The sequence below is a fragment of the Leptopilina heterotoma genome, unplaced genomic scaffold, assembly GCF_015476425.1.
Source record: "Leptopilina heterotoma isolate Lh14 unplaced genomic scaffold, ASM1547642v1 Lhet_303, whole genome shotgun sequence".
NCBI classification, from domain to species: Eukaryota; Metazoa; Arthropoda; class Insecta; order Hymenoptera; family Figitidae; genus Leptopilina; species Leptopilina heterotoma.
The window spans coordinates 88,198-376,555 of NW_025111007.1; the positions used below are offsets into that span (position 1 = coordinate 88,198).

At 27.4% G+C, this 288,358-nt stretch overlaps 11 protein-coding genes and 1 long non-coding RNA gene across 13 annotated transcripts; 5 read left to right on the top strand and 7 right to left on the bottom strand.

Moving 5' to 3' along the window:
- Nucleotides 1-3,507: 3,507 nt before the first annotated feature.
- LOC122504539 (zinc metalloproteinase-disintegrin-like VLAIP-A) lies at nucleotides 3,508-11,140 on the top strand. Of its 2 annotated transcripts, XM_043615692.1 has the most exons (23): nucleotides 3,508-3,647; nucleotides 6,034-6,070; nucleotides 6,137-6,226; nucleotides 6,321-6,413; nucleotides 6,489-6,763; nucleotides 6,848-6,977; nucleotides 7,068-7,221; nucleotides 7,310-7,430; nucleotides 7,550-7,705; nucleotides 7,793-7,925; nucleotides 7,997-8,098; nucleotides 8,206-8,364; nucleotides 8,469-8,579; nucleotides 8,656-8,742; nucleotides 8,985-8,995; nucleotides 9,073-9,202; nucleotides 9,309-9,446; nucleotides 9,603-9,701; nucleotides 9,769-9,879; nucleotides 10,069-10,203; nucleotides 10,503-10,593; nucleotides 10,811-10,885; nucleotides 10,957-11,140. In XM_043615692.1, the coding sequence occupies exons 2-23, from the start codon at nucleotides 6,056-6,058 to the stop codon at nucleotides 11,016-11,018; spliced, it is 2,478 nt and encodes an 825-aa protein (XP_043471627.1). In that variant the 5' UTR covers nucleotides 3,508-3,647; nucleotides 6,034-6,055; the 3' UTR covers nucleotides 11,019-11,140. The 2 variants fall into 2 exon arrangements, with proteins under 2 accessions (XP_043471627.1, XP_043471628.1); XM_043615693.1 differs by lacking the exons at nucleotides 8,985-8,995; nucleotides 9,073-9,202.
- A 1,625-nt stretch (nucleotides 11,141-12,765) lies between these two features.
- Nucleotides 12,766-44,250, top strand: LOC122504532. The gene is made up of 27 exons (XM_043615684.1): nucleotides 12,766-13,707; nucleotides 13,792-14,079; nucleotides 14,184-14,887; nucleotides 15,026-16,328; nucleotides 24,011-24,175; nucleotides 25,342-25,527; nucleotides 25,800-25,976; nucleotides 26,046-26,211; nucleotides 26,662-26,773; nucleotides 26,849-26,954; nucleotides 28,577-28,652; nucleotides 28,839-29,029; nucleotides 29,170-29,402; nucleotides 29,489-29,660; nucleotides 29,740-29,918; nucleotides 30,010-30,148; nucleotides 30,239-30,399; nucleotides 36,770-36,882; nucleotides 37,951-38,180; nucleotides 38,343-38,795; nucleotides 38,898-39,119; nucleotides 39,206-39,343; nucleotides 39,461-39,618; nucleotides 40,807-41,002; nucleotides 41,088-41,236; nucleotides 41,429-41,587; nucleotides 42,665-44,250. Exons 1-27 carry the CDS (start codon nucleotides 13,519-13,521, stop codon nucleotides 42,783-42,785), a joined length of 6,486 nt encoding a protein of 2,161 aa, XP_043471619.1. The 5' UTR covers nucleotides 12,766-13,518; the 3' UTR covers nucleotides 42,786-44,250.
- On the bottom strand, nucleotides 17,162-19,923 carry LOC122504534 (carbohydrate sulfotransferase 9-like). Its single transcript, XM_043615685.1, has 7 exons — nucleotides 19,567-19,923; nucleotides 19,190-19,406; nucleotides 18,904-19,052; nucleotides 18,652-18,823; nucleotides 17,996-18,155; nucleotides 17,671-17,870; nucleotides 17,162-17,429 (listed from the first exon to the last, which is right to left on the bottom strand). The coding sequence occupies exons 2-7, from the start codon at nucleotides 19,337-19,339 to the stop codon at nucleotides 17,199-17,201; spliced, it is 1,062 nt and encodes a 353-aa protein (XP_043471620.1). The 5' UTR covers nucleotides 19,340-19,406; nucleotides 19,567-19,923; the 3' UTR covers nucleotides 17,162-17,198.
- On the bottom strand, nucleotides 20,195-21,586 carry LOC122504535 (carbohydrate sulfotransferase 11-like). Its single transcript, XM_043615686.1, has 3 exons — nucleotides 21,303-21,586; nucleotides 20,634-20,836; nucleotides 20,195-20,519 (listed from the first exon to the last, which is right to left on the bottom strand). Exons 1-3 carry the CDS (start codon nucleotides 21,463-21,465, stop codon nucleotides 20,289-20,291), a joined length of 597 nt encoding a protein of 198 aa, XP_043471621.1. The 5' UTR covers nucleotides 21,466-21,586; the 3' UTR covers nucleotides 20,195-20,288.
- A 2,105-nt stretch (nucleotides 44,251-46,355) lies between the features above and the next one.
- On the top strand, nucleotides 46,356-63,462 carry LOC122504542 (cilia- and flagella-associated protein 70). Its single transcript, XM_043615699.1, has 17 exons — nucleotides 46,356-46,362; nucleotides 46,571-46,812; nucleotides 46,888-47,058; nucleotides 47,235-47,335; nucleotides 48,693-48,823; nucleotides 48,940-49,106; nucleotides 49,675-49,817; nucleotides 49,901-50,024; nucleotides 51,956-52,099; nucleotides 56,232-56,365; nucleotides 57,633-57,781; nucleotides 58,153-58,325; nucleotides 58,415-58,561; nucleotides 58,803-58,933; nucleotides 59,017-59,137; nucleotides 61,568-61,717; nucleotides 61,947-63,462. Exons 1-17 carry the CDS (start codon nucleotides 46,356-46,358, stop codon nucleotides 62,022-62,024), a joined length of 2,313 nt encoding a protein of 770 aa, XP_043471634.1. The 3' UTR covers nucleotides 62,025-63,462.
- LOC122504528 lies at nucleotides 52,488-55,378 on the bottom strand. Its single transcript, XM_043615680.1, has 5 exons — nucleotides 55,054-55,378; nucleotides 54,287-54,919; nucleotides 53,692-53,912; nucleotides 53,438-53,606; nucleotides 52,488-52,765 (listed from the first exon to the last, which is right to left on the bottom strand). The coding sequence occupies exons 1-5, from the start codon at nucleotides 55,223-55,225 to the stop codon at nucleotides 52,617-52,619; spliced, it is 1,344 nt and encodes a 447-aa protein (XP_043471615.1). The 5' UTR covers nucleotides 55,226-55,378; the 3' UTR covers nucleotides 52,488-52,616.
- Nucleotides 55,325-56,365, top strand: LOC122504530. Its single transcript, XR_006301841.1, has 3 exons — nucleotides 55,325-55,400; nucleotides 55,811-55,993; nucleotides 56,232-56,365. It is a non-coding gene; the product is annotated as an uncharacterized LOC122504530 (long non-coding RNA).
- Nucleotides 63,463-65,509: 2,047 nt separating the features above from the next.
- On the bottom strand, nucleotides 65,510-74,294 carry LOC122504543 (trichohyalin-like). The gene is made up of 9 exons (XM_043615700.1): nucleotides 74,127-74,294; nucleotides 71,101-71,175; nucleotides 70,377-70,595; nucleotides 70,044-70,208; nucleotides 69,800-69,949; nucleotides 67,998-68,100; nucleotides 67,540-67,758; nucleotides 65,975-67,398; nucleotides 65,510-65,905 (listed from the first exon to the last, which is right to left on the bottom strand). Exons 2-9 carry the CDS (start codon nucleotides 71,173-71,175, stop codon nucleotides 65,510-65,512), a joined length of 2,751 nt encoding a protein of 916 aa, XP_043471635.1. The 5' UTR covers nucleotides 74,127-74,294.
- A 295-nt stretch (nucleotides 74,295-74,589) lies between these two features.
- On the top strand, nucleotides 74,590-79,735 carry LOC122504529 (TATA-box-binding protein). Its single transcript, XM_043615682.1, has 5 exons — nucleotides 74,590-75,273; nucleotides 77,860-77,990; nucleotides 78,123-78,366; nucleotides 78,459-78,657; nucleotides 79,380-79,735. The coding sequence occupies exons 1-5, from the start codon at nucleotides 74,998-75,000 to the stop codon at nucleotides 79,454-79,456; spliced, it is 927 nt and encodes a 308-aa protein (XP_043471617.1). The 5' UTR covers nucleotides 74,590-74,997; the 3' UTR covers nucleotides 79,457-79,735.
- A 260-nt stretch (nucleotides 79,736-79,995) lies between these two features.
- Nucleotides 79,996-96,863, bottom strand: LOC122504544 (cilia- and flagella-associated protein 44). The gene is made up of 23 exons (XM_043615701.1): nucleotides 96,812-96,863; nucleotides 96,587-96,722; nucleotides 96,269-96,431; nucleotides 95,915-96,054; nucleotides 95,421-95,715; nucleotides 93,506-93,650; nucleotides 92,873-93,078; nucleotides 92,268-92,510; nucleotides 91,780-92,085; nucleotides 91,208-91,713; nucleotides 90,849-91,116; nucleotides 90,518-90,690; nucleotides 87,773-87,991; nucleotides 87,576-87,686; nucleotides 87,241-87,430; nucleotides 86,970-87,158; nucleotides 86,681-86,878; nucleotides 83,579-84,010; nucleotides 83,331-83,502; nucleotides 82,928-83,226; nucleotides 81,076-81,275; nucleotides 80,620-80,837; nucleotides 79,996-80,430 (listed from the first exon to the last, which is right to left on the bottom strand). The coding sequence occupies exons 1-23, from the start codon at nucleotides 96,861-96,863 to the stop codon at nucleotides 80,231-80,233; spliced, it is 5,061 nt and encodes a 1,686-aa protein (XP_043471636.1). The 3' UTR covers nucleotides 79,996-80,230.
- A 3,138-nt stretch (nucleotides 96,864-100,001) lies between these two features.
- On the bottom strand, nucleotides 100,002-103,826 carry LOC122504531 (GDP-D-glucose phosphorylase 1). Its single transcript, XM_043615683.1, has 5 exons — nucleotides 103,516-103,826; nucleotides 101,516-101,796; nucleotides 101,138-101,240; nucleotides 100,705-101,023; nucleotides 100,002-100,481 (listed from the first exon to the last, which is right to left on the bottom strand). Exons 1-5 carry the CDS (start codon nucleotides 103,717-103,719, stop codon nucleotides 100,330-100,332), a joined length of 1,059 nt encoding a protein of 352 aa, XP_043471618.1. The 5' UTR covers nucleotides 103,720-103,826; the 3' UTR covers nucleotides 100,002-100,329.
- Nucleotides 103,827-108,258: 4,432 nt separating this feature from the next.
- On the bottom strand, nucleotides 108,259-210,482 carry LOC122504527. Its single transcript, XM_043615679.1, has 8 exons — nucleotides 210,367-210,482; nucleotides 123,903-127,575; nucleotides 121,989-122,389; nucleotides 119,762-121,771; nucleotides 116,395-116,517; nucleotides 115,950-116,116; nucleotides 115,509-115,723; nucleotides 108,259-110,045 (listed from the first exon to the last, which is right to left on the bottom strand). The coding sequence occupies exons 2-8, from the start codon at nucleotides 127,555-127,557 to the stop codon at nucleotides 109,624-109,626; spliced, it is 6,993 nt and encodes a 2,330-aa protein (XP_043471614.1). The 5' UTR covers nucleotides 127,558-127,575; nucleotides 210,367-210,482; the 3' UTR covers nucleotides 108,259-109,623.
- Nucleotides 210,483-288,358: the final 77,876 nt, after the last annotated feature.

Genomic DNA, 288,358 nt, shown 5'->3' on the forward strand with positions numbered 1-288,358 from the left:
ATGTATATTTTTTATAGTAATACAATAAACCTTGTGCCAAATTTATTGCAAAGCCTCTGAAAATGCCAATTTGTGAAAAATATCCTTTACATCTTTTCATAAAATATTAAGTACTATACAATACGAGTTTAATGTTTGATAATTATAATCACAGAAAGGCAATATTTGAATAATGTTAGTGAGTTTGTTATTGGATTTCAGAATGCATAGCAAAATGTTGATTTTTTTATGTTGATCATTTTATCTACTTTAAATATTGAACTACAACGACTGAAATGTAATTTCACATTTAGAAATATTTGAATTCATATGTTTTTTTGTACAAATTAGTTTTTACTTACTTGATTCAAAGACAAATATAGAGCAATTTATAGCTTTTACATTTTTTGTGATTTTAATTCTTTTTGCTAATATAACCCTATTTTCTATAGTTCTTATCGCATAATCGTGGTCTTTAATAAATTTTCGCGCATGCGTACTCAAGGGTCGACAGAATTCTCAGAAGGAGCCCCCACTCAACTCGACGGCGACCAATGGCGTGCGTTCTTCTCCCCCTCCAGGGCGCGCATATAAGAGCAGAACATCCAACGGTTAGAGGCATTCAATCTCTAGCAGCTTTCAGAGTTTTATCTCTTTCTCAGATCTTAGAAATGATGAATTAAAAACAAATTGTAGTAGTTGAAAATTTTTAAATTATTTGTTTCGTTAAAACATTACATTTGACTGATTTAATGACTTTTTCGCGCATTTAAATCAAATAATATCGATCGAAAAATTAAATTTCATGATAAGAAATAACGATATATACGTTGACAACTCAGTGAATAAGGTGATTAATGCTTAAAGATTGTACTAAACAAGTGGGTCACCGTTAGTCACAAGAACACACTATTTCCTTATATATACCTTTAAAGGACTTGAACTTTATTTGCATTTTTCACGGCACGATGGAGTTTAACGACCTATCCCTACTTATTCTTAAGAAACAAATTTTTTTTTCTCTCGCATGAAGTTAATGATTCTCGGATGTATTATAACTTTTTATTTCCTCCATACTAGTAAACCTATATTTATCTATTGTAGTCCTAAGAAAATTCGATCTTAAAATGAGGTTTGATGTATATAAAGTATATAAAGTTAGAAATAAAAATATCCTGGAAAATTTATCAACACATATATACATATAAACAGCAAACTAAAAATTATGCGCAATTTGAAAGGAACGATAGTTTGAAATAATTAACGAGCATTTATTTATAAACAGTCGATTTAATCATTTTTTATGTGAAATTAACGTCATTAGGATTAAATTTAAATATAGGGTATAGGTAAGTATAAAATTTTTGGAATTAATTTCTCCAACCGATATAGAGGTTTACTTATATAATCTTGGGTGTGAATCAGCTACAAGTTGGAAGCTCGCTAAGAAATTGCTGTTGGTTCTTAATTGATTTGCATATCAACTTGATAAATTCTTCTTCCGCGACTAAAAAGAAAGGACTGAAATTAATTAATGAAATTGTTTTAGCTTTAGTTTGATTAATTTCTAATTGGTGGGGGGGGGTGGAAATATGTAAGACCTAATTTGTAAGCTTGCAGGAAACTTACATGCTATAAAGTTATGAGGACATATTTTACTATTTGCAGCAATCTTGTACTGCAAGTTTCGAAAACTTGCTGCAAGCTTGCTGTAAAGTTACATATGTAACTTTGGTAAACAGCATTTAACAGAAAACTTTGATAAATTAAAATTATAATCCATTTAGCTATGTACAAAATTGGTTTTTATTCAGAAAGTAGGTCGGAAATCAAATCAATATTTAGTGCAGATATAGTGTGAAGAGCAGAGATGATTATGCTTAAATAATATATCACCTATCAATCAAGACGTTATACAGTCATGGTTTAAGTACTGACTTAATAATTACACAACCTCAATTTTCAACCTAATCCTCAAGTCATTGATATTCTGTCAAACTCATCTTTACCATCCTAATAGTTTATTTCACTGAAAATTAATTAATTTTTTTCTGTTTTCTTAATTCAGAAGAAAAAAAAGCCAAATAGTAAAACAAATAATATGGGGTTTAAGTTTCAGACTTTCAGACAGTAATATTAAATGTTTATGAAAATTTGAAAAAAAATAATAAAATAGTAAATAATCTTAATGTCAGGTAAATTGATAAACTGAATCTTAATTGTGACCACCCTGCTTTCGAAAATTTAAAATTAAAAATAATTTTTTTTCACGTAGTTTTAAAACATCAAAAAAATATATGATACCCTTATGGTAAGAAATATGCGCATTAATTTGAATATTAAAAGGTAATATTAGAAAAGCAAGTTTTCTTTCTACACTTTTTGTGCGAATATACTTTCGCAGTTAGTAATTTAGAGTCAGTTGCTTATCTCAACTATAAACGCAAAATGTGCAGATTTAGAGGTGTATACCCCAAATAGTAAACTTTCAGTGTTTATGGTGCATCGAGTTAGAAAACCAATTGTAGGTTATTATCCTCAGGCAAGCTTTATGAGAAACTTGGAAAATGATTGCTTATTCAGAAGTACGGCAAACGAATACGGGAAAACATTGTTTATCAATATTGCATGTGACGTTTTGCGCTAAAATATTTTCTAAATTGAGAGTTCTCAATAGAAAATTTTTGCGCAAAATTCCTTTTGTTCTAAAACAAAATGCCTCGAATTTGATGAAATTGATGATTTTCTTAAAAAATTCTGATGTTGTTTGGGATTTAATATGCATTAGTAATTAGTAGATAAATAAATGAAATAGGCTCAATTGAATTAGAACTTATACAAAAAGCTTAACTATAATTCTCGCAAGTCATAATTTCCTATAAATGTGCATAACATCTTTGATATAATAATAGTAGAGAATTTTCTAATAGATTTCAAAAATATGTACAAAATAAAAAAATTGGGTACAAAAAAAAATTATAGAATTCATTACAAAGAAAATTTATTCATACAAAGGAATGTTTTCTTTGCTTATTATTAAAATATAAAGATTGCATTGAAACTTTGAACAAAACACTATCTTATACGATATCATATACCCTCTAAATCAAAGTATTGCAAATGCCTTTTATCAGTCTAACAGAAAGTTATTAAATAGATTTTAAAAAATCTTTTAAAGTTACTGTTAAAAATACTGATCGCAATAATTAAATAGTAATTAGACAATATTACTAATACTGACCACAATTATACTTAAATAAATGTCAGACTGTGTCTCATAAAATAATTAATTAATTTTTCAGAAAAGGTGAGTTTATTATTCATCCAAGTTATATTTCAATAATATTCAAACTGAAATGCATTTTTAATGCAAATATTTTTTTTTATCTTTCAACTATAAAGAAAATTTATTTCTTCCAACTAACATATGGTAAACCTGTAGTGTTCTTATTGGCTCGAAGCTAATAAACTCTATATAGATAATTGAAACGAATTTTATGTATTTTTAAAAATGTAGAAATATTTAAAATAAAAAATTATTCATACGTGGCACTTTGTTAATTCTTAAACGTCTGATGAAGTTTCCTAAAATTATTGGTGAACAGAAAATGATTAACGCCTGTATTTTGCTTTGTGCATTCACTGTACCATTCGCATACACAGTAAAGGTAGATATTTGTTATTTTAAATCATAATTTGACAATATGTGACATTCGACATTGAAATAAGTACCCTACGCAGCAAACAATTTTTATCTATATTTATGACCATTTGCCATTGATAATTAAGGGTCAATCTCTAGAAAGGAACAAATTCAGAATTGAAATTTCATTTTAAAAAAAGTTGAAAATTCACTTTTATTATTAGTTCTTTGGCAAAAGGGGGATCCTAATAAGCCTATAAAATACGTGGTTACAATCTTTATCAACATTATTATTAAAAATTAATGTTTTTTAATCAGAATTTTTGTTGAAAATTTCTCGCAGCTAAATGGGTTTCAAAATTGATGAAAATTAATTAAAACTCGTTACTCAGGGGTTTTAGGGGTCGCCGATTACGAATCCGATGTCAGTTTCTCAAAATCCAAAATGGTGGATCCAATATGGCAGACACTTTCTTCAAAAATTTAACGGATTTGCTTGAAACTCGTTACTCGGGGGTTTTCGGGGTCGCTGATTATGAATTTCAAGATAGTTTTTGAAAATTGAAAATGGCGGATCCAATATGGTGGACACTTTTTTCAAAAATTCATCGGGTATGCTTGAAACTCGTTATTCGGGAGTTTTCGGGGTTGCTGATTACGAATCCGATGTCAGTTTTTGAAAATTCAAAATCCCGAAATCCCCAGAGCGACAAGTTTTAAGCCAATCTAATTAATTATTCATACTAGATCAGCCATTTGCAATTTTCAAAAACAAACATCAAATTCGAATTCAGCGACCCCAAAAACCCCTGAGGAACGAATTTCTATCGAATAGCATCAATCTTCAAATTATCCGCCATATTGGATCCGCCATTTAAAATTTTTTAAAACTGACTCAAAATTCGTAATCAGCGACCCCGAAAACCCCCTAATAACAAGTTTCAAGCAAATCCGATGAATTTTTCAAAAAGTGTCCGCCATGATGGATCCGCCATTTTGAATTTTTAAAAACTAATAACAGATTCGTAATCAGCGACCCCGAAAACCACCAAGTAACAAATTTTATGCAAATCTGAGCAGTTTTGAAAAAAAATGTCGGCCATATTGGATCCGCCATTTTGAATTTTCAAAAACTGACATGAGATTCGTAATCAGCAACCCCGAAAACCCCCGAGTAACGAGTTTCAAGCAAATCCGATGAATGTTTTAAAAAATTGTCCGCCATGTTGGATCCGCCATTTTGAATTTTCAAAAATTATTATCATATTTGTAATCAGCAACTCTAAAAACCCCCGAGTAACGATTTTCAGGCGAATCCGATGATTAATAAAGTCTGTAATTTACGTGCTGTGTAATGGAAATATACCATATGGGTAACGGAGGGGAGTTTTCTTCCATTATACAGCTTCAAAATGTTATGATTCTAATATAAAAAAAATAAATATTATAAATAAATTAATGACAGCATTTGTTTTCTTTGTTTTTAAATAAAACAATGTTTTAAAGATTATTAAAAATTATTATTATTTACGTCCTAAAAACTAAATTTACTGCGGTAACGGAGGGGAGTTTTTATTGTGTCGATAAACACTGACAAACTAAAGATTCTTTTAAAACTAATTGTTTTCATTTTGTTTCATCATTTTATGCAATAACCATAACTATACTGACACTACAAAGAGTTTTGATGTATTTATTTCTATTTTATCGTTTTTGTTTATATTTTATAATTATATTTGTGAGCGGTAACGGAGGGGAGTTTTATTTCTGCACAAGACTAATTTAATTCTATGTAAAAATAACTAACAAATATTTTACTTTATTTTTCATGATTGAATTAGAAATAGAAAAATAATTAGATATTACCGGGCAAAAGATTTTTTTGTATTACAGAATTAATATAATACCTTTTCTATAAATGAAACTTACTTCATGAACGGTAACGGAGGGGAGTTTTTATGCTATATAAACACGTGTATCTTTAAATATTTCAAATTTTCGATTTATTTTTCATAGGATCCGATTAAATCATGATGAATGCTATTATTAGGACGTAAAGATTTTGAAAAATTATTATTATTTATTTTTAAAAATCTAATGTACGTGTCATGTGTCCCGATTGTGAGAATGACCCTTAAACAATTTTTATAGTTTGTAGAACCAAAAGTGAGTCTTCTTTAATATTCTAGATTAATATAATTATACACTTTAATATCATTGTAGTTTGCACTAAAACTTTATTCTTGAAAATTACTACTTGAAATTACAACATGAAAATTAATAATCCTATTCTAAAATTTTGTTCGCATTCGATTAACTAATATAGCAACATTTTTCTACCAATGTAATCAGTAGTAATTAATAATTACCATTGTTGGTTCAAAAAGTAATCAGAAAATGATTTCCATTAGGCCCAACAATATTTTACGGATCATGAATTCAATGAAGGTATACATAAGTATTTTTTAAAGCAGTCACACTATATAAAGAAACGATAGAAAATTGATTTTGCAGTCATCAGAAGGATTTTTTGCTGGTAAAAAGACAAAAGTTTGGATAGCTAAATACTATGGCATACATTTTATATATGTTCGACAATACGATGTAAGTTAGATATATGCTTTTTCCGGTCTTAAATTTTAATATTCCAAATTGTATTTTAAATAATTATTAAAATTTAATTCATAACATTATATAGATTATGGAGAAATTGAACCTTACATTTTATCATGACCGAAAAACTAGGTCTGTAATAGCTCATACAGTAAATGAAAAAGGTGTTTCAGAATTCGTAAGTAAAATAAATTTAACTCCCGTTATGGTATTTCTTAAAGCTACAGGTGTCTAAAAAAAATTATCTTTTTAGAATGGTATTATTGATTCTGACAAAGTAATACGTTCGTTAAATAATGTCAAACGCATTCGTCGTGATGTTCCATCAAAATCACCGTACGAATCAGAAAACAATAGTTTGAAGAATTATCACGTACTTTACAAACGAGAAGTATCTCCAACAAATATCAGGAATACTAATTATTCTCCAAATCCCACACCTGATTATCATGATTTTAGAAATATTGACGAAACTCCAAAAATAGTATATCCAGAAATATTAATTTATGTAGATACAACGATTTTTCTGTAAGTTTCACTTTAATTATTTAAATTTTATTATATATTTAACTTTCAATTAGAATTAATAATAGAAATTTTATCTCTTTTCAGACACTTTAATCGCAGTATCGAAAAAACTGTTGCTTATGTTTTAACATTTTGGAACACAGTAGATCTTTATTTTAGAGAAATGGATGATCCTTCAGTTCGTTTAAGTATAGCTGGAATTGTTGTGTGTGAGGTATTTTATTTTTATAACAGAAATAATTATTGACAAAAATTATCTATATCTCTTCCATGGTAATTTATAAAATTTTCTTTCTAACCAAAGGATCCAATAGAACCGATGGATGAATACATAATTAGTTTCCAGAATTTGATCCGTTTTTCATTTTTTATGTTCAATCAAAGAAATTTTTATTTGACTCTTGATTACGATATTGTTGTGTTTTTCGTTAAACCAAGAATATTTCAGAAAGTAATAGGTAAAATTTTTAAAATTATTTAAAATGATACTTAAGTACAGAATATTTGTATTAATACAACTTAACATAAACTTTAAAAACTTTAAAGGTATTTCATATGAAAGAGGTGTTTGTAGAATAGAAGCACTACTAGTAAAGTCAACAGCAATTATTAGTGATTCAGGAAACTTTGACGGAATATTGACTGCTGTACATGAAATAGGTCATGTGTAAGCAGCATTGAAATTAATAATAATAACTAAATAAATAAATCAATTTATTATTGCTTCAAAAAATATGGTTTACTTTTAAGAGAATAATTTTTCATATTATAATTTAATTTTATTAGATTGGGATCTCCTCATGATGATAACAAAGATATGAGTAAAGAAGAGATAGAAAGATGTACTTTTAAGAACGGTTTTGTTATGAGTTATCATGGAGGAACTGAAAATCAATTTTACTTTTCTCCATGTTCCAAAGAAAAAATGAAATTAACATTAAGGTTAAATTATTTTTATTCATCTACGTAACGAAATATGTGATACAAATGAATTGTTTTTTTAAATAACATATTCACATTGCAAACTAGTTCAGAGGCATCTGAGTGCGTTCGGAATAATCCAGCTGTTGGTAGAACTGATGATCAAATGCTATCAACTTTTTCTGGACAATACATGTCAGCAGATGAACAATGCATATCTCGAGATTATGAGAGAGCGTTTGTAAGTTAATATTGCTATAAGCGAATTTCATTTTAAGAAAAATGTAATAATTCAAATTTATTTTTAACAAGGTGTCTCCAAGAATTTGTGCAGAATTAGAATGCGTCAAATATCATGAAAGAGTTTCTCAAATTATACCAGCACTTGAAGGAACTCCTTGTGACGTGGAAAGCGTAAGAAATTTATAAATATCAATTAGTGTTTTTCTTCATTTATTAATAGTTTAAACCAATTTATCCTATTTTTATACTGAATCTAAAATATTTTATTCATCTCATAGGTCTGCTTAATGGGAAAGTGTGTAAAAATAGAATCTGACAGAAGTGATATCAATTCAGATCTAAATGTATTATTCCCAAACCATTTTCAACCGTATAAAACTAATAAATCTCTCGAAGAGCAATGTAAAGAAAGAGAATTATTTTCAATCTTTGAAAGTGTTAGTAGAAATTTATTACAAATTTTCGTAAATTTTAAAATTGTTATATGAATTCAACAAAATATGTTACACACTTGTGAATATTTATTGAAAATTTATTCCAGGCTACTTTAAGTTTTTGTGAACTTACCTGTACTTTTAAAACTTACTTATCTGGATACCGTAGAAACAGGAAATTTATAGCCGATGATGGAACTGTGTGTAATAGTAACGGAGTAAGACATGTGAATTTAAATTTTTTAAAAATGATGTTGTTAATATTGACTTAATAAAATATTTTTAATTCTATAGTATTGTCTAAATGGAACATGTTACGATGAAATTTACAAATCAGCTGAAAAGCAGTGTATAAATTATGGAGCATCAAGCTTTTTAGGAGTTAGTATTCCACAAATAATAAAAATATATTTTTTTTCTTTATGTCATTTGAGGATCTATTATGTAATTTATTTTAAATCTTCACTTTTATTTTCATTTTCAATTTCACAGATTTGCTATTTTATTTTCACTTTAGAAATATCGAATCACTTTGTACATTAAAATTTATTTAGATTCGTCTAAAATCAATATTTTTTTTGAAAATAATTTAAATAATAGCTATTCAATTGTTAATATTTCAGAAGACTTTAAGGTCATGTTATTCAGTAGTCACGTGTTCCCATAGTAAAGTATATGGAGCACGTGACCACTAAATAACATGACCTTAAGAGAATGTAACTTATTCTGCAATAAAATAGTTTATGTATTTGCTGATACTTTCCTTAACCAAACTTATAGAAGGTATGAAACAATAGTAAGAATATTAGCTCCAGATGGATTTCCGTGCAATAATAATGGAGTAAGACTTATGATAAATATAATTATAAAATTTGTTTCTGCATTGCATAAAAAGTATAAGTAAAATAAAAAAAGATACAATTTTCATATTTTTTTTTCTTCTTCAGTACTGTAATAACGGAAAATGTGTCAATATAACAATTACGTCAACTACTGTCAGCACTATTGAAACAACTACTCCCTTAGATAAATATAAATCTCCCAAAGAACGATGTAAAGATATTTCAATGGCTTGGATGTATGACGTTAGTATTAAAACAAATGTGGATTTATTTACATTTTCATTTATTTAATTTTATATTTTCATATTGTAAATTTCTTTCATTAGAACTTTTCTAAGTATTTAAAAGCAATAAACAAAAATTTATGCTCCCAAGTTTATTTTTTTTTTATTTTTATAGTTTAACGATGGATGCATCACTTATTGCAAAAATGAAGAAAATAAGGGAATCGATGAAAATTTAGTTGCTGAAGAAGGATATCCATGTGATAATAATGGAGTAAGGAACATTTTAACAAATATACATAAATTTGGTCACTGAAAATTTCATTTGTCTTCTTCTTTAGACCTGTGAAGATGGGAACTGTGTGAATATGACAATAGTGTCAGATAAATGGCCTATTTTTAAATCTCCCAGTGAACGATATAAAATAATTGGAATGACTCTGGCAAAAAATGTTAGTAGTGGAAGATAAAAAAATTCAACTTTGTGTGTTTAATTGAATATTTTCACTTTTTTTCTCTACTTTTTAGTATAATGACGGATGTATAGCAATACATGAATAAGGACAATACATTTCATATATATATATAATATTTATTTTCAAATAAACCCTTAATTTATTTTTACTTTATGACATTTTTAGCACAATACAACTAACTGTACAATCACGTGTGCTAGTGAAAATGCGTTAAGTATCAGAGGAATATTTAAAATAGATGAAAAAATTGTCTTTCAAAATTTAACCGCAGAAGATGGATATCCTTGCAAACCTGCTCGAGTAACTAAAATTTCTTAATATTTTAATCTTGCGAATTTGAAAAATTTTTACTTTTTACACCACTGTTCCCAAAAATTATAATTTAATATAATTTTCTTGATGAGTATTTCGAATTCAATTCAGTAACTGTTACTTGTCAATTTTGAATTTCATTTTTAAGTAAAATTAGTTAATTAAATAAAAATAATTATTTTTGATAAGCTGTAAAATTTTTCTATCTTTGCTCTGCTTTCATATGTTATATAAAAATAATAATCAACCACGTAATATTTTTCTTTTATTACTTTACAATTTTTCAGTTTTGCCTAACTGGGAAATGTGTTGATATAAAAATTTCTGACAATGTTAATAATAGGGAATCCACTAATTGGAATACTGATGAACTGAGAGGAAAGTATAATTAAATTAATGCATATATTATGATTTTTAAAATATTATAATTAAATAATTTTCAAAAATAGTTTTAATAATCTATATCCCGCGTGAAAAGATTCACGACAATACTTGAAGAAATTTTATACAATAATTCCATATTATTTCTGCAAATATTAGTATCAAATCTTTACAGGCAGAAATTTATTAAAAGTTTATATCAATATATTTACAGTTTATCCAAAAAAGAGAATTGAAATTAAGAAAAAGGTTTTCGACTCGATAAGTGAAGATGACAATGTTGCTGAAGGTTAGAAATTAATTCTTAAAATTTGCAATATTTCGTGAAAAGAGCATAAGTTGATTTATTTTCATCTTTAGATTTCTCCAATGATGATGAAGATGAAAAAAATTTGGCGAGTGACCTGGGAATTGAATTTTAGAATCGACTTTTTGCTATATAAATTTATAATTGTTTTCCTTTTAAATGATATTACATGTAAATGATGATTTGTTAAAGAATACAAAGTTCAGTTTGTGTTTTAATAAATGAACAGTTACTAAAGTTGCGATGTTTTATTTTTCACACTTTTCTCTTCACTAAATTTTATCCAATAACTTTAATAGGTATGCTATATGCATATCTTTATTTTTTAAAATTAAAATTTTCGTAAACACAGTCATCATAATATGAAATTTCGTTAAATGATGAAATTGATTTATCGTAAATGACCATATAAAATTAGGATAGCACAAAATCTTGCAGTAATCTTGCAGCAAACTTCAAATGTCCCACCTATTAATAATGTGCCATGTAAGCCAAATGTTTCGCTATTTGGAATAATTGTAACATAATTATATAAATATTATAATATAATTTTAATTTTACATTATAATTATAATATAATTATTAATATAATTTTAGTATAATTAATTTTAAAATAAAATAAAGTGATTAAAATAATAACTAATAATTAATTGTATTAGTGGTACTAATTATTAGTATTAATTTAAAAAAAAATTGTTCTCTTAAATACTTCGTTCGATGCTTTTCTGTCTCGCCGATAATTATACATCTGGATTGAGATCGATTTTTCACACGGTCGTTTTTAATTGAACAAACGCAATAAAGCATCACCGAAAATCTTCGAAGTTACAAATCCTTTGCACCTGTTAAAACTTTACTTGAACTAAAGTGGGGATGGGGTGGTCGATATTGAAAGCATTTCGCTTTGCTTAGAGAAAAGGGGCAACAGTCACATGCTAACCGCGGTATAGTGAGTTCAAACCTCACTTCTATTAAAAAAAAACATACCGCGCTTTAATTACATTCAAAAATCACCTAAACTAAAATTAAAAATCTTTCAGAAAATTGCAATTTTTTAATTTATTGAAAAATTCCTTAAAAGTAGCCCGAATTGGGATAATTTTTAAAAAGTGAATACCAAGCTCAGTGGTAAAATTAATTATACATATTTATTCTACATTTAATAATTATTAATTTCGACTAATTTTTTTAAAATTTAAAATTTAAAATAGATTTATGGTGTTTTGGAAAAAGGGTTTAAAACTGAAGAAAGGGGGTTGAAATTAAAAAAGGGTTTTTTTGTTGTAGAAGAAAAGAATTTGGAAAATTTTTCTCACTTTATTTATAACAAAGGAAGTTTACAAATAATAAAAATATGTCTTATCGGTTATACAAAAAAAAACGCACGATGTCTTTAGACTATCCAATGACTTTTCGTGCGATCTACTTTCAAGGGGTGTTCGTGTCGCAAGATTTATAGAGATAAACTTCTTATTTCCGCGTACCATGTCGCGATTCCTGGTATCGTAGATTTCAAAATTCATCGTGAAACTAATCTAATTAATCTACATTTGACATAAAATTGCAAATTCAAATTCCTACGGAAAATATTTATTTATTTACAATAAACTTATTCTCTAAAAAGAAATTAATGAATTTACTAATTCATTCATTAATTACTTCAATACTTTATTGCTTCAATAGTTTCTTTATTACCCAAATAGAATCAAAAATAAATTTCAATTCAAGAATAGAAAATGTCTTTCAAAAATATAATAGAAATTATCTATCACCCTTCCTATTATTCTTCAATAGTTTCTTCATTACCAAAAATATCAAGTGTACCTAATCAATTACCATTCAATAGAATTGAAAAATGTCATTTATATCCTTCTGACATTAATTCTTGTCCTGTCATTGAAATACATATTTTTTATTATTAAATTCCTCTAATGCTTTTTAGTTTCCCTAATCTTAATTTTGAAAAGCAAATTTTAGAAAAGCACTTCAAGGGGCGAATTGAATTAAATTAAAAAGTACAATATTGTATTTTCTGACAAATTACATTTAATAATACAATGTAGTTCAAGAGTCATCTATATAAAAGTCTTTACACTTGCCACAACCGTGACTTTCGATTCAAATGGATATCGAACTTATTTTACCTTGACAGTGCACCTCGTGCCTCTTTGCACTTTTATTAGCAAAGGTGCGGGGGTGAAAAAAAATTATAACATAGTTTGATGAATATTATTATTATACATCAATTCTTATACATCATCTGTTTCATACGTACAAATTTTCAAATTCTAGGAAGTACTTTGCAGCTGGAAATGATATGCAAAATACTTTTTTTTTCTAAATTACATACCATAGTTGAGAAAGTAAACATATTTTTGAAATTTAAAAATCCATATATAATAGAGTTGAAAAATATTAACATAATATTCTTCAGGTGTTGTAAAAACTTTTGTAACAAATGTTTCTGAATATTGACAATAATTTGAATAATGATGTGAAATGTGAGTGTCGTTTTGCGACTATGTATTATTTAAAGTGACAATGAGAGAATGTTTATTTGAAACATCGAGAGATGAAACGTAGGAAGACATGGAAGAGTGGTGTTCTCAACATCCATGACGGGAATGATAATTTTGGGGCATTTAGAGCCCCGGAGGAACTTTGATAATCCATTTGTGCAATCTTTGACGAATAACAGTGATTCTGATAATTGTTCTGTTCAATATCGGAAGACCTGGGAGAAAATGACATCTGCTTCTCAGCAAGGACAACCCATTCAGTTGACACCACTTTGGGAATATGTGGTTTGTATTTTTTAATTAGAAACAGAATTTGTTTCTATCATCTTTAAATATTTTATTTTCTTTTAATGGTGCATTTAATTCTAGGTACGAACTCGAAAGTTTCCATCGAACATCGATATTCAGATGACGTTCGAAGAGATTTCGGATAGATTAAACGATCCTGAATGGGAGGTTCGCCAGCACGCTCTTCGGGTTCTAATTGATGTGCTACCAACCCTGGAAGGTGATACAGTGGATCAATGCATGAAATCCGTAATACCAGAGTTGGTGAACAATTTGGGAAATTCTGCACCAGCAGTAAGGAAAGGATCTCTAGATGCTTTGAGAGTTTTCCTTCTGCACAGTACCGACAGGGACAAAATGATCAAAATAGTAAGATACCTAATAATTAACCATTAACCATTTACTATTAACCATTTCAATCACCATCACCAAAGAATACTTCCAATTCAAACCCCAAATGTTCTCCATTTCAGATTTTACAGGAAGGATTAAATCGTCCGAATACTTTGGACAATTTCCAAACGAACGTCACAATCGGAGTACTTTTGAGCATACCATTATTGCTATTCCCATCGAAAGGAATTTCCAGACCATCAACACAAACTCTGAAGGAAGCGACCCATTCCCTCCTTTCTCATTTGATCCAAGTAACACATCAAGAAGCAGCACTTAAATCATTAATAAAAATCCGCGAATTCGTTGGAACGCAAGAATTCGATTTCTACCTTGAAGGAATCGATAACCAAGTGAAAAATGATTTCGAAACACTTTGCGATATCTACCGGATAAAATTGAACGGAACTAGTAAAAGTGATGAGGATATTAGGAATACGTCAAATAATAGGGCAATTTATAACAATTCACATGTTGATTTTAAGGATTTGAATAACGACAACAATCCGTATTCTATGAAAGAAATATGTGAAAGTGGTAGCGATACTTCTGGAATTGTCGAAGAGGATGATGAAACCCTATCTGGAGCAATACCCCCTTCGCGTGTTGTACTCGAAACGGAAATTAAATTTAATGAAGAAACCGCTATTACAATGACTATCCTTGAGGAAAAGGATCAGAATAGTGACGAATCGGATGATGACGACAACGATTCTGATGAGGAACATGGAGATTGCAGTTTGGAGCAAGATTTTTCATTGGAAGAATTACATAAAACCCCCAGGTGAATATTTCCTATTTCGCAATCATCCGTAAGCACCTACAAGTTTATTGAAAGTTTGCTAAAAGTTTTCCTGAAAGTTTGCTCCAGGTTTACTGCAAGTAAATTCTGTACTTAATTTGAATTACTTATTTTTTCCAGGCGAGTACACTTTGGCGGAGAAATCGTCAAACTTCGCACTCCAGACAGTGATGATACCGTTCTCTCAGTGAAGAAAACCCCAAAGACCAGAATTCCATTACCAATATCACCAGCGACGAAAATGCCCCAATCGGATCTAAAACCCAAAGCATCGTCTCAACCTAACAGTCCAACTCACAAACGTCTTCATAAACCCCACCGTTCGCACTCCAGCAGTCCCAGAAGGGAAATCTACATACACAACGCAAATCTAAGTCCTAAGAAGGGAATACTAACCAGAACCAATAGTCCACTATTCTTTGATTTCATCAGCACTTCTAGAAATTCAAGGAGGAAGAGTTCGGGCAGAAGGGGCCGAGTGGATTCAGTGGATATTCTTGCTCAAAGGCAGATGGAGAGGAATTTCCAGCAGGGCGAAACAATCTATCAGCAGAGTGAGGGAAAAGCATTTCACGTCTGTCCCGAGACGGAGAGAAATGATGGGGACGAACATCATTATCCAAAGGAATCTCCAAAGAAAAGATCAGAATCTCCCAATGATTCTTTCATTGCGGAAGCAAGTCGCTTTACCGAGAGTGCAAAAACCAGACCATCACGAAGAAGAAGTTTAGCAATAGCAGAAGAGGTACCTACTCTTTCTACACTCGCAACCGTTTCGTCACCTCAATTAGAAACGAATGGAGATATCGACCCGGATTTGAATCTTCCCGAGTCTAAAAATTCCAGTCCAACCCGAGGATCCCCAAGTCGTAGAAGGTCTTCCAGTTTCGAGGTGTTTCCACGTCAAGAAAGAAACTACATTCTTATGGAATTATCCAGTCCGGTGAAGCAGAATAATCAGAAGAAGGACTCATCACTAGAGGACAATTCCCCATTTGGTTCTATTGTTAATCCTGACAGTGATTTTGATTCGAACGATAAAGACACTATTGTGGCAGATATTGATGTGAAAGTTAAATTGGAGTCTAATGTTGTTGAAGTGAAAGAAACTCCACTAATCGAAGAAAGTTCGACAGTAGATGATTTTAAACTAGACAAGGGTAAAGTAGAGGAGGTCTTGTTGGGTAATATTGAAAAACGTGAATCATCAGCTGAAAAACATGGTTCAGTTGTTGAGAAACAGGATGTGCAGAATGGTGTCCCAATTCCTAGTGAACGTAAATTACAAGCCACTGGTGAAAAAGTGACCCCTAAAGTTCGGGATACAAATTTACCAGCGAAGAGTGATTTGAAGAACAACGAACGTAATTGGGAAGAGCTGGGTTTGGTGGACCAAGAAGTTCTCCAGGACTTGCACAATAAGGTAATTTTGTAGATATTTACTATTTATTTCTATTTCAACTGTTTGGGTTTCAGTTTTACTAAACTTTTGAATCAAGTCGAGTATTTATGCAGGGATACTTGATTCGAAAGTTTAGAAAAACTATAGTAATCTGATGAAAATCCACGGAAAGTTTGCAGACACTCTGTAAATGTTTTTACTTGGTAGTTTTGAAGCTAGGTCTAAAAACCCTCTATAGTAATAACAAATAACTTAAAAGAGTTCCGTACAATTTCCTAAAACATCCGGTAACTGGTATTTAATCTCTTCATCTAGCTTCGTCTAGGTCTTTATAATATCCCATCGACTATTCGTGACAGAAAAAATAGTTCATCGTTGTATTTTAAAACTAATTTCCTCCTAATTTAATGTTTCGTCCGTTCGTGAAAGTTGATTTCATGCAATAAACTGTATTTGCATTGACTTTCTGGTATAGGAATAATAAACCAATTCCACGCAATGAATCGCATTTGCATTATGACATTAGATGATATGGGGAGTTATTATATATACGAAAAGAAATTTGACAAAAGGGTTTTGAAAGTGATCTCGCTGATAACAAGTTGTTGAAAGTAGAACAATCGATTTTACGATAAAAAGTTGGTGGGTTGAAGACAAGTAATTTGGAATTCAATTATTGATTTCACGAAAACACAGCAATTAGAAGCACACGCACAGGTCGAGTTGAGGGTTTTTCAGGTGTGGGGAATCAGATTCTGTACTTTCAGACAGACACTCATAAAAAATGCGTCTGGTAACCTACTAAGGAATGGGAGTGTTAGATTCCCTGTGTTAGCCAAGGCAATCAAATGCAATTTTTCTTTAACAGGCATTTTATTATACGTAACATATTTACAATTGTGATGTAGCGTAATTGTAATACTCGTCAGGAGAATAGCCAAATAGTTCAAAATCTAGTTGAAATTTTTTGTATAACCTTTGAACCATATCTTTGTTTAATTGACTGAAGTAAATTCTCGATGCATTCGATTGACCATTATTGTGCCTCCAGTTGGGTTTAATTTTTTTATCTAATTTCAATTTGTGAATAGTGAATATTTGATCTTGCCAAAGAGTTTCCACCTGTATAAAAGTATTACTGTTATTAATATTATAATTTTTAATTGGAACAAATGGAGGATAAAAATAAATTAATAAAATATAATTTGTAGCAAAAATTGGAATTTCAAAAGTAAATTTAGAAGTAAATCTAATTCCAAATGTTGACCATTACTTTATGTGTATACATAAAACATAAAATGGTGAAACTGATTTAATCGTTCAATATGCCCTTATGTGTTGAATAGTAAATCGAAATAGTCACCTTAGCGATAAAGTCATAATTAAGCAAACATGGAGTGCAATAAAGATAATATGGCATCCAGTGGTCGTCGGCATAACTGCCAAGATCAGTGTTAATCAAATAGTCGATGAACTCTCGCCACGTGGGTTCAATACCTGCGGGTGCAGGTGTGCCTATCTTTCTTATTACTTGATTCGATTGAAATGTTGCAAAATTTTTATCTGCAATTTAATATACTATTTATTACAATGTTTGGAATATTTTATAAACTCTAAATTTTATTGAGAAACTATACTTTTTTTTTAAACTATACTTTTGCTATTAGAAGACTCGGAGTTAAATATACCTCGATATTTTTGTACAATCATCTTTCCATATTTTTCATAAAAGTGTAATGTTCCATGCTCCCTTCCAGCAACAGAATTCTCCAATTTATCTCTGTAGGCACTTAATAATCTTTCGAAAGGATGACGTACAATCAGTAATTTTTTAGTCTCTTGCAAAGCCTACATTTAAAAAAAATATATTGTTAAGAATTAGTTAAGAATAGTGTATTGGTTGTTGTAAAATAAATGCATAAAGCTGTAAGATATTTCAGTAATGCTTTTGTAATTTACATCGTTGGCAAAAACAGTAAAGGTTAGGCACCAGGTGGAAAAGTTAACGTTAGCTAACGTTAATCCTAACGACATGTTTTGGTCACTAACGTTAGATTAACTTTAACCAAACGTTAGTTTAATGTTAGCCTAAAACGTTAGTTAACATTAGTATCATTAGCTAATGTTAACTTTTCCACTTGGGGTCAAATGCATAAAGCTAGATAAGCAATGAGTACTGATAGATGCTGTCAACATGACAATAAAAAATGGGAATCATTTCTAGTTGAAAGATTCATGGGGCTGAATAAAGAAAAGGTGGTATACATTTTGAATATGGAACAAGCGGTCAGCAAGATGCTAAGAACCGTAGACTAATACTAAAAATAAATTTTTTTGATACTACCTCTTCGGCTTCTGGATATTCCATTTCAGGAATTACTCTTCTCGCTATCGTAGAAATTTGTTCCCTTCCCCCGGAAAGTTCATCTTCGGAAACACCCATTAACAAACATAAATTATGTATCCATGTTGTACTGCCCGCTTTATATATTGGACAATAGGAAATATTGTGCGACCTAAAAAAATAATATAAAGTAATGATTTTTAAATTCTCCTTTCCGTTTCAAGAACACACATGATTAAATTTTTCCTGTACCTCTCTATATAGAATACAGTAAACTGAGGAGCCGGTGGGTGTTTGAACTGAGACGAACTTTCATCCTTTTTATAAAAACCTAAATTATATTTTTCACAAGTTTCCTTCACTTTTGTAATTCGCTGCTCGTTAATTTCTTCCACTTGATTCTTTAAGGAACAGTATATGTATATTCGATAATTTAGTTTTATTATTTCTTGTCAACATGCTAAATTTTTTCCATAGAATCAGATAAGATATAACTTATCTGTTAATCTGTTAAAGAAATGCAAATATTCGTACTTACAATAAACTGTTGTAAATTTTCAAAATTAGAAATTGATATATTTTCGTCACTCGTACTTTTGAAAAGGAATTTCAAAATTATATAAATACATCCACATGTTAAAAGGAAGTAAAATATTCGTGTAAGTTGTCGTTTATAAAGTCTTGACATGATACGCAATTTTTTTTAACTGAATAGAAAATATTCTTTTAGATACTTATTCTTCTGTGCACCTACACTGAAATGAAACAGTTGTTTATTTATATATACAATATAATAATAATAAAATATAATATACATACTAATAACAATAAAATATAATACAATAATAATATAATATAATCTATAATATATATAATAGTATTTATAAAATTGAGAAGATTATTAGGATAACTTACCTGATGTATAATTTGATCCGTTTTTTAAACATTGTACTTTTTAAACATTGCAAAAATTAATAGTTATTATAATAGCTATTATTTTAAAAAAGTATTGACTAAAATCGTTTATTAGGACACTTTTCGGTTTATTGATGACATATTTTAGTGATAATTGACAAAATTATAATTTAATTGTCAACATAGAAGAGAATTATTAAATCGACAGTTTAACTAGTAGCGTTTATTCAGATGGTTCAAGACAGACTGGTTTCGAATAATATTTAGGCGTCATCTCACCTTGAGAGGCCATTGATCTATCCTATATGTATTCAATGCTGGTAGACGAGGAGATAAAATAAACTTCCACTTTCGTATCACTTCGTAATTAATTAAAGATCAATTTCTAATTACCTAATTGTATTAAACCTCAAATTGTTTTCGATGTTATCTAAACGAAATACTCAATTAAGGGTGAAAATTGTTTGGGGGAATAAAATTAATTAGTTCTAATTTTAGCAGAATAATTATAATTTCCAAGAGTCCTTGAATAACCTAAGCAAACATAAGACATCAATAAATCGCTAGGGAATCATCATTATCATCATTATCATCAATATTGTTATTAATAATTAATAATATAATTATTACTAATATTATTTACTCGTAGTGATCGTAGAATTCAAATTTGCAAAAGAATGTATAATTAATGCTGTTTTATCGTTTTTATAATTAAGATTTTATTAAAATTCAGACGTAGCATAATTAAAATACGCATTGGGGGAGTAATCAAACATTTCAAAATCTAATTTAAATTTGTCGTACAATTTGTAAATCATTGCTTTGTTTAACTGACTGTAGTAAATACGTGATGCATTTGATCGTCCATAACTATTTCTCCAGTGGGGTTTAATTTTTTGATTTAATTTTAATTTTCGAAGAGTGAATACTTGATCTTGCCAAAGGGTTTCTACCTGTTAAATTAACAATTTTGATAAATAATTATTATTATAATTAAAAAGATTAAAAGACCAAATTGTGAATGAAATAGAGTTAATTTTTGATAAAAATGAATATTAAAAAAATACCTTGTTAATGAAGTCATAATTAAGCGAACATGGTGTGCAATATTGATAATAGGGAATCCAATGGTCGTCACTGTGATAACGACCAAGATCAGCGTTTATAACATAGTCAATGAACTCTCGAAACGTGGGTTCTACACCTGCGGGTTCAGGTGCGTCTTTCATCTTTATCACTTGATTTGCTCGAATTACTGGATTCTTTGGGTCTATTTTTAAATATTTTTTTTTAGTCTCTTTTTTGAAATTTTTTATTTTTGCATACATTTAGAGGGTTGCTACAAAAATTTAATTTTGTTTTTCCCTGACTTTTCCCTGATTTTCAGACAAAATTTTGATTTTTTCCCTGATTTTGAAAAATATTCTTCTTCATGTTTTGTAATAATATTCTTATAAGTTGTTGAATTTCAAAAAGATTTGAATTTAAATGTTTTGAAGAATTTTAATTCCTACGGAGAAATAATAAATGATTAAATGTTTATTTAAAAAGAAGTTATTGATGTTTTCGAATAATTTGACTTTTGAAGAAATTTGTAAATAAATGTAATAAAAATTTTTTTGAGTATCTAATAATTTTTAGAGTGAATCAGAATATTTTTTTATGGTCAGGGAAAAAGTGAAAATTTTGTCTGTAAATCAGGAAAAAATTAAATATTTGTGGCAACCCTGTATTACCTCTATAATTCTGAACAATAATAGTTCCATATTCCTCTTGAAAATTCTCCCTTCCAGCAAGAGTATTTTCCAATTTATCTCTATAGGCACTCAATAATCTTTCGAAAGGGTGTCGTACATTTAAAATTTTTGTTGTCTTCCGTATTGCCTGTGAGAGGAACATATTCTTAAAATTAAGCCAACTAATAATTAAAATAATACAACCTCTTCGGCCTCTGGATAGTCCAATCTAGGAATTACTCTTCTAGCCATAGTAGACATTAATTCCTTTCCACTCATAAGTTGCTCCTCCGGAACATTATTTAAAGAACATAAATTATGTATCCATGTTGTGCTTCCTGATTTGTATATTGGACATAGAGAAATATCGTGTATTCTGCATTTAATAAAAGTAATTAATTTTTGTCCAAAATGATTTTATTTTTACTTTTACCCTACCTTACCTATCTATATAAAAATTTCTGTACTGAACACGTGGTTGAAATTGAGATAAACTCTCTTTCTTATATAAACCCAAATTATACTTTATGCAAGTTTTCTTCAAAAGGGCAATCCGTTGCTTGTTGATTTCTTCTATTTGATGCTTTAAATAATAATTTAATCAACTTTGCCATATTTTTAAAGGAGAAAAATAAAATTAACCATACTTTTTTTAATTTAAAAGCATACTTACAATAAAATTTTCCAAATTGTTTAAATCAGAAATTATATTCTTATCATTGTTACTAAACAAAAGTATCATAACTACGCAAATTGATCCAAATAATAGAAGGAAGAACAGTATTTGTTGTAACTTGTAATATCTTGCCATTTAAATCAAAGATTTATTTTTAAATAAAAAATAAATTCTGTTTTGTACTGAAACAAATCTAATTTTTAGTTTAATTACTAGTATTCTTGGTCCTCTTTAGCAGTAAATATTTTTTCCACTAATTCTCATCTGATGAAAAATTTTTTTTTTATAAAAAGGTACATTCTTGACACAACAACTACAAATTATTTATTCACAAAGGTCTAAAGAAATCATATGGTGAACCTACTTTTATACACATTTCAAGATCGTCAGTCACTATATTTAGCCTTATTTATCAGCGTTACAATGTCATTTCTAAACTTTTTGTGATTTAGTATAACATATGCGCGAAGAAAAAAGAAAATAAAATTAAAAACTCACTTTTTGAATGATTAGTTTGTCAATAGACTGCTTGTCAATCCAAAAAATTAGTTTTGCATTAAAATATGGATTTCAATGAAATTAAGATGCTCTTGGCCTGGTATTTTTTAATTCTCGTTGCATATCTGAATTCGCTATTGACCCTTATTATTGATTCTTATTAATATACTGAAGGTTACTTATATGCTTATAATGAGGTTCGTTTCTGACAATTATTCTGTACACACAGTTTATTATTGTGAATGTAAATGAATTTCGACTATGATGGAAGAATAAGATCATCAATGTTTTATTTTTACTCAAACTGAAAACAATCGTTTTTCGACATTGCAAGTTACAATGGAAATTTATTTGTCTAGAAATAAGGAAAATAAAAAATAAATACGAAAACTTCAAGCTTAGGAATTAAACAATTAACAGGTTAGGTGATAGGAAAATTTATCTTTAAATGTCGAAGAATCAAATAGCGACCCATTTTAACTACTTTAATTGTTCAAGTCTGCCTCAATTTTGCAAAATAAATGCTTTAAAATGAGAAATTAACTGACTGCAAATAATTAAATTTTTTTTGGAGGCACTAGACCAAAAGTCACTCTAAGGTTGTAGAGGCCATAAAATCCAGAAAATATCTGACATATTGGAATTAATGAGAGCTCTTTTTATATTTGGCAAGTAAGTCAACTTACTTCTAATAAGAATAGATTCCGGAGAAATGTCTCGGGAGGCATCTCATTAAAAAATTATACAGTCGAGTATACTAATGAAACGTGAGCGAGAAGGGTTGGTTGGTCGTGCACGAACTTGAAGTCTGAGCCGACTTATATGACCAGTAGACAGTTTAGGAAGAAAATAATCATGAGGAGCGTATTGCGTGAGAACCGAGTACGAATATTTACTAGAGTACTAATTCGTATGAATAGTACCTAGAGTACATATTAAATGCTTGAATGTAAATCCAGTCTGTAAGGATTTAAGGACATTATCCAACAATTTACCTGTCGGACACCTTTCTTGTTGAACCCTCTTGTAATATATATTCTCCTAATATTCTCTTTCTTCGTGAATAAATTTTTCTTTCGAAAAAAGAATAACCATTGTAATTAATCATAAACTGTTTTATGTTTAAACCTCCCGTTGTATATATTCTTTAGTTCAGTTACCTTTGCAATATATACATTTCTCGCCATCTAGGTATTGATTGCGGGAATTTTTATTCTCTTACAATCGGTAAGAAGCTTTCCTACTGTAAAAAGTCAGATTTCATTGATTATTTTTCCAAAGGTCTTTATGATTTCCAAGCTTCTTAAGTTGAACCCTTCTTTTAAAATCAATAATTTTGGAATTATAGCCCAGGTGAAAAAGTTAATGTTAGCTAATGATACTAACGTTAGACTAACGTTATGCTAACGTTGTAACCCCAAACATATGACAATATTTCTAAATTTTTCCATTTCAGATCGTTCTTATATTTGATCATTATTTTCCTCCTAACGTTAATCTAATGATATGATAATAATTACTATCGTTGTTTTAGGATGACTGGAGGGCTAGAGTTCGGGCACTGGAACGAATTGCATCAGTTCTCAGAAGATCATCAGCATTGGTTGCTATCGAACCTCGATTAGGATCGCTCTTGCATGCGGTACTAGGAGGAGAAAGAAGTTGCAGAGTTGCGGCAGCTGGTCTTGATGTTGCACGGGTAATGTTTCCTTATTGTTCTCTTATTTATGTTATGTCTCAGGAATGAAACTAAACATAATAATAATTTATATATTTAATTTGTCCGGCATCGGTGATTCATACCTGATTTATTCACAGAGTCGAAACACTCTGATTTCAAGGGACAGGTTTTAAGAAAGAGTAACTGTTTATATGATTTTAAATTACTAAAGTTTTTATTTGAATCCTTTACAATTAGAGTGAGAGAAAAATAATAGATCCAAATGTCATGTCTTCAGGGATACTGAAACAAATACGGATTTTGTAGAATCATACGAGAATTTAGATGGGGACTAATTTTAAAAGGATTAGTTACTTACTTTTTAATATTATTATTAGAGTCGTAGACCCAACAGGCGATACCTCGTACAGTGTGTGGTCGAAGAAGTGACGTTGTCTAGCGTAGACTGAGAAGGCAATAGATTTTCCTTGAAATGTTTTCGGGCCAGCCAAAGTGAAAGGTCCGTAGTCCAGGTGTCAAATTATTGATTTGACGTTGAAGTCGAAATAATGCAATCCTCGGAAAAATAGAAATGTGTTTCGCAGTAGAAATAATCTCGTTGAATGAACTTGGCTTAGACGAGACTTGAAGAATACACTTGGTACTTAAAGAGATTTTTGGAATTGGAGACGAAGAATAAACTCGACGACAATATAGAACTTATCAACTTAGTCGCGGTTTCTGGACTGATACGAAGAAGATGCGAAGTGGTGACTTGTTTCTAGTTAAGTTGAAGGCTCTTCCTGGACTGGCGAATTCGGCAAGGGTGCCTCCTTTTATACTATTCCCTTGCAAAGGGAATTGACGTCACACAAGGGGTAGTAAAAATTTTACGATCGTATACGATCATTATGGTAATCGCATCCGCTAACTTTTGATTCGTGCGAACATTTAGATCAATATGGTTTTAGATTTCAAAGGAACAAAGGATTCAGTTATTTTTAACTTTTACAAAATGTTTTTAATATAATATAAATACGTCGCGATGACGTGACATTTAATAAATAACGAATACGATGATGGATCTGATAATCAGAAATTCTCTTAGATATCCTCCCAATAAGTATTTTTTAGTCACTAGAGTATAATACCTGCTACCTTTCTAATTTGTTTGGGTTGCACTAATTGCAACTTTATATTTTCAGGTTGTACTGACCGGAGTTTCTGAAGACGCTCTTAAACGAAGACTGTCATTAATTGCTTGGGGTTTGGCTCGACAAGGTGGCCCCAATGCTGCTCAACTTGCAAGAATTGCAATGCTTAGACTGAGACCCGCACTTTTTTTAGAGCAACTAATGCAACCTCAATGTATAGGCGCTAGAAATGCAAAGGTAGGTCATTTGTTGAAACAGTGACATTAAAATCGATGCGACTTCTCCACTGAAAGTCTAGGTAAAAATCGCATCAATTTTGACATCCTCTTAACCCTCTGCCTATGCTGAATTACCCCAAATTTAGCGCCTTTGAATATAGTTCCCATCAGGCGACGGAATCGATAGCGATTACTTGCGTAGGCAGAGAGTTAAGGATGTAGAAGGTACTAGCATATATTTAAGGAGGTGTTATCATTAGTATAAACTTTAATTTTGATTGTAATTTTCAGACAAGGGAAAACACATTGCAGTTGTTAATATTTTCTTTAGTAACGTTTCCAAGTACTGAATTCAATGTGAAAACTCTTACAAATAAGATTGTTGTTATGGTTGGTGATCGACGTCGAAGAGTTCGACAAGCTGCCTTGGATACGCTGGCAGTTTTGGCACAAATCTACGAAACGGAGGTAATTAGAAGTTTATTATAATATTTCATGAAACGTATTTTTAAAATTTTAATATTCCATTTTATTTAGGATATACTACAAGTTGCAAAAGATGTGGTTAAAGATCGTCATGAACGTCTGTCGATAGTCGCAGCAATAAGAGCCCGCCTTGCCAGAAAGTCGTTGCCAATGGTGTCGGCTGATGGTCTTGTTGTTTACGGATTGCAGATTTCACCAACTACTCAAATAACCACTGGTACGTATTTTTTTGATAGGTGACTTCTATTGGAAGCACTTGCTCTTCAGCAAATTGTTTTTGAATGCCATATCCTAATATTATACCTAAGGACACTAGGACAAACTCCATGTATTTTTATTAGATTACATTTTAACTTTCCAATGATGAACCCAACATACCCAACTGCTGAATGCTCAAACATTTTAGTTTTTAACTCAACTACTGAATTCCCAAACAATTAATTGAAGAACCGGATTGTGGAATCGACGTTTGTTTCTCTCCCCTGTCCCCTAAGTGAGTCAGCTTTAAGCTGTTTAGTGGACCTGCGTGTTTCTGAAGCGTGGGTTAGATGATCCGGCTCCTTAATTATATTCTCCTCCCTCTAAACCTAACAAAGATGATAAATCTTAAATTTTTCGGAATAAATATGTTTCGGATAGAGAATTCATTAAAGAATATAAATTACAGGTGCTGATGTAGATTGGATTGTAGCTGGAAGTGGTTCAGTATCACCAGGCACAGGTCGAACAAGAGGACAAATAATTGCCACATCCAAAGTAGCAAATGAATTAACCAGAAGGTATAATTATTTTGTTAGACTGAATGTACACAACATTTCTTTTTCTAGTTAGATAACGTTTCTTTTTAATTCCAGAAATGAAGAGGCGAAAAACAGTGAAAATCGGTGGGCAGACTCCTCTAACGTATACTCAGCAAGAGCCGAAGGTCCTGGTGAACATTATTTTGGAAATAAGATTAAGGTTGGCTTCATAAAATAATTTCTTCTAAAGATATTAGGTTGGTCTGCTATTATTTAAGAGTAGGTTGTGACAATTCGACGTGTATCGAGGTTTCGGTTTTCTCTCCATACTTACGGTTTTGGTGATCTTCCATAATTCTCATTTATGTCTATGATAGTTCTAATCTCTGTGAACAGATAGGAGTCTTGTTATGATTTTCGTTCCTTTGCTATTAAGATTGCGAAATTCTGCTAAATTCTGCGAAATTTCTGCTACACCCTTGGGAGTCGTTATGATTCCCATGAGTTTCTTAGCTTGGTTTCAGCCCTTAATCGCCTATTATTTATCTAATGCTTCGCAGTTAGCCACTGTTTCAATTCCAACGCCGAACGGTTTTACGAAACACCAATTAAAATCTTAGGTTCAATAAATTTTTCTGACATCGCTTGTGTAAGGTAATAGCCAACTTCTCCGTGCTTTCTTCCTAACCAGGTGGCGAGGTGAGAGATCAGGCGGTAATGTCCACCTTCCTTTTGAATCCCCATCCCATCTTTCTTGCCAACTTTCAACGAGTCTGCTTCTTGACACTTTTTGATGGCTGTCGTTGCTCCATTGTTCTAGCTCCGGTAGTAGCTTATTCACCTGTTAGATCATCACTTCTGAATTTAACTAACAAATTACCTATGTACAAAATTTTTAGGGATTGTTAGAAAATTATTAGACAGAGTCGATACCCCTCGTTGCACTCTCCTAGATCATCACTCGCTGCGAAACGGTCTTCTCGTCAACAGGTCTAACCTGAAGTGGTCATAACCACTAATGAAGAGGTTATTACCTCGCGTCGAAATATACCGAAGTAGCTGTTGCTACAAGTGGCCAAACCACCAACGTGGGACTATACGAATACGATTTTGATCCTAAGCGGTATGCCAGCCAACGAGTAGTTATTACTATACAAGCGATTAATTATCCGCCAACGATAATACGTCGCAAAGAATACTTTAGTTCTACAAAACATATCCTGTATCAAATTCGATATACAATAAATTTTGTGCATTATTCGTTTATTACTTTTTACTATTTTTAACGTTTATTTTAATATCGCGACAACGCGAATAACTTTTCGAAACCGCGCAACGAGGGTTATGATTCTCGCGTAATCCGTCGTATGTCGTGCATTACTCGCACTACTTTTATCTGTATATATTTTTGATTTTGTGAAAACGCGAATCTCGAGTCGAAGAAATACGAAACTAATCGTTCTTCGATATTCTAGTATTTTGTATCACAACATTATTAATTTGTTTGTCAAATCTCGCATTCGCCCTTTGGAAAGAAATTCTTCTAATATGCTTCATATTTATATGCATTTATACACCGCTTATCTATACCAAAAATCCTAATTAGTGAAACGCTGACATTTAATGTATCATATGAGATCTCTCTTTACTTTTTGCTGTACAGTGCCGGTAATTATAATTCTTTTAGTATCAAAAAGTCAAAACAGGTTAATGATTTACATATATATTTAAGTTTTGTTTTTCTATTTCTGAAAAGGTTAGATTTTTCCGCAATGCACTTCGTAGTTTATATACTAGTTGATAATAAATATTTTTAAAAGTAAATTTCTGTTTCTATTTTAGAGTGGCAGTAGATTTCAAAAAAGTATCCGACATAAGGAGAATAATAATATTGAGGCAGCGGTTTCCAGCGAAAGTGGTAATTTAAATAAAACATTCTAGTTTTAACTGTTGACAAAATTTTAATATTAAAACAAATAGAGAAATTTAATATATATTAATTATCAAACTTTTCTAATTTTGTTCGAACATTTTATGTATATATTTTAGATTTCAATATTTTATCTAAAATATTTGTAATAATGATTCTTAATTTGTCTTTTAGTTATCAATTTCGAAGTTGATCAAAGGTTAGAAGGTAAATGTCGTGAATTGTGCTCAGCACCAGGCAAAATAAATGAAACTTCGCTTGACGAATCTGAAAATTCGGAAAAAGTAGATAATTTCAATTCTTATAGAACTGATTCGAAAGTTAAACATTATACACCTAAGATTGATGATGTATCTGAAGAGAAGGTAATTTAAAGAACATTTTTTTATTTCCATATTTTAGATTTTTTATTATTTATTATATTATATATTATATTTATTTATTATTTTATTATAATATTTTATTATATTTTATTATTATCTTAATACAATTAAATTGTTTTTAGTTTCGCATGAGCAGTGCGCCTCCGCAAGAAAAAATTAATTTAAAAGTTGAGTCCAGAATACCAATTCTAAATTCACGAGGGAACGATATGAAGGATTCTGTTAACGCGCAGAGAAGAAAAAGTGGAACGCAAATTCATGAAAAACCACATTCGAGTATTATGAACGGCAAAATTTCGAGTAGTCAATTCGAACGAAGTTCTAGCAAAATTTCCGAACATAATGAAAGAAGAAGGTATAATTCGAATATTTAATAAAAAAATCCGTTTACTATTCGATAGGATAAAAAATATTTAAAATCGGAAAAATTTATACTTTCAGATCTGGTAATCTTTACAAGAAGAGAAAAAATTTGTTAGAGTCAAGTACAATTCAGTCTCAAGTTCAATCCTCAGCAAGTTATACCGTGAATTATTCTTACGATTCAAATTACGCCAATTATTTATTACCCTCGCAAGTAATTCCGACTCCTACAGCAATTAGTAATAACAGAGTAAATATTCATTTGTAAAAAAAAGAATTTCGATTTTCCCCTGAAATAATTTATGAATAACAATTTTCCTTTATTTCAGTCAATGAATAATGAAGGTAGGCCAAAATCTTTATCGGGAAAGGGTAAAAACACAAACATCCTATCACATGATCTTCATAATAATTCCGAAAAGCAAATACTGAGGACTCCGGAAATTTTTAAATACTCAAAGAATGATTCCAAACAATCATCGTTTCGACCACCGACTTATGAAGAAACGTAAGTTTAATTTTTTCTTTAATAAAAAAAAAACTCCAAATTGATAAAAAGAAGCTCAAATTTGATAAAAAAATAAACTTTTTTCCTGCAGGTATTCTTCAATTTATCAGAGACAACTACGGTATATGGAAGACAATGTAGTTCGTCAGTCACCAAACAGATCTGTTTCATTTAGACAAAATCATTTTGAATCTTTGGGAAAAAATATTTCAAGAAATGATAATTTGAAGGTAAGGAATAATTTCAACAAATAAACAATATTCTAAAAAATAGTTTGTGATGGTGAAGTATATTATTTTTAATCATGCATTGTTTCACAGAATAAAGTGGATCAAGAGTTAAAATTAACTTCCTCTCCAAAAAATACTGAGAAATCATCAAAATTACACAATGCTAATAAATCTTTGGATGACGATAAAATGTTTCCTCCAGTTTCATTTGGTCCGAGTTACAATTCAATCTACAATCCTTCCTACAACAGGTATGATTTTAAATTATCTAAGATTCGCTAAAATATAGTACATGATCCACCTTTAATTGTGCCAAAATAGTCTTGGTGTGACACTGTCATCAGACCACTTTATTAAATAATGAAAACTTTTTATCGAATTAACTCAGTCCTGTATTAATTATGGACTCTACTTCTCTAAGTTCATCAGCTACTTCAAGATACTTCTTTAAATCCATTCGAAAACAAAATGGATCTGAGACTACGTCTTTATTAAAATATTCATAAACATCAGTTAGCAGAAATTAACAATTTACTAGAGGTGTAAGATTATAGTTTCTTGTCAAGTGAATTATTTATAAACATTTATTGCCACAAAAGCTTTTCATTTTGATAACAATTAATTAATACAATTGTTTATAAAAAAAATTTTCATTGTTTAATAAAGTGGCCTGATGATGGTGTCAAACCAAGACATCGAAATGTTGCACAACTAGTGAAATAGATGTTTCATTTATTACTCTTCCAATAATCGATTAAAAGAATATCAACAAACTTCAACAACGGAATAAGAAATCAACTATACAATTAAAAATCATTATTTTTTCTAAAATTTTGTCATAGTTAAGCGAATTTTGTCGTTATGTCCTAAACGAACCTCAATTTAGTTTCCTAATTTCCCCGATTTAATTTCACTAAGTTAATATAATTAATATTGGGACGGGGTTAGTGAATAAGGCAAGATTATCAAAATGTATTAATGAAAATATAATAATATGTATTTTTAACAATAATGAGAAAATGGAAATTCTAGGCCCTTTAATGTTTAGAGAGTAGATGACTCTATGAGAGAATGGTTTTCTTTTATTACCTCTGCTTATCTCTGTTATTAAATTTATAAAATTTAAAAAAATTTCATTTAACTGAGATGTTAGTTGATTGCAACAAAAGTATTACATGAAAATAGAGAATGAAAACAATCATCTAGATATTCATATAATTTAAAATTGGGTTAAGTGAACGTTAGGAGTAATATTTTTTTAAAAAAATTATATGTTTTGAGATTTATCGGTCACGAAATCCATTAGTTGTAAGGAAACGCATTTGACTCTTTCAATACACCCTCTCATGAGTTTAGTGTTACAGACTAATATTACATTAAGTTCCTCCCCTAAAAAATAATTGAGGTCTAACATTTCTAAATAGGTCACGTAACACTTCTCTTAGGAGGGTGACTTGAGTAATTTGAAACGATAATTGAGGCCTATACCTGTTTCTAAATAGGTCATGCAACAGTTTTTTTTTTGAAAGGGTGACTTAAATATAGTTCAAGGTGAAAATCCGACATCTAGAATTTAATTATTCGAATTGTTAGGTACTGATTAATATATTTGTTATTTATTTATTTAATTTTTTTAAACTCTTTAATTTATTTAATAATTTATTATTTATTAATATTTATTAATATTTAAGTAAGACAAATTTAAGTCTAGTACTATTTTAGGTAATTTACTATAAATTAATGTAACTACATATAATTTAATTTACTTTAATTTTTTTTTCTTAAATACACAAAAAGTGAAAAGGCAGCAAACAGGTCCAATCTCTTTAAACCATATACGACTATATGTCTCAGTGAATTCCACATTAAAAGTGATTTCGATTTTTATTCTATTTTCAGAAAAACGTTTGCAATTCAAAACAGTAAAATTAAATGAAACAATTTTTTAATTTAAAACAATTATTCTCTTGGTTTATGGTAGTCTGCGTTGTTCGTGTCTTATCATGTATAAATTAAATCGCAAAATTGTTCTACGCACGATCGAGTGGCTAGGGGAGATATTATCTATTTATGCATGTAAATTTGGATTGGTGCGTCATTCTTTCATTGTTCTCAAAACAAATTTTATTTCTTTACTGCGAAACTTAATAATGAACAAAATTTATCCCAGACGCAATAAATGGTCTGAGGTTCTTTGTGCAAAGCAATGAGGAATGTATTTAGAATTTTTTTGCCACTTTTGAAAGGGATCGAAAATTATCAATAGTTTTAATAAACTTAAAGCTGGGAATTGTATTATCGGATCTGCGAAATTCATCCCTTGTTTATTAGGTCCTAGGACTAACTCTCCTAGTTTTTGGAGTTTCTTTAGAAATCTCTGTTCCATGTCCTTTTCTTGGGAAGGACAATTATTGAAGTCGCGGATCGGGTCATTTGCTAAATGCTGTAAGCCAAGGTCACTGTCTCCATTAGCTGATTCTGAATAATATGATTCTAAAAGTTAATGTTATGGACATAAATGCCAAACTAGATGACACACTTTCTAGACTGATGAATATGGAGGATAAAGTGGTAGACCTGACGGATCGTCCTGTTGTTGTTGAGAAAAGAGCTGACAAGTTGGAGGCTGGCTAAATAAATTTAGAATTTATATTGATTCCTTTGAGTGTCTTATATTAGTTACATATAAGATACTATAATATCTTTACTCCCGAAGAATTATTTACTTCAATCCCTGCAATCTTCAGACGACGCTGAAAAACATAGTATTTTCTTGAGGAAAGTTTCTGTTGTTTACAGTCGTCTCTACTGTTTTCTCGAGCCGTCTTTAGGGTGCACTCCCATGTTTTGGTTAAGTATTTTCCGAAAAGCTGGCTGCAATGAAGTGGCAGAAACTCTACAGCTCCACTACCACACCCAGCGAGAAATAAAAGGTCTAACCGACGTCTAAGAAGTTGAGAGGAGATCTAGGTCTAGATTTGGTCTAGAAATGTTAAATATAGATGTTAAAGTTGTTTGACTTCAAAGATATTTTTATTTGCCATTCAGTCGCATAGTGTAATGGTAACTTTTACGAATGTCAGAAATTTTTTCAGGACATAATCTAATAGTGTACTAGTGCCAGTCTAACAGACGTATTTGCAATTACTTAGATATCGAATAGATTGTCTAAATCGTCCATTGTACCTCTGATTTCTTCACCAACAAGAATTAAGTTGTCTATTCGAAGTTCTAGACAGCGATTAGACATCTACTTAGCATCTAAAATGTCGAATAGACTTTTGCGAATAAGCAGCCGAACCTGCGCGGTAGACGTCTAAAATACAACAATTTCGACGACTATAGACGTCTTGTGACGTCCCATTTCGACGTCACAAGATAGATAGATCTCGATTTAGATTCCACATAGATAGATGTTTTAGATGTCGTATAGACGTCGATTAGATCTTTCATTTTTGACTAGGCTTCAGCCTTTGCTATGTTACGAATTTAAATGCTGCAGATCTGGTTACTATGATGGGTTGTAGTAGTTACTGAAGGATGATGCTAGTACTAAACAGAAGACAAGCGAGCCATCTTCTGAAACTCGATATGTTTAGAGTTAGTATCGTAATTCGTCTGCTTATGGGTCATATAATCTATTCAATTACCATCAGCACAAAATAGGGAGCTCTTGGATAAACTAGAAATATATCAATAGTTGCTGGACTTCTAGAGTTATTGGACTTCTGGAGTTACTGGACTTCTGGAGGAGAATATGACTCTAAACGCGCAAATATTTTTAAGTTCTTCTTAGGACGTCTATTTTAAGAAAAGCTAAAGATTGCTAATTTTTGTAGGTCAAGTAAATAGTGGACGGGTTCTTAACAAACATTTAGTGGATCCAGACAGGATGATGCCAATCCATCCAGAATCTAAACTTGCAGCAACTTTTGACAATATTGCTGCAAGTCTGGCAATATTCAGGCAAGGTTGTTAATGTTCCTGTTTCTCTAAATTGCAAAAAGCTTTTTTCAATAATATCGATTTTGAAAATATTTCAAATTCACACTCGCATGTATAAACTTATTCTATTCTCCCATAAATTCATCTTTATCGCAGTTAATAAAGCACTTTCGCTTTAAAAAACAATTAAACCATTTGTTATGTATTCAATTATTTATAGTCTACGAACGACATAAAAAATAGGCACACTTTTAGCACATTACCCAGTAGGAGTGACACTTTTCAGATAAGAACGCCTCATGTACCCGCAGTACATGCGCTAAAATTGCCTCTATCTAAAATCATTTATTTGATAATAGAATATCATTATCGTTTTATACACTAGAAGCGTTTTACCGTTCATTTTCTATCAAGAGGCTATTTTCAAAATAAAGTTCTTTTTATTATGCTTTATTTCTTCCTTTATTATTTTCGATTTCAAACTGTTTGCAATTTTTGTATCAAAATTCTTCTTTGAATAAGAAATTCGTTCTAGATTTCTATTTGCTTCTAATAATTTTAATAATTTTCTTTGATGCATTCAATATAATCAGAGCAGTAAATAATTACATATTCTCATCAAAAATGAGAAAGTCTTGGATTTTTTTTTCATTTCGATTAGGTAATTATTTGAAAAAACCCGCATTAAAAGGATTTGCACGCACAATAGATTGGGGATCCATAAATTAAAATAGCTGATAGCGTGACTTTGCGGAAAAATTGAAACGTTTTCTTTAAGAGTGTCAGAGGATGGAAATAATAATAAAATCTTTATTGATGATTTTTTTTTTCTATGGAATACATTATACTTGTGATTTCAAATTTTTTTCCAAGATATTTTTTTGTTTAAATATCTGATAAATGGGGTAAAGTCTAGGAATTAGGAAATAAAATACAATGTAAAATAAAAATTGTTATTTTGTATAGCAAAGTAGTTGTTAGTATTGATAAATAATTATTATAGATCTGCGTTTCTACAAATGTATGATTGATGCTTTTTCCTGGGAAATTGTGTTGGTTTACATATATATTTGTAAATTGAACGAAACATACGTATACATGTATTTTATGAAATGGAAGGGGTGTAGCGGTCAGCGTCGCGACGCCCGTCGTTTCATGAGGGCAGTCTAGCGTGCAACTGCCTCGTGAGTGTGTCGGTTGAGTTTCCTCAAAATGAAGTAATACACCGGCAACATGCGCGTTAAGTGATAAAACACTTTGATTGCCTGAGATTTACGTTTGAATAATAAATTTATTTTCAAACCAGTCGAACAGTAATAACAATAAATATAAATTTTAATATTTTTAAACAATTATTCTAATTAGAATACTAATTTTTAGTATTTTTTCTTGTTCTTCTTTGTCGCCTTATTCTTTTTTTCTTCGTTAATTTTTTCAACATAAATAAATAGAGAATTAATTATTCTTATTTGATAAAAAGAAACAGTTTTTTAATATTTTGTACTTAATGGACTAAAATTTGTTGTTGGTAATTGAGATTTCGATTCTGTTTTCATAGTGTAAATAAAAAGGAATGCTTTTAATTACTATTGACATAAACTTGTGAAGTTCGTCTGGGCGAAAATTCAGTGAAACTAAATTAACTTAATTTCTTCGAGTCAATAGAAAATTGGGTCAATTGTTAATAATTTAACGATAACTATTAGCTAAATATATCATACAGTATGATTAATTATTCACTTCGCTTTACTTTTATATATTCTATTGGGTAATTATTGCTTTTTTGTAAAAACCGATACTTTTATTTAATAAAGGGACATTCAAACATTTTTTATTTAAAATTTTTTGCTCTTGAAAAGTCTTTCAGAAATTTATCCTTCTTAAAAGCGAGCTTAAAAGTTTATCTTTCAGCCTTCAGAAACTTGCAATACTTATTTTATTTCATACTATTTTTATTAATAAAACACTTTCAAAAACTGATAGTCTTTCGAATCTTTTTACTTTATAATTTTGATTTAAAAATTCAATTGTAAAAAAATATTAAAATAGATTGTTACTACTGGGAAAATTAATAAACAATAAAAACAATGGACATTTGAGGAGAAAAATGTTTTTAAACACAGTTGAAAGTTTTGTTTGTAAAAAAATTAAGGAAATGCGAAAAATGAGAAATTTTCTCTCATTAAAAAATTGCAAAATGTTTACTCGTAATTATGAGTCAATGACGTGAGATTAGAAGTCGGGGTAAAACAAAATGATTTTTAAATATTGCCCATGGCCGTCTGATAAGGAAGAAGGTAAAATTATAACAAATGAAACTGAAAATCGTATAAGCAACAGTGGTGGGAAATTTACCGAAAGTATCCTACGATGTTGTCCATGTATTTTTCGCTGTCGACGAGCAATTGGAATTGGCTATGACAGCGCGCAAAAAATTTCCACCGAACTTTCAAATCAATTAGAAACAGTTACGCCCGTTATTGCTTTGGGCTTAAATATAAATTCGGAAACAATGTACGTTTACTATAAGATTTTGAATTTTTACTATTTTTACAAAAACAGTTCCCAATCAGAAATTTAAAGAATTAATTAAACAGAATGTTCTTAAATTTTTTTCTAATTTTTCTAAATTCAAATAATGTGAAAATTTTTACTAATTACTCATTTTTGTTTCAGTGAAAAAGCGGGAGCTGATGAAGAAACTTACATTGAGAGAAACAGGAGGAAATCATCAACCCACAATATCAACTATGTGGAAAGTAATCAAGAAGAAAAGACTCAAAATCAGGGTAAAATTCTAATGAATACTTTTAATTTTTTCCAAGAAGAGAATAAATTTTTTTGTTTGGATTAATTTTTCAGAAATTGTTAAATTACCGGTTAGAACACATGTGGTGGCATTTAATATAAAGATTAGAGATTGAATGAGAAGCAAGTAGGACGTGAGGTTCTTAACCTCCTGTGTTGGAATACATTTTGCAGAGATAGAGGGAGAGACACGATCAAAGTTGAGCTTACGTGCCTGAAATAATCAATATTTTAAGCTGGTCAAGTATACAGTAGACGTTTTCACAAGCTTTCGATTTATCAGTAATTTTTGTCTCAAGTTATGGGAAAAGTGTTATTCCAAGTAATGTTTAGTTAGCGATCGTTTAGTGCATAAGCGTTATGTATAAGCGCGTCCTGTAAATACCAAGAATATTTATGAAAAAAAAAAGTTTCTTTACGGAACTGTGAATATCGATCAGTTCGCATAGAGTTTGAACTAGAAGAATATTATTTTTGTCGCAACTTACTTTACATATTATATTTATTTTTAGTTTTAAAGTATTAGAGGGAAAAAGCAAATGCTTTATGGTTGTATTTTTATTTTATTTTTTTGTAGATTTATAGCTCTTTGGTGTTGCTTTGTACAAAGATTTTTGATTTTAATCCTTCTTTGGGATACATGATCTTAAGTTAATCAAAAGGTGTATTTTTTTGATACATACAAATTTTTGGTATTGACTTTTCCGAATGTTTTTTTGTAGACCGTTAGGAATGTAAAGTTAGTGATACTAACTGAAAGTCTATGTTCCTAGCTAAGCTATAAATATGTTTAAACAAACATTATAACTGTATGGGTTTAGTTGGACCCTAGTTTCAGACGGAGGGTTGGTTATTGGTCTTTTGTCCTCTAAGATCAATTAGCCATTAATTGGTAATTGCCATTCGGATTGTTTGTAATACTTGATATAAGAATATCTCTTTTTAAATTTCACCATGCATTTTCTTTCTCTTTTCAAAATGAATAATGTTTAATTTTTGTCAGATTTATTTTTTGCAGTTACTAACCTATTGCAAATTTTCTTTTAAAGTGCAAAGCATATCACGAGCAGCCAGCGCAAGCAGTACCCTATCAAATGTATCAATTGACGGGAATCTGAAAATTAACATTGAAAACGATCTTCCTGATCATAATGAGACATTAAACAGCAACAAAAATAGCCGATCTCCTTCATTAAAAATTTCAACAGAGGACAAAGCTTTTGATATCATTTCCGAAAAACTAAGTCCAATTAGAAGAAATTCATTCGACTCCTTTACTGTAAGTAACAAATGTATTTTCAAACATGGAACTTTTATTTTTATATTCACTAAATTTTCTCCTGCAAAACTAGAGACGTATTAAAAATAAATACCAATTTGTTAAATAAGTAGCTAACGGTAAATTAGGTTTGTGTTTCTAATCAATTTCGAAATGATCTAGGTTGCGAATACAAAATCACCTCTACCTTTAAAATCGGATGATGCGAATGTTGACAAACCCTTAAGTTCAGAAGAAGAGGACGAAGAAAAAGACAATGATGATGACGATGATGATTCTTTTGAAAGAACTGAAACTTTAGTAAAGTACAATAATGAGAAGGAAACTTTTAACGAGAGTGAAAATAGTTCGGGAGAGGATAACGTATCAAGAAATATGGCTCGCACAAAATCAGCTTCTTCAATTTTATCCGTGGAAAGTGCATTGACTGCAAAAACATCTGCAATACTAAATTCCGGTCTTTTGTCCAGTCAATCATTACGTGAATTAAATGAAGTTTCACCTTTAAGTAAAACCTTCAGTCCAAATAAGTCAAATCCAAATTTTTCCAATCGCTCTCTTTCAAACAGAAATTCAGCATCATCATTGGAACGTATTCGCAGTCCACAGAAAAAGGTTTGTGGCACTTATTTTAAAATGTTTGTCAGAATAATAAATTGATAATATAAATAGCCGATGTTGTACTTTGTCAAAAACTTGTAACTAAATTCTTTTTAGTGGAGTTCAAGTACAATTGATGAAACTGATGGAACTCAAAATTCTTCCGCCTACCCTCTAAAGAACAGTTCCTTCGAGACTCTTGATTTCCGAAATTCGCACATCGATGGTACAAATTCGAATGCCATTCTCGCAATGTCTAGAACTCAAACACCGGAAATTTTTGAACGAGAAAATGAATCGCGAATTATTGACTCAAGTAGTTCGGAAAACACCCAATTGGTACAGTAAAAATATTTTAATCTTCTGAATAAAGAAGATAAATAAAAATACAAATTTACATATTTAAACTTGTTTTTCTTTTCTAGTCTCAAAAAACGCCTCAACGTTTCATTTCGGACCCGATATCACATAAAGAAGATACTTCATCAACCCAATCAACAGGTTCTGAGGAACCACTTGAAACCGTTGGCAATGAAAATAATGGAAATGCAAATCATAATACAGTAAGTGACAAGTATTTGCTGATTAAATTATTTAGAAGATTTAAAAATCCTTCGTTCTTGATGAGTGTTGTTTGTGAAAATAATAATTTCTTACTTAAAAATAATATTTCTTAAAAGGTTCCACCTACAGCTTATCAATTGGCATCTAGAAGGCAGCCTACAAAACTTAACATGAAACCGAGAGGTAATGTTTTAAGGGGATCACGAAATTCTGAAAAGGACAAGGCGAAGATACAATTGCAACAATGTTTCTCTCAACTCGAAAGCAAAGACTGGTAAGTTGCAGTCCACTAAAAATCTATGAGCTATTCACGGTCCTATTATATTGTGACGGAGAAATTTCAATTTAATTAAATTTTCTGCTTAACGTCAAGCAAAATCTGTCGACTTCAACAATTCATAAAATTAGAAATTTAAATAAATTTCACCGTTAGGCGCGAATTAATTTTCAAGACCAAATTAATAAACTATTCTGGGACACAATAAAGTCAACAAAATTCCAACACCTCTACGATTCTCTTTCTCTTCAGAGGAAATTCTGCCTGAACAACTTGGCAAGCACAAATGCCAACGACGAGACACGACCTTTAATAATCACTAGTAAACTTTGCCATAGACGATATTAAATGTTCCACTTTGCACGTCTAAGGGCTAATTCCACCAAGATCAATTAAAAGTAAATCAATGTTTTCAATATAATCAGACTTGAACATGTTCAAAATAGATTTCTTAAATTTGCTGCAAGATTGCTTAACATTCCTTTTGATTTTTATATTCATGACTAAAAAGACTTAAGGGATATAATGAATTTTTCCATGTTAACTTCGAGATGCTATTTCTCTGATATGTCTTTCCCGTACAGGCTGATTAATTAAGCTATTTATTGCTCCTGACTCCTTTTAATGTTAAATTTAACAATTCCAAAAACCTCTTTCAGTATCATTCTATAGAACAAATTAGGGAAATAATTCTTTAATAGATCGACTTTGCAGGGAAGCTAATTCAATTTCAAATTATGTGGATTTCTTTGACACTAGTGCCTTGAGATTCACGTCGAGATTACGTAAAGTAATTTTTGATTCAAATAGATAAAAAACAGATTCAACCTCGAATTTAAGTTCAAAACTGTATCATTTTGTAATTACTAGTATTAGGAGGATTAGGAGTACTTTGTACGAAAGGGTTTGTTCTCTGTGATTTTCTAAATAAATAAAAAGATCGTCAGTAAAAATTAGTGCACTTGACTTAAGGTTATCAATTAGATCATTAATGTAAATAGTGAATAGGGGTGATCCTAGAGAGGAGCCTTGGAGTACGCCTCGTGTAGGAATAAATAAAGAAGAACGGTTGTTTCCTGAGACAACTCTATGGCATATATCTTCTAAATAATTAATAATTAAAAGTTTAAAGCTAATGGGTTATATTTCGTAATTAGTCGATTTACCATTTCCTTTTCTTTTAAGGGAAATTACAATGAAAGGCCTGCATACCTTATCGCAAATTGCGAAACAATCTCCTGAGCAACTAGACTCTTACACTCCTGGAACAATTGTTCGATTACTGGGAAAGCACGTTCGGAATTTGAGATCTCAAGTTTCTAGAGCGGCATGCCTGGCTGCTGGAGATATTTTCGGTTTGCACATACGAGGAATCGATCAAGTAATAATTCTTTCATTCTACAGTTTTTATTAATTGTACATATAAATTCTCTTTTTACAAACTTTATAATTACTATTCTTGATAGGATCTGGATGTACTAGCTGGTCCCTTACTCATTCGAACTGCAGATACAAATAAATTTCTCCGGGCTGACAGTAATGCTGCACTGGATTGTATGGTGGAACACCTTCCTCCCAATCGAACCATTGTCATGATCGTAAATCATGGTGCCACGTGAGTATTTTTATGAACATTATCCTTTAAAAACTAATTCTTTAAATACTAATCCTTTTTGTCTATGAACAACAAAGAATTGAAGCCTATTTAATACTAAAGTTATAGTTAATTTTAAAGGCTGGAATCAAGTAATTCATTCTAAAGGTTGGCGTTAAGTAATTACTTCTAAAATTGATTAAATCTTTAAAGGCACCAAAACGCAATTGTTCGTGCAGCGACAGCAAGACTTTTGTGCGCAGTTGTTGATCGTATAGGGCCCGATTATGTAATGCTTCTACCTCGAGATGTACGGGACAAGTTACTGAGCACTGGAGCTAAACTTCTGATAGATGGAAATCTTAACGCTAGGTGAGGTTTCATTACTATACAATAATTATTAAATTAGAAACAATTTATGAAATTATAAATAAACTATTAAAAGGAGATGCATTAATATTCCTTCGGTCACTAAATGTATCCGCATAAAGATTTACCTGATATTTCTTATCAGTTATAAACTTTAGAAGTTCATGCATCACTAGGTCATGTTAAACTTACCAACATCAAAACCGAACGATTTATAAATCCTTGTTAAAACTTAGTTTTAATTACTAACGTTCCAATTACAGTTTCTAAAATTTTTATGAAGCTCTTATAGAATTAAATTTCGGATTTCTGTGGTCGAACAATATTAAGTTTCGCGCTAGCTAGGAACTAACTGCAAAGTAAGGGAGCATCCTACTTTAGGACGCACAGTGGAGCCAGGAAGCCTATTTTGCGGTATAAAAACAAATATTTGTCGAATCAGGCTAAAAATCCTAACTTGGGGTTTTAGAAAGGTATTAGAAATTATTTCATCATCAAACGAAAGACGAAAGTTTTAAATACTTTTGAATTCCTTTTTTGTCCGCTAGATATGAACAATTCTATTAAGGCAAATTCTTCTGTAAAGCGAATCCTTTTCAATGCTCAAAGTTTACAATATTAAAGTGCATACTTTTCAATGCTCAAAGATTACAATATTAAAGTAAATACTTTTTAATCACTTTAAGTGGAATAAATTTATGATCTGAGTTGTTAGAAATATATCCTTCAATAGTTTGTTAATGTTGATAATGTATATGATCTTGGGAAGGTAAGATTTAAATAAGAATTCAAAAGTGTGTCGTTAAAAGAGCGACGTTTTGTTGGCTAGGGTTTGCCAACCTCATCTGGCTAAATTTTGTTAGAACATCGAACACATGCTAACACGTCAAAAATTAAAAAGTTTCGTCAAAATATAATAAAAAAATCGTTCCACATTTATAAGAATAAAATTTAACAAATTTATGATCTGTCTAATTCCTTTTAAATCAAATGCTTGTTGGTGGACAACTAACAATATTTGTGTATCTCCTTTCAACTGTAATTGTAACATTTATCAATGTATTGTAAAATATTCCACAGGAATCATGCTAAAGAAATATTCCGACGACTCATTCACTGCGAGGGATTCAAGAAAGCATTAAAGGAAGCTGTACCGGAATCAACATTACGTAACATTGAAAAAACTCTTAGGTCTCTTTAGCATATAGATGAACATTTTTAAGACCATTTTTAAATTCATTTGTTATCGCGATATATTAAAATAGAGTGTGATTTTAAAAGAAATAGAGATTTTATCATACTTGATGATTAAATGCACATTTGTTTGTAATCTTCCACTTTACTTGTGAAACGATAGGCATGATTGAAATCCGAGAAACTCGCATGAATGAAAAATAGAGTTGAATTCTATTCAGGTAGGATAAAATTTTAGTTTTTCATAAGAATAATAATATTGAAAAGAAATCTGGTTATACAAATAAAAAACATTTGTAAGACTGGAAAAAGTTGAGATAAAAATTAACGAATAATTTATTTCAACAAAGACTGGTTTAATAACTCTTAAAGATTTTAACTCTATAAATAGTCTTTTTGAAAATGTAAACATAATCAGAGTGCCTTTATAAACTGTCGAAATTTGATTTTCAATTTTCTGTAATATTTTTTTATCAATGACGCTTTAACGTCTAACATTCTTTCTAAGAAAATTAGTAGAAAAGTCTGAAATTAAACGGTAACATTGACTGACTTTCAAATGTTATTTGAAAAAAAAATTACAAATGAAGAAATTTTAAATGAACAATAATTTTCATGCAATTACACAGAAAGGTTTTTAAGTTCATATATGAGTAGGAAAATCGTGCATTTATATATAAACAAGATTTTTAACATTTTTTCTAAATTACCCACACTGAAGTTTGAAATTGAAAATCATTTTAAAAATTTTATTTCCTAAGCTCGATAATGTCCTCCAAACACTTGTAGGATTTTGAAAAATTACTCACATAGGAAGTGATGTTTCGGAAATATTTTATCGAAAGGTGTGCTTCGAAGGAAGTCGGTAGACGAACTGACTGAAAACACTGGGAGAGAGGAACTTATAAAGCTTCGCGTCAGCTCGACAAGGGCGAGTGGTGGGGGAAAGAGGGCGACGCGTCTTGTGTGCGCCGTCGTCATTCTCTCTCTGGCTGCGAGCTGTACGTGACTAGGATGGCTATGCCATATAACAACCTTTCATTTACTTTGCATTAAAATATTTCAAATATATATAAAATTCTGTCTGGAAGCATCATGAATTATGTGAGTAATATTTCAAATTTTTTTAAACAAGTGTAATTATAATAGTCCAATTTAAAACTAATATAAATTATTAATATTACTAAATAGATAACATTTATTTAAAATATTACATATTTTCTGGTCTAATGATTATAACTATTACTTTTATGAATTTAGTTCAAATATTTGCATTATTTATTAATTAAATTCAACGACCAATATTGACTTGTAAATATTATAAAATCATGAATTCGCCGCATTGATTTTTGCGCACAATTTCATATCATTTACTTTCATTAACAGGAATAAGAAAAATTTATTAATTATATATTAATTTAGTAAAATTTACTCTATCTTTTAAAAATAGTTTCTGCCGATTAGAGAAAAATAATTATTCATTTCTCAGTCGGGAATGTTTTTTATTTTTCTTTCTATTTTCTGAATTACAAATACAATTTTCTAGTCAAAACTTTTTGATAATTTATTGCATGTTAAAATTTTTAATAATTTATTTATTTACAATATCTATTCATTTATTGTATAATGTGTAATATAATTAAAGATTTATTTTTATTGTTAAAATATTTCTATCATTTTTTTTTACCGGGACATAATTGTGATGTAGATTTATAAAAATTATATGTTTCTAGGGCAGTGTTAAATTGAAAAATAATTTTATTATATAAATCCCAACATAGAATGTAAGGTGAAAAATATTTCGAGAAAGAATTTTGTATATGAAAAAAAATTATATATTCTTTTAATGGAGATTCTCCCATTAAGAGCTTCATCGACTCTATAAAATGAGTCGTAAGAAGTGAGAAAATTTTTTGAAATAGTGCCGAAAAATTTTACACATATACTAAAAGGATTACATTGCTTTTGGCAATGGTTTTTATTCCTGAAATTAGATAATTATTTTTTCTTTGACAATCAAATGAAAAATATTCTTTGAAGAATGAGAAATATTTTTGAAAAAAGGAAAAGTTTATGAAATTCAAAAAATAAATTATTATAACAATTGAAATAGTACTTATTTTGTAAAAATTCTTTTTTAAAAAAATTTGAAATGTAAAATTTTATTTTTATCTATTCACGAAGTAAGGAGTTGAAAATCTAGAAAAAGGCAAAATGGAAAAATCTCCTGTTATTAAGATTGAAAAAATAATGTTTATCGATCATTTTAAAATTTTATTACTTCGTTATCGTATGTTGAGATTAAATTATTACTATTGTTATTGATAAAAAAAATGAAAATTAAAAATAATTTTTTTTTTTTTTTGAAAGTATTAAGGGATGTATAATTATCTTAATTAACTAAATCAACATATTGATGTCAAGATAATGAATGAAAATTATTCGAAAGATTTATATTTGCTATAGACAAACTTATGTATTTTGTTTTCGGAATATATTATAATGTATATTATATACGATTGATAAAATATAGTCCATGTTTTACATATTTGGTTTTATTTATTAATATTATTTATTTTAAAAATCTGACCACTAATACCTTTCTAAGTGAAATGAATTTAAAATAAACAATTGAAAGTTTAATTTTTACACTGAAAATTTGATTTGACATGTGCATCAACTTTATGTGAACCAATTTTAAGTCACATTTAATTATTATTGAAGAGCTGGAAAAAAATGATAAATGAAACGGAATTTCCTTCATCTGCTTCTGATGATACGGAAATTGTAATACTTATTAATACTATTGAAAATTTTGTAAGTTTATAATTACAATTCAAATCAATTTCTATTATTAAAAGATTGTTTTAATTTCATTACTTTAATTCTTTAATTGACTTTCTATTTATTCTGTGTACTTGAAATTAACCTAGGAACAAAAACCATCATTTATAAAAATAATAGTCGAGCATAATTCCATTACGCTGGGAATAAGTTCTCCGATATTATTAAATACTGACCAAAATGATAAATCTGAAATTAACTTCAGTGTTAAATTGACAGTATCTTTAGATGATTGGGAAAATATTTATAATCTTGTTTCAAATCCGATTCTAGGTAATAATAAATGATCCTAAATTATAATGTAATATTTGTCTTAATAAGGAGCTTTACTAAAAATTTTATTTTCATAAAAAATTATTTTTTTTTTTTTTTGAAAACGAAATTTAATAAAATAGAAGGAATGGAAAAGTAATTTTATTTCTAGTAAAAGTATTCGAAAGTTCAACTCCGGAAGTAAATTTGCATCAAAATAATTTATTGACAGCAGAAGTTAAAAATTTGCTAAATCTAAAAATTGGAAATAAGTCTGAGAACCTGATTGGAATGAGCTGTCTTGATATACAACCTATTCTTTTAGGTAAATATACGGTTTGAATCTGTAAACTTAAATTAACCAAAAGCTTAGTTTCAGGTATTCGAACTGAACTTATATACTAAATAATTATATAATTATATAAATATATTATATACTATGTAAATAATTATTAAATTAAAATACTAAATTAAATGAAGCATGTCAGGTATTTTTTTAAAAATAGGATAACGATCCCGCAAAATTAAACAGTATCCTACAGACCTTGGCAGTTTGATGCCTCCCCTAATTAGAATTTAGAGCCATCTTAAAAGCTCAATTTTAACAATAAATAAATTCTGGTTTGATGGTGGCAGCGGTGGGATTTTCCTACACGTCACCGCCCTGCTTCGTTAAAAATTATTTTTCATTTTTAGGAGAAAAAACTATTTCTGAAAAGTTAATTGTTGAAGCTCCTGTTATTTCTTGGAATAGTGCTGCGGTATCTTGGCGAAATCTTCCCATACTATCAGCTACGATAACTCAACTGGGTCCTAATTTATTATCAACAGATGTTAACTATTTGAACATAACCGTAGAGAATATCTACAATCTTCCCCCGTCATTTACCAACTCCTTAGAGTATAAGTGTGGCACTATTATTTATGTCGATGGTGAAGTATGTATCCTAAACTGTTAGGTTTAGTAAAACTAAAAATTCAAAAAATTAGCCATTAATAAATTTAAAATTCAGATAACTAAAGATGTGATATTTGAAAATGGAAAATGGAAGAAATTCCATGACGTTGAAGGAAAGAAACAGTGGAGAACATTAAGTAACTTGGAAAGTAGAGCGAAATTTACAAAATACGATATTAATCCCAATTATGACGATGTGCAAAATAAAAGTGGAATAGACTTACAGGTATTATGACTAATCTTCGATTAATATCAGTCTGATTTTACTGACAACTGTCAGTTATGATTAATTACTATAAGTCTGATTTATTCTAGAGACGCACAAAAATTGATGTGATTTACACTAATATACTTAATAATATGATTATTGATTAATATTAGCATTTGTCTTTGAAAATCTAGAAAATCGTAAATGCAGATGTTCCTAGAGTGGAATGGAATTATGTTGACCGTCACTTAATAAGAACAACAGGCGTTCATGCTATGCAACAACATATTGAAAAGTAATTTTATATATTTACTCGGAAAATTAAATCTAGATTTATTTGGACCCGTAACAAAAAGCTTTAGAATTCGTAGATTACATTCTGACATTTTACCCTCTTCTGTGACTTGAAGACAACATGTTTGTGTACAACTGTCTTGAAACGGTTTTTATCTAGGTCTGTGCTATGATGATTCAGCTAATTTTTTTGCCAGCTTCTTGAATTTGGGTCAAACTTTGCCACAGCTAGGGATATCAGTTTTAGAAGCATTACTGAAAATAATTGCAACTATCTATAAATATGATTCCCATTCTTGATTGTCATGTTGACGTTCTTTTGGACCTCTTCTGGACTTTAGAATTTCGCTGATTTCTTGTACCATCTTCAAAATCGATGCTACTTCTTCTACCTACAGCTTTATGCATTTGATTTTTGTTACTGTTAGCGATGTCAACTTCAAAAGCACTACTAAAACAAGAATTGCTACCTAGAATAGTCTGTCATTTTTAATTATCATGTTTACATTCTTCTGGACCTCGAAGGACTTCAGTATCCAGCATTCCTGATTGTTTATCTAGCTTTATGCATTTGTCCTATAATCTTTGCTGAAAATTACAGAAGCATTACTGAAAAGAAAACAGAATTGCAAGTAGCTGCACTTAGTTGCTTTATGCATTTGTCATATAATGTTTGTTACTATCAGCAGTGATAATTACAGAAGCATTACTGAAAATAGAATTGCAAGTAGCTAGACATAATTCCCATTCTTAATTGTTATGTTGGACGTTCTTCTGGATCTGGAGGCACTTCAGCATCAAACAGTCCTCATTGTTAATAGTAACAAAGATTAGGACAAAGGCATAAGCATTTGTCCTAATCTTTGTTACCATTTGTTATATCAATTTTAGAAGCATTACTGAGAACAGACTTGCAACCAGCAAGAATAGATTATCATCCTTGTCATGTTGATGTTCTTTTGGACCTCACAGAATTTCAGCATTTCACTGACCTCTTCTTCGATCTTCAAAATGAATACCACCTAATTCTTCCTTTAACTTTTTAACATTTGTTCCAAACTTTGTTACAGCTAGAGAAGTTAATTGCAGATGCTGTACTGAAAACAGAATTGCAACCAGTTATATTTTATTGTCATTCTTGATTATCATAGTGATGTTCTTCTGGGCATCACAGAACTCCAGCATCTTGCTGATAGTTTCTCCCATTTTCAAAATCTAAGCTATATCTTCTGCTACCAAATTGTTCATCTAGTTTTATGCATTTGCCCTAATCTTTGCTACAACTATGTCAATTTTAGAAGCATTACTGAAATCAAAAAATATTCTTAACATGTAAACAATTTTTTTGTTCTTCAAAGATACAGATACTGGCCCTTTGAAATAATGGTCCGTGATAAAAATTTTGAAGACGGAAAAGAAAAATCAGAAAATAGAAACGAACAGCTTTATCAATGTTACGTTGACTTAACCCAACTTCTTTATCCTGAAAGTATGTTTTCCTATATAGTGTATCTAAAAAATTTTAATTCTTACAAATATCTAGGAAAGAATTTTCAAATACCACTAATGCTTATTTCAATAATTTTAAGTAATGATCACTAACAGAAACACGAGTTCGAGCAATTGCTGAATTATTTACGCATAACGTCTCTGAGATGCGGCGAAAAACAGGTTTTAACCGAAACATTTTTCCAACGGATTCGCAAGAAATGGTGATGGATGAATATAATGAGGATGTGGAATTTATTTTGAAATCGAATACCAGTAGCACTGTAAATTTATTAAAGTTATTAATTTAGACGTAGCATATAAATTTTAGGTTTACATTTCGTTTTTACAACTTTTTTTTACATGTCTTTTTACTTTATTTAACGTCCAAATTTTTTTTCATTCAAATTTTATGAAACTTGGTACCCAGGGGTTTTCGGGGTCGCTGATTACGAATCTGATGTTAGATTTTCAAAATTAAAAATGGCAGATCCAATACGGCGGACCGAAATTTTTAAATTTGATAAATTCTTATAAAACTTGGTATCCAGGGATTTTCGGGAACGCTAATGTTAGAATCTGATGTTAGATTTTCAAAATTCAAAATGGCGGATGCAGTTTCTAAAATTTGTTAAACCGACAGTTTTTCGTTAGAGGGGAAAAAAATTATATTATTCCGTTGTAGGATTATTAATATTAAATTATTTTAAATTAATGTTAAACATTTTTAGAGGTTTAGAGGGGACAAAAAATTATATTTCCGTTCTAAGATAAATAATATTAAATCGTAATATTAAGTTACTTCAAATTAATGTTAAATTACATATTTCAAATTAATTTTAAATTATTCAGCAAAATTTAGAAATACCAAATAATGACAAAAACTCAAGTTTCCCATTAACAAACGAAAATGGTGAATCGACGTTCATTGTGATCGAATTTGAATTACATGAACCCTTTAAAAAATCATGTTCCATTGAAGATTATTCAAAAGAGTAAGATCTTTATTGAAAATTATGATAAATTGAACTTTTATTTAAAAATAACAAGCTCATATTTTGTCTTTGAAAAAATGCAGAATATTGGAATTAATTCAAAACAAAAGACCTCTTCGTCCTCATATTTTAACGAGTCATTTAGCGGAGGATCAATTTTCGGATTGTATTAAACAACTCGTTGAAATAATAACGGAAAGATATCAGGTAAAAAACTGTAAAAAGTATATTAGGTTGTCATTAGAAGATCATTATAATAATCATTTTCTTCTTATAGAATTACGTTGATAAAAATAAGAGAAAAGAAATAAGGGAGCAGAGAAAAATTGCTACCGAAAGAGCCGGATATTCTCGTGATAATGAGGGAAAATATAAAAATTCTAATTTTGATTGTTGTTACCATTATATATCTGTAAGTTCTCGAAATTAATTATTAATTATTTATAAATTTAATTACTTGAATAAATCTATATTAATAATCTTTGTATTCCGGAAATCAGTTCGCAGTTTGAAGTTAGTTGTTGTTTGCTTTTTTGTTTTGTAAATTTTTTAATAATTTTTCTTTTTTTAAATATTTAAAATTTTTAAATTAATGTCATGAAAATCATTGAATTCTTGCAAAGAATTTTACAATTTACAAAAATAATTGATAATTGTTTTGAAGAATTTTATCATAATTTTTTAATATAATTGAATGTTTTGAAAGAATTTTGTTAAAAATTTTGAAAATAATTGTATTTAATCGAAAACTTTTATTAAAACGTTTAAAATAATTAATTTTTCTTAAAAATTATAAAAACTGGTGAAAATAATTAAATCTTATTTAATATTTTTAAAAATAATTGTATTCTTTCGAGAAATTTTATACTAAAATTGAATTAAAAATAATTGAATTCCTCCGAAGAATTTTATTATTAATGAAAATAATTGAATTCCTTTGAAGAATTTTATTATATTTATGAAAACAATTTAATTCCTTCAAGGAATTTTATTATTTATGATGAAAATAATTGAATTCTTAAGAAGAATTTTATTAAAATTTAGAAAAAAATTTAATTGAATCCTTTCATGAAATTTTATTAAAATTGTATTGAAAATAATTGAAATAATTGAAATAATTAAATAATTAAATTCTTCCGAAGGATTGTTATTATTTATGAAAATAATTTAAATTTTTCGAAGAATTTAATCAAAATTTGTGTATATAATAGGATAGTTAAATTCTTTAATGAAATTTTATTTAAAATTGTGGAAAATTAGTTTTTACCTAAATATTCTATAAAAAGAAATTTTATTTTTCAAGAATTTTATTAAAAAATAGTCATAATTAATTTTTTTTAACAAATTGTATAATTTTCTAGTTTTTATAGAATATAAAGTAATATTTTACAAGAAATTTCTTAAAAATTTGGAAAATAATTGAATTTTTGAGATTAAATCAATTTCAGAATTATTTTTTAATTATTTTCTAAATAATTGAATTTTGTAATTAAAATTGAAATTTCTTAAGTTATAAAGAAGATATTTGAATGTTTTTCAAGAAATTTATTAAACGTTTTGAAAATTAATTAATTTTTTAAGGAATTTTACAGAAAAAAAGATTTTTAAAAAATTAAGGAATTTTTTAATGAATTTTACAGAAAAAAAGATTTTAAATAACCAAAAGGAAACGAGAGGGAATCAATTAAAATAATTGAATGTTGGCAAAGACATTACTATTTAAAAAAATAATTGAATTCTTTTGTGAAATTTTAATAAAATTGTATTGAAAATAATTCTACTCCTACGAAGAATTTTACTATTTATAAAAATAATATTTAATTCTTCCGAAGAATGTTATTATTTATGAAAATAATTGAATTCTTTGAATTATTTTAAAATTTTTAAAATATAAACAATCATAAATAATTATGTACCTACCTAATAAGTGAATTTTTTAAATTTTGATTATGAAATTTCAAATTATTCAAAAATTTAAATTTGAAAATAAAAAGTTTTTTAATTTGCATAAATAATTTTGCTAGTTAATAAAATAAATTAGAGTGAATTTCAATTCAGAGACTTTGTATAACGTCAAAAGACCAATTTTTAAAAATAACTAAAAATATTTTACAGTATTTTGAAATATTATTTTTTAGGACGATCTTCAATGTTTTGTACAACATCTACACAATGCTGGAGAATACACTGACATTCGGAATACATTAAAGAATAAAATTGTTACTCTACTGGATCAAAAATTCCCCAGTGATATGTACAGTTGGGACACAAAGGAAAGTCAAGTAAGTACAATGTAAAAAAAATTTCGATTAAAATATTTATTTTTTTTTGTTTACAAAATATAAAAATTTTTTAACATTTCTTTGAATTATAATTTTTTGTTCATAAAATAAAAAAGTTTTCAACTTTTGAATTATAATATTTTTATAATATTTAATATAATAGGTACTAATAATATTAATTATAATATTATGATAATGTAATCTTTTGAATTATAATATTTGCAATTAAAGAAACATAAATTTTCAAATGAACCGTTATTCGAAAAAAAATATATTAACGCAACTGCGAATTGACATTATTTTTGTTTCCAATTTATAATTCATTATTATTTACCATTAATATTAATAATATCCAAATTATTTTTTCTCTAAAAAAATATAAAATTTTTAATAAGTAATAATAAAGAGGGTAAAATTTTCAAAGTCGGAAAATAAAAAAAATTTGAGGAAATGAATTTTTTAAATTCATTGAAATGAAGTTATTTTGAAATAACTTTTTTTTTTGTGAAAGCAGTTTCTAAGCGTTTAAATTTCTATACATTTTACAACTTCGTTGAGCGTCCCACTCTTTTGCTTGATTAAAAGCTCTTCCAAATTCTTGGACGAATTTTCTCTCACTTATCAGTTTCATTGTTGAGCGATCCATAAAAGTTTTACACGCAATACCTGCAAAAAAAAAATTGTTTGATTTATTCTAATAAATTTTAGTTGTTAAATTTTTAAATTCTAAATTACACTGAAAAAAATGTATTTGATTCAAATAATTAATTATTAATTATTATTAAATGAATCTTTACTTCAATCAAATAATTTTTTCAGGGCAATTAAATAGTATTTGCTTCAAATACTAAAATTGATTTAAATAAAATTTATTTGATTCAAACGAATGTTTATTTGATAATGAGCAAATAATCGGTTTACCGAATCAAATAAATTATTTTTCAATGTATTTTTAGTTATTATTTTGAATATTTTAGTTATTTTAATTATTATAATTGAATATATTTTTATTATACACTGAAAAAAAAATTTATTTGATTTAAATTAACGATTATTTGTCAATAAAATAATGTCTATCAAATAAATATTTATTTTTTTGATTTAACCCAATTAAATGGTATTTGCTTCAAATACTGAAATTATTGATTCAAATACAATTTATTCAACTTCGATAAAAATTATTTGATTCAAATAAATTTTTTTCAGTTTAAAAATGCTTTTATTGTACCTAATAATATTTTTATTGTAATATTTTTGTTATTTATTTATTATAATAATTTTTTTATAATATTTTTATTATAATAGAATAATATTAATACTGTAAATTAATATAAATACCTTGAATGCATTTACAAAATTCTGTCTCTTTGATAACTAATTTATTGGGGACTTTTCTAAGAGCTGTAAATCTTTTACAAATTTCCTTAGACAAATATTTTTTTATAATATCAGTTAAACTTCTATTCAATGGCAATTGATGATCTATTAATGGATACATAGATGCAATCTGAAAAATAAATAAAAACCATAAAATATACAAACATTTTTGATAAATGGATAAATTTCAAATTTCACATAAAATTTCTACTTACAAAATCAGTTCGATATTCTTCGTTCAATTTTAAATTGTTATTGAAAGTTTCAAATTTCGATCTTTTTCTGAATGGAATTTTGAGGTTGTACTTTTTGATGAAATCTTTTTCCGTTAACCGGAAAGCTGCCACTTTTTTTATCATCGAAATTACCTGTTTGTAGTCATTTTCGATTGCTTTTAATGAAGCATGGATTTTTCGTAATTTCATTAGTTCCGTGTCTGAAAAATAAATTATTAATATTATTCATTATTAATAATAATTACGCATGTATTTCAAAATCTACCAATTTTTAAGAAAAATAGAAAAATTCGAAAAGAAGAAAAATTTATTTTCTATGACTGATTTTATTTTATAACCTTTGAATTCCTCTAGAAAAAAAATATTGTTATATAAAATCAATTCTATGGAATATTGAAATTATTTTCTTGATATAATTAAAAATACCCTTTGTCTTAATTATTAATTATTAATTACATGAATGTAATTTAATATAAATTATATAAATAAATAATATAATATATAAATTATTAATTATTATTACAGTTCGTTATTTGGAAAAAATGATCAATAATTATAAAAAATTTTAATATACCTTCGTCCTGAATTTCCGTTTCTGAATTATTTGTCTGTGTTGAAGCATGGACCTTTCCATTTTCTAAATTTGAAGACGAACTTGATTCACTTAACAATGAATCCAACGATATTGTCGAGGAATGTCTCGAAATTAGCTGAACTGGATCATTTTGTGTTAAATTTAATTTTACACGTTTAACATGATTCGTATTCTCATTAGTAATCGTAGTATTTGTCGTAGTTTTTGATTTTTCATTTTTTGATAAATTCACATTATCATCATCATCCGATGATGATGATGACGATGAATCATCACTACTCGATACTACTCGAGAATTTCGCTTATTCTTAAGAACTTGATTAGAATTTGTTTTCTTCTGTTTGTCAACAACAATTCGCTTATTTTTTCTGTGCTTCTTACTCTCACGTTTTCGTTTCCCATTTATCAATGTTGTTTCAGATTCTGATGACGATGAACTACTAGAATCACTCGATTCTTTCATTGGTTTTGGTTCATCGTCCGATGAATGATCCGATGAGCTTATTATTGTTATTTCAGCAATTGGTTTGTTATCTTCCGGTTTCTTAGGAGTTACTACTACCGGAGGTACAAACACCAATTTGACATTTGGTCCCAGAATTGCTTGTACATCTGAAATGGTATTAAAAGAATGTATGTAAAAATTAATGTATATAAATTTATTTCTTTTTTTTCTAAATTTACTCAATAAAAAAAATGAAACAAATTTCGCAAACGCAACATAGAGAAAGAAAAAAAAAGTTAACCTCTTTCTACGGAACGTGAAGGCGAAGGTATCGGCGATATCGGTTCAATTTTCTCTACCGTCTTAAGTTCTTCTTGTTGACATTTCTCTATTGTGTCACTTTTTCTTTGCTCATTACTAATTTGCTCTCTAATTGTTAACCCTCGTCCTTGTCCTTCCTCGTTGTTATTCATTTTCGTAAATTTATCACAAATTCACAAAAATCTTTTATTCACTTCAGTCGACTTTGAATCTATAACCAAAATTCGATTAGAATATTTTGTGCGAAATTTTACGCGTCGCGGAACTCGCTGGAACTTGCGGAGATAGCCATTTGTTTTTTTCGTCTGCTACTCATCAAAAAAGGAAGTAAGAGGAATTATAAATTCAAAAAATGTTTAGATTGTCAATGATAAGATTTTTATTATCAATTAGTTATTAATAATGAATTATTAATAATAAATAACAATAAGAATAATAATAAATAATAATAATAATATTAATAAATTAATAAATTAATATAAACTTGAAAAATAATAAATTAAATTTATATAGGTATTTCGTGAATAATTCCGGGAAAATTCAAAAATTATATAAAAAATCAAAATAATAATTAATTGAAATTAGATATTTCGTGAATAATAAAATTATATAAATATAACAATAAAAATAATAATTAATAGAAATAACAAATAACAGCAAATAATATAAATATAATATAATGTAATATAATATAATAATAAATAATAATAAATTGATAATAATTTTTTTTTATTTAGAACCACATAGCAGAATCATATGTGTATTTAGTAGAACGTCTAAACTTGGTTCTAAATAGTATAGTTGAAAATCAATCCTTAATGAAAACGTCCGAAATGAGGGAAATGGAAAATTTCTATTTGTACGCAGAAGAAGCTTATTTTTTGGAAAATGTTGATGAAGCGAAAAATTATTATTCTACAGTAGGTTTATTTCTTTTTTGCATTTAATAATAATATTTAGTTATAATATTTAATAATAATATTTCAGTATTAATTAAAAAATCTAGCCTAACAAATCTAAGTAAAGAAAAAAAAATTTTTAAATATTATTTGAGAAATAATTAAAAAAATAAAATTAAAACAAGTTTAAATATTTAAATACTATTTGCGAATTTTTTTTTTTAGCTTGATTTTATAGACTCTTATTATTTATATGTAGATATTGGCAAATAACACAAAAGATCCAAATGCTTGGATTAATTATGCTATTTTTTTGAAAAAAAATTCGGAAACCGAGAGAGCACTTGAATGTTCGAAGGAAGCAATCGCTTTGAATAATCAACACAAAATAGGGTAAAATTAATTTTTGTTAAATTTCTTTAAAATGTAGAATTTCCTTTCTGTAAATTTATTTTTTTTGTAGATTTTCCTTTTTGTAAATTTTAATTTTTGTAGAATTTCCATTTGGCAATTTTTCTTTTTTGTAGAATTTGCTTTTTGCAAATTCCATTACTTTTTATTTTATAGAATTCTCAATTTTTAACTAAAATTCTTCTCATAATTCAATTATTTTTTATAATTTTTGAGAAAGTTCCTTGAGAAATCAATTATTTATTAAAAAAAAAAGAAAACTTCATCTAAAATATTTCTGAAATCCGCACTTGTATTTACAATATTCAATTTCATGAAATTTGAATAATTTTGAATATTTTTCAATTAAATAGAATATTCAAAAATACAACTAATTTATTAGGAAAAATTTAAATAAAAATGTTTTAAAAAACTAACTTCTTCAGAATTTTCAATTAAAATTCATCTTTTCTGAAACTTCAATTAAAAAATTTTTGAAATTCAATCTATAATTAATAATATTAGTAATAATATTAATTTAACATTCTCCTATAAAAAAAAGAATTATTTATAAATTATTGTAGGAAAACTAATTAACATTAATGCGAAATATGTTTTTTTAAAATTTATTTTGTAAGAAAAAAAGAATTTTATTTATTTTAATGTCTCGTTATGATAATTTTGTATGTTAATATGCGAAATTTTTTCTATTTTAAAAGAAAACTTATTTTATATTATTTTTGGTAATTTTTCATAATTTTTAATCTGAAATAATTTACTATTTACACAAAATTTTATTAAAATTTTTGAAAAAAAATTTAATAGTTTTAATGACATTTATAAAAAAATTTTGTGAAAATAATTAAATTTTTTCGAGAAATTGAATTGAAATTGTATTGAGAATAATATTGAATTCTTATTTTACAAAAAAAAATTTTTAAATAATTGAATTCTTTCGAGAAATTTTATTAAAGTTATAAATAATTAGAATTTCTACGAAGAATTTTATTATCTGTATGAAAATAATTGAATTCTAGCAATTTTTTTGACGAATTTAATTAAAATTGTATTAATTATAATTCAATTTATATATAGAATTTTATTAAAATTTATTAAAAATAATTGAATTCTTTCGAGAAATTTTAATTTTCTTCGGAGCGCGGAACATTTAATTTTTTTTTATAAAATATTTTTTTTAGAAATTTTTAATTTTCAAAAACTATATTCATTTCTCAAGAAAAATGATTTAAATGTTAATTAACTAAAACAGACTATTAATGTGCGGTTTGATTCTCGTATCACTACAAAAATATCGAGAGGCAAAAGTATTTTTAGAATCACTTACTGCATTTCATCCCCTATTTGCCGAGGGTTGGATTATTTTACATTTATTTTATCAACAAATTGAATATCATCCTGGTAACTACAATTATTTATATCTATTATAATTTATTTTTTATATTTATTTACTATAGAACATGAAAAAAAAAGTATAAAAAATCCAAATCCAGGTACGTTAAAATAATATAAATTTTTTTAAGAAGTAAAAAATTACTCTCTAAATTTGAATTAGTAAAAATGCTTAATAATTTGAATTAGTCGATTTTAATATAATAATTAGTAATTTCTAATAATTTATTAGTAAAATTTATTAATTTATTAGTCAAATTCAAAAGCAAAAAATCAGTCTGTAATTCAAATTAGTAAACATTTTTACTAGTTAAAATTTAGGAAGTAAAAACTAAAAAATAATTAATTTTTTTCCAATATACATTTATCCTTTTCTGTAGGTTTGGATGTAACTCTCAAAACTGCAGAAAAATGTTTTAAAGACAAGAAACGAGACAATGAAATTTCATTGCCATTTTTTAATCAACCCTTAACTTGGTCAATGAGTTTTTGTAAAGAAAATGATCCTTACATTGTTACCGCAACAATGCTCTTGAAATTGAATCTCTATGAAGTAAAATAATTTTAAAAATATTACAATTTTGAAAGTAAAAAAAAAATACGTGAGAATTTATTGTTTATTAATAAAAAAAAAATTCAAAGTTCGCAGGTTTGGCTTTATCTCAAGAATTATCATTAAACGGAAGATCAATTCCCTTTTTATATTATTTAAGTGTCAATTACTTTTTACAAAATCAACACGAAAGCGCGATTTCACATTTAAAAGAAATTGAAAGCAGTTATGGTTCGGTATAACAGCATTATTATATTTTTGAGGAAATTAAAAAAAAAATAAATAAAAATAAATTAAAAATGAAATTCTTCATTTTTAATTTATTTTAATTTATAGTAATTAAATTTAAAAAAGTAAAAATTGAAACTATTGAAATAAATTAAAAATATATTTGTCACTAGTGAAAGAAATTAAAAATTATCTTGTAACTATTAAAAGAAACATTAAAAATTAAATTAAATATCTATATCCCTTTAGGATTTTTCAACAAGCTCGTTGACCGGTCACTGTCTCTACAAATCAGGCAAAATTGAAGACGCTCTAAACAATTACGAATACGCTAATGTTACATTTAATCGACCAAATAATATACACTTTGTTCATTTACTGTAAACCGAAAATTTACAATTTCTTTAAAATTTCGTACAATTGTAATTCAAAGAGAATTTAAGGAAAATTTTAAATATTTCAGAATGGGATCTTGTTATGTAAAAAAGGAAAATTACGATTTGGCGAGAAAAATTTTTTTACAATTGTGTAAAATTTCTCCCACTTGTGAAACATGGCTCGGCTTGGGAATTGCATTATATCACGTATGAGTTAATTATTTATTTATATAATTAAAGAATTACATTTAATTAATTAAAGAATTTATTAATTATTTATTATAGTATTTACCTATTATTTATTAATTCTACTAAATTAATAAATAATAAATACTAAAATATTAAAAATAAAAAAAATATTAATTGAATTCTTACGAAGATTTTTATAAAAAATTTTTTAAATAATTGAATTCTGTTTGGAAATTTTCTGAAAATAGTAGATATTGAAAATAATTGAATTGCGAAAAGTTTTTAAAAATAATTAAATTTTACAAAGAATTCTATTTAAATTGTTGAAAATAATTGAATGTCTGTGTGGCATTTTAATACATTTTTTTGAAAATAATTGAATTCCTAAAAAGCATTTTATTATTTACGAATAATTGAATTCTTGCGAACGATTTTATTAGAGTTTTTCAAAATAAGTGAATTTCCAAGACAAAATTTATTATTTTTAAAAATAATTAAATTCTTGTGAAGAATTTTATTAAAATCTAAAGGAATAATTGAATTATTTCAAAAAAATTTAATTCAAATTTTATTTAAAATAATTTATTTCTTTCGAACAATTTTCTTAAAATATTTGAAAATAATTGAATTCCTGTGAAAAATTTCAATATTTTTGTAAATAATTGAATTCTTCCAAAGAATTAAAAAAAAAGATATTTTAAATAATTGATTTTTTCGAGGAATCGAAATTAAATTTTTAAAAATAATTACATTTTTCGAGCAATTCCTGTAAAATTGTATTGAAAATAATTCTAGTCCTGCGATGAATTTTATTAAAATCTTCAAAAATAATTGAATTCCTGAGAAGAATTTTATTATTTATGAAAATAGTTGAATTACTTATTGTGAAAAATTTTATTAAAATGTTTAAAAAGAATTGAATTTCTGTGATAAATTTTCTTACATATTTTTGAAAATAATTGAATTCTTCATAAGAATTTTATAAACATTGTTTTAAATAATTAATTTTTTTGAAATATAATAAATATTATGAAAATTTTATTTTAAATAATTGAATTCTGGTGGAAACTTCATTTGTGAAAATTATTTAATTTTTCGATTAGGTAATTGATTTAAAGATAGTGTTAAAAATAATTGAAATTTTTCGATGAGTATTATTATTTATAAAAATAATTGAATTCTTGCTTAGAATTTTATCAAACATTTTTTTAAAAAATCGAATTTTTATGAAAAATGTTGAAAGTAATTAAAATTATTGAAATTGAAAGGAATTGAAAGTAATTGAATTATTGTGAGAAATTGTATAAAAATTTTGTTAAATAATTGATTTTTTCTAAATTTTTTTGAAAATGCTATTTTAAATTAATTGAATTTGTGTGGAAATTTTATTATTTATGGAAATAATTGAATTTTTAGGTTGAATTTCATTAAAATTTAAAAGAATAATTGAATATTATTTAAAAAAAAAAATAATTCAAATTGTGTTTAAAATAATTGATTTCTTTCGGACAATTTTATTAAAATACTTGAAAATAATTTAATTCCTGTGAAAAATTCTAATATTGAAAATAATTGAATAGTTGCTAAGAATTTTATTAAAATTTTCAAAAATAATTAATTTCTTGAGAAGAATTTTATTATTTATGAAAATAATTGAATTATTGTGAAAAATTTTATTAAAATGATTAAAAAGAATTGAATTTCTGTGAAAAATTTTGTTTTCATAAGAATTTTATAAACATTGTATTAAATAATTAATTTTTTTCTAATATAATAAATATTATGAAAATTTTATTTTAAATAATTGAATTCTTGTAAAAAAATGTATTTGTAAAAATAATTGCAGTTTTCTAGGAATTCAATTAAAATTATAATAAGAAATAATTTAAATCCTACGATGAGTTTTATTATTTATGAAAATAATCGAATCTTGCTTAGAATTTTATTTAAAATTATGTTAAATAATTGAATTTTCATGAAAAATGTTATTATTAGTGAAAATAATTGAATTCCTGTGGAAATTTTTGTATTTATGAAAATAATTGAATTTTAGATAAATTTTATCAATTTCTTTTTAAAAATAATAATTAAATTCTTTTGAGAAATTTTATTGAAAATACTAGATATATTGAAAATAATTGAATCTTTTTAAAGAATTTGATAATAATATTTGAGAATAATTTTTTGATTTCTAGTAATTAGCGAATTTAAAGTAGTGGAAATTCTAAAAAAAAAACAGAAATAGTAGCTTCTAGTGGCTGAAATCTAAATAAAGTACCCAAATAGTAGCGAAGTCTGCACTTACCTTTCGGTTTCCTACTTTTATATGCGCGTCTGATGCTAAAACTGTTCTGTACCAATTTCTCTTAATTTTAATTAATTTCTTTTATTTTATTATAAAAATAGAAAAACTAGGTATTAGAAAATTAATAACTAAATTTCTTTCAGAAAAATCAATTAAAGGAGGCCGAGATGGCTTTTAACGAGGCGAATCAAATAAATTCACGTCATGCAGTCGTTTGGGGTTATTTGTGCCTTTTAAATATTTCTCTTCATCGTTATGACGAATTCTCTCAATGTTACACACAAGCTTCTAAGGTGAGTTGAATTATTATATTATTATATACTTACTAATTAGTTTACTAATCACTTATTATAATTACAAATTATACTAATATAATAAATAATAATAATAAAAGAAAATAATACTCAAAGAATGGCGGATATAAAATAAAAAGATTGAAAATTAGAATAAAAATAAGAACCCATTTTTATTAAAAAAAGCACTACAGTTTTATTAACAATTTTCTTTTCCATTTTATTACAGAATAATCTTAAAAATAGTAAATTATGGCAGACTATAGAAAACGCTATGGAAAAAGTAGGTTATTTGTCACCAATATAATCACTAAAATCGCAGAAAACAAAAATAGCACATAATAAGAAATTTTTATTCTTTAACAAAAAAATTCTATTCCTTCTGAATGTTTCAAATTTTATATTTTCATCTTATAAATATAAGTATTAAATTGACAGAAGTTAAATTTATTTTTTTTTTTAATAATTTTAATTCACGAAAAATCATGAAAATTTTGAGTATATTATCAATTTTTTTTTTAAATTGTCATTTTGCCAATAATTTCAATATTAATATCGAACGAGAAAAAATTATTCTAAAAATATTTTATCACAACTACAATATCATATAACAATAAATATGTTAACTCTTTAACTTTGTAAAAAGTTATTCAAAAAGCTTTCAAGAAATTTTTCAATGTGAATAGAAAATATGAAAAATCAATTCTAAACAAAGGAAAAATAATATTAGTTATACATTTGGCATTTGGGTTTGGTATTAGGAAAAATCTATTTTTTTTATGACAAAAATTTCTGTTGTTAATTTAAAATCATATGTTTGTTCACGATATACAAATAATTTAATTTTTCGGATATTATCTTTTTGCAATATAAATAATATGTATATAAAAAAAACATTTTTTTTCGTAGACGTTGAAATTGAAAAGAAAGGGAACTGTACAAATACAACGTACTTTTTTCTTCTAATTTCCTGTCAAAAAATAATTCGCTTTTTTTCTAAATACTTATTTTTAACTATAGAAAGTTCTCTTTTGTGTTATATATTAATGAGCCAAATGTTAGTTATAAGAATATTATTCTATTATTAAATTGAAATGGATATTACTCATTTCCATATTAATATATATCACGATGCATTAAAGACAGTTTATCAATGCATTTTATAATTTATTGAAAAAATTGTTTTCTTTACAGACGATAAAAAGAAGTTGATTAATAAATTAATAATTTTTTTATTAAAAATAATTAAATAATTAAAAAATAATTTATTAATTACTGATGTTATAATAATTATAATAATTTAATAATATTATAATGTTCTGATGCAGTTTATTAATGCATGAACTTAAACAAATCTAATTTTGTTCCAATAGGCCGAATAAATACTGTTATTGCATCCGATTACCGGAATAATTTTTTTTTCTTCAATTTTTTATCATCTGTAAATATATTTTTTTTATTTCGCAATTACAAACTTTTTCTATCTCTTTTAATAATATGGCTTCGATGACTATCGAATATTACATGAAAACATAAAATTTCAGTAAAAGATTTTTCTTTTCAATTTATTTTATAACTTGAAAGAGATATACCTATCGATAATATATTTTTTTTCTTTTATATTCTACAATTATAACTAGATTAGCAATAATTATTATTAACTTTAAGGGTGTTGAACCCATTGACAAATTCTTAAATAATAATAATAATAATAAAAAAAACGTAACAATAGTCTCAATTATTTAAAAAATAAACTGAACGTGGAAAGAAATAAGTATATCTTCTAAATAAAGTATTAAACTTTTTCCTAACGAAACAAGTGATTAAAAATAATTTTAAAAAATAATAATTTTTTAATTGATAAATAAAAACAATTACTTATTAAATAAGTTAATAAATTTTATTTCACAATTAATTTACTTTAAAATAATAAAATAATGTCAAAAGAAATAAAACAAATTAGAATAAAGTTAAACAATTTTAAACTTGAGTAATAAATGAAATATTTATTCTATTAACATAATAATAAAATAAATATATTGAAAATAATAATAATAATAATAATAATAATAATAATAATAATATTAATAATAATAAAAATAATAATAAATTAATAACGTAAAAAACCTAACAAAATATTTGAATACATTTATTCAAACAAAAATAATATATTTTCTAGTTGTTTAGAAATAAATTTTCAATAAAAATATTTTTTTTCCTTCAATTTCTGACTTTGTCAATGAGTTAAAAGCCGTTAATTATTATTAAATTTTTAATAATTTATTAACTATCGACATGTGCAAAGACAATGGAAAATTTTATTTTATTACAAAATTAATTAAAAAAATTTTCATCAAAAATGAAAAACAAAAAACAAAATTTTCAATATATTGAAATGTTTCATTGACGTAGATAAATTTAAAAAAAAAATAATGAAGATATGAAATCTACTTAGTTATACTTTAGAATAAGTAATTTAACTAATAATTTAGAATAATTAACCTAATTAATAATTTATTATAATTAATTTCATTAATAATAAAAAATTATTAACTGGGATTCAATACTTTTTTTTTTCATTCTCACTGAGCAAAAATTAAACAATATTTAATAATATTTCAATGTTTCATTAAATTCTAAATTTCAGTCTTTAGAAAAAATGTAGTTTTATGTAATTTATCTTTGGAACTTTTGGAAATTAATTAATCATTAATTAATTAGTTATTAATCAGTTATTAATCAGTAATCAATCAGTAATTAATTAGTAATTAATCAGTACTTAATTAGTAATTATTCAGTAATTAATTAGTAATTAATCAGTAATTAATTAGTAATTAATCAGTAATTAATCGGTAATCAATCAATAATTAATCAGTAATTAATTAGTAATTGATCAGTAATTAATCAGTAATCAATCAATAATTAATTAGTAATTAATCGGTAATTAATTAGTAATTAATCAGTAATTAATTAGTAATTAATCAGTAATTAATTAATGATTAATCAGTAATTAATTAGTAATTAATCAATAATTAATTAATAATTAAGTAGTAATTAATCAATAATTAATTAATAATTAAGTAGTAATTAATTAATAATTAATTAATTATTAATAATTGATAATTAATAATTAATAATTAATAATTGATAATTAATAATTGATTAATTATTAATTAATTACAGTAGTGAAATGATAGTTATTCTGCAACAAAATTTTATTTGTTGGTTTCTGTGAGAATTTGAGATGAATTTGGGAAAAATACCGAACGTAATATATTTATAATCTCCTAAGGCTCATTTGTGTCGAATAAATAACCTATAAAGTACGAATTATATTATACTTAAATTTATCATCACACACCGGGTGCATTTTTCATAAAACTTTTAACAAACAATTGGCCAAGTTTTATTTTTAATATTAACTTGGTTGTTTCTTTGAAGAAATAGAGTGTCAGCCACCCCCGACTACTCGCCTGTGATTGGTGAATAGAAGGAGCATGCGCTGACGATCATTATGGCAATTCTGCAATTGCGATATAATTTTATAAAAAATTTCTCTCTCTCTCTCTCTCTTTCTCTCTAAATGCACACGAGCAAAATATAATTCAAGTTTGACAAGTTGTATGAAAATTGCATAATAATTAAAGCAAAATTTTCTTTTTCGCGTCGAAAAAGAAAATAAACTCTCGATTTTCTTTTCGAGAAAGAAAATAAAATTTCAATTTTCTTTTCGGGAAAGAAAATAAATTCTCAATTTTCTTTTCGTGAAAGAAAATAAATATTCTAAAATACCTATTCAGTAGGTAAGCAAGAGGCCTCTTTGGGAATCTCAGTACTTACAGTTTCGGTGGATTTTTTTTCCAATAATTCTTCGATAATGTCTTTGACATTTTCGTTAATTTCCGATTTTAATGTCATTTGTTCGTGATCAATTTTTGCTTCGTTGCTTTCAGTGATACAATTTTCTGTTTGGGGAGAAATATTTTTTGGCGGTAGACTTTCTTCAGTGGTGGGAATTTTTTCCGATATTTCTTCGTTGGTATTTTTAACTTGATCTTCTTGTTCGATTTCTTCTTTTTTGGATTGTTCTTCGGATTTTTTACATTCTTCTTTATTTTCTTTACATTGTTCTTCAATTTTTGTGCTATTCGGGGATATTTCACTTTTTACTGGTTCAATTTTTTCCATCTCTATTTGAACTTTTTCTATTTCTATTTCACTTTTTTCTGGTTCAATTTTTTCTAGCTCTATTTCAACTTTTTCTATTTCTGTATCCACTGTTTCGATTTTTCGTTTCTCTTGTTCGATTTTTTCAATTTCCATTTTTCTTTTCTCTTGTTCGATTTTTTCCATTCTCATTTTTCTTTTCTCTTGTTCAATTTTTTCTATTTCGCTTTCCTTTGGTTCTGTTTTTTCTGTTTCTATTTTTCTTTTCTCTTGTTCGATGTTTTCTGTTTCCGTTTCTTTTGATTCAATTTCTTCCATTTCTTTTGTTTCAGTTTCTTTTTTATCTTCAGTTATTTTCTCTATTTCTTCGTCTTCTTTTTTAATTTGTTCCATTTCTGTTTTAATTTCATTTGTTACCGTATCTTCTTTCGCAATACTTTCATTATCACTTTTCAGTGTTTCAACTTTCTCGACTTCTTCTTTCTTCAGTATTTTATTTTCTTCTAATACTTCGCAGTCTTCTGAAATTTTCTTTTTTTCTAATACTTCATTTGTTGGAGAATTAGAAAATTCTTCATTTTTTTCTCCCTCCTTATTTTTTTTCGTTTCTACACTAGTTTCCGCTTTATCGATTTTCTCCAAATCTTCTGCTTTCGTTAAAACTTCAATTTCTTTTACATTTTCTTGGAGATTTTGCATTTTTTCGTCTTCTGGTATTTCTTCACTTTCTTTTAATTCACTTTTCATTTCTTCAGCTACTACAATTTTTTTCGTCTCTATTTCTTCACTTGGAGTTAATTCCTCCTTTAGTGGAAACCTTCCTTCCGTTTCTTCTTCCTTCTCCGAATCTCTTGAAACGATCGAATCGTTGGACTGATTCGAATTTTCAGCCTCAACTATCGTAAAATTGTCAATTGTCAAACTGTCATTATTTTCGCAATGATTTTTCAAATTCTCCGCCTCATTGACATCAAGGGAAAATTGCTCGGCATCTTTTACATCAAATTTCGAAATATCGGTTAAATTTTCCGATTCTGTATTTAAATTTGAACCTTCATTGCTGTCGGTGCGACCTAAAATTTTAATCACAGTATTTTTTGCACCGTTGAGACGTTTTTGACCGCGGCCACGCGATGGAACAATGCCCTGCGATGTGGAGGTGAAGAAATGCATTTGATGACTCTGTGGCGATTTTTGCTGTTCTTTGAATTTCTTCCTCTGTGCTGACGGTGATTTTGCACTATTTTCACGCATCGGTTGCTCGTCACGTTTCACATCTTTTCGCTGAAGAAAGGGCGATTTATTATTATCCTTTCTTCTCGCTGTGAATGGACTTTTTGGAGGATTTGTTCGTTGTGTATTGTTGAAATGCGTTTTTTCGTCAAACGATTTTTGCCGATAGAAATTGTCCAGTTGATGAGTTGTAATTTCACTTTCGCCATGACTCGAATAAGTGACACGAGATTTTTGTCGTGGTCCAACTCGTCCTGTGCCAGCAATACTCGGTGCATTTACTTAAAAGAATTGTTTTTTTTATTTTAGGTGTTTTTTTTAATATTATCATTAAGTAAATCTAGCAGAAAACGAGGGGAAAAAAAGTAAAACTAAGTCTGAAAACAAAGGGAAAATAATTAAATTTGAAAAAAATATCCTACCTTTAACACTCATGACAGGTCCTTTAATAGGCATGTTACCATGATTCACAGTAACTTTAATACTCTTATCAGTGGCGACTACAGTTTTATCTTCAATTGGCGATAAGGGTCCTTTCAACAATGATTCTGAAAAATCATTTTGGTTATCGTAATGACCATGATTTCTCGGTCCATGAGAACCATGATGATTGCCTCCGCGACTCCGATTAGTGGGTTCAACTAAAAATTAAATGTTTCCACTTTATTGAAAACTAAAAACTCCAAATTTTTTCCTCTATTTTCTCGTTAAAAAAAATATGTGCAAAATAAAATTGGCACTTTGTCCATTTTCACGATTTTCAAATGTGAATTTCTAAAAATTTCTTCTTTGGAGAAAATCGAAAAAATATGGGACTTTCGGAAATAATTAAATTATTAAATTATCACTAAAAATTAAACGCATACATTTAAATACAAACCTTCGAACTGATGTCGCTTATCGTATTCCTTATAATCCCGTCTACTTGTGTCGCCCAAAGAAAATCTCAGATCTTTCTTGGATGAATCTTTCTTAATATTTACCTGTAAATTTTTGTTTCATTAAAATTAATAGTTAATTAGCAAACATTACCTGCGCAAAACGCAGTATTCAATTTATTATTATTACGCAAATTACAAAAATTTTTTATTTTCAAAAATATCAACACAAATTTTTGAAAAATTCAATTATTAATTACATAATCAATTTTATTATTACTACCTATTTATTATTTTCTAAAATTTTAATAAAATGCATCGATACAATTCAATTATTTTCAAAAATTTTTAAAAACGCAGGAATTCATAATTATTTTTTAATATACAATTTTAATAAAATTTTTCGAAAAAATAAAAATTAATTTCAAAAATTTTGATAAAATCTTTTAAAAGAATTCATTTATTTTCATAAATAATAAAACAAAGAAATCTGTATGAAAAATATTACTGTGAAAATAATTGAATTCATGCGAAGAAAAAAGATTCACATAAATTCAATTTTTATAAATTTTTTCAAAATAATTCAATTATTTTTATAAATAATAAAATAATAAAATTTTATATAAAAAATTATAATTATTTTCAGTACAATTTTTATAAAGTTTCTCGAAATAATTCAATTATTTTCATAAAATAAAATAATGAAATTTTATCATTATAATTACACTGAAGATAATTAAATTCAAGTGAAGAAAAAATATTTACATAAATTTAATTATTACTTTCAGTACAATTATTATAAAATTTTCCGTAAAAATTATATTATTTTTAAATAATAATTTTTAATTACAATTATTAACAAACACAATTATTTGAAACACTTGAAAAAAATTCTTCGTAAAACCTAATTACTTTCAGAAATTTCAATTAAAATTATTTTTAAAAAATTATTTTCAATTATTTTCAAAATATTTAAAGAAATTCTTCAAAAGAATTTAATTATTAATTATGAATAAAATTCCTTGAATGTATTCAATTATTTAAAAAAAAATTTTATACAATTCTTCGCAAGAATTCAGAGAGTTTCAATAGATTAATTTTGAAATTCAAAACATTTAAGGACGATTATCCAAAGAAATGCAGACCTCTAGAAAAATAATTAATTAACAATTAAATAATTAAAATATTTTTTTATTAATAGCATTTTCTATAAAAACTAAATTATCAATTTTAAAAAAAAAGATATTGACAATTCAAAAATTTTAATCATATGTAAATTGTATAAATAAATAAATACATTTTTTTATTGTCAATATTTTTTTTGGAAATTTGTTAATTTTGTTTTCATAAAAAATACTTTTAATGCCTCCAGAGCACCAAAACTTTTTTAAAAATTTATTAAATATTTACTTGCAATGTTTGGAATATTTAATGCAAATTTTAGTTAAAATTGTGTAAATATTTAAATGTTCCGATTAAATAAATGTTCAGGAAAGTTTCACGCTAAACATTTATTCAATTATGGGACATTTAAATCTTTACACAATTTTTTCTAAACTTTACGCATTTTTAATAATTCCAAACATTGCAAGTAAATATTTAATAAATTTTCAGGAAATTTTCGGTGCTATGGCGGTAAATAATATTTTAATTATTTAATAGTTAATTAATTATTTTTCTAGAGAAGGATCATATTAATATAGATATTAAATATAATCAAAAATATAATATAAATTATATTATATTTTATATATTATATTAAATATAATATGAAAATAAATTTAAATATTAACTATAATCTAACTTTATCATTGTCCCATTCCCGACGCCAATTTCCTTCTGCAGTGCGTTGCCTGTTTATTCGAGCCTCGTCAATGCGATTTCGTTCAGCTCTCCAAGCATCATATTCTGGTAAATATCCATCTCTCGAAGTTGCCGGTATTTTTCTATGATCCTAGAGATTTTTTTTTCAAAAATTTTAAGTATTCTTTATTTCATAGAAATATATTTAATTTTTGACGTAAATTTGAGAATGAAAATAATTATACCTTTTGATATACATCTCTACCGCCACCTCTTTTTCTAGGACCATTTCTTACATATTTATTCGGCGCTTTCTGTTTATCCTCATCTCTCTTATCGTCGATAATATTTTCCTCCCTCTCGGAATCCGCTAAAAAGTTGTACTTTGGATCAGGAGGAGGACCATCTCCCTAAAAATAATTAAATAAATAAATTCCAATCTCTCGAATTATAATATAAAATAATAATTTAATTAATAATTTTTCTATTAAAAAAATTAAAAAGAATAGAAAAAAAATTTAAAAAAATTTTTTTAAATAGAGAAAATTAATAAAATTTAAAAAATTTTAAATAATTACTTGAGCAAATTTATGTATTTTTTTCCCCTCGACGGCACCAATGAGATATTGTTGAGGACGTTCAGAATGTTCCTTTATGGGTTTGGATTTAACGTTAGTTTTACTTGTTTCCTTTCTAGTAAATTCTGGTGGCTCTTTACGTTCTGGCCAATCACTCGATGGCACCATTTGCACAAGTGCATTCAATTTTGCTGCATTTTTCTTGTCAGCTTCTACTTCCTATTAAAGTGTAAATCACATAATTATAATATTTAAAATTTTAAATTATAATTATAATTTATAAATATAATTTTAATTTATAAATATAATTTCAGTGTTTAAATTATACACTGAAAAAAAATTATTTGCTTCAAATAACCGATTACTTGCCGATTATAAAATAAATTATTTAATTCAAGAATATATATTTACTTGAAACAAAAAATTTAAATTTAAATTAATTAAATGGTATTTGGACCAATAATTTCAGTATTTGAAACAAAGTTAAATAAAAATTTATTTAATTATTTGATTCAAGTAAATATTTAATTGATAATAGTCAAGTAATCGATTGTTTGAATAAATAAATTTTTTTTTAATATTTAATATTTTTTTATATTTATAGTTATAAATATTATAATATAATTATAAACTTTATTGTAAACTATATCTATAATATTTATAATAATTAAATATAATTAACATTCTTTTTCTTTCAAAATAAAGTTTTTGTTGATAAATTTACCTCGTATCTGCGTTTAATTTCTTCATTTTGAAGTCTTATTTTATTAATTTTCTCTTCGAGAGCATTAGCCGCCATCTGTAAGGAAAAAAAAATTGTAATTGTTTTTTAAAAGAAAAGAAAAGAGAAAATTTTTCCTATATTAGTGAATATCAGTAGAAGTTTGATTCTATCGGTTATTAGAACAACTGAGCGAGATATTTTTATTACGAAACATAACTTCTGTATAACGGACCATCCGACCATTGGCCTCATTTCAAGTAGTACATCAACAAAAATCAAGAATTATTTTTTCAATAAATGTAACTTGAACATTTATATATGCCTTGTAAAAATTTGTCTAAAAACAATTTTATAATTTTTTGAAATCAATTTTAAAAATTTGTAAACATGATTTTGTAATTTTGAAACTCAATTTTTAGTTTATGAAGACAAATTCGTTGGTAAATTTTGAAGAAGAATTTATTTAAAAATTGTAAGATTGTAATTAAACATTTTCAAAGTCGAGTCTGAAGACTTGAATACTCAATTTTTAATTTCTGAAGACAATATGAATAAATTACAAAATCGTGTTTAAAAATTACAAATTGAGTTTAAAAATTGCAAATCGAGTTTCAAAACTAGAAACAAGTGTAAAAATTAGAAACTGGTTTAAAAATTAGAAAATAGTTAAAAAAAAACTAAGAAACGAGTTTAAAAATTAGAAACTAATTTAAAAAATAGAAACTAAATTTTTAAACTCGATTTTTGTAAATTCTAAACTCAATTTTTAATTTCTCGAGATAATCTGATATGTAAAAATTACAAAATAGTATTTAAAAATTATAAATCGAGTTTAAAAATTAAAAATCGAAATTTTTAAACAGTAATTTCTAAACTCAATTTTTAATTTACAGATTAAATTTTCAAGAAGAAATTTATTACTTTTAAAAATAATTGAATTCTTGTGATGAATATTATTATTTATGAAAACAATTGAAATTTGCAAAGAATTTTATTAAAATGCTTTAAAATAATTGAATTTTCGAGAATAATTTTGTTATTTATCAACATAATTGAATTCTTTCGAAGAATTATTTATGTAAATAATTGAATTCTTGTGAAGAATTTTATTAAAATCTAAACGAATAATTGTATTAGTTCAACAAATTATTTAATTAAAATTGTAATTAAAATAATTGATCTATTTCTAGCAATTTTATTAAAATATTTGAAAATAATTGAATTTCTGTAAAAAATTCAAATATTTTTGTAAACAATTGAATTTTTCGAAAGAATTTTAAAAAAACATTTTTTAAATATTTGTTTTTTTTTAAGAATTGAAATTAAATTTTTAAGAATAATTACATTTTTTGAGAAATTCCTGTAAAATTGTATTAAAAAAAATTGAAATCCTGATAATTTTTTTTATTTATAAAAATAATTGAATAATTACTAAGAATTTTATTAAAATTTTCAAAAATAATGGAATTCCTGTGAAGAATTTTATTATTTTTGAAAATAATTGAATTCTTCATAAGAATTTTATAAACATTGCTTTAAATAATTAGTTTCTTCGAAATAAAATAAATATTATGAAATTTTTATTTTAAATAATTAAATTCTTGAGGAAAACTTTATTTGTGTAAATAATCGAATTTTGAATGAATTTTATAAATTTTTCTTTAATTATTTGAATTCTTTTGCGAAATTTTATAAAAATACTAGATATATTGGAAATAATTGAATTTCGAATATTTTTTGAAAATAATTGAATCGGTTTAAAGAATTTGTTTATAATTATTGAGAATAATTTTTGATTTTTACTATTAGCGAATTTAAAGAAGTGGAAATTCCAAAAAAAACAGAAATAATAATAATAATTATGTTTAAAAATTACAAATTGAGTTTAAAAATTGCAAATCGAGTTTAAAAATTAGAAACTAGTTAGAAACTAAATTTTTAAATACAATTTTTGTAAATTTAAAACTTAATTTTTAATTTCTGAAGATAATCTGATGTAAAAATTACAAAATCGTTTTTAAAAATTTCAAATCGGGTTAAAAAATTAGAAATTAGTTTAAAAATCTAGAAAATAATTGAAAAAGTAGAAACTAATTTAAAATCTAGAAACTTATTTTAAAAACTAGAAACTAAATTTTTAAACATGATTTTGTAACTAAACTCAATTTTTAATTTCTGATGACAATTTGATGTCAAAATTGCAAAATCGTGTTTAAAAATTGCAAATCGAGTTTAAAAATTAGAAATTAGTTTAAAAATCTAGAAAATAATTGAAAAAATTAGAAACTAGTTTAAAAACTAGAAACAATAGTTTTAAAACCAGAAACTAAATTTTTAAACACGATTTTTGTAAATTATAAACTCAATTTTTAATTTCTGATGACAATTTGATGTCAAAATTGCAAAATCGTGTTTAAAAATTGCAAATCGAGTTTAAAAATTAGAAATTAGTTTAAAAATCTAGAAAATAATTGAAAAAGTAGAAACTAATTTAAAATCTAGAAACTATTTTAAAAACTAGAAACTAAATTTTTAAACATAATTTTGTAACTAAACTCAATTTTTAATTTCTGATGACAATTTGATGTAAAAATTTCAAAGCGAGTTTTAAAAAATTGTAAAAAAAACCACGATTATTATAAGTAATTTTTATTCTATGTTTTAAGAAACTCAACACTCATATTTATTATACCTATTCAAATTACACAATTTTGTAAATATTTTTAGAATTTAAAAAGTTGACTTAACCTCATAGATACCAAATTATGTCATTTTTAGGACTAAACATAAGTTTAAATATAGTTTTATGATTTAAGATAATATACATACGTTTATATTTTAATATTTTCTGAACAATAATAGCAAAGATTTGATAAACAAATTTTAGCTATTTATGTTAATAAAGTTAATTTTTGAAAATCGGAACAAGAATATGTGTGTTGAATTCTAAACAACGCATTCTTATAATAGTTAATGAGGTAAGTACAGTTAATTTACAAAATATATTATAAGATAACAAAAGTAACCTTGCTTATGGTGACGATGGACGTATTGCACTTTGATATATTTCAAATAAATAAAGTTTTCTTTTTTACAAGATTTTATTCCTAAAGGAAATTTATCTCCTTTATTCCTTTTATTACTCACACATTTCTACTTACACTGCGAATGTCACCCGTACTTCCGAATTCTTGAATATCAGGGTTCAGTACTTTTTAGTAACATGCAAAATAACAGTGAAGTTCATATGTCGACAGTGAAGTTTAAAAAAAATTGTGTTTTTTACTCTTTTGGATCGATTTAACCCTAGTGGAATCCAAATAAAAATAAGTGACAGTGAAATAATTTATATTTTCTTCGGTAATTTATTTATTTATACGATTTAATATCTTTTTTTTTTAGTTTAGTTTCACATACAAACGGATCCTAAGGAGAACCAATGAAGAAACTCGTAGTTACCCAACCTTGCTTGGCTGAAAACGGTTAACACTCTACTCTATACACTCAGTTACCAACGGTCAAGTGACGTCACGATAATTTCTCTCTCAGAAAAAAAATAATTTGTACACAAAATAGATATTTTCTCAATTTTTTATAAATAATTTCCTGTGACATTAATTATTTAAATAATTGACAATTGTGTATAATAGCGAATTATACCTGAATATTATGATTCAAATTCTTATAGTGAACGATTTGACATAACCGCCAAAAATCTAACCTAAAAAAACAAATTTGTGACCTACGTTTACAAGTAAAGTAGTTTTTTGTTTGAAAAGAAAATTATCATTTTGTGCTAAATGTGACGACAACGGAAGAATAAGAAACAACAGGAGAATATTTTAAAGAAAAATATTTAATTTAAGTGAAAAGGATATTTTTTAAAAAAAAGTAAAAATGGATCAAATGTTACCGAGTCCAGGGTTTAGTATACCAAGTATTGGTACACCTTTACATCAACCTGAGGAAGATCAACAAATTCTTCCAAATGCACTTCAACAACAACAACAGCAGCAACAACAACCTCAACAATATCAATTGCAACAATTACATTCAATGAGTCCAAACTTACAAAGCGGAATGTTGATGCTAACACCTCAAAAACAAATTCACACTTATGCACCAACTCCGTCTTTTGCAACACCACAGAGTCTTATGCAGCCACAGACTCCGGTAATTAATTTCTCTTATTATGAAAAATAATTTTTTTTGCTATGAATTTTACACTCATAATATTCACTTCATTTGAAAAAAAAATACTTTTAGTCTTTACACTTTTCGTTTGGAAGAAATCGAAGGTGTTGAGAATTTAATACAGATTTTTAGCAATTGAATTCGAATAATTTGAGGTGAAATTTCGAGTAAATTCTGGTGTGGCTAATAGACAGGGTGGAAAAATTATTATTGTTGAGTAATAATAATAATAATAATAATAATAATAATAATAATAATGATAATAGTAATAATAACAGTAAAAGTAACAAAATCCTCCATTAACATCGAAATCTAAATGTTTGAGTATTAATGTCCTCGAATATTTAAAAGTTCGAATGTTAATTCAGTTAAATATTTGTTTGAATATTAATTTCATTGAATTTAAATTTAATTCTTCGAATGTTAATTCAGTCAAATATTTAATTGCTGAAATGTTTAGGATTTACAACCAAAGTGGAATAGCTTATTTGTGATTCAAACATAACATGGTTCATATCATAGCATTTTTCCCAGATACATCTTGAAATGTTTACCTATTCGAAAATTCTCCTTTTAACCGAATATTTAAATCTTTGAATGTTAATTCAGTTAAATATTTAAATTTTCGAATATTACTACCGTGAAGAATTTTAATTGCAAATTTTGAAAATAATTGATTTTTCCAAGTAGTTTATTAGAATTTTTGAAAATAAATTTTTGAAAAATTTTAATTACAAATTTTGAAAATAATTGAATAATCAAAAATATTAAAGAAAAATCTTAAAGTGTATAATTAAAAAATTAAAACAATAAAAATTGGCTTCTAAAAATTATATTAAAATATTTTTGAAAAAAGCAATTCTTTGAATTTTTTTATTCTAATTTTTTTAAAATTCAATAATCTATTTTCAATTCCATATTTCCGAAAATTCAAGTACATACGTAAAAAAAAATATTAGAATTTTTTAGAATCATTTTTAACATTATTTTGGAGGAAACAATCATGTTCAAGAATTATAATTAAAAATCTTCAAATAATTAATTATTTTCTTTTTAATTATACAAAAATTCTTTTAAAAAATTCAATTATTTTCGAAAAATTACATTAGAATATTTTTAAAAAACTAATTCTTAGAATTGTTTTATCATAATTTTTTTAAGATCTAATTATCTTCGACCAAAGTAAATTAAAATTTTTTTTAAATTTACAATTTTTAGACGAAAGTTCAATTGTTTTTAAAAGATTTTCGAAATTCAATTATTTTCAATATCTAAAATTTTAATTAAAAATTTTCCCAAAAGAATTAAATTATTTAAATAAAATTAATTTACAAAAGAAATCAACAAATTTTAATAAAATTCTTTCACACGATTCAATTATAATTCAAAACATTTTCGAAATTCAATCATTATCAATATCTACAATTTTAATTAAAAATTTACCAAAAAAAATTCTATTATTTTAAAAAACTGAATTTATAAAATTCTTTACAAGCCTTTAAATATTTTCATAAATAATAACATTTTCACAGAAATTTAATTATTTTAAAACATAATTTTCTCTCAAAATTTTGAAAAGTTTAGAAAATTTGAATTTTTGATAAAATTTAATTAGAAATTTTAATGATAATTCTTTTGCCATTAGTTGAATTTTTTAATATGTATTTAATTATTAAAAATAATTATCAAAATTTTTCCCAGAAATTTAATTATTTTCGGGAATTTTAATAAAATTCTTTGCAAAATTCAATTATTTTAATAAATAACAAAACTTATAGCACAATTTCAATTACTTTTAGTACATTTTTAAATAAATTTCTTGAAAAATGCAATTATTTTTAAAAACGTTATTAAAATCCTTCGAAAGAATTCAATTATTTAACAAAATTTTGAAATAATTTATTTATTAAAATTTAATAGTTATTTTAAATACATTTTTAATTAAATTTCTTTAAGAATTTAATTATTTTCAAAAATTTTAATGAATTTTTAGAAATATTCAATAAAATTATTTATTTTTGTTTTCAAACAATTTAAGTTTCATAGAAATTTTTAATAAGAATTAATTTAAAATTGAAATTCACTTAAAATTTTAGGTAATAAATTGAATATTAGAAGCGTCATTTTTTGAATTTTAAGAAATAATTGAATTTTGAAAATGTTTCAAATTAAAATCTTTAAAAATCTGAATTTCTCATACATTTAACTAACAATTCTGTAGAATTAATTTTTTGTAAAAAGTTTAATTGCACCTTTTTTAAAAAGCTTTTTGAAGTTTTCGAAAAATTAATTTAGTCGAATAGTTTAATTTTCAGAAATTAATTTAATCGAAAATTTAAATATTTGAATGTTAATTAAGTTGATTATTAAGATCTTTAAATTTGAATATTTTTTTTGTCAAGAAGCTAAAAATTCAAATATTTATTTTATCCAAAAGTCAAGAATTCAATTTTTTATTTCTCTGAATCTTCAAATAATACTAGAATGTCGAAAAAAATTTGAATTTTTGATTCACTAGTATAATTATTTGTGACATTATTTATAAAATTATCAATATCATTGCAGCAAAATATGATGTCTCCTATTGTGCAATCAACAAATCAAATGGCACCAGCCTCTATAGGACCCTCTACCCCTGGACCAATGACTCCAATGACTCCCGCTTCCGCGGATCCAGGAATTCTTCCACAATTTCAGTTAGTTTTTTTCTTCACTACAACCACTGGAATCACAAAAAAAACTTTCTTTTTTCTACTTCCGAGTTTATTTTACTTTAGAATTTATGTTCGCAATTTTCTCTAATATTAAATTTTTTTTTTCATTTTCAGAAATATTGTATCGACAGTTAATTTAAATTGTAAATTAGACTTAAAGAAAATAGCGCTTCACGCGAGGAACGCTGAATATAATCCAAAACGATTTGCCGCTGTGATTATGAGAATACGAGAACCAAGGACAACCGCTTTAATATTTAGTAGCGGAAAAATGGTTTGTACTGGTGCAAAAAGCGAAGAAGATTCACGACTAGCAGCTAGAAAGTATGCTCGGATCATTCAAAAATTAGGATTTCCGGTACGCTTTCCAAAAACAAAGAGTATTCACTATTTATTAATTATAAACACTTTAATTAAAAATTAAATTAATTTAAAATTTTCTTTTTTTAGGCCAAATTTCTCGACTTTAAAATTCAGAATATGGTCGGAAGTTGTGACGTTAAATTCCCTATTAGATTGGAGGGATTAGTCTTAACTCACGGACAGTTCTCGTCATATGAACCAGAATTATTTCCAGGTTTAATTTATCGAATGGTTAAACCTCGCATTGTTCTTCTTATTTTTGTCTCTGGAAAAGTTGTACTAACAGGTAAATAGAAATTTATTTCCTCTTTTTTTTATTTGAAGAAAAAATTTTTATTTTTTATTGAACAAAAAAATATATCGAAAATAAAAATCATTAATTCAGGGTTGCCACAGATCGGGGAATAATTTTACAATATTTCAAAATTAATTGAATTTTAAAAAAGTTGCGTTTCAATTTTCAAAAATAGATCAACTTCAAAAAGTTTCAATTTGAAATTATATAAACTTTCAATTTTTAATGAATTTAATTATAGAAATTTTAAAGAACTTAGGTTTTTGAAAAAGTTTAATAATTCAAGTTCTTCTGAAATTAGTCAAATTTTTTAATGTATATTTAATTAATTATTAAAAATAATGAATTTTTAGAAGAATTCTGATTAAAAACACTTAAAAAATTGAATTTTTGAAAAGTTACAAATGATTGCAGAGCAGATATTCAATTATTTTCAAAAGTTATAAAATTCTTCGGAAAACTTCAATTATATTCAAAAATTTTTAAGAAGTTCTCGTCAAAATTTCAATTATTTTTATAAATAAAATTCTAATAAAATAAAATTCTTAGCAAAATTTTATGTTATTTTCAAAAATTTTCCTCATTTCAATTATTTTTAATATCTACTATTTTAATAAAATTTTACAGGAAAAAACAAAATTTAATTTTTATGGCAACCCTCTTATTATTTTTGATAAAAAGTATTTATTACTAATTATAATATTTGATTTCAGGTGCAAAAGTGAGGCAAGAAATTTACGAAGCTTTTGACAATATTTATCCTATTCTTAAAAGCTTTAAAAAACAGTAACGAAAATATTATTCACTCGTTCTTAAATGTGATTTCTCAAGATTCCATTTTATTTTTATTTTTTTTTTTGTATTTCATTCGGAAAATTATTTCTGATTTTCAATAATCGAAAAGGACATTATTTCGAGATTATCATTTATAATTATTATAAATGATATTTAGACAACAAAAAAATACTATTTATTAGACAATGTTTATTTAATCAATTTAAAAATCACTGAAAGTTGAAATTATCGCATCTTTTGGATTGTTTGTCGCTCGACTGGAAAAGTAAGTTTTGAAAAAATGTTAAGATATTTAAAAAAAAAATGAAAAGAGATCTGATTTCGACAAATCTGATTTAAATTTAAATTGTAGATTAGAAAAATTCTTTTTTCTAAAGAATTCAAAAGACTAGGATTTTTGTCAGATTTGTTGAAATCAATTATTATTTATATAAGCGAAAAAAATCTCCACAATAAATAGAAATTTATAAAAGTTGCAAAATTATAAAGTTGATAAGTGTAATTTTTTAAAAATTAGCATAATAGTAAATTTTGTACATATAGGTTTCTATGGCGAAAATAAAAATTAAAAAGAAAGTTTTACTTTTTCTTCGTAGACATTAATAAATTAGTGATCTTTATATTTTATTTCTAATTTCGTTGCGTAACAATTCAGTTCTATTCTTTTGATTTTCTATAATTGTTTCCAAAGATTTGACATCTTTTGTAAATTCCATTAGTGAATCCTCCTGTTTGAATGAAATTATAAATGAAAATTTTACTTAAAATTTTATATTAAAAAATATAAGAAAAAAAAATATGAAAGTGTGAAAATAGAAAAAATTACGTCTATTATTGGAGGAAATTTCAACAATTTTCGTAATTTTAATTGTTCTTCTTCTAAAACAGCAAGAAAATTCAATTTTTCCGTATTAGACTGCAAATAATTTTTAAGTGTCTCCATCTTTTCTTGATAATTTATTTTAACAGCTATAAAAAAATGTTGAAGACTGTTAACAAATGTTTTACTATACAATAAGTATTTTAATATTAATATTTTATTTTATAAAAGAAATTAGCTTAAAAAAATTTAATGTTAAAATAAAAAAATAAATAAACAATGAAAATTGTCATGATTGATAAAAAATAAGATGAGTGAATAAATTCATTTTCTCTTACAATTCACTTGACTGTCATAAGATTTAATAATTGAATTTAAATTCGCCTTTATGTCGTAAATCAAACTTCGCAGTACCGCTTCATATAAAATATTAACGGAAATATCTTGTCCAAATTTTTTTATTTTTTCGGACTTGACGTTGGATTTTAATTTAATTATTTCCGTTTCCATTTGTTTGCATTCCGTTTTTATTCTATTAAGATATGTCCTACTTTTTCTATATTTCGGGAAAAAATTCGTTTTTCATTAATTCAAGAGTAAAATATTAATCATATATTTCATTTTTATTTTTTAAAAAAAATAGTTAAAAATTAAATTATTAAAAAAAGTAAAAATTAATTTAGAAAACTAGTTAAATGGTAAATTATTTTAAAAAACAATTTATAAATTTATTTTTAACTTTTTATTTTTTTAAAAAAATAGTTGAAAGTAAAAGTATTTTCAAGTTTCTATACTTGTATTTATTCAATTCATCATTTGTCTCTCGAATTAATTCTCCAACTCTTGCGTACAATTCGGAAAGTTTTTTCTTGTCGAATAAAATACAATCTCTAATTTTTGCCACTTCTTCTGAATTTGATAAAAAATTTTGCAATTGATGAAATTTTAATATTACCGTCATGTCAATTGAATTTAATTTTTCATGTTTGTCTTGCTGCGAAAGAAATAGAAAGTTTTCAATTATGTTAAAAAATTTAATAAAATTCTCATCAAAATTTCAATTATCTCTATAAATAATACAATTCTTCCCCGAAATTCAATTATTTTTAAAAAATTTTATAAAATTTTTGGCAAAATTGCAATAATTGTTTCCGAAAATTTCCCTCAAATCAATGATTTTGAATATCTACTATTTTTAAAAAATTTTCCAAAAGAATTCAATTATTTAAACAAAATTTCACAGGAATTCAATTACTTAACAATTTTTTTATAAATTTCTTTGAACCAATTTAATTATTTTTAATTTTTTAATGAAGTTTCTCGAAAGAATTCAAATATATTCAGAGAATTGAAAAAAATATCACTGAGAAATTCAATTATTTCGAAAAATTTAAATAAAATTCTTTTAAAAATCCTATTATTTAAAAAAATACAATTCTTCGCTTAAGAATTCAATTATTTTCAAAAATAATACATTTTTTTATGGGAATTCAATTATTTTACAAAAATTTTGATAAAATACTTTATAAATTTAAAAAATTATAATAAAATTGATCATAGAATACAATTATTTTCATAAAATATAACATTCTTCCTAGGAATACAATTATATTTCGTAAAAAATAAAATTCTTCGAAGCAATTCAATTATTTAAAAAATTTTAATAAAATTCTTCTTAAGAATTCAATTATTTTTACAAATAAAATTCTTTACAGGAATTAAAATATTTAAAAAAAATTTAATAAAATTCTTCGTCAGATTTCAATTATTTTCAATTTTTTAATGAAATTCCTCGATAAAATTTAATTATTTTCAAAAAGTTTAAAAAAATTCTGAGAAATTAAATTATTAAAAAAAAAAAAAAAATAAAATTCTTCACAAGAAATTAATTATTTTTAAAAATAATAATATTTTTCTCCGAAATTCAATTATTTTTACAAATAAAATTCTTCACAGGACGAATTTAATTCTTTTAAAAAATAAACATTTTCACAGGAATTTAATTATTTAAAAAAAATTTAATAAAATTCTTCGTCAGATTTCAATTATTTTTAATTTTTTAATGAAATTTCTCGATAAAATTTAATTATTTTCAAAAAGTTTTAAAATAATTCTGAGAATTTCAATTATTTTTACAAATAAAATTCTTCACAGGAATTTAATTCTTTTCAAAAATAAACATTTTCACAGGAATTTAATTATTTAAAAAAATTTAATAAAGTTCTTTCTTCAGATTTTAATTATTTTCAATTTTTTAATGAAATTCCTCGATAAAATTTAATTATTTTCAAAAAGTTTTAAATAATACTGAGAATTTCAATTATTTTTATAAATAACAAAACTTATTGAAAAATTTAAATTATTTTTTATACAATTTTAAATAAATTAATAGAAAATTGCATTTATTCTTAAAATGTTTTTTTTTAATTCGCCGAAAGAATTCAATTATTTTTAATAATTTTGATAAAATTCTTTATAAAAATTCAATTTAAAAAAAATATTGAATTATTTATTTTTCTATTTAAATAATTAAATTCTCAAAAAAATTTTTAATAAAAATTAATTAAAAAATGAATTTCACTTAAAATTTTATATTATAATAATTTAATAATTGAGTTTTGAAATTTAGTTGAAATTTTTATCTACCATGAAAATTTTCAAATTATCTCGACTTATTTTCAATTCAATTTCCAACAATTTGAGTCGTTTGTTCTCAATTCCAAGATCTTTTCGTAGTCCTTCAATTTTTTTCTGCTCATTTCTGATTTGAAACTCAGAATTGTACCTGTGTTCTCTCATTACAAAAGCCGCTTCATAAAGTTCTTTATCACACCCAAGAGGTAATATATTTTCATCATAATGGATAATTCCAATTTCTCGACTGTCAATTGTAGCTGTATCATCTTCGTGTGAACTACTATCTGAGCTTGATGATGACGAAGATGCTGAAATTACAAAAAGATTATAAATTATGATTAAATAAAATATTAAAAATTATTAAGTTGCTTTTTTTCAAATAAATAAATAATTAAAAAAAATTTGAACAAACCATCACTTGCTTTCGGCTGCTTGAACTTTTTTTTAAATATTCTCAGTAGAAAATCACGAAATTTATTTTCATTTATCAAGTCTCTGTATTGAACCGAAAGTTCTTTAATTTTATCTTGTAATTTTATGATTTCCTTATTTTTATTTTCCATTTGTACCGTTATCGATTGAATCTTAATTTTAAAAAGAAAGGAAAAAATAAAATCGTAAATGAAATTTTTACATTTTTAGTTTTTAGACGCATTTTACCTTTTTCTTGGCAATTGCACACTCTTTGATTTTATTATTAACTGTATCCGTTAGTGAATTTTCTGTTGCTTCAAAATTTCGTAAAATTATTAATTCCTGATGCAATGTTAATAGAAATAAATTTAAATATTCACTCTCCATGGCAACTTCAACTCGATTTTTTTCTAGTTCATCTAAATCATTATCTAGATTTCGATATTTTTGTTGAATTTCATTGAGGAGAAAATTTTGCTCGTGAATATTTTTATAATTCTCCATGCGTTTCATTTCTCGTTCCCATTGTGTTTCATTTTGCTCGTTTATTTGAAGATTACGTAAAATATCGAGTGAGATATTTATCTCGATATCCTTTTGACTTAAATCCATAAATATTGGTTTTTTACTTTTTCTTATTTCCTCTACTTTCACTATCATTGCTTTGTACTTTTCAATCTAAATTCAAATTAATATAATTAAAATTAGGCTGTCTCCACTTGAGAACGCCAAGATCGTCACCAGATGGCGGGGATTCTGATTTTATCAAATGAACTGCCACCTGACGGTGACCTTGACGTTCGCAGATGGAGAACTAATATTCAGGGTTGCCACAGGTCAGGAAAATCAGGAAAAAGTAAGAGATTTTTATTAAAAGTGCTGGAAAAAATTATATTTTTAGAATTTATAAGAAAATTGTGTTTAAATTTTTTTTTTTAAATTCTCTTCAAAATTTCAAGGATCTTTATAAATAATAAAAATCTTCTCCGAAATTAAAACATTTTCAAAAATTTTTTAATGAAATTCTTGGGAAATTTTAAATATTCTTTTCAAAAATTCTCCTCAATTCAATGATTTTAAATATGTACTATTAATAAAGTTTTTCAAGAAATTCAATTGTTTTCAAAAATTTTAATAAAATTCTTTGCAAAATTCAATTATTTTCATAAATAACAATATTAATTACGAGAATTAAATTATTTCCAAGAGCAATAAAATTATTTTCAGAATTTCAATTATTTTCAATTATCTTTATAAACAGCAAAATTCTTCGCTAAAATTCAATTGTTTAAAAAAATTTTAACAATTATATAATTATATTTCGAAAAAATTAATTATTTAAAACAATATTTATAAAATTCTTATGAAAAATTCAATTATTTTCAAAAATAACAAAATTTTTCACAAAAATTCCATTCTTTTTAAACATTTTAATAAAATTATTCGCAATAATACAATTATTTTCGTAAATAATAAAATTCTTCTCACGAATTCAATTGTTTTTAAAAAATTTTATTTAAATTCTTAGCAACTATTCAATTATTTTCATTGCAGGATTCCAATCATTTTTAATACAATTTAACAGGAATTGCTCGAAAAATGTAGAAAAAAATCAAGTATTTAGAAAAATGTTTTTTTAAATTCTTTTGAAGAATTCAATTATATACAAAAATATTAGAATTCTTCCCAGGAATTAAATTATGTCGATAAATAACAAAATTCTTTCTGAAAATTTAATTATTTTGAGGCATTTTAATAAAATTCAATTATTTTCATAAATAATAAAACTCATCGTAGGATTTCAATTATTTCTTATTACAATTTTGATTGAATTCCTCGTAAAATGCAATTATTTTCACAAATTAAATTTTCATAATATTTAATTATATTTCGAGAAAATTAATTAGTTATAACAATATTTATAAAATTCTTATAAAGAATTCAATTATTTTCAAAAATAACAAAATTTTTCACAAAAATTCCATTCTTTTTAAAGATTTTAATAAAATTTTTCGCTATAATACAATTATTTTCATAAATAATAAAACTTATCACAGAGTTTTAATATATATAAAATTTTAACGCAATTCTTAGAAAGAAATCAATTATCTTGATAAATATCAAAATTCTTCCCAGAAATTCAATTGTTTTCAAGAATTTTAATAAAATTTTTTGCAAAATTCAATTATTTTTATAAATAACAATATTAATTACGAGAATTAAATTATTTCCAAGAGCAATAAAATTATTTTCAGAATTTCAATTATTTTCAATTATCTTTATAAACAGCAAAATTCTTCGCTGAAATTCAATTATTTAAAAAAATTTTAATAAGATTCTTCGTAAGCTTATTTAATTATTTTCATAAATAATAAAAATTTATCAGGATTTCAATTATTTACAAATTTTTTATAAATTTTTTCCCAATAATTTAATTATTATTATAAATAATAAAACTGTTTTCAGGAACTTAATTATTTTCATAAATAATAAAATTCATCGCAGGATTTTAATTATTTTTTTTTTTTTAATTATTTTACAATTTTAATCAAATTCTTTGAAAAATTTAATTATTCTTAAAAATTTTATTAAAATTCATCAAAGAAATTCAATTATTTAAAAATTTGTTGATAAAATTCTTTTTGAGAATTCAATTTTAACAAACATTCAATTATTTAATAAATTATTTATTTTTGAATTTAAATAATTGAATTTTCGTAGAATTTTCTAATAAAAATTGTTTTAAAAATTTATTTCTGAATAATCGATTCATTATTTATGAAAATAATTCAATTTTTGCATCGAATTTTATTACACTTTTTTTAAAATAATTGAATTCTTTTGATAAATTTTACTACTTGTAAAAATAATTGAATTCTTGCGAAGGATTTTATTAGGATTTTTGTGAAAAATTTTATGGTACTTTAAATTATTATACAAAATTTTGATATGTTGTTAATTTCAAAAGGTTGAATTTGAAATTTTTTAAAATCTTCATTTCTATGGAAAAATAATAATGATGAAATATTTATTTAAAAAAGAAGTTATTGATGTTTTGGAATAATTTTACAATTAAAGAAATTTGTAAATAAAAATTTTTAAAGTTAATCAGAATATTGTTTAGGGTCAGGGTAAATGTCAAAATTTTGTCTGTAAATCAAGGGAAAAGTTAGGGAAAAACAGAATTAAATATTTGTGGCAATCGTGATATTGAATCTCAAAATTTTCGACAATATTCGTAATTTTATAATTATTTATATGATTTATAATATTTATAATATTCATAATATTTATAATTAAACATTGAATATAGAGTTTGACAATTAAGCATAAAAAATTAATAATTACTTCGAGTTCTTTTTCTGGAAATTCAGCATTGTAATCGATACTAAATACAAAAGGCAATGTTTTTCTATTTTTTTCCGGAATCTCATTCTGAATTTCCCTCAGATTATTCACTAAATCTTGAGATTCTTTTTGTGATGTTAATTTTTTCGCTCGTACAATTTTCAATTTGTTGTTGAAGTCTTCTCGAAGATAATGAATCTTTTTAAGAGTTTTGTATTTTATTTTATTAAACTCAATACTAAATTTATTTATTTGTTTTTTTTTATAAGGAAATATTTTTTTTTTTTACTCTTTTTCGACAATCCAACAATTGCTTGTATTTGTTTAGTACATTATCCAAACTTTGATTTACTTTCTGTAAATCGGGGGAATTTTTTAATTTGAAATCGCCAATTGTTCTTTGTGCCTTTTCTAATGTATTGTTGTCATTCAGAAGATTTGTATCTGGATTTGGTTTAGTGTCGTGAACTGTTCTCCACTGGAAGAAATTTACTGTTTAAAATAAATAATGTTATAGTTAATTTTATTTCACAATTGCAAAATTTCGTTTTTTAATCTACTTCTCTTTTTCGTTCTTCTATTCTCGATTTACGAGCTCTATATTTTTTTAGCATTTGATTAATTTCTACTCCCAATTTATACTCCAAAGTAGATGGACTTAGGCCTTTGAGAAAACTTTCAACTCCGTGTACAACTTCCTTTTCTTCTTCCTCTTCAATTATGGATTGATTTATTTGCAAATCTAATGATCTATTTTAAAAAAATAAATAAATAAATAAAAAAAAAATAAAAAAATAAAATAAAATAAATAAATAAAAAAAATAAATAAAAAAATAAATAAAATTAAGTCTATTAGAATAAAATTAAGTGTAAATTTTCTCATAATAGTGTTCACTTGTTAGCTTTTTCCTTTTCTGCAATAAGTCTAGAAACTTTGGCATAAGTGGCGAAAAAATCATCTCCCAATTTGTGTTCCCGAAATGAATAAACTTTCGTATTTGGTTTTCTAGAAAAATTTGAAAAACTTTTAAGAATTTTTATTAATTTTTAAATTTTAACCGACGATTGATAAAAATAGATTTGAAGACTCACAAAATTCTATACACGCAGAACGGAAGACAAGTGATGGGCTCGACAAAATGATCCATTAGTTTCTTGAGTCTTAATTTTGATTTTTCCACTTTGAATGACATTTTTCTGTGCACGAAATCCAATTCCGATTGCAGTTGATTATTCAATTCTTCGGTGATTCTCGAATCTATTTCAAAGTTCTCTTGTGGAATTTGTTGAGATTTTAGTAAAGTGCGATTTCTGAAAATTTAAATAGAAAATTAGCTAATTTTTGAAGTTGTTTTCTTTAACGGTTACTCTAAAACTGGTTCAACATTTTTTTTGATCGAATTTCCACTATTTTAAATTTGCTAATACTAGAAATGAAAAAACTATTCTCAAAAGTTATATTCAAATTTTTGAAAACGATTCAATTATTTTCAAAAAATATTCGAAATTCAATTACTTTCACTAATAATAACATTTTTCATAAAAATTCAATTTTTAAAAAAACTCATGAAAGAATTATTTCAATTATTTTTAATAATATTTTAAATTAATTAATCAAATATTTAATTACTTTCACGACTTTCACATATAAAGTTTTCCACAAGAATTCAATTATTTAAAATAAAATTTTCATAATATTTATTATATTAAGAAAAAATTAATTATTTAAAATTTTTCACAAAAATTCCATTTTTTTAAACATTTGAATAAAATTTTCCGTAAAAATACAATTATTTTCATAAATAATAAAATTCTTCTCAGGAATTCAATTATTTTTGAAAATTTTAATAAAATTCTTAGTAACTATTCAATTATTTTTATAAATAAAAGAATTCATATCAGGATTTCAATTATTTTTAATACAATTTTACAGGAATTTCTTAAAAAATGTAATTATTCTTAAAAATTTAATTTCAATTCCTTAAAAAAATCAATTATTAAAAAAAATATTTTTTTTTAAATTCTTTAGAAGAATTCAATTATTTACAAAAATATTATAATTTTTCCCAGGAATTCAATTATTTTCAAATATTTTAATAAAGTTGTTCGAAAGAAATCAATTATTTGAAATACAATTTCAATTAAATTTTTTTGAAATAATTCAATTATTATTTTAGATTTTATTAAAATTCTTCACAGGAATTCAATTATTTACATAAATAATTCTTCGAAAGAATTTAATTATGTCGATAAATAACGAAATTATTACTGAAAATTCAATTATTTTGAGGCATTTTAATAAAATTCAATTATTTTCATAAATAATAAAACTCATCCCAGAATTTCAATTATTTCTTATTAAAATTTTAATTGAATTCCTCGAAAAATACAGTTATTTTCACAAATAAAATTTTCTACAAGAATTCAATTATTTGAAATAAAATTTTTATAATATTTAATTATAATTTCAAAAAAATTACTTATTTAAAATAATATTTGTAAAATTCTTATGAAGAATTCAATAATTTTTAAAAATATCAAAATTTTTCACAAAAATTTCATTCTTTTTAAACATTTTAATAGAATTTTTTACAATAATACAATTATTTTTATAAATAATAAAATTCTTCTCAGGAATTCAATTATTTTTAAAAAATTTTATTTAAATTCTTAGCAACTATTCAATTATTTTTATAAATATTAAAATTCATCGCCGGATTTCAATTATTTTTAATACAATTTTACAGGAATTAATAGAAAAATGTAGAAAAAAAACAATTATTTAGAAGAATGTTTTTTTTAAAATTCTTTTGAAAAATTCAATTATTTACAAAAATATTAGAATTTTTCACAGGAATTCAATTATTTTCAAGTATTTTAATAAAATTGTTCGAAAGAAATTAAATATTTGAAATACAATTTTAATTACAATGTTTTGAAATAATTCAATTATTTTGAGGGATTTTAATAAAATTCTTTGCGAAATTGAATTAATTTCATAAATAAAAATATTTATCACAAGAATTCAATTATTTTTAAAAGTAATAAATTTCCTCTTGGAAATTCAATTATTTTAGAAAATTCTAATAAAATCGTTCGCAAGAATTCAATTATTTTCATAAATAATAAAATGCTTTTTAGGAATTCAATTATTTTCAAAAAAATTTAATAAAATGCCACACAGACATTCAATTATTCTCAAAGAAACTTTAATAGAATTCTTTGTATAATTATTTTTAAGAAATTTTCTCAATTCAATGATTTTCAATATCTACTATTTTAATAAAATTTTCAAACAGAATTCAATTATTAAAAAATTTTTTTGTAAAAATCTTCCTAAGATTTCAATTTTTTTCACGAGTAGTAAAAATTTCTCAGGAATTCAATTATTTAAATTAGAATTTTTGCATAAAATTACAAATTAGTCGAAAGAAGTCAACTATTTAAAATTTTTTATAAAATTCTTTGCAAGAATTAAATTATTATTATAAATTTTTAAATTCTTTCGCATGAATAATAAAATTCGTTGCAGGAATTCAATTTATTAGCAGTATGATAAGAAAGAAGTAAATATTTTTGATGAAAATTAGGAAAAAGTCAGGAAAATAAAAAACGTAGGTTGTAATTCTTGTCAGTTTTCTGAAGTGTCTAAAACGAGTTTTTTTGGTCGTCAAGTTTAATTTTTCGATAGCTACTTTTTTACTATTTTTTTGTTTTTTGGTTCGAACTTTAAAAGCTCCTTTTTGCTACTTTTTAAAAATTAATTATCGATTGCGAAGTCTGAAAAACGTAATCTTAATTAATTATCTTGATTAATAGAATGAAAGAAATTTTTACTTTTCCATCAGTTTCGTAAAATCTTGAGCATAAGTTTGTAGTAGAGCCAAAATGGAATTTTTCTTCTCTTGCGCTAGGCGTAGAATTTTATCATCATTAGCTTGTCGAACAACTTCCTCTAAAGTTGGATAATTAGGTTCTTCAATATCGTCAACTTCAGTAGTGTCAATTCCCTGACAAAGTAGGAATAAAATAAAATTATTTTTACTATTCAGTCTTGAATATCGAAAAATATCCAAAATTAGTAAAATTAGATAACAGATTTAAATTACATTAATTAATTAATTAATTAATTACATCATAACAGATTTTACTTTAGTGTTGAACCAACCAGTTTGTCTTTTGTAGGTACAGGCACTTTATGGTCAGCATCAAAAGTCTCGTCGTTTATGCAAAACGAAAAGAGATTTCCATCATGTCCGCACGTCAGAAGTATGTTATGATCGTAACTCAGTGTCATTTTTGGAATATAACCGTTAAAATTGTCATGCATTGGAAGTAGCCAGTAATCCGAAAGATCCAAATGATCCTCAGGATTTACTCGACAAACACGAATTTCGCCATGTTGCATTCCGAGAAAGACGTATTTATTCTTGTTACTGAAATGAAAATAAAAAAAGTGGTTATAAACCTTTCCCCTTTTTGATACTCCATTGAAAATTTACTTTGTGCTAATGCGTCCCAACTTACAAGAATAAACAACTTCGGACTTCTGTATCATCAGCTTCGAAAATCATTCTACTTGTAGTCTTCAAATCTTCTCCAATTTCCAGATTCGAATATTCGTATAAATATCCCGAATCGTAACCTGACACGAAAAGACATATCTTCGTATTCGTATAGTTCAGCAATAGGACATCATTTGGTATTTTCGGTACGAATATTTCTGGCAATTGTTCATCATCCACTTCTGAATCAATCGTCAAATATATTTCTTCATCGATTTCCATTTCGGGTTGATCTATTTTTAATTTCTCCAAGTCCGCTACTTTTCTTTCGTACACCATTTTCCGTTGTTCTTCATTCCTTCTTTGCACCAAATCTCGTCTTATTTCCGATTTTACTGATTTGAATTGAAATACTCGAGTTTCGCAGTCCATCAGTTCGTATGTGGTAATTTGATCTGATTTTACTTCATTCGGTAGGTTTATTTCCACGAAATTCCCTCTTGTACAACCGAGGAGAATTGTTGTCGTCTACGATAAATTAGTTATTGGTTATTAAACTAAAAACTAGAGACGATTTTTTTGTGCTTAACTCACGGAGTCTGGTTTCCAGGTCATGCAGGTAGTACTCGATGGGGTTTTGATAAAACCAATTGGAACTAAAGTTGCTTTGTTTGTTTTCTCAAGAAGAAAGAGAAAAATTGTCGAATCTTCACTTCCGGTTACTAGGAGACTATTATCGGGACTTAGGGACATGGCGGTTACAGCTTTATTGTGTGGCTTCAGTACTTGAAGAAGCTTTACGAATTTTTTGTTATCATTCTTCTCTGATAGTTCTACATTGATAGTTCTGATTACTCCGCTTTCGAAAGCGCAAATAAGAGTCGAACCTGTAGACTCGATCTTGTATGATTACAATAAATGTCAGTATAATGAATTCTGGACTTTAGATTAGATTTTTACAGTTTTTCTAAGGATATCATAAATTGAGACAAAAAACGAATCAAAACGTTGCTTCGCAACAATTTTGATTCGTTTTTTTGTCTCAATTTATGATATCCTTAGAAAAACTTTGTTGAACCTACTACACATGGTAACCAAATAATTCGACTCCCAATGTCATTGAATTTATGAATTAAAATCAATTCCTTTGTTTTGTAATTGTAAATAAATAGATTGTTGTCCTTTCCACAACTTGCGACAAAAGGTCCCCAATCGGCAGAAGCTATGTCGGTTATCGGTCCAGCATGACAATTAAGAAGTTTCCTTGATGGTTCCGGTGTTTGAAAAGTGCAGAGATCTATTATCCACAAACCGCCATTTGCATCCTGAATTAATTTATTAGCTTTAGAATTAAAAGAATTAAAATTACTAGAATTAAGATCGCATTTTAATTAATCAGGTCGAAGGGGTCAATCAAATCAATTAGGTTTTTGTCAAAATCTTCTTTTTGAGTGGCTATAAAGTTCAGTTAGGTTTAAATAAGAACTAAGGTTTAATGTTTAAATACAGTAAATCATCAATTAGGGTTTTTGTCAGAATCTTCTTCTTTTTCATTTATTGACAAGTTCAGTATTTTTTAACAGTAAATCAGAAGTTAGGTTTTAAATAAAGTAAATTGTCCTTGTCACTATAAATTGGTGATAAATTTGATAAATTTAATAAATTTTGATAAATATAATGAATTTACCTGAGCATACCAAAATGTTGATTCCGGATTATTGGGTTCCTGTTTCTGAATACTCATCAATATAGCCTTTTTGTCGAAATTATTTTCCTCTTTTTCGAAAATAGAAAATTCATAAACAGGTTCAATCTCAAGAAATCGATCTTCATCAGGCGGATCAGCTTGATCGATTGTGTCATAAAACCACATACGTATCCATCCATCCATTCCTGTTTACAAATACATATAAACGTGTACCAAATATATACGAATTGATCCCAAAAGAACTCAAAAGGATTTATTCTTTTTAGTAGCGACTAATTCGTATTTAGATAGTTCTACAAACTAAGGAAGAAACTGACATCAGATTCGAAATTCTCATACCCGAAAACCCCCGAGTAACAAATTTTATAAAGATGTAAGATTTATCTTTGTAAAGTACAACTATTTAAAATTGTTAACCAACTGTAAATTTGCATTTAAACACTTAAACACAATATTTATTTAGTTTATTAAAATTGGGACATTTTCACATTAGGGACATGACAGGAAAAAGAAAATTTCTTTTTTTTCAAAATTAATGAACTATGCTACTTTGGACATTCCACTTTTGTATTCCTTTCTTTGTAGAACTACCAAATTGTTTTTAAAAAGTACCTATAGATATTAATTCTCCATTATTGTATTCAAATTGCGTTATAACACCGCCATGACAAGGTTTTCTGTTCTTCCGACAAACTTCAAATTTTATTAAACCCTCGTCCCATATCAAAATATTTCCCCATTCACATCCGGATACCACCTATTTATAAAAGGATTTATAGTTTTTGTTATAATTTCTTGTAAGCAAGGAGAACATTACATAACATTTATTAAAATTGCATTTTAGAACCACCACAGAAAAAAAGGTTCTAAATTAATATCATTTTAATAAAATATTAATTAATTACAATTAGATTTCGGTATTAAAATTAGTGATGGATAACGATACGAGATATCCAATTATCTCACTTCATATTCGTCATTTTCAAAAAATGTTAAAAAAGTAAATATCGTTCAAATCTTTGTTAAAATAATTGCAATTAATATCTGGGTCATCAAAATTAATTTAATTCACAATTCGTAAAAAGTAACCACAGCCGATAATCAGCAGAAGATGAAAAATTATTTATGTGCGAACTTTATCTTCTGTTTACCAACTATTTTTGGTCATAAAATTTTTTTCTGGTTATAAACTATTGCTAAAAAAATTCTAATTAATATCTAGATCATAAAAATTAATTTAATTCATAATTCATAAAAATTATCCACAGTTGATAATCAGTAGAAGATGAAAAATTATTTTTGAGCAAACTTTATCTTCTAACAATTTTTTACTGACAATTCTTGGTCATAAAATTTTTTTCTGGTCCTAAACTATTGCTAGAATAATTCCAATTAATATCTGGGTCATCCAAAATTAATTTAATTCACAATTCATAAAAAGTAACCACAGCCGATAATCAGCAGAAGATGAAAAATGATTTTTGAGCAAACTTTATCTTCTAAAAATTTTTTTACTGACAATTCTTGGTCATATAATTTTTTCCTGGTCCCAAACTATTGCTAGAATAATTGCAATTAATATCTGGGTCATCAAAATTAATTTAATTCACAATTCATAAAAAGTAAGCACAGCCGATAATTAGAAGATGATAAAAAATTATTTTTGAGCGAAGTTTATCTTCTAACAATTTTTTTACTAACTATTTTTGATCATAAAATTTTTTTCTTGTCCCAAACTATTGCTAGAATAATTCCAATCAATATTTGGGTCATTAAAATTAATTTAATTCAAATTTCATAAAAAGTAACCACAGCCGATAATCAGCAGAAGATGAAAAATTATTTTTGAGCGAACTTTATCTTCTAACAATAGTTTTTCTAATTATTTTTGGTCATAAAATTTTTTTTGGTTCCAATACTATTGCTAGAACAATTCCAATTAATATCTGGATCATCAAAATTAATTTAGTTCAAATTTCATAAAAAGTAACCACAACCGATAATCAGCAGTAGATGAAAAATTATTTTTGAACGAACTTTACCTTCGGTTTAATAACAATTTTTTGACATCAAATTTTTTACTGGTCCCAAACTATTGCTAGAACCATTTTAATTAATATCTGGGTCATAAAAATTAATTTAATTCACAATTCATAAAAAGTAAGCACAGCCGATAATTAGCAGATGATAAAAAATTATTTTTGAGCGAAGTTTATCTTCTAACAATTCTTTTACTAACTATTTTTGGTCATAATATTTTTTTCTTGTCCCAAACTATTGCTAGAATAATTCCAATCAATATTTGGGTCATTAAAATTAATTTAATTCACAATTCATAAAATGTACCAAAATTGGTACTAAATTAATACCTTTCTTTTTACAGTGGCTTTTTGTAAATGTTTTTTTGAAATTTTAGTTAGTTTAATTTTTTAAATTGTTGAAAAATTTATTCTATTTTAGAACCACTTTATAAATATTTAGATATTTTTTAAAATTCCAATTGAAAAATTAAAAAAAGACTACCAACTTTTTCGTCAGGCATTGGATAAACTCCAATTATATCGGAAATTTCCGTCTTGCCAAATCTACCGAGTTCGCCCTTCAATTTAAGACCCGTAAAAGTTTTTGACATTTTCCAAAATTTAATGTGTCCCAAACCACTTGTTGTCAAATGTCCAGAAACAGATGGCGAGAACATGACATTGATGATCTCCTGTCCATGAGATTTGAAACGTAATGTGATTTTCGATTGCTGCCAATTCCATATGGTTAGTAAATAATCTGGTTCACCACCTTGGGACGCTAATAATTTGCCATCCGGACTGTAAATCAAATTGAAAGCATCAAATTGATACTAAAGAGAATGAAATTGATGCTAAAAATTTGGATCAGTTTTTAATTTGATTTTTGATATTAATTCGTTGCAATTTGATACTTTAAAGTTAACAGTGTTTGTGGTCCGCATAAATTCGCAGTGTTCGAAAAAAATTCAGTGGTGAAAATTAAAAGAAATAATTTTACCTAAAGTCTAAATGAGAAAATGATCTCGTTGTTCCGTGCCAAAGAATTGTCACTATTTCGAAACTCGGCCACTCGTAAATTATAATCGGTGGATCGTTTCCATTTTCACCAATAGCAATGTGGTTAAAAACTGGATTCTTCTAAATTATATTTTCATCATTGTATTTAATTATTTTATTCAATTGACATTCAATTTTGGAAATTAATTTTTAGAGTAAAATGTTTTTTCTGCTTTCAAACCAACATTTTTGAAAAAATAAATATTTGAGCAAATTTTCAGCTTCATTTATTGTTTTGTTGATAATTACTCAATCTGTATAGTTACTGTGTTAGTAAAAATAGTTTAGTACTTACTACAATATGTCCAATGCCACCTCCCTTGAAACTTCGTCTAAACCACAATTTATTTTCCGCAACATTAAAAAAATGAATCAAATTCCCCGATGCAAAAATAATTGTGTCCGGATCAGCGACGCAAAAATTAAAATATCTCCGACAGTTGTAACCAAAGGAATGACTGATTTTTACTTTTTATTATAAGGATTCATTTTTTAAGTTATAGATAAAAAGAAAGTTTAAATAGTTTCTAAGCTAGTAAATAGTTTTTATTTTTTAAGAGAGGGAAAGTTGAAGGAAATTATTTGCCAAAAAGAAAATAATGAAAAAGGATACTGAAGTTCTAAAATATTCATGGGCACACTGCCATTTTCGATGCGTTTCGCACGAGAAATGTAATCATCAGAATTGTAGTGGACAGTTTCTGGAGGAAGATTTAAATCGTCAATTAATTCCTCAACCTCTTGAAATTCTGCAAAAAATGACGTATTATTTCATTTTTTTGTTGTTGCTTCAATGAAAATAGTTTCGAGAATTTTTTATTTGTATATTTATAGTAACCTCTTTCATTTAATTCCGAATCTTCTGGAATATCTTCTAGATTATCATCCATATCTGTTGTATTTTAATTTTAATATCGATTTTTTGTAAATTCTTTTCTTCTAAATTTTTTTTTATTTTGTAAAAGTAAATTTTAGAAGAGAATAAATTATTTGCAAGTAAACTATAGATTACTTTAACTGACACGACGTCTAGTTTTAGGAAATAGAAACTTGTAACAATACGGTTACTATAGAAACACTTTAAAGCATTTATTGTATCTAAAAATGCTATTACTACTACCCTTACTTCTACTAGTACAACTACTATTATTACTACTACTATTAGTACTAATGATATTACTATTAGTTATTATTACTATAACTATTAGTACTAATGATAATAATAATATAACAATATAATAATAAAATTATTATTATTATTATTATTATTATTAGTTTTTAAAAAACTAATTTTTGAGAATTTATATAAAATTTTTCAAAAACTATAATAAAAAAAAAATAATTGTAATTCTTTGGAAATTAAATTATTATAGATATGCAATTTGAACTCTTTAATCAATGTTGCTTTTTACACGTTAACAAACATTTGAATACAATACATTCAATTTTTACTCTTTGTCTCAATTCAAACATTCAATTGTTTACCAATTATTAAATAAAATTTCTTTGAAAATCATATTTTTTTAATCTCTAATAAAATTCTTTAATTAAATTTAATTATTTTCAATTTAATTTTAATTTAACGATTAAATTAAAGTTTAAATTAAATTTCACTTAATTTGTTAATTCTTTGAATTAAATTTTATTTTTTTTAAATTCGAGTTCCTTTAAACAATAACAGGGTTGCCACAGGTCAGGGAAAAGTCAGGGAAAGTAAAATTGGTCAGGGAAATCAGGGAAAAGTTAGGGATTTTTTTTTATAAAGTACTGGAAAAAATTGAATTTTTGAGAAGTTACAAATAATTGCAAAAATTCAATTATGTTCAAAAATTAAAAAAAAAATTCTCGTCAAAATTCAATTATCTTTAAAAATAATAAAATTCTTCTCCGTATTTCAATTATTTTCAAAAATTTTAATAAAATTCTTTGCAAAACTTCAATTATTTTCAAAAAAATTTCCTCAATTGAATGATTTTTAATATCTAATATTTTAATAACATTTTTCAAAAGAATTCAATTATTTAAAAACAAAAATGCTGATAAAATTCTAAGCAAACATTAAATTATTTTCATAAATTATAAAAATTACACAAGAATTCAACTATTTCACAAATTTTTTATAAATTTCTTCCAAATAATTCAGTAATTTTCATAAGTAATAAAATTTTTTACAAGAATTTAATTATTTTCATGAATAATAAAACTCATAATTTAGAATTTCAATTATTTTTAATTGACTTCCTCGAAAAATTTAATCATTCTTGAAAATTTTATTAAAATTCCTCGAAAAAATTCAATTATGTTGATAAAATTCTTGATGATAATTCAATTTATAGAAACATTCATATTTATTCAGTAAATTATTTATTTTTGGATTTAAATAATTGAATTGTCGTAGAATTCTCCAATAAAAATTGATTTAAAAATGAATATTAATGAATATATTAAAAGCATTGAAGGAGGAATTTTTTAAAATAATCCAAAATTGAATTCTTTCGAAGAATTTTAATAAAATTTCTGAAAATAATTGAATTTCTGCAACGAATTTTATTAATTTTTATTTAAATAACTGAATTCTTTGAAAAACTTTTATTAAAAGAGTAAATTTTGAAAATTTTTGAAATTCAACGAAGAATTTCATTATTTGTAAAATGTAGAAATTTAATTCTTGCAAAAAATTTTTGAAGATAATTTCATTTTTCGAGAAATTTATATTAAAATTGTATTAAAAATAATTGAAACCCTCATGTGAAGAATTTTATTAATTTATGAAAGTAATTGAATTCTTGCAACGAATTTTATTATAATTTTTGTTAATAATTTAATATTTTTTTAAACATTTTATGGAAATCGAAATTTTTATAAAACATGAAGATATGAGTGATTCATATCTTCGTGTTTTATAATAATATATTCTTATAAGTTGTTTGCAAATAATTTTGCAATTAAAGAAATTCGTAAGTAAATGTAATAAAATGATTTTTTTTTTGGAGAATCTAATAATTTTTAGAGTGAATCAGAATATTCTTTAGGGTCAGGGAAAAAGTGAAAATTTTGTCTCAAAATCAGGGAAAAGTCAGGGAAAAACGAAATTAATTTTTTGTGGCAACCCTGAATAATGAATAAAAATTTCTCAAAAATCTGATGTTTTCAAAATTTTAATATTATAAATTTATAATTATTTAAAACTTAGATAATTTTTTAAATTAATACTTAATTATTATTAACTTTATTCATATCAATTGAAATTTTCAAAGAATTTTAGTTTAGAACCTGATATTTAATTAATTTCTGAAAATTGCAATGGTTTTTAACTATACAATCTTTTTAACGTTAATTGTAATTACTAATTAAAATTAATATTGATAATGAAATCAAAATAATTCTCTGAAAATTATTATATAATTTAGCTGTTTGTAAAAAAAATTATTTACTAATAGAGAGAAGAAAAAATTAAGAGAATTTTTTTAAAATTAATTTTGTGAATTAATCATTTTTAAGGTGAAAAAGAATTGAAGGAGTTTTTCAAAAAAAATTTTTTTTATAAAGATGAATCAAAAAGATGAATTTTTGTAGTAATTCTAGAAATTTGATATTTTTCAAGTACTTTTGATAAAATTCCCTGAAATTTACGTGACCATTTTCATTTTTTCCTGACTTTTCTTTTTTTTTGACTTTTTTTTTCTTGACTTTTCCTGAATTTTTCTTACATTAGAAATTTCAATAAAAAAAAGTCATATTTAATTCATTGTTTTTGAAATTAAATTATTTTGTGACTTTATACATCAGGATGGTCTTTTTTTCAAATTGAAATCGATTTAATGAGAAAGTTGATGCGATATCCTTATCAGATTCACTTTCAAATGAGTTTAAATTCATTCTACGTGAGTAATTTAAACCCACCTAGAAACGAAATGGATGCTAATTTTTATAATTATCATTTTTAAAATTAATGTATCAGAGAGGGTTGAAAAAAAAGTCTTCTAATTATAGGTTTTTTCGAAAAACAAAATAAAGAAAGTCAAAAATTTGTGAACTTTTTTTATTATTCCAAAATAATTTATATATACATATATTATACAGGCCGACAAAATTTTATTAATTGCATGTTGACTAAAATGTTATAGCCGATTGTTATAGGATTTTGTCCGTAGAATCCGAATTTGACCTTGAAAATATTGGATTGGCTCTAGTTTTCAATCAACTTACGTTTCAATACGCCAAATACGCATTTTTTTTGCATTTTTTGAATGGATGTAAAACCATACACCGAAACAGTCAATTTTTCCGCGTAATTTTTTTTTATCTAAAATAATTTATACAGTTTTCAATTTAGAAAATTACCTAATACTTTCGTTATATATTATCGACATTTTTATTTTCAAGCAATAATTGCTGTTGGACAATTTCAATGATTTTTTCCTTCACCGAATAAAAAGGTTCTTCAGTAACATCTTTCATAATTTCGACTACTTGCATTTCTGTCAGTGAATCATAATCTTCTGGATCTGTAAATACATTACGTTATACATTAAGTCAGAATTTAGGTGAATTTTGACCTACATTTTTACAGGTCAAAAAGAGGTTTCATAAGGGCCCTCCAAAGGGGCCGTTACATTACGCACGTTACATTTATAGCACAAAAAAACTTTATTTTTATTAGACTGTTAATAAAATTGAGAATAATTAATTAATTATTAATTAGATTACTTCAAATTGATCACAACTCACTTCGAATTGATAAATGTCCAAATAGTTCGCAAACAGCGGGATAAAAAGCTCTGGTATTTTTAATGCCATAATCGTGTTTTCTTGCCCAAATATAAACACGAATATCATCGAAATTTTGTTCCGAGTGAGTGGTATTTCCTCGTGTGATGAACACATTGTGAGCGATATTATTATTTTGCAAATAATTGATAATTAAAAAAACCCAGTTTGTTAAATTATTTGTTGTTTTATTTTTAAGGGATGAAAACGTAACGCAGAATCCTTTAGTTGGAAAGTCAACTAGCAAGTGAACGGGAGATCCATCAATATTTTGCAGTACCTGAAATATTTTTTATTAATTATTAATGTTAATAATATCAATAACATCAATAACATTAACAATAAATAATGTAATAAGAAATAAATATTTTTAAATGTTTAAAAATTGGCTCACAATATTTTCAAGAGGCATTCGATGTTCCAAGTAATATAAATGCCAATGTAGATGATTAACTGAAGCAAAAGCTCCTAAACTATTGAAAATTGCTCTTATGTTTCTGGAACGAAAGAAGAATTTTAATTTTTCAAAAGTAAAGTTCTTCTCTAAATTTTAAATTTTTGACTGACTATTGCACTGGAAAAAAATTATTTCATTCAAATAATCGATTATTTGACTAGTCAATTAAATATTTGAATCTAATAATTGTCATTTGAGTCAATCAATAAATTAATAATAATAAATTTTTTTTTCAGTGCAGCACTGAATATCCAAATACTAATATAGGGACAAATATTTTACTATATATCACGAAAATAATTTCAATTCGCTCACTTTGATTTACTCATCATTATTAATTCCAAAATATTTTCAACACTCTTCTTTGTCGCTATTTGTGGTAAATTTTCCAATCGTTGAGGTATAAATAAACAGTGATAGCGTTCAATTGGACTAATATTAATTGCAATTACATTGTTTCCATCTCCACATTCAATGTCAAATAGAATTTCTTCATTTGATATTTTATTGAAGTGAAACCGTTCAGTATTAAATGGTTGTGACATTGAAGTTATTTCTTCTGGTGTTCGACGATTTTCAGATCTATTAACATTTAACTGCAATTATAAAAATTTTTTTTATAAGCATATACACAAATGATTTTTTAAAATAAATTCTTTAAGTTTCGAGTTTAGGAAGATGTGTGAAAATTGTAACGAATTTTTAATTAAATAAAATTATACAAATAATTTCTATTGACAAGCCTCGGATATTAAAATTTATTTTTCTACATTTCTCGACAATTTTAAAAAAATTTTGACTTAAAAAAAAATTCTTCGACTTATTTTCAATAATTGAGACTTTTTCAAATTTTCTTTCAAATATTGCAACGAAATACCAAAATTTTAATATAAAATGCAAAACTCAAAAAATTGTTAATTTTTATTAAAATTTTTAATTTTATTAAAATTAAATTTTTTTTTTGTACATTGTGAATAATAACAATTGAAAAATCTTTTTTAAAAATTATTTTTGAATAATATTTTTAAGATAATTAAATTTTTAAAATCTAATTATAAAATTTTGGAATAATTGAAATTTTGTAAGATTTAATTGAAAACAATATTGCTCTTTTTTCTAGTGTTTTATTACAATTTTTGAAAATCGCAACTTTCGACGAATTTTATAATTGAAAATTTTGAAAATAATATTGAATTCTCAAAAATTTTAATAAAAAATCTTCAAGTGTAAATTAAAAAATTAAAAAAATAAAAATTTGCTTTTAAAAATTATATTAAACAATTTTTGAAAAAAGTAATTCTTAGAATTTTTTTTAATCTAATTTTTTTAAAATTCCATTCTTTTCAATCTTTTTAATTACGAATTTCCGAAAATTGAAATACATACAAAAAATAATAACAGAATTTTTTAGAATTATTTTTAATATTTTGCAGAAACAATCGTGTTCAAGATTATAAAATTCTTAAAAAACATTAAATAATTCTTTTTTGAAATATACAAACATTCTTTTAAGAAATTCAATTATTTTCAAAAAAAAAAAATACTTTACAATATATTTAAACAAACTAATTCTTAGAATTTTTTTATTTATAATTTTTTAAATTCCATTATTTTCAATATTTTTTAATACAAATTTCCGAAAATTTAATAACATACAAAAAATAATAACAGAATGTTTTAGAATTATTTTTAATATTTTTCTGAAACAATCATGTTCAAAATTATAAAATTCTTTTAAATATTAATTAGTTCTTCTTTAAATTATAGGTACGAACATTCTTTTAAGAAATTCAATTGTTTTCAAAAAAAATAATTTAGAATATTTTTAAAAAACTAATTCTTAAAATTGTTTTAACATAATTTTTTAAGATTCAATTATCTTCAAACAAAGTACTTATTTAAATTTCACAGAAATTATGTTCATATTTTTTATAAAAATTCTTCCAAAAATTTTTTTTTTTTTTATAGTTTTCAAAAATTATATTATTTTTAAAAGATTTTGCTAAATTTTTGGTAATTTTTCAATATTGTATACAATTGAAAAACTATTATTCTTCAAAAATTATTTAAAAAGATTTTAATCGGTTCATCCGATCGCTAGTAATTAGCTATTTACTAAAACGCTACAAATAACTTTGACCTTGAATAACATTGGCAATTATTTGAATTTCGGAAAACTATTTACAGGTTTTAATTACACCATCATAGGCTATCGAAACATGATTTATTTCAATTAAATAATTATAAATAATTTTATGTATTTCAATTAAAAAAAAACAATTTTTTTTAACTTCTTTCCTTTTTTTTTTACTCACCTGAGTTAAAAATTTATATTGGCCATCAAGTAACTTCCACTGCTGAATATCTAATTTGTACCGGAAAAGATTTTCACTTTGAGCCTTTTCCCATTTTTCCTTAATAAGCAAATCAAATTCAGAATCTTGATTCTCGTTTTGATTGATATTAAAGAAGAAATTATTTGGATTACATGAGACTACAGGGAATATTTTTTGATCCATTGTTAATATAAAATTAGACGTATTTTCTGCTATTTAATTGTGATAATAATTGAAGAGACACGTGTTCTTCAAACACAAACCATTTTACTACTAACTTCCAGTTCCACTGCTTGTGTGATCATTTTGGACAACAGAGATGTGATTTTGTGTAGCGGAAAATTTAAAATTAGATTTGAAATATTTATTAAATCTTCTAAAAAAATACAGTAATATGAAGTATAAATTAAGAATAAATTATAATTGTGCTGTAAAATAAACAAAAAATTACGTTCTTTGTGATTTCAAGAAGAGTTTTTTTTAATTTTCGTAAAATTTCGTTCTTGACACGATTGATTTGATGTTTTCAGAAAAGGTAATAGCGATCACGTTAGAAATTTCACTGAGGTAAACAAAATTTCAATAGGTATTAATAGTAATAAAAAAAAAATAATTTTACACTAAGAAGCAAATTTATAAAAAAATTGGTATCATCTGAATTTTGACACAATACTGCAACAAAAATTACCTATTTTTTTGTTTCTTCATTTGAAATTATTTTCAGTTAATCATTTCAAAAATAAAATTTTAATTTTTTACTAAGCTATGAATAATAACTATTAGAAATAACAGCTACTTGAATAATTATAAACAATTTAAAATTTTATTAAAAAAAAAAGAAAAATGATTTTCAAAAAGGAGCGAAAAAATGCACAAATAAATTGGTAATTCTAGATAAAAATTATGAAGATAAATATTTAAAAAAAACAGTTAAAATTTTTTATTTTTTATTTCCAAATATCAAGTTTAATTTTTGAAAAATTTCTAGTCAGATTCAAAATTTTCAAAAATTTACTTATTAAATACATGATCCATTATTATTATTGTTTATTATTTTCTTAAATTTTAATAAAATTCTTGTCTCAAAATCAATTATTTTTATAAATAATAAAATTTTTTATCAGGAATTCAATTATTTTTAATTTATACAATTTTAATAAAATTTTACAAAAGAATTCAATTATTTTTATAAAATATGATAAAATTCTTCTCAGGAATTCAATTATTTTCACTTACAATTTTAATAAAATTTCTTAATTTTCAATTATTTTGTAAAAATTTTTTAAAACATTTCTCAAAAGCTTGCAATGATTTTGAAAAATTTTTCGAAAGTAATTCAATAATTCTCGTCGAATTTTGATAAAATGAATTTTCATTGATTTCAATTATTTTTACTTCAATTTTGATAAACTTTCATGAAGAATTCAATTACTTTTCAAAAATTGTAATAAAATTCTTCGCAAGAATTCAATGATTTTTAATAAATTAAGTTTTAAAATTCATAACAGAAAAATCATTAAAAAAAACTCCATTATTTAAAAACAAAAAAAATTCAAATAAATACTTTAAAAATTTCTATTTCAAATTATTACAAAACAAAAACCCTCTACATTTTTAAAAGATATAGAAATAAATACTTGAAAATAAATATTTTCAAAAATTTTAATAAAAGTTTTCGTTAGAATTCAATTATTTTCAAAAATTTTAATAATATTCTTCGCAAGAATTCAATGATTTTTAAAACATTAATTTTCAATGATTTGAAAAATATTAGTTTTAGAAATTAAAACATTTAAACGCAGAAAACTTCTTCAAAACAAAAGAATTGCATTATTAAAAAATAAATTCAAGTAAATTTACTGAAAACAATTATTTTAAAAAATTTAAATAATAGTCTTCGATAGATTTTAATTTTTCAAAAATTTTTATAAAATTCTTGTCAAGAATTCAATGATTTGAAAAAATTAATTTTAGAATTTAAAATATTTAAAAAGAAAAGTTATTAAACAAAAGAATTCCATTATTAAAAAAAAAAAATTCAAATAAATTCTTGAAATCAATTATTTTCCAAAATTTAAATAATAGTATTCGTTAGATTTTAATTATTTTCAAAAATTTCTATAAAATTCTTGTCAATTATTTTCAAAAATTTAAATAATAGTCTTCGATAGATTTTAATTACCTATTTTCAAAAATTTTTATAAAATTCTTGTCAAGAATTCAATGATTTGAAAAAATTAATTTCACAATTTTAAATATTTAAAAAGAAAAGTTATTAAACAAAAGAATTTTTCAATGTTTCGTGAAAAACTCTGGGAAAATTTGAAAAGAATTCCATTATTTGAAAAAAAATTCAAATAAATTCTTGAAATCAATTATTTTCAAAAATTTAAATAATAGTCTTCAATAGATATTAATGACCTATTTTCAAAAATTTTAATAAAATTCTTGTCAAGAATTCAATGATTTTTAAAACATTAATTGTGGAAATTGAAACATTTGAAACCAACTATTATTAAATAAAATTACATTATTCGAAAAAAATTCAAATAAATTCTCAAAGATAATTATATTTAAAAACTTTAATTAAAGTCTTCCTTTGTTAGAATTCAAATTATTTTCAAAAATTTTGAAAAAAACTTCTTCCTAAGAATTGAATGATTTTCAAAGCTACATTATTTTTAAAATTCAAAATATTTAAAAAAAAATTGTCAAGTAACTTGAGAAATAAGCAAGCATACCAACTAATTTTAAAATGCGCATAAACAACCGGAAAACAATTATTAAAATAGAAATTTAAAATTACTTATTCACTAATATTAATAATTAGAATTATTTAAAATTTTACTATAGACTAATTTACTTCTATTTAATAAACATTATTTTTAATATATATATATACGAAAGGAAAAGTAAAAATGACATCGACATGTCTATTTTGTATATGTACAATTTTTTATGGTACAATAAAAAACCATAGTCATATTGTAATTGTATGTTTAATAATAAGTATAATAATAACGATAATAATAATAATAATATTAATAATAATAATAATAATAATAATAATAATAATAATAATAATAATAATAATAATAATAATAATAATAATAATAATAATAATAATAATAATAATAATAATAATAATAATAATAATAATAATAATAATAATAATAATAATCATAATAATAATGATATTAATAAAAATAATAATCATACTAATAATGATAATAATAATAATAATAATAATAATAATAATAATAATAATTTGAATTTATTTACATTTTCAGACCTTATAGTCTGTATTTCAATTAAATTTAACTATTTAACACCAGAATGCTTTACATACACGAGATACATTAATATAAACAAATATCAAGATTGGTTATATAATTCTCTACTTACACTCTACATACAGTACATACAATACGTACATTATTAATTTCACAATTAAAAAAAACTTAAAAAAAAAATTAAAAATCATTTAGAAAGAAACGAACCTGGACACATTAGATTTTTTTTTGTTACTGTATCTTATACTGAAAAAATAGACAGTATGTACATAGAACTGCACGTTGGTTTTTTTTTCTTTTCTTTTCTTTTCTTTTGTTACGGTTAAAAAGAAAACCATTTGATCGCACGCACAGATACAAATCTCAATCACAATTTCATTTAACTTTTTTTTTCTTTTGTACAATTGTTTTTATTATTATTATTATTATTATTATTATTATTTGTTTTTAAAATACATAAAAATCTTTTTTTTTCTTTATCTTTCTCTGAATTAAAAGCAAAAAAAAAAGAAAAGAGAAAAGAACTATCTGTACGTGCGTTCGTTAATTACAATTACATCGAAAATACACATAAATTTCCCTGAGACTGATTATAACGATTAAAAAAAAAATATATTTATATATAATATTAATAATAATAAATGTACGACACAGTACTATAAAGAATTTTTTTTTTAGGTAAACTTATAAAAGAGTTTCTCGGTGTATGTTAAACAGGCTCGCGAATATTTTTCACGGGGCGATAATCAATTGCCTATTGTTTATTAAAATTTTATAATTTCAATTAATTCGATTAATTCAATTAATTCATTTCATTCAATGAATTCATTTCATTCAATTAATTCATTTCTTTAATCAATTCATTTCATTTAATTAATTTATTTAATTCAATTAATTCATTTCTTTAATTAATTCATTTCATTTAATTAATTTATTTCATTTAATTACATTTATCAGTGGAAATTGTATTCAATTTCTAATTATTTTTGTTGGAAAAAATTTTTTTTTAGAAAATTACTTTTATTAGGGAAAGAAATTTTAGAAATTCACCTTCATTAGAAGGAGAAATTTTACTTTTTCTAAAAAGCAATTTTGTTTTTTTAGAGAAAGTATAGAAAAATCCAGTTTATAAATAAAATTTAATAATTTTATTTTTTATTTTTCTTGATGCATATTTTCTTTTCGGCAAATTGCGAGGCAAATTTTTACCGCCCCATTTTTCTCTTATAATTGCAATTAGAATATTGCGAATAAAATTTTCTTCATTATTCTTCTTTCGATAGTTTTTCTATTTTATTTGAAAATCGTAGTTCGCGAAAGAATTAAGTACGTAAGACTTGTTTTAGTTTATACAGAAATGTATTTTTTTCCTTATAATATTAAAAATTTATTATTTCTAAATTGTTTCGGTTAAAATATTTTTTCCCCATTTTTTCCTTAATTTTATTTATTTATTTATTTATTTATTAATTTTTTTGTATATTTAGCTTCGCTGCTATAGATTCTCACTGCTTTTTCAATTTTTAATCACCATCCCGCCTTTTTTATTTTTTTGATTCAATGATCGTCATTCAAGGCGTTCTCATTAGAGCTTAGAAAATAATAAATTTATCAGAGATCGAATACGCGTATTGCACACAGAGAGTATAACCAAATAAAACATTTCTCCGTGAGAAAAAAAGAATTCCTTTCCTACATATTTATAAATCTCAGTCGACTAAAGAGTATTTTTTTTCCACTAAATAATAAAAGAAAAGAAAAAAAAAATTGCGTATTCTTTCCAAAAAAATTGCACTTCCCAAAACATTTGTAAATGCTATTTTTCAGCGCACGTGAAAGACTTTTGTTTTTTGTTTTTTTTTCGGGGAGGTTATCGGAAGAAAAAAGCCGTATAATAAAAACTAACTGGTAACGTTTTAGATTTAGGAAAAAAAAGAAATTAATTACTAATTTAATTAATTTAACTAAATAGAAATGACTCAAGCAGAACGTCTTTGAATTGAATTGTGGAATAAAATTTTACATATTGATTCTAGAGTTAAAAATTTTTTTCTTCGATTTGAAGAAGAAAAAAATGTTTTTTTTTCTTTCCAAGACGCTCGGCATATTCCTATTGTCGTAGGCGGCAGTTTTCTCTCTCTAAAAAGCATTAGTTTTTAAAATCCGCATTTTAAACCAGCCTTCAGGCGCGATAATAAAATATCATTCTACGGATATATTCATATATATATTTAATATATTTATATATGCATATCTCCAGTAAATACTCTAATGTAATGTCACAGATGGCTGCTTTGTGTTATCGTCACTCTTACTTTCTAGATAACATTTTTTTTTCTATTTTACTCCTGTAATCCGAATTGCACTCTCTATCGAATAATATTGCGAGACATTTTTCTCTCTCTTACAAACTAAAAACAACCACCACAAAAAAAAAATTATTTCTAAAAAAAATTCTCTCATTCAATTTTTTTCCTTGAATTTCGTTTAAATATAACAATAAAAAAGCAGATTAGTTAATCAAAAAAGAATTTTTCATAAAAAACAGATTTTTCCCAATCGTTCAATGAATAAAAAACAATCATATTTAATCGTCAAAAATGTTCAACAAAATAAAATACTCACATGCTTAAACTTGGCGCAATCTAGTTTTTCTCTCTCGCTTAATAATGGGCTTAATATTGGAAATATTATTCTCTAATTTAACAACAATTTGTTTAAGAGTCTTTTTCCGGGGTGAATTTGAAGTTGAGGGCTTATCCTTAATGGAGGATTCCTCCCCACTCACCTGATGTCACCTTGTGCTTATTAAAATTCGTTCAACATTCAATAATGATTTAACTTTATCGTTGTACTTGATTAATGTGACTTTTGAGCCTCGGACATTAATTTTTTCACCACCACTCAATAAATGACAGCATCGCGATTGCTCCAAAAAATCGCCAAGTTTCATGTCCTTCATAACGTCGCGATGCGCAACATTGGGCGGTCCACTCGGTGCTTTTGGATTAATTTGTCGTAATAGTGCATCACGACTTTTAACTTTCACTGCAGTCATCAAGTCTTGAAGGAGAATCCATTTATCGGGATCGTTATTTAATGTGAAGAGAGCCGGTAAATTAATGTCACTTACTTCCATTTCAATTTCTTCCAATTCTAACTTTGGTGCTTCAACGGGAATATTCTCCAGTGGATTGTAGCCCGATTCTTCGGGATCTGTGAATAAAAATTAAGGAGTTTTAGAGAAAATTGAAATTTACAATTTTTTTTTTTTTATATAAAATAATTTTGTTTGAATTTAATTTATAAATATTTATTGGAATATTTAGGAAATTTTTTTTTAAATTGGCTGATTTATATTGACTTGTACTACTTATTATAAAAATTTAAACATTTGTCTGGCTAATACAGGAATTTACTACTAATAACAATTTGAAAAAATATTTTCTATGTCCAACTATTACTGAAAAATTTCTAAAATAACAAAGTCTGACTAAAAAGTGCCTTTACTACTGATACCAATTATTTCAAGATTTTAACAAAATCCTAATGTTTTGTCTGATTTATAATAACTTAGACTACAGATTATAATTTTTTTAATTTGTCTGACTATTACTGCATATTACTACTGACAAAATTAAAAAAAGGTTTTTTTGGCTGACTACTACCCATTTTTACTACTTCAACAATTCTAAAATATCAAAGTTTGTATAAAGATTGCCTTCACTGCTGCTACTAAATATTTCAAAATTTTCCATTATTTTATTCAGTTAATACTAACTTACACTACTGATTACAAAATTAATAATTAATTAATTAATTAATTACCTAATTAATTAACTTATTGACCAATTAAGCAATGTCTGACAAAAAATTGCCTTTACTACTTATACCAATTATTTTAAGATTCTCTAATGTTTTTTTTTAATCTATATTAATAAAATCAGACTTCTGTCTGTACATTGCTCTAAACTTGAAAATTTTTATATATTTTTTCGTTTTGAGACATTAGAATTCGAAAAATGTAAAAAAAAAATTCTGTCTGTCTGTCTGTATGCAAAACTTTGTTCGCGCATCAATTGAAAACGGTATAACGAATTAAAGTGAAATTTGGCAGTCTATTAGGTATTAACGTAACTTAAAATCATAGTCTTATCCGATTAAAAAATATTAACTTGAACGAAAGTTATGACATTTTTCCAAAAAATTCGAAAAATCAAAAAATATACAAATTTTTTATTTTTTGTAAAATGAATGCAAAACTATCCTTAGCTAACTTTTTCAGATAAATACAACCCATTTCTAACAATAAAGTTTTTAAAAAAGACGTATTTTGAATTTTTTTCTCCTTTTGTTAGATCAAATTTTTTCTAAAAAAAATAGTGATTTTTAACCCCTTCGCTGTGAGGAGAAAAATTTATAAAGTGGGTCCAAAATGTTAAGAAATTTTTTGGTGACCAAAATTTGTGAGATTGGGTACAGTTAGGTTTTGGGGGCCGCTGATGACGAATCTGAAGTCAAATTTTCAAAATTCAAAATGGCGGATCCAAAATGGTGGACGTATTTTTTTGAATTCATCGGATTTGCTTGAAACTTGTTACTCGGGGGTTTTCGAGGTCGCTGATTCCGAATATGAAGTCAGCTTTTTAAAATTCAAAATGGCAGATCCAATATGGCGGACAACATTTTCAAAAATTCATCGGATTCACTTAAAACTTGTTACTTAGGGGTTTTGGGGGCCGCTGATGACGAATCTAAAGTCAGATTTTCAAAATTCAAAATGGCGGACGTATTTTTTGAATTTATCGGATTTGCTTGAAACTTGTTACTCGGGCGTTTTCGAGGTCGCTGATTCTAGATATGAAGTTAGATTTTCGAAATTCAAAATGGCAGATCCAAAATGGCGGACATATTTTTTTGAATTAATCGGATTCGCTTAAAACTTGTTACTCGGGGGTTTTCGAGGTCGCTGATTTGGATCCGCAATTTTGAATGTTTAAAAATGCACTTCAGATTCGTTATCAGCGACCCTGAAAACCCCCGAGTAACAAGTTTCAAGCGAATACGATGAATTCAAAAAAATACGTCCGCCATTTTGAATTTTGAAAATCTGACTTCAGATTCGTCATCAGCGACCTCAAAAACCCCCGAGTAACAAGTTTCAATCGAATCCGAGAAATTAAAAAAATATGTCCGCCATATTGGATCCGCCATTTTTAATTTTTAAAATCTGAGCTTAGATTCGTTATCAGCGACCCTGAAAACCCCCGAGTAACAAGTTTCAAGCGATTACAATGAATTCAAAAAATACGTCCGCCATTTTGGATCCGCCATTTTGAATTTCGAAAATCTAACTTCATATTCCGAATCAGCGACCTCGAAAACCCCCGAGTAACAAGTTTTAGGCAAATCCAATGAATATTAAAAAGTATGTCCGCCATTTTGGATCCGCCATATTGAATTTCGAAAATCTAACTTCATATTCGGAATCAGCGACCTCGAAAACCCCCGAGTAACAAGTTTCAAGCGAATTCAATGAATTTAAAAAAATTAGTCCATCATCGAAATTCAAAATGGCGGATCCAAATCCGCCATTTTGAATTTCGAAATTCTAACTTCATATTTGTAACCAGCGACGTCGACAACATTTTGATATAATTGTGTGAGATATTATTTTGATATAATAATGTATGCTGCCTGAGATTTAATATAATAAAAGTATAATTAAAAACAGTCTACTTTTGAGCAGCCATATTGGATTTTGGTTTTCGAATTTTCAAAATTTGACTTCAGTTTCGAATTTAGCGTCGAAAATACCATAAGTAACGTATGTGTGACGTAAATTTACTTGTTTTTTCTGCCTTTTATCAATTTTTTTGTATGTACGTCTATAGACGTACCTCACACTGGAAGCCCACTTTCAAATGTACGTCTATAGACGTACCCTCACAGTCAAGGGGTTAATCTTTAAGCAAGCTTTTCAGGAAAAGTTATTAAAGTTTTTTATTTAAAGATCAGTATGTAAAGTAAGAAATTTGCTACATTAGACAAAAATAATAAAGCTAAATGCCATAAAAGAGAAGAAAAAATGTTGAATTTTAAGAAATTCGGTTTTTTGAATTTTTGCTAATATTCCATAATTTTTGATTTTTTACCAAAGGGTGGAGACTATTAAATAAGTAAAGTATTTTTGAAAAGCACAAAAATAATGAAGCTAAATGCCATAAAAAAGAAGGAAATATGTTGAATTTTAAGAAATTCAGTTTTTCGAAATTTTCATAATTTTTGACTTTTTACCAAAAGGTGGAGACTATTAAATAAGTAAAGTATTTTTGAAAAGCACAAAAATAATGAAGCTAAATGCCATAAAAAAGAAGGAAAAATGTTGAATTTTAAGAAATTCAGTTTTTCGAAATTTTCATAATTTTTGATTTTTTACCAAAGGGTGGAGACTATTAAGTAAGTAAAGTATTTTTGAAAAGTACAAAAATAATGAAGCTAAATGCCATAAAAAAGAAGAAAAAATGTTGAATTTTAAGAAATTCAGTTTTTCGAAATTTTCATAATTTTTGATTTTTTACCAAAGGGTGGAGACTATTAAATAAGTAAAGCATTTTTGAAAAGCACAAAAATAATGAAGCTAAATGCCATAAAAGAGAAGGAAAAATGTTGAATTTTTAAGAAATTCGGTTTTTTGAATTTTTGCTAATTTTGGATAATTTTAGATTTTTTACCAAAGGGTGGAGACTATTAAATAAGTAAAGTATTTTTGAAAAGCACAAAAATAATGAAGCTAAATTCCATAAAAGAGAAGAAAAAATGTTGAATTTTAAGAAAATCGGATTTTTGAATTTTTTCGAATTTTTGATAATTTTAGATTTTTTACCAAAGAGTCGAGACTATTAAATAAGTAAAGTATTTTCCAAAAGCACAAAAATAATGAAGCTAAATCCCATAAAAGAGAAGAAAAAATGTTGAATTTTAAGAAAATCGGATTTTTGAATTTTTTCGAATTTTTGATAATTTTAGTTTTTTACCAAAGAGTCGAGACTATTAAATAAGTAAAGTATTTTCCAAAAGCACAAAAATAATAAAGCTAAATGCCATAAAAAAGAAGAAAAAATGTTGAATTTTAAGAAATTCGGATTTTTGAATTTTTTCGAATTTTTGATAATTTTAGATTTTTTACCAATGATTCGAGACAATTTAATAAGTAAAGTATTTTCCAAAAGCACAAAAATAATGAAGCTAAATGCCATAAAAGAGAAGGAAAAATGTTGAATTTTTAAGAAATTCGGTTTTTTGAATTTTTGCTAATTTTGGATAATTTTAGATTTTTTACCAAAGGGTGGAGACTATTAAATAAGTAAAGTATTTTTGAAAAGCACAAAAATAATGAAGCTAAATGCCATAAAAAAAAAGAAAAAATGTTGAATTTTAAGAAATTCGGTTTTTTGAATTTTTGCTAATTTTCATAATTTTTTATTTTTTACCAAAGGGTGGAGACTATTAAATAAGTAAAGTATTTTCGAAAAGTACAAAAATAATGAAGCTAAATGCCATAAAAAAGAAGGAAAAATGTTGAATTTTAAGAAATTCAGTTTTTCGAAATTTTCATAATTTTTGATTTTTTACCAAAGGGTGGAGACTATTAAATAAGTAAAGTATTTTTGAAAAGCACAAAAATAATGAAGCTAAATGCCATAAAAGAGAAGGAAAAATGTTGAATTTTAAGAAATTCTGTTTTTCGACGGGTATGACAGCTAGTTAAAAATAATTTATAATAGTTATGTCTGACTACAACTTGTTAATGCTACTGTAAAAATTTTGAAATGTACCAAAGTTTGACTACATATGTTATTTACTACTTATAACAATTTTGGTTAGTTTTTTAAAAGCTTCGTCTGATTTATAATAACTTATATAATACTGATTAAAATTTTTTTTAATTTGTCTGATTTTAACTGCATTGAACTACTTATAATAAATTAAAAATGTTTGTGTGTGACTAAAAATAGTTTTCACTACTGATACCAATTAATTTGAGATATTCTAATGTTTTGTCTGATTAATATTAACTTATACCACTGATTAAAACAAGTTTAAGATTGTCTGACTTTAACTGAATTTTACTACTAATAACAAATTGATAAAAGTTTTTATGTCTGACTACTACCACTATTTAGTACACAAAATTTTCTAAAATATCAAAGTCTGACTAAAAATTATTTTTACTACTGATATTAATTATTTTCCGATGTTTTGTGTGATTAATATTGATATTTACTACTGATTATAAAGCTTCTAAATTGTCTGACTAAAGCTGTTTGTACTACTAACAATAAAATTGAAAGAATGTTTTTGTGTTTGACTGCTACGACTTTTTACTACTGCAAACAGTTTCTAAAATAGCAATGTCTGACTAAACATTGTCTTTACTACTGATACCAATTGTTTCAAGAGTTTTTAATGTTTCATCTGATTAATATTTAAAGTGAAAAGTCTAACTAAAACTGGTCTTTACTACTTATGTTAATTTTGGTTAATTTTTTCTATGATTTCCCTGATGAAAGGGAATTGAGTAAAAATGAAAATTTAATTTTTATTTAATTATTAAAATATATGAGAAAATTAAAATAAAACTTTAATTAAGGGAAAAATAGTAGAAGAAAAATTTACCAAAGACTGATGATGGTCCACCGAAAGACCAGGGTTCACAGTCTCGTCCTTGAATGTCATTCAAATGTTGTTGGAGTATTGTGTGCGCATCAGTGTCTGATGCCAACATCAGAGGTGTTTGTCCGGCGTAAGTCGCCAACAATGGATCAGCTCCGTATGATAATAATAATCGTACAAGTTCCGCTGATCCGTTTTCTGCTGCTTCGTGCAATGGCCTAGAAAAAGATTTCATTTTATTCCTCTTCTTTTTAAGGTCTCTTAAATAAGAGACAATTTCAACTTTTAAAAAAAACACTAAATTATAATTTTTCGCGCTTAGCGCAAGCACTAACTTTAAAGACATTTTTATTAAATTAATTTATTGAAAATACAACTCTTTATATTGAATTTTCGAATTTGATAGATTCAAATAAAAATTGAAATTTATTTCTTTTTTCTTACCTAATCCCACCGTTAGCACTTTCACTGACATTTGCGCCATAAGCCAATAGAAGTTTAGCAATTTCAAGGTGACCTTTGGCACAAGCTTCATGAAGTGGAGTATATCCGGCATTGTCTTTCGGACTAGGAATATTATTCAGCTTTTCCAAACAGAAGGCAGCCACGTCCTGCATATCAAAAACGAATTAATTTGTAAATTAAATTTTAACACTTTCAAATATGTAATGAATAAAATAATTTAAAAATTAAATTCAAATAATTAAAAGTAAAATCATTAAATAATTTCACGTAAAGTAATTAAATTTCAAGAATTAAAAAGTAAATGATTAAATTTCAATAAATAAAAAGAAATTAATTAAATTTCAATAATTAAAAAGTAAATGATTAAATTTAAATAATTAAAAAGAAATTAATTAAATTTAAATAAAAGAATGTATATTCTTACCGTGTAACCTAATCTTGCTGCCCGATGTAAAATAGTTTCGCCAACTCCTTTCTTTATAACCCAAGTTCTTATCTCATTTTGAATATCAGCCACGCATTCTGGATTTGATTTTGTAATAGTTGGCTGAAATTTAAATTGATAATGTCAATAATTTGAGTGATAAATAAACAAATTAAGTAAACAATTTATCACAGAATTTATAATTTTGTTTTATTTTGTCTGACATATAATAGTCATTTACTACTTATTATAACTTTTTACTATTCGGAAAATAGAGGCATTAAAAATAGTTTTGCCTGACCAACATTGATATTTACTACTTAAAAACTAAAATGTGACGAATTATTTATTTTTGTCGGATAAATTATCGACCTGAACTACTTAACACTTAAATAAAAATTGTACCATTTTTCGTCTGACTAATAAAGGACTGTTACTGAATTTATCATGTTTTTAGTGTCTGACAAATACTAGTGCTTACTAGTAATAAAACAATGAGAAGGAATTTAAGCACTTTCGCCAGACTGATGTCATTTTTTACTACTGATTTAGAAATTTTTTTACGAATCGCAAACTTCTTATTAAAACTGTCTTTTACTACTAGTACTATACAATTCGTATAAATAAAATTATTGCAAATTTAAAATAACTAATTAAATATTGATTTTATTTACTAATAACTTTATTGGAAACATTAAAATGTCTGACGAGAAGTATTCTTAACTACTAATATGAAATTTTTTTTCATGCACTGTCTGACTAATATTGTATTATACTACTACTATATCGACAAATTTTGACTGATTTTTTTAATCAATATTATTACGTCCATTTTTACTATACTGACAAAAATATAACGAAAGTCTAACTAAAAACTGCCTTAACTACTGATATTAATTTCGGTTAGTTTTTCAGTGTTTAGTCTGATTTATATCCACTTATACTACTGATTAAAAAAATTTCAGACTGTCTGACTATTACAGCATTTTACTACTAATGAAATTAAAAAAAGTCCTTTATGTCTGACTACTACCACTTTTTACTACTGCAAATAGTTCTAAAAACTTAAAAAGTCTGACTAAAAATTGCCTTTACTACTGATATTAATTTCGGTTCGTTTTTCAGTGTTCCGTCTGATTTATATTGACTTATACTACTTAAAGTTATACTACTTATACTACTTCAAAGTTTTCAAAATATCAAAGTCTGACTAAAAATTGCCTTTACTACTGATATTAATTTCGGTTAGTTTTTCAGTGTTTCGTCTGATTTATATTGACTTATACTACTGATTTAAAAACGTTTCAGACTGTCTAACTATTACAGCATTTTACTACTAATAAAATTGAAAAAAGTCCTTTATGTCTGACTACTAACACTTTTTACTACTGAAAGCAGTTCCCAAAACTTAAAAAGTTTCCCTTTACTAATGTTTTCAATTATTTCAAAATTTTCCAATGTTTTGTCTGATGAATGTTGATCTAAACTACTGATTAAAAAAGTTTAAAATTGTCTGACTATAATTGCAGTTTATTACTAACTAACTAACTAACTACTGTCAATTTGTCCAATAGTTTCCAATCTTTTGTCTGATTACTAATTATTTTTACTACTGATTTAAAAAAGTAGAATATTGTCTGACTATTACAGCATTTTACTACTCATAAATTGAAAAAACTTTCTTTGTAACCTAATTAAAAATATTTTTTTGTATTTTTCACTACTACCACTTTTTACTATTTGAAGCAGTTTTCAAATAAGTAAAGTCTGACTAAAAATTGTCTTTACTACTGATACAAATTATTTAAAGATTTCCCAATGTTTGTATGATGAATGTTGACCTATCCTACTGATTATAATTATAAATTTGGCTTCTAGTATTACTATTAATATTTCCAAAATATCAAAGTCTGATTAAAAATATCCTTTACTACTGATATTAATTTTGATTGGTTTTTCAGTGTTTCGTCTGATTTTTATTGACTTATACTAATGATTAAAAAATTTTCAGACTGTCTGACTATTACAGCATTTTACTACTAATTTTTTTTTAAAGTTCTTTATGTCTAACTATTACATCATTTTACTACTGCAAACAGTTCACAAACTTGAAATGTCTGACTAAAATCTTCCTTTACTACTGATATCAATTATTTCAACATTTTATAATACTTTATCTGGATAATATTCACTCATACTACTAACTACAAAAATTAATGATTGTCTGACTATAATTGTATGTTACTACTAATAACAAAATAAAAAATTTGTTTTTAAAAATTTGACAAATTGCTTTTTGGGTTTGACTTGTTACCACTTTTTACTACTTTCAAGTTTCCAAAATATCAAAGTCTGACTAAAAATATCCTTTACTACTGATATTATTTTTCATTAGCTTTTTAGTGTTTCGTCTGATTTAAATTGACTTATACTACTGATTAAAAAATTAATTATTGTCTGAGTATAACTGCATTTTTCTACTAATATCAAAAGTGAAAAAAGTTCTTTATGTCTGACTACAATCACTTTTTACTACTGCAATGTTTCCAAAATATTGAAGTCTGACTAAAATAGACTTTACTACTACCGTTAATTTGTCCAAAAGTTTCCAATGTTTTGTCTGATTACTTATTATTTTTACTACTTATTTAAAAAAGTAGAGTATTGTCTGACTATTACAGCATTTTACTACTCATTATAAATTGAAAAAACTTTTCTTGTGTTTAACTACTGCCAACAGTGGCTAAATTTAAAAAGTCTGACTAAAAATTTTCTTTACTACTTACACCAATTATTTCGAGTTTTCCCCATGATTTGTCTGATTAATATTAATTTGTACTACTGATTTGGAAAAATTTAAGATTGTCTGACTATAACTGCATTTTACTACTTATAACCTAATTAAAAATATGTTTTTTCTATTTTTCACTACTACCACTTTTTACTATTTAAAGCAGTTTTCAAATAAACAAAGTCTGACTAAAAATTGTCTTTACTACTGATACAAATTATTTAAAGATTTACCAATGTTTGTCTGATTAATGTTGACCTATACTACTGATTATAAATATAAATTTTGCTACTAATATTACTACAATTTACTACTACTAACAAAATAGAAAAATGTTTATTATGTCTGAATACAACAGCTTTTTTACTAATACTAATATTATATATTAATACTAATACTACTTCTAATTTTCGAACATTTTGTCTGATTAATATTGATTACTACTGATTATGATGAAATATTTCACGAATACAATTTTTATTATTTCGTTAAATACTTTAATGAAATATTTCAAAAATGTAAATAATATATTTATTATATTTCATGTAAAAAAGAATTAAAAAATTTTCAACTTACCCTTTTTCTCTCTTTCGGCAAAATATCGTCCTTCTTCATCGGTTTCTTTTTCTTTCGAATATAATCGAAACCAGAACGGAATTTTCTGCGTCCAGTTCTAAATTTCTTTTTATTCAACGACTCATCATTGTTATCAGTTCCAGGCTCATTTATCTCCCTCTCCTGTATTTCATCACGATTTTGCTCCTCCTCCTCATCATCCTCCTCTTCGTCGTCCTCATCATCATCCTCAATTTCCTTCTTCACCTCCTTCACTGTCTTATCAATAAAATCCTTCTTCCTCTTAGCAATTAAAAGATGTCTCCTCGAATTTATAATCGCCTTATTATTACTGCCAAGAATACCAACATTTCTCAATCGTGAGACAACTTTTTGTTTTAATGTCATTGACCTCTCAATTGTTCCACTCTGCGATTCATTCTGTGAATCATCATCCTGCGATGTATCGCCATGATTTCTAATCGGTGGCGCCGATGCTGGACGATCCTCACCAAACACCTCTCTAATTGTCGCCTGTTTCTTCAGTACTCTCGTCTCCGTACGTGTACGACTTTTAAGAACAACGGTCGAAAATTCATTAGGCAGTGCATGATTGTTCTTGAATGTACTACGAAAATTGTTGACAGTCTCTTTACGGAAGTAGCCAAGGAGAAAAGAATCGGAAACTTTTATCGGTTTTGGTGATTTATTGTTCTTGATGGGAGTCTTGCCGGTTTTTGATTTTGATGATTCTTCCGGTAATAGAGGAGTGAGACTTGGCGTTGGTAACAGTTCCGGTTCATTATTACTTCGACGATTCAATTTAAAGGGACTTTTGTCAACTTTTTCCTTGTTTGACTTTTTCGTTGTTTTGGTTGTGCCGACTTTTTGGGCGAGAACATCGACTATTGAGTTTGTTTCCATTTTGATGAAACGTGTTTTTGGGGGACATGATATTGTCGTTGAGGATGTGGCCTCTTCGTCGTCAATTTTACTGCCAAGGAGACCAAAACTACAGTTTGATTCTAAATCGCTGTCGACTAGGCGCTTTCGATTGAGACACACGTCGGTGGAGTCCATCGAGACGGAAAGTGCTGGTGAGCCGGGATCCAAGTCCGGCAGGGAAGTGGATAATCGATGGAATCGCGTTGGTTTCGAGACGGTAATTAATCGCGGTGGCATTCTTAGGGATTTTTTGTAGACATAAACCTCTTCTTCCCAGCCGGGGCGGAAATCGCTGCCATCGCCGAATAATGGTTTTGGTTTTGTTTTATTAGGCGTTCCTTTTGGGGATTTTGTCGTTTCCTTTTCCTGTTTTCCCTTGTGCGGTGTATTGCCACGTGAACGTAATTTCATACCCTCATTGCTTTTACTTTTTCCCGAACGTTTTCTTGCTCGGAGGCGATCGGCTACCGATGAACCTTGTCCAAATTCGGTGCTTGCGTCACTTTCCTCGCTTGACGATTCACTGCCACTTGATGATTCCAACTTTATTCTACTTCCTCGTCGAACTCGATTCTTTCTGCAGACAATTTCCTCGTCTTGATCGCTGTCTTCTTTCTTCAATTTTTTCTTCTTTTTCGCACGTCTTATTAGCGGTACTTCATCGGAATCATCACCGGAATTCTTCTCCTTTGTCTTCTCGATTTCTATTCTGGGGAATTTTTCCTCAACTTTTTCATCGACTTCTTCTTCTTCTTCTTCTTTTTGCTCCTTTTTCTCTTCCTTCTCCTTTTGTTCTTCTTTTGGTTCAGTCTTTATTTCCACCGGTGAAAGGATTTCTTTTTTGGATTCTTGAATTTCTTTTACTTCCAATTCGGGAGCTTCTTGCTTGATATCCTCTGGTTTGATGATGGGCGCCAATGGTTCAATACTCTCTTCGGTAGTGACTTCCGCTTTTAATGTGGCAGTACATTCAGTCTTCTTCTTGCGTCCTCGTTTCTTCACCGAGTCACCATTTCGCAATTGTTCCATAAATTTATCACAGGTTGCTGTCCAAAATGGATCCATTTCGGTTATTTTGTCGTTCTCCTACAGAAAAAAAGAAAACAGTCATTAAATAATTTATTCTTCTAAATGAAACGCGCCTAGGAAGCAAAATATTTTAAGGTTCTTTTTGTCCTATTTTTAGTTAAGTATAAGTTTCCATGTTTAATTTAAAAATTTGAAAAGGAGAGAAAAGAAAAAAAGGAGAAAATTAAAAATCAGTTTAAATCGAAATAATATTTTGGATCTAATGATTTTTTACCTTCAATTCAATTTTAACGAGATCCGTTGAAGAGGTCATTCCCAGCATAACATCGTTTAGGGGAACAGGTGGTTGTACTTTAGAGAGTTGCTTCCGGTCCCTCCGCATCTCCTCGAGAGTTTGACGCTCGAGAACAGGCATTTCGCCCTCGGAATCGCTCTCACGAAAATCGAATACCGAAGTCTCGGATGAACTTCTAAATCCACTGGCTCTTGGCGATACAGTTGAGGCTGTGGCAATTACAGGTACATTCGCGATAATCATATTCTCATCATCGGTTCGTGAGAAGAGTCTTCTTCTCGGTGGTAGGCACGCGGACTTTTCACGAGTCAATTTCGGAGGACTGCCTACCGAAGATCCAGATGTTTGCAGCGTTGACGTCGAAGCTGCACCTTCCAGTTCTAAATGTCATTGGAAATTAGTACTTACAAATGAATTACCAAATAAATTTAATTTACAAATGATTACCAATAACAAATTTTCAATTGTTTCAAAAAATTTGTTTTTAAATAATCCTCATTAAATTTTTACAAGATTATCAATAACGGATTGATAATCATTGTCAATATGTGAGTAGTTCTACAAAAAAGGGAATTTTTGATGTCCAAGGTGTAATTGAACTGAAAATATTTTTAAAAAAAATTTTTTTATTTATCTTTTTCTAATATGTGACAATATCCAAAAGGAATTTTTGCAATAACTATAATACATTTTTTACGATAAGAGTTTAAAAAAGTGTTTTTTACTAATTCTGCACCAGATTTAAGTAGATTTAGAATTTTTCCGCCATATTGGATCCGCCATTTTGAATTTTGAAAAATTGATACTGGATTCGTAATCAGCGACCTCGAAAACCCCCGAGTAACGAGTTTCATGTCAATTTAATGCGATTTTTTAAAATTGGTCAGCCATATTGGATCCGCCATTTTGAATTTTGAAAAACTGATACTGGATTCGTAATCAGCGACCTCGAAAACCCCCGAGTAACAAAAGTCACAGAAATCCATACATTATTTTGTGAGTTATTGTTATTGTTACTAAATTGAGCTATTAAGCATACTTAATTTGTTATAAACAAATGTTATAAACAAATTATTAATTTAGACGTTAATATTCATGAATCTTTATAAAATTTGTTACTCGGGGGTTTTCGGGTATGAGAATTTCGAATCTGATGTCAGTTTTTCGAAATTTAAAATGGCGGATCCAATATGGCGCTCAAATATTCAAAAATTGAATGAAATTTAAATGAAACTAGTTACTTAGGGGGTTTTCAGGGTCGCTGATTTCAAATCCGATGTCAGTTTAATGATATTTTAAATGTCTGATGTTAGGAATTATTTTTTCCGCCATATTGGAGCAGTCATTTTGAATTTTGAAAGGCTGACTTCGGATTCGTAATCAGCGACCCTAAAAACCTCAGAATAGCTATAAAATTTGCAATTTGTAATTTTTCTATGATTTAACATACTTTTTAAGACCTAAACACAAAAAAATGTTCCGATTTTCTTCCTTTGTTTGTAGAAGAACCCATTTTACAAATTGGTAACCATTACCAATTTTAAATCAATGATACACTGAGAGAATCATGGGACTTCAGACTCCCCAAAAAAATATTAATTACGGTTTTCATATGAACCCAAGTTTTGGGAACGTGAGATCCCTTAAGGGACGTCTGATCCTCCGTTTAAAGAAATCTGGACGTCCTTTTGGTGATAACCAAAAGGACGTCCAGATTTCTTTAAACGAATGATCTACAGTTTGAGACGTTACATTCAGTACTTGAATTCACCAGAATTAGAGACAGCTGTAGCCCCACTATCAGAAAATCACAAAGAGCAACGTCTATCACAAGTTCTAAAGTCCCAAAATTCTCTCAACGTCCATATAAATTTCGAACCCAAAATACTTTACCTTTAGGAGTTGATGGAGCATCGTGGATCATCAGTACAGGCGGTTTCGAAACAAACTGTCCAGTACCCACTTGTTTCAATTCAGCCTTTGTTCGTATCTTCGCCGCCAAACCATCGTCCTTATCCCTGATCATATTCTCAAGTCCCCTAGGACTGAGCGAAGTCTCCTTAATCGCTGTCGAATTCATTTTGGATCCATACAATCTTGTCCCGTCCTGAGTAATAGAATCGACGGCTTTCGGCACGTGGAACTTGTAATGCGGCGGAGTGTTACTGTTCCGTTCAAGCAGACTCGCGGCAGTAAATGGCGAGAGATTATGTCGTCCAATGTTCGTCTTCGGCTCGACCGGTGTGACTACCTTATTCTGAAAACTCTGCTGACTGTGATTGACCATCTGTTGACTGTTGAGCTGTTCCTCCCGTTGTTGTTTACTCTCCAAACTGTTGCGAAGCAGACTCAATACCCGTTTATCAGCGCCGGTGTTACTCGGCGGTTCGGGATTGTACGGCATTCGCTGATTGTGACGATAGAGATAATCGATTTGACTCCCGGATGGTTGGGGTAATGAGTGGAGGTTCGATGGTCTTGGAGTTGATTGTGAATAGGAGGATGATGAACTACGTGGGACTTTGGTGTCTTGATAGTTCCTTTTATCACAGAACGCTTGATATCGCGCCGATTCGGACGAATAGGGATTATTCTCGGGTCGAGGATCGTATGTTCCATTTGGGACGACATTCATTTCTTGACGCTTTTGTTCCTCGTGGCGGGCGGCCATGAATTTCTGTTGTATCTGCTCGTCGATTGCCAATCGCCAGGCGTCGACACGAGGTTGTTTGTTTGGACTCGGACCACCGTAGATGGTATCTGCGGGTCTTTTGGTGGGTAGTTTGTCTGATAATTGACTGCTGAAGAACTTCCCTCTGCTGTCGAGGTAATACTTGCTGGACTCGGACGGAACTTCCTGTCGGGGGAATTCCCGATCGGGAATTGATCGCGAGGGATCTAGTGCTGGTGGATAGCGGGAGGATCTGGCTAGGGCGGGATCGCTTGAGTGATAGGGAGATGGTTTGTTGTCGTAGGGAGTGGTTTTGTCGTATAGAGGAGTCTTTGGGTCGTATTGCGCTGACGGGAGGGAAGATTTCTTGAAGGTCGACATATGAGGCAGTGGGACTGTATTTTGTTGGGGGGGAACGTAGATTTGTTGGGAGAGACTTCTTCGGAGGGAATTATCGCTTTTGGGTTGAGCGTGCCTTAGGGGGGTTGAGTTGAAGTCGGGGTAGAATTCCACCTTTGGGGCACAGACAGTGTGGGGTGTTGAGGGTCTGATGTTGTTTCTGGTTCCGTTTGTGTTTCTTGCGTCGAATCCGAATGGTTGGGCAGGTGGTAACATGCTTCTGACGTTTCTGGAAGACACTGCATTGCTGCTACTCACGTGCTTGTCCATACTGGCCTCGTCGTCCTGGGCTGTTGAGTCAGCGGATGTTTTCACCGTTTTGACAGACAAGTCCAAAGGGGACTCTCGTTTTCGGACCGGTAGACCATTGCTCTGGGGTTGTGCCGTAATCGGAAGAGTCGTCGAATAGCGGGACGAATTCGGATAGTAGTCTTTGTAGATATTTTCCTGCGTTCTGGGTACTCCGGAATAGTTAGCAGTCCTGGCAGTAGTGTCCGACGATGGATATTGATTGGCTGAGTGAGTCGGTGCAGAAGGTCTTGAATTCGACATTCCGACCGAGGTGACGGTTGTACTGGAAGAATTACTGCCGTAGTGGCTCGGGGCGACGGTTGTGGCGTAAGTTGGATACGCTCCTTGATTGCCTTGATACCTACTGTAACTGGTCGTTACATTCGTGGTTCTTCCATTGATTGGCAGAACGTGGTTCATTGACGAAGAACCCACTGGATACTCCGCGACGCGTCTAGGAGCCGGCATTGTCGAATTTGGTGGTACCATCGGTTTACTCACTTGCGGTCTTTGTCTTGGTACCGCTTGCGACTTACTGATCGGATCCCTTGAATTTCGGTTCTGAAACGATAGATTTCCGATCGGTGGGAGATTGTGCGTGTTGCCGGGCCTTTGAACAGGAGTCGGGGCCCTGTACGATCCGTAGTTGGCGACTTCGGCAGGGTTTCTTTTGACATCAGCTCCGTTGTACGTTGTTGGTTTGATTAGCGAATTTTGATACGCCCCATTGCTGCCTGTTGTCGAGCCGCTTTGTATCGATTCCACCTGCTGTGGATACACCCGTCCAGTTTGTGAATAATAGTTTGAATGTTGCGTTGGGAGAGTTTTTTGAAAGGAATGGTATGAAGATTGATAGGGATTGGGATAATTTGAGGCTGTTTGATAATGTTGCGAGGTAGGCGGATAGGACTGCGGTGTGGATCTCGAGGGTGGTGGATACGGCGGTGAATGTGGTTGAAAATTGTTAGGCGATGGTGTTGCCTGAAGAACGGGGACCTGTGGTGAATGTCTCGATGCTGACGTATGGTGACCAATTTCGTGTGATGATTGTGGATTGTAGTTAGTTGCATTTTGAATCGGTCGAGCAGAATATGTTTGCGGCACATTTCGACTAGAAAGCTGATGAGCTGACGGCGAAATTGATGGTGGATGTGGTGACGGAATGTGCGCCGGAATATTATGTGGCGAAGGAATGTGACTTGTACTACCAGTAGCTATGGGATTACTAGTAAATTGTGGATTTACCAACGAGTTTGCAGTGTTTGCCGAAGAGGAATGTCCATCGGTGGAACGTCGTTGGGTATTGGTGTAATGATTCTGTGGTGACGCTCCATAAACAGAAGGGCCTCCCACTAGAGTCTGAGTTTGGGAATACGGGGGAACTCGATGCTGATCCTGTTGAGAGTGACTCGAGGTTGGAACAGACATGGGACCTTGCTCATTGGAACTTCTGATGCACTGAACAGTATTTGTGGGAGCAGTGTTCGTCGGTTGGTACATTGAATTCTGTGAGAACGGTACCGGGGCGCTTTTCCGTATATCCGGATGATGATATCTTGGGTAGTACTGAACCGTATTGCGTTGAGCAATTGAAGAACTGGACGTTGATCGATCGTTCTGATAGGACGTGTGCGGATCTGCAGAGGGATATGAATTTCTAGCAACGCTGTTTAGTTGCTGATAAATGGGAGCTGGCGATTGTGACTTGGGGGGTTGCATTTGGTGCAACTGGGAATCGGTGGCAGGAACTGTCGATGATGGTTCCTGTTTTTGTTCCGTCGAGCGTGGTTTGGACGGTAGCATTTCCGTTAATGTGGAAGATCCTGGTTCCATGGAGGCTTCCTCAGGCCTGGTGTCTGGTACCTCAACCTTGGTTGGTTGAGGGGGATAAGGTTCAACTGGTCGCAGTTCATTTGACCCGGATGGATTCCAATAAGAGGTTGAAGACTCCTCAGCTTTTGTTTCGGAGTACACCTGTTGATCTCGATTATTGCTAGTGGTGACCATCGATGCCACCGCAGGTGTCGTGATGGAGGAGGTAGTTGTCGATGTTCCATTTTCAAAGGACGTTGATGTCGTCGTCGTTAAATTCTCCGTCAAGGTAATAGCACCTGCCGTACTTGGCACTGGCAGTCCTTGGAAGTACTGGCGAGACACCTCCAATACGTTCGTGTAGCTCACATCCATGTCACACTCACTGCTAATCTGAAATCAGAAAAAAGAAACTTGTCAGACAGGATGCGATAAAATTTAAACTATGAACTAACATTCTCGCAAACTCGAGTCGTTTATGTACAATTATAAATTAATATAATAATCTGCGCCCGGTTATGAATGAGTTATTAACCTCTTAGTGGCGGTTATCCTACATTTTGCTCTCGTGGTAAGATCGCTTCGTCTCCCAACCTTTGCGCTTAGGCGCCGACTTATATAGCCTCCGGATCGCGACCTGGAGGGGGTCTGACTTTTGGAGGGGCGACGCATGCTCCGTAGCGTCTCGGACGTTACGCCAGGACCGTACCTACAATTTTCGTGCCCACTACCACTAATAAATTTTAAAATTAACCAAAATTGTTTCTAACAATAACTACAAAACAAAATTTACAATAAAAATAGTTAATTTCATAAATTTAACTAACTATTCTTTCTCATTGCGGGATCGCTTCAAAAAATAGAAATTCTCTTCAAAGGCAGAATTTAATGACAATGTCTAGGTTATTACATCTCTAATTTCTCTAATTAGATTCCTTATTCAACAATCTGCAAAGACTGTTGATCTTATTTCTCTTCCTGCAAAATCTTTGTAATTTAATCTCGTTTACTCCATTTGGTAAAACTACATCATCTTCTCTCTAATTTAGATCAAAACCCAAATTAATTATAAGCAAAGAAAAGAAAATTGCCAAGAAATGAAAAATTAAATAAATACAAATTACAGCGAAAGTGTCATAAAATTTCCACCGGGGAATGAGGAGGGAAGGGAGAGAAAGTCTAAAAAAAATTGTAAGCCTACAACACGCGAAGCCATACTATGGTTTTGTAAAAGAAGACTGTATGTCGGCAAAGAGGTAGGAATCGATATGGCGCACCCCCCTTGACTAACTTGTCAGAGTTGCTTTTCTACTCTTTCCCCTCTTGAAAAGCCCCAGTTCTTGTCACCCTAAAGCAGAAAGTTCCATTTTTCTTCCTCATTCATCAAAATAGTTTTTCCAACTACAAAATCCTTTATTTTAAACCCTCTCGACCTTCAAACATCCACCCCCTTTAATCTACTCTTTCTATGATTCTTGAAAAAGAATTATTTCGCAAGTTTTTTTTTTAATATTTCACAACTTTTGACAAGCAATTGATAATAATATTTCATTTATGAGAAAATATTTATTGCGTACGAAAAAATATTTAAAATAATAAAAGAAATTTATCGTATTTTCTTATCCTTCAGTTTCAATTAAGTCTCGTGGAATTTTCAAGTTCGTTAATCACTTTTTAAATCAAATAAGAAGCGGGTAATAAAGTTGAAGAAAAGAGAGCAATAATAATAGTTCGAAAGTTATTACAATGACATTAAAGTTATATTTATTAGGAGGCAGTATAATGACTCGATGGAAATAATATTTGAAATAACAATGACCTCAAAATTTTAATAACAGCTGAACAATTTTGTGACAATTAAAAATAATGACTGAAAAAGTATAACCGATAAGACGTAATAACTAAAAAGATAAAACAAGGACTACAAAGTTAAATTACAGTGCGACTAGAAAGGTTTAATAATGTTAAGGAAGGATAAAACGATAATGAGAAAAATTGATAATGATCAAATAAAGTGGTTAGAAAGTTTTTTAATTATCGATTAAACTACTTCAGTTAATAATTAAGAAATATGTGCGAAAATCGTGGTTATGAACATATATTTTTCGAAAAAATATGTTTTTATATTTATAGTAAAAACAAATCTGCTCTGTAATGTTAAAATTTAATTATGAAATTCTAATCGTTTTAATTGATTATAATTTCTTCTTATTATTTGAATACTTAAAAATAAAAAAAAAATTTCAGGAGGGCTTCTTTTAATCGACATTTTTCGAGGGTAATAAATTGAAGTACGATCTACTTTATAAAGGTAATGGCTCATTTTTATCTTTTATTTCCTCGTCCATCTGATTCTCATCAAGTCGCCATCGACTTTTACTCGGTTATATACTTTTCTGCGAGTCGGGCTTCCCTGACCTCATTATATGTTTCAGCTTAGATCTCTATATAGTACATATGGTTCGTATCAAAACAGTAAAGTTTCAATTTTATCGATGCAATAAAAAAAAATTCTCTTATTTATTAATTAATTAATTTAAAGAGAAAATTACACTTTTAATTAATATTATTTTCACTAACTAGTTTACAATTTATATTATTGTAATACGATTATTTTTATATAATAATCTAATATTATTATTATAGAGAAATTAATTATTAAAAAATAAATAATTACGAATTTAATTAAAAACTGGATAGGTACATATAATTAACTGAGAATTTTTTTTTTTAAACATCAAGTATCAATATTTATATAAAAGTTAGTTTTGCTTTTATTTATTTAATTGGATATAAAACCACAAATTTGAAAACAAGAAAGGAAAGACAGAGAGAGAGAGAGACTGGGTTTGAAAAAAAGTTGTGTTTGCTTCAAGTATTTAATTACCTGATAAATTTCTGCCTTGGAGGGTTGAAAGATTACAAGTTCACTTTCAGAGGTAGTAGAGATTGTAAGGGACGTGGATCAAGCTTTGCTGAGTTGGCGGTTAAAAGAACTTTCCCATCAACAAAATCGACGTCATAAAAAAGTCTAATTTAGACTGGCTTGTTACCTCATTATTTTTTATCCTTTTCCCAGCCAACTGAGCCATACTGATCAAACGAATTAGTAGCAAAATTCTTCATTTGTTAAAATTTATTAAAAAAAAAACTCGTTCCTTTTTTTAATTTCAATACTTTTTAATTAATGGAAACTTGTGCAACATTTTTTTTACCACAAATTGAGAATGTTCTCGATAATTTTGCTCTAAAATACCTTCTCTCTGTTTTTTTAAATAATTTTTTTGTATTTAAATAAATATCTCCTTATTTATAAATAGTTTTTCGTAATTATTATGTTTTTAATTTTGCAGATAAGATTTTTTATGATTGACAACATTTTTTAATTTTTATGAATAATTTTTAAAGTTAGTAAATTAATAACCATATAATCAAGTTAATTTTTTTTTACTTTTCCCTTTAGTTATAATTAGATTCTTAGAGTTTATACACTAACAATTAAAACAGGATATTATGACACTTTCTAAACTCCTTTTTTCCAGTCCCATAATTGTTCTATTTACAGTGCGATATTATTTGTCAAGAGTTAGATAGAGGTAAAAAAAAAATGAGAAACAAGACACAGGTGCAATTTAATTGCCATAGTAATGAGTCTCAATAAACTTTACCTTCGGTAAAATTAGAAAAAAAAGAAATACACTTCAATGAATAGAAGCATTATTTTTATTGCTAATGGAAGGATTTTCTTTAACAATTCTTTCTCGATTTCTTGTCAAGTTTTTTTTTCTTCTTTTCAAGAGTGTGCAGTGGAATTCACATCGAATAAGGAATGCTTAACAGACAAGTCCTTGAATGATAATGATTCATTTATACAGGTAGCACGTGAACCGTGCAAGGACAAGTTCGAAGTCTCACGTTTTCACTAATAAATCGTTTATGTTTTTTTTTTATAAATATAGAAACATATTTGTAACGTTACAAAAATGTATTAAAATTAGCAACAACAAAAAATAGAAAAAAATTCTAGATCGATTAACAAAGAATTAAAGGGGCGGTACTGTTATTGGCCACGCCTATTTTTGGGCGGGACTAAAACAGACCAGGTTCTTTCTGGGTGGGACTATGATTAAGCACGCCTAGTTGTGGGCGTGGCAAAGACTGACCACGCCTATTACTGGGTGGGTCCATGGCTAACCACGCCCAGTCGTGGGCGGGACAAAGATTGATCACGCCTATTACTGGGTGGGTCCATGGCTAACCACGCCCAGTCGTGGGCGGGACAAAGATTGATCACACCTATTACTGGGTGGGTCCATGATTAAACACGCCCAGTTATGGGCGGGACAAATATTAACCACGCCAAAGGGGGTGGTACTATTATTGACACTGTCCATTTGTGGGCGGGACAAAGATTGACCACGCCCATCCCTGGGTGGGTCTATGATTAACCACGCCTAGTTATGGGCGGGACAAATATTAACCACGCCAAAGGGGGTGGTACTATTATTGACACTGTCCATTTGTGGGTGGGACAAAGATTGACCACGCCCATCCCTGGGTGGGTCTATGATTAACCACGCCCACAAATAGGCGTGGTTAATTTATGAATTTATATATGGGTTAATTTTTTAAAACAGAAAAGAAGGTGGAGCCAAAATAGATGATTCCAACAGGAGGCGGGGCTTATTAACCACGTTGAAAATTTGTCTAAACCACTTTTTGTAGTCTCATTATAATAAAAAAGTACTTTGGAATAAAATTATGAAAAATATCAACTTTTAAATTGAACTAAAATCAAAGTGGTGATTTAAAAAACGCAAGAGAGAGGAAGTAGATTACTATTCATCTTCATTAGGGGAAAATTGGACAAAATAACGGATATCAAATAAAAAAATTGTTGACTTTTAAGGAAAAATGTTGAATTATTGTAAACGAAGGAATGATTACTTTGCAATTTTAGAGGCATTAAAGTGATAAAGATGGGAAGCTCTGAGAAGATTTGCGTTCAGGTTTTTGCTTGTCGACCGCAGCTGACAGACCGTGCAAAGTCTCAATTTCTCGGTTAGAAGAGAGAGAAAGAGAGAGAGGGAGAAAAGGAGAGAAAAAGATAAAGAGAGGGAAAGAGAGAGAGAAAAGGAGAGAAATGTGGAATGAGAAGAGCAGAAAATAGCGAGCACAGACTGTCGGCCTGTTTCAGTCATAACGGTTCGTTATTTCTTACACAACCTAGAGTAATCTTGCAGCACCGTTTCATCCAATGGTTTTGACAGCAAATTCTCCATTGTATGTACTTCACAAAAGACAAAATGCGCTTTTCAAACTATCAGCTTAAGTTATTTTCTTACATTCACTGCTTTTTACAGGGAAGTAAAAAACATTTTCTTCGTTTCATAAGTAGTTTCCACTATGTTCTCTTTGGTCAAAACTTAAATTTTTCAGCGAAAAAAATAAATAAACAACACTAAATTTGTGGAAAAAAGAGACACGAATATTTTTTTAACTACAAGAAACCTTTGGTCTGATTAAAACTTGTATTTACTACATCGAACAACTAAACTAATAAAAAAAATTTAATTTCTTGTCTGACTAAACCCGGGGTTTACTACTGTAACAACTACGTCACAATCAAAATAGTTAAAAATTCCATATTTTACGTAGAAATTGTTTTCAAAAAAATATCTAAATTAAATAAAATTTACTCAATTTTGATACTAAGGTAAAATTTAATATTTATACTAAAGGGAACATGATTTGGTTAATTTATGGAATTTTCCTTCAATATTACCGCAATATTCTCATCATATAATTGTACTATTCACACATAGACTTCTTGTATAGGTACATAATTTTTTTTTAGAAATATGAATTTATGATTTAATAAAACGAACATAAAAAAAACTAAACTCCTGTCAGCGATTCTCCAACAGTTGCTAATTTGTTCAGGTGACCCAAATCTACCAAGTGCAGTCACGCTCGAAAGGATTAAGCGAACCTGGTAGAAATGTAATCAACCCCTTTGCCCTCCAACAGCGAAGGGAAAACCACACAATCCTGCAAGTGTCGTGCATGAAAACGACAAAACTCGCAGCAATATTATTCGGGGGAAATTACAACCAAGAGAAACTGTAGAGGAGATGGAAACAAGCAATAAAAGAAAATTACGAAATGCTCCTCCACACTTCTCACATAAAATGACAACCATTCCTTTTTTCAAAATTAATTTATTTTATTCAAATAAATAAAAAAAAAAATCTCCGCACAATTCTTATTGTCGTAGTGATTTTTTTTTATATATTCATTCATAATATACCAATCATGAGTATAAAAATCAGTTACTACTGATTTTTTTACTATTGATTGAAAAATTGAGTTAAAGTTTAAAAAAAATCTACATGAACTAATATAAAAGTAAACACCAAAGTTTCAGTTAGTTATTTAATTTTTCTTCTCTTTTTTTTCGATGTGATACCTTATTTTAATGAATTTCTTATTTCCATTAAGTGCTAAGTGAATATATTCAAGTCTTGAGGGATCAAAGTTTACCTTAAGGATAAATTCGAGATTGTGCTTGGCTCTTCCTGAAACTTTAGGAAATCTTGTCAAATGATCTAGACCAGCGGAATTTCTCCTTCTGTGGTTTCCGCCACGCGCACGTCTAAGCAGAACTAGAAATTCATGAAAGTCAACCACCATCTCTTCAACCTTCCACTTCAAAAGTTTAAGCGACCAACTGAATTCTTAAACTCTCTCGCTTTCTCTATTATAGTCACTCCCGCATTTTTGCGCAAAATTAAAAAATAAATACAGCATTGAAAAAATTTTCTTTACTTCAAAACTATAAATTACTCTCACATTTTTTTTAAGGATATTAAATTGAAACAAAAAACGTATCAAAAATGTTGCTTCGCAACACTTTTCATAAGTTTTTTGTCTCAATTTGATATCCTTAGAAAATATGTGGCTCTAAATAATAGCGAACAAAAAAAAAAAATAAAACTAAACTCTATTTTAAATTAAAAATTTGTTTAACTCAGAATTATTTATACTATACTTATTATATAATTTAGAAAATTGTCTGACTATTACTAGGTTTACTACTCATATTTAAACAAAAAAACTTTCAAAAGTTGCAATGTCTGACTGATAACTATCTCTACTACTGCTCTTTTTTTACTACAAACAACTGAATTGAAAAAAAAAAATTCTGTTAAGTCTTAACACACTTGATGTAAATATTTCTGTCTGACTAATGCAATGTTTTACTACTGATAACAACATTTCAAATATTAAAACGTCTGACTAAAATTAAACTTTACTACTAATATCAAAACTAAAATGAAAACAATTTTGACGCTAACCAAGTCTGACTAAAAATTTTTTTATGTTACGTCTGACTAATAATGACTTATACTACTGAAAAATAAAACTTAAAATTGTCCGACTAATACTGTCTGACTTATACTGACATTTACCACTAATAGAAAAAATTGAAAATATTCAATTTTGCCTAACTAGTAATGACTTATACTACTGATTACAAAATTAAGAAAATTGTCTGACTAATACTGACATTTACTACTAATAATAGAAAAAAATTTAAAATATTTAATTTTACCAAACTAATAACGACTTATACTACTGATTATAAAATTAAGAAAGTTGTCTGACTAATACTGCCATTTACCACTAATCTCAAAATCGAAAATATTCAATTTTGACTAACTAATAATGGCTTATACTACTGAATACAAAATTAAGAAATTTGTCTGACTAATACTGACATTTACCGCTAAAATAGAAAAAATTGAAAATATTCAATTTTGCCTAACTAGTAATGACTTATACAACTGAATACAAAATTTTAATAATTGTCTGCCACAGTAAATCTTGAGGTATTAAAAAGTGTTGCAGATTAAATTAACACCAAAGGAGATTAAAATAATCAATTTTGGTGTTATTTTTTACAATGATTTTAGTTCATTAAATTTTTTATAACTATAAAACATGAAGATATCGATAACTCCAAGTCTTCGACTCGAAATCATCGATTTCTTCATATTTTATTCATAATTGAAGATGATTAAGTAATAAAATTATTATTTTATATTATAAGAATATTATACTGCATCAAAATTATTTTCATTATTTCAATTCAATTATTATTTTCAAAAATTTTTAACTACAATTTTACTTTATATCAATTATTTTTAATAATTTTCGAAAAAGTTCTTTAGCAATTTTCAAATTCATTTGTTTACAATATTCAATTTCACGAAATTTCAATTATTCCTAAATTCTTTAATTAAATGCATATTAGAAAATAACAACTTCAAATAATTTAAAAAAAAATTCAATTAAACTTTTTCAAAAAAATTAATTCCAAAATTCAATTATTATTTCTAAAAATTCACGTTATATTGCTTTTAATATTCAATTACAATCTAAAAATTTAACTGAAATTCAATTTTAATGAAAAGAAAATAAATTTTTATTAGAAAATTCTACAAGAATTTAATTATTTAAATGCAAAAGTAAATAATTTATTGAATAATTGAATATTTCTCAAAATTCAATTCTCATAAGGAATTTTATTAACAAATTTTTAAATAATTAAATTATTTTGTCGAATTTTATTAAAACTTGCATGAACATAATTACTTTTTTCAAGGAATTCAATTATAATTGTTATGGAAAATAATTGAAACGCTACGATGAGTTTTATTATTAGTAAAAACAATTGAATCCTTAAGAAGAATTTTATTACTCTTGAAAATAATTGAATTTCTGCAATAATTTCTAACTTCTCTAAAATTAAATTTTCTTTCTAGTGTTTTTAACTAAAATTCTTCAATAAATCCATTATTTTCAATAATTTTTAAAAAAGTTCTTTGAGAATTTTCAAATTTATTCGTTTACAATTCAACTTTACAAAATTTCAATTATTCGGAAATTCTGCAATTAAATGTATATTGAAAAATAAGAACTTGAAATAATTTCAATAAAAATCTTATTAAACTTTTAAAAAGAATTAATTCTACAGAATTGTCTGTCAAAAATATGAAAAATTAAGAATTTCAATGATTTTAATTTGAAACTTTTTCAAAATTTAATTATTTCTAAAAATCCACGTTATAATGTTTGTAATATTTAATTTTAATCTAAAATTTTAACTGAAATTCATTTTTAAAACAATTTTTTTATTAGTAAATTCTATACGAGAATTCAATTATTTAAATACCTACAAAAATAAATAATTTATTAATTTTCATGTTTCTTGAAATTAAATCAAGTTGAAGTCCACAACGTTGATCAACGAAAAAAATTCTTCACTTAGTAAATTAATTAAAAATGACGCAGCAATATTGACACAAAAATATTTAGAAAAAAAAGATTGATATTTATATTTTGATAATAATTATTTTACAATTAAATATTAATTTAAAAATAATACTTGAATGCATTAAATAAATTTTTTTCGTTCATAAACGTTGTGGACTTCAACTTCGTGAAATTAAATTCTCATAAAAAATGTTATCAACAAATTTTTTTGAATCATTAAATTCTTTGGACGAATTTTAATAAAATTTTTAGGAATAATTACAATTTACGAGGAATTCGACTAAAATTGCATTAAAAATAATTGAAATTATGCAATGAGTTTTATTATTTATGAAAATCATTGAATTCCTAAAAAGAATTTTATTATTTATAAAAATAATTGAATCCCTGTAAAAATGTTATTATTTATGAAAATAATTGAATTATTGCGAAGAAATTTATAAAAAAAATTTGTAAATAATTGAATTCCTGTAAAATTTTTTATTATTTATGAAAATAATTGAATGTTTGCGTAGAATTTAATTCAAATTTTTTTTAATAATGGAATTCTTTTGAAAAATTTGATTGAAATAGTAGATATGAAAAATTATTAAATTTTAAAAAACTTTTGAAAATAATTGAAATTTTGACAAGAATTTGATTAAAATTTTGTAAAATAATTGAATATCAGAGAAGAATTTTATTATTTATAAAGAGAATTGAAATTTTGACGAGAATTTTTTAAAATTTTTGAACACAATTGAATTTAGTAACTATGTTACTAAGTTAGTTAGTAAGTTAGTAACTAAATTACTAACTTACTATTCTTCCTAGAGGAGCTAAAATTCGTTGAATTTTTACAAATCGTTGACTTTCGTGTTTTATTTAAAGTAAAATTTCATTCATAGTTAAAAATAACACCAAAATAGATTATTTTAATCCTTTCTGGTGTTAATTTAACCCTAGAGGGATTAAACTGTTGCAAATTATTTTAATCCATTTTGGTGTTATTTTAACACCTCACGTTTTACTGTCTGACTAATACTGCCATTTACCACTAATCTAAAAATCGAAAATATTCAATTTTGACTAACTAATAATGGCTTATACTACTGAATACAAAATTTAAACAAGTGTCTGACTAATACTGTCATTTACCACTAATATAAAAATTACAAAAAATTTTTGTTGACCACTACAATTTTTTTACTTGCAATATTTACAAGTATAAAACAAAAAAATTGAACTTGCGATACCGATACAACAATCGCATTCTTCGGAAAATTGGAACTTCAATGAATTTACAAGCTCGCTGTTCGGGAATGTGCAATATTCTCGTTATTTTAGAGTTTACGACGGTATTTGATGCTTTTTCCGTCCCTATATATGTATACAAATATAAGCCCAGTGGTAGATTATAAACGTCATTTCGAACGTTGCACACCGTCGCTTATATAGCGTCGATCAAAGTATTCCTCCATTTAATTTCCTGTCACCACAATTCGTTCATCATATGACATTAAATATATACGTGCATATATAAATAAAATGAAGCGTCTATTCAATATGTAAATTTTGTTTTTCTTACAAAAAAAGAATAGCACAATAGAATATTGAATCGCAAATCACAAACATCGTAAACAAATAATATTTTTTACACTTAAAAGTATTTTAGATTGGTGTCAACGCTAAGCTTTATAATTTAGAAAATCATTGCGAATGATAAAAGTATAATAAAATTCTTAGCAGAAATTCAATTACATATTCAAAAATATTTAAAAATTCTAGTTAAAATTTCAATTATCTTTAGAAATAATAAAATTCTTCTCCGAAATTCAATTATTTTCAAAAATTTTCCTCAATTCAATGATTTCCAATATCTACTATTTTCATAAAATTTTCCAAAAAAATTCAATTATTAAAAAAAAAATTTAATAAAATTCTACACAAACTTTTAATTATTTTCAAAAAATAATAAAAATTTCACAAAAATTCAATTATATAAAATTTTTTTATTTTCTTCGCAATATAATTCAATTATTTTTTGTATTTAAATAATTGAATTCTAGTAGAATTTTCTAATAAAAATTAATTTAAAAATGAATTTCAGTTAAAAACAAATGAATTTGAAAATTCTTAAAAAAAACTATTTCAAAAATTATTAAAAATAATGGATTTATAGAAAAAATTTTTGTTAACATTAAAAAAAAAATTAAATTTTGTAGAAGTTACAAATTATTGCAGAAATTCAATTGTTTTCAAGAGTAATAAAATACTTCGCAGAAATTTAATTATGTTAAAAAATAGTAAAGTTCTTCTCAAGAATTCAATTATTTTCATAAATAATAAAACTCAATGTAGAATTTTAATTATTTTTAATACAATTTTAATCGAATTTCTCGGAAAATGTAATTATTCTTAAAAATTTTATTAAAATTCATTAAAAAAATTGAATTTTTTAAAAATTTATTGATGAGAATTTGAATTTTAAGAAAAATTCAACTGTTCAATAAATTATTTATTTTTGTATTTAAATATTTGAATTCTAGTAGAATTTTCTAATAAAAATTGATTTAAAATTGAATTTCAGTTAAAATTTTAGATAATAGTTGAATATTAAAAGCAATAACGCGTGAATTTTTAGAAATAATTGAATTTTGAAATTAATTTTTTTTTTTAAATGTAATTGAATTTTTTTTTATATTATTTGAAGTTTTTATTTTCTTACATATATTTAATTGAAGAATTTACGAATAATTGAAATTTGTAAAATTGAATATTGCAAATAAATGGATTTTGAAAATTGTAGAAGAACTTTTTTGAAAATTATTTAAAATAATCGACTTAAGAATTTTAGTTGAAAATTCTTGTAAATGATTTTATCACTCGGTCATCTTTAATTATTATAAAAATTTAATTTATAGTTTTAAGTAAAATGTTCTCTTATTTGACTCGGACTGGTTATATTATTGTCAGTAATTGGTCCGTAATTTGTCATATAAATCAAATGTAATTTTTAATTACACAATAATATAAAGTTGAAAATTAAATTTCACGAATTTAAATTCTTTCTATAAATTAAAAATCACTAAAATTTAGTAGAATTCATGTAGAAATTCTATAGAATCATTCTAGTGAAATTCTGTAGAATATTCACTAGAATTCATATAGAATGATTCTAGTAAAAATTCTATACAACTTTTTCAGCTGGTTTTGCAAAATTTTGACAATGGTACATATTAAATTTATAGTCTAGAAAACGACCGCATAAGCAATATTGTATATATTATTAGTTGTTCGCCAAGGATTCAAAGTACAACTTTTATAATAAAATATTTTCTAATATTGCGAGGCAATATTGAGCTGAAACCTTTTGGGTACGTATTTATACGTATATATATGTATACAGAAAGACACAGCAAGTGCGGGTCACTTTGCAATTTTATGCAGTGCAATAGCCGCCCTCTTGTGTGCAATCCCTTGTCGAGAAACGTGTTTATACACAAAATACGCGCTACTCGAACCACAAACCGCACGCGGTTCATTGCTTTGGATGTGTTCAACTTGCTCACTGAAGAACCCAAGCAGAGAATTCCCGCAGTGCATTAGACCCCGATATAAGTATAACGAACTGTATATATTCAATTTTTGCATTAACAGATTTTTTCCACTGTCGTTACATTTTTTCTTTTTTTTTTTGCCGAACAAAAGTCAAATAACGAAAATTTATCAAAATTACTTCTATGTAGATAAATTTAGTTCATTGATATTTTTATCTGAATTAATTGTTCTTTGAAACTATAATGGCAATATTTTATCACTCTAGGGGTAAAAAGTGGCTATTTTTTCACTTGGGGGACAAAAAATGATCTTTCGAATGAAATTGGTAGTAATTTATTGCTCTAGGGGCGAAAGTTGGCTATTTTTCCACTTGTGGGACAAAAAGTGTCTATTATTGTACTGTCGAGGCAAAAATTTGATCTTTGGAATTAAAATAGCAATATTTTATCACTCTAGGGACAAAAGTTGGCTATTTTTTCCCAACGGGTACAAAAAGTGATCTATGGAATTAAAATAGTAGTATTTTATCACTCTAGGGGCGAAAGTTGGCTATTTTTCCACTCGGGGGACAAAAAGTAGTGTTTAGAATGAAAATGTCAGTATTTTATCGCCCAAGGGGCAAAGAATGACTATTTTCACTTGTGGGACAAAAAACAATCTTTTGAGTTAAAATGGTAGTATATTATTGCTCTAGGGGCCAAAAGTGGCTATTTTTTCACTTGGGGGACAAAAAAGTATTTTTGGAGTTAAAATTGTAGTATTTTATTACTCTAGGGACTAAGGTTGCCTATTTTTTCACTCGGGGGACAAAAGCAGATCAATGGAATTAAATTAGCAGTATTTTATCACTCTAGGGACCAAAGTTGGCTATTTTTCCACTTGTGGGACAAAAAGTGACTATTATTTTATTCTAAAGACAAAAATTTGATCTTTGGAATTATATTAACAGTATTTTATCACTCTAGGGACCAAAGTTGGCTACTTTTTCCCTCCGGGCACAAAATGAGATCTTTGGAATTCAAATAGTAGTATTTTATCACTCTAGGGGCGAAAGTTGGATATTTTTTCCCTGGAAGGACGAAAAGTGATCTTTGGAATGAAAATGTCACTATTTTATCACTCTAGGGGCAAAAAGTGGTTATTTTTCCCTCCAGAGACAAAAAAAACCCGCTTATTCTTCTATTTCAAAAACAAAAAGCGAATATTATTACGAAAAATAGTAATTTTCTATTTTTATTTTTTGAAAAACTAGGAAATCTATCGATGCTCTGAACAAAAGTCTATATAGTTCATAAAGCACAAAATTGGGACAATTACTGCAAAAATTTTTTTGAGAAAATTCATTTCCCGCTTCTAGAGTTAAAAAAAATAAAAAAAAAATTCTCATGCACAGTTTGCGAGTTGACAGGCGCTCTAATTTTGCAGCACGCGATAATTTCCATTGAGCGTGATTTGCGAGGTCATTCTCTTATTGGCCATATAAAGTCAACGTAAACGTGAACACGCACGCAGAGATTGAGAATCGATGATTCAAAATATTAAAAATATGTTTATTTATTTTCAACTTTATAATTTTTTTCTATATTTTTTTTTAATTTTACGTATTTTTCCAAAATACAAAATTTTTTTTACTATTTTAATTTCTATTTTCTTTCATTTTCAATTTTTTTCATCTGCATTATTTAAAATTTTTTACTATTTTCTTAGTTTTCTATATTTTACTGTTTCAAAAATTTTTTATTAACAATTTTTTTTTTATAAAGTAGTTCAAAATAAAAAAAATATAATTTTTAACTTTACCACTCGGTAGTGATCGTTAATCTCAAAGTTTTATTTATCATAAAAATAGTCATTAGTTATGCATTTAGTAGAAATGATTGATACAATATTGAGAAAGTGATTGTTAATCTCAAAGTAATAAAAATAAATTATCACTAATTAAATTTAGTGGTAATAATTGATAAAATTGAGAATTGAGAAATTATTTTTTTTCAATTGAATTGCAAACGTAGAAAAAGAATTTAAAGAGAAAAAGGAAACATGAAAAAATAGAATATTAGCATTTGTGAGAAAATATATGTATAGTTTGAAATATATTTGTTTATACTGAGAAACAAGGCAAGAATTTTATGATTGCAGTATATCCACTTTCACCTGACCGAAATTATGTATGTTCACCTCATGAAGAGTTACGAGCATGCGCTTCAAGTGAATTTAATTAAATATTTGCATTCAACTTAATCTCGACCCTCTTTTTCTTTGTCGCGCTATATATCGGCTACTTTTATAGCCTTCCACTTCATTCACATATTGCACTTGGGTCAAAATAATCATATTATTTCCACAGAGATAATAATGACATACACACATTTGTTATTCTAATATGACACTTTTAATCTCTTTTAATGTATAATAGTAATAATTCTTTTTACTGCTATTTCACATGCAACTTTAGTTTATAGCCTTTATACAAAATTATTAAATTTAATTCCTTTGTTTTTATTTTATCCCGCATTTTTTTTTTTTTTTTTTTAAATAAATTTTAATTTATTTAATTTTGTTTTTATTTTTTTAATTCGAATTTATATTTATTTGCTAAATAACTAAGTTATATTCTCCCCCCCCCCTTTATATCCCCCCACCCGGGGGAAGGGATTCCACTTTTTTCCCAAAATGAAATTTTTCAAAAATAAGTTTAGAATAAAATACAAAAGAAACTTTCAAATTAAAATATTTTTTTATTTTCTTTTAATTTTTACAGGCTTTGTACTAATCTACTAAAACCTACTATTTACTATTTTTTTACGATCTGCTAGTATTTTGATATTTTTTTTTTAGATTTATGACACTAAAATCTACTTTTTTTCTATGTTTAAGAATTTGCAATATTTTAAATTTGCTAATAGTTGAAATAAAACAATTATTTTCAAAAATTTAAATAAAACTTTAAAAAAGAATTTAAACATTTTAATAATTATTTCAAACGATTAACTACTTTTAAAAATTTTTCGAAATTCAATTATTATTTTTAATTTAATTAAAAAATTTTCCAAAAGAATTCAATTATTTAAAAGAATTGAATACCGTTTTTCGCAAAAAATTCAATTTTTTTTACAAACAATAAAATTCTTCTTTAAAATTCAATTATTTTTAAAAATTTAATAGAATTCTAAAATTCTTCGAAAAAAATCGATTATTTTTATAATTAACAAAACTCATTGCAGAATTTCAATTATTTTTAAAACAATTTTAAATTAATTCATAAAAAAATCTAAATTATTTTTAAAAATTTTATTAAAATTATTAGAAGCGTTATATTTTCGATTTGTATAGAAATAATTTAATTTTAAAAGATTTTTAATTTGAATTCTTTGAACAATTTAATTGTTGTAAAACTGTAATTATATTAATATTTTTATTTGTAGGTAAACAAAATGATTATAATTTTGAATAATTTTATTTAAAAATTTCAACAACAAAAATGATTGAATTTTGGAAGAATTAGTTTTACGAAGCCTGTTATTAATTTATTTATTATTTTTTATTAATTTTATTTATTATTTTTCATTAATTTTATTTATTACTTTTTATTAATTTTATTTATTTGCATTTTATATCCGAATGTAGGAGACGCTTTTTTATAAAAGCAGTGATTCTCTACGTCGAGAATGTAATTTCGCGAACAAAAAAAAAAAAAATGTTATGATAAGACAGGTGACAACTTTGTAAAATGTTCATTACTTTATTTCAAGCGAGTGTGAAATTTCATCTTTTCAACCTTTCGCTTTAAAAGATTTTATTTCATTTATTTTTTTCCCACTTGAATAATTTTTCATCGTAATTTTTTTTTTATGCTTATGAATCTTATTTGAAAATAATATTCCTGCAATGAATGCTCATTCATCGTGGAATTGTTAGTCAAATAATGAGATATTATTAAAAATATTTTATCTTTACCGCATATTTAAATTAAATTAGAAAAAAATATATAATTATATATAAATATAAAAAGATGAAAATAAATCGCGAAAAATCACAGATTATAATAAAAAAAAAATTGAAGATAATATTAATCTCACCAATAGTAGCAGTCAAAATGGTACATAATCGAGACTTACCTAAAACAGAAAAAATAGACAAATATTAATTATTTATTAATTTTTCTATAAAATAAAATATTTCTATAAATTCTATTTATAATTTTATATTTAAATTTCTATTTATTTATATCCGCAAAAAAACTGTGAAGGTAAACTCAATTGAATTTATTTCTTTCGGATTCGATTATAAATTCAAATCAGAATTGAATTATTAAATTAATTAATTAAAAAAAAAAATATCGAAAAAAAGTTTAAAATTGAAAGAACATTATTCTTCCCCGAAATGTTTACGAAATCCTAAGAAAAAGTAGTTAAATATTAACTTAAAAGTAGAAGAAAAAAAAATTTTCTCATTGTTTGCACCGCGTGAGTGCAATGAACGATCTTTGCGATATTTGAACCTTCACTTTGGCTCGTATAAGTTGGCAACAGTGACACTGTAGCGGAGAATTTATCGCCGTCAGGCTGCCTGAACAGAAAGCTCTCTCTCCCGGAAAATCCTTTTCCCAAGAGACGTGCTAAGAAACCGAGAGAGAGAGCGAGAGAGTGGAGGATAAGAACGCGACCGCACTTCCGGTTCTTATCAGATTGTTTTTATCGATTTTTCAAAAAACACGTTTCACGAGCAACTTACCTACTTTACCAAATTACATTCCTCCCTCTATTAAACGTAACTTAGCCTAATTAAAAAACTCGAATTTACAATAAAATAGGAAGAAAAAATGTAAAACGATTTTTTTACAATGTGGAAATAAAGTTTTCCAGTTCTTCTTTAATGTTGTATTTGCTAATTTTATTTTCAAATAGAATTCTCCTTGTGGACTTCTCCTTTTTACAGTGTTTCAACCAAGGAAGGTGCGCGCGCACCGTTTGGTCATTGGTTCCGCGTGACGAGAGTGGGAGAGGACGCCATACCCCCACCACTCTTAAATTGCGCTCGCACGATCCAGGCAGACTTCGCACTCGATAATAAATTTTAAAAAAGTAGCAAAAAATAGCTTTCAAAACTAGAAAAAGTAGTAAAAACAATAACTATCGAAAAATTAAACTTGAAGACCAAAAAAAAAAATCGTTTGTTTACTACTTCGTTATTATTAAAATTCATTATTACTTTTTTAATAATATTCATAAAATATTTCTATAGGGTCATGGAAAAAGTCGAAATTTTGTCAAAACAAAATTAAATTTTTGTGGCAACCTTAAAAGAGAAATGTTTTCCTATAAATATTTCAAACAATGTAAAATTGTTGTCTAAACAAGAATCAGATTAGAGATTCTAGGGACAGAGAGAGAGAGAAAGAGGGGAAGAGAGAATTCCCGCAAGAATCACGATAGAGAATATCGGCAATGAAATTCAACCTGTTCGTTAATCCAGTATCCGGTGGGATGACGGGAAGCCGGAGAAAGCAACCCGTTTGCATTGCGTGTTACGCGAGGGATGATAAACGACTTCAAGTCCCGTTTAATCCCTGCATTCCCTCGGCCTGTTTTCCTCATTTTGCTCTGTATGGATTTACATTCACACACACAAACTCACATAGAGAGAGAACGAACAGGCAAGTACAAAAGCCATCGTTAGTAACTTCACCCCTCAGCCAAACTTGTTCACAGTTTACACCCTTATACCCCCGGACCACTTGTTCTGGGTCCACCAATGACTTCGACCCTCACCACCACACCTACTGTGTACTCTCTCTCTCTCCCTTTCATCCCCTTTTCGATGAGAGACCCACCATCGTATTTCGCGCTCGCAACCAACGTACGCATTGTTCCTATTAATTAAATATGACGAAGCAAATTATCAAGTGCTTTGCGTTATTAAAATGCATAATTCTCTCTCTCTCTCTCTCTCTCTCTCTCTCTCTCTCTCTCTCTCTCTCTCTCTCTCTCTCTCTCTCTCTCTCTCTCTCTCTCTCTCTCTCTCTCTCTCTCTCTTTCGAAGAATTTAGAATGTAGTCAACTATTTTTTTTTTTTTTTTGTTATTAAACGAAACACGAAACAGTAATTCTTGAAAATAATTCATACTAACATTTCGTTGGGAAATAGAAAAAAAAATGGAAAATGTTTTGCAGTTTTGAAAATAAACTAGCGAGGAATGAATTAATTGCTTTTTTAGTTTTTCGGTTCTTTGCGGACCGTGCGCGCGCAACTGTAGAGTGGTGGGGGTATGGCGTCCTCTCCCACTCTCGTCACGCGTGACCAATTACTAAACGCTGCGCGCGCACCTTCTTTCGTCTAACCATTAAATCTGCAGACTTCATACTCATCTATTTTTTTCTTTAGTTAAATTTACTACTTTTTTCCCATTTACTACTATTTGGATATTTTTCTTTAAATTTGTGACACTAGAAGCTACTTTTTTGTATGTTTAACAATTTGCATTACTTTAAATTCGCTAAATAGAATAAAAAAGAAACATTAAAATAACATTAAAGAATCTTTGTCTGAATGTCTTCGTTTTTGTCTTATTAGAATAAAACAATTATTCTCAACATTTTTAATAACATTCTTAAAAACAATTTTACACAATTTAATAATATTCTTTTAAACGTTGTAGTAATTATTTTCAAAAAATTTTCGAAATTCAATTATTTTCAAAATTCACTATTATAGAAAACATTTTCCAAAAGAAATCAATTATTTAATGAAAATTTTCTATAAAATTCTTTTGCAAACATTTAATTATTCTCATAAATGATAAAAATTTTCACAGGAATTTAATTATTTTTATAAATAATAAAACACTTCTCACAAATTCAATTACTTAAAAAAAATTGATTCAAAGTCGTTTCTAAGATTCAATTATTTTCATAAATATTAAAATTTTTCACAGGAATTCAATTATTTTTATAAATATAATAAAACACTTCTCAGGAATTTAATTATTTGAAAAAAATTTTAATCAAATTCGTTGCTAAAATTCAATTAATTTTCATAAATAATAAAATTTTCATAAGAATTCAATTATTTAAACAGAATTATCATGAAATTTTTCGAAAACATTCAAATGTTTAAAAAGTTTTTCATAAAATTCTTCGCAAGAATTGAATTAATTTTTTTTTTAAATAAAACTGTTCTCAAAAATTGAATTAACTTTAAACATTTTAATAAAATTTGTCGCAAAAAATCAATTATTTTCATAAATATAATAAAATTTTCTCGTGAGTTCAATTATTTTTAAACAAAATATTCATAAAATGTTTGGAAAACAATCAATTATTTAAAAAGTTTCTTTTATAAAATTCTTCGCAAGAATTCAATTATTTAAAAAATATTTAATAAAGATCTTCGCAAGAATTAAATTATTTAAAAAACTTTTAATAAAATTCTTAAAAAGTCAATTATTTTAAAAACTTTTTTTGAAAATTCGATGCAAGAATTCAATTACTTTCGCAACTAATAAAACTCATCGCAGAATTTCAATTATTTTTAATACAATTTTAAATGAATTCTTTAAAAGAAATGCAATTATTATTAAAAATTATTTTTAAATTCTACAAAAAAATTCAATTATTTAAAAAAAATTTTAATAAAATTCTTCCTAGAAATTTAATTAATCTTAAAAATTTGGTGAAATTAAATTATTTTCAATACTATTTGAATAAAATTCTCCAAAAAGCTTATTTAGAATAAATTCAGTTATTTTTAATATAAAATTTTAAATGAGTTCTTCAAAAAATGCAATTATACTTGAAACTTTTATTAAAATTCTTCGTAAGAATTTAATTATCTTAAACATTTTTGATAAAGTTCTTTACAATTATTCAATTTTCAAAAATAATCAATTATTTTTTTCTCTATTTAAATAATTAAATTCTAGTAGAACTTTTTAATAAGAATTGATTTAGAATTGAATTTCAGTTGAAATTTCAGATAATAATTGAATTTTAGAAGCGTTATAGTGTTAATTCTTAAAAATAATTAAATTTCTAAAGATTTTTATATTTAAATCTTTGAAAATTTAAATTATTTTAAACTGTATCAATAATAAAATTTTTATTTTCAAATAAAATGATTAAAGTTTTGAATAATTTTATGTAAAAATTTCAACAAAAAAATGATTGAATTTTGGAAGAATTACAGTTGCAATTGTTATGAATAGTTAAATTTCAAACAAGCTTTAGGTACATTGAAATCATTTAAAATATTTTAATTTTCGTGAAAGATCTTTTGTTTGTTAAAAAAGAAAAATTGAATTAAAAACCAAAATTTTGTAAGAAATTTCAGTAAAATAAGGCCAAAGTCCCCCTAAGAGATCATAAAAAATTATTCCTTTTGGACCAGTTGCGTTTGCTCAGAATTTGTCGAGAGTTCTGCGCAAGCGCTGCAACTAGCGCTACTACTAGAAAACTTCTGGCGGGAAATTTCAAACCTTTAAAAATTTTAATCAAGATCACAAAACTATTTAATATAAAAGAAATGTACGAAAGAAATAATTATCAACTTTACGAAGAAATGAAAATGTAAAAGTAATAAAAGAAAAAAATTGTTAAAGTAAGAAAAGAATGAAATAAAATATAAAGGAAATAAAAGAACAGAAAAGAAGAAAAAATAAGTAAAAAGTAAAAAAATAGAAATAAAGGAAAAAAATAAGAAAAGAAAAGAAGAAAAAATAAGTAAAACAAGTAAAAAAATAGAAAAACAAATAGAAAATAAATAGAACAAATAGAAACATTAATAAAAGGTAAATGTAACAAAAAAGCAGGAAATGTTAAAAAGAAAATAAAAAAAAACTCCCCTTATTAACAAAAAAGGAAATTTCTTTTTTTTTTGTCAAGATAATTGAATTCGTAAGTCAATTCGGAAGCAGGTTGTGTTCTGTTAATATAAAATCGATATATCGTACGCTGGTTGTATATTGCCTTGACGTAGACACCCCATCGACATCGAGCGGGCTTTAATAATAACCGACTACGTCGGTCTCACTAAGGCTAGACTATTTTTAGCAATTCCCAGTTCATCGTGACCCACTCTATGCCATACAATCTATTAGACAGCGATCTAGCCAACCACTTTTCAATGGCACTCGCGTAAAGTTCACGCTCGATTTATTTCGTCCGATTAAATACTTTTTCAATTTTTTTTTCCTTTTTTAATGTTCGAATCGTTTTTTTTTACACTTTTTTTTCTCCTCTCGCCATTCCAACAACTTCTCGATTATCACCTGCCTCTCATTTTCATTCTCCATCCATTGGACTTTAACTCATTATTGATTAACCAGTCGCTTGCAGCGAGACTTTTCAATTGTGATTGAAATTCTAAAATTGCCTCACACATTTATAAGAAAAACAATATATTCTTTTGATTTTAATTCTTTAATTTTTTTTGTCGACTTTTTTTTTACATTGAACGCATTCAAAGGTAGTTGGAATAAAATTATTTTTTAAACTTTCATACTTAACGTGTATTTTAATATTTTTTTATTATTGTATTTTCTTTTTAATTATTTTTTTAACAATTTTTTTTTATAATTCAGGGTTGACACAGGTCAGGGAAGTCAGGGAATTCAGGGAAAAGTCAGGAAAAATAAAATTTGTCAGGAAAAAGTCAGGGATTTTTATTGAAAGTACTGGAAAAAATTTAATTTTTTAAAATTCATGAGAAAACTCTGAATTGTGATGTTTTTTTTGTTTTCCTCATAAACTATAAAATTACTACGAATTCAAAAAAAAAACCTTCAATTTTTTCTATTTTTGACAATAATGTCTTTTTAAATAACTTAATTTTTCAAGAACTATCATAAAATTATGACTTATAAATTATTTAATGAATCATTTTTACAATTTTCATAAATACTAGATTTATAGACGAATTTTATTTAAAAATTTGAAAAAAAATTGAATTATTTGGAAAAGTCACAAGTGATTCCAGAAATTCAATTATTTTCAAAAATTTTCGTTAAAGTTTCAATTACCTATATTATGAATAATAAAATTCTTCTTCGAAATTCAATATTTTTTTTAAATTTCAATAAAATTTTCGGCAAAATTCCACGGGAATTCAATTATTTACAAAAATTTTAGTAAATTTTTTCGAAATAATTCAATTATTTTCATAAGTAATAAAATTTTCACAGGAATTGAATTATTTAAAATACAAAATTTCATAAAATTATTCGAAAAATATCAATTATTTGAAAATATTTTTATAAAACTCGTCGCAAGAATTCAATTATTTAAAAAAAAATTTACAAAGTTCTTTTTAAGAATTCAATTATTTTTATAAATAATAAAATTCTTCACAGAAATTCAGTTATTTTTATAAACTTGAATAAAATTCTTTGCAAAATTCAATTATTTTCAAAAGTAATAAAATTCTTCGCAAAAATTCAATTACGATTAAAAATTTCAAAAAAAAAAAAAATGGTCTGAATTTCAAGTATCTTTATAAATAATAAAATTCTTCTTCGAAATCCAATTGTTTTAAAAAATTTTAATAAAATTCTTGGCAAAATTCCACAGGAATTCAATTATTTACAAAATTTTTAATAAATTTCTTCGAAATATTTCAATTATTTTCATAAGTAATAAAATTTTCACAGGAATTCAATTATTTAAAATACAAAATTTCATAAAATTTTTCGAAAAATATCAATTATTTAAAAAGATTCTTATAAAACTCGTCGCAAGAATTCAATTATTTAAAAAAAATTTTACAAAGTTCTTTTTAAGAATTCAATTATTTTTATAAATAATAAAATTCTTCACAGAAATTCAGTTATTTTTAAATATACTTGAATAAAATTCGTTGTGAAAATTCCATTATTTTCAAAACTAATAAAATTCTTCGCAGAAATTCAATTATGTTCAAAAATTAAAAAAAAAATGGTAAAAATTTAAAGTATTTTTGTAAATAATAAAATTCTTCTCCGAAATTCAATTATTTTAGAAAAATTTTAATCAAATTCCTCGAAAAATGTAATTATTCTTAAAAATTTTATAAAAATTTGTCAAAAGAATTCAATTATTTAAAAATTTGTTGATAAAATTCTTTTTGAGAATTCAATTTTAACAAACATTCAATTATTCAATAAATTATTTATTTTTTAATTTAAATATTTGAATTTTTCCAGAATTTTCTAATAAAAATTGATTTATAAATGAATTACCGAATAATCGATTTATTATTTATGAAAATAATTGAATTCTTGCAGCAAATATTATTACATTTTTTCTAAATAATTGAATTTTTGTAAGATATTTAACGACTTGTAAAAATAATTAAATTCTTGCGAAGGGTTTTTGTAATAATATTCTTATAAGTTGTTGAATTTCAAAAAGGTTTGAATTTGAATATTTGTGTCAACCCTGTAATTTCTTTTGTTTTCATAATTTCTTTTTAAAATTTTTTTTTTCTTATAATTTCTTTTCTTTCTGTTATCAAAATTTAAATGAAAAAAAAAAATTGTAGAATTTAACTCAAATTATTGGAGAAAGGCGAGAATTCTGCGCGCGCACTCACTCTATCGCCACTCTTCGAATTTCTGCGCGCGCATTCACTCTATCCCCACTCTTCGAATTTCTGCGCGCGCATTCACTCTATCCCCACTTTTCGAATTCTGCGCGCGCACATGAAATTTCTTGTTACTTCATTTTATTTATTTCCTTTATTTATTTCTCCTGTTTCATTTACTTTTATTTCCTTCATTTATTTTAATTTCATTAATATTATATTTCTATTTCCTTCGAACATTATTTAAAAAAAATTTTTTTTTCATACTTTTAATTTTTTTTATTTTTCGAAATTCAGACTAAAAGAAGAATGCTCATTTCAAAAGAAGAAAGGAATTTAACAAAAGAGAATACAACAATAGGGGAATAATTTTAACATCGGAAACCGATATTTTATTTTTATTGTAGTAGCAATATTTCTCTTTAATAATAATAATAATAATAATAAAAATAATAATGCTAAATCACAATTTTTATTACGATCGCGATAATGGACAATTTAATTAAAATTAAAAACATGACACTTTAATCGTTAATATTTATTTATTTATTTACCTGTGTTGAAATCACGTTTAAAAATAATACAACACTGATAAAGTATTATTTTTTTTCTTTAAAGTGAAACTAAAGAATTTTAACTCGCGATAAAATCGGGAATTTTATATTTTCATGAGCCTTTTCCTTCGAAATTTCTCTCTCTTGTGTGTTAGTCATTTTCACAAGAGCCAGTAATTTACATTCATATGCTGTTTACGAGGAGACTCATAAACACTCTTCGCCTATAGTTATATGTATATATGTGTATAAATTCATTGCCCTGTAGACAAGAAAATTTCGAAATCTTATAACGATCACAAATACAATTCGATCTCCTTTCACTTTTGAATTATTTATTATTAAAAATTAAAATCATTTTTTAAAAAAAGGATTATTATACTGTTATTAAAATTTTATATTGTCTATTATTATATATTTAAAGAATAATAATTATATAATACAATATATTTTACGAAATTCTTTTGCGTGTGCTTTATATGTTGTTGAAAGTTTTATGAAATAATAAATTAATTTTTTATCAGAAGAGATTTATAAATAAATTTTCAATAGACAGAAAATATTACTCAACAATATTAAAAAATAATTATTATTATTTTATTTCAATAATAATTCAGTTAATTAAATAATAAAAATACTTTTAATATAATATTTAACTCTTAACGAAAAGTCAATGAATTAATAATTAATTTCGAAATTGATTTTAATTAATGAATGAAATTTTTGAAAAACAATTTTTTGAAAAAGTTATTTTTATTAACGGCTATTAATTAATATTATTATTATTAACAAATAAAAAGTGGAAGGGGGATGATAGAGAATTTAATCGAAGTTATCGTGAGAATGCGCGCGCAGTATTCACGCTATCCCCACTCCTATTAATCTGCGCGCGCAGATCTGTGAAATTGTTCTCGATCCTCAAGGGAAAAAATTATTTTTTCTTCGTTGTTTTTTTTTGAGAATATAAAGAAAATTTACATTCATTATTTTTTGAATAAAGAAAAATAAAATAAATAAGTAATAAAAATATTTTTTAAATGAAAGGTAATTTTTCAACTTTCTATAAATATTTTCTGTCTGGATGAAAAAGTAGTGAATCTTCTTTTTATGGAAAAACGAGAGATTGAAAGTATTTATTGTAATATGAAAAAAGTTATATACACACCGAGTAAAATTATAATTGTATTTATTTTTAATTTTAATTTATAATTAAATAATAAATATATAATTTTTGTAATTAATTAAATAGTAAATTTATAATTTTCGTAATTAATTGAATAATAAATTTATAATTTTCGTAATTAATTGAATAATATATTTATAATTTTAGTAATTGATTGAATAATAAATTTATAATTTTAGCAATTAATTAAAAATTTGTAAAATAAAATTCTCTTTTAATAAATAAAATTGTAAAATTAATTTCGATTTTTTAAAAAGAAAATTGTATTAAAAGAATTTTGTAGTTTTAAAAAAAAAAATCTGTGAGCGTTAAACCAAAAGAAAAGGGAGGGCATTCAGTTTGCGTGTAAATATATAATTAAATCGAATACATGGGCATTATCATCTCATACATATTCTATGAGTATAGACTTAGGATAAGGCAACTTTTATACTGCATCCTATATTGTGTTTCTCATATATAGCAAAATTATACATATAGATATAGCCATTGCCAGTACAGTTTATCACTAAAAATCGCTAATAAATTTTTTCATTTTATTTTTAATTTTGGTTTCTGAAAGTTAGCGTCGACGATAAGCGTGAAAAATATTTTTCCTTCTGGCAGAATCGATAAAAGAAAAGAACAGAAAATAATTTTTTGACGCTAAGCGTCGACTTGATGAATCTTGAAATTTTAAAAATAGAATTTTACTACATTCTTTTTATGTTTTATTTCTTCAAATTTAGTTTTCTGAAGTTAGCGTCGACGCTAAGCGAGATAAATATTTTCTTCTCCTCAGAATCGGTAAAAAAAAAGTACAAAAAATAGTTTTTGATGCTAAGCTTTGACCTTAAAATTTGAAAAATAAAATAAAATTCTACATTTTTTCATTTATTTCCAAATTTAGTGTCAACGCTAAGTGTGAAGAATATTTTTCTTCTCCCAGAACCGAAGTAAAAAACGAAAAATAGTTCTCGACGCTAAGCGTCGATTTTATAAACTATCAAATTTTGAAAATAGATTAAAATGTAGTAAAATTAATTATAAATATATATTTTTTCTTTTTTGAAATCTAGTTTCCTGATGAAGTTAGCGTTGAAGCAAATGAAAAATATTTTTCTTTTCACAAAATCGACAAAAAGAAACGAAATATAATTTTTTTTAACGCTCAATGTCAACTTAATAAACCATGAAATTTTTTTGGAAAATAAAATTCAGAAAAAAAAGATGAACTTCAATTGATATTCAATAAAATTTTAGTAAGATACATTGCTTCGACATCAATGACTGGCAGCGGTAAGCGATTATCTTTTTTTCACACGTATAAACACATTTATACATATATACATATATACACTCACTGAGAGTTCTCCGGCTTCCTTATAATTCTGCGCGCAATTTATTTGAAAATCACTTGAATCCTCAATTAATCTTCATTATTTATCGAATCCGTTATATATGATTAATCTCTATCAAATGTATCGATTTCTAAAGAATGAAGATTAATAATAACTTGAGAGAGAGTGAGAGAGAATATTCACAAAACACTGTATAATATATTTTCAAATTTTAATTGGTGCGATTGTAAATATTTTCTTTGCGGAAAAACGAACATTAATTAATTTAAATCGAAAAATATTGCACTAATTATAATAAAATTTGGTTTATTGTTTTATTTTATTATACTTTTATAGTATTTTCTTTACTGTTTTATTTGCTTATATTATTTTCTTTTATTTCTTTCTTTTATTTTTTACTATTTTATTTTGATTCTTTAGATTATTTTTTACTATTTTTTTTGTTTCTTTACATTATTTTGTACTATTTTCTGTTTCTTTGCATTATTTTCATTTATTGATTAGATTTTGTTTTTATTTTATTTTTTAAATAAAGTTAGCAATTTGAAAATAATAAAATTTAAAAATTTTCTAATTTAAATTTTTGTTGAAAACACTAAAAAACTTAAATATTTTGGATTATTCATTTAATCAATTTAAATAAATATTATTAGATAAATTCGTGGAGCAAAGAATTTAACATTAAATAACCCAAATATTTTTCAGTAGTGCAAGTCAATTATAGTCAGACCGAAAATTTATTTATGTTTTTAGTAGTAAATTATATTATTTGAAATTACCAGATAAATTCGTATAATAAAAAATTTAACATTAAAGGTTTTTCAGTAGTACAAGTCATTTTTGGTCAGACTAAAAATATTCTCATTTATTGAATCAATACAAATTAAATAAATATTATTGTAAGATAAATTCATGTAGCAAATAATTGAACATTAAATATTTTTCAGTAGTACAAGCCAATTATAGTCAGACCAAAAATTTTCTTTTTTACTTCTTCAATAGAAAATAATTTTTATAAATATTATTACTAACTAATCATTAAAACTAATACTATCAGATTAATTGGTATAAGAAAAAATTTTATTATTAAATATTTTTCAGTAGTACAAGTTAATTGTAGTCAGACCGAATATTTATTTACGTATTTAGTAGTAAAATAAATTAAATAGATAATAGAATTTAAAAATAATAGAATTTAAATTTTTGTTAAAAACACTAAAAAAATTCAATTTTGGAAAAATTACAAACAATTGCAGAAATTCAATTATTTTCAAAAAAAAAAATCTTTTCTTATAAAATTCAACTATGTTCAAAATTTGAAAAAAATTCTCGTAAAAATCTCAATTATCTTTATAAATAAATAGCAAAATTCTTCTTCAAAATTAAATTATTTTCAAAAATTTTAATAAAATTCTTGTCAAAATTTCAATTATTTTCAAAAAATTTTCTTCAATCTAATGATTTTCAATATCTAGTATTTTAATAAAATTTCCCAAAAAGAATTCAATTATTTAAAAAAATTTTTAATAAAATTGTATGCAAACATTTAATTATTTTCATAAATAATAAAAATTTCACAGGAATTCAATTATTTTTATAAATAATAAAATTTTTTTAAGGAATTCAATTATTATTTTCATAAAAAATAATTTAAAATTCTAGAAAATAATAATTAATTAAAATGATGAAAATAATTTTGATGAAGTTACAGTAACAATATTTTTATAATATAAAATAATGATATCAAATATTATAATTAATTAATTATTAGAAAACATGAAGAAATCGATCACTCCGAGTCGAAGACTCGGAGTAATCGATATCTTCATGTTTTATAACAATACTTTTATAACTAGTTTAATTTAAAAAAGGTTTGAATTTTAAACTTTTGAACGTCTTAATTCCTGTGGAAAATCCTGTTCCAAAAATAAGTTTAAAAATAGGAATTGTGCAAATATTTTTCTTTTTTTTCTAAAACAAAATAATAATTTTATTAAAAAAATTGTGATTCATAAAGAAAAATAATGCAAAATAAATAAATTTTCTATTTCTTATTCACAGTTGTTTAACAATTTTCTAATTTTCTTAGAAGTAAAGAACAAAAATCTGCGTAATTTCAATTTGACAAAACATAATATTTAACAAAATTTTAGTCTCTTAATGAAAAGAAGTGAAAAAAATCCTGATGATTTCTATTTGTCATTAAAATTTTAAATTATAGTTAATTATTTCTTATATTTCGTTGTTAAAAAAAAATCTTTCAGTGAAAGGTTCAGAAAAGCTTTTCTAAAGTTTACTGTATAATTTTCGGGATCGCGGATTACGAATCTGAGGTCAGATTTTGAAAATTCAAAATGGCGGATCCAATATGGCGGACGAATTTTTAAAAAAATGTTCGATTTCACTGAAACTTAGTATTTGGAGATTTTTTAGGTAGCTGATTATAAATCTGAGGTGAAAACAATTTTTTTTAATTTTTCAGCTTCTGGTGGAAGCTTCCCCAGAGCTTTATGTGCAAGCTTCCTTAAATATTTTGAATTTTACTTAGATTTGACAGTGAAAGCTTTCCTAAATTTTCTGTTTCTGACATTTTTTCGAAGCTAGCAGGAAACTATCGTCAGAATTCCTGAGAAAGCTTCCCGGAAGCTTTTCGAAAAATATTTTGCAACACAGGAACTTTAATTTTTATTAAAAATAATAATATTATTTATTTTACAATTATAAAATTATTACACATTTTACAATTTATAAAATACAACATTCAGCAGTTGTTCAATTACTGGGAATTGGATTTTAACAGCTTAATTATTGGAGTCATATATATAGAGAAGAGATAAGAAGAGAGATGATTCGATATAGGTAATTAGAGGTCGGAACGAGGCCTTCACGAATCCACAATGCAAAGTACACTGAAGGAACATTGTGGAGAATCAAGTGGTACAAGGTCAGAGTTAGCTCTAGTTAAGGTGCGCCTTTCACGATGCTCCCACTGCTGTACCGGAAGTTTAGGAACATGCCACGACTACTAAAATCTCATTCTCTACGTCAAAACCAAATTTCTCTATTCAAAATAATTTGTATATGTTATAAACACCACCTGCTAAATAATATGGAGATTATTTCATTTTCTCACAACTTTATTATCACTGACAAGTTTCCAGAAAATAATTCCATCAATAATAATTCTTGTTGAACAGATTTCTGATATTTGTTCAAAAACTACTGCAGTTGTACTGATTCAGAAATTGGTTAATACAAGTTTTGATACTAGTTCGAAACTGATTTTGAAACTATTTTTTTTTTTGCTGATTTGAAACTAATTCGATTCAATAGTGGTTCAAAACAAGTTCAATACTGGTTCGTAACAAGTCAGGGCTCGAAGTAGGTCCGTAAATTCTGAAAAAGTCCGTAACTTTGCTTCAAGTCATCCGTAAAAGTCCGTTTTTTTTTAAAAAAGGTCCGTAAGTCCGTAATTTCATTCAAAAAGGATAAAAAGTTCGTAAATAGTACGATATAATTTGGAGAATTTTAGAGAAATTACAAATGATTGCAAAAATTCAATTATTTTTAAAACTAATAAAAATCTTCGCAAAAAATTCAATTATGTTCAAAAATTTTTTTAAATTCTCGTCAAAATTTCAATTATCTTTAAAAATATTAAAATTTTTCTCCGGAATTCGATTATTTTCAAAAAATCTAAAAAACATATTATCTTTATAAATAAATAGCAAAATTCTTCGACAAAAATTCAATTATTTTCATAATTAACAATATTTATCACACGAATTCAATTATTTTCTAAAGTAATAAAATTCAATTATTTTCAAAAATTTTAATAAAATCCATAGCAAAATTTTGAATTATTTTCAAAAGTAATAATATTCTTTGTAAAAATTAAATATATTGTTCAATATCTACTATTTTCATAAAATTTACCAAAAGAATTTAATTATTTTAAAAAAATGTGAATAAAATTCAACAAAAACTTTTAATTATTTTCAAAAAAATAATAAAAATTTCACAAGAATTTCATTAATAACAAATTTTTTTTATAAATTATTTCTTCGCAATCATTCAATTATTTTCATAATTAATAGAATTTTTACCGGAATTTGAATTATTTACGTAAATAATAAAATTCTTTTGAGGAATTTAATTATTTTCAATAGAATTTTAATTGAATTCTTCGAAAAAATTCTTAAAAATTTTATTAAAATTCGTCCAAAGAATTTAATTACCTATTTAAAAATTTGTTGATAAAATTTTTAATAGAAATTAAATTCCAAGAAACATTCAATTATTCAATAAATTATTTATTTGCATTTCATTTGTATTTAAATAATTGAATTCTGATAGAATTTTCTCATAAACATTGATTCAAAAATAGATTTCAGTTAAAATCTTAGATTATAATAATTGAATTCTTTCGAAAAATTTCATTAAAATTTTAAAAATAATTGAATTTTATTGAGACATTTTTTTCAAATTGTCTTAAAAATAATTGAATTTCTACCAAAAAAAAGTTTTATCAAAACTTTTTAAAATGTTTGAATTTCTGCTAAAATTCTGATATTTTTGAAAACAATTGAATTCTTGCGAAGAATTTTAGACTTTTGAAAATAATTGAATCTCTGCAAAGATTTTTATTATTTTACGAAAATATTTAAATTCTTGCGAAAAATGTTATTAAAATTTCTTAAATTAATTGAAGATCTGCTAAGAATTTTTTGTTATTTTTAATTTATGCCAAGAATTTTATTTAAATTTTTAAAAATAATTAAATTCCTGTTACTTTTTTTACAAGAATTTAATTATTTTTAAAAATTTTAATAAAATTCTTCGCAAGAATTCAATTATTGTCATAAATAATAAAATTCAATGAAGAATTTCAATTATTATTAAAATACAATTTTAATCGAATTTCTTGAAAAATATAATTATTCTTTAAAAATTTTATTAAAATTCGTTGATAGAATTGAATTATTTGAAAATAAAATAAATTAATTGTTTTCTTTTTAAATAATTGAATTCTAGTAGAATTTTCTAATAAAAATTGATTTTCATTTCATAAAAATGAATTTCAGTTAAAATTTTAGATTATAATTGAATATTAAAAGGAATATAGCGTAAATTTTTCGAAATAATTGAATTTTGTAAATTAATTTTTTTTGTAAAAGTTGAATTGAGTTTTTTTAATATTATTTTTAGTTTCTATTTTCTAATATTTATTTAATTAAAGAATTTACGAATAATTGAAATTTCGTAAAATTGAATATTGTAAAGAAATGAATTTGGAAATTGTCAAAGAACTTTTTTGAAAATTAATAAAAATTATCGATATAAAGAAGAATTTTAGATAAAAATTCTTAAAAATAATAATTGAATTGATAATGATTTTAATTATTATAAATTATTTTTATTAATAATTATTATAAATTATTTTTATTAATAATTATTGTTAATTATTATAAAACATGAAGAAATCGATGACTTCGAGTCGAAGACTCGAAGTTATCGATTTCTTTATGTTTTATAGTTATGAAAAATTGAATTTTTAGTTTTAAGTAAAATGTTCTCTTATTTGATTCGGACTGATTCTATTTTTGTCAATTGGTCCGTAAATGGTCCGTAATTTTTAATTTTTGGTCCCTAAATACTGGTTCTAAACTAGTTCAAAACTGGTTCTGAACTATTTTAATACTGGTTCAATACTGATTCTAAACTAATTTAAAACTTGTTCTAAACTATTTCAATACTGGTTCAATACTGGTTCAATAATAATTTTAAACTAGTTTCGCACGGAATCAAAGTAATTCGAAATTTATTTGAAGCTAATTCGGTGCTTGACCAAAACTAGTTTGAAACAGGTTCGAAAGAAAAATAATACTGTTTGAAATAAAATTTAATGCTGGATCGTAACAAGTTCAATACTGGTTCGGAATAAGTTAAATACTAGTACAAAACAGGTTCAATATTGGTTCAAAACAAAAACAATAATGGTTCTAAATAAGTTTGGCACTGAATCAAAAATGTATTATTGTTTGGAACAGGTTTGATGAAGCACAATACTGGTTCAAAACCGGTTTTAAACAAGTTCAAGACTGGTTTTAAACTAGTTTTAAGTAGTTTCAAAATTAGTTCTACACTGATTTTATATTGGTGCGAAACTAATTTGGAACAGGTTCGAAACAAGCAGGAGACTCGTTAAAAACAAGTTCAGTACAGGTTCAAAACAAGTTGAATACTGGTTCCAAACTAGTTTCAAGCAGATTCAAAATTAGTTTGACACTTATTCAGTTTTGACACCAATTTACTAATTAAATTCCATCACCTAATTACCAAATCATAATTAAGCTACAAATTCAAACAAAAAAAAATACTACAAATTAATAATAATCATGTTTTTTTTTTGTGAAAACTTCTTAAACCAGAAAAAATTGCCCTCGGTGAAGAATGATGTTACTTTTTGACAAATGAACTCGAATTAATTTGAATGCATGGATCAGAAATGAGTATTTATTATCTTGAGAGGAATAAAAAGAGGATAAAAGGACGATCGATAATAATAAACGTATGGACATAAAGAGAGTCATGCTCTGTTGGTATTGGTAACCAAGCAGTCGACCGTTGGCTAATTAATTCGCCACGTAACGTAATTACTCTTCCTAGGCTTGGTTTGTGTATTGTGTTTATATCGATGGACGAATAGTATTTAGTATAGAACTGTCGGCTGTAGAGGGCATCGAAACATTGCAAATTTATGAGCCGCACTACGCTATTATCGAAACAAGCTTGATTTCGTAAACACGTGTAAATTATTCTCTCACATTAACAAAGGAAACTCGACATTTTTTTTTTTTGTCAAATAAGACAAAAACTGTCTCCTCTATCCACTTACCAACTAAATAAAAATTTCATTGTTATACCAAAACTGAGAAAAATTATATTTTATTTAAACTCTAAAGAAAAAATTTTAAAATTCTTTTTATAAGAATTAAAAAAAATTTAGGCTCAAATATCAACAAAATAATTATTTTCCAGCTTTATGAAAAAGACCACCCAAATAAAATATAATTTTTCTCAGTTTTGGTATAAAAATAAAATTAACATTTAGTAGGTGAGTGGGTTATTGGTTAGGATTTCAATCTACGATCCGTTAGGTCTCGAGTTCAATCCCCGCCAGTATAAAATATTTTTATTTCTACTCATTCTTTAAAATCGGTTAAAATAAATATAATTTCAAAATATTTTGCTCGTTGAATTAAATTTTATTACTTCCAACTTTATATGAACACTAATCAGACTAATTAGTTTCAAAGAAAAAGAACAGCAAAAACCCCTAGCTAGACAAGTTTATTTTATTATCAAAGTAAATTTTCTATTTAAAATTCCTTCTCTCTTTTATCTCATTGGAATTTATTTCTTGTTTTTTTATGAGATAACTGGAGAAAAAAAAATTGTTTTGTTTCTGTAATTTAAAACTTTGGGTAATGTAAATACATTCTCTTGTTATATATATATATATATATATATATATATATACATATATACAAATGTGGTTAACCTTTCAAGGAAATTGTAGATTTGAGCCAATTTCAAAGCTTGAGGTGTACATATACATATATATGTATAGTTGAAATGAGTGAGGGGTAAAATTCTCCCGAGGGAACGATACCTCTGAGAATGTACGCCCGAGACTTTATTCGCAGTTCTGAGAACAATGTAATCGTTTCTAATCTATGCACGCTAATCTCCAAAGGCGATACGGCGCATGATCTTGGCCCGGTTCACTTTTTTGTCAGACGAGTTTTCTTTATTTTCAGAAATTCTAAACCGTTTAACTATAAAGAAGATAAAGTAAATGAAAAGAAAAATAAGAGAAGAAAAAAAAGGAGACAAAACAGGAAACTAAATTAAATAATGAAAAGAAAAACAAATTAAGTTGAAAAATTAGTAGAATTAGTCAAATTAGTAGTAATTCTACTAATTCTACTAACTCTACTAATTTTGCTACTTAATTTTTTAAAATAGATTTTCTGTTTTGCATTTTTTCATTTTTAAATTCTACTAATTCTAATAATCCTACTGATTATGTAGGATTAGTAGAATTATTAGGATTCAACTAATCCTACTGATTCTATTAATTCTGCTACTTAATTTTTTAAAATAGATTTTCTGTTTTGCAATTTTTTTATTTTCAAAATCTACTAATTCTAATAATCCTACTAATTATATGTAATTAGTAGAATAAGTAGGATTCTACTAATCCTACTGATTCTATTAATTCTGCTACTTAATTTTTTAAAATAGATTTTCTGTTTTGCAATTTTTTTATTTTCAAATTCTACTAATTCTAATAATCCTACTAATTATATGGTATTAGTAGAATTAGTAGGATTCTACTAATACTACTGACTCTATTAAATCTGCTACTTTTTTTTTATTTCCTGTTTTGTATTTTTTTATTTTCAAATTCTACTATTTAATCCTACTAATTATGTGGGATTAATAAAGTTAGTAGGATTCTACTAATCCTACTATTTCTACTAATCCTACAGATTCTATTAATTCTGCTACTTAATTTTTTATTTGGTTTTCTGTTTTTTATTTTCAAATTCTACTAATTCTATTAATCCCACTAATTATTTGTAATTAGTAGAATAAGTAGGATTCTAATAATCCTACTGATTCTATTAATTCTGCTACTTAATTTTTTCATTTGATTTTCTGTTTTGTGTTTTTTATTTTCAAATTCTACTAATTCTATTAATCCTACTAATTATGTGGAATTAGTAGAATAAGAAGGATACTACTAATCCTACTGATTCTTCTAATTTTACTGATTCTATTAATTTTACTGAATCTACCAAAGCTACTAGTCCTACTAACTCTAAAAAGTTAGTTAAAAAAAAATTAGTAGGACTAGTAGGATTAAGTAGATTAGACTAGTCCCTACTACTTCTACTAAGCCTGATAATTCTACCAATCCTATCAATTCTGTAGACTTAGTAGGTTTATTATAATAAATAGGACTAGTAAAATTAGTAGGATTAGCAGAATCAATAGAACTACTAGAATTATTAGAAATGGCAAAAATATTGAAACAGTATGGTAAAAATAGTGAAACAGTAAAATAAAAATAGTGAATTAGTAAAATAAAAATAGTGAATTAGTATACAGTAAAAATAGCAAAATTAAGAAAATAGCATTTATAGTTAAAATAGAAAAAATAATATTGAGTGAAAATAGTAAAAAGGGAAAAATTAATAAAGAAATAAAGAATGGAAATGCATTAGATGAATGTATATAAAGCATTGGTTAGGGTGTAAACATATTATGTATAATCAGATCGCATACGTGTGAATTAGCATCTCATAAATATTCATGAAATGTATAGTCTAGAACTGGGCGGGTCTCATATTGCATCCTAATGTTTCTTAGCGATATACCCTTTCGCTACCGGTTTATATTCCAACACCTAAACCAACTCCGCGCCAACTTTATCTTCCCTTTTTCATTTTGTCCTCGCGCATCAAGATACATAGCGCTTACTAAACCGATGACCTTGACTGATAGTATATTTCTCATTTCAACAATAATTATTCATCAACACACATTCTTTTTTTTTCTGCTGACTGACAATTTTCAAACCAATATAATGGTAATTAATTAGTAGATAAAAATAGTCATTAATTAGTGATGGTAAACTGTTACTATTACTATCAGTGTTATCTCTATCACTATCACTATCTCTATCACTATCGCTATCTCTATCACTATCACTATCTCTATCACTATCGCTATCTCTATCACTATTGCTATCACTATCGCTATCACTATCGCTATCACTATCGCTATCACTATCGCTATCACTATCGATTACTATTATCGTTACAGTTTCTATAACTATTGTTAATATCACTATTATTATTATACTTTTTCTGTCGCTATCACTATCACTATCTTTATTACACTTTTCCCGTCGATATCACTATCACTATCGATCACTTTTACTATAACTATTAGCGTTACTATTAATATTATTAATACTATCACATTCGCTATCACTATCACTATCGATCACTTTTACTATAACTATTAGCGTTCCTATTAATATTATTAATACTATCACAGTCCCTATCACTATAACTATAGATTACTGTTATTTTTACTATAATATTACCGTTACTATTACTATTATTAATACTATCACTATTGTTTACTGTCATTTTTACTATAATTATTACTATCACAGTCGCTATCACTATCACTATTGATTACTGTTATTATTACTATCACTTTTACTATTATTAATAAATACTATCACAGTCCCTATCACTATTCCTATAGTTTACTGTTATTTTTACTATAATTATTAGTGTTACTATTACTATTATTAATACTATTACAGTCGCTATCACTATCACTATTGTTTACTGTTATTTTTATTGGTACTAATATTGATAGTAATAGTAACAGTAAGAGTAATCGATAGTGGTAGCAATAGTGATAAAGTAATTTTAGTAAAGGTAATAGAAGCATATTACTAACAAAAGCAGTAATCGTTAGGGATAGCGTCAACGTTAGTAATAGTGATAATAATGGTAAAAGTAATAGTAATAGTAACAGTAACAGTTTTCGATAAAAATAGCGACAGTGATAGTAATAGCAACAGTGATAATAATAGCGATAGTAATAGTAACACTGATAGTGATGGTAAAAGCAATAGTATGAATGATAGTAATAGTGATAAAAATCGTGATAGTAATAGGGACACCAATAGAGATACTAATAGCGATAGAAATAGTGATAGTAATAGAGATAGTGATAGTAATAGTAATAGTGATAGTAATAGTGATAGTAATAGTGATAGTAATAGTGATAGTAATAGTGATAGTAATAGTGACAGTAATAGAGACACTAATAGAGATACTAATAGTAATAGAAATAGTGATAGTAATAGGGACACTAATAGATATATTAATAGTAATAGAAATAGTGATAGGAATAGGGACACTAATAGAAATAGTGATAGTGATAGCAATATTAATACTTATAGTGATAGTAATAGTAATAGTGATAGTAATATTGATACTTATAGTGATAGTAATAGTGATAGTAATAGAGACAGGAATAGTGATAATGATAGTATAATAGTGATAGTTATAGTGATAGTAATAGTGTTAAAAAAGAGTTGTTAAAAAGTGCGGTAAATTAAATGTCCCAGAGAAATTCTCCTCTCAAAAGAAATTGAAATAAAGGAATGAAAAAAATGTTCGACTGCATTTTTGTTAACTAGTGACACATAATAGATAAGAAAAGATCCATTGATATAAGCAATTAGAGGTCGGAATGAGACCTTCAACACTGAACAATGCGAGCACTGAAAGTGCACGGATGGATCAATGCTGTACAAGGTCAACAATTGTCGACAGTTAAGGTGCGCCTTTCACGATCTTTCAATACCGGAAGAATAGAAATAATCATTATAATAATAACAAAAAAATAATAATAATTATTATTATTATTATTTTTTAATAATCGTTTGAGCAACAGAGAATTTTTTTCTCTTCTTTTAAAATGACTCAACAATTATTTATTGAATATATCAATTATTGTTTCACACTTTTAATTATTTTTTAACAGAGTGCAGAATCAGTATTTTTTACAAGAAGCAAACGTTATAATGATGAATTTAATTAGTTAGATGCAAATATTGTCGAATTTCAACGTTTGGGATGCGATTTTGTAATTTGCCTTTGACTTTCGATTCAAATTTGACTTTGACAATGACTTTTATTGACTTCTTTGTTTTAACTCAGAATTTGAAAATGAAAGTGAAAGTCAAGGTGAAAATAAAAATTAATTTCATTATCAAAGTCAAAGTGAAAGTCAAATTATTAAGGTCTTTAGAATTATTGCCAACGATTTTGTAATTTGACTTTCACTTTCGATTCGATTTTGACATTGACTTTTATTTTCACTCTAATTTTGACTTTCACTCAGAATTTGACTTCAACTGTGACTTTCAATTCAATTTTTATTTCGATATTAACCTTTTTACTCTAACTTTGACTTTGAGCTTGGCCTAGATTTTTATTGTGATTAAAGTCAAACTGAAAGTCAAAGTCAAAGTTAAAGTCTACATAAAAGTAAAATCGAATGAAAAGTCAAAGTTAAAGTGAAAATTTAGTGAAAGTAAAAGAAAAGTCAATGTCAAAGTCAAATTTCAAGTAATAATCAAAGACAAATTAAAAATCGAATCAAAACTCAAAGCTAAAGTGAAAATTTAAGTTAAAGTCAACGTCAAAGTCAAAGTCAACGTCAAAGTCTTTAAAGTCTAATCCAATCGAATGTCAAAGTCAAATTACAAAACTAGCGCCTCTGGAATAGTAACACCATTTTCTATTTTTTGTAAAATTAGTCATTAATTTCTAATATATTTAATAAAAATAATTATCGGCACATTGAAGAATAAATAATCAATTTTGGATGATTCAGAAATCACTGAACCGTATAGCCGAGGAAATTGTGTCTTAGGGGTCATGTTTCGTCCCTACGGCTTTTGTGAGTGCCAACACCTTTAAGGGCTGAAAGCGGCGCTTTTCCTTTAATAATAATGATAATAATAATAATAATAACAACCCTCCGTGTCGAGAAATTAATCTTCCAAATGTGATCTTACTCGAGCCTCGTTAGTATCACATCTTACAGTTGTATTCAAAATCAGTGATGCCGAAAAAAACATTTTCTTTTCTCCTTTATACAGACACCAAAGGTCCTGCTCGGAAAGAGGAAACACGCTAATGGGGAAAGGATAATAATAATAATAATTATTATTATTATACATTTATTTGTAAACTCTCTAAAATAAGTTAAAAATCATATTTTTAACTGACAATCAATGACTGACTTTTTGCTTCTGAATCAGTAAGAAATAAATGATTGTCAGTGAAAAAAATGATATTTTTCAGTAAAAAATAACTAAAAAATTAGTTAAACTTGACTAATTAATAATTAAAATAAATAAATAAATAAATAATTGTCAATGTTACACTGAGAAAAGAAGTTTTTTATTCTAAAAATAAGTAGCCAATCAAAAACATATGTTTGAATCAAACATATTTTATAATTGAATTAAACGTAATTTTTATTGAATCAAAAATTATTATTTATTGAATCAAAATTATTATGTTTAATTTAAAAACAATTTTCGTTTGACAGTAATGCAAAGATAATTACCTATGTTTGTTTCAAAATATATTGTTTTCTCAGTGTAACACGTAATTTGTAAAATAATCCAATTATGAATAATTATAATTTTAATAATCAATATTTAAGTCGACGCAAAATATTTTCATATTCTATTATTAAGGAAAATATTTAATTCCGACAAGTCGTTACAAATCCGTGGTGTAAAATAGTATAAACGGTCACGATCATGAACGGAGTGACCGTGGGACACGTGAGTGACATTTATTGGACGTGGAGAACCATACACTTTACTGACATGCTTAGTTTATTGGCTAGAGACCCAGATTCCCGTGCGTTAATATACCAACACACACGCTGCGTATATCTTTCATTGTTAATTCCCCTCCTTCGCGTTCGAACAAAAGACAATTATTTTTGGAAAAAAAGAAATTTTTTTTTATTTCTACAATTAAATTTTATTTGAAAAAATTGTTTCCGCATTTTTTTTTTTTTTTTTTTTTTTTTTTTTTTAATAAAAGACAATTGTAAAAATACTAATTTTTATACTTTTACATCCCATATATGCAGACTTCGCAATCGATAATTAATTTTAAAAAAGTAGCAAAAAAAGTAGCTATCGAAAAATTAAACTTGACGACCAAAAACTCTCGTTTTAAATACTTCACAAAAACTGACAAAAATTCCATTCTATATTTTATTTTCCTGACTTTTTCCCAATTTTTCATAAAGAAATTATGCAAATTCCAATTTAAATAATTAAATTCCAGAGAAATTTTTATTATTCATGAAAATAATGGTATTTTACGAAGATTTTTACAAAAAATTTTTTAAATAATTGAATTCTGTTTGAAAATTTTATTAGATATTGAAAATCATTGAATTGCAAAAAGTTTTTTAAAATAATGAAATTTCACAAAGAATTTTATTTAAATTTTTGACAATAATTGAATGTCTGTGTGGCATTTTATTAAATTTTTTTGAAAATAATTGAATTTCTAAAAAACATTTTATTATTTATGAAAATAATTGAATTCTTGCGAACGATTTTATTGGAATTTTTTTAAATAATTGAATTTTTCAAGAAGAAATTTATTACTTTTAAAAATAATTGAATTCTTATGATGATTATTGTTATTTATGGAAATAATTGAATTTTACAAAGAATTATTATATTAAAATGTCTCAAAATAATTGAATTCTTGGGAATAATTTTGTTATTTATCGACATAATTGAATTTTCGAGGAATTATTTATGTAAATAATTGAATTCTTGTGAAGAATTTTATTAAAATCTAAAAGAATAATTCAATTATTTCAAAAAAATTTAATTCAAATTTTATTAAAATTAATTAATTTCTTTCGAACAATTTTATTAAAATATTTTATATCCTGCGATAAATTTTATAATTTACTAAAATAATTAAAAAGTTGCTAAGAATTTTATCCAAATTTACAAAAATAATAATTGAATTCCTGAGAAGAATTTTATTATTTATGAATATAATTGAATTATTGGGAAAAATTTTATGAAAATGTTTAAAAAGAATTGAATTTCAGTGAAAAATTTTATTATTCTTGAAAATAATTGAATTCTTGCGAACGATATTTTTTTAGAATATTTGCAACAATTGAAAAGAAATTTATTACTTTTAAAAATAATTAAATTCTTGTGATGATTATTGTTATTTTATTGTTATTTATGAAAATAATTGAATTCTTGCGAACGATTTTATTGGAATTTTTAAAAATAATTGAATTTCGAAGAAGAAATTTATTACTTTTAAAAATAATTGAATTCTTGTGATAAATATTGTTATTTATGAAAATAATTGAATTTTGCAAAGAATTTTATTAAAATACTTCAAAATAATTGAATTTTCAAAGAATTATTTATGCAAATAATTGAATTCTTGTGAAGAATTTTATTAAAATCTTAAAGAATAATTAAATTTTTTCAAAAAAATTTTAATTAAAATTGTATTTAAAACAATTGATTTCTTTAGAACAATTTTATTAAAATACTTGAAAATAATTGAATTCCTGTGAAAAATTCTAATATTTTTTAAATAATTAATTTTTTGGAGGAGTTGAAATTTAATTTTTAATAATAATTACATTTTCCGAGTAATTCCTGCAAAAATTTTATTAAAAGTAATTGAAATCCTATGATGAATTTTATTATTTATTGAAAGAATTGAATAATTGCTAAGAATTTTATTAAAATTTACAAAAATAATTGAATTCATGAGAAGAATTGTATTATTTATAAAAATAACTGAATTATTCCGAAAAATTTTTATTAAAATGTTAGAAAAGAATTGAATTTCAGTAAAAAAATTTGTTATTTTTAAAAATAATTGAATTCTTCATTAGAATTTTATAATCATGGATGTAAATAATTAATTTTTTCGAAATATAATAAATATTATGAAAATTTTATTTTAAATAATTGAATTCTTGTAGAATACTTTATTTGTAAAAATAATTGACTTTTTTTTATTAATTAATTAAAAATAGTATTAAAAATAATTTGAAATTCTTTCATGAATTTTATTATTTATTTATTTCTTGCATAGAATTTTATTAAAAATTTTTTTAAAAAATTAAATTTCCATAAAAAATAAATGTTATTATTAGTGAAAGTAATTGAATTATTGTAAAGAATTGTATGAAAATTTTGTTAAATAATTGATTTTTTCGAAATTTTTTTTTTTTTTTTGAAAATTCTATTCTAAATTAATTGAATTCCTATGGGAATTTTTTTATTTATGAAAATAATTGAATTTTGAATGAATTTCATTAATTTTTTTTAAATAATTGAATTCTTTTGCGAAATTTTATGAAAATACTAGATATGGAAAATAATTGAATTTCGGATATTTTTTGAAAATAATTGAATTTCGAATATTTTTTGAAAGTAACTGAATTTCGAATATTTTTTTTAAAAAAAATTGAATTTCGAATATTTTTTGAGAATAATTGAATTTCGAATTTTTTTTGAAAATAATTGAATCGTTTTAAAGAATTTGATAATAATATGTACCTAAATATAAATGAAATTAGATGAAAAAAGGAAAAGTAAGTAATAAAAGTAAAAAAATAAACTTTTATTATAAAATCAATTACTCTAAAGCTGTATTTACTAAAAGTAGTTTGAAACGAAAAGAAAAAAAAAGATTTGAAAAATACTATTTAGTTTTCAAACAATTTAAGACAGGAAACTATAATGGATACTTTTGTTGTTTCGCCATTTCCTTCTCCGTTATGTAGTAGTTTACTCGAGGCAACTTTTATTAAGAGATAAAAAAAAGAATCTGAAAAATACCATCTCACAATTTTCCACCTTTCCCTTCCTCCCTCTTCTTGCCTTTTTCTCTCTCTCACTCTCTCACTCTCTCTAAAGTTGAAGCGATTCTTCACAGCGAGAATCAGAAAAGAGGAGAGAAACACTATATTTTTCCTCTGCTTCATATACACAACACTGGATCGCTCTTATTTACAGGCAAGCTTTATTCGAAATAAAGGCAGAAAAGGAATTTTCCCAGCCAGACTTTACTAGACGGATAGCAACTCGATTACGGACCTTCTTGTTTTCTTGTCGTGAAGGAGAAAGAAAGGTTCCTCTTTTTCCGAGATGGAGAGAAAAAAAAAGTCAAGAAGAAGGAAAAAAAAACTAACTACAAGCAGTAAGCAGATTTTCTGCCTGATTGAAAATCAACGACGGTTTCATAATTATCCTTTATTTGGGTATAAAATATTTCTCTCTTGTAATTAACTTTTAATTGAAAGTATACTTTTCACATTTATTTATTTTTTATTTAAACATTCCCGATGAAAAGATTTTTCAAAAAGCTAATTATTTATTTTAATATTAGAAGCCATTTTAAAAATTTCCTTGGATTCTCTTACAATTTTTTTTTAAATGGCTTCTGTTATGGAAATAAATAATTATCAAGAAAAAAAAATTTACAAAAAATTCCATTACTTTCATAAATAAGGAAATTCTTCACGAGACTATAATAATTACATTTCAAAATACAATTTTAATAAAATTTTTCAAAAGAATTCAATCCAAAGTTTATTAATATAGATTACCTTAATTTATTTTTTCAAAAAAAAGTTATAAACAAAGTTGAAAATTGTTTAAAAAAAAACATTTACATAGTAACTACTTATTTTTTTATATTAGTTTGTAATTTTTTACTTTTTTAAAAACTTTTTCATACGAAAGCAGTGAATGCAGAAAATTAGAAAGAAAAAAAGCATTTTGCATTAAATTGTTACAAATATAAAAAATGTTAAAATAAATTTAGTTCAAATAGTCGACTAAGAAATGTTACACTTAAAAAAAATTTATTTAAATCAAATAAATAACAAAACAAAAAAATAAATAACTTGTCTATTATCATAAATAAATATTTACTTGAATCAAATAATTTTTATTTAAGTCAGTTAAATATTATTTGCTTCAAATACTGAAATTATGGATTCAAATACAATTTATTTGACATAAAGAAAATTTATTTGATTCAAATATAATTTATTTGACTTAAATAAAATTTATTTGATTCAAATAAATATTTATTTGACTTAAATAAAATTTATTTGACTTAAATAAAATTTATTTGATTCATATAAATATTTATTTGATAATAAACAAGTAAATGGTTATATGAATTAAATAAATTTTTTTTTCATTGTACTATATGCAAAATTAGATATTTTTTCGAGAACAAAAAAGAAAAGGTAATAATTCAGAATGTAAATTAAGATTCAAATAAATTTTTTTTCCCTTAATTTTCGATGACTCCAGCTAAACTTGAATATTAAGCACTATCGCTTTTTATACAATTGTCTCGAATCTGTTTTATTCTCAGGAGAGTACGATGGTAAGTTTAAAGAAAAGAAATTGAGGTAAAACGGAAGAAGAAGTCAAGCAGTTATCCCATTTGGTTCGAGATAAAGGTGCTTATAAACTTGGTGAAAGGATAACTTTCAGTTTGTTCGATAATAGAGCATAAAGTCGAAGAGAGTGGATTAGCCCAATGATCCAAGAGCGAAAAAAAAATTGTGTACACTTTTTGTTTTCTAAAATTATATACAACTTCAAAAAAAAAAAAAAAAAAGAAAAGAAAAACAGAGAATTGTGTTTTTATGCACCAGATAAAGTCGATTTCATTTTTAATAAAAATTATTTAGTTCAAGTAAATATTTACCTGATTCAAGTAAATATTTATTTTGTCCTAGTAAATATTTATTTTATTTAGCTATTCATTTAATTAACATAAATTTGAATTCAAGTAAATCATTTGATTCGAGTAAATATTTACCTGATTTAAGTAAATATTTAATTAGTTCAAGTTACAATTTATTTGGTTCAAGTAAATATTTAACTTATTCAACTATTTATTTGATTCAAATAAATTTGAATTCAAGTAAATCATTTGTTCAAGTAAATATTTAATCGATTCAAATAATTATTCATTTAATTCAAGTAAATATTTATTTAGTCCAAGTAAATATTCATTTAGTCCAAGTAAATATTCATTTGATTCAAAAATATTCATTTGATTCAAAAATATTTATTTATAGTTAAAGTAATATTTGTTTCATTTAAGTTACTACTTATTTCGATAAAGTAAATATTTATTTGGTTCAAGTAAAAAATTTTCGTGGGTAAAGTGAAAATTTTTTTGTTTCAAGTAAATATTTACATTATTCAATTATTTATTTGATTCAAATAAATTTGAGTTCAAGTAAATCATTGGATTTAAGTAAATGTTTAATTGGTTCAAATTACTATTTATTTGATTTAAGTAAATATTTATTTGGTTCAAGTAAATATTTACCCGATTCAAGTAAATATTTATTCTTCTCAAGTTGTTATTTTTTTTTGATTCAAGTAAATATTCGTCTGGTTCAAAAATATTTATTTGGTTCAATTAATATTTGTTTCATTCAAAAGTTACAATTGATTTGATTTAAGTAAATTATTTATTTGTTTCAAGTAAATATTTTTACCTGATTCAAATAAATATTCGCATTTCATTTTTCCCTGAAGTTTTGAACGTTAAAATTGAACAAAAAAATTTTTCTTTATAAATATTTTCAAAAATTAATTGATTGTAATGGGAAATAAAGTGAATTAAATATTTCCTGATATAAAAATGAATTTCTTTTAAGTCAAAAATAATTTTTTTTATAGAAAAATAAAAATTACCAGAAGTAACAAAAATATCGAGGTTCATTTGAACTTTTGGGATATCATTTAATTTAAGTATAAATATTTATTTGATTCAAGTAAATATTTATTGATTCAGGCAAATATTTGATATTTGATATTTTTAATATTTGATTCAAGGAAATATTTATCTGATTGAAGTAAATTTTTATTTGACAATAAAAAAAAATAATCGTTTACTTGAATCAAATAATGTTTTTTTAGTGTCTAATAAAAAGAGGAGAATTTTAAACAAAAAGTCTCGCATTTAAGGTCCACTTTGTCGATTATTGAAAAATTTGAAATTTCTTAAATGTTCTTTTTTTATCGTAAGAATGTAATAGTAATAATTATATATGAATAGAGTGAAAGGAAGGCATAAAGAGTGATAAGAAAGTAAAAGGTGAAAGTGGTTTTATAACTGGAGGAGTAGAAAAGAAGAAAAAGAAAAATAAGAAGAAGAAGAAGAAAGAGAGGCAGAAGAAGATGAGGCTGGAAGTTGGAACACGTTTTTCACTAACAATCACTGCGATGGAGAGTCTCGACAAGAAGCGTGAGGGCACCTGAAGGCAGTAAGAAGAAGCAGGAAGCAAGAGACTAAACAAGTTCGGGGTTGTTACATCGAATGAGGGACATTGTACATAAGACTTGAGAAAAGATGAAAGCCTTCTCTTTGATCTTTAAAACCCACCTATACAACTTATGCTCAAGATCAACTTCAATGCACGAGTAGAATAATTTATATTTGATTGGCCCTAAAACTTAAATGATAAAAGAGCCATTTTTTCAAACATGAATTTTCAAATTTATTCCTTAATTTCGACGACTATTTTTTTTTAAATTCTATTTTCGATTTTATTTTGACATATTTGACCTTGAATATTACTTTGGGTTTCACTTTGAAATTGAATTTTTCACTTTTACTTTAACATTCACTTTGACTTTGATTTTAACTTTAACTTTGACTATAACATTCACTTTGATTCTAACATTCACTTTGACTTTGATTTTAACCTTAACTTTAACATTCACTTTGATTTTAACTTTAACTTTGACCTACAATTCAATTTTAAATTTGACCTTCGATTCGATTTTGACTCTGACATTGACACTTTGACTACAACTTCGACCTTTGATTCGCTTGTGACTCTAACTTTTACTTTCACTTATATTATGATTTTAAATTTGACTTTCGATTCAATTTTTGCTTTGACTTTAACTTTTACTTTCACTTATATTATGACTTTAACATTCAGTTACGATTTGATTTTCGATTTAACTTTAACTTTTACTTTAAATAACTTTAACTTTAACATTTACTTTTTGACTTTCACTTAGAGTTTGACTTTAACTTTGACTTTCGATTCGATTTTTATTTTGATATTAACTTTTTAATTTTAACTTTGACTTGGAGCTTGCACCTAGACTTTCAAAGTGATTAAAGTCAAATTGAAAGTGAATGTCAAAGTTAAAGTCAATATCAGTAGAGTAAAAGTCGAATCGAAGGTCAAAGTTAAAGTCAAAAAGTTAATATCGAAATAAAAATCGAATCGAAAGTCAAAGTTAAACTCAAACTTTAAGTGAAAGTTAAACTTTAAGTCAAAAAGTTAAAGTGAAAATCTAAGTGAAAATCAAAGTTAAAGTTAATATCAAAGTAAAAAGCAAATCGAAAGCCGCAGTTAAGGTCAAAATTTAATGAACGTAAAAGTCAATGTCATTGACAAAACACAAAAGTTACTTAAAAGTCAAAAACAAATTAAAAATCGAATCAAAAGTCAAAGTTAAATTGAAAATCTATGTCAAAATCAAAGTTAAAGTAAAATTCAATGTAAAATTATACAAAATTGCATCTCTTAATAAACTGAAGTAAAAAATTATAAATTCCAATTATCTTTTAGTGAAATAAACAAGAAAATCTAAAAATAAAAATCTTCAAACATTGTAAAAGCTTCTTTTGATTAACTCGAGCATATAACTTGAAAAGTTGATTTAATTCCCGATTTTCTCCCCTCACTTTATTCTCCACTTGATTTTAAAACACATCCCTGGCAGGTGCTGCTATTACTTTTATACTTTTGACCCACAAACCTTACCGGCTGCGTATATATACATCATAGAATGAAACTTACGATTTATAAAACAGAAAAGAAGCCAAAAGGTTACCGGGGCTTTTAGACTCCAAGACTATGAAGAGTAATTCTGAACAAATCAAGTTCTATATATACTGTAGCGCTTTTCTGCGTCGTTTAAAAAAAAAAAAAAAAAAAAAAAAACTTTCCCTTTGCCAAGAAACGTCAAAGAAAATAACGGGAAAATTATTTCATGTTGAAAAATTCAGTTTGAAATTTAAATTCTAGATAATTACTGCTTTTTTCTAAAGTCGTTTCAAATTACTGTAAATTGTTTTTAAAAAATATGGAAAAGCGGAAAATTATTCAATTTAGTCAGGTAAATATTTACATGAAGCAAATAAATATTTACTTGAATCAAATAAATTGTAACTCGAATGAAACAAATATTAATTGAACCAAATAAATATTTTTGAACCAGACGAATATTTACTTGAATAAAATAAATAACAACTTGAGAAGAATAAATATTTACTTGAATCGGGTAAATATTTTCTTGAACCAAATAAATATTTACTTAAATGCAAATAAATAGTAATTTGAACCAATTAAAAATTTACTTAAATCAGGTAAATATTTACTTGAATCAAATGATTGAATTTAAATTCATTTGAATCAAATAAATAATTGAATAATGTAAATATTTCCTTGCAACAAAGAAATATTCACTTTACCCACGAAAACTTTTTACTTGAACCAAATAAATATTTACTTGAATCAAATGATCTCTCTTAAGTTTAGAAAGTTTAAAAATGAATCCAGAAAAAAAGCAACATTTTAATTCGTTTTTTGTCTCAATTTGATATCTACTAAATATTACAAGTAAAAGTTAGAAATTATTAATTTTAATAACTAATATTGCAGAAAAGAAAAATTTGTTTAAATTAAAAAAAAAGTGATTAAAATTTAATTATAATTTATTAATTTACATAACGACATCAATTTAATCGTGAAAGAATGGAGGGGGAAAAAATGGTCTATCACTAATTTTTATGGAGATGTTTCACTTGGATAATTATCAAAATTCTTTTCTATACCTTTTCTCAACTATATATGAAATGGATAACGGACGATAATCGATTTGCAAACATCCGGCTAGCCATGAACCCTTCCAACTAATCGAGCCACGATGACATAATTGGAAACACGCCAGCTCGAATATCTAGCGTTTCTCACTTCACGAGGTCGTTCAGCCGCAAATTATTTTTCACGAACATGAAAGAATCCCTTCATCCATTTAAACTTCAATCACTTTTCTACTTTGCATATATTGTCTTTTCAATACATTTTTTTTCCTCCCTTTTTCTTCATATCTTTTTTTTCGAAAAAAAAAAATTCACCACCATTGAGATGATTTTTTTTCAGAAAACAAAAATTTTTATCTGACATTTTTTAAAGAGTTATTTTGCATAGTAAACTTTTTTTGAATATTTTTAATTTTATTTACATTATTTTCTAATTTTCTTTTTTTTCTAATTTTCTTATTTTTTCTCATTTTCTTATTTTTTTCTCATTTTTTGGTTTTTTTTCTATTTTTTTATTTTCTTGTTTATTATTCATTCGCAGCTATTTGATTTATTAAAATTTACAAAACAATCGATTTATTAAAAATATGATGGAAAAAAAAATTTTTTATTTAAATTATCCCTGTGGAGAATCGAACATCAGACCCCAAGTTCAGTGGACAAGCGCCTAACGACCGCGCCTATAGTCACATTGCAAAAAAAAAACTCATAAAAGTAGCCTTTTTTCTAAATTTGAACTAGTAAAAACTAAAAATCTTTACTAATTTGAATTAGCATTGGTTTAGAGGGTAAAAAATCTACAAAAAAAACTTTTTTGGAGTTTCAATATAAAATAACTGGTTTTGAATTATTATTATTTTGAAGTTTTCGCATTGAAACACGTGACTAACATTGTAGATATGTACGTTTGCTCGTCTGTCAACGACAAGTGTCAGGTATACATCGGGGCGAAACTAATGAATATTCACGACTCACTTTAGAGCGAAACGCGCCATTTGAATTTATATCTATAGAGGGGATTATATTATGCCATCGTTTCTCTCCTTCCATTAGAAACTTTATTGGAATTCACTGGACGCGATTGACAAATAAATTAATAACTTTATGAGAATTGATATTTCCACATTGTTTGGCTAATAATGACCATATATATAAAAGGAATTTTTTTTTTTTTGAAATCTCTAATCAAAACAGCGTTGATATTAAATTCTATAATTAAATTTTAAGTAAATTTTTATTTTTTCAATGTTGAACAAGACCTAATAATTTATATCAATAGATATAATTATATCTATACATATAAACTTAAATAAAAATATCTATTTTTCACCTTTATTTAATTTTCCCGCGGTGGCGTTACCCCCACTCCTCGAATATGACCGAATGGTAAGCTTTAAAGTTAAACCGTTAAATTAATAAATAACGAAAACTAAAGTAATTATTATCATTTTTTCTTCCTTTTTTTGCAAAGAAAAGTAGCTAGAAAGTCTCTATAAAGTAATTAAAAAATAAAAAAGAAGAAAAAAATTAAGAAATATTAAAATTTCCCGTACATTGTTCGGCCGAATGCTAGGAGTGGGGTTTAGCCGCAGAAAGTCTCTAAAGTCATTAAAAAATAGAAACGAAGAAAGGAATTAAAAATTATTTTAATTTTCCGTACATTGTTCGGCCGAACGCTAGGAGTGGGGGTAAGCCGCGCAGCTTACCCCCACTCCTTGCATTCGGCCGAACAATTTAACTTTACAGTTAAATTAACAAATAGCATAAATTACAGTAATTATTATTTTTTTTGAAAGAAAGTTGCAAAAAACTAAAAATAAATAAAATAAATAAAATATCTAAGTTTATCCATTATTTTTCCTTCTTAAAACTTTTTTTTGCCTCTTAAATTCCTTTTTTCGGAATGAGTCAAATTTTTTAGAAAGAAGACTTTATATAAAATCGCGCATAAAAAATAAATTATTCATAAAACTTTTATGTATAAAAATTTTCTTTTGATGGGAATTTCTTTTTTTTGGGACAAATTTTGAATAATGGAGATTGGAGGATTAAGGATGTGGTAAATGCATTGAAGAGATGTATGATTAAACGAGTGTGGAAAACAAGTTTTGTGAAATCAATGCTGCGACGGGACGAAAAAGGAGAGGAAGAAAGAATGTGGGAGAATATGAGGAAAAAGTGTGAGTCTCGTTTTGCACAAACATTTGTAACCCACTTGCTTTTTAAACAACCTACGCACGAATAAATAAATAAAAAATAAATTAATGTAAATAAATATAAATAATATAATAATCTAAATGATAAATAAATATATATAAAAATAAATAATAATCTAAATGATAAATAAACATATATAAAATTAAATAATAATAAAATAAATGTTTATTTATAATTATTTAACTTTAAAATTAAAAAATTATTTATATAAGATTAAAAAACAATTTCACACTCAAATATCAAGAAAATAATTGTTTTCAAGTTTTATTAAAAAATAATTTAAAAAATCAACATAGGAAATTTTGAAAAAAATTAATTTTGGAAAAAAAGTTACAATAGACAAAAGTTGCCATCACTTTGAGGAGAATCTCCCTTTTATATATGAAACTCACACAGTTTGAGAAAGTCATTGACAATGCGCAATTTCCTCTCGTATACAGTACGAAAACCTACCACGTCAGTCATGTCCCATGAGTGGGAGTGAGACAGACTTATGCGATTCCCATACTTTCCTATGACTGACGGATAGCTTTTCTTACTGTATGTGGTCAGTGCCACGGAGAATTCGTAACAATCGTCTGTTAACCCTGCCTTGGCATCGAGTTTATATTTGCTTTCTAATCTAATCATCAACTCTGGTCAAGGTCATCGTAAAATAGTAGGCGAACAATAATGTCATTAAATTTTCCCCTCAAGTTTATTTTTACATTTTTCTTAAATCGAATTCACTGAAAAAAACAATCTATTTGTAAATTTAAAGGAATTCTTTTATCTTAAGCAGATTTTCCCTTTAATATTGAATATTTAAGATGATTTTCTTTTAGAACGAACGGAAAGTCTTTTAAAAGCATAGTCTTTAATTATTAAAATAATTTAATTTATTTATTAAAAGGAAACGTTTTTGAAACGAAAATAATGATAGATTTCATTATAATAATTAATTAATATAATATAATAATCATGTAATTAGTTAATAATAATAGATTATTATTTTTTTTACATTATTTATTAGTATTATTAATAATTAAACAATTACATAGTATTTTCTATTACTTTCAAATTAATTAAAATTAATAATTATTTATCATTAATTTATTATAAATAATAATTATTTATGAATTAATTAATTTTTAAATAAAACTAGGAAATTCTCGAAAAAAACGTAATTATTAACTTCTCTCATCATTTCTATTATTTCTTTTGTCATTTTTTATACGCTTTTCTTATAGTTTTGAAGAATCTGTCATAAAATTGTAATTTTTATTTTTAAATACAAAATTTTTGAATAATTTCATAATCAAAATTAAAAAAACTCATATTAATTGAGTACATAATTAACTATATTATTGTTTACATTTGCAAAAATTTTAATACAATTCTTTGCAAGAATTCAATTATTTTCAACAAAATTTTAATAAAATTTTACGAAAGAATTCAATTCTGTTCTAACATTTTAATAAATCCTTCAAAACAATTCAATACTTTTTATTAAATTTAGTAAAATCTTTGTAAAAAATTCAATTATTTTCAAAAGAATTTCACGAAAGAATTCAATTTTTTTCTTAATTCGTTAGAAAATTTTTTTCAAAAGAATTCAATTATTTTCTAAAATTTTTAAAAATTCTTTGTGAAAATTCAATAATTATTTTCAATAAAATTTTAATAAAATTTCACAAAAGAATTGAATTACTTTCTAAGATTTAAATAAATCCTTCAAAACAAATTCAATTATTTTTATAAATAGTAAAATTCATTGCAATAATTCAATTATTTTAAATACAACTTCACAATGCAATTCAATTTTTTTTTGAATTTTTTATAAAATTTTTCAATAGAATTCATTTTCTATAATTTTGATAAATCGATCGAAACAATTCAATTATTTTTATAAATAGTAAAATTCTTTGTAAAAATTCAATTATTTTCAATAAAATTTTAATAAAATTTCACGAAAGAATTCAATTATTTTTTAAACTTTTAATAAATCTTTGGAAACAATTTAATTATTTTTATAAATAGTAAAATTCTTTGGAGTAATTCAATTATTTTAAATAAAACTTTACAATGCAATTCAATTCTTTTTTTTAATTCTTTATAAAATTTTTCAATAGAATTCATTTTCTAAAATTTTGATAAATCGATCGAAACAATTTAATTAATTTTATAAATAATAAAATTCTTTCTAAAAATTCAATTATTTTCAATAAAATTTTAATAAAATTTCACGAATGAATTCAATTATTTTCTAAAACTTTAATAAATCCTTGGAAACAATTCAATTATTTTTATAAATAGTAAAATTCTTTGCAATAATTCAAAAAAAATTATTAAATTATTAAAATTTTTCAAAAGAATTCAATTATTTTTTTAAAGTTTAGTAAATTCTTTGAAACAATTCAATTATTTTTATAAATAGTAACATTCTTCGTAAAAATTCAATTATTTTCAATAAAATTTTAATAAAATTTCAAAAAAGAATTTAATTTTTTTTTTATTTTTCCAAAATAATTCAATTATTTTAAACGAAATTTCACAATGAAATTCAATTCTATTTTTTTTAATTCTTTATAAAATTTTTTAAAAGAATTCAATTATTTTCTTAAAGTTTAGTAAATTCTTCGAAACAATTTAATTATTTTTAAATTTTTATAAATAGTAACATTCTTCGTAAAAATTCAATGTATTTTCAATAAAATTTTAATAAAATTTGACGACAGAATTGAATTATTTTCTAAAATTTTAATAAATGCTTCGAAAAAATTCAATTAAGTTTATAAGTAATAAAATTCATCGCAATAATTATATTATTTTTTATAAATAATAAAATTATTCTCAGAAATTCAATTATTTTCAATACACTTTTAATAAATGAGCGTCAGCGAGAGAGGAATATATGTCGCTAGTTTTAATAAAGTTCATTAATCAAATATTTATCGAAATAATTTAATTATTTTTTATATTTTAATAAAATTCCTAGAAAGAATTTAATTATTTTAGAAAATTTTAATAAAAATTAATAATAAAATGTTTATTATGGAAATAAATAAAAAATAAATAAATAATAAATAAATATTATAATAATAAATAAATATAAATAATAAATATAATTAATTTTTTTTTTTTTTTTTTTTTTTTTTTTTTTTTTTTAATTTATAATAATAAATATTAATTATTATCACGGAAAAAACCCATTTACCATCTTATGATAATAAAATGTTTACTTAATTATTATGAAACAGGATTTTTTTTAAAAACCTAAAAGAAATTGTTCATAAAATTAAATTACTTTCAAAATTTTCAATTAAAATTATTAAAAAAAACTCCATTATTTTAAAAAAATTCAAAGAGATTCTTCAAAAGAATTAAATTAGGATTTCGAAAAAATTTAATTAAATTCTTGCGAGAATTCAATTATTTTCAAAAGTAATAAAATTTTTACGAGAATTCAATTATTTTCATAAATAATAAATTTCTTCGAAGGAATTCAATTATTTATATAAATAATAAAATTCTTCGAAGGAATTCAATTATTTTCAAGCTTTTTGTTAAAATTCTTTGCAAAAATAATTCAATAATTTTCAATACATTAATTGTAAAGTATTGAAATACATTAATTGTCTTTAATTTAACTAAAAAGGTAGTTCGGCCGTATTTGAGGAGTGGGGGTATGCGCGCGCACGCGCAAGAAGGGAATAAACTATTTTCAAAAGAACTCGTTCTTTTTTTTTTTTTGTTCTTACCTCGAATTATTAAATCGATATGTTTATAAAAGCCACATGTACAAACGCAAATGAGCATATTTCCTCATTCGACGAGATTTTCATCCAGTTAAAAAAATACTCGAGTTAAATATTCATCAAAATCGAGCTTCAAAGCACGTGCAAGTTCACAAGGGCGTAATTGACTGAAAAATTCATCGGCATCACGGATTGAGCATGCCAACATCCAATCGGACCCGCCCAAACAGGCGTTCTATTGTAATAGAACGAGGGAAGCATAAGGGAAGTTTACCGGTAGGGGTAGAGAAAGAGAAAGAGATAGAGAGTAATCGATACTATGCACTCACACAGTGAATTTTGTCAAAAAAAAAGAGGGAGAGAAAAGAAATAATAGTCAAGATGCTGTCGCGTTATTTTGATATTGTCTCTTTCTTATTTCCATATATTATATATAAATAAATTCTCGCATCGTATGAGATGATGGTATTATTTTGGTGCACATCTGCAATTGCCAATATACATGCAGAGGGAGGAGAAATTCACTCTCTGGAATATAGTTTATTCGCAAAGTGAAATGATTGAGTGGAGAATTCTCTTGTTTGACAGAGGACAATAGCTTACAGATTTGTCACTTCGATTCTCCACGAGCTTATGCGAATTGTGATTACAATAATTTATCTCAAAAGGGAATATGTCACTTCATGTCATTCGTAACGACACGATTCACGATTAATCTCCAAACCGTCAAAATTTCTATCCCTAAAATGGCAAAAAGCATTGTATAAATATTTTATTTTTTTCCACTTAAGTTTTTTTGAAAATCGAAAATTAAAATCCACTTTTTTTTAAATATCAAATTTATTGAAAAACTTATTGTAAATAGGAACTATTAATAATGCTCAGAAGACCCAAAAAAATTTACTCATGCAGTAAGTTCAGACTTCGCAATCGATAATTAATTTTAAAATAGTAGCAAAAAAAGTAGCTTTCAAACTAAAACAAGTAGTAAAAAAGTAGCTATCGAAAAATAAATCTTGACGACAAAAAAGAATCGTTTTATATACTTCACAAAACTGACAAAAATTACATTCTTGCGAATAATTCCTGAGAAATTTTTATTATTCATGAAAAGAATTAAATTCTTACAAAGATTTTTACAACAAATTTTTAAATAATTGAATTCTCTTTGGAAACTTTATGAAAATACTGGATATTGAAAATCATTGAATTGCAAAAAGTTTTGAAAAATAATTAAAGTTTACAAAGAACTCTATTTAAATTTTTGAAAATAATTAAATGTCTGTGTGGTATTTTATTAAATATTTTTGTTAATAATTGAATTTCTAAAAAGAATTTTATTATTTATGTAAATAATTGAATTTTTGTGAACGATTTTATTAGAATTTTATTGATTTTATTGAATTTCCAAGAAGAAATTTATTACTTTTGAAAATAATTGAATTTTGCAAAGAATTTTATGAAAATGCCTCAAATTAATTGAATTTTTGGGAATAATTTGGTTATTTATAGACATAATTAAATTCTTGAAAAGAATTTTAATTAAATCTATAAGAATAATTGAATTATTTCAAAAAAAATTTAATTAAAACTGTATTTAAAATAATTGATTTCTTTCGACTAATTTTATACAAATTCTAATTTAAATAATTGAATTACTGAAAAATTTTCATTATTCATGTAAAAAAATGAATTCTTATGAAGATTTTTACAAAAAAATTTTTAAACAATTGAATTCTGTTTGGAAATTTTATAAAAATAGTAGATATTGAAAATCATTGAATTGCGAAAAGTTTTTAAAAATAATTAAATTTTACAAAGAATTGTATTAAAATTTTTGAGAATAATTGAATGTCTGTGTGGAATTTTATTAAATTTTTTGTTGAAAATAATTGAATACCTAAAAAGCATTTTATTATTTATGAAAATAATTAAATTCTTGCAAACGATTCTATTAGAATTTTTCAAAATAATTAAATTTCCAAGAAGAAATTTATTACTTTTATAAATAATTGAATTTTTGGGATGAATATTGTTATTTATGAAAATAATTGAATTTTGCAAAAAATTTTATTAAAATGACTCAAAATAATTGAATTTTTGGAAAATTATTTTTATTATTCATCGACATAATTGAATTCTTTCGAAGAATTATTTATGTAAATAATTGAATTCTTGGGAAGAATTTTATTAAAATCTAAAAAAATAATTGAATTATTTCACAAAAAATTACATTCAAACTGTATTTAAAATAATTGATTTCTTTCGAACAATTTCATTAAAATATTTGAAAATAATTGAAGTCTTTCAAAGAATTAAAAAAAAACATTTTTTTAAATAATTAATTTTTTGGAGAAGTTGAAATTAAATTTTTAAAAAATAATTTCATTTTTTGAACAATTCCTGTAAAATTATATTAAAAATAATTGAAATCCTGAGATGAATTTTATTAGTTATGAAAATAATTGAATAGTTGCAAAGAATTTTATTAAAATTTTTAAAAATAATTGAATTCCTGAGAAGAATTTTATTATTTATAAAAAATAATTGAATTATTGCAAAAATTTTATTAAAATGTCTAAAAAGAATTAAATGTCTGAAAAATTTTGTTGTTTTTGAAAATAATTAAATTTTTTGATTCATTAATTTAAGATAGTATTAAAAATAAATGGAATTTTTTGATGACTTTTATTATTTATTTATTTCTTGCTTAGAATTTTATTAATAATATTTTTGAAAAATTGAATTTTCATGAAAAATGTTATTATTAGTAAAAGTGAATTGAATTATTGTAAAAATTGTATAAAAATTTGGTTAAATAATTGATTTTTTCGAAATTTTTTTGAAAATACTATTCTAAATTAATTGAATTTCTGTGGAAATTTTATTATTTATGAAAATAATTGAATTTTTGATGAATTTTACCAAATTTTTTTTTAAATAATTGAATTATTTTGCAAAATGTTATGAAAATACTAGTTGAAAATTAAATTTAGAATATTTTTTGAAAATAATTGAATCGTTTTAAAGAATTTGAGAATTTTTTAGAATATTTTTTTTATTTCCAGTATTAACGAATATAAAGTAGTGAAAATTTAAAAAAAAACAGAAAAAGTACCTTTTAGTGGCTAAAATCTAAAAAAAATTCAGAAATAGTAGCATAACGTAAAAAAGTAGTAAATAGTAGGTTTTAGTAGATGAGCGCGAAGTCTATAAGTCACTGTATTTGATTTGCGTGCGCGCGCAAGGCTCTATCCCCTCTCCTTGAATGCGGCCGAACAGTAAAATTCACAAAAAAGGCAAAAATTACGGTAATTATTGTTACTTTTTTCTGCAAAGAAAGTAGCAAAAAACTCCAGTCACTTAAGATGTTAAGAATAAAAAAAATATTAACCAAAAAATAAATTTTTAAACTATCATCGACAATACTACGCGTGCAACCACTATTTTCGACGCTAATCGACCAGCGTTCATCGAAATATAATAATGAAGGCAAAAATCCTTTTTTACTTTCCATTAAAATGAAAACTTTCATTGTTGAATTTGAGAGATAATTTGAAGGCAGTTATCTCGCACAATATGACAGTATAAAGTAAAGGATGGGAAAAGTATATATATATATCGGTCAACTTGGAAGTTCTCTCACCGGAACGAGATTATCGATGATGCATTCGTGAACGACAAATACAGGGACAAGCGCTCGAATCGTTATCCGGTTTATTACGAGCAACTATTGGAAGGCTGGTACTCGTCGCCATTCAAATATTCACTCACACACACACACACACCTACACAGAAACGTATATTTTATACACATGTGTGCGCGCCTACAATCAACCTCACAGTGATAGAAAATCAATATTTCAATGGCGAATATATTCCTCATAATTTCTCTATGACACGTTATGACCGCATAATTGACCATTGAATAAAAATATATGTTTAAAATATAGTAACATATTTAATAATTTTTCGAATTTTAATAAACAATGAAAGCGACTTTTTTTTACGATTAAAAATTTTCTTTATTTAAACAGCGTTTTTTTGTTTTAAGTTTTAACTAAATGCACTTTTTATTAAACGTTAGATGACATTCGCTATATTATATTATATCCATTCATTAATTCACTATATTTATAATAATAAAAATTATAACATTGATAGTAATGTTAAAGATAATAATAAAAATAATGATAATAGTAACAATAAAAATAATAATAATAATATCAAGAAGTATAAAAATATTCTTCTTTTCTAAAAGAAAAATTTTCTTAAACAAAAAAGTAGTTCGGCCGAATTTTTAGAGTGGGGGTAAAGCCACAAACTTGCGCGCGCACCTAGAGCGCGTTTACTATTATGTAATAATAAAATAAACAAAATTTTATGAACAATAATAGTAAGAATTATAAAAAAATTCTTCTTTAGTGTAACTAAAAGGTAGTTCGGCCGAATTCTTGGAGTGGGGGTACAGCCACAAATTGCGCGCGCACACCAAGCGGTGAAATCTATTAATTATTACTCATTCTTTATACTATATTATTTACTATTTTTTTATCACTATCATTAAACTCATGTAATATTTACATAAATAGATCCAAAAAGAAGAAAAAATTTTATGGAAGAAAAATTTTTATGGTTAATATAATTAGCATCATCAGTGAGAGAAGAAAAGTGGGAGTTTTCTTTTTATGATCAATTTATAAAGAAGAGTATAAATGACAAGTAAAAGATCGATCGTTCATTAATTTTATTAATAAATAAACTGAGACACAAGTTGAACTTAATGATAGACTCACATGTCCATGTGAATTTAAATTATTAAAGTCGATATGTCAGTGTCGCCTTGCGCCAAGTTACATCAGTTAAGAAACAAGTGTATAATGCATTTACAATCAAGAAGCGTGCAATGAATTTAAACGATATTACACATATATAGTATAGAGTATGTACATTTCATCGATAACGTTCGTTGAGAGTATATAATCGATCATTCAGTAAATCGTGAGGAAAATTATCTCCACATCTTCATTATTATTTTTTTTTTTTATTATAGTTTATTAACTATAATATGTATTTAATAATTATTTTTTTTATAATGTGTAAATATATAAAGAAAATAATTATGCTTTATTTCCATTAGAATACTTTCGATCTATTAGTTAATTTTATTAAATAATTACAGGGTTGCCACGCTTTTTCTCATTTCAAATTGCACTGACTTTTCCAGGTTAAAAAACGGAATTTTTCCAGGTTTTTAAAACTACATTTGTTGACAACCAAAATTTAATTTTTTTTCCCTGACTTTCCCTTGAACTCCAGAAAAAATTCTCACTTCTCCTTGACTAAAAAAATATTCTCATTCAGTTTAAAAATTATTACTCAGAAAAATGTTCTATTGGTTCTTTTTTAAATAAATATTTAATCATTATTATTTTTTTAATAGAAATTAAAGTTCTTCAAAACATTCAAATTCAAACTATTTTGAAATTAAACAATTTTAAAAAGATTGTTATAAAAAATGAATAAATCGATCACTCCGAGTCTTCGACACGGAGCAATCGATATCTTCGTGTTTTATTAAAAATATTTAACTAAAATTCTTCTTTAAATTAATTATTTTTAATAATTTTTGAAAAATTTCTTTGAAAAAGTGGGAAAAATTAAAAAACTTTCAAAGATTATAATTTGAAACCTTCTTAAAATTCAATTATTTCTAAAAATAATTGATTTCCAGACAAGAATTTTATTATTTATGAAAATAATTCAATTCTTGGGTAGAAATTTATTAAAGTTTTTAAAAATAATTGAGTTCATAAGAAGAATTTTATGATGTATGAAAATAATTGAATTCTTGGAAAGAAATTGATTAAAATTTCTGAAAATAATTGAATTTTTGGGAAGAAATTGATTAAAATTTCTAAAAATAATTGAATTTTTGGGAAGAAATTGATTAAAATTTCTAAAAATAATTGAATTCCTGACAAGAATTTTATTAAAGTTTTTAAAAATATATAAATTCCTGACAAGAATTTTATTATTCATGAAAATAATTGAATTCTTGGGAAGAAATTGATTAAAATTTCTAAAAATAATTGAATTTTTGGAAAGAAATTGATTAAAAATTCTAAAAATAATTGAATTCCTGACAAGAATTTTATTAAAGTTTTTAAAAATATATAAATTCCTGACAAGAATATTTTATATTTATGAAAATAATTGAATTCTTGCGAAGAAATTTATTAAAGTTTTTAAAAATAATTGAATTTCTAAGAAGAATTTTATGATTTATGAAAATAATTGAATGCTTGGGAAGAAATTTATTGAAATTTCTAAAAATAATTGATTTTTGGGAAGGAATTTATTAAAATAATTAAATTTCTGACAAGAATTTTTTTACTTATGAAAATAATTGAATTCTTGGAAAGGAATTGATTAAAATTTCTAAAAATAATTGAATTCCTGACAAGAATTTTAATAAAGTTTTTAAAAATATATAAATTCCTGACAAGAATATTTTATTATTTATGAAAATAATTGAATTCTTGGGAAGAAATTTATTAAAGTTTTTAAATATAATTGAATTCCTGACAAAAATTTTTTTACTTTTATAAATAATTGACATCTTGGAAAGAAATTTATTAAAATAATTGAATTTCTGACAAGAATTTTATTATTTACGAAAATAATTGAATTCTTAGGAAAGAAATTTATTAAAGTTTTTTAAAAATAAATGAATTTCTAAGAAGAATTTTATGATTTATGAAAATAATTGAATGCTTGGGAAGAAATTTATTGGAATTTCTAAAAATAATTGAATTCCTGACAAGAATTTTATTATTTATGAATTTTTAAGAAGAAGTTTATTAAAATTTCTTAAAATAATTAAATTCTTGATTTTTTGTGACAAGTTTTTAATATTTGTAAGAAAAAAATTAATTTCACATAAAGAATTGTTTCAACAAAATTTTTAAATAATTAAATTCTTTCGACGTATTTGAATAAAATTTTTAAGAATAATTACATTTTTCGAGAAATTTCATTAAAATTGTATTAAAAATTTTTGAAATTTAGCAAAGAGTTTTATTATTTATGAAAATAATTGAAAACCTATACAGAATTTTATTATAATTATGAAAATTATTGAATTTCTGTTAAAAAAATGTTATTCTTCATGAAAATAATTAAATTATTGCGAAGAAATTTATAAAAAAAAAATTTGTAAATAATAGAATTCCTGTGAAATTTTTATTATTTAATTAACTCATTAAAAATTGAAATTTTCTAAAATTTCAAATTAAAACCTTTTGAAGTTTATCTATTTATGAAAATTGTAAACGCAATTCTTTTAAAATTTATCTAATTTTGAATTATTTAAGTAAAATTAGTTTTCACGAATAAGCGCAATATTAGAAAACAATCATTTTTCAGGATTTCGATTAAAATTCCCTGACTTTTCCAGGTTTTTTCAAGGTTTATAAAATTTCCTGACATTTCCAGGTTTTCCAGATTTTCCTGGTTTCCAGGTTGCGTAGCAACACTGAATTAAATAATTATTAGAAATTGCAATCATTGATTATTTTTAATTATTAGTATAGCTTCAATTGAAGTAATATCAAGCTGCAATAGTCGAAGCTATAACAATAATTAACTAATTATAAAAATACTGTTAATTATTACTGTCTCTACTAATAATATTCTTTAATTTAACTCTAAAGGAAGTTCGGCCCTAGTCTGGGAGTGGGGGTAACTTGCGCGCGCACGCGGAGCCAAGAAATCTATTAATTACTATCATTTACTATTATATTTATAATAGTATATATATAATAATAATAATAATAATAATATATAATCTATATTTTAGATACATAATTGAATGTCTGACATGAAAAAAATTAGTCTAAGAACAAAATAAAAATATATTTTCCGACAAGTAAAAATACCAGTCTAATAAAATTTGTAAATTTTCTTTCTTGTTTTTGCAAAAAAAAAAATAAAGATGTTAAAGAATGTTCAAGAATTATCTTCTTAATAGAAAAAGTGGAGAAAAAAGGTTAAACTGAAGAACTCTGTCAATGGACCGATGGCGCCAACTTTTCTCAAGTGAACAACTTATGTATTTAAGTCTCGAAAGTTTGTTGTCGCGAGAAAAATCGAGAAAAATGTGTGAAATAATGAAGACTTCTTTTTCTGTCCTTCAAAAAATAAATAAAGATAAAAAAACTTGTATTGTAAATAATATACATATATAGGCACTCGGTGAATGGAATATTGTGTCATTGTGAGAATTTGCTTGTTAACGTCGCGACGTTTATACTAAAACAAAGTGCAACGTTGCGTGGATGATGGTATGCTTTGCAAGTGTATAAACCATCCGTATACGTTATCATTACACAGTACAAGGTTACTGAAATCAGAAACTCGAGCTACAGCACCGGATCGATATATATATATATATATGTGTGTGTATATATATATATACATTTAGTAGCTCTGGGTTTGCACGCAATAACGTACCTTATACACACTCAAAAGACTTGTTATGAGGAGAGTGTTGGACACCATAATACTCGTCACTCCGATTGAACAAACCATTATTAACGTGCTTCTCAACGCAGTCAAGCACATTATTATTATTATTATTATTATTATTATTATTATTATTATTATTATTTATTTTTTATTTTTATTATTAGTATCAATATTTTTTATTATTTTCCATTATTATTACGTTCGTAGTTGCTATATTATGAGATATTATAATTTAGATATATTTTACTTTTTTAAATTTAATATCACTGTTATTATCAAAATTATAAGATAATTGCCATTGTTTTATTTACTGTTTAATTCCAGTGGACAAAATATTTATTTTAAAAAATTATTCTATTTTTTAATGTAATTAAGAAATTATGAAACAATTGAGTCAAGTTTAATAATAATAATAATAATAATAATAATAATAATAATAATAATAATAATAAATTCTTTGCTCAAAAAATAATTTTTTATTTTTGTTTTGTTTTTTTTTGCGCAAAGGAGAAAGAAAAAGGGCGTCTCTCTTGTGGTGCGAGAAAAAAGGTGAGCTAAAGATCGTTTCTCTCGATAAACGTGCACGCTGGCTGTATTCTTAAAGTGCGACGTTAAGCGAAAAGATAAGAAAATGCCTTAACAAACATCAGAAGCGAGAGAAATCGAGACTGCGAAAATGAATTCAAAGATGAAAGAGAGGAGAGAAAAAGTATAGCGAAAATGAGATAGGAAAAGGGCAAAACGTAATTTTAAATCTTATATATATATACTTTATACATTTTACGATCTACTTGGAACTTTTTATGGTTGATGAAATTATTACAAAGAAGCCTTTTTTAAACTCTTTTATACGTTTGTCAAACTATCGCACACCTTTCCATATAAGAAATCCCTTCAATAAAATTTTCTTCTCTAAAATAAATTTTCCTCAAATTTCTATATATATATATACATATAATTTCCTCTATACATAAAAAATTTTCCCGAAAAAAATCTTTTCTCTTAAAAAAAAACTCAATTTTATCGAATTGTTTTATTTTTTTTTGTTCTATTTGGAATTAAAAGCGAAAAAGTTTCTTAATTCTAAATAAAATTCATTTAATTCTTCAATTTGTATTTTTCTAAATTTTAGAATTTTAAAATTCTTCTTAATTTGTATTTTTCTAAATTTATTATCAGTTCATTTAGAAAAATTAATCGAAATTCCAGAGGAAAGAAAATATAATTCAAATGTTAATCGTTCTTTTTTTTATCTTCACTTTTCTCTTTTGCAACGTATGTTAAGGTACAAACGTTCTTTTGAAATTCACAAGCAACTTCTTTTACGATCACTTGCGTATAGAAAAGCGAGAGAGAAAGAAAGAAAGAGAGAAAAAGAAAAAATCAAAAGAAAAAAAAGAAAAAAGAAAAGAAAAGGTCATGGAGACAAAAGGTAGAAATAGAAAAACCAGGATTAAGAAATAAAGAAATGGAAAATAAGAAGATAGGAAAACGCAAGGACCAAGATGAGGTCATTTTACCTCTTAGTGGCTTAAAATAACATTTCAGGAGTATGCCTGGAAAACCCGAGATATCCACTTTCAAAATTCAATTTGTGCTTATGTTATAGTTTTGAATTTTCCGAGATAAACAGAGAAAAAGAGAAAACGAATTTTAAATTGAGTATAAGAAACAGTATATCGACTTGTATCTTCAGTTATTTGGTATATATATAATATGTAGTTTTCAAAAGTTTCCTATTGTACAGCGGTAAATTTCAACTTATTAGTAGATTAAAAAAAAGATACAAAAATTCTTCTTTAAACTCTTCTTCCTTCAATTTCCTTCAATTTTCTTCAAAAGTTTAATTAATTTTTAATTGTAAAATGATTCGAAAATATATCAATAGCTTTTATTTAAAATAAATATTTAATCATTTATTATTTGTCCACAGGAATTAAGATTTTCAAAAATTTCAAATTCAAACCTTTTTGAAATTATACGATTTATAAAAAAATGTTATAAAACACGACCAAGTGAGAAAATCATTATTTCATTATTATAAGATTATTGCTACTGTAACTTTTTCAAAATTATTTTCATCATTCAAGTGAATTATTATTTTTCTGAATTTTTAACTATAATTCTTCCTTAAATCAATTATTTTTAATAATTTTTTAAAAAGTTCTTTGAAAATTTTCAAGTTTATTTGTTTAGAAAATTTAATTTTACGAAATTTCATCGATTATTCGAAAATTCTTTAATTAAATCCAAAATTAAATCTATATTATAAAATAAAAAACTTTAAATAATTTCAAAAAAAAAAATCAATATTAAACTTTTTCAAAAAAATTACCTAATTCTACAGAATCGTTAGTTAAAAGTATGAAAAATTAAAATTTTCAAAGATTTTAATTTGAAACCTTTCTAAAATTCAATTATTTAAAATTTTAAATTATTATTATTTAAAATTTTAATTGAAATTCATTTTTAGAACAATTTTTGATAGAAAATTCTATGAGAATACAATTTAATTATTGTTAAACAATAAAAAAAATTGTTCATAAAATTCAATTAGATTTAAAATTTTCAATTTAAATTATTAAAGAAACTCCATTATTTTATTATTTAAAAAAAATTAAAGAAATTCTTCAAAATAATTTAATTGGGATTTTCAAAAATTTTAATAAAATTCTTCAAAAGAATTTAATTGGGATTTTTAAAAATTTTACTTTTTCACTGATTTATAAATTCAATTTTTCAAAACTTGAATAATTTTGTTAAATAAATATTTAAATAATTATTATTTGTTTTTCCATGGAAAATAAAATTAGAAAAACTTAAAATTAAAACCTTCTGAAATTTAATAATTTCTTAAAATTACAATCATAACTCTTCGAAAATTAAATTATTTTCTACAATTTTTAACTAAACTTCATTTCCAAATCAATTATTTTTAAAGTTTCTTACAATTATTTAAATAAAAATATTCAATTTTCCATAATTATTCTACCTGTAACTGTTTATGGTTCTTTTTCATAAAAGTTATTAAGATGAATTATTATTGAAAATATTTAACCAAAAATGTTGAAAGTAATTTATTTTTAAAAAATTATAATAAAGAATTTCTTAAAATTAATTTTTCAAATATATTTTTATTTTTGAAAGTTTTAAGGTTTTTCATTTATACTTACAATTGAAAAATTTCCAAATAATTGAAATTTGGTAAAATCCTTTACCAATAATTGAATTTTTGAAAAATATTAAAAGAAATAATCAAATTTTTATGCAGAATTTTAATTTTAAAAACGAACATGATTTCTCCGAAATTTCAAAAAGTCTAAAAAAGTAAATTTCAAAAAATTTTAATTAATTTTATTCGAAGATAATTATCTTGGAACAAAAATGAATCTAATAAAAAGGAATTTTTGAAAAATTATAAAACTCAGTTTTTTAAAAATATTGCCATGTTATTTTACGAAAATAATTGAATTTTTGTATAATAATTGAAAAGAAACTAATTTTTTGTTGAATTTTAATAAAAAAAATATTGTTTTCTCCAAAGTGTTACAAATAATTCTAAAAAATTTCAATGTTACTATTTTTTGTACGTATTTGAATTTTCGGAAATATGTAATTAAAATTATTGAAAAATAATTGTATTTCAAAAAATTACAAGGAAAAATTTTTGTAAGTATTACTTTTTTCAAAAATATTTTATAATTTTTAGAAGTTAATTTCAATTAAATTTTATATTTTGAGAATTCAATTATTTTCAAAATTTCCAATTGAAACTTTTCAAAAGTTTATTTACAAAAATTATAATAAAATACTTGATAAAATCAATGATTTTCAGTTAAATTTGACAAAATTTCAATTATTGAAAAATTTTTTAATTTTATAATTCAAAAATTTTATTAGAAAAATCATTCAAAAATAATTTTTGAAATATTTGTCTATTTATACTTTTTACACTATAAAAATCGAAATAAATTGCCTGTAAATAATAAATTAAGGTAATAAAATTATTTATTATTATTATTATTATTATTATTATTATTATTATTTACTATTATTTTTTCTTTAAAGTGAATTTTTCTTAAGTGCATAATTTATGCTATAACATAAAAATTAATTGACATGATTGAAGGCTGACTGAGACTTTCAAGGGAAGTGTACAAGTTCAAGTGTAAATTTATCAACATTATATTCAATATATATATATATGTATGTTGTCACTCTGCGTGAAATCGCAGTATACTCGTGTTAATAATGCGGAAGCGAATCAGAATCAAGTGTGATAGTGTAACAATTTTAATACTTTACAGAACTCAGAATTTATAATAAAAATTAACTTGAATCATAAAATAATTTTTTGGCATTGAATAATTATCAAAATTACATATCCATCAATGAGAAATAAATAATGTTATAATTAAAATAAGGAAAACATATAAAATGAATATACAACTAAAAATTAGATAATTATACCATCAATTTTATATAAAAATTATCGAGTCACAATAAATAAATCTGGAAATGAGTTAATCACAGATTGTCAAATATAATATAAGGGATATTATCCTTATTGATAATTTAATCGGTATATTCATGTATAAAAAAATCGCCCTGGGAGAGACGTATTAATTAACTTTCATTCACACATGAGAACATAAAACTTTACTTATCAGGCAAGACTTGAGCAGTTAGCGTCCGTTGCTTCATCCAAAACCCCGCCGCGCCCTCGAGTCGCACGCTGGTTTCAGTTAATGAGGTGAAAGTCACTCTTATCCACTCTTATGGAGTCTCACTCCATCCTCTGCAACCTGGTACCAAGGGACGAAGTCTAGATCGCTCTCGAGATGCTCTGCCTTTCATCAATTTAAATCCGCCCACTATAAATCGCCACACTACGAAATTTCATGTACAAAAAAAAACTATAAACATCCAAACTAATATTTGTGATTTTACATAATTGAAAAAACGATATGAACTTACCATCAGCGTCCTTGGCGTGCACTTGAATTCGTAGAGCGGATTCAGCCGTCAGTTCCCAGGGCGATGGTCAATTAACTTGATCCACGCTTCTGTGAACCGACGCTAGCCTCCCGCTCTTTCACGAATTTCCCTCACTTATTGTAAGATGTGCCGAGCCAAGGACCCTGATAGGCCCCCACATTATCAGAGCATCCCAAAACGACACCAGATCCATCCCCTCGAACCCCAACGTCCAGGCAACCCGGAGGGCACGACGGTATAATGGAACAACATCGCTTCATTCTCCCCCTAGCTCTTTATAATGCAATGATACAGAGATACTAAATATACACACATTTCTTTACGACGATTACAATTTCATATAATATGCAAGATCAATTACCAAATTGACATCTCCTCCTCCCCATTTCTTTTCACTATTTACAAAATCATATCACATCAGCGTCGACAATAAAATAACTCATTCTATAACATTTCCTGATGATACTCATTATACAAATTAAGCATTCTCATACATCAATTATTATACAACGAATATGCATTCCAAATATCATATGAATCCAGTTACAATTAACCGATGCCCACAATTTCTTATTTCTGAGTGTTAAAAGAAAGAAAAGGTCAAGTTTCCTCAATCCAATGAAATGACACTAACCATTTTATATTTTATAGTTATTATTATTATTTATTTATTTATTTATTCTTTTTTTATAATAGATTATAAAGAAAAACATAAAAGAGAATATTTGATTTTTTTATTTCTTTTTGGTAGTGATGTTTATAATTTCGCATACCGTTCGAAGTGCCAGCAATTTGATTATTTTTACAAATATTCATTTTTGATATATTTTTTTAAATTAATTTGATGATATATACCAATAATGCGATTTCTATTTTTATGATCCCCAAGTTCAAATGATCCGTTGTTAAAATCTCGCAATATTTCATAAGGACCATAAAATATGTGGAAGAATTTGCTGGTTACTTTTTTCAAAGCATCAGATTGCTTTGGTACTTGTAATAATACAAGGTCACCCACCTGCAACGATATTCTTGACGTCGATTTCTGTGTTTTTGCTCGACGCTCGAAACTTTTTTTTAATCGTTCCCTAGCCAATACAATTTTTGCTTCTCCCGACAAATTATCACCTTCTGGAAATTTAACAATATCGAAAATCTGATCCTTCGGTTTTTTCCCAAAATGTAATTCGAGAGGACAAAATCCCGTACTCATGTGAGTAGTCGAATTCAAAAAAAACTCAATATCCGATACGCAACGCGCCCATCTCGTATGCTTATCCGCGCACAGAGTTCTAAAAAGGCGCCCTATTTCTCTCATTACGCGTTCAACGGGATTCCCCTGGGGATGACGAATCGACGAGAATATAACCTTAATTCCAACCTCACGCAACCTCTGTCCCCATTTAGGCGATGTGAATTGGGACCCGTGATCCGACAGAATTCTTTTTGGATAACCCATATCCGGAAAATATGATTGGAAAAGTTTTCTCAAGACAGTATCTGTGGTCTCCCTTTTAATCGGAAAAAGCCTCACGTATTTAGAGAATACATCTAGTACAACAAAGATGTACTCCATCCCCCCTGTTGACCTTGGCAGTGGCCCAAAAAAATCCACACAGACAAGATCCTGCGGTTCCGACGAATATACCATCCGATACACACTCGACATATTCGTGTTATTGATCTTTACGCGCTGACATAAATCACAAGATGTTACCAATTTTTTAATTTCCGCATTCATAGCTTTCCAATAATAGTATTGACGAATATACGCTCCAGTTTTAAACACCCCTGGATGTCCTAATTTCGTATGAATACAGTCAACGATCCTTCTCGTGAGTACCTCAGGTATGACAATCTGCCATGCCTTCAACGTCTGATCGAAGCGAAATAAAATCTGTTCTTCCACGACAAAAAATCGAGATAATTCTCTATTTTTAACTTTCTGAATAATTGAGCGGATATTCTCATCTTCCCTTTGCAGAGTTTCTAGATTTTTTAGATCATAAGTAAGATCACTGGTCAAGGTCAACCCGGAGCAACCATTCAATTCAACCCCCTGAGATTCAACATGCAAAACATCGATCGACAACCCCTCCTGCACCACGGATTCAAACTTCCCTCTTGGATTCCGACTAAAGAAGTCTGCCACCACGTTATCGCTACCTTTACAATATTCCACCTCAAAATCGTATTGCTGGAGCAGCAAACTCCATCTGATAAGACGGGAATTAAGATAAGGAGTGGAATTTAGAAACGTTAACCCTTTGTGATCGGTGATAATCACAAATCTCGTTCCTAGCAAATAAATTCTAAGTTTCATAACAGCATATACTATAGCTAGCAGCTCCTTTTCCGTCGTTGTATAGTGTAACTCCGCCTCCGCCAAACAACGACTCACCAGCGCCACCACCCTAAATTCATTTAGATCATCCACCTGATATAAAATGCCAGAAATCCCCAAATCGGACGCATCGGTTTGTAGTCGAAATTGCTTACCAGGCAAATAATGATCCAGTTGAACGCAATTTATAAAGGCCAACTTCATATTTTCGAACGCCCGATCATGTTGCGGAGTCCAATCCCAAAAATTTTTTTCTTTTAATAAAGACCTGAAGGGTTCCAATAAAATGGCATGTTTGACTGTAAACTGGCGGTAATAGGTGCACATTCCTATGAACCTTTGCAATTCTGTTCGATTTCGCGGTTTTTCAAATTTTTGAATTAATTCGAGTTTATCTTGTCTCGGTTTAACCCCATCCACGGACAGCTCGTGCCCCAAAAATTTAACCTCTTTTTTACCAAACAAAGATTTATCCAAATTCAGAGTAAAATTATTTTCTTGTAACACTGTAAAAATTTTTTCAATTTCATAAATATGATTATAAAAATTTCCCTTAGTTGTAATTAAAAAATCGTCAATATAAATAGTCAAAGTTTCTTCAAATTGATTCCCTAGAACTTCATGCAGCGATCGAATAAACACGGAACCAGCCGTCTTTAGGCCAAATGGCAGCCTGCAGAACTGGTACATCTGAGAATCATACAGAAACGCAGTGTACTTGCGACTATCTGGATGCAGTGGTATCTGCCAGTACCCTGTTGCCAAATCAGTAGTCGACAAGTAACTAATACCCTGAAATTTCTGTAATAATTCATAAACCAAAGGCGGAGCCTCGTGATCCGATTCGATTATTACATTAATAAATCGAGCATCCAAGCAAATACGTACCGTTCCATCACTTTTGATGACTATACGTATTGGGTTGCAATAAGAAACATTACATTTCTCAATGACGCGTGCTTCTAACATTTTTTGTATTTTACAACTTACTTTTTTTCGATGAGCTATCGGAATTGAATATGTTTTAAACACAGGTACTTTATGGGGCTTAACACGAATTTGGTAGGGAGTGACTTTTGCACCACAATTTTTTTCGGAAAATAAATACTCAAATTTGGACATTACTTGTGCAAAAACCTCTCTTTCACGATCAGTGATCCCCGGAATCTCAGAAGCGATAACTTCAACGTCTCTCAAAAAAGTATTTCCCACATCGATTCGACTTATATATCCTTCCTGACAGATTCCAATTTCCTTAAATGATTCTATCTCTCTCGAATAATCCTTATTATACTCCCCAGCATCAATAAAATCAACAAAATTTGGATCTATTTCCTGATCATATTCATAAATATTTTCACGATGCTTTTTAATTACTACGTGTTCTTTATTTACATTATTTGCTAGTTCCTGCACTGAAGTTTCTTTTACACGGCTCGTATCTATGACAGACAGAGATTCGTCATCGGTCTTACTGGCGCGTGAATTCCCCATGATCTGATCCCCACCATTAGTCTCACCACCGATCTCCCCACCTAGCGTCATACCAAAATCCCAACCCACATCACAAGCCTCTAACACCTGAATATACATTATCGGATCGTCACTTTTATTATCGGCATGTTTTTCCACTCTATTTCCAAAATGAGTTACTGAATTGTTCAATTCAATACCATCGACTATTATTCCCAATTTATCATAATCAATTACCACTCGATTTTTTAATAACCAATCATTACCTATTATCATATCATTCGACAAATTAGGAACCACTAAAAATTGAGATGAAATCTTTTTTCCATCTATCCTGACGTCACATGCGACCTGTTTTTTAACAACCGTCGGCTTCTTACCAATTGCAGTAAATAATCTAATATTAGTTACAGGCAGAATGAAGAACTTCCCATGTTGTTTCAAATAAGCATAATATGACTCAGAAATCGCGGTAATCTGGCTACCCGTGTCCACGAGTGCCTTCATGGGGACAGAGAAAATGGAGAGGGTAACCCGTGGGCAGAGGGGAATATGACACGAAGGAGTTACCCTCTCTGACTCCCCACCCAGGAGATCCCTACTCAAACTATCAAAGTCATGATAATCGTAACACCGCGACAATTCCACGTTAGAGATATTATTTTCCATTGCGCTATCAAAATCTTCTCCATCGGCACCCTGACTACCATATTTACACCATGTCGGAGGGGGAATTGACAAATTTGGGAGAGAGATCTTCTCCTCCTCTGCATTGAAATGAGTAAAGTAATGACTATTCGACTCAGCCCGGCCGGGACTCATACCAATATTCGATGTCACCACCTTTGCAGGGAAGTTTCCCCGATTGTTACTCTGCTGCTGACTCCCACCTTGCATCGGTCTTCCATCCCCCCCTCGAGACTGATTCCCACGCGACTCACCTCTCTTCTCCTCGGTTCTATCGCCATGAAAGAGGGGCCCCCTTTTAGAACTCTCCTGCTTATCACGAAATGTTACATCTAATTGTGACAACACTTGACATAATTTTTCAAAATCCGCAAAATCCACAGCCGACAAAATTTCTCGAATTCGCATGGGTAACTGCTGTATGATCGTATAGTGGAGTTCATAATTTTCCATCTTCGGTGTAAAATATTGCGCGTCTTTAACTTGATTGAGAAAATATGAATTAAGTTGATCTTTCGAAGGATCAAACTTTCTTTTATGCCACTCCGACTTAATTCTCACTCGAACGGCTACAGAATAAAATTCGTCAATAAATTTTTTTTTAAAATTAGCATAATCAGCGAACGTTTGCGTTTCGAACCACAATTTTTCGTTTCCGTCAAAAACATCGTCCAGATATTCTAACCGTTCATTAAGAGAAATATGTTTAATCTTAAAATATTTATCCAACTTTTCAATAAAAACTTGAGGATTTTGAGCTTCACGAAATTTAGGCGGTTTAACTTCAATATGAATTGCGCGCATTCCGTCAATCAAGGTTTGAAAAAATTGTTGATTATTATTATTTACCGGCACTTCAGCGAGTTGTTTTCGAATAGCCTGCAATTGATCATTTTGAGTTTTAGTTAACAATCGTAAATTATTTATTTCTACACTATATTGATCAATTTGTAATCTATGACTGTGCTGTAATTGTAATAAGTCATTATTTAACTTATCAATTTGTTGTTGAGCATGTTGCAACTTGACCGATTCTTTTTCCTTTTCTGGATTCGGAGTCATATTTTTAATTTGCGAAAATCTACCACGTTTATTTATTCGTTTACTACTCAACGGCGTCGATATTACTCTTTTCAAATGCGACCTTGTTCTTACCGGAGAGCGTATGGACATAAATACAACAACAAAAATTACACAATCATTCACACGACAAAATGAATACAATATAAAAACAATTTAGAGGACACACAACGTCGGGTCCCTGTTCGGGCGCCAAATGTAACAATTTTAATACTTTACAGAACTCAGAATTTATAATAAAAATTAACTTGAATCATAAAATAATTTTTTGGCATTGAATAATTATCAAAATTACATATCCATCAATGAGAAATAAATAATGTTATAATTAAAATAAGGAAAACATATAAAATGAATATACAACTAAAAATTAGATAATTATACCATCAATTTTATATAAAAATTATCGAGTCACAATAAATAAATCTGGAAATGAGTTAATCACAGATTGTCAAATATAATATAAGGGATATTATCCTTATTGATAATTTAATCGGTATATTCATGTATAAAAAAATCGCCCTGGGAGAGACGTATTAATTAACTTTCATTCACACATGAGAACATAAAACTTTACTTATCAGGCAAGACTTGAGCAGTTAGCGTCCGTTGCTTCATCCAAAACCCCGCCGCGCCCTCGAGTCGCACGCTGGTTTCAGTTAATGAGGTGAAAGTCACTCTTATCCACTCTTATGGAGTCTCACTCCATCCTCTGCAACCTGGTACCAAGGGACGAAGTCTAGATCGCTCTCGAGATGCTCTGCCTTTCATCAATTTAAATCCGCCCACTATAAATCGCCACACTACGAAATTTCATGTACAAAAAAAAACTATAAACATCCAAACTAATATTTGTGATTTTACATAATTGAAAAAACGATATGAACTTACCATCAGCGTCCTTGGCGTGCACTTGAATTCGTAGAGCGGATTCAGCCGTCAGTTCCCAGGGCGATGGTCAATTAACTTGATCCACGCTTCTGTGAACCGACGCTAGCCTCCCGCTCTTTCACGAATTTCCCTCACTTATTGTAAGATGTGCCGAGCCAAGGACCCTGATAGGCCCCCACATTATCAGAGCATCCCAAAACGACACCAGATCCATCCCCTCGAACCCCAACGTCCAGGCAACCCGGAGGGCACGACGGTATAATGGAACAACATCGCTTCAATAGAGTAAAGGATTGAACAGCGCTCGAGTAGCAAGTGCCAAGATTCGCACAGATTACGAATACAGGCAAGTTTCAGATTGGGCACACTGCCAAAATATGTCGCTTTGTTAGCACGACTAATTTCCAATATCTCATACCATATATGTCTTTATATATTATATAAAATATCATTGATATCGTGACTCTGAAAAAATCAATAATTTCAAGAAGTTTGTAATTTATCTCTCCTTTCGAACTATTACTTCCAATAAATAAAATAAATAAAATTATTTGCAAATTCCGATCGAAGACAAATTTATCTTCACAAAATCGGTTTTTGTTTATTTTGAGAAAATGATTATAGGATTTTATTTTCAAAAAAAAGTGACTGAATAGTATTTAATATTCGCAATTTTTCCAAATATTGACGCAATAATAGTTAGATTTCTTCGCTCTGCGCGCGCATGTTACCCCCACTCCTAGAATAGGGCCGAACTACCGTTGGAGTTAAATTAAAGAATATTGTGAGTAAAGACTAATAATTTAATGTATTTTTTAAATTATAATTAATTATTGTTATAACTTTAATTATTGCCCGCTTAGTATATAATTTCAATCGAAGCTAAACTTTCGATAGGCAATAATTTTGAAACGAAAAAATCGGATATACATTAGCAGTTCACCTTGAAGTGATCATCGCATATTAGAAAGACATTGAAAGATAAAGTGTATATTTATAAATTAGTAAACAAAGTTAAAAACCGGAAATGCAAGTGTATGGGGACATATATAAAAAATGTATGTGTGTATAAATGTGTATCGCTATTACCCGTGGCGGTATTATGCAAGAGAAAGGCAGGTACTGAAAAGAGAGAGAAACAGAGGAAGTTGACGAGAGAAGAGTGAGAGGAAAAATTATTACGGTGCTCTGGTCGTAAAAGTATGATGAGAGATAAAAGCAGAACATATATCCCACCGATACACAGACACACATATATATATGCATACTGTATTTATGCGCAAGGACGTAAAACCGATAGTTCGTCCCACATCTAAAGCGCGCAAGCCTTCACGAGAACGTCTAAAAAAGGTGAGAAGTCATTTATATATGGCAAGTGGAATATTACGATGGCAAAAACTGTAGAAGCAAAAACTACCAAAAATTTAAGTAATTTAACTGTAAAGACCAAAAATACAAAAACTTTAACTATAGAGGCAAAAACTACTAAAAATTTAACTATAGAGGTAAAAACTACTAAAAATTTAACAATAAAGGCAAAACATACCAAAAATATAACTATAAGGGCAAACACTACCAAAACTTTAACTGTAGAGGCAAAAACAACCAAAACTTCAAGTGTAGAGGCAAAAACTACCAAGAATTTAAATGTAAAGTCAGGGTTGACACAAAAAATTAATTTTGTTTTTCCCTGACTTTCTTCCCTGATTTCCAGACAAAAGTTTCACTTTTTCCCTGACCCTAAAGAATATTCTGATTCACTCTAAAAATTATAAGATTCTCCAAAAAGAAAATCATTTTATTACATTTACTTACAAATTTCTTTAATTGTAAAATTATTTGCAAACATTAATAACTTCATCAATCATTTTTAAATAACTATTTAATTATTATATTTCCATAGGAATTAAAATTTTTCAAAACATTCAAATTCAAACATTTTTAAAATTCAACAACTTATAAGAATATTATTATAAAACACGAAGATATAAATCACTCCGAGTCTTCGATATCTTCATGTTTTATAAAAATCTTCATGTTTTATAAAAATTTCAATTTCCATAAAATGTTTAAAAAAAAATTAAATTATTACCAAAAATTATAATAAAATACGTTGCAAGAATTCAATTACTTTCATAAATTAATAAAATTCTTCACATCAGGGTTTCAATTATTTTTCATACAATTTTAAATAAATTTCTCGAAAAATGAAATTATATTCAAAAATTTTTTTGCAAGAATTAAATTTCTACATTTTACAAATAATGAAATTCTTCGTTGAATTTCAAAAATTTTCAAAATTTACTCTTTTAATAAAAGTTTTTAAAAGAATTCAGTTATTTAAGTAAAAAGTAATAAAATTCGTTGCAGAAATTCAATTATTTTCAGAAATTTTATTAAAATTCTTCGAAAGAATTCAATTTTCGATTATTTTAAAAAATTCATGCTTTCATGCTTTTAATATATTCATTAATATTCATTTTTAAATCAATTTTTATTAGAAAATTCTACGACAATTCAATTATTTAAATAGAAAAATAAATAATTTACTGAATAAATGAATGTTTTTACACGGAGAAAAATGTAATGTAACCTTTACTTCTTTTATAGTAAAAAATTTCCGGTAAAGCATTTCTGGTAATTTTTACTACTTTTGTAATAAATTTTGCTACTTTCGAAGTAAATTTTACTAATTTTTACAAAAATTTACTTCGAACGTAGCAAAATTTACTCCAAAAGTAGTAAAAATTACCAAAAATGCTTTACTGGAAATTTTTTTACTATAAAAGTAGTAAAAGTTACTTTATATTTTTCTCCGTGTATAAATTGAAGTATCATAAAGAATTTTATCAACATAATTGAATTTTTTCGAGGAATTTTAATAAAATTTTCAAGAATGATTAAATTTTTAGAGGAATTCGATTAAAATTGTATTAAAAATAATTGAAATTCTATCATAAGTTTTATTATTCGTGAAAATAATTAAATTTTTTAAAAAATTTTATTACTTATGAAAATTACTGAATTATTTGGAAGAAATTTATAAAAAAATTTTAAATATTTGAATTCTTGTGTAATTTTTATTATTTATGAAAATAATTTAATGTTTGCTTAGAATTTTATAAGCATTTTTTTTTTTTAAATAATTGAATTCTTTTGAAAAATGTTATTAAAATAGTGGATATTGAAAATCATTGAACTGATGAAAATTTTTTTAAAACAATTGAAATTTTGCAAAGCATTTTATTAAAATTTTTGAAAATAATTGAAATTCGGAGAAGAATTTTATTATTTTTAAAGATAATTGAATTTTGACGAGAATTTTTTTTAATTTTTGAACATAATTGAATTTTTTTCAATTATTTATAACTTTTCCAAAATTCAATTCTTTCCAGTACTTTAATAAAAATCCCTAACTTTTCCTTGATTTCCCTGACCAATTTTACTTTCCCTGACTTTTTCCTGACCTGTGGCAACCCTGTGTAAATTTAAAAACTACCCAAAATTTAACTTTAGAGGCAAAAACAATTAAAAATTTAACTATAGAGGCAAAAACTACCAAAATTAGAAAACTATTTTATACCAACAATTATTTATTTAAAAATTAATTAAATTTTAAATTTAATTTGTATTGAAATACAAACAAAACATTTAATTATATTGTATTTTATTAAGATTTTTTAGAAAATAATTAAATTCTTCTCAAAAATTTATTACAATTCTCTAAAATAATTTAATTCATTAATTCAATAAAATTCTTTCAAAAAATTTCTTTTATCTAATGAATATAATCGATTTTGTTAATAATTGTAATTTAATAATTTTACTTTTAAAATTTTATTAAAAATAAATTTTTGCGAAGATTAAACTCTAAAGATTAAACTCTTAACGATTAAAGAACTCTTTTAAAATTAAACTCTTCTGAAACAATTCTATTAGAATTTTTGTAAATAATTAAATTCTCTTGAAGAGTTTTTTTAAAGTTTTTTTTTTGAAATAGTTTTTTAAATAATTTTAATTGAAAGATTTTAAAATAATTGAATTAAAGAAATAATTGTTTTTTACTTTTTAAAATAATAGCCTGTTAATAATTATAATTAAATATTTGATTATTGAAGTTTATTAAAATTGCATTGAAGATAATTAAATTCATGAGAAGAATTTTATTATTTATAAATAAATAATTTAATTCTTACAATGAATTTTATTACTTTTAAAAATAATTCAATTGTTTTGTACGATTTATTACAATTTTAGAAAATAATTCGATTGCTTTATAAAAAATGTTATTGAAAATTAAAAAATAATTTATTTGTTTTTTGATGAATTTATTAAAATTTTAGAAAATAATTGAATTTTTTCGAAAAGTATTATTAAAAATTGTATTTAAAAGAATAATTGGATTTTTGCAAAGAATTTTATTATTTATAAAAATAATTGAATTTTTGCAAAGAATTTTACTATTTATAAAAATAATTGAATTGTTTCGAAGGACTTATTAAAATTTTAGAAAATAATTGAAAAATTCTGAAAATTTTTTAACGAATTAAGAAAAAAATTGAATTTTTTCGTGAAATTTTATTAAAACTTTGCTAAAAATGATAAAATTTCAGCAAAAAAAATTTACTACTTATAAAAATAATTGAATTCTTGCAAAGAATAAGAATTATACAAAAATTTTCGAATATTCAAAAATTTATATTTGAAAATAGAAAATTTTCTCATTTGCATAATAATAATAATAATAAATTGAATTCCACGTTAGTAGTATAATTAGTAAAATCTAAATTTTTATTTGGAGCGTAAACAGCTTTTCGAAAGAATGTAAATAAAAATAAATTATCGCGAGAGGGAGAATCTTTTCTAGTTTTGAAATTACCGATATAAATTACAACTAAACTATCGTGACGCCAACATAGTTATCTATATAAATTTATTTATTCCAAGGAAGCTGATATTATTTCCGGGGAAAATTGAGAGCAGTAATTTTCTCCTCATCGAAGGGAATAGATGGTAGTGAGGCGTCTCCGGGGCGCCGTTATAAGATGCCCTGAAAGTGAGACAATATAATTAGCGTTCATCTCGATCCGTGACGCCTGCTGCTATGCTTCCTTTACTATAAACGTGAATCTTTTATTTACCGTTGCCCATTCTGCTCTAGATCTTTCTTATTTAAAAAAAAAGAAAAGAAAAAATATATTTTTCTTCTCTCACCACTTTTTTTTCTTTTCTCTCTCTCTCTCTCTCTCTCTTCGAAAAAAAATAGGTCACACGATTTTTTTTTTACTAAAAGATTACATATTCAAAACATGCCGAGAGAATTATTTCCTAACTTATAGAGAAAATTCCATCTAGAAATTTTTTTCCCTAAAAACTTACCACTCTTCATCCAATAGAAAAATTTTTTCAAAAAAATAATTTTATCCTCAAGTTAAAAAAATTCTTTTTAAAGAAATAATTTTATCCTTAATTTAAAAAAATTTTTTCTCAAGTTTAAAAATTGAAGAGGGGTAAGAATTTTTTATCTCAAAAAATTTACCTCTTGCCATCTGATAAAAAATCTATTTTTCAAAATACGATTTTTTTCTTCAAACTTAAAAAAAATTTTTTTTAAAGAGTTAGGGATTTTTTTATTTCTAATGGAAGGGAAATAAAGTGGAATGTAAAAACTTTTTAATGTTGATGAATTTTAAAGACTGTCTTTCAAAAAAGAAGAAGAAGAAGAAGGAAAGGAGAAAAAAAATCCGAGTGCATTGACTCATGAGAAGTAAGGGAGTGGAAAATTGGAAATGAGTCGCTTCGTTCATAGTCGACTATAAACTCGACGTTGAATTTCCAATTAAAAAGAAAAGACACTTTACGAGTTATGTTTCACTTATTGGCACTTAAATTTTCTTTCGAACAGAAAAAAATTATACTTTCAAATTTCGCAACTAATTGAGGCCAAAATAAGTCTCAAACTTCTCAAACGTTAATTGTAATAATAATAACAATAATAAATAAATAAATAAACAAGCAATAAATAAATAATAACAATAATAAAAATAATAATAATATAATAATAATAATAATAAAAATAAAATAATAATAAAAATAATATAATAATAATAATTAATATAATAACTCTAAAGATAGTTCGGCCGAATTCGGGGAGTGGGGGTATGGGTATACCCATACCCCCACTCCCCGAATTCGGCCGAACTATCTTTAGAGTTAAAGTAAAGAATATTATTTTTATAATTATTTATTAATATTGATATTATTATTTATATTATTATTTATATTCGTTTTATATTTTAATTTTTATATTCTTTCTAAAAAATTATTTTCTAAAAAAATATTACTTATAACTAATAATAAATAATTGCTATAATTAAAATCAGTAAAACATTTGGAATCTACTAATAGAGGAAATTAACAATAATAATAATAAAATTACCTACAAAAAAATGGGTTTGGCTTTTTCGTATACTCTCAATTTTGAGGGTCAATAAGAGAGGAGGGGGAAAATTGTTATTTGAAAACGTTGAGTGAAACGTTACTGAAATTTATGCTGTTTCGTAGGAAGCAGTAATTCTTTACTATATACACATTATTGTCCATTAATGTATTCTACGAAAAAGAGAATCAATCACTTTAACAAAAAAAAAGTCTCACAGGAAACAGCGGATTGTCCGCCTGCTTTGTTGGCTGAACGCCTCCCTATTACTCCCCTCTATACACAGTCTGGTTTAACTCTTAATGAACGCTTTCAGGTAGTATTCACACCGTATATATTTATCCACAAATTCCATTTTTAAACTCATTGCAAAAGAAAAAAAAATTCTACAATTAAACTTTTATCAAATTTCCTCTCTATTATCTATTTTAAAAAAATAAACGAACTATTTTTTGTTGTTGAAAAAAATAGGGTTAGAAAAAAGTTCTCTAATAAAGTATTTTTTTCATGAAAAAAAAAAAAATGTTGATGGTAGTATAAAATTTTTTCCGTTCTATTTAAAATTATTAGTACCTCTATTAGGATTGTTTGTTTTTGTATTTTGAAAAATTCAGAAAAGTGTATAATTAGAAGATGAAAAAAAATGTCACACAATAAATTGAATGAAAAAAAAGAAGGGAAAAAAACTCACCAGGTGTGTGGCTGCAGGGTGTCGGGGATGGGCTTTAGGACTATTAGCCTGCCGCGCTTATAGGGCGCATACGCGCAACCTCCACCTCCGAGCTTCTCTGGCTTTGTCTCTGCATTCTGTAGAGAAAAAAGAGAACAAAAAACAGTTCGTTATTAAAAGTTACTGCAAGATTAAAAGTTAGATAACAGTCAAAAATATGGGGGACGGAAAAAAATTCTTTTCTTTACGAAAGGAATTTTATAAATCTACTGAAAAATAGTGTCATACTATTTAATTAATGACTCATCACTAATAATAATCCTTTTTTTTATTTTATTTTTACTTCTTTACAAATAATCCCACCGCTGCGCTGTCAGTTTAAAACTTACTAAAATATAACTACTTTAAATTGGATCATGCATTTAAAATTTTGAAAAACTGACATTGGATTCGCAATCAGCGACCCTAAAAACCCCTGAGTAACGAGTTTCATTTAAATTCCATGCGATTTTTTAACAATTTGTGCGCCATATTGGATCCGCCATTTTGAATTTTGAAAAACCGACCTTGGATTTGTAATCAGCGACCTCGAAAACCCCCGAGTAACAAGTTTCAGGCAAATTCCATCATTTTTTAAAAACGTCGTCCGCCATATTGGATCCGCCATTTTGAATTTTGAAAAACTGACATCAGATTCGAAATCCTCATACCCGAAAACCCCTGAGTGACAAATTTTAAAGAGATTCATGAATATTAACGCCCAAATTGATAATTTGTTTATAACATTTGTTTATAACAAATTCACAAAAAAATGCGTGGATTTCTATAAATTTCGTTACTCAGGGGTTTTCGAGGTCGCTGATTACGAATCCGATGTTAGTTTTGCAAAATACAAAATAACGGATCTAATATGACTGAAGAATTTTCAAAAATATAAATTTCTTTTTCTGGAGATTAATTCTCTTTATTTAAATGAAATAATACAATAAATTAAAGATAACTCATCGTTTCTGAATGCACATTATGATTGAAAAAGAAGAAAAAATATATGTAAATTTTATTTTTATTGGAAGAGATCGAGTAAATGTGCTGATCTACCTGCATCTTCGTAGATCGTTTCATTCCAATATAGCTAGTAAGGCGGAAAAGTTTATATTGGGTTTCATATTTAATGCAATATCTCCTACCACATCGTGTTGAGATAAATTATTTATGTCGAGAAGTTGTGACGCCAAGATGGGAAAATCGGGAAACCAGAGACTCAGAGAAAGGAGAAAGAGAGAGAGAGAGAGAGGGAAGAAAGTTGAAACGTCGAGCAGGAAAATCAAGCACTGTTTTCGTGTACTTTTATTCACACACAATTTTTCAAACTTGAGAATGAAGAAGAATGAGAAAAAATACCCTTCAAAAATAGTTAAAATCGCATATAAATATTTTAGTAAAAAAAAAATTAGAAGTAAAAACAGTAGTTAAAATTATAGTAGTAAAAAATAGTAGTAAAATCAGTAGTAAAAATAGTTGTAATGATAATAACAATAATAATGATATTAGTTATGATAAAGTAGTTTTTGTATAAAAATAAAAAATTCCCCATGCAGGTGGGATTGAACCCTAATCCATAGAGACGCAAAGCATGTAAAGTACCACGCAGCCACGTTGCACAACAACGAATATATAAATTTTTACTATTTTCATAGTATCTAAACAATATTTCAATAAAATAAAAGCTAAAAAACTTTTCTCTTTATTTTAAAAAATAAATTACACACATTTCTTCAGTTTAAAAAATAAATTACATACATTTCATTCGAGAAAAGGGAAAAAATCAGGACATTAAAATTCAAACTTGGAATTCTGACACTGCAAACTGAATTTGAATTGCATCAGGAAGCGATATATCGTTTTTCGAGAGTTAATTTGCTCGTCCATTAGTGTCTATTATCGTACGTGCGGTTACATGGTGAATAATATCTGCACTCCGAGTGTAGTAAGACAAACGGTTGGACTGGCAATTACAGGTGCGCGCTTTTACTTCAGGTTGAAAAGAGTTGGAGGGTGAGCACGTGTACGCTTCCAAGTGGCATAAAAAAAAGAAGACTTCTTATATATTTTTTCTTTTTTTTATTCTCAGGTCTTTTCTCTTTGTTTCTCCCTTTCTTCTGATGAAGACAAAGAAAAAAAGAATAAGAAGAATAAAAAAAAGACTTTTTATTCTTTTTCTTCTTATTATTATTTTTTTCATTTTCTTTTTCAGAAGAAAGGGAGAAACAGAGAGAAAATACCTGAGAAAAGGGAAAAAATGGAAGAAAAAATAAGAAAATAAAAAAATAGAAAATAAAGAGAATTATTTGTGTGACATATTGGATCCGCCATTTTGAATTTTGAAAAACTGACATTGGATTCGAAATCCTCATACCCGAAAACCCCCGAGTGACAAATTTTAAAGAGATTCATGAATATTAACGTCCAAATTGATAATTTGTTTATAACATTTGTTTATAACAAATTCACAAAAAAATGCATGAATTTCTTTAGCTTTTGTTACTCGAGGGTTTTCGAGGTCGCTGATTACGAATCCGATGTCAGTTTTTCAAAATTCAAAATGGCGGATCTAATACGGCTGAAAAACTTTCAAAAATAAAGAGAAAAAAGAAAATAAAAAGAAAATAAAGAGAAAAAAAACATGTAGAAAGAAAATTGAAAAGAGAACAAAAAATAAAGTAAAGGAAAAAAGAAAAGGAAAGAAAAAATTAGAAGAAGAAAAGAAAAGTAAAAGCGAAATAAAGAAGAAGATAGATAACGAAAGAGACACTTAGTAGCAGTGAATGGGGGACGAAGGGGAGGGAAAAAAAAGAAGAGTGAGAGAGAGAGAGAGAGGGAAAGACGTGCCAGGAATGTAACTCGAAAGCCGTTGAAGGATGCTGCTTATTACAGGGGTCGTATTTATGAACCCATTAATAATGCGCTCCTTTCGCGCCATGTTTGTAATTTTCACCGCGACGGATTATCCTTCCACGGTACATTCAACCAAAGAGTCAGCAATCTTGTAAGATTACTGGGCTAAATTCCTCAACCAAATAAACACCAACAATCGTTTCTAAATATTCAACAAACATGACAACGACAAACAAAATTATTGCTAGTACCAGAAAAAGATAATTTACACGAAAAAAAAAATTATTTCCTTGAAATTAAAACATTACAGGAAAATTTTACTCTATCAAAAGAAACTTTTTTTTTAGTGAATTTTAAAGCATTCTTCCTGCACTTTTCAATTCAAAAACTCTTTCTTAAAAAAAAGAAATTTTAAACCCTCTTTTTTAAAAAATAAACTTTATTTTTAAAAATAAAGAATTTTTTTAAAATTAAAAGAAAAAGAAAAAGTGTTTTGAAAAGAATAAAAGAACCAATTTTTTGAAACTTTTCGTTTATTTAAAGCATATTCCCATTTTTTAATTTTACATAATTTACTAAAAAAAAATCTCAAACTTGCAATAAAAATGCTAAAACAAGGTCATTTTTGTAAAAATTCCAAAATGAGGTTTATTTTTAAAAAAAAGGGATTAAAAAATTTTTTTTTTTTGAAAAAAGAGTTAATTTAAAAAGTAGAAAAAATGCTTTTTGTCTAATAATATTTCTCTAGTGAAACTTTCACAAAATGAAGACAATTAATTATTATCTAAGGCAGGAAACGTTTGAACAGAAATAAATTATTGTTCCATTATGTCAGTCTAAAGTGTTTCATGCATGACGACGTCCCCTTTGAATTCAATCAATATTTTTCTTCACTCTCTCATTCGATTACAAGAGGAAAAAAAAGTGATAACACTTTACTATACTTAATATTTTATACACTAATGCATATTTCGGAAATTAAAAAAGAAGATTTCCAGGAAATTAAGAAAAAGACATTCAGAAACTTTTATACCCTTTTTCCCCCTTGTAATAAAAAAATAGTGCGAAAAAATTAACTATAATGAAGAGGAATTTTTATTTAAAAAAAAAGGAAATTATTATCAAAAGAAGAGAAATTCTATTCTAATAATTTGATAATAAAAACGAGAATAAATTTAAAAACGGTAATTTAATTTCCGTTACGAGAAAAATTGGGAAAATTTACAACTTCCGAAATATATATATATATATATATATATATATATATATAGAATTATAATTTATAATATCGTTATATTATGGGTATATTAATATTTTATATATAAAGAATCGCTTCTGGAATTTAGAATAAAGGAAAAAAATGTATAGGGGAAAAATCTCAGTAAAAACCATTCATGCAAAAAAAAAAGATGAGAATAAAAAGTGGACAAAGAGAATGAAGAGAAATGAAGAAGAAGAGAAGAGTTTATTTCGTAAAACAACTTTCTTATATTTTTGTTTTTCTCTGCTCAAAGAAGTCTTGAATCAAAATAAAAGGAAATAAAAGATTCGGATAAGAAAGGGGAAAAATAGAAAAGGAAAAAGTTTCACTATTGAGAATTTTTCTATTATAATTTTTTTTGATTTTTTTGTAATTACTCCCAAAAATAGGTAAATTCGCAATTACTTTATAATTTCATAAATTATTTATTTATAATTTAATTTATCTTCTATTAATTATAGAATTTTTCTCTTTTTATACTTTCTACACTTTTTCAAATTTTTATTATATATTTTTATATTCCTATATTTTTTAACTGTTTATGTTTTTTTAATTTTAAATATTTTCATTATATTAATAATATTATTGTTAATATTAATTATTATTAATTAATATTGTTATTATTTAAAAAATAAACATTTTCAGGAAAAAATTTATTATAATTATTATTATTATTATTATTATTTTTTTTTTATATAAAGGGGATTGAATTCTCTGAAGGAGAGATTTGGAAGACGATAATGAACGTCGTTGGTAGCTTGATCGGTCAAGCCTTTCTATATATATATATATATATATGTATATACTAATTGGAATCTTCTGCCAACTTTAACGAGGTTATAGTTCTTAACAAACCCAAACCAAGATTTCTGGTAAGTCGTTTCTTCCAATGACTTTAAATTGTCTTTACAACTTTACCGCTTCCCTTGCTTCATACAACTTTTCAAAGATCTAGAGAAACTTCTGATTAGTTCGCAACTTTTAAAACAAGTCGTAACATCTTTTCCAAAAAAAAAAAAAAAAAATTAAAAAAAAAATAGTCAAATTGTCTATAGTGCTCAATTAAAATAATAAAATTTTTTTAATAACTCAGCAAATGAATGTGACACAAAAAAATTTGAATAAAACTAAAATACATTAAAAATAAAAATTTTTATTGCAAATCTTTTTGGATTATATATTTTTTAATTTTAATTTTTAATTTTCTCTTTTAATTTAATCCAATTAATTCAAATTCTTATTTAAAATTAAAAATTTTATATTTTAAAATTTATTGAAATTTTAATTTTACTCGCTCCTTTAGTCGATTATTTCATGTTTATTATTTAATTATTATAATTATTAACTAAATGATAATTAAATAAATCTTATATTATTTACCATTTAATTATTAACTAAATAATAATTAAATAAATTTTAAATTGTCATTTAATTATTAAATAAATAATAATTAAATAAATTTTAAATTATCATTCAATTATTTAATAAATAATAATTAAATAAATTAATAATCAATAAATGAATAAATAAATGAATAAATAAATGAATAAATAAGTTAATTAATAAATTAATTAATAATTAATTTACCTCCATTCACATTTTAGTTTTTATATTTACAAGTACTTGGAAAAATATTTTTATTACTTTTTTAATATTCAGTAAGTTCAGTATAGGATAAAATATTCAAATGATTTATAATTGTTCAATCAGTAATTGAATGAAGTGAATTATTTTATTAAAAACGTTGGCTTTCAATAATTAACAATCATTTTTCGTTCGCATTAATCTTTTGCAGATTATTTTTATTTTTCGCCTATCAAAAATATTGGTCACGAGAGAAAACCAATAAATTAAATATACTATATAGGCAAGCAATGGTTCATGAATGAATTCATAATATTTGTAATACTAGTTTTGTCAATAAAATTGATTATCAGCTGGGAAAATTTTATTGACTTTTAATGATATGCACTATCGGGTTATTAAAAATTTGTCTATTTAAAAGCAATATTTTTTTATTATTCATAAAATAACGATTTCCTTCATCCATTTATTTTTTAATCTTTTATTTAAATTTTTTAAATATTTTTTTTAGATATTTTTATTTATTTTTTTTAATCTGTTTTTTAATATTTTTAATATTTTGCTACTTTATTTTTCTTTGATTGTTCTTTGTTCTTATTTTTAACTTACTTATTTTTTTAATTATGTCTTATTTGTTTCTTTAGATTATTTTTTTGTTTATTAGTTAAAATAATAATAATAAAATACTAATAATAATATTAATAATAATAATAATAATAATAATAATAATAATAATAATAATAATAATAATAATAATAATAATAATAATAATAATAATAATAATAATAATAATAATAATAATAATAATAATAATAATAATAATAATAATATTAAGTAGTACATTAACAAAAAAAAATTCCGCGTCAATTATTTCTTAAACAGAAAAAAAAAAAAATTTGCAACAAAAAAATTTTTTGTTTGCAGTTTGTCTCTCTAGACGGAAAAAGTTTATTTCCCTAACAGTTTATCATCTGCTTTTTTTTGTAAACAACATTATTTTTTCTATATGAAAAGTGCACTTATAAAGTACGGCAATTATCCTAGAGTTGCGAGGCATGAATTATTTTCAAGAGTCGACACGGTCACCAGAGATTATTAACGGTTCGTGAGCAGAACGCGTGTAAACGAGGCGAGGTGAAGTTTCTGTTTTAAGAAGACTGTTGCAGACTACCTACCTTCGTCAACTTTAATGCGACCATAAACGTATTATCGATTTTTTCCCCTTCTATGACACCTTTTTTTTTCTAAACTACTACTCTCCTTCAAATTATTATCAACTATTATTTAATTTTTTTTTTTTTTTTTTTTATTATTAACTATTACTTAAATTCTATTATTATTTATAAAAAAGTAAAGTTTATGTAAAATTAAAAAATAGTTTTGTTCATAACAAAAATATTGAAATTGATAACAAAAAAAAAATAAATAAATAAAAAAAATTTATTTGAACGAAAAAAATTAACTCTATATCTAAAGTTGAAGATTTTTTCTTTGAAGAAAGAAAAAAAAACACAGGAGAGAGAAAGGTTTGTCGATCTTTCGAAAAGTGAATTTATCGGAAAAGAGTGTAGACTAAATTCCATTTCTCTACGAGTGCTTATACAAACGCAATGGTTTTCGAAACCAAAAACTCTCTTTTGCATTATGCAAGAGAAAAGAATATGATTTCAACGAGAAACGACAGTTAATGTTCCTTTAAAGGAACGAGACAAGTTTATTTGGAGGGGAAAAATAAAGCAAAGACAAAAATGTGAATGCAGGGGGAAAAATTGAATTGCTTCTTTTTCCTCTCTTCTACTTCAATGAAATTGTTCAAAGAGGGAATTATTTAAAACTTTTTAAAAAGTCATTCTCTTTAAACATATAAAAGAAATCAAAGGTTTAGTAAATTTTGTAATAGACTCGAAAAACAATACAGTTTTGTTTGTCGAGATATTTAAATATTAATTTATTTATTATTCTATCTTAATGTATTTATAATATAAATATTATTTTATAATTATGGATGATCTATAATTTGAATTACTTTAATTACGCTGATACAATTCAATTATTTTCAAAACATTTTCAAAATTCAATTATTTGCAGTATCTATGGTTTAAATAATAAAAAAAAGTTTCAAAAGACTTCAATTATTAAAAAAAATTTTATAAAATTCTTTGCAAGTTTTTAATTCAAAATATAATTTGCACAAAATTTTTCGAAAAAATCAATTATTTAAAAAGATTTTTATGAAATTCTTCGCAAAAATTCAATTATTTAAACAATTTTTAATAAAATTCTTCTCAGAAATTCAATTATTTAAAAAAATTTTAATAAACAGTAAGAATTCAATTATTTAAACAATTTTTAATAAAATTCTTCTCAGGAATTCAATTGTTTTTAAAAATTGTAAAAGAATTGCAAGAATTCAATTATTTAAACAATTTTTAATAAAATTCTTCTCAGGAATTCAATTATTTTTAAAAATTGTAAAAAATATTGCAAGAATTCAATTATTTAAAAAGATTTTTATGAAATTCTTCGCAAGAATTTAATTATTTAAACAGTTTTTAATAAAATTCTTCTCAGAAATTCAATTATTTAAAAAAATTTTAATAAACAGTAAGAATTCAATTATTTAAACAATTTTTAATAAAATTCTTCTCAGGAATTCAATTGTTTTTAAAAATTGTAAAATAATTACAAGAATTCAATTATTTAAACAATTTTTAATAAAATTCTTCTCAGGAATTCAATTATTTTTAAAAATTGTAAAAAATATTGCAAGAATTCAATTATTTAAAAAGATTTTTATGAAATTCTTCGCCAGAATTCAATTATTTAAACCGATTTTAATAGAATTCTTATCAGAAATTCAATTATTTAAAAAAATTTTAATAAACAGTAAGAATTCAATTATTTAAACAATTTTTAATAAAATTCTTTTCAGGAATTCAATTGTTTTTAAAAATTGTAAAATAATTGCAAGAATTCAATTATTTAAACAATTTTTAATAAAATTCTTCTCAGGAATTCAATTATTTTTAAAAATTGTAAAAAAAATTGCAAGAATTCAATTATTTAAAAATAACTTATAAAGTTCTTCGCAAGAATTCAATTATTTTAACAGTTTTTAATAAAATTCTTCTCAGAAATTCAATTATTTAAAAAAATTTTAATAAACAGTAAGAATTCAATTATTTAAACAATTTTTAATAAAATTCTTCTCAGGAATTCAATTACTTTAAAAAATTGTAAAATAATTGCAAGAATTAAATTATTACTTCCTCATAGAGGAAGTATTTAAAAATATTTAATACAGTTCTTCGCAAGAATTCAATTATTTAAACAGTTTTTAATAAAATTCTCCTCAGAAATTCAATTATTTAAAACAATTTTAATAAACAGTAAGAATTCAATTATTTTTAAAAATTGTAAAATAATTGCAAGTCTTCAATTATTTTAAAACATTTAATATAATTCTTCTCAAGAATTCAATTATTTAAACAATTTTTAAATAAAATTCTTCTCAGGAATTCCATTATTTATTATTATGTATCCATTATTTAATTTTAATAAATATCAAGAATTTAATTATTTAAAAAAATTTAATAGAATTCTTCGCAAGAATTCAATTATTTAAAACAAAGTTAATATAGTTCTTCGCAAAAATTCAATTATTTAACAATTTTTAATAAAATTTTTCTCATACATTCAATTATATTAAAAAATCTTAGTAATCTGCGTTGCATGAATTTAATTATTTTCATATATATATATATATAATAAAACTCATCATAGGATTTCAATTATTTCTTCAAACAATTTTAAATGAATTCCTTGAAAAATGCAATTATTCTTAAAAATGTTATTAAAATTCTTCGAAAGAATTCAATTATTTGAAAAAGTTTTTATACAATTCGTCTATAAAATTTAATAGTTATTTTCAATACATTTTTAATTAATTTTCTTCAAAGAATTAAATTATTTAAAAAATTTGTAATTAATTTCTTCGTAGCAATTCAGTTATTTTCAAAAATTTGATTAAACCTTTTTATAAGGAATTGAATTTTAAGAAATATATTCAATTATTAAATAAATTATTTATTTTCGTATTTAAAAAATTTAATTCTCGTAGAATATTCTAATAAAAATTGATTAAAAATTGAATTTCAGTTCAATTTAAAAAAAAATTTAGATAATAATTGAATATTAGATGCATTTTACAATTGAAATTTTCAGACGTAATTAAATTTCAATAGATTTTAAATTGAAATCTGTAAGACTTTGATTGTTTTATAACTGTAAAAATATTAAATATTTATTTTGAAATATAAAATTATTATTGAACAATTTTATTTTAGAAATTTTAACAACAAAATTATTCTTTTTTAAAGAATAGTTGTTAGTTTTAGAAATATAGTTAAATTTCAAAAAGGCTTTTTACATTTATTATATTGATATTATAATTATATATTGTAATTATAATACAAATAAAATAAATTCTATAAATTTACTATCCTATTTATAAATTCTAGACAATTGCCAAAATTATATTATAATAACATTAGTTAATAAAACTCTATTAATTAATTATTTAATTAATACCTACTTAAAAGAAAGTATTAATTAAATAATTAATTATAAAAAAAGAATTTTTTTTCCAAAATGTTTATAAATTCTTTTGTGCTAAATTAAGGAGAATTTATTTTTCCCCTACATTTCGTTTATCAGAAACAGAAAAATAGAAGTATTATTTTGGTATTCTTCTCTTCTTTTATTCACCTTCAAATAGAAAGTGCAGAGAAAAATAAATTATCCCAGACTTGTTTGACGAGGAATCGTCTATCATTTGGCATCGAGGAAAATTGCTACATTCACCACAAAAAAAAAAAAAAACACAAAGAGAATCTTTTTCTCAGATGGGTGAAAAATTTATCAAAAAAAAAAGATATCATTTCTATTCTTCTTTTTACCGGATATTCAAGCATTTGGATAAAATTCCTTGTCTCCCGAACCAAATAAGCCATTTCTTCCGTTTTCCCTCGTCATTTGTAAAGATTTAGTATTCACAGACAAAAAAAAAGAAAATGATTATAAGTCTCATGAGAGACCATGAAAATTCGACCAAAGATATTTATCTTTCTTTCGAAAACAAAAAAATCCTTGAGATAAAATTTTTTTTCTAAATAAAACCTGAAAATTATTTTTTATAATTAAAATTTACATTTTTTATTTTCTGTAATATATTTTAAACTTATTTCAAGTTTTTTTTTCAATAATTTTTGGTGTGATTTATCGATTAATAACAGGAGGAGTGAAAAAAAATTTTGATCAGACACACACACACATGATAGAAAAAGAAAAAATAACCCGAGCGAAGTATCCAATTTTCTCAAAAGTCAAGCAATAAAGTAAAGAAACGGTTGATGTCTGAAGTAGAAATTTTTTGAAGCGTGATTTCATTCACTATCGAAGCTGGCAGCAGCAAAGCATGATTCCTGTTTGAGAAAAGCTATTCGCATCATCCGTTATCCAAGGCTGACAACTAAGTGGTAAATTATTGTCGCTTGGACGAGTTTACGTGCTACACAAAATCTTTGGCTCTTTAAAGATAATACAATCGATATCGATCACATAATTTCTTCTATTTTTCCTCAAAAAAAAAAAAAAATTTTTTTTTGATAATATATTCGAAATGATTTTATGGTACCACCTAAATGTACAAAGTTTCCACTGGAAATTTTCCCATCACTTAAGTTAGCTTTGTCTTCTCACTCCAATTTAGTTTTCAGAAGTAAGTTTGTTTCCAGTTTTCGTTTCACGTCAACTCTCTCGCTCTCTCTCTCTCTCTTTCTCTCTCTCAGCAAGACTTAACGGTATCCTCGAACCGGAGTGTTTGCGGTTGAAACATTCCACCAACAACTTTAAAGTTCTCCCCTCAGTGCATTTGATACCTCATTGCAAATTGCAATGCTGAGAGTTTAATTTTTAGTTTCTTAAAACTTAAAAGTTTATTGGCAGATCGTTTTATTTGCTTAATGTTAAAAATAACTGTTTGTTCCGCTCAAAAATTAAATAAACTTTGTTTTTCGCTTTATGAATAAAGAAATAATATTAATTTGTAAAAAAAAGTCCCTTTTCTTTTAAACAAATTATTTATTTGGTTAAATTATTATTTGGCAAAAAGAGGAAAAATTATTCGCCGGAAAGAGAAAAAATTTATTTGTCAGATAGAAAATTACAATTAGTTGTCAGAAAGAAAAGGAAAGGAGAAAGAAAAAAAAACAGCAAAAGAAAAAAGTTATTTTTACAAAAGAGGAATAAAATAATTTAATAGAAGAAGAAAAAAAAGTATTACAACATAAAAAGATAGAAATTATTCCAGCGGGATTGCCACGCAACCTGAAAAACTTGTAAATGTCAGGAAAATTTCATAATTTTCATAAGTAGATGAACTTCAAAAGATTTTAATTTGAAATTTCGTAAAATTTTAATTTGAAATGAATTTAATTAGAAATATAAAAAAAACTTGAATTAAAAAAAATTTTTTAAAACTATTCTTCTGAAATTAGTTAAATTTTTTAATTATTTAACTAGTTTTATTAAAAATAAGGGATTTGTAGAAGTAATTTTAGTTAAAAACACTGAAACAAATTGAATTTTGAAGCAATTACAAATAAATGCAGAAATTCAATTATTTTCAAAAGTAGTAAAATTCTTCTCATAAATTCAATTATTCGAAAAATTTTAATAAAATTATTGGCAAAATTTTAATTATTTTCAACAACTTTCTTAAATTCAATGATTTTTAATATCTAGTATTTTAATAGAAATACCTAAAAGAATTCAATTAGTTAAAAAAAATGTTAATAAAATTCTACGCAAACATTTCATTATTTTCATAAATTTATATTCAATTATGATCATAAATAATATTTTTTACAGAGAAGAAAATTATTACAGAGAATTATTTAAAACAAAAAATAATAAAGTTTTTCGCAAGAATTCAATTATTGAAAACAAATTTAATAAAGTTCTTGGCAAAAATTTAATTGTTTAAAATTTTTTTATAAAATTCTTCGCAAGAACTCAATTATATAAAAAACAATTTTAATAAATTTCTTCCCAAGAATTAAATTATTTACACAATTTTTAATAAAATTCTTCTCAAGAATTCAATTATTTTAAAAAATTTTAATAAATAGCAAGAATTCAATTATTTAAAACAAATTTAATAAAGTTCTTTGCAAGAATTCAATTATTTAAACCATTTTTTAATAAAATTTTTCTCAGAATTCATTTAAATAATATTTTATTTAAATTTTATTCAAATAATAAAACTCATCATAGGATTTCAATTATTTTTAAAACAATTTTAATGGAATTCCTCGAAAAATGCAATTATTCCTAAAAATTTTATTAAAATTTATCAAAGAAATTCAATTATTTTAAAAACCTTTTCTACAATTTATTTATTACAATTTAATTATTATTTTCAATACATTTTTAATTAAATTTTCTGCAAAGAAATTGAATTATTTTCAAAAATTTTAATTATTCTTTGTAACAATTCAATTTCTTTCAAATTAATTTTAATAAAATTCTTCGTAGAAATTTAATTAATTTCAAAAACTTGTCAAAATTCAATTACCTACTTTCAATGTCTATACTATTTCAATAAAATTTCACAAAAAATTCAATTATTTAAAAAGAAATTGTAATAAAATTCGTCTCAAGAATTCAATTATTTTCAAATGTAATATAATTCTTCGCAGAAATCCAATTATGTTCAAAAATTTACAAAAATTCTCGTAAAATTTCAATTATCTCTATAAATAATTAAAATCTTCTCCAAAATTCAATTATTTTCAAAAATTTACAAAAATCTTCGTCAAAATTTCAATTATCTTTATAAATAATAAAATTTTTCACCGAAATTCAATTATTTTCAAAAATTTTAATAAAATTCTTGTCAGAATTTCAATTATTTTTAATATGATTTTTATCAAATTTCTCGAAAAATGAAATTATTCTTAAAATTTGATTAAAATTTATCAAGAGAATTCAATTATTTAAAAATTTGTTCATAAAATTCTACATCAAAATTCAATTTTAAGAAACATTCAATTATTGAATAAAATATTTATTTTTATAGTTAAATAATTGAATTCTCGTAGAGTTTTCTAATAATTATTGATTTAAAAATGAATGTCAGTTAAAATTTTAGATAATAATAATAAATGAATATTAAAACGATTATAGTGTAGATTTTTAGAAATAATTGAATTTTCAAAAGGTTTCAAATTAAAATCTTTGAAAATTTGAACTTTTCATACTTTTAATTAAAATTTCTGTAGAATTAATTTTGTTTGAAAAAGTTAAATGGAATTTTTGTTTAATTATTTAAAATTTTTAATTTCTAATATATTTTAATATTGAAGAATGTCAGAATAATCGAAATTTCGTAAAATTAAATTGTAAACAAAAGAATTTTAAAATTCATAAAGAACATTTTGAAAAATTATTAAATTATTATTAAAAATTTTTTGAAGAAGTTACAGTAACAAAGTAGCAAGTTTTAATTATTATAAAATAATTTTAAATTTTAAATTCTTACTTGTTATTAAATTTCAAATTTGTGAAAATCTTCATTTCTATGAAAAAATAATAATGATTAAATATTTATTTAAAACTGAAGTTATTGATGTTTTCGAATAATTTTCGTTTTAAAAATCTGGAAAAATTTCTTTTATTAATTTGGAAAACCTGGAAAAGTTAGATAATTTGTAAAAATCAAAAGCGTGGCGAACCTGTTTGGAGAAAAAAGAAAGAAATTGTAAAAACTATTAGTGCTCCGGGTATTTTTTGACGCAGGCGCCTTTTTATACGCACCGCGACAAGAGCGCGCACCAATCACAGCGCGCGGCTCCTCCCACTTCGTCCGCCGCGCCGACTTCCCCCTCCACTCTTCCGCTTCTATATAAAAGCGACGAATTTCCTCCCGGGCGCACTCTTTCCGAAGACTGCGAACGAGACAGACGGAAGTTTACTTCCCTAAATTTTTTTCCCACACAATAAGGACATTTTTTTTTCTTTTCTAAAAAAGGATTTTCTTTTGAAGAAAACTTCTTTCCTTTAAAAAACTACCTTTTGTCCGCCTTGTCCGTATAGCATTAGGAAAAAATTTTTCCTAAGGCTATAAGGACAAGGTGGACAAAATTTTTTTTTTTTTCACTAGACAAGTATTGCGAAACTATTTATTATAAATTTACTGACTGTGATAAAAGTACTCGCTAAATGCAGAGGTAAGTTTTGTATGTTGTTGACGTCAAGAGTTATTTATGGGACACTGAGTATAACGGCCGATAGAGGAACTAAAAATACCAGTCATTCGCTGCGGGTGGTTACAGACCACAACCGAAAGATTTTTTTCATCCATACCACGTGCTTCTTTTTACAAAAAAAAAAAGAGGAGGAGAAGGAGAAAACGTTGACGCTTTTTCAAACGCAGTTGTCTTTTACATTCACATATGGTTGATATTATTTAACCCTCTCTTAAAAATCCCTTCTCAGAAATAGGCATTTGTCTCCTTTTTAGCTGTCAAACGAGTTTACAAACGGCAAAATATGAGAAACATATTTGCTGATGTGTTGTGAAATTTACATTCATTGGCAGGGGGGGGAGCATTTCGTAGAAGAAAAAACAAGCTTATTAGGTATTGATAACGATTGACGAGGTAGTTTCTTATTTTGTTTTTTATTTTTGCCTTCTATTTATTTATTATTATTTTATTCATTTCTAATTCTATTTTACTTATTTTTAATTAATTAATTTTTTTTATTTACTGTCAACGGTTTTAAAAATAAAAACGCCTTATTTATTTATTTAGTATCAACAGTCTTACAAATAAAAAAGGCTTTTTTATTTATTTATTACCAATGGGCTTACAAATAAAAAAATCTTTTTTATTTATTTATTACCAACGGTCTTACAAATAGAAAATCCTTATTTATTTAGTATTAACAGGTTCATAAATAAATGTCCCAACTAAAAACTTTTATTTTTATTTATTTTTAAATTTACTTAATTGACTGCTAATTGGATAAAATTAAATGCCCACTTCTCGAATTCAAACGGGACTAATTTATAATGTGGATTTAAATAATTTGCTTTGATAAACACGAAAAGATATATTAATCTTTTATGAGCAAGAAAATCAAACAAAATGAAAAGTAGTCTAGCAGTTTTAGTTACTCCATAAAGTTATCCCTCTTTTCGTTTCGAGATTGAAGAAGAGAGAATTGAAGGAGAAAGACCAAAAAAAAGGCCGAGTAACGATGGAAACAAAGTTTCTACTCGTTTCGAACTTTGCAATTCATCCTCTTTCGAAAGGTAAGGAGAATTCTTCTCTAATCTTTCACAAGTATCTCAGGCAAACATTGGAGTTTCTTTTTTCACAAAAAAAAAGAAACCAAACAAAATACCATTAATTTTCATTGTAATTTTCGCCCCACAAGATTTTCTCAGGAAAATAAAATTTTTAATTCAAGAATTTCTTGTTTTGAACCGAAGTCAACAAAAATCAGTCATTTTTTAATTTTCCTTCGGGCAAAATTGTAACTAATAAAAAAATGAAAATAAATACGTGTTTCATTAAAAATTATGTTTTACAATGTTAGAAAAATAATTTATATACTAAAAATTTATTTAGCAATTATTTAAGTTAAAATAAATGAAAATATTTTTTTATCTAAATTATCTGATGGAAAAAATATAATTGAAGTTTTTAAAGAAAAGTTGTTAAGTTCAAGAAAGTTATTTAAATAAAAAAAAATAATTAAAAAAAAATTTTTTAAATAAAAAAAAAATAAATAAAAAAATATAGAAAAAGATCTTTACATAAAAAAAGTTATTTAATAAAAAAAATAAATTTTTTCGTTAACGCAAAATAAAAGATTAATTTCACTTTCATTGTATTCATAAAATTCCATTTGAGAAAAATATATAAACAAAATATTTCATATTAAGAATTTTATACTGGAAAATCGAACGAACGATTTCGAATTCTTTGTACGGATGAGATTTGTTTAAAGAAAATCTAATCTGAACTCATAGCAAAAAGGCTTTCATCGAAACATCGATAGAGGAAAACTAATATAAAAAAAAAGAGTTGAAAAAAGAACTCTTTCGTTTTAAAACCGGTTACATTGATCTGAACTTTGACTGAAATATTTGTAGACTTTTAGTATTTTGTGCTGCGTGATATTGCCAGCAATTTTTTTTCTCCTCTGCTATCGAGAGAAATTACAAATATATTTCGAAATAAAAAAATGTTTTTATATAAATTTTTTTTTGTTTTTTATAGGTATACTCACAATTATTACTTTTTCCATTTTGTATTTTTCCTCAATCGCATTTTATTTTTTTTTTCTGGAGTCAGTGTATATTCTTACCTGAAACAAAAAGAATATTTATTATTAACATATTGTTTTAATTATAATTTATAAATTCTGAAATTTTTTTTTTTTTTTTTGAAGAATTCAAAAATTTAGAATTAATTTTTAAACATACAGAAAAAAATTTGATTATTAAAACAACCAAATTTTTGTTGCATCAAAAAAATAAATGCATTGCAGACTTTGCACTCGATAATTAATTTTAAAAAAGTGGCAAAAAGTAGCTTTTAAACTAAAAAAAATTAATAAAAACTTAAAAAGTAGCTATTGAAAAATTAAACTTGAGGACCAAAAAAACTCTTTTTTTAGACACTTCACAAAACTGACAAAAATTCTATTCTATATTTTATTTTCCTGACTTTTTCCTAATTTTTATCAAAAATATTATTTCATTTCTTTCTTATATTCTGCTGATAAATTGGATTCCTGCAACGAATTTTATTTTTCATAAATGAATTTAAATATTTATAAAAAATTTAATTCATGCGAAGAATTTAAAAAAATTTTTAAATAATAGATTTCTTTCGACTAATGTTTTTCAAATTCTAATTTAAATCATTAAATTCCTGAGAAATTTTTATTATTCAAAAAAAGAATTGAATTCTTAAGAAAATTTTTACAAAAAAATTTTTTAAATAATTAAATTCTGTTTGGAAATTTTATGAAAACAGTAGATATTGAAAATCATTTAATTGCGAAAAGTTTTTAAATATTATTAAATTTTTTATAGAGAATTCTATTAAAATTTTTTTGAAAATAATTGAATTCCTAAAAACCATTTTATTATTTATGAAAATAATTGAATTTTTGCAAACGATTTTATTAGAATTTTTAAAAATAATTGAATTCTTGTGATGAATTCTTCCAAAGAATTTTAAAGAAACATTTTCTTAAATAATTGATTTTTTCGAGGAATTGAAATAAAATTTTTAAGAATAATTACATTTTTCTAGATATTCCTGTATATTGTATTAAAAAAAATGGAAATCTTGCGATGAATTTTATTATTTATGAAAATAATTGAATTCTTGCGAACGATTTATTGGAATTTTTTAAAATAATTGAATTTCCAAGAAGAAATTTATTACTTTTAAAAATAATTGAATTCTTGTGATGAATATTGTTATTTATGAAAATAATTGAATTTTGCAAAGAATTTTATTAAAATATTTGCAAATAATTGAATTCCTGTGAAAAATTTTAATATTTTTGAAAATAATTGAATTCTTCCAAAGAATTAAAAAAAAACATTTTTGTAAATAATTGATTTTTTCGTAAAATTTAAATTAAATTTTTAAGAATAATTACATTTTTCGAGCAATTCCTGTAACATTTGATTATTGATAATTGAAATTCTGCGATGAATTTTATTATTTATGGAAACAATTGAATAGTTGCTAAGAATTTTATTAAAATTTACAAAAATAATTGAATTCCTGAGAAGAATTTTATTATTTATGAAAAAATAATTGAATTATTGCGCTGAAATGTTATTAAAATGTTTAAAAAGAATTGAATTTCTGTGAAAAATTTTTTTATTTTTGAAAATAATTGAATTCTTTATAGGAATTTTATAAACATTGTTTTAAGTAATTAATTTTTTCGAAATATAATAAATATTTTTTATGAAAATTTTATTTTGAATAATTGAATTTTTCGATTAATTAATTTAAAATAGTATTAAAAATAATTGAAATTTTTCAATGAGATTTATTTATTTATGAAAAGAATTTAATTCTTGCTTAGAATTTTATCAAAAATATTTTTAAATAATTGAATTTCTATGAAAAATGTTATTATTAGTGAAAGTAATTGAATTATTGTGAAATTTCGAAATCTTTTTGAAAATGATATTCTAAATTAATTGAATTCCTGCGTGGAAATTTTATTATTTATGAAAATAATTGAATTTTGGATGAATTTTATCAATTTTTTCTTTTAAATAATTGAATTCTTTTGAGGAAATTTTTTTGAAAATAATTCGAATTTCGAATATTTTTTGAAAATAATTGAATCGTTTTAAAGAATTTGATTTTAATTTTTGAGAATAGTTTTTTGATTTCAAGTATTAGCGAATTTAAAATAGTGGAAATTCTAAAAAATTTGATATTAAACAATATTGTTTAGTTCAACTGAAAATTTACTTCAAATGACAAAATTTATTCTTTGAATTGGTCAAAATTATTAAACTGAACCAAAATGTCTATTTAAATCAAATAAATTATTTGTAACAAACTTTTTTTGAGAATAACTTAAAAATATGGTTCATATACTGAAAAAAAAAATTTATTTGATTCAAATAACCGACTAATTGACTATTATCAACTAAATATTTAATTGAATCAAGTAATATTTATTGGAGTTAATTAAATGGTTCAATTCATATTTGCTTCAAATACTGAAATTATTGATTAAAATACCATTTAATTGACTCTAATAAATATTATTTGATTCAAGTAAATATTTACTTGACAATAGTCAATTAATCGGATATTTGCATCAAATAATTTTTTTTTTCAGTGTACAACAAAATTTAATAGAAACCTAATTTATTTCCAACTGAACTTTTTGAAAAAATTCATCCCATTTAAAAAAACTTTTTTGTAATTAAATTAAAAAATTGATTATAACTTTTCATTACCTAATTGACTTTTTTTGTCCTACAAAGGTACATTAAGGAAATGAATCGAAAAAAAAAGAAAAACATTTTGCAAAAATAAACACAGTAAAACTGATTCTCGGTAAATGAACTGAATTAAAATTTCAATTTCATCTCTAATATAATTTCACCGAAACACACTCACACACATAGAAACACGCGCGTGAATACACTTTGAGATAGAGTATAAAACGGACATCCATGCATTCTGGCATCGAAACAAATTGAAATCACTGAGTGGAAAATACATCTAGATTATAATTAACGCGTTTAAACTGCAAGAGCAGAGTTGTTGCATTCCCCGCTAATTGTTATTGAAGCAGGAAGGACCAATCACGGAGATCGAAGGACGACAATGACGTAGATCGCACAATTTTCATTGATGTACATTTTTAACAGAAAATCCTGTTTTTTTTATATTTATTTAATATACGTCAATATGTTCCATTTTTTTCGTTTTGTTAAAATCCGAAAAGAATTTTTTTTAACTATCATAAAGAAATGCTATTTATTATAAGGATTTTGAAGAGTTTTTAATATTAGTATAAAGAGGAATTAATTACAACAATTAAAATGTTTCATGTAATTGTTAAAATTCACTTAATTATAATTTACAAAACAAAAAGTTTATTACAAAAAAAGTTTATTAAAATGTTTCATGTAATTGTTAAAAATCACTTTCTAATAATTTACAAAACAAAAAGTTTATTACTGTTGAAATATTTTAACGATAACAAATTTTTTTCCTTTTTTTTATTGACAAAGGTTAATAATAAAACTCGTCTTTTCGACGGGTACACAGCAGTATCGCATTCAATATGGTATTTTAATCCGATGGATAAAATCGATTCTATAACAGTGTTAATTAATGAAAACGTTATTCTTTACGATCAACTGAACCTTTGTTATTAAAGTTTTTATTATTACGTTTTAAAAAATTTTTTAAAAACATAAATTTTTTTAAAAATAAATATTTAAATGTCTATTTATTTTTCAACAGGAATAAAAATTATTTTAATGATTTTAATGTAAAACCTTTTTGAAATTTAACTATATTTCTAAAACTAACAATTATTCTTCCAAAAAAACAATAATTTTTTTGTTGAAATTTTTTTAAATAAAATTGTTCAAAACTTTAATAATTTTATTAAAAAAAACAAAAAATTTTAAATATTTTTACAATAATTTACAACAATTATATGTTTCAAAGATTTCAATTTAAAAATCTTTTGAAATTTTTTTATCTCTGAAAACTTTCACTTTGAAATCCTTCTAATATTCAATTATCGAAAATTTTAACTGAAATTCAATTATAAATCAATTCTTACTTGTAAGTTCTACGTAAATTCAAGTACAAAAATTAATAATTTATTCAATAATTAAATATTTCTTAAAATTGAATTCTTATAGAGAACTTTATCAAGAGCTTTTAAAATAACTCAATTTTTACGAAATTGCATTAAATTTTTTGAAAATAATTAAATTCTTCCAAGAAATTTAATAAATAATGTATAGAAAATAACTTAAATTTTAATAAACAAATTATATCAAATTTTTAAATAATTGAATTCTTTGAAAGGATTTTACTAAGATTTTTAAGAATTATTGCATTTTTCGAGGAATTAATTTAAAATTGTATTAAAAATAATTGAAATCCTGCGATGAGTTTTACTATTTATGAAAATAATTCAATTCCTGAGAAGAAATTTATTAAAATTTTTGAAAAATAATAGAATTCCTGAGAAGCATTTTATTGAAATTTAATTAAATAATAGAATTCTTCCAAAAAATTTAATAAAACATTGGTAGAAAATAATTATTAAATTTTAATGAACAAATTATATAAATTTTTTAAATAATTGAATTTCTTCGAAGAATTTTAATGAAATTTTTAAGAATAATTGCATTTTTCGAGGAATTCATTTAAAATGAACTTATTATAATCAACTTATTATTTGAATATTACACAGCGTAATCAAATAATTAATTAATTATTCATTGTAATTAATATTCTTTTTTTTCTCTTTTTTTCTTTTTCTTATATTAGTACTTTGTACGAAAGGGAGTTTTTTATTTTGTAAGCCCGTTGATACTTGAAATAAATAAATAAATAAAATTGTATTATAAATAATTAAAATCCTACGATGTGCCCAGTGAGAAATTTCTCACCGGTCCAATATCGGTCCAATATTGGGAGCCAAGAGACCGATCATCGGTCCAATAAAGGCTCCCAATATTGGACCAATATGGGCTGATGCTTGGGATGTAACGGCATCGCCAATCATCGGTTGTTAATATTGGTCCAATATTGGCCGAATATTGGCAACCAAGAGAAAAAATTTTTTTAAATAAATTTTTTTTAATTAAATAATAATAATAAAAAAATTAATGTTTATAATTTTTTTGTTTAATATATTTATTTGTTTAATTATTTATTTTTAATAATTCATGTAAATAATAAATAATTTATTATTTATAAATTATAATTATTTAAAAATGCAGCAGCTATTAGAAAATAGCATTCTGCAAAAAAAATTCTATCATTGAAAAATCAATGATAGGCGAGAGAAATCTGCGTCTTTAAATAGATTCGCAGATGATAGACAAGAGATATCCGCGTCATTAAACGGATTCGCAGATATACTCTGGTCTCGCGACGAATCTCTCGATACTTATATACACTGGAGTCGCCGTGTCAGTTGCGAGAACGGTTACAGCGTCCCTCTTGCGGCAGAGATAAGAATTGTCACGTAAACTGCTAAATCGCTTTACCGACCGCCTTATTATACCCGCAGTTTACGTGACAATTCTTATCTCCGCCGCAAGAGGGACGCTGTAACCGTTCTCGCAACTGACACGGCGACTCCAGTGTATATAAGTATCGAGAGATTCGTCGCGAGACCAGAGTATATCTGCGAATCTGTTTAATGACGCGGATATCTCTTGTCTATCATCTGCGAATCTATTTAAAGACGCGGATTTCTCTCGCCTATCATTGATTTTTCAATGATAGAATTTTTTTTGCAGAATGCTATTTTCTAATAGCTGCTGCATTTTTAAATAATTATAATTTATAAATAATAAATTATTTATATAAATTATTAAAAATAAATAATTAAATAATTAATTAAATAAATATAATAAACAAAAATTATAAACATTAATTTATTATTATTATTATTATTTAATTAAAAAAATTTATTTAAAATTTTTTTTCTCTTGGTTGCCAATATTCGGCCAATATTGGACCAATATTAACAACCGATGATTGGCGATGCCGTTACATCCCAAGCATCAGCCCATATTGGTCCAATATTGGGAGTCAATCGGCACCCAGCACGGCAACCAATATTGGACCGATATTGGACCGTTTAAAGTCTATTGGCAATTTCTCACTGGGTGTTTTATTATTTATGAAAATAATTCACTTCATGAGAAGAATTTTATTAAAATTTTTTAAAATAATTGAATTCTTGCAAAGATCTTTATTCAATTTTTTTTTAATATTTGAATTGTTGCAAAGAACTTTATTAATTTGTTTTTAAATAATTTAATTCTTCCAAGAAATTTAATAAAACATGTGTAGAAAATAACTATTAAAATTTTAATAAACAAATTATATCAAATTTTTCAATAATTGAATTTTTCGAAGAATTTCATTAAGATTTTTAAGAATAATTGCATTTTTTAAGGAATTCATTTTAAATTGTTTTAAGAAATACTTAATTGAAATCCTATGATGAGTTTTATTACTTATGAAAATAATTGAATTCTTGCAACGAATTTTGTTTAAATTTTTTTAAAATAATTGAATTCCTGAAACAAATTTTATTAGACAATTTTTAAATAATTGAATTCTTGCGAAGAATTTTGTAAAAATCTTTTTAAATATTTAATTTATATTAATTTTTTTTTTTTTTGATTTTTTTCGAAAAATTTTAAATAAATTTTATTATTTTAATAAACCTTATTCAAATCAATAAAATTCAATAAATAAAAGTTGAAATATGAGTTTCAAAAAACTGATTCGATTAACTAATGAGAAATTAAAAAATTAGAAATTTAACTTCTCGAGGCTAATTTAGTAATGTTTAAAAATTTTGATATATCAACTTGGAAAAAAAATTCTTTCTCCTTCAATGTCTATTACTTTTTTTCTGAACACTATCTTTGCAATCGCTTTCAACTACGTCGAGACAGGTTTATTTACTTTGAATAAAGGAAACGAAAGGGGATGTCCTGAGCAAAGGACCTGCGTGAAATCGTGTTATTGACAGAAAATGGAAAGGCGGACACATGTTATAACTATAAAATAGTCCATCGAAAATGTTAGAACGATTTTTAAATACTTTAGCAAAAAATTACTTTTTTTTTACATTCGAACTTAATTTTACCCTAAAGTTTAAATTTAATTTTATTTTATCAGTTTAATTATGTAGCGCAAAAGTTAAACATTCGGAATTTTTACAGAATCCAAAAAATAAACCCTTTCTTATTAAGGAATGAATAACACTATTAACTTAAAAATTTTAAATTGCAACGAATTAATACGAAAAATGTGGATCAAATCAAAATCTGATTCAAATTTTTGTCATCAATTTGATCCACCTTTAGTATCAATTTGATACTTTCAATAAAACTGTGATAATTCACAGTTTTCTTGAAATAAATTTTATTATAATAAATTTTATTAAAATCGAGATTAAAATATTAAAATTTTATGAAAATATTTTATTTATAAATAAAATATTTTGTTTTTATTATCTACTTAGTAGTAGTAACAGAATTAATTATAATTTTCAATAAAATTAATTATAATATACCATTGATCAAATATTTAATTCAGTTACTTTCAAATAATAATTCAAAATTAAATCAAAATAATAAATATAGTCTCATTAATTTCCCATTTTTTTAAAAAGAAAAACAGGACTTGAGGATCATTAAATTTAAAAAAAAAATGCTACAATTTGATATTATTTCTGATATTGTATCACATGTCCTACATATTTACAACCAGGTCATTGGTATCTCCTATCCAATCATTTATCTGCATTTATTTGGCAGTAGCCGATTCCGGTCCTTTGTTTTTCTTCTCGTTTTAAATCGTGGTTTTAGTCAAGTTACAACGATAACTCTCGGCATTATTTCAGGAAGAGAGAGAGTGAGAGAGAGTGAGAGAAAGAGAAAATTGGCATTCGGCCAACCACATTTCCCGAGATTGGTTGTTTAATAATGCAGTCATCCCTCTGTGACTTACTTCTAAGTGTGCGCGTGCTAACAATAACCTCGAATTAATAATCATTCGAAATTATCCGCGAAAATTAATAATCTTTAAATGCTGTTATAATATCAATAAAAAAATTTCTTTGGGAAAAAATGCAAAGTTTACAACTTAGTAAACTTCAAAGTTTACAACTTAGCAAACTTTATTATTTGCAACTTAAGAAACTTTAATAAATTTACAACTTTATAACTTATATAATAAAATATTTTAAAATACTTTATAATACTTTATAATATATAATATACATTATAATAATCGTAAGTTTCCTTTCCGTTAGCAAATTTTCTGCATTCATTTGTTTGTTTTGAAAATTAATTTTTGTGGGTTATTGTCATTTTTTTAATGTCAAAAGAACCAAAAAAAAAAAAAAAAAAAAACTCGTTTTATTCACTTCACAAAATTGACAAAAATTCCATTCCATATTTTTTATTTTCCTGACTTTTTCCTAATTTTCATCAAAAATATTTACTTTTTTCTTATCCTACTGCTAATAAATTGAATTCCTGCCACGAATTTTATTATTCATGAAAAAATTTAAAATATATCAAAAGTAATAGAATTCTTGCGAAGAATTGTATAAAAATGTTTAAATAATTCATTTCCTTCGAATAATTTTATGCAAATTTTAATTTAAATAATTGAATTGATGAAAATTTTTATTATTCATGAAAAAAATTGAATTCTTACGAAAATTTTTACAAAACATTTTTTAAATATGTAATTGAATTCTGTTTGGAAATTTTATGAAAATAGTATATATTGAAAATTATTGAATTGCGAAAAGTTTTTAAAAATAATTAAATTTTACAAAGAATACAATTAAAATTTTTGAAAATAAATTGGATGTCTGTGGGAAATTTTGTTGAATTTTTTTTTTTTGAAAATAATTGAATTCCTAAAAAACATTTTATTATTTATGAAAATAATTGAATTCTTGCGAAGGATTTATCAGAATTTTTTTAAATAATTGAATTTCCAAAAAAATGTATTATTTTTAAAAATAATTGAATTTCCAAAAAAAATGTATTATTTTTAAAAATAATTGAATTCTTGTGATGAATATTGTTATTTATGAAAATAATTGAATTTTGCAAAGAATTTTATTAAAATATCTCAAAATAATTTATTTTTCGGGAGTAATTTTCTTATTTATCTTTAATAATTGAATTCTTTCGAAAAATTATTTGTGTAAATAATTGAATTCTTAGAAAAAATTTAATTAAAATTTAAAAAAATAATTGAATTATTTCAAAAACAATTTAATTAAAATTGTATTTAAAACAATTAAATTCTTTCGAATAATTTTATTCAATTTTTGAAAATAATTATTCAATCCTTCCAAAAAATATTCAAAAAAAACATTTTTTTTAAATAATTGATTGTTTCGAGAAATTGAAATTAAGTTTTTAAGAATAATTACATTTTTTGAGCTATTCCTGTAAAATTGTATTAAAAATAATTGAAATCCTGCGATGAATTTTATTATTTATGAAAATAATTGAATAGTTGCTAGGAATTTTATTATAATTCTCAAAAATAATTGAATTACAGAGAAGAAATTTTATTATTTTTGAAAATAATTGAATTATTGTGGAAAAGTTTATTATTTAAAAAAAATTGAATTTCTGTGAAAAATTTACTTATTTATGAAAATAATTAAATTCATGCTTAGAATTTAAGCAAAAGTTTTTTTTTATAAAATTGAATTATCATAAAAAATTCCATTATTATAGTGAAAGTATTTGAATTATTGGGAAAAATAAATTGCACAAAAGTTTGTTAAATAATTGATTATTTTAATTCAATTATTATTTTCTAGAATTTTAAATTATTTTTTATGATAATAATAATTGAATTCCTTGGAAAAATTTTATTGTTTATGAAAATAATTGAATTCCTGTGAAATTGTTATTATTTATGAAAATAATTTAATGTTTGCATACAATTTTATTATAAATTTTTTGAAAATAATTGAATTCTTTTTGTGAAATTTTATTAAAATAGTAGAAATTGAAAATCATTTAAATTAGAAAATTTTTTGAAAATAATTGAAATTAGGACAAGAATTTTTTTGACATTTATGAAAATAATTGAACTTTGAAGAAGAATTTTCTTATTTATAAAGATAATTGGGATTTTTACGAGAATTTTTTTCAAATTTTGAACATAGTTGAATTTTATAAGAAGAATTTTATTTTTGCTAAAAATAATTGAATTTCTGCCATTATTTGTAATTTCTTCAAAATTAAATTTTCTTTAGTGTTTTCAACAAAAAGTTAAATTAAAAAATTTTTAAATTTTATTAATTATTATTTCTCTCACAGAATTCTACACATTTTTTTAAATTATAAGTATTACTAGGGGGGCTTCGCCCCCCTGCGCGCTTCGCGCGCCAACCCCCTAACTATTTTTAATATTTATTTTAATTTTTAAAATCATGTTATCTTAATATGATGGCATAGTAATGAGTTAGAGTAAATTATAACAGGAGATATTAAAAAAGATAACTAATAGAGAATTCTACTTTACGGAAGTGATTATAGTGTCAACTTTTTCAAGTTTGACACTCCTCATAGTAAATTTGATAATTCTTTTTTCTCAGTGTCAAAAGTATTATTGGCCCCTTTTTACCTGCAGTTGACATAAATGTTGACGTAATGTAAGGGCCATTAGGGGCTGTCCATAAATTACGTAAGTCATTTTTTGGGTAAATTTGACCCCCTTCCTCCCTCGTAAGATATTTTACATACATTAGCGCCATTTTTCCTATTGTTCGCAAGATCTTGTTGACCCCCTTCCCCCCTAAATGTCTTATGTAATTTATGGACGGACTAAAGATTTCGACGTAAAATAATAGACGTTTGTGGGCTTCATTTTTACCCGTAGGTCAAAACTGACCTTAAAATTGACCTAAATTTTGAGGAAACAGTAGGTCAGAAGGAATTTTCTTGTCAATTTTTGACGTGTAGGTCAAAACTGACCTTAAAATTGACCTAAATTTTAAGAAAATATCAGATTAGAGGGAGATTTCTGGTCAAATTTTAACTTGTAGGAAAAAACTGCCATTAAAATTAAAGTACATTTTAAGGACAGAAAAATAATTTTAATAGAATTTTAAAAAAAATATGTCAATTTATAACATCTTTTATTGATTGAAACTTAATATTGAAATTTAGGTCAAACTTCTTTTAACCAATAGGTCGAAAATTCCGTCAAACTTTAATATAAGGGTACAACTTTTTAAAAAATCCTAATTAATTTGCTTTTTTCATGTATAGGCTAAAAAATATGTCAAATTTGACCTAAATTTTAAGGAAAGGTCAGGTCAGAGGAAGTTTTTTCGACAATTTTTGCGGTGTAGATGAAAACTGACCTTAAAATTGACCTAATTTTTGAGGGCAAAGGGAATTGTTCGTCAATTTTTTCCGTTAAGGTCAAAACTGCCCTTAAAATTGACCTACATTTTGAAGGTAAATGGAATTGTTTGTCAATTTTTTACCTGTAGGTTAAAACTGCCTTTCAAATTAACCTAAATTTTGAGAGCAGAGGGAATTGTTTGTTAATTTTTGACCTGTAGATTAAAACTGCCCTTTAAATTAACCTAAATTTTGAGAGCAGAGGGAATTGTTTGTTAATTTTTGACCTGTAGATTAAAACTGCCCTTAAAATTGACCTACTTTTTGAGGTCAGAGGGAATTATTTGTGAATTTTTTACCTGTAGGTTAAATCTGCCCTTAAAATTGACATAAATTTTACGGGTAGAGTAAAACGCAATTTTTAACGCTTAGGTCAAAACTGCCCTTAAAATTGAACTAAATTTTGAAAGCAGAGCGATAAGTTTGTCAATTTTTAACTTTAAGTCATAACTACTCTTAAAATTGACTTAAATTTTGAGGGCAGAGGGGTTAGTTTGTTAGTTTTTTACCTGTAGGTTGAATCTGCCCTTAAAATTGACCTAAATTTTGAGTAATTTTGGCCTGTAGGTTAAAACTGACCTTAAATTGACCTGAATTTAGGTCAAATATAACTTGTTTCTGACGATGGACCTACCTTGACAGTGGGCCAACCTTGACTATGTTCCCCCTACTATAAGGGTCCCTTAAAACTTTCTGAAACAGCGGCGGCGGCGATATGATTTTATATTAATAGGGATAGATAATATAATAATAATAATAATAATAATAATAATAATAATAATAATAATAATAATAATAATAATAATAATAATAATAATAATAATAATAATATATAATAATAATAATAATAATAATAATAATAATAATAATAATAATAATAATAATAATAATAATAATAATAATAATAATAATAATAATAATAATAATAATAATAATAATAATAATAATAATAATAATAATAATAATAATAATAATAATAATAATAAAATAATAATAATATAATAATAATAATAATAATAATAATAAGAATAATAATAAATAATAATAATAATAATAATAATAATAATAATAATAATAATAATAATAATAATAATAATAATAATAATAATAATAATAATAATAATAATAATAATAATAATAATAAGAATAATAATAATAATAATAATAATAATAATAATAATAATAATAATAATAATAATAATAATATAATAATAATAATAATAATAATAATAATAATAATAATAATATAATAATAATAATAATAATAATAATAATAATAATAATAATAATAATAATAATAATAATAATAATAATACTAATAATAATAATAATAATAATAATAATAATAATAATAATAATAATAATAATAATAATAATAATAATAATAATAATAATAATAATAATAATAATAATAATAATAATAATAATAATAATAATAATAATAATAATAATAATAATAATAATAATAATAATAATAATAATAATAATAATAATAATAATAATAATAATAATAATAATAATAATATAATAATAATAATAATAATAATAATAATAATAATAATAATAATAATAATAATAATAATAATAATAATAATAATAATAATAATAATAATAATAATAATATAATAATAATAATAATAATAATAATAATAATAATAATAATAATAATAATAATAATAATAATATAATAATAATAATAATAATATAATAATAATAATAATAATAATAATAATAATAATAATAATAATAATAATAATAATAATAATAATAATAATAATATAATAATAATAATAATAATAATAATAATAATAATAATAATAATAATAATAATAATAATAATAATAATAATAATAATAATAATAATAATAATAATAATAATATAATAATAATAATAATAATAATAATAATAATAATAATAATAATAATAATAATAATAATAATAATAATAATAATAATAATAATAATATAATAATAATAATAATAATAATAATAATAATAATAATAATAATAATAATAATAAATAATAATAATAATAATAATAATAATAATAATAATAATAATAATAATAATAATAATAATATAATAATAATAATAATAATAATAATATAATAATACTAATAATAATAATACTAATAATAATAATAATAATAATAATAATAATAATAATAATAATAATAATAATAATAATAATAATAATAATAATAATAATAATAAATAATAATAATAATAATAATAATAAATAATAATAATAATAATAATAATAATAATAATAATAATAATAATAATAATAATAATAATAATAATAATAATAATAATAATAATAATAATAATAATAATAATAAATAATAATAATAATAATAATAATAATAATAATAATAATATAATAATAATAATAATAATAATAATATAATAATAATAATAATCCCCGCCGATGGTTGTCCACTACCGAACATCATCGATGTCTTTGATGTGCTGGGAGAAGTGGATGCTTATCCACTGCCAGACATGATTGACATCATGGATATGTTCGGTAGACCTTGCCGTGGTGGCGGGGCTTTTCACTAAAGGGCAACCAACAGGGTGGTTCCCTGATTCTAAAACCAAAAAAAAATGAATGAAATGGATAAAGATTCCAATAAATTACTCCAAGCGGGTACCTCAAATGAGGGTAATCCCGTCACCGATTCTGATCGGGTTCAAGCCCCGGTAGTCGGTGCAGACGGCTCCAAGGATTTTGGAGGGAGCCAAATAAAAAATTCTGAGGATGTGGGACTTAGCAGATTCGAAGAAAATGTTTTAGAACAGGTCGATCTGATCCCAATAATACTGGATAGTATGTGGCGTGCTTGCAAAAAGCAAAAAAACATTAGCAAGGATGTTAAGGATGGAATGGTGGCAATGGAGAAGGTGCACGAGGTGCTTTGCAGAAACCTGCGATTTATACCTAAGCCCTTCATTAGCCCAAGCAAACCAAGGTCGAATCCTGAAACTCCTAGATCGATGTCGCACGCCACATCCAGCGAGAGCAAGTCCATCGACCCAAGGAAGCGCCCTAGAGAGTTTGAAGGTCCGGAGACTGATTCTTCTGTGACCACTCCCAAGGGTAAGAGGGTTAAGAGCAAGGAGACCAAGGCAAACCCTACTGTTATGGAGACGGAGGTGAGTAAGGCTGCTTCGGCCAGGGTTGCTTCTTATTCGGAGGCAACTGTGGCAAATAAGCCTGAAAACGAAAAAGACTTTGAAACTGTCTCCAATAGGAAACGGGAGGCCCGTAAGAAAAAGGCCTTGAAGAAAGCGGAGGAGAGGGAGCGACTTCAGAAGCGCCCCCCCAAAATTAGAACAACGGAGGCAATAAAAATTGTGGCCCGGAATCCAGAGACCTACCATGATCTCATAAAACTGGCAACAACTTCGGTAAAGCCAGAGGAAACTGGAACAGAGATTGTGAAAATTAGGAGAACTCTTAAAAAAGAGGTTCTTGTTGTTGTGAAAAAGGGGGGTGAAACTTCAAAGTTCGCTCAGAATCTTACCTCCGTTCTTCTGGACAAGGCCGAGGTTACGGCTCTTGTCAGTAAAAAGACCCTCGAAATTCGGGATCTTGTCGAAACAACTTTAGAGGAGGACGTTTTAACCGTCTTAAAGCAGAAGTTGCAAAAGCCCGAATTAGAGGTGACTTGCCGACTTCTGACACGTTTTGGTGGTACGAAAGTGGCACTAGTACGCTTGAATGAAACGGACAGCGAGAGTCTGCTTAAGCTGGGCAAAGTGCGTATTGGCTGGATAAATGCATCCATCCGAACGCACTTAGAAGTGACAAGATGTCAAAAGTGCCTAGCCTATGGACACGTGACCCGAATTTGCAAGGGCCCCGACAGAACAAAAAACTGTCGGAGATGCGGCGAAGCGGGACACTTCTCCAAAAAGTGTACTAATGACAAGCCAAAGTGCATAACGTGTACAGATTTGGGAAAAACGGAAGTCAACCATATCCCTGGAAGAATTTCCTGCCCGGTTTACAAGGAGGAACTGGAGAAACTTAAAAGGGCAAATCCTTAAAGCTCCTTCAAGTCAACCTGCATACAAGTAAGGATGCACAGGTGCTCCTGATGCAAACAGCTAGGGAAAATGAGGTGGATATCCTGTTCTGCAGTGAGCAGTATCAAGGAAGCGACCTCGCACCTTGGTATCAGGATAAGGCGAAGAGAGCCGCCATCAAGCTGTGCAACCCAGAATTGCGGGTTGACAAGTTCTTGGAGACAAGCAGCGGGTTTGTGTGGATAGAGGTGGCTAACATACGTATGTATAGCTGCTACTTCTCACCCAACGACCCGCTGACCACCTTCGAAGCCAATATAGAAGACCTAGAATCGAGCCTCATAGAATCCAAGCTGGATGTCATCATCACTGGCGATTTTAATGCAAAGTCGCCAGAGTGGGGTGAGACGAGGCTCGACAAGAGAGGAATTCTGATTGGAGAAATGATCTCCAAGAACGATTTATTAGTTGTAAACCGGGGAAAAACATGGACGTTTAGACGAGGTGCGATCGGATCGATAATAGATCTAACGATAGCATCGTCTAATATATTTAGCCGCATAAGCGACTGGCGGGTCTCTGAGGAATATACAGCAAGTGACCACCAGTACATTGAGTTCTCAGTCTCAATGGGAGACACACGAGGAGGAAAGAGACAGGAAGCTCCTAGTCGCAAAACCTTCTCGTGGAACATTAAGAAACTCGACAAGGAGAAGTTCAGCCGGTCCCTAAAAGAATCTATCTTAATTGAGGATTCTGGTTGGGTGAGGAGGCCGAAAAGTCTAAATGGAGAGGTGCGAGCGGTGCGAAATATAATCGTCACCGCTTGCAATGCGTCGATGCCACGTCGCAAAGGCGCCTTTCCAAGGAAAAAATCCTTGCACTGGTGGTCAGAAAAACTGTCCTCCTTGAGAAAGGAATGCCTCAAAGCAAGAAGGACATATACCCGTTCTAAGGGAGATCCCTTGCTGAAAGAGGCTTTCAAGGAGGCGAAAAAGGACCTCAAGAAAGAGATCCGCAAGTCGCGACGCCGTAGCTGGAAGGACCTAATCGAGGAGGTCGATAAGGACCCATGGGGTCTGGCTTTTAAAATCGTAACTAAGAAATTAGTGACGAGGCAAAAGACCCCCGGCCTGGACAATCCCGATTGGGTCAGAAAGATAATAAGTTCTTTGTTTCCTCCTGCAGAACCATACCTTAGAAGGGACTGGAGTTTTTGCAAAGTCGAAGAGGAAGAACTCTTCACACTTAGTGAACTGAAAAAAGCAGGCAAAAGATTAAAAACAGGCAAGGCGCCTGGAATCGATGGGATAAGTAACGAGATCCTAAAGTTGGTAATCGACACTTCACCCCAGATTCTGCTTCGATGCTTCAATCTTTGCCTTGAGAGAGGAGAGTTCTTCCGCGACTGGAAGCGACAGAGGTTAGTCCTCCTAAGGAAAGGTGAAAAACCTCTAGATAAGGTTTCATCGTACAGGCCTATATGCCTGCTAGATACGATGGGTAAACTTCTAGAGGATATGGTTCTCCAGAGAATGCAGGGCCACTTGACCGAAGAGAATCGTCTATCCGATTACCAATTTGGTTTCCGTAAAGGCAAGTCCACAGTTGATGCCATCCAGGCAGTTGTGGACATAGCCAAAGCAGGAAAAAACAAATTGGGACCTGGGAAAAAGAAGAGCTTCTGCGCGTTGGTAGCAATTGACATACGCAACGCGTTTAATTCCGCAAGATGGAAAGATCTCATCGAGTCGATGGAAAAGAAAAACATGCCGCCCTACTTGTTGCGGATAATGGATAATTATCTTAGCGACAGGTGGGTTATATATGAGGGAGACACCTGCACTCTCAGGGAAGAGATGCAGCGTGGGGCTCCTCAAGGCTCGAGGGTGGGTCCATTTGTATGGAATGTATCTTACGATGATTTTCTGCGAATGGATCTGCCCGAAGGTGCGATGATCATCGGCTTTGCGGACGACGCGTTGTTCGTGTGCACTGCCGAGAGTGAGGAGGCTCTTGGGACATTGGTGAACGAATGTCTGCGACTAGCAAAAAGCTGGCTGGATACCAGAGGTCTTGAAATGGCCCTGGAAAAGACCGAGGCACTGCTAGTCACAGACAGACGTGGTTATGAGCTCCCACGAATCGTGATAGACGGATTCGAGGTCAAGTGGAGTAAACAAATTAAATACCTTGGTGTGGAGTTGGATGGAAGGTTAAACTTCCACCACCACATGGCTACGGCGTCGAATAAGGCGATCGAGTGTGCGGCTAATCTTTCACGGTTAATGCCAAATGTTGGCGGACCCCGTGAACAAAAAAGAAGACTGGTGGCGAGTGTCGCCCACGCTAAAATGCTCTATGCAGCACCAGCGTGGGCCCCATCCCTGAGGAGTAAAAGATGTGTTACCATCTGTGAAAAGATACTGTCGGCGCAGAGATCGATAACAACGCGTATCATCTCTGCATATAAGACGGTATCTACGAGTGCTGTGCAGGTCCTTGCAAGTGTCCCGCCAGCAGATCTCTTGGCGAGGGAAAGGGAAGAAATGTTTCTCTTTTCTAAAGAAAGCAGTTCCTGGGATGAGGAATTAAGACCAAGCAAGGGCCTGATCCGCAAAGAAGCGAGGCACAGGCTCATAGAAAGATGGCAGGAAAGATGGGATGGTGAGGGAAAAGGTCGATGGACCTATCGCCTTATCCCGGCACTCGCCACCTGGATAAATAGGAAACACGGTCAGGTTTCCTATTATTTGACTCAGGCGCTCACAGGTCACGGGTGTTTTAACTCGTACCTGTGTCGCTTTAAATTACGCGAGAACGAGGTGTGTGCATATTGCCAGTTCCCTGAGGACAACGCGGAGCACACCCTCTTCTCATGCAAAAAATGGGACTTGGAGAGGCGGGCCATGTTCGAAGGTGTAAACAGTCAAGTTACACCGGAGAATATGGTATCGCTGATGACCCAGTCGGAAGAGAATTGGCGGCAAGTCGAGAACTTCATAATCTCGGTTATGTCGAGGAAGGATCTCGACGGCCGCCAAAAAGCGTAATTTAAACAGCTTTTAATTTGTTTGTTTGTTTTTTATTAATTTATTTTGTGATTTATTTGTCCCTATACATTTTTTTTAATTTGTTTTGTTTTTTTTATTCATCTTTGTACAATTTTATGTTTTCAATATTTTATACGCGTTTATTTTTATTTTTTTTTATATATCCGTTTATAATTTTATCTTTTGACTTTTTAAACTTCTTAAAATTTTTGTTTTTTATTGTTGTTGTGCTGTTAATTCCGCTTTTATATTGAAATAGTTTTAAATTTTTTAACTATTGACGCAGGAGAACCGCAGACACAGAACAAAGTCGCAGCAGCGATAGAGTTGGAGCGCCTCCCTCGAAGGCTAAAGTCTTACGACAGTTCCGCGGAGGGTAAAAGGGCTCCAAAAGAAGGGTTACGGGTTTTTAGTGGGTCGGGCTGGTAGTAGTCGCCAGTTTATTAATTTATTATAACATTTATTTATTATCCTTTTTTTTAAATTCCCTTTTTTTTATTTTTACCAACCCCACATAAACCTTGGAGTGCGGAATCCAAGGTATCTGTAAACAGATTTCCCAAATGCCCCTAAGCAAAAAAAAAAAAAAAAAAAAAAAAAAGCAATAATAAGAATAAAATAATAATAATAAAGTAATAATAATAAGAATAACTAATATCAGTAAGAATAATAATAATAAGAATAATAATAATAATAAATAATAATAATAATAATAATAAATAATAATAAATAATAATAATAATAATAATAGAATAATAATAATAATAATAATAATATAATAATAATAATAATAATATAATAATAATAATAATAATAATAATAATAATAATATAATAATAATACTAATAATAATTAATAATATAATAATCATAATAATAATAAATAATAATAATAATATAATAATAATAAATCAATAATAATAATAAATAATAATAATAATAATAATAATAATAATATAATAATAATAATAATAATAATAATAATAATAATAATAATAATAATAATAATAATAATAATAATAATAATAATAATAATAATAATAATAATAATAATAATAATAATAATAATAATAATAATAATAATAATAATAATAATAATAATAATAATATAATAATAATAATAATAATAATAATAATAATAATAATAATAATAATAATAATAATAATAATAATAATAATAATAATAATAATATAATAATAATAATAATAATAATAATAATAATAATAATAATAATAATAATAATAATAATAATAATAATAATAATAATAATAATAATAATAATAATAATAATAATAATAATAATAATAATAATAATAATAATAATAATAATAATAATAATAATAATAATAATAATAATAATAATAATAATAATAATAATAATAATAATAATAATAATAATAATAATAATAATAATAATAATAATAATAAAAATATAATAATCTCCGCCGCTGGTTGTCCACTGCCGAGCATCGGTGATGTGTCTGATGTTCTGGGAGAAGCGGATGATTATCCTCTCCCGGGCGCGGCTGCCGTCTTTGATGGCATGGGTGTGCTGGATCTGGATGCATATCCTTAGTCCGGACATTACTGCCATTCTTGACGGCGTTGGTCGCCGGGGTGGGATGCTTGTCCGCTGCCAGACTCGAGTGTCATTTTGGATATGTTCGGTGGACCTTGCAGTGGTGGCGGGGCTTTCCACCAAAGGGCAACCAAACAGTACACTCTACACATACACCTCTCTACACATATATGGGTTACACACAATTACATCATTTATACATCTTTTTCACACATATTCACAATACACTTATCACACCCATATGATTGTTTCCTTCCTCGGCCCACTGGGAGTACCCTGAAACTTCGTTCACTTGTTTTCGGTGGGCGGGGCCTAGGGGTTGATGTGAGCTTGCTCTGCCGATGTGTCAGCCGAGGTAAGGAATCAGGAGCCAGCCCCTTCGGGACCCTGATCAGGAGAGTCTGTGGTGAATATGGAGATCGGAATCCATATTGCTCCGAGCGAGTCCGATCCGTCCGTGTATTCCGGGATCGGCTAAGCGGTGGTTGGGCCTCAGGGAACTGGGGTAGGATACGTCCGAGGGTACACCCGTTCCCAACTATACCGACCCGCTCCTCCACAGACGATGCGCTGGTAACAATAACTTTATGGAGAAACAAACAACGAAAACCGATGAAAACGTTATTGAGGTGATGGATACCGGAGAGACACAGTCTCGTAATACTCCGGATGAAACTGCGAAAGTAATAAAAGCTGTAGCAGAGATACACCAGGTTCCTTCCACAAGTGTGGAGGAGAAAAGCACTTCAGCTTCTGGTGTAAATGTAGCGGAGCAAGCGGTTCCTTTAATTCCGCCATGGGCCGACGTTTGGAAGATCATGATTAGCATCATGGCGGAACAGAGGCTTCAAAATGAAGCTATGGAGAAGACGCTATTGGCTATGGAGGGTTCTTTCAGGAAGAACACACCTAATGAGGTGAAAGAGTACATGGCTGAAGCAAAGGAAATCTCGGCCGGAGTCAGAAGCGCAGGCCTCGCTCTCCGGTCATCAGTAGATAGGCTTCAAAAAACTTTGCAGCCAATGCAGTACCGAAGTGTAGGTCAAATGGCACGTTCCAAAACGCCATCGACCACTCCGAAACAAAAGGGAGGACCAAAGTCTTCTTCTGCTAAAAGCAAGAAGAGAGGTGCCTCAACATCCCCAGAGGACCGGCAGAGTAAAAAACCGGCCTCTACGCTAATACAGAACGAGGAAAAGGTAAATTCTGTCACGCCGTCAAAGGAAGACACTCCTGACCACTGGAGTGCTGTAGTCTCTAGGAAGGAGAGGCGGAAAAATAAATTCGCGAAGGACGAAGCAAAGGAATTCTCGAGTGGTCAGGGGAAAAAAAAGAGAAGAAAGACCGACGCCATTAGGGTGTCGATGGAAAACGGTAAGGCTCCTCCAAAGGAACTTATAGCAGAGCTTTTCGCCACGGTCAACCCCGCTGAAACGAAAACTGAGGTTCTGTCCATTCGAAGAACCGAGAAGCAGGATTTGCTATTCGTTCTTAAAAGGGGACAGGATTTCTCGACCTTCAGCGGGAAGGTGACCGAGGCTCTCAAAGGAAAGGCGAGGGTTTCTCCTCTGGTGACAAAGAGATCACTAGAGGTTAGAGACTTGGACGAGACAACAGAGATCCAGGATGTCACCAACGCCTTAAAAAAGGCTTTGGGCAGGACCGACCTGGAGATCTCCTGCAGACTTATCACCCTGCGTGGAGCGGTGAAGATGGCAGTAGTCCAACTGCCAGAAGCAGACGCTGATGTTCTGCTTGAGGCTGGTAAGGTACCGGTAGGTTGGATAAACTGTAGGATCCGCAGCAGGGTGGAAGTGGAAAGATGCCATAAATGCCTTAGTTATGGGCATATCGCAAGGGTCTGCAGAGGACCCGATAGGAGTAAAGCTTGCTGGAAGTGTGGCTCCTTAGACCATTCCCACAAGAATTGTGCAGGGGAATCCCATTGCACAACTTGTGAGGACAAAGGGATAAAGGAGACAAAGCACGCTCCAGGAAGCGGGTCCTGCCCCGTCTATAGGGAGGAACTGAAGAAGCTGAAGCAGAAGAGGTAAGATTTCTTCAGGTCAACCTCAGAAAGGGTAGTGTTGCCCAAAATCTCCTGATGCAGTCTGCCAGAGAGAGAGGAGTGGATATACTGCTCATTAGTGAGCAGTATAAGAAGCAAGGATTCTCAAACTGGTTTCAAGACTCATCAGGTAGATCAGCAATACAGATATGCAATCCGGGTATCACCACCGGTTCATTCTTGGGTACAGACAAGGGGTTTGTTTGGGCGGACGTGGCAGGTATTCGTATATATAGCTGCTATTTCTCGCCCAACGACCCATTCGGAAAATTCGCTACTGAGATTCGTTATCTTGAAGAAAGTCTGAGAGCTTTTGACGGGGATGTCCTCATTGCGGGAGACTTCAATAGTAAGTCGCCGGAATGGGGAGAGACTCGTCAGGACAGGAGAGGAATTTTGGTTTCCGACATGCTGGCGACGAATGGGCTGGTGGTGTTAAACCGGGGCCACGAGTTCACGTTCAGGAGGGGAGAATCGGGATCTATCCTTGATTTAACAATCGCATCTCCCCGCCTAGCCCGCAGAATAAGAGAATGGAGGGTACTGGATGAGGAAACATTGAGTGACCACCAGTACATAGAGTTTTTAGTCTCTGAGGAAAAAACTTCGAGGACGTACCGCACCAAAAAATGGTAGCAAGGGAGCCTCTTGGAACCTCAGGCGACTAAACAGGGAGAAGCTGGCGGAATCCCTAGAAGAGTCGCGACTTATTCGCAAATCAAACTGGGTGAGGAAACCAGCTTCTTTAAAGGGTATAGTGCGAGAGGCGAGGCGGGTGATTGTTCAAGCTTGCAATCACTCTATGCCTCGCCGGCAAAAAAGAAAAACGGGAAAGGGATCTATGTACTGGTGGAATGAAGAACTGGCCTGTCTTAAGAGAGAGTGTCACGCAGCAAGGAGGCATTTTACCCACTCGAAGGGAAACCTCCAGCTGCGGGAAACATGGCATAAAGCCAGACGTACTTTTAAGCAGGCCGTGAAAAGTAGCCAACGCCGTTGCTGGAGGGACCTAATCGGAGATTCCGAGAAGGATCCGTGGGGTTTGGCCTTTAAGATTGTCGCTAAGAAATTAGTGACAAGGCATAAAACCCCTGGTTTGGATGATCCGATTTGGGTCCTGAAAATCATAAAGGCACTGTTTCCCTATGCGGAACCTAGCCCCAGAGAGGACTACACTCACTGCGTAGTACGAGACGAGGAGCTCTTCACGATTGAGGAACTAAAAAAGGTGGCAAAGACGTTAAGAAACGGCAAAGCGCCGGGCAATGATGGGATACCGAGCGAAATCTTAAAAGAGATTGTCGCAGTGGATCCTGAGTTGCTTCTTGACGTCTTTAATACGTGCTTGACAGACGGAGAGTTCTTCGGTGACTGGAAAACGCAGAAGTTGGTCCTTCTCAGGAAAGGCGATAAACCTCTGGATAAGGTCACATCGTTCAGACCAATTTGTTTATTGGATACGATGGGCAAATTTCTAGAGGGAATGGTTCTGCAGAGACTTCAGGAAATCCTGATAGGTAAAAATAGCCTATCGGAGAATCAATTTGGCTTTCGTAAAGGCCGGTCAACAGTTGACGCAATACTCACTGTTGTAAACCATGCGAGGAAAGTCAAAGAGGACAAGAAGAAGGGATTCTGCGCGCTTATCTCCATCGACATACGTAATGCATTTAACTCCGCAAAGTGGGACAATTGCATCAAGGCGATGCGTCGTAAAGGGGTACCAACCTATCTGTTGCGAATGATAGACAACTATCTCAGCGACAGATGGGTTGAATACAAGAGCGATGCATGTCATCTCAAACATGAAATGACATGCGGAGCTCCCCAAGGATCAAAGGTAGGTCCATTCATATGGAACGTCATGTACGATGACTTCCTTAGAATTGAGTTACCTGAAGATACGATAATGGTTGGCTTTGCGGATGACGTCATTATAGTGTGTGGCGCGCGGACTTCTCGGATTCTAGAAATAAGGGTCAACGAAAGCTTGAGACGAGCAAAGCTCTGGTTAGATCTCAACGGCCTACAAATGGCCACAGAGAAGACAGAAGCTTTGCTTGTCACAAGTAAAAGATCCTTTGAGGTCCCGAAAATTCGGATAGGACAGACTGAAGTCTCCTGGGGAAACAGTTTAAAGTACCTGGGAGTGACGTTGGATCGAAAATTAAAGTTCGACCAACATTCTAAGATCACGTCACTGAATGCCGCCGACTGCATGGGAAACCTTTCTAGGATGATGCCCAATGTCGGTGGCCCCAGGGAAAAGAAACGCCGATTAGTGGCGACCGTGGTTCAAGCAAAGCAACTCTATGCTGCCCCTGCATGGGCTGAGTCCCTAAAGAACCGCGGCATCTCTGACGAGCTACTCTCCGCACAGGGTGGTTGTGCGCGGAGAGTAGTTTCAGCCTACAGAACAGTTTCAACGAGCGCTGCTTTAGTTCTTGCGAGTCTCCCGCCAGTGGACTTACTGGCGAGGGAAAGACAGGAAGTCTTTCAGCGTAACAAAGATCTAGTTACCTCGCAAGAGCAGAGTAGAAATCTCGCCAAAGCGGCTATCCGCAAAGAGGCGAGATGTAGACTCCTTGAACAATGGCAAGAGAGATGGGATGGGGATCTTAAAGGAAGGTGGACATATCGCCTGATCCCCAACCTCGCCACTTGGCTAGGAAGAAAGCACGGTGAAGTTGGCTACTACCTGACACAAGTGTTGTCAGGTCACGGATGTTTCCGACAGTACCTTCATAGGTTTAAGATTAAGAGAGTAGCAAAATGCGCCTACTGTGACGCTGCAGTAGATGACGCGGAGCATACTCTCTTTTATTGCGGGCACTGGAGCCATGATAGAATGGCCATGTTTACGGCAGTTGGCTTTGAAATCAACGCCGATAACATGGTGTCTACCATGGTTCAGAACGTGGACTCGTGGAGGCATATTGAATCCTTCATTATTAAAGTAATGAAAGAAAAAGATAGAGAAGGAAGACGAGGTTGACCGGAGGAATCCAGTGCTCGGCTGTGTGTGAGCGTGGGGGGGAGGGAATCATATAGTTTTCCTCCCACCCACGCTCCCACATTGTATAAGCGGATTAAAAGCACGTTAAGGAACACGGTAAGGGGACCCCACTTGCGAAGTTGAAGGCCTGACGGTAGTTCCGCAGGTGGATCAAGTGTCCCAAATTAAGACGGGAGTGGTTTTTAGTGGGTAGACCAGAACAAGAGCGGTCATCCCCACATAACCTGGAATTCATTGCCCAGGTATCTGAATTCGCAGATTTTCCACTTCCGACTACAAAAAAAAAAAAAAAAAAAAAAATAATAATAATAATAATAATAATAATAATAATAATAATAATAATAATAATAATAATAATAATAATAATAATAATAATAATAATAATAATAATAATAATAATAATAATAATAATAATAATAATAATAATAATAATAATAATAATAATAATAATAATAATAATAATAATAATAATAATAATAATAATAATAATAATAATAATAATAATAATAATGAGGGTAAACTCTGTGAAGAGATACCAGGATGCACTCCCTTTGCGGAAACTTCCTGCTATCTTGGAGAGACACATCGACCTCCACGTCCGAACATACATGTTCACGTGCCCTTGGATATCATAGACGTCGCATCAATGCTCCGGCAATGCTATAACGTTTATGTAACTAACGGAGGCGGTTCAGGGCCCATCCTGGCCAGATGGTAGTACCCTGTTAAGGCCCGATTGTCCCTCGACACGGGACAAAGAAATAAAAAAATGAATGAAATGGACAAAATTTTTAATGAAATACTCCAAGTGGGTACCTCGAAAGAGGGTAATCCCACCACCGATTCTGATCGGGTGCAAGCCCCGATAGTCGGTGCAGATGGCTCCAAGGATTTTGGAGGGAGCCAAATAGATAGCCAGCTGACATGCTACGAATCAAATGTCGCAAATCAGTTCCTGGCTATTCCCGGGATTTTTAAGAGCGTGCACCAGGCATTCAAGCGCCAAAAGAACGTCAGTCGCGACATCCAGGATGGCGTGGCGGTTTTGGAGAGTGCGTTCTTAACAATTTGTAGGAATCTGCGTTTTATCCCTGAACCGTTCAGAGATCAGGAGCCACGGATTTCAACTGTGGGAACTCCAAGGCAAAAGAGGAGTGCTGCTGCAACTCTTGATAGTGCAGCAGCTACAGATTCTAATAAGGAAAAGAAGGTGAGTAAGCGCCCCAGAGAAGGTGTAAGCCCGGATAAGAGTCCTCAACAAGTAACTCGGAGCGGAAAGAGGATTAAGCGAAAGGATGCTCCACAGCTTAATTCTGAGTCGCTAGTTGGAGCAAAAGAGGCGCCCTCAAGTAGTCCCAGCAAGACGTATGCTGAGACCGTATTAAAAGACGGAGCGGACAATGAGGACGGCTTTAAGGTTATTGGAAAGAGAAGGGAACGGGCTCCAAGAAAAAAGCCCCCAGGCGAGAAAAAAGAGCTCCCAAAACACCCTTTGAAGCTTAGAACCACGGAAGCGGTAAAGATCACGGCAAGAGACCCAAAATCTTATGAGGGTATCTTGCCGCTGATAAAAGCAAAGATTAAACCAGAAGACACTGGTACCGTAATTCATAAAATCAGGAGAACCTTTAAACAGGAGGTTCTTGTGATAGTGAAAAAGGGTGGAGATACCTTGAAGTTTGCGGAAGCACTGTCCTCGGCTCTGCATGGCGCTTTGCCATGCGACGTCACTGCTCTCGTAAATAAAAGGTCTCTTGAGATCAAGGAGCTGGATGAAACCACGACGGAGGATGAGGTGATTTCAGTTCTGAGAGATAAGCTGGGCAAACCTGATCTGAAGATAGAGTGCCACCTTTTGACGCGCTTTAGAAGTACTAAGGTGGCTCTAATCCGCTTAGCAGAAGCAGAAAGTGACATTCTGCTTAAACTTGGCCGAATCAAAAATCGGCTGGATAAACGCTCCAATTCGTGAGCATGTTGAAGTAATTAGGTGCCAAAAGTGCCTAGGTTACGGACACAGAACCCTATTCTGCAAAGGCCCCGACAGAAGTAAAAACTGTCGGAGATGCGGCGGAGAGGGACACCTCGCGAAGAGCTGTAACGTTAAGCCGAAGTGCCTTACATGCTTGGACCTGGGAAAGCCAGAAACAAATCATGAGTCCGGAAAGAGAGCCTGCCCGGTTTACTGGGAAGAACTGCAAAAGATTAAAAGGCAAATCCTTAAAATTTTTGCAGGTTAACCTGCATACAAGTAAGGATGCACAGTTGCTCCTAATGCAAACGGCAAGGGAAAATAAGGTCGATGTCCTGTTCTGCAGTGAGCAGTATCAAGGAAGCGACCTCGCCCCTTGGTATCAGGATAAGGCGAAGAGAGCCGCCATAAAGCTGTGCAACCCAGAATTGCGGGTTGACAAGTTTCTGGAGACGAGCAGTGGGTTCGTGTGGATAGAGGTAGCTAATATACGTATGTATAGCTGCTACTTCTCACCCAACGACCCACTGACAAACTTCGAAGCCAATATCGAAGACCTAGAAGCGAGCCTCACAGAATCCAGGCTGGATGTCATCATCACTGGCGATTTTAACGCAAAGTCGCCAGAGTGGGGTGAGACGAGACTCGACAAGAGAGGAATTCGTATTGGAGAAATGATCTCCAGAAACGACTTATTAGCTGTGAACCGAGGCAATACATGGACTTTTAGACGAGGTTCGATCGGATCAATTATAGATCTAACGATCGCATCGTCTAAACTATTTAGCCGCATAAGCGACTGGCGGGTCTCAGAGGAATATACCGCAAGTGACCACCAGTACATTGAGTTCTCAGTCTCGATGGGAGGCACACGAGGAGAAAAAAGACAGGATGTTCCTAGTCGCAAAACCTCCTCGTGGAATATGAAGAGACTCGACAAGGAAAAGTTCGGCCGGTCCCTAAGAGAATCCCTTTTGATTGAGGACTTGGGCTGGGTGAAAAGGCCGAGCAGTCTGGATGGGAAGGTGCGAGCGGTGAGAAACATGATAGTCACCGCTTGCAATGCGTCAATACCACGCAAAGGCGCCATTCCCGTAAGAAAATCCTTGCACTGGTGGTCAGAGGAGCTAGCCTCTTTGAGGAAGGAATGCCTCAAAGCAAGAAGGACATATACCCGATCTAAGGGAGATCCCTTGCTAAAAGAGGCTTTCAAGGAGGCAAAAAAGAACCTCAAGAAAGAGATCCGCAAGTCGCGACGCCGTAGCTGGAAGGACCTAATCGAGGAAGTCGATAAGGACCCATGGGGTCTGGCTTTTAAAATCGTTACTAAGAAATTAGCGACGAGGCAAAAGACCCCCGGCCTGGACAATCCCGATTGGGTCAGAAAGATAATAAATTCTTTGTTTCCTCCTGCGGAACCATACCTTAGAAGGGACTGGAGTTTTTGCAAAGTCGAAGAGGAAGAACTCTTCACACTTAGTGAACTGCAAAAAGCAGGCAAAAGATTGAAAACAGGCAAGGCGCCTGGAATCGATGGGATAAGTAACGAGATCCTAAAGTTGGTAATCGACACTTCACCCCAGATTCTGCTTCGATGCTTCAATCTTTGCCTTGAGAGAGGAGAGTTCTTCCGCGACTGGAAGCGACAGAGGTTAGTCCTCCTAAGGAAAGGTGAAAAACCTCTAGATAAGGTTTCATCGTACAGGCCTATATGCCTGCTAGATACGATGGGTAAACTTCTAGAGGATATGGTTCTGCAGAGAATGCAAAGCCACTTGACCGAAGAGAATCGTCTATCCGATCACCAATTTGGTTTCCGTAAAGGCAAGTCCACGGTTAATGCCATCCAGGCAGTTGTGGACATAGCCAAAGCAGGAAAAAACAAATTGGGACCTGGGAAAAAGAAGAGCTTCTGCGCGTTGGTAGCAATTGACATACGCAACGCGTTTAATTCCGCAAGATGGAAAGATCTCATCGAGTCGATGGAAAAGAAAAACATGCCGCCCTACTTGTTGCGGATAATGGATAATTATCTTAGCGACAGGTGGGTTATATATGAGGGAGACACCTGCACTCTCAAGGAAGAGATGCAGCGTGGGCTCCTCAAGGCTCGAGGGTGGGTCCATTTGTATGGAATGTATCTTACGATGATTTTCTGCGAATGGATCTGCCCGAAGGTGCGGTGATCATCGGCTTTGCGGACGACGCGTTATTCGTGTGCACTGCCGAAAGTGAGGAGGCTCTTGGGACATTGGTGAACGAATGTCTGCGACTAGCTAAAAGCTGGCTGGATACCAGAGGTCTTGAAATGGCCCTGGAAAAGACCGAGGCACTGCTGGTCACAGACAGACGTGGTTATGAGCTCCCACGAATCGTGATAGACGGATTCGAGGTCAAGTGGAGTAAGCAAATTAAATATCTTGGTGTGGAGTTAGATGGGAAATTAAACTTCCACCACCACATGGCTACGGCGTCAAATAAGGCGATCGAGTGTGCGGCTAATCTTTCACGGCTAATGCCAAATGTTGGCGGACCCCGTGAACAAAAAAGAAGACTGGTGGCGAGTGTCGCCCACGCTAAAATGCTCTATGCAGCACCAGCGTGGGCTCCATCCCTGAGGAGTAAAAGATGTGTGACCATCTGTGAAAAGATACTGTCTGCGCAGAGATCGATAACAACGCGTATCATCTCTGCATATAAGACGGTATCTACGAGTGCTGTGCAGGTCCTTGCAAGTGTCCCGCCAGCAGATCTTTTAGCGAGGGAAAGGGAAGAAATGTTTCTCTTTTCTAAAGAAAGCAGTTCCTTGAATAAGGAATTAAGACCAAGCAAGGGCCTGATCCGCAAAGAAGCGAGGCACAGGCTCATAGAAAGATGGCAAGAAAGATGGGATGGTGAGGAAAAAGGTCGATGGACTTATCGCCTTATCCCGGCACTCGCCACCTGGATAAATAGGAAACACGGTCAGGTTTCCTATTACTTGACTCAGGCGTTCACAGGTCACGGGTGTTTTAACTCGTACCTGTGTCGCTTTAAATTACGCGAGAACGAGGTGTGTGCATATTGCCAGTTCCCTGAGGACAACGCGGAGCACACCCTCTTCTCATGCAAGAAATGGGACTTGGAGAGGCGGGCCATGTTCGAAGGTGTAAACAGTCAAGTTACACCGGAGAACATGGTATCGCTGATGACCCAGTCAGAGGAGAATTGGCGGCAAGTCGAGAACTTCATAATCTCGGTTATGTCGAGGAAGGATCTCGACGGCCGCCAAAAAGCGTAATTTAAACAGCTTTTAATTTATTCGTTTGTTTTTTATTAATTTATTTTGTGATTTATTTGTCCTTATACAATTTTAATTTATTCCGTTTTATGTTTTTAATATTATATACGCGTTTATTTTTTTTTCTTTTTTTTATATATCCGTTTGCAATTTTATCTTTTGACTGTTTACACTTGATTAAACATTTTTTTTATTATTGTTGTGCTGTTAATTCCGCTTTTATATTGAAATAGTTTTAAATTTTTAACTATTAACGCAGGATAACCGCAGAGAAAAGCAGAAAGTCGCATTAGCGACAGAGTTGGAGCGCCACCCTCGAAGGCTAAAGTCTTACGACAATTCCGAGGGAGGGTAAAGGGCTCCAGAAGAAGGGTTACGGGTTTTAGTGGGTCGGGCTGGCAGTAGGTCGCCAGTTTATTAAATTTATTATTTTATATATTTATTTTTCAAATTTTTTTTTTTTATTTCCTTTTGTTTTATCACACCAACCCCACATAACCTTGGAGTGCGGAGTCCAAGGTATCTGTAGGCAGATTTCCCAAAATTCCCTAAGCAAAAAAAAAAAAAAAAAATAATAATAATAATAATAATAATAATAATAATAATAATAATAATAATAATAATAATAATAATAATAATAATAATAATAATAATAATAATAATAATAATAATAATAATAATAATAATAATAATAATAATAATAATAATAATAATAATATAATAATAATAATAATAATAATAATAATAATATAATAATAATAATAAGAATATAATAATAATAATAATAATAATAATAATAATATAATAATAATAATAATAATAATATATAATAATAATAATAATAATAATAATAATAATAATAATAATAATAATAATATAATAATAATAATAATAATAATAATAATAATAATAATAATATATAATAATAATAATAATAATAATAATAATAATAATAATAATAATAATAATAATAATAATAATAATAATAATAATAATAATAATAATAATAATAATAATAATATAATAATAATAATAATAATAATAATAATAATAATAAATAATAATAATAATAATAATAATAATAATAATAATAATAATAATAATAATAATCCCAGATTCTGCTTCGATGCTTCAATCTTTGCCTTGAGAGAGGAGAGTTCTTCCGCGACTGGAAGCGACAGAGGTTAGTCCTCCTAAGGAAAGGTGAAAAACCTCTAGATAAGGTTTCATCGTACAGGCCTATATGCCTGCTAGATACGATGGGTAAACTTCTAGAGGATATGGTTCTGCAGAGAATGCAAGGCCACTTGACCGAAGAGAATCGTCTGTCCGATCACCAATTTGGTTTCTGTAAAGGCAAGTCCACAGTTGATGCCATCCAGGCAGTTGTGGACATAGCCAAAGCAGGAAAAAAACAAATTGGGACCTGGGAAAAAGAAGAGCTTCTGCGCGTTGGTAGCAATTGACATACGTAACGCGTTTAATTCCGCAAGATGGAAAGATCTCATCGAGTCGATGGAAAAGAAAAACATGCCGCCCTACTTGTTGCGGATAATGGATAATTATCTTAGCGACAGGTGGGTTATATATGAGGGAGACACCTGCACTCTCAAGGAAGAGATGCAGCGTGGGGCTCCTCAAGGCTCAAGGGTGGGTCCATTTGTATGGAATGTATCTTACGATGATTTTCTGCGAATGGATCTGCCCGAAGGTGCGGTGATCATCGGCTTTGCGGACGACGCATTATTCGTGTGCACTGCCGAAAGTGAGGAGGCTCTTGGGACATTGGTGAACGAATGTCTGCGACTAGCTAAAAGCTGGCTGGATACCAGAGGTCTTGAAATGGCCCTGGAAAAGACCGAGGCACTGCTGGTCACAGACAGACGTGGTTATGAGCTCCCACGAATCGTGATAGACGGATTTGAGGTCAAGTGGAGTAAGCAAATTAAATATCTTGGTGTGGAGTTAGATGGAAGGTTAAACTTCCACCACCACATGGCTACGGCGTCAAATAAGGCGATCCAGTGTGCGGCTAATCTTTCACGGCTAATGCCAAATGTTGGCGGACCCCGTGAACAAAAAAGAAGACTGGTGGCGAGTGTCGCCCACGCTAAAATGTTCTATGCAGCACCAGCGTGGGCCCTATCCCTGAGGAGTAAAAGATGTGTGACCATCTGTGAAAAGATACTGTCTGCGCAGAGATCGATAACAACGCGTATCATCTCTGCATATAAGACGGTATCTACGAGTGCTGTGCAGGTCCTTGCAAGTGTCCCGCCAGCAGATCTTTTGGCGAGGGAAAGGGAAGAAATGTTTCTCTTTTCTAAAGAAAGCAGTTCCTTGAATGAGGAATTAAGACCAAGCAAGGGCCTAATCCGCAAAGAAGCGAGGCACAGGCTCATAGAAAGATGGCAAGAAAGATGGGATGGTGAGGAAAAAGGTCGATGGACTTATCGCCTTATCCCGGCACTCGCCACCTGGATAAATAGGAAACACGGTCAGGTTTCCTATTACTTGACTCAGGCGTTCACAGGTCACGGGTGTTTTAACTCGTACCTGTGTCGCTTTAAATTACGCGAGAACGAGGTGTGTGCATATTGCCAGTTCCCTGAGGACAACGCGGAGCACACCCTCTTCTCATGCAAGAAATGGGACTTGGAGAGGCGGGCCATGTTCGAAGGTGTAAACAGTCAAGTTACACCGGAGAACATGGTATCGCTGATGACCCAGTCAGAGGAGAATTGGCGGCAAGTCGAGAACTTCATAATCTCGGTTATGTCGAGGAAGGATCTCGACGGCCGCCAAAAAGCGTAATTTAAACAGCTTTTAATTTATTCGTTTGTTTTTTATTAATTTATTTTGTGATTTATTTGTCCTTATACATTTTTTAATTGTTTGTGTTTTTTTTTTATTATTCATCTTTGTACAGTTTTATGTTTTCAATTTTTATACGCGTTTATTTTTTCTTTTTTTTATATATCCGTTTATAATTTTATCTTTTGACTTTTTACACTTAATTACACATTTGTTATTTTTAATTATTGTTGTGCTGTTAATTCCGCTTTATATTGAAATAGTTTTAAATTTTTAACTATTAACGCAGGATAACCGCAGAGAAAAGCAGAAAGTCACATTAGCGACAGAGTTGGAGCGCCACCCTCGAAGGCTAAAGTCTTACGACAGTTCCGAGGGAGGGTAAAGGGCTCCAGAAGAAGGGTTACGGGTTTTAGTGGGTCGGGCTGGCAGTAGGTCGCCAGTTTATTAAATTTACTATTTTATATATTTATTTTTCTTTTTTTTATCTCCTTTTGTTTTATCACACCAACCCCACATAACCTTGGAGTGCGGAATCCAAGGTATCTGTAGGCAGATTTCCCAAAATTCCCTAAGCAAAAAAAAAAAAAAAAAAAATAATAATAATAATAATAATAATAATAATAATAATAATAATAATAATAATAATAATAATAATAATAATAATAATAATAATAATAATAATAATAATAATAATAATAATAATAATAATAATAATAATAATAATAATAATAATAATAATAATAATAATAATAATAATAATAATAATAATAATAATAATAATAATAATAATAATAATAATAATAATTTTTTTTTTTTTTTTTTTTTTTTTTTTGCGTGGGAAGTGGAAAATCTGCTATAACCTTGGAGGCCTACTTCCAAGTCAGATACCTGGAGCCCGTACTCCTAGGTTATGTGGGGATGACCGCTCTTGTTCTGGCCGACCCACTAAAAACCACTCCCTTTCGAGACATATCTCCCCTGGCGGAACTGCCGTCAAGCTTAACATCGCCAGTGGAGGTCTCCTTACCTACATTCAGATCCAAAATCCTTAACTAAGCGCTAGCGGAAGAGGGAGGAGGTCCAGTTAAGGTCTCCTCCGTCTTCCGCGAGCGCCCAGCCGAGCTGCAGGAATTCTCCGATGGTGTTGTGACATCCTTCTGTCCTTTTCCTTTGTCTGCATGACTTTGATGACAAAGGACTCTATCTCACGCCATGAGTCTTCACTCTGTAACATAATTTGAACCATGTTCTCGACCGTGACTTCAGTGCCCACGGCCGAAAACATGGCTTCCCTAAGTTCACGCCAGTGCCCGCAGGAAAAAAGCGTGTGCTCCGCGTCGTCAATGTGCTCTGCTTCGTCGTCACCCGAACCGTTGCAGTACACACATTTCGCGTCTGCTTCTATTTTAAACCGATAGAAGTACTGTCCGAAACAACCATGACCCGACATCGCTTGTGTAAGGTAGTAGCCTACTTCACCGTGTTGTCTTTCCAACCATGTGGCGAGGTGGGGAATCAGGCGATGAGTCCATCTACCTTTTAATTCCCCATCCCATCTCTCCTGCCAACTCAGAACGAGTCTTTTTCTTGACTCTAAGCGGATTAAAGCTTTGAGTCTTTCTCTACGTTCCGGGTTGCCTACTAGATCCTTGGAGAGCTGGAAATTCTCCTGCCTTTCCATCGCCAACAAATCCATTGGCGGTAATCTAGCAAGCACCCGAAGAGCGCAATCAGACACCGTTCTGAAGGCTGACGTTATTCTCCTTGCTGGCTCTCTCTGGGCCGAGAGAAGTCTGTCAGAGATGCTGTGGATCTTAAGGGCTGAGGCCCATACAGGGGCAGCATAAAGCTGCTTTGATTGAACCACAGTCGCCACTAGTCTTCGTTTATTTTCCCTGGGGCCACCGATATTGGGCATCATCCTCGAGAGGTTTCCCATGCATTCGGTGGCTTTGAGTGTTGAGATGTTAATATGTTGGCCAAAACTTAAACGTTTGTCCAACCACACTCCCAGGTACTTAAGCTTATTTCCCCATGCGACTTCAGTTCCTCCCATTTCAATTTTCGGGGCTTCATAAACTCTCCTGTCTGTGACGAGCAGAGCTTCGGTCTTTTCGAGGGCCATTTTCAGACCATGCCGATATAACCAAAATTCAGCTCGCCGCAGACTATCTTCAAGTTTTATTTTTAGCAGTCTCAAATTCTCGTCATAACATATCAAAAGCACGTCGTCCGCGAACCCGGATATAGACGTATCTTCGGGTAAGCCCAACCTCAGAAAACCGTCGTACATAACGTTCCAGATGGTTGGTCCCACCTTTGATCCTTGGGGAGCTCCGCATGTCATTTTCTCTTTGATATGACATGCATTGGATTTGCTATTCGTTCTTAAAAGGGGACAGGATTTCTCGACCTTCAGCGGGAAGGTGACCGAGGCTCTCAAAGGAAAGGCGAGGGTTTCTCCTCTGGTGACAAAGAGATCACTAGAGGTTAGAGACTTGGACGAGACAACAGAGATCCAGGATGTCACCAACGCCTTAAAAAAGGCTTTGGGCAGGACCGACCTGGAGATCTCCTGCAGACTTATCACCCTGCGTGGAGCGGTGAAGATGGCAGTAGTCCAACTGCCAGAAGCAGACGCTGATGTTCTGCTTGAGGCTGGTAAGGTACCGGTAGGTTGGATAAACTGTAGGATCCGCAGCAGGGTGGAAGTGGAAAGATGCCATAAATGCCTTAGTTATGGGCATATCGCAAGGGTCTGCAGAGGACCCGATAGGAGTAAAGCTTGCTGGAAGTGTGGCTCCTTAGACCATTAATAATAATAATAATAATATGATCTCCTAAAACTGGCAACAACTTCGGTAAAGCCAGAGGAAACTGGAACAGAGATTGTGAAAATTAGGAGAACTCTTAAAAAAGAGGTTCTTGTTGTTGTGAAAAAGGGGGGTGAAACTTCAAAGTTCGCTCAGAATCTTACCTCCGTTCTTCTGGACAAGGCCGAGGTTACGGCTCTTGTCAGTAAAAAGACCCTCGAAATTCGAGATCTTGTCGAAACAACTTTAGAGGAGGACGTTTTAACCGTCTTAAAGCAGAAGTTGCAAAAGCCCGAATTAGAGGTGACTTGCCGACTTCTGACACGTTTTGGTGGTACGAAAGTGTCACTAGTACGCTTGAATGAAACGGACAGCGAGAGTCTGCTTAAGCTGGGCAAAGTGCGTATTGGCTGGATAAATGCATCCATCCGAACGCACTTAGAAGTGACAAGATGTCAAAAGTGCCTAGCCTATGGACACGTGACCCGAATTTGCAAGGGCCCCGACAGAACAAAAAACTGTCGGAGATGCGGCGAAGCGGGACACTTCTCCAAAAAGTGTACTAATGACAAGCCAAAGTGCATAACGTGTACAGATTTGGGAAAAACGGAAGTCAACCATATCCCTGGAAGAATTTCCTGCCCGGTTTACAAGGAGGAACTGGAGAAACTTAAAAGGGCAAATCCTTAAAGCTCCTTCAAGTCAACCTGCATACAAGTAAGGATGCACAGGTGCTCCTGATGCAAACAGCTAGGGAAAATGAGGTGGATATCCTGTTCTGCAGTGAGCAGTATCAAGGAAGCGACCTCGCACCTTGGTATCAGGATAAGGCGAAGAGAGCCGCCATCAAGCTGTGCAACCCAGAATTGCGGGTTGACAAGTTCTTGGAGACAAGCAGCGGGTTTGTGTGGATAGAGGTAGCTAACATACGTATGTATAGCTGCTACTTCTCACCCAACGACCCGCTGACCACCTTCGAAGCCAATATAGAAGACCTAGAATCGAGCCTCATAGAATCCAAGCTGGATGTCATCATCACTGGCGATTTTAATGCAAAGTCGCCAGAGTGGGGTGAGACGAGGCTCGACAAGAGAGGAATTCTGATTGGAGAAATGATCTCCAAGAACGATTTATTAGTTGTAAACCGGGGAAAAACATGGACGTTTAGACGAGGTGCGATCGGATCGATAATAGATCTAACGATAGCATCGTCTAATATATTTAGCCGCATAAGCGACTGGCGGGTCTCTGAGGAATATACAGCAAGTGACCACCAGTACATTGAGTTCTCAGTCTCAATGGGAGACACACGAGGAGGAAAGAGACAGGAAGCTCCTAGTCGCAAAACCTTCTCGTGGAACATTAAGAAACTCGACAAGGAGAAGTTCAGCCGGTCCCTAAAAGAATCTATCTTAATTGAGGATTCTGGTTGGGTGAGGAGGCCGAAAAGTCTAAATGGAGAGGTGCGAGCGGTGCGAAATATAATCGTCACCGCTTGCAATGCGTCGATGCCACGTCGCAAAGGCGCCTTTCCAAGGAAAAAATCCTTGCACTGGTGGTCAGAAAAACAGTCCTCCTTGAGAAAGGAATGCCTCAAAGCAAGAAGGACATATACCCGTTCTAAGGGAGATCCCTTGCTGAAAGAGGCTTTCAAGGAGGCGAAAAAGGACCTCAAGAAAGAGATCCGCAAGTCGCGACGCCGTAGCTGGAAGGACCTAATCGAGGAGGTCGATAAGGACCCATGGGGTCTGGCTTTTAAAATCGTAACTAAGAAATTAGTGACGAGGCAAAAGACCCCCGGCCTGGACAATCCCGATTGGGTCAGAAAGATAATAAGTTCTTTGTTTCCTCCTGCAGAACCATACCTTAGAAGGGACTGGAGTTTTTGCAAAGTCGAAGAGGAAGAACTCTTCACACTTAGTGAACTGAAAAAAAGCAGGCAAAAGATTAAAAACAGGCAAGGCGCCTGGAATCGATGGGATAAGTAACGAGATCCTAAAGTTGGTAATCGACACTTCACCCCAGATTCTGCTTCGATGCTTCAATCTTTGCCTTGAGAGAGGAGAGTTCTTCCGCGACTGGAAGCGACAGAGGTTAGTCCTCCTAAGGAAAGGTGAAAAACCTCTAGATAAGGTTTCATCGTACAGGCCTATATGCCTGCTAGATACGATGGGTAAACTTCTAGAGGATATGGTTCTCCAGAGAATGCAGGGCCACTTGACCGAAGAGAATCGTCTATCCGATTACCAATTTGGTTTCCGTAAAGGCAAGTCCACAGTTGATGCCATCCAGGCAGTTGTGGACATAGCCAAAGCAGGAAAAAACAAATTGGGACCTGGGAAAAAGAAGAGCTTCTGCGCGTTGGTAGCAATTGACATACGCAACGCGTTTAATTCCGCAAGATGGAAAGATCTCATCGAGTCGATGGAAAAGAAAAACATGCCGCCCTACTTGTTGCGGATAATGGATAATTATCTTAGCGACAGGTGGGTTATATATGAGGGAGACACCTGCACTCTCAGGGAAGAGATGCAGCGTGGGGCTCCTCAAGGCTCGAGGGTGGGTCCATTTGTATGGAATGTATCTTACGATGATTTTCTGCGAATGGATCTGCCCGAAGGTGCGATGATCATCGGCTTTGCGGACGACGCGTTGTTCGTGTGCACTGCCGAGAGTGAGGAGGCTCTTGGGACATTGGTGAACGAATGTCTGCGACTAGCAAAAAGCTGGCTGGATACCAGAGGTCTTGAAATGGCCCTGGAAAAGACCGAGGCACTGCTAGTCACAGACAGACGTGGTTATGAGCTCCCACGAATCGTGATAGACGGATTCGAGGTCAAGTGGAGGAAACAAATTAAATACCTTGGTGTGGAGTTGGATGGAAGGTTAAACTTCCACCACCACATGGCTACGGCGTCGAATAAGGCGATCGAGTGTGCGGCTAATCTTTCACGGTTAATGCCAAATGTTGGCGGACCCCGTGAACAAAAAAGAAGACTGGTGGCGAGTGTCGCCCACGCTAAAATGCTCTATGCAGCACCAGCGTGGGCCCCATCCCTGAGGAGTAAAAGATGTGTTACCATCTGTGAAAAGATACTGTCGGCGCAGAGATCGATAACAACGCGTATCATCTCTGCATATAAGACGGTATCTACGAGTGCTGTGCAGGTCCTTGCAAGTGTCCCGCAGCAGATCTCTTGGCGAGGGAAAGGGAAGAAATGTTTCTCTTTTCTAAAGAAAGCAGTTCCTGGGATGAGGAATTAAGACCAAGCAAGGGCCTGATCCGCAAAGAAGCGAGGCACAGGCTCATAGAAAGATGGCAGGAAAGATGGGATGGTGAGGGAAAAGGTCGATGGACCTATCGCCTTATCCCGGCACTCGCCACCTGGATAAATAGGAAACACGGTCAGGTTTCCTATTATTTGACTCAGGCGCTCACAGGTCACGGGTGTTTTAACTCGTACCTGTGTCGCTTTAAATTACGCGAGAACGAGGTGTGTGCATATTGCCAGTTCCCTGAGGACAACGCGGAGCACACCCTCTTCTCATGCAAAAAATGGGACTTGGAGAGGCGGGCCATGTTCGAAGGTGTAAACAGTCAAGTTACACCGGAGAATATGGTATCGCTGATGACCCAGTCGGAAGAGAATTGGCGGCAAGTCGAGAACTTCATAATCTCGGTTATGTCGAGGAAGGATCTCGACGGCCGCCAAAAAGCGTAATTTAAACAGCTTTTAATTTGTTTGTTTGTTTTTTATTAATTTATTTTGTGATTTATTTGTCCCTATACATTTTTTTAATTTGTTTTGTTTTTTTTATTCATCTTTGTACAATTTTATGTTTTCAATATTTTATACGCGTTTATTTTTATTTTTTTTTATATATCCGTTTATAATTTTATCTTTTGACTTTTTAAACTTCTTAAAATTTTTGTTTTTTATTGTTGTTGTGCTGTTAATTCCGCTTTTATATTGAAATAGTTTTAAATTTTTTAACTATTGACGCAGGAGAACCGCAGACACAGAACAAAGTCGCAGCAGCGATAGAGTTGGAGCGCCTCCCTCGAAGGCTAAAGTCTTACGACAGTTCCGAGGGAGGGTAAAGGGCTCCAAAAGAAGGGTTACGGGTTTTAGTGGGTCGGGCTGGTAGTAGGTCGCCAGTTTATTAAATTTATTATAACATTTATTTATTTATCCTTTTTTTAAATTCCCTTTTTTTTTATTTTACCAACCCCACATAACCTTGGAGTGCGGAATCCAAGGTATCTGTAAACAGATTTCCCAAAATTCCCTAAGCAAAAAAAAAAAAAAAAAAAAAAAAAAAAAAATAATAATAATAATAATAATAATAATAATAATAATAATAATAATAATAATAATAATAATAATAATAATAATAACAATCATTATAATAATCTTTGGTGATTTTGGGTCTCGGAATCGTGTTTAGAGGCCGCAAATATATTAGAAACCACTTCGATACCAAAAATAAAAATACAATATAAGCTTGTGTACTTTATGAATAAACATAAAAAGAAGATATAACTTTTTGTGCATACGTAAACTTTGCCATAGAAGACAATTTCTTTTTGTCATGTTTCAGTAAATCAGTATAAATTAAATGTAAAAAATTTTTTGAAAAGCATTATTTAGAAATAATTATTTATACCTTTTAATTTAAACTTATGCATGTATGAAATCAAAACTGAAAAATAGTAAATGTTTACATACTCCAATTGCAAATTGTATTTTTTTTTATACCTTCTTAGAGTGAAAGTAGCATCCATGCCTTCTACAATTCGGAAATAAACATTTAATACAGCTTTCTATAGCAGTCTCAAAATCAGCCATTGTATCTTGAAGACCATATTTAAGATTCGGACATAAAATTTGAACTTGTTTAAAAGTTTCTACATAAAGTTTTTTCGTTTTATGAGACATTAAAATAAATAATGCTCCAACACTCTGAAAATATCCTCAAATTAGATTCATATAAATCTATAAATATACAACAGAAATATTGTTATTTAAAAAATGAAATAAACAATCATCACATATTAATGTTGTCTTTTACTAATTCATGAAAGAACTAAATATATTTTTAATTTGAATTTCTTTTCTCCGGTTATCATAAAAAATATTACTAAAGACACATAAATATCACTTAAAATTCATGACTTACAATTGTAATTTAAGAAGTGTCATTTGTTTATTTGTAGCAAAAATTTTTCCTGTGCTTCAATGGCAGAAAAATGTATATTAAATTTAATAAATTGTATATGAAGAAAATGTGCAATACCAGTACTGAAATTTAAGAAACATTTCAATGTAAATGTTTATTATTCGTAATAAAAAATATATTAAATTCCATTATTGGCATTGCACATTTGATTCATATACAATTGAGTAAATTTAATACAGATTTTTCTTACTGGTTCTTTAACCTGATTTTTATCAAATTTTTTCTTGCAGGAAAATTCTCAGAAAGAGACTAAATGAGTTGAAAGTTGTAGGTTGAGTAACAATTGAATATGAATGGATAAAAAGTACATTAAATGGTTTAAATTATTTAAAAACAGGAGTATGGGTAATTAAAATTATAAATAAACATTAATTTTTAAAACTTACTGGTTGCAGAAATTGTGGAAAAAATATCAAAGTACGTAAAAAATTATTTACAGTCTGCAATTCATATTGTGGAAAAAGCAGGGGATGGAAAATAAAAAGTATTTAAACTGTGCCTAAACGAAACAAAAAGTTTGACATAAATGGATTAAAAATCTGGTTGTTGGAGATGTTTCTTCATCACACCAGAAGTAAAAATCCGTTGAGATAGAATTCCTAGCTGATCCTTTTTTCGAGTTATTATTATTTCCATGCAAATGTTTACAAAACAATCAAATTGAAAACTTTGTAACTACATGTAAGAAATCCAATCAGTCAAATGGTATCTTAAATATTTTTTTATATGTAAATATATGTAATTACATTTGAAATAAGACCCAGGTGCAATTTTTTGGTCGGCCCAGAGATGGGCCAACTTTTACAAAGTCGGTCGAACTTCTCGTGCCACAGGTTGAGCCAACCATACAGATGATAACGATTCACCGTCTAATGGTAGCGATGGTTGGCCCGACAACTCATAAGGAAGTTGGCCCAACTTAAAATGCATATGTTGTGCCAACCATACATTTCAATGGTTGGTCCAAAGACTGACGCCAATGTTGGCACAACTTTAGATGCGTAAGTTGGGCCAACCACAATTTTCAAAGTTTGGCCAACTTCAACTATGAAAGGTAAAAAATTATTAAAAAACTAAATTATTTATACAATTAACACGTTATTATTAGCGAGAACATAAGATATAACCTTTACTTATTATTATTATTAAACACAATCTCATACATACATTTTCGAAAATATCGAACGCTCGCTGGGATTGAACCCCTAACCTAACGCACCGAATACTTATACACTGACCACTATGCTACGCTTACATGGGAATATGTAACGTTAAATGTATGGGCAATTCTACGTAAGATTTGAGTCGACCTCTTAAAATCGGCCAAAAATATTTTTTATCCCACATGCATAGAAATGGCGCTTTCTGATAGCAGATGAAAGGGAGGAAAGTCATTCATTTCTTTGACCGTATGAAAATGGCGGCCGTGTTCTCCCATGGGCAAGAAAATTAGCTGTTCACATGCATTTTTCTTGCCCTTTGGAGGCAATAAAAAATATCGTAAGTAACACGAGAATATTTTTTATTGTTGAAACAAAATCTTAAAAGTATTCTCTATTTGATTATTTAAAAAAAATCCAAAAAAAAGATGGAGAACAAATTTTTTTTAACCCCAAAAATTAAAAAGTTAATTTATTTAAACAAATTATATTTTTTAATTAAAATTTTGATCATTTATCTAAAGTACAATTCTTTAGGTAAACTCTCCTCCAATTTTTATTAAAATCGGTTCATCCAATCGCGAGTAATTAGCTATTTACTAAAACGCTACAAATTACTTTGACCTTGAATAACTTTGGTAAATATTCGAATTTCGGAAAACTATTTACAGGTTTTTATTATACCATCATAGGCTATCGAAACATATAAGAATGAGAAAAATCCACCGACCCAATGAAAAATAGGGGCCCACTTCAGGAATTATTACCCATATATCGGAAGTTTACATTTAACCCTTTAATGGCCAGTGGGACACATACGTCCCACCTACTTCAAAAAATCATAACTTTCTTAAAACTTAACAGATTAATTCCACTGAGGTCTCATTTTAAAGGGGAGAGCGAGTGTAACAAATGCATATACATGCATTTTTTTTAAAAACTACCCTTTTTGAAATACACCCCTTCAAAAAGGCAAAAAATCACAAGATTCAAAAACCAAACAATTTAAAAATTAATCAGATTCACCTGAAATTTATTACTCGGGGGTTTTCGGGGTCGCAGATAACGAATATGATGTCAGTTTTTAAAAATTCAAAATGGCGGATCCAATATGGCGACCGAAAAATTTTAAAATTCACTAGATTCGCGTGAAATTTGTCACTCAGGGGTTTTCGGGGACGCTGATTGCGAATATGATGACAGTTTTTAAAAATTCAAAATGGCGGATCCTACATGGCGACCGAAAATTTTTAAAATTCACTAGATTCGCGTGAAACTTGTCACTCGGGGGTTTTCGTGGTTGCTGATTACGAATATGATAACAGTTTTTTAAATTTCGTCGTGGAGAGGAGTGCATTGGGTAGATGAAATGATAATATGATAATAACCAGTAAAAATTATTTTTTTTTATTGTTGAAAACTGAAGTCACGGTAAAAGTTATGAATTAGGGGTGGGTTTTAATATTATTATATTTAATTATATATTTATATTCAATATCAGTACTTAGTTATCATAGAAATATTTTTTCATATTTTCGAAACGTATGGAAACAATGGAAATTATTTTTTTGATTGTTCAAAACTAAAAAAATTATGAATTAGGGGTGGGCTTTAAGGGTAGGGGTGAGTTTATTATTATTATAGATATCTGTGTAATTTTAAAATATTTATTTATAATTTATAAGCAATTAGAATTTATAGATTTTTTTTAATCATTTATAAAAACTTTCACGACCGAGGGGTGGTAATTTGACTTAAAGGGTAGTTTTCTAGGGGTTGATTATCATTGTTTTCAATTTTTAAACATTTAGGGGATTTTTATAAATAATTGTAAAGTAGATAGGAACTGAAAAATGTTTAATTTTTCAATCAGATTAAATATCAATTTTTGGGGGTAGCAATTTACCATGGGGGTGGTTTTAAGAGGTGAAACATGTTAACAAAATTTTTTTTCTCATACTGAATACTTTATTAAATAAATCTAATATGCATTATGACTTTACATTAACCACAAAAAACTCGGCCATTAAAGGGTTAAACAAATGTAAAAATCTACATCTTCAAAGGGCTGCCAGACGTACTTTGCCCCACCCCAGAACTGCCAGACGTACATTTTTACACTTGTTTGAATGTAAACTTTCGATTTCTAACGGTTTTAATCGGTATGAAATGAGAAAAAAAATTTCGATTTTTTACGTGTTTAACCCTTTGCCAGACGAACTTTGCCCCACCCCGGAACTGCCAGACGTACATTTTTACACTCGTATAGATGTAAACTTTCGAGTTATAAAGGTTTTAATCAGTATGAAATAAGAAAAATTTACATTATTTTTCACCGCTTGACCTATTTGCCGCATCTTTGAAGGGCTGCCAGACGTACTTTGCCCCACCCCAGAACTGCCAGACGCACATTTTTACACTTGTTTGAATGTAAACTTTTGATTTCTAAAGGATTTAATCGATATGAAATCAGAAAAAATTTTCGATTTTTTGACGTGTTTAACCCTTTGCCAGACGTACTTTACCCACCCCAGAACTATCATAAAGAGTTAGTTTATTGTGTTATACTTTAACGTTTTGTTCAAGATTTCTCTTATATATTATATAAATACTAAGCAAATAAAAAGTTGGTTATTAGATTACTGTTAATATAATATTTTTTACTGGATATTTTTAAAAAAATTTATTAAATTTTAAATGATATTTTTTTAATTAAATAAAATAAAAATTTGTTAACATATTAACTGAAATGATAAAAACATTGTTTCTAAACTTTTAAAAATTTAAATAATTCAAATATAATGGGCAGGTGGATTTCTTTTTAACTAAATATTTCACTTATGCATAATTGCGGATTTAACTTGTTGATAAGTGAAATCAAGTTTACACATAAAAAAGTGAATTTTCACTTATGTATAAGTAGATTCTACTTATTAATAAGTGAGAAAAAAGTTCACACATGAGAAAAGTGAAAATTTCACTTATTCATATTTAGAGAGCATACAAACATATTGAAGATACTTTTTGCGTGATTAATTTGCTTACATGAAGTTACAAAGTTTAAATTTAAATATTTTGTAAAAATTTTCATGTAAATATATTGATATCTCAAAAAAAGGATTAGCTAGAATTTCATCTCAACGGATTTTTAGTATTGATATGATGCAGAAAGATTTCCAACAATCAGATTTTGGATCCATTTTTGTCAATCTTTTTGTTGGTTCAGACACAGTGTGTATCATTAAAAGTACTCAACATTTAAAACTGTCTCACATTTAATTTAGTAGAACAATAGATCATAATCTTGATAAATTGTCAGATATAAGTATCAGAGAAAATTTGACTAAGACATTTAATAAAACTGAATTTACTTTAAATAATTCGATTTACAAGACAGCATGAGAAATTCATAATGTTATCTTATTTGGGATACCTACAACAAGGAAAAAAACACGATCCAAGAACTAAATTTGCAAACTGTAGTATCAACAATTAAACCTTACTTTTTGGGTTCAATGTGAAATAATGTGAGTGAATGTATGACTGAATAACAATTACAAACATAATCTCAGAGTTGTAAAACAAAAAAGTATGTTAAGGGGGGGGTATAGTTAATTCGGTGAAAAAAAACGCATGTTTTTAAGAATTTTTTTTGGCGATACGCAGAAAGTTAATTTATTTTATCGCTTTGCATATAATACTGCAACATTTGAACAATATTTTTCTAAATTTTAATTTAAAAATATTAATAACTGAGCAAGATACTAAGATTTTCCTCAGGCGCCTCCAAAAATTTGCGGTGTACACTCTAACTCGCAACAGAATCATCCAAAACAAAAAAATCAAAGTGCATTTGTTAAAGGAGATGTTTTTTGAGGTAACATCGGAAGCCATTATTTTTTTATTAAAAAATTACCAATTTTACAATAACAAATTAATCGATTTTTTATAGTGAAAATCGACTTTTTGGCTTTCAAGTGCTACGGAAAATCGAAAAGTAAAAAAAAAAAATCCCTTCCGATAATACCTCAAAAAACATCTCCTTTAACAAATGCACTTTGATTTTTTTGTTTTGGATGATTCTGTTGCGAGTTAGAGTGTACACCGCAAATTTTTGGAGGCGCCTGAGGAAAATCTTAGTATCTTGCTCAGTTATTAATATTTTTAAATTAAAATTTAGAAAAATATTGTTCAAATGTTGCAATGTTGTATGCAAAGTGATAAAATAAATTAACTTTCTGCGTATCGCTAAAAAAAATTCTAAAAAACATGCGTTTTTTTCACCGAATTAACTATACCCCCCCCCCTTAAGTACAATGACGATAATAACGTAACGCTGAGAAATGTTTAAGTGACAATAGAAGTATATTCTAAAATAAAACGGCTAACGGCGAATCTAAAATCATTACTGAATAATAAACGTATTTAGAAAAAAGTTATTGGTTCTCAATTGCTGATATTTCTAAATATCCAACAACACAGTAAAAATGTGAATAAATCTGGGAACCAGTAAACATTACAAAAGGCTGTATCTAATAAAATTCTGTAAAATGTAAAATACAAGTCAGGAATTTTATGTGATATTTATTTATTATATGATATGTCTAAAGCATATCCACGGTATTACGATGTTGTTAGGGAACAATAAATTTTTCGGCGTTATTCCTGTTTTTAAAACCTTTGGCAACTTAAATTATAGTAAAGAAAAAAATGGTACATTTACATACCTTATCCATAACTCTTAAAACAACTGTGTAAAGCTGGCATATTTTCGGAAATCTTGGAATTACCTACATAATATAGATATTACTTTGACTTAACAGTAAAATTTTATAACGTAACCAAAAAGTACAACATTTGAACCCAATTTTGCGACAATATTTCTTCAACATTGATTGTAACACCGCCCTTTGTCAATATTTCCAGGTACAGGAGAAACTTTTTCTTCTAATATTTAATATACAGTAAACCCTCGTTAACGCGTACTCGGTTAACACGAACAAAAATTGCGGTCCCGGCAGAGATGCATACACTGAAAAAACCTAGTCTCAAAATGAGACTCTTAGGTGGCGCCACCTTCTATGGCGTTTAACATAGTCTCATTTTGAGATGCAACAAAAATGAGACTGGGTTTTTTGTGTGTATAAACTGTATAGAAACTTCCTCAGTTAACACAAAACCCGGTTAACACGAAATTCAAACAGTTTTTGCGGTCCTCATTTCGTTCTTAGCTCGGTTAACGCGTACAAATTGGTACCATCACACTTAGAGTTCATTGTTCCAAATATTTTTCCACCCCTTAAAATATTTTTGGTAATGTAATAATTCTATTAATCGTTTGATCAATTAGTATGAAAACGTATTTCCGTCAAATAATACAAGAAAAAGTATTAAATTGCTATGAGTGAAAGAAAACAATCGAATATCGACCTAAAAGCAAAATTATTAATTATGGTACTTTATGTTATATTATGAATGTCTCAATAACACGAATTATTTTAACACGAACTGCTAATTTTTCGATCCCTTCAAGTTCGCGTTAACGAGGGTTTACTGTATTTGGTTATCTTTATTCTAAAAGATTTTTAGAATTTTCGGACTTTCAGTGCATTGTGTCAATAAATTCAACTTTAAGGAGGAATGGGACACACATTAAAGAATGTCAGAAACTCTTCAAATTTTGAGGATGAGTTTCTAATAATATTATAAAACAGCTTTTAGAGTTTGAAAATTTTTGTCTGAATAGTTTAAAAGTTACACGGAATATCTTTGTTCAAGAAAGACTACAAAATTTCTTCAGGAAATGAAGATATGGAAAAAATTCTATGACTGTTTATAAATGTTTTGTATAATAAATGAAACTTTTCTCTATTTTTACGAAACTGAAAATAAATCCTTTTTAATATTTTAGGAAAAGGTATAAATGAAATTTCAGAAATAATTTCAGAGAATGTTTGAAATAATTCTATATTTTTTCAAAAGATTTAATAGTTCTTTATAATTCTTTTGAAAGTATTCAAATTTTTTGTCATATAAGATTTCTTTTTCTGCGTTTCTGAAAATTACAAAAGTGGAATAGAATCGTTTGATGCGCAGTAAGCACTACGCAAGTACATCTGCGTGAGTAGTGATTAAGACCCTAGCCTAAACTGACATAACCGACAAACGATAATGCCCTGACTGCTTGTTTATTTTCGTTTTCTCCATCACACACGCTTATATTAAATTTTTATTTTAACATTTTAAATGTTAATTAGTTTATACTGTCAAGTTATTAGACCTATAAAATTTATGTATTAAAGTTAATGGTTCTTTTTTTTAAATAATACTAAAAAAAATTGGGCAAAATGTGCTTTTATAAGTTATATTTACAATTCTAGTGAAAAAACTTTTATGTTTATTATTATATTAATAATATTTTACTTTAATTTAATAAAGAAAATAATAATTTACTTGATTTAAAAGAATAATTTGTTATGTTATAAACAAGGCAAAAATGACCTAAGTAAAAACACATTCTGCCTATTTTTTTCAGTATATTCTATCGAAAAACATCTCGTGTTAAATAATTTTTTAATTTTTAATTTCTTTTAAATTTATAGAATTAGCTTACTACGAATTTCTTAAATAATTATATTACTCCTCAAAGAGTGCCAAAATTGTTTGTCACAAATTGTTCCACTTGAATTCGTAATTTATAATAGGAAATTATTATATTGGTTAGCATTGATTTAAAGAGTGGGTTGGCATATATATTCTTTAAATATTGTAATAAATAAATTTAAATGAATAAAACATTAAAATTCGTTGTCGTGTGTGCAGTTGTGTATTAGTGTATTAATTAATCGCGTCTATACATATAAGTGAAATAAACATGTGTGTGTCTTCAAATATTTATCCAACAAATATATAAGTGTGCGTGTGTCTGTGTATGTAAAAATCCTTCCAGTTTACCTCCATTAGTCAAGAATTGACGGGAAACCGGCGACAAAAATCCGTATTTTTTCTTTCACTCTTTCTTTCTGCATTTACAAACGACTATAGTGACTTAGTGTAGAAAATAGTAAAAAATATAAAAAGTCCCCTTATTTCCGGTGGTTGCAATGTGAAAATAGTAAATTCTAGTGTGATTTTATACAAAAAGTAATTTACCTATTCAATATGGCGTCAAATTTTGACCTAATAACCTTTTGTAGTATTTGTATCCACGTGTCTCATACATTCTAAAAAATTTTTTTTTGAGAATTTACTAATGAATTGTAAGGTTACCCTACTAAAAAAATAATGAGGAATCATGACAAAACATCAGAGTTCTGATTATTTGTCAGATTTTCTGATGCTTCTTCTTGACTCTGATGATTTGTCATTTTTCTGATTATTTCTGACAGAATTTTTAGTATGAATTTGATGTTTTGTGAGAACTCTATCAGCTTCTCACTTCACTTCACAAAGCTGACCATACACGGAAAGAAAAAGTCTAAAGAATATTCTAATATATTATAGAAAAGTTGGACAAGATGGACAATTTATAATACTTATTTGATTTCCTGAAAATTATTTCAAGATGTCTAAGAAACTTTATGTTGCGTATGATAAAACGTTTGAAATGTATTAAAAAAATTATAGATTATAAATATTCTCATATACACTCGATTCTCGTTACAACGACGATCTCGGGACTTCAAAATCTCGATATTACGATGGAAGGAGAAGATCCTACTTCACGTTCTATTCAAACGTCAAATACGTGCAAAATTTTTCGTAAAGTATGTTTATTTATATTAAAAGTTTTTGAATTATGGAATCAGTTTAAAGAAAAAGTAAGTATTTTTAATACTAATTTTGGTTAAATTAAATTCTTAAATTCGTTCGTGTTTTCTTTGTCGTTGTATCGAGAGTTTTAATGTTCGTTATAACGAGAGAACGTTGTAACGAGATTCGTTATAACAAGAATCGAGTGTAATAAAAAAAATGTTTTTAATTGTCGTAAAATTATTATTATATTTTATGAAACTATCAATATACAGAAGTAAAATTAGTTTAATTCTTATAAAAAAGATGAGTTCAGATGTGTATTCCAGACAAGTTTAAAAATTTACTATATTGTATGAAATATTTGAAGAATCGCTCACGCGTCAGTTGCGCAGTAGTCTGCTGCGCATACATTTGCACAGTGAGAATGTCCTCTAGTATCAAAGGACCACCTGCAGCGTGCGTTCCCGAGTCGAAATTTAAGCCCTACTTTCACCCTGAATTTTCAGGGTCTATTGAGTGTTAGGAGTAGTAAAGTAGGGTCTAATTCTAATACAATTAAACCCTACTTTGACTCCCAAAACAGGCGGAAATTTGCCAATCTTCCATTTGGAGAAGCAAAGGAGGGTCTACTTCTAAGAAACCTATACCGTACTTTTAAACCTCGTAGACCCTACTTTCATACTCCTAGACCCTACATTCTAAAAGAAAATTTTGAATTATTTTTTAATGCATTACTTGAAACACTGCAAATGCAAAAAGTACTCCAAATTCATAAATACTGATGTGTTTTATAGCGTCTATATACACTTCGTGTATATGGACGCTATAAAACACATAAAATTCCACTTTTACTCATCCCAAGTGCTTCAATTGAATCTGAGCAAATCTTCAAATTTTTCTTTTTTTAATTGTAGGGTCTAGGAGTATGAAAGTAGGGTCTACGAGGTTTAAAAATACGGTATAGGTTTCTTAGAAGTAGACCCTCCTTTGCTTCTCCAAATGGAAGATTGGCAAATTTCAGCCTGTTTTGGGAGTCAAAGGAGGGTCTAGTTTTTAAAAATTGTTTTGAAATCAGACCCTACTTTACGACTGCTAAACCTGAATAAGCCCTACATTTTCAGAGGCTAAGTAGGGTCTAAATTTCGACTCGGGTTGCGTAGCTAGTTGGTTAGGGTTGCGTTCTATTAATATTAGGGTTGTTCGTTCGATTCCAGTCGTTAGTAGATTTTCTGTTAGGTAGGCTATCATTAAGTATAAATAAATGTTTAAAGTTTATAGTGTATGAATTCTGTGTGCAATATCAAGATACGTGGTGCTTTAAAAAAAATTTTAAACTAAAAGGTAAACTATATAAATTTTTTAAAAATAAATTTTCTGTATGACAAGTTATTATACATTTCATTGTCAGGTTTTACATTTATATACAGTATAGTAATTTACTTTATATTGATTCAACATATTTACTATACTGTATTAAGAATCTTTCAATGAATGTAAGGATTAAATATTTCATAGAAAAGCTTTGTATTTTTAAACAGTATTGTAATTTATTTCATATTAATCCAAATTTTATTTATATTTGTCTTTATTTTCTTTAAACTTTATTGTAATTGTTATGAATATTAATTAGAGATGCAGTATTGAAACATTTTTAAAAAGTGACTCTTGTCCAACTTTTTAATACAAACATTAAAATATTCTTTAGATTTTTTCTTTCCGTGTACTTGAAGCGTATCTTTTAATTTCTTCAAAATGAAGTTTCTTAGAATAAATTTAAGATATTTGGAATCGTAAAATACCATAGATTCTAAATTTTTATGTTACAAAGTTGCATTAGTTGAAATGCAGAAGTTTTAAGTTATAAAATTCTTGTTTTAAAATCATCATAATATGATTGTTTAAACAAAAATTTTATTACTTGAAACTTGATCAATTTAACTAATGGAAATTTATAATTTAAAAATTTAAAATCTGTGATATTTCATGTTTCCAAAAATCTAAAATTTATTCTCAAAACATTAAAAAATGTATAATGGTTTTTCAATTTTATACCCAAGTTATAAAAGGCGTGACGACCTTTTTACATAAAGGAACAAGAATACATCCCCAAAAAATATTTTTTGCTATGCTATAAAAAAATTCGGTGGCAGTCATAAAAGTTGTCATGATTCTTGGCAGTATTTTTAAGGTTTCTATTTCTTTTTCATGTTTTTGAAAATACATTTTATACGCTTTTTACGTACGTATATATTACGTTTTGGACGTATATTACGTCAAAAACTCAGAGTTACGCATAACCTTGCCCACAACTAAGAACAACTATTTCCGTCATGACAGTGCTACCAACGATTAAAAAACGAAGATATTACTTTACAACGTTGGCACGTTTTTTAGCTGATTAAAACTATTAATAAATAAATAATTACGTTGCCGCTCTTCTTTCTTTGTTATTTAAAAAAGGTAACAGATCATAATTTTGTTTACTATTTTCTAAAATTTGTTAATATATTTCCGACAACACGGTATAATTTTTATTTGAAACAATTTGTGATATTCCCATGCACTTATTTTTTAAAAAACATGAATTTATTTGGATTTCTTTTAACATTTTTTTTTTAATTAAAAGGATAAATTTCACATTTCTCCATAAAAATCAATGTTAAAAGTTTATAATTTAAAATTCGTATTATTCAAAAAATCCGTAGTAAACAGACACCAAACTTTGCAAGAAATTTTTTTTTACGTAAAACTTTTGATATATATAAAAAAAGTGTGTTTTCTAATTTCCAAAAAACGTGCACGAACATCCTTAAGTAAGGATTTACCTCACAATGTCTATAGTTCTCTAAGTTTGACTTATTTGTATCTTTAAAGTGTCTAACTTCAAGTAATCGGAGGAAATGATTCTAAACTGAATTTCTTTTTAACTTAAACTCATATTTGCAATAGTATAAATATTTAATTCACATCTTTACCTCCCAACACGTGTTCATCAACCGCCATAAATTTATATATAGTTTACCGAATTGCGTTTGACGCCATTTTTTTTTTATTCACATTAACAAATTTCATGGTCGTTCGCGAACGAGACGCATGAGATAGACAAGGACACAAATTTATCTCTGTCCTTTTCTAACTCATGCTTTGCGTTCGCGAACGACTTTCGTTCGCATAGACCTATTGTGCATAGACCTTTAGCGCTACGAACTATGGGCGTAAACTTATCCTCCTTATCCTCCTTCATGGTTAAAAGTCAAACTGTATCAAAAAGTATAAAGAATTGGCCTGATTATTCGAAGCCACACCCTCGCTACCCAGTAAACGAAAACTAATTGAAATGAATTAAAAAGAATTCACAAAGAGCTTTCGTGAATCCCACTTTGTGACAAATACGAATTGAAGCCATGATGCAATTTTCTTGAATTCGTGAAACTGTATTGAACTTCCGAACCTTCTATCCGTACCAATTCACTGGACAAGTTTTGAGCCTTTAATTTTTTTTCAATTCGTTAGCACGAATTCAATGCATTCCTTGGCCATTTCTTTCGAATGTGAATTCGTTTGGACAAATTGGTACATATTGAATTAAATACAATTGAATATACAAAGAGCTTGAGTGAATCCCGCTTTGTGACAAATACGAATTGGAGCCTACCAAAAATGTTAATTCGTTTCAATTCATTTGAATTAGTTTTTTTTACTGGGTACCTCCTAAAGGTAGCAACAAGAAGAAGAAGAAGTATCAAAAAGTATAAAGACGTACTGCGCTTGCTCCCAACTACTGAAATGTAACAAACTGACTGAATACTACAAACAGGCTTCATTTTCGTACAACTTTTTACTAAAGTTGTGCTAGCAGGTATTCGTAGTTAAAGATAAATTTCACCACGGATCATAGTTGTCACAACTAGGATTGTTTTATTTGGAAATTTTAGTTAATATAACTAAATTCCTGGTTACTGTAACCAGAAAACATGTTACAGAGACAATTTTAAGTTGGTCCAGTAACTGCATTTCATTAACCACTTTTTTCTGGTTGTTATATTCCATGCCCATGTTAATGGGCATGGAATAGTATAAGAAGATTGATCGACAGTGTTTGCATAAATTATTTATGTATTTTCATACAGTAGAATCTCCCACAAGTTAAATTCCCATAAGTTAATTTTCCCTGAAAAAACCCCCCTTTCACTTAAAAAAATAGACATACGCATAGTGGTATCAAGATGGCTGATACATCATAACCTCAAAACACTTGAAACATTCAATAAATTGAAATGGACCGCCATGCTTGTGGGAGATTCTACTGTACATCGTAACAAATAATTAGTGTTTGGGTATTTCAATATAAGAAGGAACACAAAATTCAGCAAATATATAATATAATAAATAATTACTATAGTACATTGTGCAACGAGGACGCAAAGCGTAAGTTTCTCGTCTGAGAAATGATTTTGCAGTATAAAGTGCAGTCATAAAGAAGTAAATTTGCAAGAAAAAAGAACAGAGACCTCTAGATAATTCACGGAAGCTGAACTACAAATATGACAGAAGCTAAACTTAAACCCGGAATAGATCCAGGTCCAGAAAAAATTCTAGAAGATATAGTGAAATGGGTAGTAAAAACTAAAACAGATTATTAGTTCTAAAGTTGTATAACACTAGGTAAGAAAGCAGGATAAACCTTTGGATAAACCGAGTTCATATAGGCTTATTTGTCTCCTAGAAAGAAGTTCATATAGCTATGAACATCTTGTATTAGGAAGGCTAAAACCCGAAATCGATCGGACAGGAGGACTGTCTGATAACCAAAACGGTTTTAGAAAAGGACGTCAAACTGTGGATGCTGTACTTGAAATAATCAAGGAAGCAGAGAAAACGGCAGCATGCACCTGTAAAACCGTATAGGCGTTTTTGCGCAGTGATCACTCTGGATTTGCAAAATGCTTTTAAAATTACCTTAGAAAAAGATGCATCACGGGTAAATGCTTATATTGCACAAAACGACGGATCAAATATCTTTTAAAATCACATGAAGACTGGAATTTACTTCAAGACATAATAACGACTATGTTACGATAAAAGGAAAAAGAACTTACAGAATAGAAAAAGACTAATAATCAAAAGTAATTAGACAACACCCACACCTAAGTAATCCCACATACCCCAAACAACATCACCATCAAGGGGATGCTTAAGGCATTTCTAGACACTCCTTACAAAAAATAAAAATAAAGTTGTTAGTTAGTAATAAAGTAAGTTAGTTAGTAACCAAGATAGTTAGTAAGTTAATGATTCTAATTAAACATCTTAAAAGAATACTTGCAAATGAGTAGAATTAGATAAATGAATAAATAATCAATTTATTTCTAACGAATCCTGTGATCTTTCAGGTGAAGGTTCATTAGGACCTTTGCATCCTGCCTGCTTACGCTGGCAGCAGCAACAAGAGTAAGAAGGAAAGTGCTGAATTAGTGAATGAATTAGTACGCATTCGTTTACCAATTTGAATTAGTAACTTTTTTTACTAATTTTAGTAGTTTTTTACTAATTGCTAGTAGAAAAAAACTAATTCAATTAGTAGCACGAATTTTTTACTATTTCAAATTAGTAAATTTTCTACTAATAATTAGTAAAAAAAACTACTAGAAATTAGTAAAAACAGTTACTAATTCAATTGGTAAACGAATCCGCACTATTTCATTAGTAGAAAACTACTAATTCAGATTTAGAGAGTGTACTAAATTTAAATTCACTGACTCTATTACTCTTGTATGTTACCATTGGCAACTTGCCGGCAGGCAATCAGATTTCCATCTACTATCAGCTTCCAAATATTACTACCGTCTTTATAGCTTTCTATATGATAATAAAATAATAATTTTTTGTTACTTTTTTTAATTCATGGTTTCCCAAATTCTGCAAAAATAATTGTTTTTTCAAAAACAACATACCAATTTTCCTTAATCGTGTTATGAAGATCTGTAAGGTATTGAGTCCAGAATAGACAAATTATCTTGAGCAATGCATATAGCCTCTGCATAGCTCTACAATAGGAAAATAATGTAAACCGATACATTGCTTAAGAAAAAGATGTCTATTGTAGACTAAAATATATACTAAGTGCGTGTATTTTATAGTCGCAGTAGAAACTTCTAAAACCGGAGTCATTTTGCCGTTAAATGAAAGAGTAACATACTAAAATTGCAAATCAATTTTATAAAGTAATAATATAAAAAGTTTCTCCGTATAATATTGACGTAACATTAGCAAACAATATTGTGGTCACATGTTGTTCTATTTGGAATAATACTTCGATTAGTTTAAAGTATAAGAACCTACTTTAAACGTCCCATCTAAAAATAATTCAGTTGCATCGTTTAGATAATCCACTAAATAAGGCGACGAGAAAATGAGAGAAGTCTCTCCATCAATTGAAACAACTCCCAACAATATTTGATTTAAATCATCAATGTTCATGATTAAATTTGACAAATCGATTAAACTTTCTGGCCTCCTGAAACCTTTTTTTTTTCTTAATCTCAATAAAACTTGCTTAGTTGAACGCCATTCCAAATTTATTTCCTTATTCGATTTATAATATCTATAATAAAATTAATATAAAGGATTGGAGTTTTTTTTATAAATTTTTTATAGTCTACACTTTTAAAAATGTAATAGTATATTAAGCAACAAGGTACGTAAAGGCAGCCATTTATTCACACGTGTCACATAAATCATTGTAAATCAAATTGGCAGTTTTTAAGTCCCGTGTTACTTACGATATTTTTTATTTCTAATGCGCAAAAGTGTTGATTTCAGATAGCAGACGACAGGGAGTAAAAGTCATTCACTTGTTCAACTTGTATGAAAATGGCGGCCTTTTTTTCCCATGAGCAAAAATAACGCATGGGACTAGCTGTTTTTTTTTGCCCATGGGAAAAAAAGGTCGCCATTTTCATTCAAGTGGACAAATGAACGGCTTTTAGTTCCTGTCGGCTGCTATCTAAAAGCGCATATTTTGTGCCTGAGGTATGAAAAAGATTTTTATTCGTTGTCAGACTGTTTGAAATACTGACGAAGAAAGTCACTATTTATAAAACAACGGTATGATCTACAAAAGTTTCAATATATTAAACTATAGCGTCCTAGAAAAAATTTTGAAAAAGGCACTACACTCGACTCTAGGATGTAAATTAATGACAGTAGGGGAGACCAGGTGCAGTTGTTACAACTTTGATAAATTCAGTTACAGTGATTAGAGTTAACTCCAATTTGTTTGGTCAAAAGATTATATATATCAAATGTATATTATCTAGTTTTGAAAGGCCATAATTAATTTAGCTCTATATCTATTATTTAATTAACTAGAAGCGTTTGGGTGACAGCGTGTAAATTGTGACAACTGCACAAAGTGAATGTCGGTTGTTACAATACCAAGAATAATCTATAACATTTCTAAATTGAAGACAAATAATTTTTTATAACAATTTTTATTAATTATTCATAATTTTTGGCTCAACTTAATAGTACGTGACAGTTCCATAGAAATGGCAGCACTAATATTGTTTCGAAATGAAAAAAACTTAAAGTTTTTTCATTAATTTTGAAGTCGAATTTAGAAGAAACATTAGATATTTCTTAAAAAATGAGTTTGATAACATTTTTGACAAATATTTTACATTTCAAACGAATCTAATGAATTTTTGAAAAATATACGATCTCATTATCACTTGTAACAACTGCACAACAGCCACATTTTTTACAAAAAATTACTTTATTAAAAAACTGTACACTAAATGTTAACAACCAACGCAGTTTGTTAAAGCTTAATATTCATAGAATTGATATTAAAAAATTTACTTTGTTAAGAAGGAGTTTACACCTAGTAGTATAAATTTATACTCGCGCGAGTATAAGCGGATATTCCTCCACGAGAATAGATTCGCGCCTGCGCATGTTTGCCTGCAGCTGTATAGTAAAAGACTTTGCCTTGACTACGTGTTTGCACAGGCGCGAGTATATTCTGGTGGAGGAATATCCGCTTATACTCGCACGAGTTTAAATTTATACCACTCGGTGTAAACTCCTTCTAAATGTAAAGGTCTATTAATTATTTAAAAAATATAAAGCAGAGAAATATTTACCTTTGGCCTCTAAAAACCAATGTGCCTATTTTTTTACTTGTAAAACTTGTATATAATTTTTATACATATTGCAGCAAGTTCGTACATAAAAACTAAACATTTTTCCCTTTGGAACCCCATCTCTGTAATTCACTGTTTCTGAGATATTCCATTTGTAACAACTGCAAAGCGTAACAACCGCCCCCTAGTCTCCCCTATTTATGTTTTAGTTTTAATATTTATATTTATAATAATTAAAATTTTAATGTAATTTTAATTACATAATCACGGTTGGCTGGAAAACATTTCAACCCTAAAGTTGCATCCCTTGGAAAATTCTTATTGAAACTTGTTCTGGGTCCTTCACTGACCATTTTCCTTAAATATAAGCAAAATCCCCGGACCGCTTTTTTTTAAATCCAACTTTTTGTGTTTTTTTACGCAAAATTCAAAATAATTTATTTTAATGATTACATTACTTGGTCTTAAATGGTCTAATATTGTTCAAAAAATATAAAAATTCCTGATTTTTATTACAAATCCTTCTATAGAATGAAAGGTTTAAGTATCCAGTAATATATTATTCAAGAACAATTATTGCTACAATTTAAAGTTAAAAGTGATTAATAAGATACTGAAGTAGAGCTTAAAATTAAAGCATTATGTATTTTAAAACATAAACGCAAAATAAAAACTTCAAACCGCAATCGTAATCGTCAAATTTTACAGCTCCAGAGAAAGAAATGATAATGAATGAATTAATAAAGGATAAAATTATTGAACAAAATTTAGATTCCAACGAAAAAAACATCAAATTATCTCTTAAACAGCCCAAAGGTGGACAAAATTTAGGCATTGTTGTAAAACCCAGTGTAAGTAACAAAACAAAATCAGTACAAATTCCAGTAGATGGTGTAAAAAAGATCAAAATGGCGTTTAATATTTCCAACAACACTATGAATGGTATTGTAAGGGCATTTCGAGCAATCACAAAAAGTAAAAAACTCTTCGAGTCGGGAATAAAAGAAAAACTTGCTTTTGGTAATCATGTTTTAGATGGTTATTTTGATGTCAAAACAATAAATACAATTTTAAAATTAAAAAATCAGGTAACGGAATGTCAAAGAATTGCAATTTGTTGTAACGATGTAGAAGCATTAATTGAAAAAGTGATGGACCATCGTGATGTATCTGAAGCTACGTTAAAATTAGGCATCGATAGCGGAGGAAAATTTCTAAAAGTTTGTTTGAGTATTCAGTCGGAAGAAGATCCGGTTCCTGAGTTAGAAACACCTAACAAAAGCTTCTACAATGGCGAATTTGATAAGAAATTTAAAGATTCAAGTGTTAAACGTCTACTTGTAATTGGATTGGTTCAGAATGAACAAAAAAATTATGTTAGTTTGAAAGAGTTGTGGGCCTTATTAAAATTAGACAATTTGCAAGCCTTTCTAGCTATTGATTTCAAAGTTGCTAATATGATTATCGGTCTAAGCACACATTCCAGTTCCTATCCGTGTACGTGGTGCGAAGCACCATTAAAAAATTTATTCGAACGAGCTCCTCTACGAACAATTGCAGGTATTCGGAAAAATTATATTGGATGGAAAAGTGGTGGGTGTAAGAAAGAAAATGCAAAATTATTCAAAAGTTGTGTTGAAGAACCTCTATTGAAAAATTGCAAAGGTGACACGGAAATATTGGACATTATACCACCACCAGAATTGCATTTGCTAATTGGAGTCGTGAATAAAATGTACAATGAAATGTCAAAAGAAGTTCCAACAGTTAGCGAAAAATTTGCAGAAGTGTGTTTCGTCAAACACGAAATAACAAAAAATGGCTCTGCTTTCAAGGGCAATTCGTGTAAAGCGCTACTAAACAACGTAGATAAGTTGAGACTTCTTAGCGATAACGAAATTTCGTGCCTGAAGTATGTTGATGCTTTCCAGAAATTTAGAAATGTTGTGGATTCCTGTTTTGGAAAAGAACTGAAGTTCGATTACGTTCAAAAAATTAAGTTATTTGAAAGCAGCTACAGAGTTTTAAATATTAGCGTTACGCCCAAAGCTCATGCAGTATTTTCACATGTGCCTGAATTTTGCAAAAGAAAGCAGACTGGATTAGGATCCTACAGCGAACAAGCTATGGAAGCAGTCCATTTCGACTTCGCGAAAACATGGGTGAATTATAAAACAGATGTCAGGAAAGAAAACTATCCATCAAAGCTCCTGCGATCAGTCTGTGATTACAACAGTAATCACTTGTGACTATTTAAATATTGAAAATTTCTAACTATTTTACTAAAATTATAATGAAAATGTAAATTTATTAATTTAATATATTTAATTTTATAATACTTTGCTTGTAAAATTTAAAAAAATACATGTTTCTTATATGAAATTTTCCATGGAATTCTAAACTAATTTCCGAAGAAAATCAGTCATTTTTATATTTTTTTGATAATATTAGACCATTTAAAACCAAGTAATGTAATCATTTAAATAAATTATTTTGAATTTTGCGTAAAAAAACACAAAAAGTTGGATTAAAA

Bases quoted from the DNA above. Each gene is read 5' to 3' on its own strand.
- LOC122504543 (XM_043615700.1), bottom strand. From the start codon at position 71,175: ATGGCGGCTAATGCTCTCGAAGAGAAAATTAATAAAATAAGACTTCAA. The intron at 70,209-70,376 runs GTAATTATTTAA...AATTATTTTTAG, and splicing joins AAATACATAAATTTGCTCAA to GGAGATGGTCCTCCTCCTGA. The intron at 65,906-65,974 runs GTTGAAATAGAG...GTTCAAATAGAG, and splicing joins TGGATACAGAAATAGAAAAA to ATGGAAAAAATTGAACCAGT.
- LOC122504544 (XM_043615701.1), bottom strand. From the start codon at position 96,863: ATGGATGATAATCTAGAAGATATTCCAGAAGATTCGGAATTAAATGAA. The intron at 95,716-95,914 runs GTAAAATTATTT...TTTGATTTACAG, and splicing joins TTTTCTCATTTAGACTTTAG to TCCGGATGGCAAATTATTAG. The intron at 80,431-80,619 runs GTAAGAGAAAAT...ATTTTTTTATAG, and splicing joins TTATGACAGTCAAGTGAATT to CTGTTAAAATAAATTATCAA.
- LOC122504532 (XM_043615684.1), top strand. From the start codon at position 13,519: ATGACGGGAATGATAATTTTGGGGCATTTAGAGCCCCGGAGGAACTTT. The intron at 16,329-24,010 runs GTAATTTTGTAG...TCGTTGTTTTAG, and splicing joins TCCAGGACTTGCACAATAAG to GATGACTGGAGGGCTAGAGT. The intron at 38,796-38,897 runs GTTTGTGGCACT...AATTCTTTTTAG, and splicing joins TTCGCAGTCCACAGAAAAAG to TGGAGTTCAAGTACAATTGA.
- LOC122504529 (XM_043615682.1), top strand. From the start codon at position 74,998: ATGGATCAAATGTTACCGAGTCCAGGGTTTAGTATACCAAGTATTGGT. The intron at 78,367-78,458 runs GTACGCTTTCCA...TTCTTTTTTTAG, and splicing joins TTCAAAAATTAGGATTTCCG to GCCAAATTTCTCGACTTTAA. The intron at 78,658-79,379 runs GTAAATAGAAAT...ATTTGATTTCAG, and splicing joins TGGAAAAGTTGTACTAACAG to GTGCAAAAGTGAGGCAAGAA.
- LOC122504527 (XM_043615679.1), bottom strand. From the start codon at position 127,557: ATGGATGTGAGCTACACGAACGTATTGGAGGTGTCTCGCCAGTACTTC. The intron at 121,772-121,988 runs GTAAAAAATCAT...TTTTTTCTGTAG, and splicing joins TCGTTAAAATTGAATTGAAG to GAGAACGACAAAATAACCGA. The intron at 115,724-115,949 runs GTAAGAAAAAAG...ATCTTTTTCTAG, and splicing joins AGTGCTAACGGTGGGATTAG to GCCATTGCACGAAGCAGCAG.
- LOC122504535 (XM_043615686.1), bottom strand. From the start codon at position 21,465: ATGTTCCTCTCACAGGCAATACGGAAGACAACAAAAATTTTAAATGTA. The intron at 20,837-21,302 runs GTAATACAGGGT...ATTTAAAAATAG, and splicing joins TATTGTTCAGAATTATAGAG to ACCCAAAGAATCCAGTAATT. The intron at 20,520-20,633 runs GTATTTTTTTAA...TTAATTTAACAG, and splicing joins ATTATGACTTCATTAACAAG to GTAGAAACCCTTTGGCAAGA.
- LOC122504534 (XM_043615685.1), bottom strand. From the start codon at position 19,339: ATGTCAAGACTTTATAAACGACAACTTACACGAATATTTTACTTCCTT. The intron at 19,053-19,189 runs GTAAGTACGAAT...TGTTCCTTAAAG, and splicing joins AAAATTTACAACAGTTTATT to AATCAAGTGGAAGAAATTAA. The intron at 17,871-17,995 runs GTATATTTAACT...ATTAAATTGCAG, and splicing joins GATTGTACAAAAATATCGAG to ATAAAAATTTTGCAACATTT.
- LOC122504528 (XM_043615680.1), bottom strand. From the start codon at position 55,225: ATGAATAACAACGAGGAAGGACAAGGACGAGGGTTAACAATTAGAGAG. The intron at 53,607-53,691 runs GTAAGTAGAAAT...TTTATTTTTCAG, and splicing joins AAGAATATCGAACTGATTTT to ATTGCATCTATGTATCCATT. The intron at 52,766-53,437 runs GTATTTATATTA...TTTTTTTTGCAG, and splicing joins ATTTTGTAAATGCATTCAAG to GTATTGCGTGTAAAACTTTT.
- LOC122504531 (XM_043615683.1), bottom strand. From the start codon at position 103,719: ATGGATCAAAAAATATTCCCTGTAGTCTCATGTAATCCAAATAATTTC. The intron at 101,024-101,137 runs GTGAGCCAATTT...AAAATATTTCAG, and splicing joins GAATGCCTCTTGAAAATATT to GTACTGCAAAATATTGATGG. The intron at 100,482-100,704 runs GTGAGTTGTGAT...ATGTATTTACAG, and splicing joins TGGACATTTATCAATTCGAA to ATCCAGAAGATTATGATTCA.
- LOC122504539 (XM_043615692.1), top strand. The intron at 7,926-7,996 runs GTAAGTTAATAT...ATTTTTAACAAG, and splicing joins GAGATTATGAGAGAGCGTTT to GTGTCTCCAAGAATTTGTGC. The intron at 10,886-10,956 runs GTTAGAAATTAA...TTTCATCTTTAG, and splicing joins AGATGACAATGTTGCTGAAG to ATTTCTCCAATGATGATGAA.
- LOC122504542 (XM_043615699.1), top strand. The intron at 46,813-46,887 runs GTATGTATCCTA...TTTAAAATTCAG, and splicing joins TTATTTATGTCGATGGTGAA to ATAACTAAAGATGTGATATT. The intron at 58,562-58,802 runs GTATAACAGCAT...ATATCCCTTTAG, and splicing joins TTGAAAGCAGTTATGGTTCG to GATTTTTCAACAAGCTCGTT.